The 288,358-nt window shown below is 40.1% G+C and overlaps 5 protein-coding genes across 34 annotated transcripts in view; 4 read left to right on the top strand and 1 right to left on the bottom strand.

Annotated features, from left to right (window-relative positions):
• Positions 1-384, bottom strand: part of LOC106872753 (ATP-binding cassette sub-family E member 1) — a 2,394-nt gene extending 2,010 nt beyond the window's left edge. The window contains exon 1 of the mRNA XM_014919846.3: positions 1-384. This exon is cut by the window's left edge and continues 2,010 nt beyond it. Coding sequence (XP_014775332.1) covers positions 1-151 — 151 coding nt within the window. The 5' untranslated portion in view covers positions 152-384.
• A 9,720-nt stretch (positions 385-10,104) lies between these two features.
• On the top strand, positions 10,105-41,138 carry LOC106872751 (uncharacterized). Of its 2 annotated transcripts, none has more exons than XM_089338952.1 (7): positions 10,105-10,335; positions 10,440-10,607; positions 14,529-14,622; positions 18,000-18,159; positions 21,384-21,539; positions 24,984-25,151; positions 41,018-41,138. In XM_089338952.1, exons 2-6 carry the CDS (start codon positions 10,480-10,482, stop codon positions 25,145-25,147), a joined length of 702 nt encoding a protein of 233 aa, XP_089195078.1. In that variant the 5' UTR covers positions 10,105-10,335; positions 10,440-10,479; the 3' UTR covers positions 25,148-25,151; positions 41,018-41,138. The 2 variants fall into 2 exon arrangements, with proteins under 2 accessions (XP_089195078.1, XP_089195137.1); XM_089339011.1 differs by having other exon boundaries at positions 10,105-10,311.
• On the top strand, positions 39,008-150,659 carry LOC106867104 (protein mono-ADP-ribosyltransferase PARP14). Of its 3 annotated transcripts, XM_089337588.1 has the most exons (20): positions 39,008-39,319; positions 41,018-41,215; positions 42,983-43,219; positions 44,165-44,398; positions 52,889-54,424; positions 55,840-56,088; positions 69,332-69,511; positions 76,081-76,217; positions 76,483-76,710; positions 77,290-77,517; positions 81,074-81,128; positions 114,475-114,611; positions 114,889-115,116; positions 115,899-116,126; positions 121,420-121,483; positions 128,853-129,034; positions 144,082-144,451; positions 144,871-145,004; positions 145,705-145,882; positions 150,203-150,659. In XM_089337588.1, the coding sequence occupies exons 1-20, from the start codon at positions 39,070-39,072 to the stop codon at positions 150,469-150,471; spliced, it is 5,322 nt and encodes a 1,773-aa protein (XP_089193714.1). In that variant the 5' UTR covers positions 39,008-39,069; the 3' UTR covers positions 150,472-150,659. The 3 variants fall into 3 exon arrangements, with proteins under 3 accessions (XP_089193714.1, XP_089193762.1, XP_089193809.1); XM_089337636.1 differs by lacking the exon at positions 39,008-39,319 and having other exon boundaries at positions 41,035-41,215; positions 42,983-43,151; positions 44,334-44,398; XM_089337683.1 differs by lacking the exons at positions 39,008-39,319; positions 42,983-43,219 and having other exon boundaries at positions 41,035-41,215.
• A 15,050-nt stretch (positions 150,660-165,709) lies between these two features.
• On the top strand, positions 165,710-228,299 carry LOC128249665 (protein mono-ADP-ribosyltransferase PARP15-like). Of its 26 annotated transcripts, XM_089338029.1 has the most exons (18): positions 165,792-165,935; positions 176,878-176,912; positions 182,023-182,159; positions 182,604-182,672; positions 185,437-185,684; positions 192,906-192,940; positions 198,054-198,190; positions 200,592-200,819; positions 202,735-202,962; positions 206,722-206,773; positions 211,880-212,019; positions 212,281-212,508; positions 213,318-213,545; positions 214,950-215,004; positions 216,655-216,720; positions 222,358-222,491; positions 222,878-223,055; positions 226,757-228,299. In XM_089338029.1, exons 6-18 carry the CDS (start codon positions 192,928-192,930, stop codon positions 227,023-227,025), a joined length of 1,956 nt encoding a protein of 651 aa, XP_089194155.1. In that variant the 5' UTR covers positions 165,792-165,935; positions 176,878-176,912; positions 182,023-182,159; positions 182,604-182,672; positions 185,437-185,684; positions 192,906-192,927; the 3' UTR covers positions 227,026-228,299. The 26 variants fall into 26 exon arrangements, with proteins under 26 accessions (XP_089194263.1, XP_089194778.1, XP_089194155.1 ...); XM_089338137.1 differs by lacking the exon at positions 185,437-185,684 and having other exon boundaries at positions 165,710-165,935; XM_089337872.1 differs by lacking the exons at positions 182,604-182,672; positions 185,437-185,684 and adding an exon at positions 166,584-166,652.
• A 35,679-nt stretch (positions 228,300-263,978) lies between these two features.
• LOC106882412 (protein zer-1 homolog) overlaps positions 263,979-288,358 on the top strand; it is a 106,116-nt gene continuing 81,736 nt past the window's right edge. Inside the window, exon 1 of one of the 2 annotated variants that reach the window (XM_089339112.1) lies at positions 263,979-264,186. The gene's annotated coding sequence lies outside the window, so the exon portion shown is untranslated. Of the gene's footprint in view, positions 264,187-281,912; positions 282,417-288,358 lie in introns of those variants that run through there. The other variant, XM_089339160.1, reaches the window with a different exon arrangement.

The following is a 288,358-nucleotide window of genomic DNA, read 5'->3' on the forward strand; positions in this document are numbered from 1 at the left end:
GACACACTTCTATGCACAGTTTCTCCATTCGGACCACAGGACAGCTCTTCTTGCATTCTTGCCGGCATTTCTTGGGTTTGCATTTGTCGTTGCTCACGATGGCAATCCTCGTCAGTTTGTCCTCTTTGTTACAACTTCCACGTTTCGACATTCTTCCCCTTCTCTTCTTCTCTTCTTCACACGTATTGTAGGAATAATAATAAGATAGAAGGTGAGTTTAAAGAAGATGAATGTAGCCTGGTCTACAATATGGCTACAGTGATACCATGTGGTAAGGAAAGAGAGAGATAGAGAGAGAGTCAGTGAGGGAGGAGTGCCACACGGAGATAAAGAGTAAAGAAGAAAGAGAGGGTAGGAAGCGTAGCACAGAGGGAGTAGTGAGAGATAGCGAGTAAGAGTAAATGTAAGATAGAGAGTGAGTAGGAGTAGGTGCAAAGTATGAAAGAGAGTGGGAGAGAGAGAGATGTAAGCTATTACAACCTCCTTTGCTAGGAAAACAATAACCAGTTTACCTCCCTTTATCTACAGTGAGAGAAAGCTGAACCGGGAAGCCCCTGGTCGGTCATCCTGCTAAAAATGGCAGCGAAATCTCACTCAAATTACATTTAGCTTCTTAAAAAAAAAAGGAAAGACACATTTTTTACACTTCAGAAGTGCAAGGAAAAGTAAAAATAGAAACGACGAAATGTATTGATTTTGTGCATATATTTTGCTCCAAGAATTTTTTTTTTTTTTTTGTTTTGGTTTAATAGCCTCCCATAACAGGAAAATAACACAGATATCCCACCTATGACACTCGTCAATATGTCGTGTAATTAATATACACACACATAAAGCAACAATTAATTCATTATGTATTTACTCTAATTTATTTTCAATAAACCAGACCACGCTAGGCGGCGAGGTGGCAGAAACGTTAGCACGTCGGGCGGAATGCTTAGAAGTATTTCTTCAGTCTCAACATTCTGAGTTCAAATTCCGCTGAGGTTGACTTTGCCTTTTATTCTTTTGGAGGTTGATAAATTAAGTACCAGTTGCATACTGAGGTCGATCTAATTGACTGGCCCCTTCCTTGAAAATTTCGGACCTAAAGTAGAAAGGAATATTACTTGGCGATCTAAAGTAGCAAGCTGGCAGGATCGTTAGCACACAGGGCAAAAATGCTTAGCAGCATTCTATCAATCTTTATAATCTCAGTACAAATTTTGCTAGGGTTAATTAGCCTTTCATTCTTTTGGGGATCAATTAAATAGGTAATCAACTTAGCCCCTTCCCTGAAATTGCTGGCCTTGTGCCGAAATTTGAAACATCATCATTTAACGTCCGTTTTCCATGCTGGCATGGGTTAGACGGTTTGACTGGGGACTGGCAAGCCAGGAGGCCACACCAGACTCTAATCTGATCTGACAATGTTTCTACAGCTGGATGCCCTTCCTAACGCCAACCATTCTGAGAGTGGGTGCTTTTTACGTGCCACCGGCACGGGAGTCAGTCAGGCGGCACTGGCAATAACTACGTTTGGATGGTGCTTATTATGTGCCACCGGTACTGGAGCCAGTCAAGGTAGAGGCTGGCATCGATCATGTTCAGATGATACTTTTTACGTGTCGCCAGCATGGGGAGCCAGTCAGGCAGCTCTGGCAGCGATCATCGCATGAATGGTGCTTATTGCATGCCAAAAGTACTGGCATCGACCACAACTACAATTTCCATTTGATTTTGATTTTGATTTAACTCAATAGGTTTCCTCAAGCACAGCATGTCACCTGATGATCCAAAGGTACTTTTTTTAATGCGCTGGTTATGTGACACTGGTGTGGGTTACAGCTGTCCACTCACTTTATTTGCCGGGTCTTCAAAGTCACAGCAGATCTCCAGAGGTCTTGGTCTTTCATCATTGCCTCTGTTAGGCCCAACGTTCGAACGTCATACTTGACCACCTCATCCCATGTCTTCCTGGGTCTCCCTCTTCCACAAGTTCTTTCCACTACTAAGGAATGACACTTCTTCACACAGCTATCTTCATCCATTCTCGTCACATGACCACACCAGCGCAGTCGTCTCTCTTGCACACCACATCTGATGCTTCTTATGTCCAACATTTCTCTCAGGACGCATCTTCACTCTGCCATGTGGGCACACCTGAACCATTATTAATTTGCATCCTGTGCCAGCTTCTTCGCCGTTCCTTTCCTACCTGCATATTTATGTGCAGGTGAGACATTGCCTACTACAAAGAGGAAAGACCATCAGCGATTGGCCACAGCACAAAGGAACATGGAAAGATCCATGTTAAGAATATTGTTGCATGAGCATATTCCAAAATGAGGTCATTTGTGAATGGACAACAGGTGAAACCTTGCAGTTGTGGTATCCAAGCAATGAGAAAAGAACAGTGGGAAGGCCCCAAGATGGGAAGAGAATTTAGTAAATTTGGGCCCAGATAGAAAAGAAGGACAAGAGAGAAAGAATTAGAACCACAGTTGTCAGGTCAATATAGGTTATGTCCATGTGTGTGTGTGGTTTTAGTTGGCCTTTTACGTTGCTAGTCAATAGTATTGCAGAGGCAGTAACTTAACCACCTCTGCTGTGCCTGGGTTGTTTCCAGAAGTCAGTGCATCAACCAAAGTATTCTAGCCATCTCTCCACTCATGGATACACCATGAAGCAAACAAAAGTCAATACATTCACACCAGACACCGAGCAGCATGGGATGACAGACTTCGATTAAGTATAACTGTGCATATCTGCCTTAGGCTCTCTCGCTCTAGATTTTCCATAGGGGTTTACTCCCTTAACCTTTTTCAAAATGCTCGATAAATTACAAAGCAGGTGTTTTTACTATTATAATGGTTTCATTCTTGAAACTTGCATTGGTCTGCTGCAACAAAAACCATGGGCCCAGAAATTAATGAGGATTCAGCAAGCATGACATTGAAAGAAGGAATCCATCCTCTCTCTCCTTTTTATTAAATCTTGTTCAGTATAGCAGTTCTGCAAGAATAAGTACCAGGCTTATAAAGAATAAGTCCTGGGGTCGATTTCTTCGACTAAAAAAAAATTCTTTAAGGCAGTGCTCCAACATGGCCACAGTCACATGACTGAAACAAGTAAAACAAAAAAAAAACTATTGCTAAAAAAACTATTGCTAGATTTCAGAAGGTAACATTTGCTTGTTTCTCCAGACGTTTGTTTGCAATGGCCTGGGCGACTCAGCCAGTCTTTATCTAATGTCAAAAAAGACAAGATTTCCTTTCCTCTGGTCCTAGAATTGATGATTTTTATCTCAAAGATGCTATTTACCTGTTGCCTGGCTTTTTTGGAATGCCTCATCCTCCCTTACCAACTTTATTCTCTAGTGCTAAGCTATTTGCCCTCTTTAAGCCTCCTTCTGGTCTATGGTTCACAGCAGTTGAGTGTGATTCAATGTCTGTCATTGATCTTCCAACAGCTTTATTTATTATTATTATTTTTCTCTTTTAATTAACACCAATTAATCAGTGGTCGGTACTAAATTGGGATCCTAATTATCTGTTCATGCCATATGCTGAGTCCTCAGAGTAGTTCTTAAATTTGATTTCAAAAACAAAATTTACTCACTCGTGATGTCTTTCTCAGCTCAATTAAAGAGACAATTCCAGAGCCCTACCCTTTTATTTAACATGTTTATCAAAAACCCTCATCTATTTTTTAATGAGCTGTTCATTCTCAGCCCCAGCAGTACAACAGGGTGACCCACTTAATCCCACACTATTTGCACTGGATGGGGTCTGATTTGAATGTTTGGTACCTTGGTTATGCTTGTTTAGAATGTTCCATTAGTTCAGTCCTTGTGACCCTAAAGTTGATGATTGAGGACATCAGAGATCTTAAAGTCAATAGTACCAAATTGGAAATTTAAATACTCAACCATTCATCTTAGTCACAATATGTTGCAGTGGAACTATTCCTTGAGTTCTTCCTCTCTATTTTGACACCTTTCGAATGCTCCCTCTTTTCAAACAATTGCTCAAGAATTGAGCTCTATCGAGGTATTTTATTTTTATTCTTAGGATTTGAGTGCTAACCCCTCATTCAAATTCTTGCCATCTCTACACATCATCATCATCATTGTTTCATATCCGCTTTCCATGCTGGCAAGGGTTGCACGGTTTGACTGAGGACTGGCAAGCCAGAAGGCTGTACGAGGCTCCAATCCGATCTGGCAAGGTTTCTACAGCTGGATGCCCTTCCCAATGCCAACCACTCCAAGAGTATAGTGTAGTGGGTGCTTTTTACACGCCACCAGCATAGAAACCAGTTAGGTGGCACTGGCAATAACCACGCTCAAATGGCATTTTTCATGTGCCACCAGCATGGGAGCCAGTCAGGTGGCACTGGCAACAACCTTTTTCTCAATATAGAAAGCCTGGTCAATGTTCAACTCAGTTCTTTTACCTGTGTGTAACAATACCAATATGACCCTTCAATCATTGGGCAATAAACTGTGCTGTTGAGTCAAGTAAAATAATTGTTGAGGCCGATGCCAGTCTCCTTGACTGGCACCCATGCTAGTAGCACATAAAAAGCACAATTTGAGCATGGCTGATGCCAGTACTGCCTGACTGGCCCTCGTGCCAGTGGCACCACCCTCTGCACTCTCGGAGTGGTTGACATTACGAAGGGCATTCAGCTGTAGAAACACTGCCAGATCAAATTGGAGCCTGGTACAGCCTTCTGGCTTGCCAGCCCTCAGTCAAACCGTCCAACCCATGCCAGCATGGAAGGCAGACCTTAACCCTTTAGTGTTCAGATTAATCTGTTAAATGTGATACTTTTTTTATTCAAATTGTTTTGAATTAATCGTACATTATCTTACAGCTTTGAAGTTTCGATGGTGTGATAGTTTATTCTTAGACTGTCAATGTAGGTTAGGTGTGAGAGGCTAGATATGGCCAGTTTGAATGTAAATCATGTAGGATACTTGGGCCGGATATGGCCGGCTTAAACACCAAAGGGTTAAACGATGAGGATGATGATGATGACGAATCTTGGTTTACCTAAATGCTCCTCTCTTACTTTTTCTGTTTCCTTTCTCCCATTCATGTTGACCCCTCTTTAGTTAGTGAGCAACTTTCTCTCCTTTCCAACATGAAATAACACCAACAAAAAGGAGAATGAATTTTTACAAAGGAGCAGAAGAGGGTAAATTGACCCAGTTTGGGAGAATACACAACTGAAACACATAAAAACATTTTTTGATAAAGTGCCGATCACTAAATGTGAATGGAACGAGTGAAAGAGGAAGATCCAAAGCTGGAGACAATAAACATAGAAGAATGAGTTGTCATTGTGGAACCTAGTTTAATGAAACTAGCCCCAGCCAGAGCAAATATCCCCTTAACTCTGAGATTGTCCAGGGATAAGGGGGAAAAGAATGATGAGCTAGAGTTAAATACCTTGAATGTGGTCTCAATGTTGACCCCCATTTACTACACGTAACAGAATTAGGATTGTAGGCTGTAGAATCATTAACAGGGACAAAATGAGTAACTTCTGATTTCTCATTATTTCTCCGTCCCTGTTTGAAATCCTTATATTGCAAGTATTGCTACATTATACTTAGGGGTAAAAATTGACCAGCATAGTTGAGGAAGTCTGGAATATAGTCAGATGGCAGGGGCCCTTTTATTAAGAACGTTTTCCTCATTGACATGATTGTAATTGAAGTTGCAAATAGACTATCATCATCATCATCATCATCATCATTTAACGTCCAGTGTCCATGCTGGCATGGGTTGGACAGTTTGACCAGGGCTGGCAAGCTGAGCAGCATGACCAGGCTCCAGTCTACTTCACCATGGTTTCTATGGCTGGATGCCCTTCCTAACATGCCAACCACTTTACAAAGTGTGCTGGGTGCTTTTACATGGCACTACCCGAGCACGTTTATGTGGCACTGCATGGGTACTTTTACGCGGCAGCATCACAAGTACTTTACACCAGAGGAACCGGTCTTAACGTTTCTGCTGTGATGTACGGGTCTTCTAGAGTACAGCAATTCATCAGGCATCTCAGGCTTTTGCCATCTCGCCTGAAACATTCAGTATCCTGAGCTCATTGTTCAGTACTTCATCCTGTGTCTTCCTGGATCTCCAGCTTCCACGTGTTCCATCTCCTTTGAGAGATCTTAATTTTTGATGTTTAACAATCAATAGTTTTTTCTCTGTTGGATTCCAAATCAATTTTTTCCTACACTAATATCTAAATTGATAATTTTCAAGTTTCAAACGTTGATGTCTAAAGTGGGGTAAAATGAGTAATGATTAATTTCAATCATTTTTTCTCTTTAACTGCATGGTGAGTAAATATATGGCAACGGGAGACACTTCAACAGAGTGTGAAGAAGCTACAGAGAATATTTTAGGTTGTTTGGTTTTGTTTTATTTAGTCGAGTTTCGTTAATTCCATATCACCATTTTCCCCTCACCCTCTTTCATTTGACCTCTTTTACTTCTTTCAGTCATTTGAGTGCGGCCATGCTGGAGCACTGCCTTTAGTCGAGCAAATCGCCCCCAGGACTTATTCTTTGTAAGCCTAGTACTTATTCTATCGATCTCTTTTACCGAACCACAAAATTACGGGGACGTAAACACATCAGCATCGGTTCTCAAGCGATGTTGGGGGGGGGGGACAAACACACACACACACATACACATATATATATATATATATCAACCCAGAGTAACGTGGTGGTGGAACAAGGAGGTAGACAGGGCTATTAGACAAAAGAAACAAGCTTGGAAGGACTGGAAGAACGGTGGTAGCAGGGAATTGTACCAATGTGCCAGAAGGGAGGCTAGGCGACAGGTTTATTTAGCCAGAGGGGAAGCAGATAAGGAAAGATTTGCCAATGTTCTGCGCCGTGAGGACCAAAGACTCGAGGTATTTCGGGTTGCAAGACAGTGTAGGAGAGAGAATAGTGATGTTGTAGGACAGAAATGTGTTCGCATGGATGATGGTACGCTTGCATTAAATGAGGATGCAAAGAAAGAGGTCTGGAGATGCCACTACGATAGATTGCTTAATAAAGAGAATGAATGGGAGAAAGAGAGCCTGCCTTATGTCGACCCAATAGAGGGACCAGCTATCCGAGTTGATAGTACCAGGGTAGATAAAGCAATTAAGAGTATGAAGACCGGGAAAGCCCCCGGCCCATCAGGAATCACTGCAGAGATGCTCAAAATATCTGGCAGTGTTGGCTATAGCCTAGTCACCCGTATTACGAACCAGGTGATACACGAAGGAGTCATACCCTATGACTGGTGTAGCAGCATCATAGTCAACTGCTACAAAGGTAAAGGGGACGCTTTAGATACAAATAATTACAGAGGCATCAAGCTGTTAGATCAGGTTATGAAAGTTACAGAGAGGGTCATAGCCCAACTAATTAGGGAGCAAATCAATTTAGATGAGATGCAGTTTGGGTTCGTGCCAGGTAAAAGCACTACTGATGCCTTATTTCTAGTGAGACAGTTGCAAGAGAAATACCTAGCCAAGGATAAACCTCTGTACCTGGCTTTCGTTGACATGGAGAAAGCCTTTGACAGGGTCCCCCGATCCCTTATCTGGTGGTCAATGAGGAAACTTGGGATAGAAGAATGGCTAGTGAGAGCTGTGCGAGCCATGTACAGAGATGCGGCCAGTAAGGTGAGGGTTGGAAATGAGTACAGCAATGAATTCCGGGTAGAGGTAGGGGTCCACCAAGGTTCCGTCCTCAGCCCCCTATTATTTACCATAGTCCTCCAGGCAATCACAGAGGAGTTCAAGACAGGTTGCCCCTGGGAGCTCCTCTATGCTGATGACCTTGCCCTAATTGCGGAGTCACTATCAGAACTAGAGGAGAAGTTTCAGGTGTGGAAGCAAGGTCTAGAATTGAAGGGCCTTAGAGTCAACCTAGCTAAAACCAAAATCCTAATAAGTAGGAAGGTAGATAAAACACAAACCCCTTCAGGTAGATGGCCCTGCTCAGTATGTAGAAAAGGAGTAGGTAGTAACTCTATAAGATGTACCCGGTGCAAGCTATGGACACATAAGAGGTGCAGCAACATCAAAGGCAGGTTAACTAGCAAGTTAGTTTTTGTTTGTGGCAGATGTTCAGGTGCAATAAAGACTGCAAACAAACAGGAAACAACTTCTATCTCATTCCAGGGTGAAAAACTAGAGGTAGTCGATAGCTTCCGCTATCTGGGCGACCAAGTTAGTAGTGGGGGTGGGTGCGCTGAAAGTGTAGCTGCTAGAATAAGAATAGCCTGGGCAAAGTTTAGAGAGCTCTTACCCCTGCTGGCGACAAAGGGACTCTCACTCAGAGTAAAAGGCAGACTGTATGACGCATGCGTACGAACAACCATGCTACATGGCAGTGAAACATGGGCTGTAACTGCTGAGGACATACGTAAGCTCGCAAGGAATGAAGCCAGTATGCTCCGTTGGATGTGTAATGTCAATGTGAATACCCGTCAGAGTGTAAGTATCTTGAGAGAAAAGCTGAACATTAGAAGCATCAGTTGTGGCGTGCAAGAGAGACGATTGCGCTGGTATGGACATGTGGTGAGAATGGAGGAGGATAGCTGCGTGAAAAAGTGCCACACCCTAACAGTTGAGGGAACCCGTGGAAGAGGTAGGCCCAGGAAGACCTGGGCTGAGGTGGTGAGGCAAGACCTTCGTACATTGGGCCTCACCGAGGCGATGACTACGGACCGAGACCTTTGGAAATGGGCTGTGCGTGAGAAGACCCGGCAAGCCAAGTAAGATCGTTGCCAGTGCCCCTGGACTGGTTCTTGTGCGGGTGGCACATGAGATGCACCATTTTGAGCGTGGCCGTTGCCAGTACCGCCTGACTGGCTCCTGTAGGATTTTCGAGCGAGATCGTTGCCAGTGCCCCTGGACTGGCTTGTGCGGGTGGCACATAAAAGACACCATTTCGAGCGTGGCCGTTTTCGTGCGGGTGATACGTAAAAGCACCCACTACACTCTCTGAGTGGTTGGCGTTAGGAAGGGCATCCAGCTGTAGAAACTCTGCCAAATCAGACTGGAGCCTGGTGTTGCCATCCGGTTTCACCAGTCCTCAGTCAAATCGTCCAACCCATGCTAGCATGGAAAGCGGACGTTAAACGATGATGATGATGATGATGATGATATATACGACGAGCTTCTTTCAGTTTCCGTCTACCAAATCCACTCACAAGATTTTAGTCAGCCCGAGGCTATAGTAGAAGACACTTGCCCAAGGTGCCACGCAGTGGGACTGAACCCGGAACCATGTGGTTCGTAAGCAAGCACAGCCACTTTTTTTTGGCATGTCTGATTCTGATGTCCATGGATGGATATTGATGTATATGAGTCCGTTTCCTGAAGAACCGAAGCGGTAAATTTATATTATCTTGTCTTACTCATTTTGTCCCCGCCAAATTTGTCTTTAAAATGCTCAAAGAGAACGGCAATAATTTTCCAAAATAGCAGCCAGATCATGTTAGAATGCGGCGGAGACAGACTATATGTAATCTGAACCTTTCCCCCCCCTTATTTATTATTTTTTTTTTACGGAATCCCACGTTTTAGGCTATAGAGATTCCGATTCTGAAAATAAATTTTCAAAATTTCGACCCCCCCCCCCCCCATTTCCACATTTAAAAATATTTTCCGGAAATTTTTTTTTTTTGAAATGCGTAAAAAAATACGGAGATTATGATTCAGAAAAAAAATTGTTTGAAAAATTTCAATTCCCCCCACCCCACCACCACCACCACCACCAAGCAGGCTATTTACATGCTAGAAATAACAGCCAAATCTCACAAAACTAGTGTTAGGGTTAGGTTTACCCTGTGGATCTATATAAAAACCGGTGGGGGGGGGGGGAATCGAAATTTTGAAATTGAGATTTTTGAAAAAATTTTTTCAGAATCGGAATCTCCATAGCCTAAAACGTGGAATTCCGTAAAAAAAAATAAATAAATAAGGGGGGGAAAGGTTCAGATTACATATAGTCCATCTGGACCAATATATATTTGTCAAAAATGCAATAAAGACACCTCATTTTGCCCCACCCCCTCCTACATTCATAGCTGAACAAAGACATTGAAATGACATAATCTGTCGGGTATATATTTCAACATGTGGTTTTTGAGAAGTTGGTAGGTATCGCACCTCGTTGATGTATCAGATGACACTCGGAAGAGCACCTTTTTCAGTGCCTTGTCACCACCAGTAAACTCATTTAGTGATCTGTAAAGGAGGAAGATTTTTATTTAGCAAAAAAAAGAAAGAAATAAAGTGACACATATTTGAATTGCTTTTGTAAATTTCCTTTTTCCCTGTTTATTATAATATTGATATTAATGTAAATAGGTAGAGTTTCTCAGTATATATTTTTGTTTTGTCCATGGTTTGTGTCTTTTTAGAGGTCGGTCGCTGCTCATTGTTGCTGTTTTGGCGGCTGAAATGGCTTCGTTAAATATTGATCTCCAACACCTACAACAGTGTTTCCTTAATTACTCAAACATTCTCAAAGCCAAAGCAGACACACTTAACAAAGAAAAAAAGAAGATTCTAATTGAATTGGATGACTGGTTTGTTACATTATCTTTTCCACGTTTTTATACTAAACTTTATACAAAACTTGGGCAACTTTTCTAATGACTACATAAAATATCTTCCTCCTTTTCACTGAATTATTGCAAATTGCAACTTATTTTGTACGTCCCGATATTACAGTAAAGCCTGTCAAAAAAGGGGCAAAAGCACGTGTCTATTCAATTAATGCTTGTATCGTTAACTGATTGATGAGTGAACTTGTCTTTTGCAGTTTGGTGACTTTATTCCTCTTGAAAAATTCATTTCTCACGAAATTTTAATGTTTTCGTAGCTGGAGATTACAATAATAGAGATAAAATCTTTCTTTTCTTTTTTTTTTGATAAGATTAACAAAGTTATATTTATTAAATTGTAGAAGATATTAGGCGTTGGTCTTAGCCAATCGGTTTGTTATTTAAGCTTACGCCGATTCTTCCGTGGTGTCGTTTTGCATTTACAATAAAATAAATATAGGAAAGACTTCCGCCCATATATACAAATTATAAAAATAATTTTAAAAATATACAGTCCAGTACTGTTTCTAATTCGCGGATTTTCACCTTTCGTTGGGGGTTTTGGACCCGCGATAATCGAGGGATTACTGTACACACACACACACACACACACACATTACAAGTGAGTGTAGTGAAGGATTATTAAAAAATTTCATTTTTCTGTTAATCATTTTGAAATATTTGTTTTACCGTATCTACAAAATAAAGATAAGAAATATTAAAAAAAAATTAACTGCATCTTTTCATAGATAACGATTAATTTAATGAAGCAATTATCTTTAATCAATCACCTTAATTACATTATTTTCCCTCCATTTTTTCCTCGGCCATTATTTAAAAAAAAAACACCTGCTAAGGTCATCGAATGAATATCTTGCCTGGTTCTTCTTCCTTTGAGTTTAATCAGGACTTTTCTCCTCCGATGTGGTCCATTAACCGAAACTCATTCCAGTATTTGGGCGGTGGTGGGGGTGATTTTCATAAACATTAACCGAAACTTTCAATGCTCGTCCGAAGAGGACCTCTATGTTGGATTCTTTATTTTGGTGGAACACCTTCAGCCTTGTGAAGGTCTAATGTGTGCCCTAATGATTTTTATTAATCATTTTATTTCGCAATAAATATTTGATCTCACCTTAAGCGCTTTTACTTTCGTAAACAAGCAATGTTTTCCGCTGAATTATGACAACTATTGTTTACAAGACGGCATTACAGAAAGTGAGAAGTGAAACAAAAATAGAACGGCGATCTTTTTATATCAAGGGCGAAACACAAAATTATTGACCAATCATAATGGATACAAACTGAATACATCCATAATATTTTGTAACCCTACCTTCGTCTCAGCTGCTCGTTAACTAATATAACTATATTATCTTGACTAAACCGATAATTAATAGACGAAAGTAAAGAATACGTACACCTGGTGTTTAGGTTTAGGGTTTTTGTTACGTCGAAAACGGGTGGTGTACGTACTCTTTACCTCCGCCAATTAATAAATCTTTTGTTGCTGTATTTTATACATAAAACATCCTATTTCTTGTCTCAAATATTGTTTTGTCCTCCCAACACCCCTCTTCTCTAAACCTTGTTAATTCGCCCATCTCTCCTCAACTATGCAAAATAGTTGTAAAAAGATGTGTGCTCTTAAGGAATACTACAGCTAATACTAAAAAAAAGACTTGTTAGTCCGCCTCATGATCTCGACGAACAAATGGAAAAGGCGACACACAGGGCTTGCATTTGCAGATAGCCATCGCAGCCCTGGTAGTAGTGAAAAGGGATGTAATCCAGAGACCAAGAATACCAGTGTTCCCAACTGCTGCCCTTCTTGGCGTGATGAGCAGCATGTGGCATCCCAGATGAGGGGACCTACCTGTCCAGCCTCCCTGGCCCGAGCTGGGAAGCGAACCCTGCAGCGTATAGACCATGCTTTATGATCTCATTGAGGGCAGCATGGTGTGGAGGGCAGCCAGCCAGCATTATAATGGCACGACAATGGATGGAGGCTGAGAGAATCCACAGCGACATTTGTGAGGCTAACAGATCTGGAGGCCAATGGTCAAGGAAACCCCAATCCGTAAACAGTCGAGAGTGATGGCACTGCATTGAGCCATAATACCATCTTGGGAGGTAGGAGGTCAAGCAGAAACCTGCTGGTCAAGACAGTGCTCTAGCCCATCGAAGATCTTGCTGCACTGGATGGCTTCCCATTTGTTTTAGAGGAACTGGACATCTATACAGGGAAGAGGCAGGAGTAGACCAAGCTGGCCCCATGTCACATAAGCCACCTTGCACTGTCATTACTCGACATGCTATGAATAGCAGCCAAGTTTCCCTCAAATCATACTCAACATCTAAACCAAAAGAAAAAGTTGTAGGCTTTCTTTAGGTTTTATGGTAAGTGTTGAGGGACTAAAACAGGATAGTGGAACATGTACAAATGTCTTGATACAGAGAAGATATATAGCTATCCCACATAATATAAGGGTGAGCAGTAGTTGCTAGAAAGAAGCAAAGTAAATGAATGGAAACAGAACTGGAAGTTTGAGTGAGCAGAGAGTGCAAGAGTTTATTGGTGAGAGAGGATGAATATCATGACTACATAGATAGAGTCATGATATTCAGCCTCCCTCATATATATATATGATGATGATGATTATATATATATATATATATGAGAGAGAGAGAGAGAGAGAGAGAGAAAAGGTTGAGTTCAATTAGAACATTTTTACTTTGTGGGGTCCAAAGTTAGATTTCTAATAAAGATTCTTCATATTAATATTGTAAGTATTTATTTAAGATATATTACAAGTATAAGGTGTGTTATGAGCATTTATAGAACACGGATCCTATATAAACTCAACAGACAATTAAAGATGGAGAAGAGAAGATGCTAAAAGTTTTATAAGATTTTGATCCATGCGTTTGATCGTTTCAAATGGTAACCCTAACATGTAAGAAAGCATGGTAGAGATTAAATTAATTAAAATTAATTTAATTTAACTACATATTATCGAACTAAATTCGACGACTGGCACCCATGCCAACATCGTCTCCTTCATTGGACATGAAACTCGGCTTGCGAAGACCTGTTGGGGCAAGCAAAAGTGAAATCATGATGGCACCTGTGCTCAGCGTCGCCTTTCTGGCACTTGTGCCCATGGCATGTGTAAGGACTTTCAAGCGAGATTGTTGCCAGTGCCCCTGGACTGGCTCTTGTGCGGGTGGCACATAAAATACACTATTTTGAGCGTGGCCGTTGCCAGTACCGCCTGACTGGCCTTCGTACCGGTGGCACATAAAAGCACCTACTACACTCTCGGAGTGGTTGGCATTAGGAAGGGCATCCAGCTGTAGAAACTCTGCCAGATCAGATTGGAGCCTGGTGTAGCCTTCGGGTTTCACCAGTCCTCAGTCAAATCGTCCAACCCATGCTAGCATGGAAAGCAGACGTTAAACGATGATGATGATGAGCATGATATATATATATACATCATCATCATCGTTTAACGTCCGCCTTCCATGCTAGCATGGGCTGGACGATTTGACTGAGGACTGGTGAAACCGGATGGCAACACCAGGCTCCAATCTAATTTGGCAGAGTTTCTACAGCTGGATGCCCTTCCTAACGCTAACCACTCAGAGAGTGTAGTGGGTGCTTTTACGTGTCACCCGCACGAAAACGGCCACGCTCGAAATGGTGTCTTTTATGTGCCACCCGCACAAGAGCCAGTCCGGGGGCACCGGCAACGATCTCGCTCGAAAACCCTACAAGGCCAGTCAGGCGGTATATATATATATTAGAAATAACTTCGACAAAGGTAGTAACTCTCTATTCCCTCCCACTCTCTCCCTCTTTTTCTTACTCTTTCCCATTTATAACCCTCTTTCTTATTCTAGGTACCAAAACAAGCTGCCTGCTGCCATTAATGAAAGACAGACCAAATGTATAAAACATGATGAACTGTGTAAATTGATGCAATGGAAATTAACCGTAAGAAATTACATGGATTTTAAAAAATTGTTTTTATGAGCCAATTAGAGAGCCTCTACACCCTAACTTCACTTGCTAGAAGTAACAGCCAAAACATTCCTCTTCGTATCACACTCTACTATATGAAGAAGACACACTGGTTAATGTAGTTCTACACACATTAAAATGGGATGGCCATATATAGAATGTCTTTGATCATAGGTTTGAGTGATCAAACTTGACTTTGGGTTAAACAAAATCTAACGTGTGTGTGTGTGTATTACTGTGTGATTAAGAAATTCACTTTTCAACCACATGGTTCCAGGTTCAGTCCTACTGCACAGTACCTTGGGACAAGTGTCTTCCACTCTAGCTTCAAACTGGTCAAAGCATTGAAAATTTGTCAATGAATTTGACTGACAGAAACTTCCATAGCATTACAACTGCTTCACAGCCTTCTTCATGTAGCATTAATTTCAGTATGGAAGAAATTATGCATACATGTTTCCATTAATATGTATGCACAGCATTATACAATACAATTGTATTCAGTTACATGGACACTGTACATTGCACTTCTTTGTAGTTGGTTACCATGTGCACTGATAGCCAAATCTGTAAGAAGAACTTTCTGTGATAGCTGCACGATTCTCTGTATCCACATTTTGTACTGCTCCTTTATATATATGTAATTGTATAGAATATAATTATAATTAACGACACAGAAGCAATTATACCTATATGCTGAAAATACACCTATGTATATTGTAAAGTGAAGATTTTCAGTGGCTGGACGGATTTGGCATCTATTTTCAGCATATAGGCATGGTTGCTTCTGTGTCGTTAATCATAATTATATTGTATACAATTATATATATATAGATATATATATGAATTTTACCTAAAAGGTTATTTTTGTATATGCTGGCCACTGATAAAATTAATTTTAATGATTTCATCCTTTAATTATGTTTTTATATATATATATGATAGAATACTTAAGATCAGATTAGTCCTTCACCATGGGCTAGCAACCATTATCTCGGCCTATGCCCCTCAGCCTGGGCTACCCGATGGACAGAAAGACCAATTTTATGACTCCCTCCTGCAGACCACCTCATCGACGAATGAAAGGGACCTTCTCTTTGTGGCTGGCGACTTCAATGGGCATGTTGGACAACGTCCAGGGGCTTCCATGGCATACATGGTGGCTATGGTTTTTCTGTTCCTGCTGTGAGGAGGGAACACAGCTGCTGGAGTTCTGTGATGCAAATGACCTTATGGTTGTAATACTAACTTCAGGAAACCTGCCAGTGACCTATTCGCCTACCGGTCGGGTGGACACACTAGTCAGAGTGACTACATCCTCGCCAGGAAACAGGAAAGATGGCTATTTATAAATGCCAAAACGTTCCCAGGTGAAGAATACACCCACAACATAGATTAGTAGTTAGCAATTTCAAGATCAGGGCTAAATGGATGCCCAGAAAATGACCAGCATGGAAAAGAAAGGGCTGGAAGCTTAAGGATCCTGTAAATGGACAGAGATTTAGAGACGTATTACTCGAAGCCTTTGACAAAATAGAGGAGGATATAGCATCACATGATGTGGAAGACAACCGGAGGTTTCTACAGGACAACCTGTTGAGGGCTACTGACCAGATCTGTGGATGGTGCAAAGTCCCCTCTCTACCTAAGGCAATGTGGTGGTGGAACAATATTGTCGACAGGGCAATTAGAGAAAAGAAACAGACTTGGAAGGACTGGAAGAACGGTGGTAGCAGGGAATTGTATCAGACTGCCAGAAGGGAAGCTAGGAGACAGGTTTATTTAGCCAAAGGGGAAGCAGATAAGAAAAAAATTGCCAATGTTCTGCATCGTGAGGACCAAAGACTTGAGGTGTTTTGTGTTGCAAGACAGAATTGTGATGTCATAGGACAGAAATGTGTTTGCATGGATGATGGCTCACTTACACTAAACAAAGCTGCAAAGAGAGAGACTTGGAGATGCCACTAAGAAGCATTGCTAAATGATGAGAACGAATGGGAGAAAGAGAGTCTGCCAAATGTTGACCCAACAGAGGGATCAGCTATCTAAATTGACAGTCCCTTGGTGGATGAAGCAATTAAGGGTGTGAAGACAGGAAAAGCCCCCGGCCCATCAAGAATCACTGCTGAGATGCTCAAAATATCTGGCAGTGTCGGCTATAGCCTAGTCACCCGTATTACGAACCAGGTGATACACGAAGGAGTCATACCCAATGACTGGTGTAGCAGCATCATATTCAACTGCTACAAAGGTAAAGGTGACGCTTTAGATACAAATAATTACAGAGGCATCAAGCTGTTAGATCAGGTTATGAAAGTTACGGAGAGGGTCATAGCCCAACTAATTAGGGAGCGAATCAATTTAGATGAGATGCAGTTTGGGTTTGTGCCAGGTAAAAGCACCAATGATGCTATATTTCTGGTAAGACAGCTGCAGGAGAAATACGTGCTTGGCTCTTGTTGACATGGAGAAAGCCTTCGACAGGGTCCCCCAACCCTTTATCTGGTGGTCAATGCGGAAACTAGGGATAGATGAGTGGTTAGTGAGAGCTGTACAAGCCATGTACAGGGATACTGTCAGTGAGGTGTAGGGTTGGCAACGAGTATAGTAAAGAATTTCAGGTAGGGGTCCACCAAGGTTTAGTCCTCAGCCCCCTCCTATTTATCATAGTCCTCGAGGCAATAACAGAGGAATTCAAGACAGGATGCCCCTGGGAACTTCTCTATGCTGATGACTGGGCAAAGTTCAGTGAGCTCTTACCTCTGCTGGTGACAAAGGGCCTCTCGCTCAGAGTAAAAGGCAGACTGTATGACGCATGTGTATGAACAGCCACGCTACATTGCTGTGAAACATGGGCCGTGACTGCTGAGGACATGCATAAGCTCGCAAGGGATGAAGCCAGTATGCTCTGCTGGATGTATAATGTCAGTGTGCATACTAGAGGGCCAGTCAGGTGGTACTGGCATCGACCATGTTCAAAATGGTGCTTTTCATGTTCCACCAGCACGGGGGCCAGTCAGGCGACATGCAAGAAGCCTTTTCGGTATATAAAAACAAAAGTTGAAAATATTTTCAAACAAAAAGGTGATTTGATGGAGATATTGCTATTGTTTCTAGTACATCCCACAACCACTTTTGATGTTTCTCAGAATTGCATTTAATATATAATTTAATATCTAATTTTCCATGGAAAATATTTATTTTGATGTAAAATGATGAAGCAGAAAGTATGTTTTTGCATGTTCACACTGTGCTTGTCTCCATTGTATGGCATTCTAGTGGTACCTAATGTCAGCTATTCTTTTTCTATAAATATTTATTTATTTAAAAAAAAAAAAACTATGGAACAGCGTGGGAAATTCCGTCCTCGCCTCACTGAACTGGTGAAGAGTAACGAAGCTGAGCAAGTGGAATGTGTGAGTAGCAGAGCTTTCAAACAACTACCAGATGTGATTACAGCCATGAAAACTTTGACAACATTGAAAGCAGTGGGACCTGCAACAGCCTCAGGTGGGTTCCTTAAATACTAATTTGTTTCACAAATAGATTTTAAAGCCACATGTTTCACTAAAATGTGAATGAATGAAATGGATGAGATTTAGATGTTTGGACATTTTTAGGTCAACATTGGGCAGAAAATTGTAGAAAGTTGGTGCGATAAGGGTTCCAGTGAGGGCGATTTAATGGTGAGGGAGTTTAGATCAAAAGAGTAAAGAACAATTTAAGAAATGATAGAAGATGAGGAAGAAAGAAGAAAGTCTTGTCCTTGTAAACTATTGGGTTGGGGCATAATTACTGCAGCTTTTCTTCAATAAATTTTATTCAACAAAAACAATAACAACATTTAACAAAAACATTTTTAAATGATTATTCCGGAGCATATTCAGCATCTGCTTCAATTACTGCTTCCCATTTGCTTGGCAGACGGTCAGAATAATCATTTAAAGTTTTTGTTAATTGTTATTGTTTTTGTTGAATAAAATTTATTGATGAAAAGCCGCAATAATTATGGACCAATGAAGTGTTATTCTCGTCTTTCGATCTTAAACCTTTGCTAAAAATTGTTCAGATTTAATGTATTTGTGGTGCCATTGAGCAATTGATGATATTTAGATAATCCTTGGTGTCAGGATTTGTTTCAATTTTGTTTCCATAAACAATGCCAAAGATGGAAAAGTGGTCAGTTGGAATATACAACAGGAATGTTCAACAGAAAAAGATATGATACGGTTGTGGGCCATGTTCTTTTAACCAGCATCAAAATTGGATCATTAGAAAACTGAAATAACTGATTACTGAGTTAATCAGTACCAAACTTTGTATTTGCAAGTCATCTCATAAGATGTCTGTGTGTCTGTGTAAACTACAACAGCACCATTCCATAAATACAAATGTTATTCTAATGAATGACAATCTTTTTCTTCTGTTTTGTATCTGTGAAGTGATTGAGTATCTGGTAATGCTGGTCTGCTACCCTAATCACTGCTATTAGACCTGAAGATATACCATTTGTAATGGTTTAAAACTGATTATATAACTGCAGATATTTGAAGAGAAAATAGGGAATTATAACAAGGAAAGAAATTGCCAAAAAAATATTGGAATCAAAGTGATTGGTTTAATTTTTATCAAATTGTTGTCTGTAGACACAAGCCACAACTGTGAAGGAAGTTAACTGGGGAACCACAAATGATGTTGCTAGAGTTGTATTATTCGGGTTGTTCCTCATGTCTCTGAAGATGACTGAGTTATTAGCTTCGCACTTTCTGGGTTCTGAGGTGACTTTTTGGGCCAATTTTGGCATGGAATCCCTGATTACAATAGAGGCACATAACAACCGAATCAGGACCCGGTGGGACTCTTGCTTTTCCTGCTGCCCTTCCCTCTTTAGCTTCTCTAGTCATATCACATTCACAGTACTGTACTCCAGAGTACACAACCCTTTGCCACATTGAGCAATCCTGAGCAAGATGCTCCCAAATAGACTGGTCTAAGCTGCACTTTTTTCAAGGTTGCGTTGAACGTGTCTTTGTATTTCTTTGTTGGTCCACAACATCACCGAAAGCCAACTGTTTGTTCACCAAAGAAGATTTACTTGGAGAGCTTAAAATCAATCTTGCACACAACATATCCATGCTACTGCAGCTGGAATTTGCTCAGGAAAGCATACATCATCATCATCATCATCGTTTATTGTTCGTTTTCCATGCTGGTATGGGTTAGATGGTTTGATTAGGGTCTGGCAAGCCAGGAGGCTGTACCAGGCTCCAATCTGATCTGGAATGGTTTCTACAGCTGGATGCCCTTCCTAACACCAACCACTCCGAGAGTGTCGTGGGTGCTTTTTATGTGCCACCGGCACAGCAGCCGGGCTGGCATCGACCACATTTGGATGGTGTTTTTTACGTGCCACCAGCACTGGGAGCCAGTCAGGTGGCACTGGCAACGACCAACGCATGACTGATCATCATCGAACATGTTTGACGGATTAGCTCTCCAGAGCACAGTTGAGAGTTTTATCATGCCACCTGATGTTAAGAACGTTTTGTAAGCATGTTAGGTGGAAGTGGTAAAGCTTTTTGGTATGTCTTTAATAAACTGAATCTCTCTGCAACTTGCAGAGGATGACCCCCATCAAATCTGTGCCTGATCTGGATGCCAGATGTCTCATGCGAGACTGCATCACGAAGCATTGTCCTAAACATTGAAGTGAAGAGTGTGGCTGCTTCACAGCATTGCTTACAGTGAAATGTGTCAAGAATTCTCCATTATTCACAACATAATCTTGCTATCACGAAATTGATGTATCATCTTTATGAACTTGTTTGGGAAACCAAATTTCTTCTTTATTGTATCCAGGGCTCAGGTGAACAACAAATTGTTGGATTATGTTTTAATTGTTACTCACAAAAAGATTGAATTTTCTATCTTTAACATAATATTGCTCATTGTTTGACTTCATTAATCTTGCTGAAAATAGCTGCTATTTCACATGAATGGCTACTAACAAGAATTGTTTCCAGTGGTAGATTATTTTTCGCACCCATTTCTCAATAGTTGCAGGTTTGCTTACTCACCACATGGTTTCAGGTTCAGTTCTGCTGTGTGGCACCTTGGGCAAGTGTCTCCTTCTGTAGCCTTAGGTCATAAGCCTTACAAATGGAATTGGTGGCCAGAGAGTAAAAGAAGCATGTGGGGGGGCGTTATGTGTGTGTGTATGCATGCATGTATATGTGTATATATACATGTGTGTATGTTTGCAAGTGTATGTGTGTGTCCACACATGTATATGTGTGTATGTGTGCTTGTCTTGACACCATGCAATGATTGTAAATGAGAATCACTGTCATACAAGCGGTGTCCTTTGTTCCCAATCTCCCATGGAAATACATGTGGTCATGAGGGAAATATTAGCTTGTTTGGAAAAAGGTGAGGGTAACTGACAGGAAGAGCACCCTTCCACAGAAAACCTGTCTCACTGTATTCTTTCCAACCCAAGCAATCATGGAAATGTAGATGTTAAATGATGATGATGATGATGATGACGACATCGATAGCAATGATGACAACATTAATGATGATGACAATTTGATTTTCACATAGAACCAATTATAAAGAACTCTTTTTCTTTTTGATAAATAATGGAAATTGTTAAGAATTTGCTGTTAAATTATTGCTGGTTTTTAAAAAAAAAAATTTTAAGCCTTTTTTTTTTTGTTTTGCTTGTTTTTAAGCAATTTTGGCAGCTGTTCTTCCTGAAAAGGTTCCATTTATGGCTGATGAGAGCATGATTTATGCTCTGCCAAACAGACCCAAGATGTATACAATTCCTTACTTTACGGATTACATGAACGCTGTTAGCAATATCAGGAAAATGTTTGCAAAATCTGGTAAATATATTCTTATTTATTCGTTTTTGGTTTCTAAGACAACTATTTACTTTAGGCAGTCAGTTTATCATCATTATTATTATTATAATTACTCTTTTACTTGTTTCAGTCATTTGACTGTGGCCATGCTGGAGCACCGCCTTTAGTTGAGCAAATCGACCCCAGGACTTATTCTTTGTAAGCCTAGTACTTATTCTATCGGCCTCTTTTGCTGAACCGCTAAGTTACGGGGACGCAAACACACCAGCATCGGTTGTCAAGCAATGTTGGGGGGACAAACACATACACACACACACACACATATATATATATATATATATATATATATATATATATATTTATACACACATATACACGACTGGCTTCTTTCAGTTTCCGTCTACCAAATCCACTCACAAGGCTTTGGTCATCCCGAAGCTATAGTAGAAGACACTTGCCCAAGGTGCCACGCAGTGGGAATGAACCCGGAACCATGTGGTTCGTAAGGAAGCTACTTACCACACAGCCACTTCTTCGCCTATATTGTTATTTATTCATAAATAAAATTATTAAATGATTTCTTTTTGGCCAAATTGTTTTGTACCAAATAATAATGTGGAATATTTTTGCAGTCAAAGACACCAATAATCTCAAAATAGCAATCTTATATTGGTGTGTAGGCTGTCTTATAATAATAATAATAATAATAATAATAATAATGATGATCATAATGTGAATACGGTCTCTCGTTAACATGTATGCAGTTCCTCATTAACATTCTTCTGTCTTAGCATCATCATCGCTTAACATCCGGTTTCCATGCTGGCATGGGTTGGATGGTTTAACTGGGGATTGATGAAACCAGATGGCTACGCCAGGCTCCAATCTGATCTGGCAGTGTTTCTACAGCTGGATGCCCTTCCTAACGCCAACCACTCTGAGAGTGTAGTGGGTGCTTTTTACGTGCCACTGGCACAGGAGCCAGACAGAGCAAGGGGGCTGGCATCGACCACGTTCAGATGATGATTTTTACGTGCTACCGGCACAGGGAGCTAGTCAGGTGGCAGTAATTGTGTACTTTTAATTAGGAAGGCTTCCTCGTTAGACTAATTGATTTTACAAAACAAACTTTCCCTTAAAGTTACTCTGTTTTATGTGGTGGTCAACGACACTGACCAAAGGTATTTCCCTTCAAAATAGATTTTGTGTCCCAGAGTGAAAAACTCAATTTTCATGTCTGACACCATGCAGACATCATCATCATCATCATCATCATTATTTTTATTATTATTATTATTATTATTATTATTATTATTATTATTATTATTATCCGTACTGGCACGTGACAAACAATATTTGAGCGTGGTCATTGCCAGTGCCGCTAGACTGGTTCCTGTGCAGGTAGCACGTAAAAATACCTTTGAGCGTGGTCGTTGCCAGAACCGCCTGACTAACCCTTGTGCCAGTGGCACATAAAAGCACCCACTACACTCTCAGAATGGTTGGCGTTAGGAAGGGCATCCAGCTGTAGAAACTCTGCCAGATCAGACTGGAGCCTGGTGCAGCCTTCTGGCTTCCCAGACCCCAGTCAAACCGTCCAACCCATGCCAGCTTGGGAAGCGGACGTTCAATTAAAATGATGATTATTATTATTATTATTATTATTATTATTTCATAAGGCAGCAAGCTGGTAGGATCGTTAGCATGATTGGGGAAAATGGTTAGCAGCAGTTTGTTGGTCTTTACATTCTGAGTTCAGATTCCGCCTTTGCCTTTCATTCTTTGGCAGTCGAGAAAATAAGGACCAGCTGGGCACTAGAGCTCAAACAATTGACTTACCCCCCCCAAAAAAAAATTTGCTGGCCTTGTGCCAAAATTTGAAACCATTATTATTATTTCATTTACGCACAACGGATTAAACTATTGGTAAAGGAAAATTCCTCACATTGGGTTACAGGAAGTAACCCTTAGATGCCAAGAATTTTCCTAAGCATCCTAGCTGTTCTTAATAAAAGTGTTTTCTGAAGATGCTGCCATCTTTCTCATACTTGTAAATGGAAAACAATAATTTCATAATCATCATCATCATTATCATCATTTAACAGTCGTTGTCCATGCTGGCATGGGTTGGACGATTTGACCAGGGCTGGCATACTGGAAGGCTGCACCAGGCTCCAGTTTAATTTGCCATGGTTTTCTATGGCTGAATGCCTTTCCTAATGCCAACCACTCTGAGAGTGTACTGGGTGCTTTTACATGCCACCAGCATGAATGCCATTTGTGTGACACCAGTATCTGTCACGACTGTGATTTTGCTCGGCTTGATGGGTCTTCTCAAGCACGACATAATGCCAAAGATCTTGGTCATTGCCTCCATGAGGCCCAGCACTCAAAAGGAACTCAGCCATTTTGCCTCCACGAGGCCCAACGCTTGACAGGAACTCAGCCACTTTGCCTCCATGAGGCCCAACATTCAAAAGATGTTCTTTACGTGCCACCAGCATGGGTGCACTTGACTCGACAGGTCCTCTCAAGCACAGCACATCACTAAAGGACTTGGTCACCAGTCATTACCTCTGTGAGCCCAATGTTCAAAGATTATGCTTCACTATTAACCATGTCTTTGATGTATGTATGCATGAGTGTGTGTTTGTGTGCATAAGTATATATGTATGTATGTGTGTGTGTACATTTCATCATCATCCTCATCATATAACGTTTGCTTTCCATGCTAGCATGGGTTGGACGATTTGGCTGAGGACTGGCAAGCCAGAAGGCTGCCCCAGGCTCCAATCTGATTTGACAGAGTTTCTACAGCTGGATGGCCTTCCTAACGCCAACCACTCCAAGAGTGTAATGGGTGCTTTTACATGCCAGTCACACAGTACTGGCAACGACCATGCTCAAAATGGTGTTTTTTATGTGCCACCTGCATGGGAGCCAGTTCAGCGGCACTCTGCATATTCATGTGTTTGCGTGTCCGTGTTTGTGTGTGTGTGTGTGTGTGCTTGCGTGTTTGTACCTCTGTCTCCTTGTGTGTGCATGTCTGAGTGTGTGTGTTTTGCAACTATGTACCCTGTTTGTATGTATGGATGTACATCTCCATATGTGTGGATGTGTCTCCATGTGTCCTTGTGTGAAGTAAAGTGTGTGTGTGTGTGTGTATATGGTCATGTGTTTCAGTTTTCATTTGCGTATGTGTGCTTTTCTGTTCATATAACCTATGTACCTATCCGTGTGTATGTTGATCTGTTTTCTTTCATATCTATATGCTTACATACATGTGCATATACATGTATATGCATACACCCACCCACCCACACATACATCTATCTCCATAACAGGCCACTAACTATTCTACTCTACCTGTGTAAACTGTGGGTATGGGGCTATGATATCTCCTATGTGTATTGTTTACTTTTTCACAATTATGTATTTTGATGTCGTTTGTGTCTTTTATTTCAGATTCTAAAACCATCCAAACCAAATGGTCTGCTCACCAAGTTGAATTGGCATTGTGGGCTTCTTCAGTGGCCTCATCTCTTCATTTTCAGGTTGATGTGTCTCTAAGCAATGAAAATACCAACAGAGAAGATGGTTCTCCTGAAAAGAAGAAAAAGAAATGTTAAATTTGTAAATAATTTTCTTTCATGTTGTTTTAAAGAGAGATATTTCTGCTGTTTTTGAGAGAATTAAAATATAATAATATATATATGCTACATCTTTGTGTGTGTGTGTATGTATGTGTGTACATGTGTATGTATATGTATGTATGTACATGTGTGTATGTGTATATCTGTGTGTGTGTGTGTATATATATTTTTTTTTTTTGTGAGTAACACTTTAGCATTAGAAGCTGTTGAATTTGTTGCAACTTATACAATTTATTTTCTAAACCATTTGGCACAAGCTAAAGTTGTTCTGTTATTTTTTTTTTTATTTGTCTCATATCGCTTCATGAAACAGTTTGAAGTTTTCCAAATTATCCAAGAGCATTTCTACTTCATTCCTGTAATATCTCTGCTTAGTTGTTCTGTTCGTTTTCTTTTCGAAAATCTTACATATAATGAAATGCTATGGGTTTCAAACTGATCACACTGGCAGAGGGAGACTAAAAGAACAAACACAGTAGGAGGAGGTGACAGTCAGAGATACAAAATGCAGATAAACTGTGGCTCAAAGTTTCCTTTCTTGGCACATTTGTCATACAAATGAAGCACATTTTCGAGCTTGGAAATGATTGGAAATTTCAATTAATCTCTCCACACTACTGTCACCTCTCTTGATAATTTTGCCACTCTCTCCTTTCTGCCTTTTAATTGATTTCCAAAGAAACTGGTATCGACCAACAACCTTCTCCTTGAGTGGCATTCGACTTCTGCTGGCCAGTGAGGCTTCTTCTACAGGCACATCACCTCTAGCTGAATGGGACTGGAACCGCACCAAATTTCTTCTCCGTTTCTCTTTGTTCTTCTCAACAACTTTGAAACCTTTCTTGAATGACATACTGCCACCAGTCATGCAGGATTCACACTGAAAGCGAAACAACAAGGCTGACAGGGAAAGAAGAACTTATTTGCTTTGTGAAGGAAGTCTTATAAATGCTAAGAATTTATTGAAAGCCAAGACCGCTATGCAACCTTGCCCATGTTCAAACAAGTTTCGCATAAGAATACAAACGTAGATTCATGGGTGAACTTTTTGAAAGATAGCTCAAAAGTGAGTTCACTTCCGTTACTTACGCAGAAAAGCTCATCTAAATATGATACAGGAAATTGTGTTTGAGGAAAAAAATTGAAAAGTTGTATCCCTAGTGTACATGCTACATGTGTATGGCTTCATGCGAGTGTGCATATGTCTGCATAGATGTGCATGCACATGCTCACACACATGCATAAGGCGGCGAGCTGGCAGAATCGGTAGCACGCCAGGCAAAATGCTTAGTGGTATTTCATCTGCTGCTACGTTCTGAGTTCAAATTCTGCCGAGGTCGACTTTACCTTTCATCCTTTCAGGGTCGATTAAATAAGTACCAGTTACGCACTGGGGTCGATATAATCGACTTAATCCGTTTGTCTGTCTTTGTTTGTCCCCTCTGTGTGTAGCCCCTTGTGGGTAGTAAAGAAATAACACATATGAACAAATATATGTGCACATACACACACACCCATGTATTCATTTATATGCATTGTTACTAATATGTACTTTCATCAACTAATTATTTAAATTGACTCTTGAATATATAACTTCCTAATCTCTCTCAACCTTTCTTCTCTTTTCCTCCTGTCTTCCCAAGTTGGCCACATATTTTTTCAGACAATCTCTTAACTAACCATTGCTTGTTTGCGGGGCACCTGCCCATTCCTGTCCCCACCAATACCGGATATCTCTCTTCTCTCACTGGAAACCCCCTCCCCCACTGCTCGTATCCTCTGTCGTACCTGCAATTTCCCCTCCCTCCTCCCCCCTCTCTCTCCTGGGACGTTGAATGATGATGATGATATATATACATATATCATTCATTATCGTTAACGTCCGCTTTCCATGCTGGCATGGATTGAATGGTTTGACTGACGACTGGCGAACCAGATGGCTGCACCAGGTTCCATTCTGATCTGGCAGAGTTTCTACAGCTGGAAGCCCTTCCTAACGCCAACCACTCCGAGAGTGTAGTGGGTGCCTTTACGTGCCACCAGCATGAGGGCCAGTCTGGCAGTACTGGCAACAGCCACACTCAAATGTTGTTTTTTAAATACCACCTGCACAGGAGCCAGTCCAGCGGAACTGGCAATGACCTCACTTGAATGTTGTTGTTCATGTTCCACCGGCACAAGTGCCAGTAAGGCGACAATGGTAACGGTCATGCTCGAATGGTGCTTTTTACATGCCACCAGCATGGAGCCTGTCAGCAGCCCTGGCAATGATCATGCTTGGATGGTGCTCTTAGCGTTCCACTAGCACGGATGCTAGTCATTCAGTGCTGTCAGCGAATTTGATTTCGATTTCACTTGCCTCAACAGGTCTTCGCAAGCAGAGTTTAGTGTCCAATGAAAGAAAGGTATACATAAGTGGACTGGTTAGACCACTGGCATAGGCCACGGGTTATGGTCTCACTTGGGTTGCCGGGTCTTCTCAAGCACAGCATATTTCCAAAGGTCTCGGTCACTAGTCATTGCCTTGGTGAGGCCTAATGTTCGAAGGTCGTGCATATGTGTGTATGTGTATACACACCAGACTACCTCTGACCCATTGGATCACCTGGAAAGTCTGGGTTTCCAAGAAACGGAGTTTTGTTTTTTTGAGTTTTTCTCTTTTCCTTGTTATTTTGCATGCTTTCAATGAATGTGACATCAAAATCATACGTAAACGGCTCCTTTCCCCAGAAAAGAAATATTTGGCTGCTGTTTCTTGTACGCCCTCCTACCACATAACAGGTATTTCGGGTCCTTTATTGCAATTAGCTGTTATGTGATAGCAGCCAAATTTTTGGCACTGAGAAATGTTGAATGCACTCGAGAAAATTTTTGTAATGGTATTCCCTTGGGGCGATTTTTCGCTGTGACTCTCAGAACTGTCATCCACATCAGCTGGTTTTGTTCATTAATTTCCATAAATTTTATTTATTTGTTTTTGTTTTAAAGTGAAAGAGAGGAGATGTATGAACGTGTACATAAAATGGACCTGTGTGAGTGTGAGAGAGAGAGCCACTTACACATACATGAGAACACACGTTCACTCACACATACACATGCCTATGTACATACAAAAAAGATGTATGCATATGTATTGATGTATGTACGTATACATGACAACACGCCCCTTCATTCACTTTATTTTCTCTCTCTCACACACACACACGTCCATTTCATATATACATACATACATCTTTCAGTTTCTCCTCTCTTTCATTTTAAAAGAAAAGTAAATTTTAAAAAAATTTATGGTTATTAACGACGTAAAAATAATTTTAAAAAACATTAAAATATTGTCTGTTTAAAGAAAGCTAAAATATAAATACTTATTGTACAAGCAACTTACATTTTTGAAATCACATTCAGTTAAAAAATATTACAAAATGATGACAATATTGTATACACCAAGAAGTTGACGTTTTTTTTCCTAAGTGAATACAAAGACTATGTGTGTGTATATGTCACAGATAGCGGGCATGTGTTTGTGTTGGCATGCCATGGCGTTCATGTATGTGTGTTGACGTCACGGAAGCCATGTTTTTTTTTTTTTTTTTTTCAAGAAATAACAAAGGCAAGATTTCCGCCCCAATACCCTTATAAATTTTTTTTTTTTTTTTCGACACAGACCCTCTTTTTCAGCTACGGAGAATATGAATCTGCAAAAAAAAATTGGCAAAAATCGGCATTTTTAAATTCCCACCCCCATTTCCTCATTTTTTAAACTTTTTTCAGAATTTTTTTTTTCAAAATATGCGGGAAAAATTTTTTTTAAGAATTTTTTTTTTTTTTCTAATTATGATTCGGACAAAAATTTCAAAACATTTCTATAGTTACGGTTACGGTTAGGGTTTTAGGGTTAGGGTTAGTGTTGGTGAAAAAAAATCAAAATTGAAGAATTCGGGGGGGTGGATTTAACAATGCCGATTTTTGGCAATTTTCTTTAAACCTCCGTATCCGAAAACGGGGGGCTTTTGGCAAAACAAATTTGGGAGAAAATGGTGGTGGGGCGGGCGGAAGTCTTTCCCAAACAAAAATTGTTTACTCTTTTTTATCAATAAATAGAAGTCCAAAGGTTACAAAAATGTGTACTGCGCTTCTGAAGGTAGGTATGATAATTAATATGCAAAAAAAAATTGAGATAGATTATACCATTTCTGATATTTCGGGTAAAACAAACATCTCTAGAGTTTTAGTATTATTAAGATATATATATAGATATATATATATACACGTGTGTGTATGTATGTGTGTAAAAATATATGTATGCTTTTACTACAATGAGAAGTTGTTGCTACTGAGAGACAAATACAGTGAGAGAGAGTGTGTGTCTGTGAAATATAGATAGAAGTCGCTATATTAATTAGCAAGCTTTGATTGAAAGCAGGAATAATTGATATTAGATACAGTTTACTTGTATCTAAAAAAAAGTCAAGCGACGTGAAGCGCAACTATTCGAATCAGAGAGACTTTCAGCTGCGAAGGGGTGTCCAATAAATACGGTATATTATTATTAATAATGTAGCCTGGAAAAGTATATATTGCCACGAAAATAGCCTTAAAAGATAAGGCGGAGGCTATTTACGATTCCACGAATATGCAGTGATTTCCGCGAACAATTATTAGTTCCGCGAATATGCGGGGGTACGCTGTAATTGTAAACTACTTCATCTGTAGCGTATTTGTAGAAACATTCTTAAAATATCCATTTCTCTGAATGTTATGAGAAAACAAATCTGGAGATAGGGTGCATATTTGAGTAGGTAAGACTGTGTGTGTACCCACAGAAGGTTTGTGGGTGGGGGAAACATGCCTCATCAGTGGCAACCACTGGGGAAAACCAAGTTTCACTGAGGCCATTGACAAAAATGAAAGTGAAATTTTCTCTGACCTACATTCACCGTGTATTTCCTCTTAAAGCTATTTTTTTCTCTCTTTATCAGCTACTTCTTTTATATATATATATATATATATATGCGAGTAAAAATAAATACAAAAAAGGTGGGTTTTTTGTATGATTGTGTATAGAGGAATATATTATTTTGTTTAAAAGAGTTCCAACACTGTCTGTTTTTTATGTTTTATTTATATTCCTGCAGAACTAATGTGGGGTATAGAATATGGAATATACAATATATAATATAATATACAATATAAAATAAAATAAAATAAATGGCACCATGAAAGAAAGTATTGAATGCAGATGAAATATTGAACAAAGGATCAAATATATAAATATATATATATAAAGGCGACTCGAGTTTCAGGGCTATTTCCCTTCGTCATGGCCTGTATGACAGACTTTGCCTGTTAAAGTCTGTCATACCGGCCATGACGAAGGGAAAAAGCCCTGAAACTCGAGTCGCCTTTATATATATATATTTATATATTTGATCCTTTATATTGAACACTCAATATTTCATCTACATTCAATACTTTCTTTCATGGTGCCATCCATTTTTATTTTATTTTATATTGTACATTATATTATATATTGTATATTCCATATTCTATATCCCACATTGGTTCTGCAGGAATATAAATAAAACATAAAAAACAGACAGTGTTGGAACTCTTTTAAACAAAATAATATATATATATATATATATATATATATATATATATATATATATACATATATATATATATATATATACATATTTTCTTTCAGTTTCGTCTGTTTTAAATAATAATAATAAACTTTTATCACAAAGTTGTAACAATCAAAAAAAGTAAATTGTATAAAAGAGGTCAGAGAGGAAGTGTTTTTCTCGGAAAAACACTGATGTCATACGAAATTATTGTTAAACCAATGAACAGCTTAAAAACCATCAAATAAATATTCAAGTTTCAGTTTTGTTCAGGGTTGTTACGAGGTAAGTTTTCGTTTTACATCTTCCTAATTGAATTTCTTTAATCCTGTCTCTCCATTGCTTTACAAATACTTTACAAAATCGCTTCCGATACTTTTCATTACATCATAACCGCATGACTTTCTTTTCTTATAACTTTCGGAATAGTTGATATTTTTTCCTCTTTTTTCATGAAATGTTCTACAAACACCTTTCAGATGACGTACATTACGATTAACAATTTAACTTTTAGAAAAATAGTTATTTTGCTTTCGAAATTTGGTCCAAACACCTTTCAGAGTATGTAGATTACGAGTCCTTTGTTACTTAATGTGAAAAGCTAAATTAGTCGTCTCTTTTACACATCTGACACAGGTTGCATGTCTACAAAACGAAACTGGAAATGTCCCCACAAAAATTGTCTTGTGTCTCTGGATGTATGCGTAGAAGTTCACAAGGTTCACGAGCTGGCAGAAACGGTAGCACGCCGGGTGAAATGCTTAGCGGTATTTCATCTGTCTCAACGTTCTGAGTTCAAATTCCACCGAGGTCGACTTTGCCTTTCATCCTTCCGGAAGTACCAGTTGTGTACTGGTTTCGATCTAATCGACTGGCTCCCTCCCCCAAAATTTCGGGCCTTGTGCCTAGAGTAGAAAAGCAGGCCGTCCTTCGTTTTAAGTAACACAAATATCACTTAAATAACAAAATTATCGGGCGATCTTACAGATCGCCAATTTTCCGAATCTTCACCATCTGAAACGAATTTGTAGGAATTTTCATTGAAAAATGTTCGTTTTTCTGGAAGTTATGAGGCAATAAAGTCGAGTAGGGGAATACGTGAAGAGGCATGCCTGAATCGACCCAACACTTTTTCTTTTTCGTAAAGCCTGGTACTTATTCTATCCGTCTATTCACCAAACCGCTAAGTTACGGAGACGTAAACACACCGACACCGGTTGTCAAATAGTGATGGAGATAAACACACACGTGTGCGTGTATATATATATATATATATATATATATATATATATATATATATATATATATATATATATAATAATAATATTAGGGATAAAAATCCAAATTTACAGGTAAAAACTCAAATTCAATTTATTAAAAATTAAATTAAGTTTCCCTAAAACTATATATATTATATATATATATATATATATATATATATAGGTAGCGACGGACTATATGTAATCTGGACCTTTCCCCCCTTATTATTTTAATTTTTTTTTTACGGAATCCTACGTTTTAGGCTATGGAGATTCCGATTCTGAAAAAAAAATTGTTTGAAAAATTTCAATCCCCCTCCCCACCAAGCAGGCTATTTACATGCTAGAAATAACAGCCAAATCTCACAAAACTAGTGTTATGGTTAGGTTTAGGGTTAGGGTCAGGGTTCGGGTTTGAGTTAGGGTTAGGTTTACCCTGTGGATCTATATAAAAACCGGGGGGGGGGTCGAAATTTTGAAATTGAGATATTTGAAAATTTTTTTTTTTCAGAATCGGAATCTCCATAGCCTAAAACGTGGGATTCCGTAAAAAAAAATTTTTTAAATAAGGGGGGAAAGGTTCAGATTACATATATATATATATATATATATATATATATATATATATATATATATATATACATACAGTAATCTCTCGACTATCGCGGATATTACGTTCCCAATCCCCCCGCGATAGGTGAAAATCCGCGAAGTAGAAACTGCACAGTATATTTTTTTAATATTTGTATATATTTATTTTATTAAAGATACAAAAAAACATCACGGAGGAATCGATGTAAGATTAAATAATAAACCGCTATATGGCGAGGAATTGCTATATATATATGTATATATATATATATATATATATATATATATATAAACAATATATGACTGTATGCATATATATGTACATGTATGTACATACCTTCATCTACATGTATATATAGATGCATATCTGGGTACAGGACGTTACAAAAAAAAAACGTGGACAAAATGATAAACAAGTTACAAAAAACAAGCAGGCCACATAGAGGACATATCCTTCTTCAGCTGCCACCATTAAAAGACTGGCGTTACGAAGAGTTAAATAAATTTGTATATATATTTATGTAATGTGTGTGTGTGTATATATATATATAATGTATATACTCTTTACTCTTTTACTTGTTTCATTTGACTGCGGCCTTTTAGTCGAGCAAATCGCCCCCAGGACTTATTCTTTGTAAGCCTAGTACTTATTCCATCGGTCTGTTTGCCGAACTGCTAAGTTACGGGGACGTAAACACACCAGCATCGGTTGTCAAGCGATATTGGTGGGAACAAACACAGACACAAACATATACACACACATATATAGACATATACATGTATATATATATATATATATATATATATATATATATATATATATATATATATATACGTATAAAAAGGGATGACCACCTTAAACGTATGTAATATAATTTTTCAGAATTTTCTTTATGCTAGGCCACTGGTTTTAGATTGGTGTTAATTAAATTAATATCCAATCTATCACCCTTATTTAAATTTTATATATGTATGTATATGATCAATACTGATATAGGGTAAAATTAATAATTAATAATTTTACCAAATAGTTCGGTTTGTTAAAAGAACCATTATCGGTAAACTTATACAAAAGTTTTATATTTATAAGCATAATTATAATTATATTTATGCTTATTATAAAATTTTTGTATATATATATATATATATATATATATATATATATATATATATATAATAATAATAATAATAATACAAATGATATGTGAGCATATGCATATATATATATATGTACATACCTACATCTACATGTATATATAGATGCATATCCGGATACAGGACGTCAAAAAAAAGAACGGGAACATAAACAGCACAAAAAACGGACTTTTTTTACGGACAACAGAATGAACACATAGGAAAACAGACAAGCCACTTAAGGAACTTTTCCTTCATCAGCTGCCTCTATTCCTAAACTAGGCGTTTCGATGTATGTATATATATATATGGCATAACTACAGAGTTGTACCCCTCCCCCGACTTCAGAAAAATGAATATTTTTTAATGAAATTTTCTATGCATATATTATTTATTATGTAGATTCCGAATATACAAAAATTTTCGGTGAAAGTGTTTTGGAATGGGGGTGGGGGACAATTTTCGGAAATTCCAACAGAGTCCACTTAAATTCCTCCTAACTTCCAGGAAAATTAATATGTTTTCGTGAAATTTTCTACAAATATACCTTGATGTATGTACATTTCGAGCATGTAGGAATTTTGAAGGAAACAACTGCAGGTTATTTTTGAGAAGTGTTCCCCACTCGGTGGTGTTTCGGAGCAAGTTGTCCATAATTGTTTCATTTTTCTCTATTATGTGCGTATGTGCATCCGTAGATTTCTAGACAGTGAAGAGAACCAGTCATAAGAAATCTTTCGTTCAAAATAACATGCACACGATTTTTTTTTCTCAATAGAAGTAAATTCCAAAGTAAACGTTTCTAGTAGAGAAGTAGAAGAGAACAGAAGCAGCGTATTACTTCATTAGGAATCTACGGATGCACATACGGAAAGTGGGGGGGGGGGGTAAATCGGAATACTTTATGCTATTTACTCTTTTTACTCTTTTACTTGTTTCAGTCTTTTGACTGCGGCCATGCTGGAGCACCGCCTTTAGTCGAGCAAATCGACCCCAGGACTTATTCTTTGGAAGCCTAGTACTTATTCTATCGGTCTGTTTGCCGAACCGCTAAGTTACGGGGACATAAACACACAAGCATCGGTTGTCAAGCGATGTTGGGGGGGGGGGACAAACACAGACATACAAACACATATACACATACATATATATATATATATATATATATATATATATACATATATACGACAGGCTTCTTTCAGTTTCCGTCTACCAAATCCACTCACAAGGCTTTGGTCGGCCCGAGGCTATAGTAGAAGACACTTGCCCAAGATGCCACGCAGTGGGAATGAACTCGGAACCATGTGGTTGGTAAGCAAGCTACTTACCACACAGCCACTCCTACGCCTATTGAAAACGTAAAGACTATTTTTTCAAGTATTTCAAATCGGTTTCGTTTTAATTGACGCCGCTTTAGTCTAAGGTTACTCTTTAATGTTTGCTAATAGCGGAAATGCATTTGACTGTTACGTAAGTTGTTTTGGCTGCGATTAATTTTCTGTCTCGGTTTTCTTGCTTTCATTTTGACATTTTTTGGTGGGGCGTGAAGGGTCGTGATTTGACACACGACCCTTTATCATTTTTCATTCTTTCTTTCTTCTCGTCTTCGTCGTCATCATCATCATCATCATCATCATTATTATTATTATTATTATTAGTAGTAGTAGTAGTAGTAGTAGTAGTAGTGAATTAAAATTCCGCCGAGGTTGACGTTGCGTTTCATCCTTTCTGTGTTGATGAAGTAAGTATCAGTTACGCACTAGGGTCGATGTAATCAACTATTCTCCTCCCCCAACTTTCAGGCCTTGTGCCTATAGTTGAAAGGATTATCTTATTTATTATTATTATTATTATTATTATTATTATTATTATTATTATCTTAATATATAAAAGGGAGTTTGTGTATGCGCGCGCATGTCTCGGCGATCTTTCGATATGAGAACTGTGTTTATGACTTCTTATAGCACGTGTATTTGTTTATATTTCTGAAGAAGATCGTAAAAATGTTTTTGGGCCTTTGAGGTTTGACGGGCAACATTTGTTTTCTTAACGAAACACTTTCAAACTTGGGACACTGGTAGAATGTGTCATATAAAACAACTTCTTCTCTTAACATTCTTAACAAAAAAATGTACATCGCAAGTTATTTTATGTTAAAGTTGTCGTATTTCTGTAATTTCAACCAATCACTGACATCTATTCAGCTGAATACAGTTACTGCTGTTCGGCGTCAAGTGTGTTATTCCCTGTTTAATTATATCATTATTCCCTAGTAAGGGTTAGGGTTCGGGTTTTAGGGTTAGGGTTAGGGTTAGGGTTAGAGTTGTTGACAAACAACGGGACTAATTTTATTCAAGGGAAAAGATCCCATGACACCGTTACGGCATTAATTGTTTTCACCTCAATAGACGTCAGTGATTGGTTGAAATTACCGAAATACGACAATTTTTTACATAAAATAACTTCGAATACAAAATTTTTTATCTGTTCAATACCACAAAATATACAAATATTCGAAGTTTGAAAGTGTTTCGGTACCAAAAACTCTACAAAAAAAATGTTGCCCGTCAAACCCCAAAGATCCGGTTTTTTCTTTTTTTTACATATGTGGGTTGAGGGGAAATGAGATCTTTTGAAGTCGGCGTAAAAGCGAAAGAGAATGAGAGAACGCGATTGGATGAGGGAAGTTCTTTGGAAGTTGGCGTGCCATGTGTGTGTGTGTGCGCGAGACAGAAATTGTGGTGTGTATGTGAAGTTCTTTTGTTAGTGTGTGTGTGAAGAGAGAGTAATGTTGCCGGTGTGTGTGTATGTGAGAGAGAGAGGTTCTCTGTTTATGAATGGCTTCAGTGACACACACGCACACATACACAAAACATGCGTACATACACTTATTGCCTACATGCTTTTTGTTCATGTGCGTGTGTATTTACTTTTTTTAGTGAGTGAACGTGTGAGTGATTGACAGAGCAAAAGAGAGATAGAGAGAGGTTATGTATGTATGTATGCATATATGTATGTATATATATATATATATGTATATATATATGTATATATCATCATCATCATTGTTTAATGTCCGCTTTCCATGCTAGCATGGGTTGACTGAGCACTGGTGAAACCAGATGGCTATACCAGGCTCCAATCTGATTTGGCAGAGTTTCTACAGCTGGATGCCCTTCCTAACGCCAACCACTCAGAGAGTGTAGTGGCTGCTTTTACGTGTCATCCGCACGAAGGCCAGTCAGGCGGTACTGGCAACGGCCATGCTCAAAATGGTGTATTTTATGTGCCACCCGAACAAGAGCCAAAACCTTTTACAGTCTGTTGTGTCGCTGAATTTTTACTGAGAACATATATTTTTTTCGTGGTTAGATGATTTGGCATCTATTTCTAGCATATAGGAGTCCACTTTTGCTGGTCATTCCTCTTATGTTTGTATGTAATATAATTTTAATCTTCGAATTTTTTTAATATGCTAGACTACTGGTTTTAATTGATTAATATCAATTTCTACCTTCATTAATAAATTTTATATAATAATGTTCTCTAACCGGTAAATTGGCTGCAAAAATTTATTAACTGCAGAATTATTTCCGGACTTAGCGCACCAGATTGAAGACATTTGAAATGATACACTGAATGTAATCTGTAGAACTCTACACGTGCTCCCTTTTGGGTGGACGTCTTGTGTCTAGTTCTGGAAATTGCATTGTGAATTGACGGACTACGCTGACGATCCTGCAGATATTTACTCATATAAATTTTAACAGGTGAAACCATGGTACGTAGGTTAATCGTTTTTTTTTTTTTATGTAGTATTTTTTCATTTGTCTTGCCCTTTTACAGTCTGTTGTGTCGCTGAATTTTTACTGAGAACATATATTTTTTTCATGGTTAGATGATTTGGCATCTATTTCTAGCATATAGGAGTCCACTTTTGCTGGTCATTCCTCTTATTTTTGTATGTATGTATATATATATATATATATGTATATATGTATGTATATATATATATGTATGTATATATATATATGTATGTATATATATATGTATATATATATATATATACGTATTTATTTCTTTATGGGTTTCAGCCAAGTGGCTGTGGTCATGCTGGAACACCACCGTGACTTTCCATCTTTATGCTATGCTCTCTTCACATTCCTTGCATGGCTCTTCTCCTCCACCTAAGTTTTGATGGCACATCTGGTGTATAAGAGAATTTGACATCGCTGCCCTAAACCGTGTCTCATTTCAAGCCATTGGTTCGTCTGGTATTGTGGAGAGGAAAGCGTTGAGTTTTGTCTTGAAGACCTCTATATCCATGTCTTGCAGGTCTCTCAAATGTTTTGGCAGGGCATTAAAGAGATGAGGCTGTTGCAGTACCTCGTTCTTATGTGAGATGCAGTGGACGGCACCCTTAGTACCATGCAGTGGCAACCTGTGCAGGCATTCTTGTAGTACTTGATGCCAAAGTTTGGCACCAGTCCTTCCAGTATTTTCCATATGTATGTTATTACATATCTCTCCCCCAGTCTGATTTGGCATGTTTTCTACAGCTGGATGCCCTTCCAAACACCAACCACTCCAAGAGTGTAATGGGTGCTTTTACATTCCACTAGCATGGGTGCCATTTGTGTGACACTGGTATCTGCCATGACTGTGATTTTGCTCAGTGTGATGGGTCCTCTGAAACATAACATAATGCCAAAGGTCTTGGTCATTGCCTCCCTCAGGCCCAACGCTCAAAAGGAACTCAGTCACTTTGCCTCTATAAAAAAACAAAAAAACAAAAGAGAAGGCATATGAGATTTATCAAGTTGTAAATTGTTGCAAGTGTATGCACAGGAAAATAAGTTCTCTAAATCTAATTTTAATGTGAATGTTTCATAAAGCGTGAGGCTGTGTGTGTGTGTGTGCATGCACTTTTGTGCTTTAAGCTGGTCTCTCAAGGCAGAAAGAGAGAACGTGTATTTATGTTAATATGGATTGGCAAACCATCCTGTGGCTGAGGCAACTTACTCCTTTCTCATCAAATTCAACTTTGAAGATTCTTCATGTAATGCATTGGTAAAACATCAAAGAATAGCTTGTTGAGAATTTGCTGAGCCTTCTTGATTGGCCAGTTGTAACCCAAAAGTTGCTCATTGGTCTGTTAAAACACAAAGTTAAAAAAAACAAAAACCAACAGATTTTGTTTCCTTGCTTTCCACATTTTAGCTGGAGTCATGGTGACAGGAGTACAAGAACCCCAACGAAGCAATTGACCAATCACCATTGCTGTATAATGTGGTTCAAGACCAAGGTGTTGTTTGCAGATAACACACTGGGAAAAGACTGTCCAATTGCTGCACATCTTTCTCTGAACCTACTGCACACATTTGCAGACTTCACTTGCAGATGGTACACACACTGCAGACTCACTTGCATTTTGTGCAAAATCATACAGAGCCCCTTGTTTGCACCTTCCCTGACAATAACTTCTGCCAGCTTAAAAAATGTACTGTTTTTTACCTGCTGTCAACCATTATCTACTGGTAAACATTTTCATTTTATAAACACCGGCATTTGTGCATTCATTTTCTATAACACGTTATTCAGCTGACTTTGTTAAAAATGGAAATATCTTTTGTACATTCTCACAAATGCATGTAAACCTTATTACCTTGCATGATATTGTCAATTAACCCTTTAGCGTTTAGACTGGCCTAATATGGCCCAAACATGTAACTTGTTTCATAATTGAACTGGCAAGATCCAGCCTTTGTAACACCTCCCCTACAATGTCATGCTAAAAGATAATCCCATTATCAAAATGTTTAAAACCCTTACAATACCAACCTGGCTGAAACCGGTTCTGGCTCTGTCGTACAAATGTCTTGTTTTCATAAGTTTTGAATTAAAATCTTCCACCAAACCTTAGTCACAATTTATGTTCCTAACACTAGCTTAATGATAACGAAGTTATTTTATTAAATTCTTTGTTATATTTAAAATTAATTGAAAGAAACAGAGAGCATCTCAAAATAATCCCATTATCGAAATGTTTAAGCTATGAGATAATGGCATCGATTCAAAGCAAGGTGAATAGATAAGCATTGGATTTGAGTGAGGAATCTGAATGGTAAAGGGTTAAGATGTATTCCTGTCTGAATCCTGCCCAGTTGTTCTGATCTCTCTCTTAACTGTAATTATATGAGAGAAAGAGAGAGAGAGAGAGAGAATGAATCTACTTTGACAACAAATGATACCTTAATGATGTTTTTCCTAATTATTTTCTTTTCATTTGCAGAACAAAACTACATGTTGAACTCATGGAGAAGAAAGATATTTATTTTCCAAAATGATATTTTTATAGAATTTTCTTTTTTGGACTTAAAGTTTCAAAAATAAAATTTGTGAAAATTTACTGAAAAAAGCAATAAAACCTTTACCCATCATCATCATTTTCGCATCCCTTTTTCCTTTGCTTGCAGAGATCAGTTGGAATCCATTGAGGCAGCATTTTCTATGGCTGGGTACCTTTCCTGTCACCAACCTTCATCTGTTTCCAAGCAATATCCTCTAATAATAAACATGGTTCTGTAGAAGATAGGAAACAAAGGACACTGCTTCTTTTGCCGTGTCTCATTTATGGCCATCAGGGAATGTCAAAAAAATTATAAACACAAACAAACGTGTTTTTCATGTGTTTGCTTTCTTCATTGCAGACATCATGATGTTGGTGATGGGTAAGCGTTCAGAATGGAGTTGTGCCTATAGAAGAAAGAATTGTTTGGAAAATGTGTATTTAGGTGAAGTTTGTCATACTAAATGGCATTATTTGATGGCATTTGTGTGGCTGTTTTATTGAAAAACATCTTTTTAAAGATTTTCAAGCTGGATTCGTTCAGAGGTGTCACTTTCAGATTTTGTGGACATATGTTAGAACTCCTGTTTCTGTGAATGAAATTAGCATTGTTCAATCAGGAATGCCATAACTTCTTTGCAGATATTTTCAAGACAAAACAATTTTAGCAAGTGTATTTGTCTCTTTTAAAAATAGTTGGGTGAACTTTTGAAAAACTTTGGCTGTTACTTCTAGCATATCTGGACTGTTTGAAGGCTACATGTATTTCAGGTTTACATCAGGCATGTAAAGTGGATGTTTATGATGCGGATAGCCATATATTGTTACATGGATGGTGAGTAGTAACTGATATTTTTTAGCATTAAATCTTGGTTTTATTTTGCAGAAATATCTACCTTGAATATGGGAGGAGATGATGAGGGCAGAACAATATTGGTGTCAGGAGTCCCAACTGATTTCCGTTTGGAAGCCATTCGGTCTTATTTTGAGAACAAGAGTAGATCAAATGGAGGACCTATTAAAGGAATCCCAGAACGGATCCAAGATTCTGGAAAAGTTATTATCACTTTTGAATCGGAAAAAGGTTAGAAGAAATATTCTTTATTTCATGAAATCATTTACAGACATCATCTTCATCATCGTCAGATGCCTGTTGTCCATGCTTGCATAAGTTGGACAGTTCGTATGTAGTTACTGTGAACCCAATAGATTAATATAAAGCAATGTTAACCACCACCACCACCACCACCACCACCACTGTCACCATCATCATCATCAATTTTCCACATAGGAATGTGTTGAAATAGTTTGACAGGATCTGGTGAGCTGCACTGACCTCTAGGGTCAGCTTTGGCATGGCTTCTATTGCTCAGTGCCCTTCCTAATACCAACCACTTTACAGAGTGGACTGGAGGCATTTTTTCCTGCCATCATTACTAGTGTGGTTGCCAAGTGATGTCCAAGACAGAAAAAGAAATGGAAAACAAACTCCCTCTACTAAATGGAGTGAGGAACCGAAAGGGTTATGTAGGGGTTATGCTAGGGGTTGAAAGGCTAAAGTACGATCAAGGAGGTACAATAGAGAAAATATAGAGCATTGTTCTGTTTCCAGTTGTCACACCATTCTGTGTCCACTCATGAAAACTCTTTAATCATCAACAATCTGGCTGTCATGGTTACACTTTTATAATGAAGAGGTCTCAACAATGAAACATGTCTGGAGTTGTCTCTCTATTGCTAAATTCATTCATTCACCATATGATGAAGGAATATCAAATTCATTCCTTCACCATATGCTGAAGGAATATCCAATTCATTCCTTCACTATATGATGAAGGAATATCGAATTCATTTCTTCACCAAATGCTGAAGGAATATCAAATTCATTCCTTCAACAAATGCTGAAGGAATATCAAATTCATTCCTTTACCAAATGCTGAAGGAATATGAAACTCATTCCTTCACAAAATATTGAAGGAATATGGAATTCATTCCTTCACCATATGCTGAAGGAATATGAAATTCATTCCTTCACCATATGCTGAAGGAATATCCAATTCATTCCTTCAACAAATGCTGAAGGAATATGGAATTCTGTCCTTCACCATATGGCATATCTTTTTTTTTTATTTATGCAAATTTAAATTTCAAGGTTATGTCCGTCTCCTTTCTTAACATGAGTCTCTCATGAAGATAATGAGTCTCTCTGTTCATTAAGTGACTAATTTTAATTGAAATTTTGCAGTGCACTTCATTAAATGTTTTGACATATTCTGATAGTTCCAAAATTAGTCAAATGTTCTACTGTTTATTTGGAAAATAGGTTTACATATTGGTCTGCTCACGATAAAGCTTTTTATTGGCAAGTTTCTTTGTGAATGAGTACTGTTTCCTCTCAGTATTGTATGTGTGTATACATGTACGTGTGTATGTGTTTATCTGATCACACACACACACACACACACAAATCCTGTGATGCCCACAGTTTCTCTCTTCCAAATATCAGTCACAAGGCCCTGGTCATCTTGAGGCTGTGGTAGAAGATACTTGCTCAAGGTGCTGTTGGACAGAGGGATTTAACTAGAACCAGGAATTGTACAGGGAACCTCATAATCCTCTCGGCTATAGAGTAAACAAAGGGGCCTCTAAGTGATGACTTGATCTGCTAGAAAAGGCAGTTAAATCTTCTTCATGTAACACCTAACATCTTAAACAAGGAAGGACACTTGGGAGTGTTAGTGGTCAGAATGTGTCTGACCTGGTTTTACACTTCAACACCAGTACAACCACGCCCTCCACTCATAAATAATGACATTATATTCTCAATTTCTTCTGCTATTTTGATTTTCAGACGCAGAAAATGTTGTCCAAAGGAAGGTCCATAATATAAGCAAATTTGACCTTCGTGTGAACTGGTATAAAAATCTAGTTTGGCAAGAAGATGCTATGATTGTGTCAAATGGCCACAAAGACATGTCTGAAAAGATGTTAATTGATTTTTTTGAAAAGAAAGGAAAATTAGATATTGTATATGTCTCCACTGGAAGAAAACCTGGAACTTTTCTTGTGTATTGCCAAAAGGAAATTGGTAAGTTTCTTCAAGTTTAATTTGTTCCGATAAAGATTTCTTGAATTTGGTACTGTTAATAGGATTGGTAATTCCCATCTCTACAGTTTTAATGATCTGAAGACCTTTACACAGTTGCTCAGGCTGACAGAAATAGCAGGAAAGTATCCCTCCCATTACACCCTGCATTCTCCAAAACGGGAGCTACCATTCTAGATAGTGGAATGGTCGAGGCTGGATTGTCTTTCATCATAAATCTGCTCAATCAAATTTTGTTTCTTATATTTTACACTTTATTTATCCCTAAATAGAAATACCTTTTACGTTTAAGGATCAGTAAACATTAACTAAAGGATTAGTTAATCATCATCACCATCATCTTGATCATCATCACCGTTTTAACGTCTGCTTTTCCATGCTTGCATGGGTTGGACAAAATTTGATGAGTTGGATTTTCTACAGCTGGATGCCCTTCTTGTTGCCAACCCTCACCTATTTCCAAGTAAGGCAATGTTTCCCAGTGACCAGACATGTTTTAAGGAAGACTGGAAATGAAGGACACTGCTTGTATGACAGGGACACTTGTTTACAACAAGCATGTGAGGCCAAGGCATGGAGACAGTAACATACAGACAGATGGCTTCTTTCAGTCTTCGTCTACCAAATCTACTCATAAGGCTTTGTTCAACCTAAGGCTATAGTGGAATACATTTGTTCAAAGTGCTACACAGTGGGATTGAACTGAAAACCATATGGCTGGGAAGCAACCTTCTTACCACACAGCCACACCTGTGCCTATATGGAGTTATTAAATTATTGGAACTGCATTTTAATGCTAAAATCTCCAAATTTGTAGAATTCTCAAAATCATTTAAATGTAAAATGTGCTAAAATGTCGGTAAATTGACTTCAATTTGATTCTTTTACCAAAATTTCATTTATTTCCATTCCCTGTATTCATTGCAGATTTTGAGTACGTTCAGAAGATGTGCCAAAAAAACCCCTTGAATGGAAATCCACTGAAAGTGGATACAATTGAGGAAATAAACAGTGTTCAAGTGAAAAACGTTTCTTCAAACGTCAGCTCTGAGAATCTTGGAAGCTATTTTGGAGACAGAAAAAAAAGTTCTGGTGGAGATATTTCTTCAATACAACAAGAAACCAATGGTACTTACATTGTAAGTTTTAAAGAGGCATTTGGTAAGTAATTTTATTTTCCCTCTCTTTATTTTAATCTACCTATCATCATCATCATCATCATCATCATCAGTAGTAGTAGTAGTAGTAGTAGTAGTAGTCGTTCTTTTTATTCTTCTCTTCCTCACCCCACCTTTTCCACAACAGCTGCTGCCATACTGGAAAGGCAGGAAAATCTGGAACTTCATAAGTTGTAAGACTGTTTTCAATCTGCCAAGGACCCATTCATTTTAATTGTTACAGTCTTGTTTTTCACATTGCCTGGAATGCACTGCCACTATTCTCTGTTTAGAGGCACCCGCTGTTTTGCAGAGTGGTGTTGGGGGGCACCAGTATTTTTTTAACTGCCTTGAACTGTTTGGAAACGCAAATAATTCACTGTTTTTTCCAAATATTTTGAAACATGGCAGAAAAAGAATTGATTATAATGTAAGCCGAATGGAGACACAAACTTTGTCCGAAAAGAAGCGGGGATACTGCTGTAGCGCTGACTACAATAATGGACGTAGTGACGTCACACCAGCCCAAAACGAACATAAAAGGTAATACATTTACCTGTCAGCAGCTTCAAAACGTTTGACATTTCAACAATTCAAGAAGACATTCGACAATTTCAGTGACAACAACAACAACAACAAAACTGATAACAAGTGTAAAGAAAGGGAAAAACAAAATAAAATTTTGAAAGAAATGCAAACACCACCACCTCCATTTCCACCGTCACTGCCTCCGCCAAAGTAGCTACAGCCATGGCAAGAGATGCCGAAAAAGGGGATTTCTTTTGTGAGTACATCAAGAAATCTGGAAGAGTTCTGCAAAGATAAAGAAAATTTAAAACTGGCCAGACAAATTGTAAAAAGAAATGGAAGAAGAGTAGACCTGAACCCCCCCCCCCCCCGCTTGAGGTGATTGAAAACATTTAGAGATGCATGGTTACTTACCATTGCATCGGAGTTAAATCGTGCCAGGTAGAAAATGCTATGGAAGCCGAAATTCAAGAATATTTTGGGCATATGTGGGAACGCAAGATCCACATCACTCGAGGAAAGAAGTTTGGCTTGATTGAAGTGCGATTTGGCACTGAAGAAGAAGAAGCCAGATTTCATTATGTGACCACCACACTGAGGAATGAAAAAGTCTTCTTAATCCCCAGTTGTTGCAGCCAATGCCTTGCTTTTAGCAAGACGAGAAATGTGCTGACAGAAATATCCATCACCAGGTTTGTAGCTTCTGTTTTGGCAGGTATAGAGGAAGAGGTGATTATTATGAAGGTAAAGAAAATACTGCAGCAAGACTGATCAGGCATAGGTGTGGAATTGATCATACACACTGACCGAACATATATTGAGAAGGTGTCAGACCTGATAGACCTCCCGGGTGGCACCCACCTGTCAGTGATAGTAGAAGGATGAAAGCTCTTGTATATATGGATCTGTGATTCACTTAAAGGCTTTCTGCCTTCAAAGAAAACAAACCACCCTCTGTTGCCAACATGACAAACACAAAATTAAGTGGAAGCGCTATGGACTCCAAAACTCAATCCCAAACTGGAAAATGCACAAGGAACTGGACTTGCCCCATCATAGAAATTGGTCCAGTGCTTCAAAAAGATATCCTATTCACATGGAACTTTTTTGTTCAATCTAACAGAAAGACAGATGCAAATAGACCAGATATTATACTGAAGGATTTCAGATGCCAATCATGCCACCACATCAATATGTCCCAATTGATGTGAATGTATCTATGAAGACCTACCAAAATTTCACCATGTACAAAGATCTTGGAATAGAAATTGACAAAATGTGAACATAAGACTAGAACAATACTCATGGTTGCAGGTGCCTTATAAATAATAGCAAACGGGGCTGGTCATTACCTGTCTCAAATCCCAAGGAATCCAAAAATGGAAGAAATTCAAACAAATAGTAGTGATGGAAACTGCTCATATTCTATGAAAAATAGTGTCTGTATAACTCCAAAACAGTCTTTGTCCACATATCAAAAGCACATGTTCTAAAAGAATCCTTCTTATGAACGCAAGGTAGACACTTAAAGCACCAATTCCTCTCACCTAATCCCATTCTTCCCCAAAGAACATGACAGTTATCAACCATCCTATTCCTCATGCCCACTTGAACTTGTAACCTGCTGTCTCTTGGGAGCGTTAGGTGAGACTTGGACTCAGTTCATACAAACGCAAAGCAACATCACCATAGTGACGATAATCCTTTCTACTCTAGGCACAAGGCCTGAAATGTTGGCGGAGGGGGCAAGTTAACCGTGTCACTCCCAGTGCCTGACTGATATTTCTTTTATTGGCCCCGAAAGAATGAAAGACAGAGTCAACCCTGGTGGAATTTGAACTCGTTGACGTCATTACTCTTGTCATAGTTGTAGTAGTAGTTGCCATTTGTGGTAGACAACTGCTAAGAAGAAGTCTGACAAATGGTAGACCATCCACTCCCAAAGACTTCTCCCTTGTGCAGCTTGTCATCACATCCCATATGTTTTCAGCAGTTATTGGCATTTGGCAGAACTTTTCATCCCTAGGCGAAGGGTGTGACTTACTATGAAGGGAGGCAGTGAAATCCACACCTGTCTCTGACTCACTGTATGCTCAGCATAGTTCAGCAAAATGCCACTGAAATTCCAAACATATCCACTTGGTTTCTTGCAGCATGTACCTGTCCTGTCTCATCAAAGACTGAATTGTGGCCTTGTGGCCACCACATTGCACCTCTGTTGCCTAGGCCCATCAGACTAATTTCATTCCCTTGTGTCTTAGTTCACGCACCCTTGCTATGAGAACACAACCTTCATGCTTGGTATTGAAGAATTGATCAAAAGCCAATCCTGCCACCAGCATGTCGGTCACTATGCCTCTTCTAAGCACCTAATTCTAGCTCTATAATTAGCTGCCTAATTAGGCCACCTTCTATTATAGATTCCTCTAATACTATTCTTTTACTAAACATTAACGCCTCCTCTCAAATAGCCCCATATCAGGGCTTATCCACCATCAGCTGTGGACGATTACACCCAACAACCTCTGATGGACTAACTTGCTAACTCTGTCTCTGAATGATTGAGATGCCAGGAAAGACGCATTCAGCTTCCAATGTCTGAATATATACATACAGACATGACGAAGTAAATAGTTATATCCAGTGGACAATATGCCAACACTACAACATCATAACTGACAACAGGTGGTATAGGCATGAGCCAAACAAGGTACAAGATAACGACCAGGCCACAATCGTCTGGAATACGCCTGTTCAAACCGACAAAGAAATAAAAAGCTAATCACCCAAACACAATACTCAACGATTGGAAAACAAAAAAAAAAAATCACCAACTTACTAATAGACATTGCAGTCCCTTCTGACCAAAATGTTGCTCAAAAGAAGTGGAGAAATTGTCAAAGTACAAAGACATTGAAATTGAAGTCTTCAAGATGTGGGGCATGAAGGTGTAAAGAACACTGGTAACAATTGGAGTAGGGGTCTAGATACAAAAAAAAAAAAACAACATATGAACAAAAACATGCCTGAATCCTCAATACTATACACTATCCAAAAAATAAGCCTGCTACAAACAGCAACACACTATCAACTCAGTAATACAATCCAAACAAAACACTCCACAAACACAAGACACATTCTACATAGCAAATATCCAATAAAATAAACAACCATCAGAAGACTGGATACACAACTCGCATTACACACACAATACAAAATACAAACACTAATACAACAAAAGACTGCAACCAGACCCCATAACAAAAAAAAAAACAAACTGATACAATATAATACTGGAAAGAGTTTGCACTCTCCCAACAACAACAAAAAAGAACACACAATGCTGCACACACCTCAGTAACACGTGGATGTAGCAGGTGATGCAGTAGAAATTTGCCTGAAACTACCAAATGTTTAATAATAATAATAATAATGATGATAATAATAATAATAATAATAATAATAATAATAATAATAATAATAACCAAAAGAAAAAGAATGAAAAATGGTCTAGGGAAGATAATAAAGAAGTTCTTCCAGCCTTCTACCATGCCATATATTTCCCTACAGATAAATCTAATACTGTACAAACCTACTTAAACTGGAGACAGAAACACCTTGAAGTAAGACCCTACATAGACAGTAACAAACTTGCCAACGTCAGAAGAAACATTATGAAAGAGAAATTACTAACTGAATTAGAGTTTGACCAAATTAAACAAGCAGTAAGGGATAAAAAGAATGAAACTGCAGCTAAAGAAGATACTACAGAGGAAATAATTATAAACCAGCCCAAGGCTGATGAAAATACAGTAATGATTGAAAGAGTTAAGGTAACTGATAGGCAAAGTGAAATACTCTCTGAACCAACCATAAACACTAAGGCAGGTAAAAATCAAATAGATGAAGAAAGTCATACAGAAATCGACGCAACAGAACTACATGATCTAAAAAATCAAATCATGATTGAATGACTGAAAATTAAAGAAACCAGTATGAATGAACGTGACACTCTCCCCAAAATTCGCAATTCTAACCAAAACCTGAAAATAATTGGTAAAATCCGCCTTGCACTTAAGGATATAATTTCAGCTAATGATGTCGATATTACAGATCTCAACCACCTGTACTATGCATCCGCAAAAATCTCAACGGTTCTATGTGGTGAAAAGATTAGAAAACGACAACACTCCCACAAAAAGCCTTCTTGGCATGAGCGCATTCAACACCAAATTAAGCTACTTAGATCTGACATAGAATGTTTGAAAAACCTTAAATTTGACAAGAGTATCAAACCTACAAAGACCCAAAAACTAAAGAAAAAATATAATGTGAAAACCATAGTTGACATTGATACCACCATAGAAACCATCAAGCAAAAGGTATGTGCTAAAGCTGCCCGTATAGCAAGGTATGAAAAGCGTGTTAGATTCTTCCGAGATAATAACATGTTCAAAAATAACCCAAAAAATTTCTACAGGAAGATAGGGAAAATACCAGTAACAATAAAGTCTGTCCCATCAAAAGAAGAAGTGCAAGAATTTTGGAATAAAATCTGGGCAGAAGATAAAACACACAATGAAAAGGCCCCTTGGATTGATAGAATATCTACAGACCCAGACTCCTTAGAGGAGCAAAAGTGGGAGGGGGTCAAGGTAGAAGATATAAGATCTGCTCTCAGGAGGTCAAGCAAATGGAACTCTCTAGGAAAGGATAAAATTCCTAACTACTGGTTGAATGCCTTCCCAGAGAGCCATGAACTGCTAACAAAACTTTACAACGATGTTTTGCAAAATCCTAGTTTGATACCCTCTTGGCTAGTTAATGGTTTAACATTCCTGCTTCCAAAAAATGAGGAAACAAACAAACCAAAACATTATCAACCCATAACCTGCTTAACAACAATGTATAAGACGCTAACATCTGTCCTAACCGAATACACCTATAGTTTTTTAATAGAAAGTAGCATATTCCCTAATGAGCAAAAGGGATGTAAACGTGGATCTTATGGTTGTAAAGATCAGCTACTCATCAATAAGATGATCTTAGAAGATTGTCACGAGCGCCAGAAAAACTTGTCAATAGCCTGCATAGACTATAAAAAGGCCTTTGATAGCCTACCACATAGCTGGATCATGGAGAACCACACTGACGTTGAACAATGACAATGAATCTCTAAATGCTGGAGATGTAAGAATTTCATGTGGCATTTTCCAGGGTGACTCACTATCACCACTCCTCTTCTGTCTAGCCCTAATACTCCTCTCAAAATTTCTCAATGATGCACAGTATGGTTATAAAATATTTGATAAAAATATAAATCATCTCATTTACATGGATGATTTAAAGCTCTTTGCAAAAAATGACCAACAACTCAAAGGCCTACTAGCGATTGTTAAACAATTCAGTGATGACATCAGGATGTAATTTGGCCTTGATAAATGTGCAAAAGCTACCTTTATCAAAGGAAAAATGACAAAAACATGTAATGTGAACCTTGACCAGCAAAATGTCATAAAAGAGTTAGAACCAGCGGAGAGCTACAAATACCTAGGGGTAATTGAAGGGGACAATATCAAGCATTCAGTGATGAGGGAAAGGATCAGAAGAGAATGTTATCGCATGGTGAGAGCAATACTGAAGACAGAGCTGAACGCGAGAAACAGGATCGAAGCGATCAATGCTCTAGCCATACCAGTCGTGACTTACAGTTTCAATATCGTTAACTGGTCAATTACTGAAATATGTAATGTTGACAGAAAAATACGAAAACTGTTGACAATGCATAGAATGCACCACCCTAAGGCAGATATAGAACGTCTTTATCTGCCAAGAAAAGAAGGAGGCCGAGGACTTCTACAGCTGGCATTATCAATGAAGGTAGCCACAATTGGCCTAGACACCTATCTGAAAAACTCTGAGGACTGGATGCTAAAACTTGTCTTAAAACATGAAAGCAAGAAAGCATCTTACTCAGTAACAAAACAGGCAAAGGAATATCTAAGTGAATTCCAATTGCAACAAATTCAAGAATTAGACGAACTAGAAACACCTGCAGAAAAAGCTAAGCGCTTGAAAACCCGTGCTAAAATTGCTGCCTTAGATATTATGACTGAAAAATGGCATGGAAAACCTCTCAATGGCAAATACCCAAAAAGAGCGAATAATGCAGATATTGACAAAGCCCTTACCCATCAATGGCTAATGGCCTCTGGCTTGAAATCAGAAACAGAGGGGTTTATCATAGCAGCCCAAGAGCAATGCCTACCTACAAAGAACTACCAGGCCAACATATTAAAGAACGGCAGCTCCCCATTATGTCGTATATGCCAACAACAAAATGAGACCATCGATCATGTTGTCTCCATGTGCAGTCTGCTTGCGCCTACAGAGTATCTCAACAGGCATGATAGAGCTGCACAATATATTCACTGGGTAATATGCAAAAACCTGGACTTGCCCCATGATAAAAACTGGTGGGAACACAAACCACCCCCAGTACTTGAAAATGATCACATTGCACTCCTCTGGAACTTCACCATTCAAACTGACAGAAAGATAGACGCAAATAGGCCAGACATCATACTGAAAGACTTCAGACAAAAATCATGCTTCCTCATTGATATGACTGTCCCAATCGATATAAACGTATCTGTCAAGACCTACTAAAAACTGAGCAAATATAAAGATCTTGAAATAGAAATTAGCAAAACGTGGAATCTGAAGACGAAAACAATACCTATTGTCATAGGTGCCCTGGGAATGACAGCGAAACGGGCTGATTACTACCTAACTCAGATACCAGGAAACACCAAAATGGCTGAAGTTCAAAAGATAGTGCTCATGGGAACTGCCCATATCCTACGTAAAATACTGTCTATGTGATCTCAAATTTTAAAGCAAACACATAATTTTCTTATGGTTTCTTAAACATTCACTAGAACAAAACTGTACAAATCCAAATATATGGTACCCTAGGCATAACACCTACAAGAACTTCTAACTTGTTATCTCTTGAGGTCTCTGGGTGAGACTTGGATCCAACTTGTACAAATGCAAAACAAAAGTCAAACATAAAATAATAATAATAATAATAATAATAATAATAATAATAATAATAATTAATAATAATAATAATAACAATAATAATAACAACAACAACAACAACAACAATAATAATAATAACAATAACAATAATAATAATAATAATAATAATAACCCTTACATTAGCATGTAAGAGTTAATATTGCTATAATGAATCTTACTGTGATAACAATGTGTTAATATTTCAATGATGTTTATGGTTAATAAAATAAGTACCAGTTGAGTACTGCGGTCGATGTCATTGACTTTGCCACTATCCTGAAATTGCTGGCCTTGTGCCAAAATTTGAAACCAGAATTCCAGTGATGTTTATGGTGAATAAAATAAGTACCAGTTGAGCACTGGGGTCGATGTAATTGATTTTGCCACTCTCCTGAAATTGCTGGCCTTGTGCCGAAATTTGAAACCAGAATTCCAGTGGTGTTTATGGTCAATAAAATAAGTACCAGTTGAGCACTGGGGTCGATGTAATTGACTTTGCCACTCTCTTGAAATTGCTGGCCTTGTGCCAAAATTTGAAACCAGAATTCCAGTGATGTTTATGGTCAATAAAATAAGTACCAGTTGATCATTGGTGTCGATGTAATTGACTTTGCCACTCTCCTGAAATTACTGGCCTTGTGCCAAAATTTGAAACCACAATTCCTCTGATGTTTCTTGTATTTATTATAATTAATAGAGATTGTGTTTACTTAGTATCTGTTAAATGTTGATTATATTTTTCTAATTGCTAATGTATTATAATAATTACATATAACTTTGTCTTCAAATACTTTTGTGTCTTGACCCACTGAACTCCCTAGCTAACCCCTAATCCCCCACCAACGAAATGATTTTATCTTTTTATTTTTTCATAATTTAGTTGTGATGGACGTTTGTACCAGAGATCATATACTGCAAAATGTGGAGTTGGATGTTCAGCCATTCTGGGAACCATCTGAAGAAAATACCATTTCAAGACAGCAAGTCTATGACTATTTGCTACCTTCCAGGTTCCATCTGACTTTCTTAAAGAAACATAAAATTATAGTTAATGACGAATTGAAGAAATGGGCTGAAGTTCTTTGGAGAGATTCCAAGTTTAATAAACTGAAATTAAATTATTCTGAAGGAAATTTGGAGAAAATTGAACAGTCTTTGAAAGATTTATTAAATTCCATTACTGTTGAAATTATTGATGTTCCAACTGATATTTTTGAAGACATTGTTAAAGCATTTAAGAGTCAAGCTGACCAGAGGAATTTTTATTTTGATAACCAAAATTGCCAAGCTAATATTTTGGGATTTAATAAAATAAATGTGATTAAAATGAAAAACAGACTTTTGGATCATTTTAGAAAGATATGTGAGTATGATTTAAATATTCATGAAAGACGTATTCTATCTGGTCTCAGATTTTTTGAGCAGGCACAAAGACAATCTAAAGATCTAAAAGTCAGAATTCATGGTAACAAAGTTATTTTTGAAGGCCAGTCTTCTCAAATAGCTAATTGTCAAAAGGATATGAATAAAATACTCCAGGCAGTTGTAAGATCTAAACTGTGTTTACCTTTAAATGCTGGAATGATCATAAATAAAAAACCAGTGAAAGAATATCTTGGTGAGAAACTGAGAAACAAGAAATGTATTGGTTCCTGGGAACCAGGTGATGGTGATTCAGTATTACTTTATGCAAGTGATAAAAGACATCTTTCAGATTTGGAAGAAATTATGAAACAAAGTTTTGTTGCCAATACATTGGATTTTGTAGACAAAATTAAGGGTACTCCAAATCATGGAAAGTGGTTGACATTTGTTGAAAGTCTAAAAAAAGAGTTTCCAGATTTCTGTTTTATTGGAGAAGATTCTATTGTTGCTGTTGATGCAATAATTAATGATATAAAAAGCAAAATTGATAACTTTGAGCAATCGTTAACTTATGAATCTTATATATCGATGAATCATGCACATTTCCTCTTTCTTAAAGAGTTCAATGAACAGGAAGTCAATGACTTTGGTGAGAAAATGAAAATTAAGAATGTGTGTCTCAAAGATGATAAGTTACACCTGAAAGGAACACAAAACCAAATTAGGAAAATGGAAACATTTATAGGAAATCTAAGAAAAGATATCAGCTCACAAGAAGTAAACTTTGAAATGTTTGGATTTCAAGAATTTCTAGAAAGTGAAGCAGGAAAGAATTTCTTATGTGAAATGCAGAATGAATCTGAGAGTATAATATCATTAAATTCAGATTTAGGAAGTGAAACAGAAGAAATACTTAATTTTAAGTATAAAAACTGTGAAATAGTGTTGAGGGAAGGTGACATCACGACTCTGGACACCGATGCTATTGTTAATGCTGCAAATGGCAGACTGGAACACATGGGAGGAATTGCAGCAGCCATTGTGCAGAAAGGTTAGTCATACCATTTTTTATAGTTTAATGTTTCTTTTTAGATCCATGTGTGGTTGAGAAGCTTACTTCCTGACCATGTGGTTTCAGGTTCAATCTTACTTATAGCATTTTGGACAAGTGTCTTCTGTTATAGGTCAATGGTTGGCCAAAGCCTTGGAAGTGGATTTCGTTGATAGAAACTGAAAGAAGCTCATCGTGTATATATACATATAAATATATATATGTATATATATGTGGAGGGGGAGTAGCAAGGTCCTGACAGGACACGATGGTTGTAAATGAACATCACCATCACACAAGTGATGTTGTGTCATTTCCAGTCTTCCACGAAAAACATGTCTGACCATGGGGAAATATTCCCTCATTTAGAAACATGTAGCAATTGGCTACAAGAAGGACATCCAACCATGGACATGAAATTATGGTGGTGGACACGCACTCACAAGGTATGTGTGCATTAGCTTCATATACATACACATGTACACACATACACGCATAAACATGCACACAGTATACATCCACTTAATAGCTTTATATACACCCACTTGCACACACAGTTACATCACATAGCCTTATACACACACATAAACCGAAAGTATAGACATACATACACACATGCATAGATACACTTACACATTCACAAATCCATAGAATATATATGCACACACGTGTGCTCATATACACGTGCCAGGTTCATAGTTGTCTCCCTTGCCACTCGTACCTCAAGTCACCTCTCCTAGATGTCTCCCTAGGTTACTAGAGCCACTCATACCTTTAGCAACCTCTTCCTCCTCTGGTCATTTCAGCTTGTAGTGACACTCTGACGCATGTTTCTCCTTTTCTCTCTCTTCTTCTATTCTTTCTGTCAAAGAGTAGGCTCAAAATGGTAAACACTTCTATTCTCTCTAAGCATAAAGTTGATACACTTCTGCTGAGGAGGACAGGTCTTCATCAGCACAGGTATCTCGGTCCTTTGTCATCTCATCCTCAAGGTTCACCATTCTGAGGTTCTCCTTCAGTACTTCGTCCTATGTTTTCCTGGGTCTCCCTCTTCCACAAGTCCCATCCACTTTGAATGAACGGCACTTCTTTGTGCAGCTGTCAGCATCCATCCACATCACATGACCAAACCAGCGTTCTCTTCTCTCGCAGACTGCATCCAATTCTTCTTCTGATGAACTTCTCTCTCAATACGCTAACACACTGTTGCATATATATATATACACACGTGCGTGTGTGTGTGTATACAAGTAATGTGTTATAGAATTAAAATACAATATATATATTGATATAATATAACAACATACATTTATAATAATATTTATCTATATTAATATATAATGTAGTATATTACATATGTTAACATATATTAACATGTATTGAACAGGATCATAAGAAGGCAAATATTTTTGCAGGTGGGATTGGAATTCAAACTGAATCCAATAAAATTATGAAACAAAGAAGGATTGAATTGAAAACTGGAGAAGTAGTGTCAACTAAAGCTGGTAAACTCAAATGCAAGACTATCATTCATGCTGTTGGACCTGTTTGGAATAATGGACGGAACCATGAAATATTTCACCTTTCAAGAGCTGTTAAAAATTGTTTGTTATTTCTTGAAGGAAAGTCTTATACATCAATTGCAATTCCTGCTATCAGTACAGGTAAGAATTTACCATTTTTTTTCTGTTCAAATTATTTGGCATAGAAATAGTAATTACAATATTTAGCCAATAGTAAGGCAACTATCCTGTCCCTCTATCATACTCTAACCTCTCCCCTGGCACCCATCCACTTCCCTTGGTTTCACCCCACCCCCCAACTAAAATTCTTTGTCTTGCAAGTAACTTGACAACCCCACTTTTTACGTGGCACCAGCACCTGTGATGGTGTCACATAAAAAGCACCCAGTGCATTCTCTAAAGTGGTTGGAATTCTCTAAAGGAAGGGCATCCAGCCATAAAAACTGTACCAAAAGAGAAAATTGGTGCCTGGGCAGCTCTCCGGCCTTGCCAGCATCGAAAACAGATGTGAAATGATGATGATGATGATATTATATATATATTATTGTAGAAGATGTGGCAGTATGGTTAAAAAGTTGATGTTCCACATGATTTGTGGTTCAGTTCCATGGCAAGGTATCTTGGGCAAGTCTTTTGTTATAGACCTGGGTTGGCCAAAGCCTTCTCAGTGGATTTGGTAGACAGGAATTGAAAAGAGGCCTGTTTGTGGCACAGCTGACCTTCTAGAAGTACAGTATTTGTTGCTGTGTGAGTGTGTGGCAGTCCTAGCACCCAAGCAGACGGTTCTTGTCTGCTAACAATATAAATATGAGTGCTTTTATGCACCAGGCATCCATATGAGACGTCCTCTCACAATAAATAACGCAGTATTTGGTGTTCTAACACAACATCCACATTTAGTTGGATATAATAATTGCCTTTTGGTCTTACTACTGCTTCTGTTGCTATTAATTACTTTTTCCATAAGCTTCCTGGCTCTTTGCAAAATCAGTGCCTTCACAGATACTGATATTCTAAACATGGTTGATAGATTTGGCTGTTATGTCACTACTAGATGTCTTCTACTGAAGAGTCCAGGCAGGATGAAATCATGCCATCTGGTAGTAATGGTGATTGTAGCAGATTGTTTTTATCTGTTAAAAATATAAATATGTGTGCTTTTATACACTCAAGGCCCTGTGAGAAGTCTTCTTGAGGTAAATAATGCAGTACTCTCTGTTCTAACATGACCTCTACATTAAGTTGGATATAAAGATTGGTTTTCATATTAATACTGCTTTTGTCAATAATAATTATTTTATATATATATTATATAACGATGATGATGATATATATATGTGTGTATCATGGCTGTCCACTCATGACTGAGGAAGACCATTGCTGACCTTCAAGAACATTGTGCGCTCTAGGACTAACTTATATTTTGCATTTGCAGCTCCATTGGTGGCTAATGAGCCCTGCTCTTAACAAGCATACACGACTGCAAACATTGCAAACCAAACTTTCCCCATTCACTACACCAGCAGTGCACTTTCCAGCAACATGCTTAAGTTCTTCATGCAGAATATGTACTCTCTCAAAAGTGTCGATCCCCTCCTTAACCTGCTTCCTCTTGTGATGACAGGCATTGCTCTCCCAGTCAGTCTCCTGCATATCACAGGCCTTTAATGAGGATGTGACACAGTCCTTAAATCGCAGCCTTGGTTTCTGCCAGGGTCTGCTTCCATTCACAAGTTCCCCATATAGCATCTGCTTAGGGATCCTGCTATCCTTCATTCTCATAAGGGGTCCAGTCCAATGTAATCGGTGTTTGTGTACCATCGCCTCAATACTCATATATCAGCTGTCCTCGGGAACTGTGTATGTGAGACATCTCTGATGAAAGCGCTCAAGGACCATTACATAACGTTTGTAAAGGGTTCATGTTTCACCATGAGTAGAGGAGTGATGTCAGTACACATGCATGTTACGCAGTAATTTGTTTGCTTTGTGATGCCATGCTGGCACCAGACACGAGACTGAGGAGACCAGAAGGAATCAGTTGCTCTCTGCAGCCTGAAAGATATTTCAGCATCCAGGGAACAAGAACAGCTGAGTGTGCTGCCCAGATAGACAAACTTGTCTCCCCACCTTCAGAATTGTTCCTTCAACCAAGATAGTTGGTTCCACATATGGATTTCCTGTTGCAGTCTGGAACGTTACAACAGTCTTGTTCAGGATAATTCTGAGTCCAAATGCCTTGCAAGAAGCAGAAATATGATTCATAAGTATTTGCATGTCATCCACTTTATGAAAGACTAAGTCACAGTCATCTGCATAAAAGAGGTCATGAATAAGAGACTAAAAGACTTTTGAATTGGCAGCAAATCAGCACAAATTAAAGAGGCAGCCAGAAAATCGATACCCGATATATATTCCCAGAGAGCGAACCTTAGCAAAAGCATGAGTAAAAGCAGCAGCAAAGTACAAAGAAAAGAGAGTTGGGGCAAGGATGTCACCCTGCTTGACACCATTCTCTACAAGAATGGGTCCTGCCAAGCCACCACCAATATTGACCCAAGCCTCCATCCCATCATGAAATGATTTAATTATAGATACAAAGTGATCCGGACATCCAAGTTTGCCAAGTTTTTTCCATAGTAATGCCCTATTTACAGTATCAAAGGCCTTTGTTAAATCAATGAATACCTGGACAAGATTCATATTCTGCTCATAGCACTTCTCCTGCATCTGTCTTGCTGTGAAAATCATATCCATTGTCCCTCTACCAGATCGGAAGCCACATTGAGATTCAGATAGGACATCATTTACGAGACACCCATTCAGACGAGTAAGAAGAATATTTGCCAGAACCTTGCCAGCAGCTGATAGTAGAGCAATGCCTCTGTAGTTACCACACATTGTTCTGGCTCCTTTTCCTTTATATAGAGGAAGAATAATTGCATCCTTCCAGTCCTTAGGGATTGCACCATCCCCCCAGACTGCACTAATAAGTTCATGAAGGGACTGTGTGATGTAATTACCACCAAATCGCAAGACCTCAGCACAAATTCCATCCTTTCCAGGTGCCCTACCAAGATTCAATTTACTTATTGATGTCATTACTTCATCTATTGAGGGCGAAGAGTCTAAGGAGCCAATGATAGGTCTTTGTTGCATAGTATCAATCACTGTTTCATCCACAACTGACTTGTTTAGGAGTTCAGAGAAGTGTTCAATCCAGCGACCTGTGATTTCTGTTGATTTAGTAAACAGGGTGGAAGACTCCTTGGAAAGCAAAGGAGCTGATGTGGAGCTCTTGGGTCCATAAGCTCGCTTCATAAGATGGTAAAGCTTCTTGCTGTCATTTGCATCAGCAGCAGCCTGAACATCACGAGCAAGATCCTCCCACCAAGTGTTCTGCATCTTCCTGAGAGATCGCTGCAGTAGTGATTTTGCACTGCTATAGGGGGCAGATGCTAGATTTCACTGCACAGCTGAAAGTCCTCTGTGTAGCAATACATTGTAGGCATGGCGCTTAATAACCAATCCTCACTGAACTTCAGCATCATTTTCATCAAACCAGTCTCTGTGTCTGGCATCAGCATCACCCAGTGTTTCAGCAGCACATTGAAGAACCTGGTCTTGAAAATCTTCCCATGATGCAGTATTTTCAATGCTGGACAAGCGAGTTTGAAGCTCTTCCTTCAATACAGCATCATGTATCCTGTGGACATTCGGATGACAAGTGGCCCTCTTCTCCCTTTCACTCTAATCATCATCCAGAACTTTGCTTGCACCAGACTGGTCTGTCCACCATTCCAATCCATGAAAGGACTTAACATTACAAATGTCATAGATGTCGTGCTTGCAGATGATGACATAATCCCGCCAGTGCCAGACTTTGGACCTTGGATGCATCCACGTTGTTGCGTGATCACCTTTGTGCATAAAATGAGTGCTTGTGATGTAAAGTCCATGGTCATCGCAAAGCTCCAGCAGCATGAGACCATTGCTATTCATTTTCCCTACTCCAAAACGTCCTAGAGAGTTCCATGTTTGCCAGTCTGTTCCAACCCAGGCATTGAAATCCCCCAGTAGAATGACTTTATCAGAATTGGGGATTTTCCTAAGTATGGCTCTCAGCTGGGTATAAAAAATGGTTTTATCTTCATTACAACTAGTCAAAGTATGTGCATAGGCACTTATTAGAGTAGCAAACTGCCCACCTTTCAGGTGCAATCGTAGAGTCATTAGATGTTCATTTATAGGAACAGGGAGCTCTACCAACTTCTTAAGGATATCAGATTGAACTGCAAAGCCAACAGCAGCCTCTCTGTGCTCCCCTTTCTGCCTCCCCTCCAAAAAAGGTGTATCCACTTCCAACTTCGTCAAGCTGACCATCACCTTCTATATGAATCTCTGAAAGTGCAGCTATATCAATGTTATGACAGTTCAGCTCGAGAGCAACAAGTGCAGTGTTTCTTTTGAGGCCTGCAATCACTCTCGTTATCCAACAGAGGGCGCACATTCCAACATGAAATGTTCAAGTTCCATCCAGATTTTGTAAATAAAAGGCTCTTTGTCTTTCGAGCACAGGGTGGACATCCATCAGTCAAGCTAAACTGACCAGATATAGAAAGACAGGCACATTTTTGGTTCACTTTTTCTAGAACCTCCCCAACCTCTGGGTGAACAGTGCCCTCTCCAAAAGGGGCTGCTCAGACACCCATGCAGCAACTGAATCCTACCGCTGTTTTGGGCTACAAGAAGATGACTTTATATCTAGCATGGGCCACCTATGTGCAGGTCGCTGACTACATGCTTCCAACCCGTCAGGTCTGCATGCTTCACCACCTTCCCATCACCGCAGGACTTCCAAATAAAAAATATACTAAAAGTAAGTTAATATATAAATATATACTAAAAATAAAGATATGTATATATACTAAAAATAAAATGAATATATATATATAGGGAAAAAACAAAGGGAGTAGAAAAGGCACATATCGAGCAGAGGTCAGCGATGCCTGTCTAAAGTTTTAGGTCCAATAAGGCTTGCACGACACCTCACAGACCCTCTCCACTTTATTGACATTATCCAGAGACAAGCTGGAGCAATATGTCTGGTGCCAATATGAGTCGCAGGCTCAGGGATGTGGGAGTGCCATGATCTCTAGCACAAACCAAAGATCCCCAAAATGTCCAATGCCATTCCCTGCATATCTGGTTTTATATCAGAGTGACCTTCTCCTAGAGACATGCTTCAACAGAAGCTGAGTGGGCCTCACTCCCTGTGGTCTTTCAGCATACCAGACACCATTCCGGAATTTCTGCATACCCATGCTTTTGCTAGATAGCCGTTGAGCCTGCACTAGGTTCAACTGACCTTTTTGTTTTTAATCCTGCTGGGTTTCTAGCAACCCTCCTCACCAGGATATCCTTGTGGGTGTGCCTGTTTGGTCACTGACAACCCCGACACATAGCCACAGTGGGGCTATGGGGTACTCAGCACCCCCAGTTAGAATCTCAGCCCCCTCCCCCCATCGCCGCCTTCTTTTTTCTCATAAACAATATCTGAAGTCGTTAAAGATGCAATAAATTGAATTTCTTTTGATTTAGTAGTTAGTGATATGAAAATGTGGGTAAATTAGAGCTGGTCAAAGTGTTTGTTGTAGTAGAATTGGCTGCTGACCCGGTCATCACCTGTAGGTTGAATTAAGGAGTGGATAACACTGGGTCAGTTGTTGTTGTTGTTGTTGTTGTGGTGGTGGTCGTGATGGCAACGGCGGTGGTGGTGGTGGTGGTGGTGGTGGTGATTGTCGTTGTTGCTGTTGAAAAGTATGTGAAGAATTGTTGCTATAGTTAGAGATTTATGGTAGTAAACGCATCACTACACACGTGTATATATGTGAACAGAGACGGACGTTAAAAAGTCATTTTATTTCTACAAGTCAGAGAGGATTATTGTTTGCGAAAAAGGAAAGAAAATTTTTGAAATTTCCCAAAATATACATTCGGAAAGGATTTTTCAGGTGAGAACTTTCACTGAATAAGTTTTCTTACTCTTTGGACAAAGTTTAGACTGAAATCATTTTGTGTTTAACTAAAAAAGCATAACTTTGAAGAAACTGAAAAAAAAAAAAATTGCTTGAACTGAAATCTCTTACGAGTTTAATTTAAAAATACATAAATTTTAAGAAATTGTTACTCTTACTACGATATTCTACCTTAGAATTAATTATTGCGAATATCAGTGCCCCAAAATAATGAATTACTACCGACAAAGAGAACTGAAGCAATCCTTGCTGAATTTCCCATCTGATTCACCTAAAAATGCTAACAGAAGAGAATTGCAAACAAAGTTTCACAGCTCAAGGGAGGTCCTGCAAAGTCTTTGACACCCTCATTGGATGATCTAGGACAGGTCGACTGCCAACCAGTGCAGCCAGTTCTAGCAAAGTTTGATCCAAAAATTTATAGAAATCAGAGACATGACTTCTCGTCGTCCATAGTTAGAGTATTCTCTTTCAAAGAAAACCTTGTTTTATTTTGCTTGTCAGTACTTTAATACTTCTGCTCAAGTTGATACTTGTTTTATTAAAAATGGATATTCTAATTGGCATCATGCAAAATAAAAAACACAAAGATTTAAATAAGCAAGCAAACTGCATCCCATATCCAAGCTATGGTAACATGGAAGGAACACCAACAGCGTTTATCCACAACATCCATGTCTTCAATCTTGCAAAATGATCAGTTGAGCAAAAACCGTTATTTTTGGAAATGTGCTGTGCGTGAGAAGACCCGGCAAGCCAAGTAAGATCGTTGCCAGTGCCCCTGGACTGGTTCTTGTGCGGGTGGCACATGAGATGCACCATTTTGAGTGTGGCCGTTGCCAGTACCGCCTGACTGGCTCCCGTAGGATTTTCGAGTGAGATCGTTGCCAGTGCTCCTGGACTGGCTTGTGCGGGTGGCACATAAAAGACACCATTTCGAGCGTGACCGTTTTCGTGCGGGTGACACGTAAAAGCACCCACTACACTCTCTGAGTGGTTGGCGTTAGGAAGGGCATCCAGCTGTAGAAACTCTGCCAAATTAGACTGGAGCCTGGTGTTGCCATCCGGTTTCACCAGTCCTCAGTCAAATCGTTCAACCCATGCTAGCATGGAAAGCGGACGTTAAACGATGATGATGATGATGATGTCAGTTCCATTGTTGAATTTGTTCATTTCCTTTGTGCAAACGAATTGCCTTTTCAAGGAAACAAAAATGAAGCTTTTCAGGATCTTTATTCGGAAGATGATACGCAGCCTTGTGGTCTTTTTATGAAATTATTCCAGTACACATTAGAGAAAGACTCAAAGCTAATGGAATGTTACGGCACGATTCCAAAAAATGCGACCTACACCTCAGCAGCAATGCAAAACGAAATCATCAAATTGTTGAGCAGACACACTGTCAGCCTCGTGGTCGATGAAATAAAATGTTTCGATGTTCCTTATTTTACGCTGAAATGTGACGGAACGTGTGATTTGAGTAATCCTGAAAATCTTGCAATTGTTATTAGGTACTTGAAAAATGGCAGGGTTCTGGAAAAGTTAGTTGTGATGCCAACTACTCAACATTATGATGCTGAAACATTGGCCGACTTGATAATTAAGGAATTAACCAACCTTTGCATTGACCCAAAGCATATGTTGTCACAGTGCTATGATGGTGCTTCTGTGATGTCTGGCAAAATAGGTGGCATGCAAAGAAAGATTCAGAATCGACTTGAGAAATATATTACCTTATGTTCATTGTCTTAATCATCAGTTGCATCTTGTTGTGGTTAACACAATAAAATGGATTCCGGAGTTAGCTACGTTCTTCGACACCGGTAATATTCTTCATAATTTTATTAAACGGCCAAAGATAGCTAGTCTCTGCAAAGGATTGAAGTTGCCACATTTTATGGAGCATAGGTGGTCGGGTCATTTCACTGCCATTGCTTCTGTAATAGAAAATCACTCCAGAATTGTTGGTTTGCTAACCGAATGCACAGATTCGTCAGATTCAAAAACGTGTATAGAGGCAACTGGAATTTTACCTCAAGTTCATTCCCCAAGGTTTGTTTTTCTAGCCCTTGTTCTTAGTAAAATTTTTGCATATAATTAGACCAGCAGACAAACAGCTTCAGAGTCACAAATGTGATATATACCATGGCCTTGAGCTCCTCAAGATTGCCAAGAGTGAAATAACCAAACTAAGAAACTCTTTAATATTTGATGAGATTCTAAAACAAATGAGTCAATTTAATATTATTGAGGAACGCATGCGTCTGAAAGATTGCAAGTCCCGACATTTTTCAGATTATGTTCTTGAAGCCCTGGTACCATCACAAGATGACTGGATAACCTTTCACCGCAAAATTTATTTCGCAATCTTCGACGAAAGATTGGGAGAGCTAGATAATAGAATTTCAGAGCAAAACGATAGTATATATTCTTCTTTGGCAAGTCTACTACCAACGTCCGAGACATTTTTGGATTTTGATGCTTTAAACCTTTGAACAATTAAGTTAATTGCGATAAATCGGCCTCACTTTCTGAACTTACTGTGGTTAAAGCAAACATTTCCAAACAAAATATGATGACACTGCTTGATATTTTTGGATCTTTATGTATTGTACAGGATGCCTTTCCAAATGTTTATCTTTTGTATGGTGCAGCATTGACATTTGGATCGAGCACTGCTACATGTGAATCATCGTTTTCGACGTTAACTCGAATTATGACACCCTTTCGACGAAATATGAAGCACCAGCGAAAATCAAACCTCGTGATACTTGCTTCCCTTAATGAATACAAATCAAGTATAGAGAAGGACGACATTCTTAATTTTTTTGCTTTGCGTTGCGTAGATTGCAGTTGTATGAAATGAACGTAACCTGATTTTATTTCGTGTTCTGTATTATTTTGAGAGACTTGTGTCGTACAGTTCTCGTACAACATAATAAAAATAATACATTAAGTCCGTTTAAGAAATAGTACTAAATGCTTGTCCGCTCATCGGTACTACTCGAACTCCCGAGTCGACACATTGCTCATGAGCAGTCGGGTCCGTCAACCGATTGGCCTTACTCCACCATATTTATCCTGGTGGACTAATCCATCCGTTCTACTTTGGGGGTGTTCTATTTCAACACAACAGACATAATCAAATTTTATAAACAGTACGGTTTTTAGAGTTCTGTTCAGCCAGCAGATGTAATATGAAAGACCCTTAAGAGAAAAGCCCCCTAAGACAAAAGCCCCTCAAACAAACCCCACATAATTAAAGTATGAAAGTGTTTCCGTTTTAGTTTATTTGAAATTATATAAAAATAATGTTTAAAGATTTGGCTATTATCTCTAGCATGTAGAAAGACCTTTTAGGCTTAACTATGTGCTTGTTGAAAATCATTAAAAAAATATATTGGAGTCAATACATTCGACTAAAAATTCTTCGAGGTGATGCCCCAGCATGGCCTCAGTTTAATGATTCCAACAGGTAAAATGAAAATTAAAACGAAATATATCAGAAGTTTTGACCAGGCTACGCATCAAGAAATGTGGGGGGAAAAAAAAAATGCAAAATATAAGCATGGGGCTTTTGTTTGTACCCTTGTTCAGTACCCCCAGCTATCAAAAGGAGAGAGTAACCTATCAGCTTAATACCAAATTGTTCCACTTATAACTGAACATAAAAGCAAACATTAACTATATATATAGATACAGATATATACACACACATATATATATACACGTAACATTAGGAAGGGCATCCAGCCTTAAAAACCAAACTAAAACCAACTGGGACTTGGTGAAACTCTCCAGCTTACCAGTTCTAATGTACGTATGTATCAGGTCATCCCATAAGTTCTGTCCGATTTTACCTTTTTTAAAATTGAATGAAATTTAATAGTATTTCAGAATGTCTAATGGAATTAAAAATTATTTTTATGCATTTGTGTACATTTAAACTAATTAAATATTATTTTACAGAATAATAGAATTAAAATTTCTTTGATTAAAATCCTTTCTAACATGGAAGTATCCAAAGAGCATTTAAGGCACATAATGCTTTATGAGTACAAAAAAAGGAAACTCTGCAGCCGAAGCAACTCGAAACATACACTCAGTTTATGGGAAAGAATGCTTGAATGAAAGAACTTGCAGAAGATGGTTTGCAAAATTCAGAAGTGGAGATTTCTGCCTTGAAGATGAAGACCGAACAGGACGTCCAGTTGAGTTTGATGATAAGTTCCTTGAGGCATTACTTGAAGAAAACCCTGCATTATCAGTTGAAGAATTGGCAATAAAGCTTAGTTCAAACCATACAACTGTTCACCGTCATCTTCAACAACTTGGAAAGGTTCCTAAACTTGGAAAATGGGTGCCTCATGAATTGTCCGAAAGCAACCGCAAATCCCGAGTTGACATCTGCTTTTCTCTCCATTCTTGCGAACTCATTTCACCCTTTTTGGATAGATTTGTGACTGGTGATGAAAAATGGATCTTCGATTGAAATGTTAAATGTCGTAAACATTGGCTTGGTAAAAGGGAAAAAGCTCAACCACAACCGAGAAGGGAACTTCATGGGAAAAAGGTTCTTCTCTCTATCTGGTGGGATTGCGATGAATTGTTACCACCTAATGCAATAATCAATGCTCAAGTCTACTGTCAGCAATTAGAGCGTTTGAACCAAGCTTTGAAGAAAAAAAGACCCGCTTTAGTGAATCGAAAAGGAGTGATGCATGACCCCACACTGCAAAGATTATATCACAGAAGATTGAAGAACTTGGTTGGGAAAAAATTCCTCATCCACCTTATTCTCCCGACCTTGCTCTTTCAGACTAGCATTTGTTTCGTAGTTTACAGAATCATTTGGGGGACGTAACTTTTGCAAGCCAGGAGGAGGTCGAAACTGACATTTCAGAGTTCCTTGCTTTGAAACCAAAAGAGTTTTGCATTGATGGGATTAAAAAGCTTGTAAGTAGATGGAAGGAAGTCATAGATAATCAGGGAAAGTACATTGATGATTAAATTTCAATTAAATATAACAGTTGATCACTTGTTTTCTTTATTCAAAATTCGGACAGAACTTATGGGATGACCTGGTACTTATGTATGTGGGTATGTATATATATGTATGTGTGTATGTATATATATATATATATATATATATATATATATATATATATATATATATATATATATACACATACACAGTGGGGGGAAATAAATATTCATACATGTCAAAATTCTTTATTTATTTAATTTCTAATTAACATAGATGGGATATACCAATACTATATTTGCATGCACATGCATAAACTAAGAATATGCAAAAGAAACTAATAAATTATAGTAACTAATGAATTTATATACAATTATAAATATTTAGGGGTGAAAAAAGTATTCATACAGAATAAATTTATGAGTTTCTATGCCACAAAATACTGTTAAAATAATTTTTTTTTTTTTTTAGTAGAACTTTCTCGTTTGTTCCAATAATCTTATCAGTGGTCACTTTTAAGTGTCAAAACGCTAGCTTCTTCATTCACCACTGAGACAATATAAAGTAATGTCGTAATAATGGCGAAAAGTAAAAAACTCACAAATTCAGTGAAAAACTTAATTATTGAACAGTGGAAAGCAGGTAAAAGTTACAGGAAAATATCAGAGACCCTTTGTATTCCATTTTCTACCATATCTTCATTTATTCAAAGATATAAAAAATCGAGGACTGTTGAAAACAGAATAAGATCCAGTGCACCACGCAAGATTTCCCCTAGATCTTTAATTTGATACATTCTAGGAAAATGTTCTTTGGACAGACAAGTCGAAAATTGAATTGTTTGGACGAAATTCGCATAGCCATATTATTCGCCAAAAAACACAATTCCTACTGTAAAGTTTGGAGGTGGCAACATCATTGTGTAGGGGTGTTTCTCGGCAAATGGCACTGGCAATTTACATGTGATAGATGGTAGAATGAATGCAGAGATGTACCAAAATATTTTGAACAATAATTTATGCGACTCTGTAGAAAAGCTCCAGCTTTGTGAAGGGTGGGTTTTCCAACCAGTTAACGACCCTAAGCACAATATAAAGTTATTAGAATGGCCAAGCCAGTCACCTGACTTGAACCCCATTGAGAATTTGTGGCATTATTTGAAAATTAAAATTCATTCAAGAGCCCCAATGTGCATTCTAGATTTGAAGAAAATTTGTCAAGAAGAATGGGAAAAAATTCCTTAAGAAACATGCGAGTCATTGATTAAGAACTACAAAAAGAGATTGGTTGAAGTGGAACTGAATAATGGTTATGCTATGAAGTATTAAATCAGAATTATCAAATATTTATATTCTGTACGAATACTTTTTTCACCCCTAAATATTTATATTTGTATATAAATCCATTAGTTACTATAATTTATTAGTTTTTTTTTCATATTCTTAGTTTATGCATGTTTATGCAAATATAGTATTGGTATATCCCATTTATGTTCATTAGAAATTAAATAAATAAAGAATTTTGACATGTATGAATATTTATTTCTCCCCACTGTATATTATATATGTGTCTATATATGTGTGTGTGTGACTGCATTAGTATCTGTTTGTCTTTTAATCACATATTTGTAAACAAGGATCACCATCATACAAGCAGTGTCATCCATTTCCAGTCTACAATGAAAACATGTCTGGCCATGGGGAAATATTAGCTTCCTTGGTGAGGATTGGTGATCGGCAGGTCATCTAAACATAGAAAATTTGCCTCAACCAATTCCACCTGAAGCATAGAAAAGGAGACATTAAAACGATTATTATTATTATTTCATGTTTGACTTTTGTTTTGCATTTGTACAAGTTGGATCCAAGTCTCACCCAGAGACCTCAAGAGACAACAAGTTAGAAGTTCATGTAGGTGTTATGCCTAGGGTACCATATATTTGGATTTGTACATAGTATTGTTCTAGAGAATGTTTAAGAAACCATAAGAAAATTATGTGTTTGTTTTTATTATTATTATTATTATTATTATTATTATTATTATTATTATTATTATTATTTAACTGAACAAACAGCAAAGAAAAGAAATGTCTTCAACAAGAGAGAGACAAAGTTAAATCTTATTAAATACTATTGTATATAAATAGGGGTAAAGACCCCCTTCGGTCATCAATGGCCATGGTATTGCACCTAGAAAGTTCCCCTCTGTCTATTAAAGAATCTTCTTCTAAATGATGGAATTGTATTGTTTCTTGGTATTGCAGCTGATAAATTACTGAAATTATATCACAGGTGAATTATATATATTTTGAACAAGAACATTTGTTGGATTAAATATGTTGTATACTTTATATTTATAACAGGTATTTTTGGTATACCCATAGAAGAAGGAACCAAATGTACAGTAGATACTATACAGTATTATCTTGATACTCACTCAAATTCTAAAATAAAACATATTTGTTTGATTGATGTACGGAAGGAAGTAATCAGAGCTTTTAAGCATCATCTAGAAAAGGTGTTTGGAATCAGTGAACGCAGAGGTAGGACTTGTTATTTGTTCAATATTTTAGTGAAAATTTAAATGGTTTCTTTCAGGTGTTAATTAAGATTTTTCCTCCTTCAGTCAACCTTTATCTGATTCCTATTATTGGTTTATGGGTAGAGCCATGGATTTGTGGTTAAAAAGCTTCATTTCTAACCATGTTGATTCCCAACGTAAGGCAACTCAAGCAAATCTCTTCTAATATGGCCCTGAGCTGACCAAAGCCTTGTCAACTGTTTTACGATACATTGTAAACATGACTATTGTTTATATTCTAATTAATATGAAGTTATAAATTGTCCAAAACAAAAAAAACGGCATTGGAGAGTTATCAAATTGTTGGGTCGGGTGATGAAAGTCACAGAGAGGGTCATAGCCCAACTAATTAAGGGGAGAGTTAGTTTAGACAAGATGCAGTTTGGGTTTGTACCAGAGAGAAGCACCACTGACGTTATATTTTTGGTAAGACAGTTGCGGGGAATAAAAATCTGTACCTAGCTAAAGATAAACCTCTGTACTTGGCCTTCATTGACATAAACAAAGCCTTTGATAAAGTCCCCCAATCCCTTATCTGGTGGTGAATGCAGAAACTAGGGATAAATGAGTGGTTTGTGAGAGCTGTTCAAGCCATTTACAGAGATGCTGTCACTAAGTTGAGGGTTCACAACAAGTATAGTGAAAAATTCCAGGTGGCAGTAGAGGTTCACCAAGGATCAGTCCTCTGCCCCCTCTTATTCATCATAGTCCTCCAGGCAGTAACAGAGGAATTCAAGACGGAATGCCCCTGGGAGCTCCTCCAAGCTGATGACCTGGCCCTCATAGCAGAATCACTACCAGAACTAGAGAAGTTTCAGGTGTGGAAGCAAGGTCCAGAATCAAAGGGCCTTTGAGTTTATCTAGAAAAAAACCAAAGTCTTAGTAAGTAGGAAGGTTGAGAAATCATAAATCCCTTCAGGATTGATCTGCAGAAAAGGTGTAGGTAGAAGTTCCATAAGATGTAACTGGTGCAAGCTATGGACACATAAGAGGTGCAGCAATATCAAAGAAAGGTTAACTGGGAAGATAGTTGTTGTGTGTGGCAGATGTATAGGGACAATAAACAGAAATAGAAATGTACAGAAAATAAACTCCATCAAATGCCTGTGAGGGATACCTAGAAGTAGTTGACTGCTTCTGCTATCTGGGTGAACAAATTAGCAGTGGAGGTGGATGCTCCAAGAGCATAGCTGCAAGAATAAGATTAGGTTGGGCAAAGTTCAGAGAGCTTTTACCTCTGTTGGTAATAAAGGGCCTCTCCCTCAAAGTGAAAGGTAGACTCTATGATACCTGTGTGCAAACAGCCATGCTATATGACAGTGAAACATGGGCTGTGACTGCAGAGGACATGAGAAGGTTTGAAAGAAATAAAGGTAGTCTGCTTCAGTGGATGTGAAATGTCAGTGTGCATGTGTGACAGAGTGTAAGCATCTTGAGAGCAAAATGGTGCACAAGAAGCATCAGATGTTGTGTGCAAGAGAGAAGAGTGCACTGTGTAAAAAAGTGCTGATCTCTGTCGAGGGGACGTGTGGAAGAGATAGACAAAAGATAGACATAGGATGAAGTGGTGAAGCATGATCTTCAAACATTGGGCCTGATGAAGGCAATGGCTAGCGACTGAGACCTTTGGGCAATATTCTGTGCTTAAGAAGACCCATCAAGCCAACCGAAATTGTAGTTGTGTCCGATACCAGTGTCACATAAAAAGTACCTTTCAAACGTCGGGCCACACAGAGGTGATACGTTTCTGAGACCTCTGGCAATTTACCAGACTTGAGAAGACTCATCAGGTTAATTGAAATCGTAGTTGTGGACGATGCTGGTGTCATGTAAACAGCACCCATTTCACTCTTGGAGTGGTTGGCATATGGAAAGGCATCCAGCTGTAGAAACTGTGCCAAATCTGACTGGAACCTGGTGCAGCTCTCCAGCTTATCAGTTTCAGTCAAACCGTCCAACCCATGCCAGCATGGAAAGTGGACGTTAAATAATGATGATGATTTGAAATTGTTGAGATGCTTGAACGGAGATGCGTAGATATGTGCTGCATCCAGGAAGTAAGATGGAGAGGAGGTTCTGCAAGGTTCCTCACAGGCAAAGAACACAGGTACAAGATTTTCTGGGCAGGGAACACTGACGGGGTCGGGGGCGTAGGAATACTTCTAGCGGAGAAATGGGTGGATAAGGTAATCGAGGTCGTTAGAGTAAGTGACAGAGTACTTAAGATCAGACTAGTGCTTCATCATAGATTAGCTACTGTCATCTCAGCCTATGCACCTCAACCTGGGCTACCAGATGGTCTGAAAGACCAATTCTATGACACCCTCTTGCAAACTACCTCGTCGACGAGTGACAGGGACCTTCTCTTTGTGGCTGGAGACTTCAACGGTCATGTCGGACGTCGTGCTGGGGGCTTCCATGGCATACATGGAGGCTATGGCTTCGGTTCCCGCAACGAGGAGGGAACCAGACTGCTGGAGTTCTGTGATGCAACCAATCTTATGGTCTGCAATACCAACTTCAGGAAACCTGCCAGTCACCTAGTCACCTACCGCTCCGGCAGACACTCTAGCCAAATCGACTACATCCTCGCCAGAAATAGGGAAAGAGGGCGGCTTATAAATGCCAAAACCTACCCTGGCGAAGAATGTACCCCACAACATAGATTAGTAGTTAGCGACTTTGGGATCAAGGCAAAATGGGTGCCCAGAATTAGACAGGCTTGGAGAAGAAGGGTGTGGAAGCTTAAAGACCCTGCAAACGGACAGAGACTTAGAGACAAGTTACTTGAAGCATTTAACGAAATAGAAGGGGATATAGCATCATACAACGTGGAAGACAATTGGAGATTTCTGCGGGACAACCTGTTGAAAGCCACCGACCAGATTTGTGGGTGGTGTAAGGTCCCCTCCCAACCCAGAGTAACGTGGTGGTGGAACAAGGAGGTAGACAGGGCTATTAGACAAAAGAAACAAGCTTGGAAGGACTGGAAGAACGGTGGTAGCAGGGAATTGTACCAATGTGCCAGAAGGGAGGCTAGGCGACAGGTTTATTTAGCCAGAGGGGAAGCAGATAAGGAAAGATTTGCCAATGTTCTGCGCCGTGAGGACCAAAGACTCGAGGTATTTCGGGTTGCAAGACAGTGTAGGAGAGAGAATAGTGATGTTGTAGGAGAGAAATGTGTTCGCATGGATGATGGTACGCTTGCATTAAATGAGGATGCAAAGAAAGAGGTCTGGAGATGCCACTACGATAGATTGCTTAATAAAGAGAATGAATGGGAGAAAGAGAGCCTGCCTTATGTCGACCCAATAGAGGGACCAGCTATCCGAGTTGATAGTACCAGGGTAGATAAAGCAATTAAGAGTATGAAGACCGGGAAAGCCCCCGGCCCATCAGGAATCACTGCAGAGATGCTCAAAATATCTGGCAGTGTTGGCTATAGCCTAGTCACCCGTATTACGAACCAGGTGATACACGAAGGAGTCATACCCTATGACTGGTGTAGCAGCATCATAGTCAACTGCTACAAAGGTAAAGGGGACGCTTTAGATACAAATAATTACAGAGGCATCAAGCTGTTAGATCAGGTTATGAAAGTTACAGAGAGGGTCATAGCCCAACTAATTAGGGAGCGAATCAATTTAGATGAGATGCAGTTTGGGTTCGTGCCAGGTAAAAGCACTACTGATGCCTTATTTCTAGTGAGACAGTTGCAAGAGAAATACCTAGCCAAGGATAAACCTCTGTACCTGGCTTTCGTTGACATGGAGAAAGCCTTTGACAGGGTCCCCCGATCCCTTATCTGGTGGTCAATGAGGAAACTTGGGATAGAAGAATGGCTAGTGAGAGCTGTGCGAGCCATGTACAGAGATGCGGCCAGTAAGGTGAGGGTTGGAAATGAGTACAGCAATGAATTCCGGGTAGAGGTAGGGGTCCACCAAGGTTCCGTCCTCAGCCCCCTATTATTTACCATAGTCCTCCAGGCAATCACAGAGGAGTTCAAGACAGGTTGCCCCTGGGAGCTCCTCTATGCTGATGACCTTGCCCTAATTGCGGAGTCACTATCAGAACTAGAGGAGAAGTTTCAGGTGTGGAAGCAAGGTCTAGAATTGAAGGGCCTTAGAGTCAACCTAGCTAAAACCAAAATCCTAATAAGTAGGAAGGTAGATAAAACACAAACCCCTTCAGGTAGATGGCCCTGCTCAGTATGTAGAAAAGGAGTAGGTAGTAACTCTATAAGATGTACCCGGTGCAAGCTATGGACACATAAGAGGTGCAGCAACATCAAAGGCAGGTTAACTAGCAAGTTAGTTTTTGTTTGTGGCAGATGTTCAGGTGCAATAAAGACTGCAAACAAACAGGAAACAACTTCTATCTCATTCCAGGGTGAAAAACTAGAGGTAGTCGATAGCTTCCGCTATCTGGGCGACCAAGTTAGTAGTGGGGGTGGGTGCGCTGAAAGTGTAGCTGCTAGAATAAGAATAGCCTGGGCAAAGTTTAGAGAGCTCTTACCCCTGCTGGCGACAAAGGGACTCTCACTCAGAGTAAAAGGCAGACTGTATGACGCATGCGTACGAACAACCATGCTACATGGCAGTGAAACATGGGCTGTAACTGCTGAGGACATACGTAAGCTCGCAAGGAATGAAGCCAGTATGCTCCGTTGGATGTGTAATGTCAATGTGAATACCCGTCAGAGTGTAAGTATCTTGAGAGAAAAGCTGAACATTAGAAGCATCAGTTGTGGCGTGCAAGAGAGACGATTGCGCTGGTATGGACATGTGGTGAGAATGGAGGAGGATAGCTGCGTGAAAAAGTGCCACACCCTAACAGTTGAGGGAACCCGTGGAAGAGGTAGGCCCAGGAAGACCTGGGCTGAGGTGGTGAGGCAAGACCTTCGTACATTGGGCCTCACCGAGGCGATGACTACGGACCGAGACCTTTGGAAATGGGCTGTGCGTGAGAAGACCCGGCAAGCCAAGTAAGATCGTTGCCAGTGCCCCTGGACTGGTTCTTGTGCGGGTGGCACATGAGATGCACCATTTTGAGCGTGGCCGTTGCCAGTACCGCCTGACTGGCTCCTGTAGGATTTTCGAGCGAGATCGTTGCCAGTGCCCCTGGACTGGCTTGTGCGGGTGGCACATAAAAGACACCATTTCGAGCGTGGCCGTTTTCGTGCGGGTGACACGTAAAAGCACCCACTACACTCTCTGAGTGGTTGGCGTTAGGAAGGGCATCCAGCTGTAGAAACTCTGCCAAATCAGACTGGAGCCTGGTGTTGCCATCCGGTTTCACCAGTCCTCAGTCAAATCGTCCAACCCATGCTAGCATGGAAAGCGGACGTTAAACGATGATGATGATGATTCTTTAAAGAGAAATTTGTAGAAATAAGTGTTTTATTTTCTTATGTCCAATAATGTTGAACCAAGGGTAACAGTGTTGCCTGACCCTAAAGTATTCATCCAGACCAAAGTTGTATTTACGAGAGGTCATTTATCTCTGGAAGCCTTCTTCAACTGAATAACCAAGTTTCTTTCCTTGAACAGGTTACCCTGTTAGAAATTACTTATCACATGACCATCAGCCTGAGTCATGTGATGTGGTAAGCATGTAAATTGTGTGAAGCAGACAACACTGCCATATGAGTGATATATATACTTGAAAAAACAAATTATAAGAAAGGTTTTAAACTGCACCATTTATATATCTTTGATTAAAATTTTAAAGACTACATGTTTATTATGGACTTCTGGTCACACGTGTGCAATGATATACAGCAACTGGCCTGAGCATTACCTGCACCATACCTATACCTGTGTGTCCCAAGGAATGTCTTTCCTTAAATTTTAAAGAAAAGCATATCATTTCTTAATGAGATTTTCTATAAATATGCTTCAGATAATATAAATTCCAATTCTATTGGAATTTGTTCTGTAAAAAATGTTTCAAAACAAACATCTGACATGTATCAGTATTTATGTCTGCTATCTCACCAATTTTTATTTTCATATTAAATTCCATTTTTATCGTAATATACACACTCCTAAAGGTATTTGTGGAAATTTTCAATCAAAAATAACCATCTTCCCAAAAGTTATGAGGAAACAAATTTGACTTGTGTGAATTTTCTGAAACTCCTCTCTCCACTCCCTCAAAAACATTTTTTTCACAGCAAATTCCCAACTTATTGGAATCTACACCATCTGAAGCACGTTTTAATAAATGTTTTAAGCAAAAAAGTTTTATAGGAGGGTGAAGATCACATTTCACTAACGAGTTTCACTGTTTTCAGATTTTGAAAGTTTCAAGTATGTTCTTCAATGTATTTTTAGTCCATGTGGTGCAAGAAATAAATGGAAATACTGTTATATAGCCTTGTCGCCATATAAAAGATGGGGAAGATGTGACTACAAGTTAGCATGTATTCTTTTGCTAAATCATATTTTCAGAAAGGAATATCATTACTATTTATGTGGAATAAAATGGTTCTTTTAAGAGCGAGAAGAATGTTTAATTGTTTATTTTCAGAAACCACATCATCAAACACATCCCTTCTTGGTCCACAACAGGAATCATCCTCTATGACACCCAGAACTAATGAGACATCCAGAGAAAATGCTGGCATCAAAATAAACCTAATGATTGATTCAATTACTAATGCATCTGTGAGTAAATAGATTCATGTAGCTTATCTATATTTGCTTGTTATTTCATTTCCAAATAAGGAATCGTTAAAGTTAATTAAATCATTTTCTCAGTCAAACTCAAACATTCTATTTCCTTCACATCTGATATCTTGAGTATATCCTTTGTTAACTTTAACAACCTCCAACTTACTACAACCATTCTGTAGAGCCTTTCTTAACAACAATATCCTATCTTCTCTCCATGGAATGTTCCTTGGTTGTTTACCATAAATTACTTTTGTAGGTTGATGTCATCATTAACACCACCAATAAAAACCTCCAGCTTAACAATGGTTCTATCTCCAAATTTATTCTCAAAGCTGCTGGCTCAGAGATGCAAGTTGAATGTAACCAGAAATATCCTCAAGGTATTTCTACATCTGAAATAGCCATCACTGAAGGCTATAAACTCAACTGTAAGAAAGTATTTCATCTGACATTACCTTCCTGGGATGAAGATTCCTCTGATTTAGTAAGTATCAATCATATGATATTGATTTATTGAAACGGTTAATAATTGAAGAGAATCTTATGCATGTTGTGTGAGAATCCTAAAGCAAATGATAGCATCCTGTTTAATATTTGTTATTCCAAGTTTTCATTGGTAGGAAGCAGAAGATATCGATGAACAGAAAATCTTTTATATATAAATAGAATGAAAAAAGCCTCAAGGCCTAACAACAGTTCTATGACTGGTAAAGAAGACTATATTAAAACATATTTCTGTGTTTTACTGTCTGTATTAGTGTGTTTTCTCTCTCATGGCACTAGCACTAGAGAGGTTGCCATGTCCTCCCCAACACTAAAGACTCCTCTTGGGTCTGTATTGTCTCTCTTCATTCACCAACCATTTTACACGGAGGATTGAGTCTGTTTTATTGTAGCAGCATCATGAGTGAGGTTGCCTTGTCCCTTGCAGGACTAAAGAGTGATAAGAATGACAGTTGTGAGAGGAGAATATATTTATTACAACTTAATGTTTTCTTCCTGTAACAAAAAAATAATTCAATAAAATGTTCATTATCAATTCCTATATGATTATTTTTTTTAGATTCTGGCAAACTTGACTCGAATAATAACCAATTGTCTAAAAATTGCTGAGAGAATGAGAGCAAAAAGGCTCGCATTTCCTATATTAGGAGCTGGAAAATTGAGGTACCCCATTGAAAAACTACCTGGAATTATGTATGAAGCAGTGAAAAACTACTCAAATGTAAATTCAAGCCAGATCAAAGTTGTAAACTTTGTTGTTTATCCTCAAGACACAGAAATAGTAAAGGTTGGTTGATGTATTTGTTGTTTGTTGTTTTATGTAGCAGAGGGAGGGGAGAGAAGGTGCAGAAAGGAGGTGGGGGAGGAACGGTATTCAGGATGGGGAGGCGGTAGTATGTGCCTATTCTGCTCTCAGGTGATAGAGGAAATGGTGGGTGTTTGGGGATGCGTATGGAGTGGGGGAGAAGGTTGGCATGGCAGAGCCCCTCATGGACAGACGTTACCATTATTAGGATATCAATTCTGTTGTGGTGGGCATGTCTTCTTGAGTACAGCAATGTACCATATATCTCATCGCTTTGTTTTCTCCTTCATAGGGCTCACTGCTTTGAGATTGGCCTTTAATTCTTCGTCCCATGTCTTCCTGGGGTCTCCCTCTTCTACAGATTCCAACAACATCAAATTCCAACTTGATATTTTTCAAATTAACCCAAAACATATTCTGCAATTAATGAAGGAAATGACTAATAGCTAAAAAGTTTTTTTTTTTAGAAATAATTAATAGCCAGAAGGTTTTTTTTAGAAATAATTAATAGCCAGAAGGTTTTTTTTTTTAGAAATAATTAATTGCCAGAAGGTTTTTTTTTTTTAGAAATAATTAATAGCCAGAAGGTTTTTTTTTTTTAGAAATAATAATAGCCAGAAGGTTTTTTTTTTAGAAATAATTAATTGCCAGAAGGTTTTTTTTTTAGAAATAATTAATTGCCAGAAGGTTTTTTTTTTTTAGAAATAATTAATAGCCAGAAGGTTTTTTTTTTTAGAAATAATTAATAGCCAGAAGGTTTTTTTTTTTTAGAAATAGTTAATAGCCAGAAGGTTTTTTTTTTTTTAGAAATAATTAATTGCCAGAAGGTTTTTTTTTTTTTTAGAAATAATTAATAGCCAGAAGGTTTTTTTTTTTAGAAATAATTAATAGCCAGAATGTTTTTTTAGAAATAATTAATAGCCAGAAGGTTTTTTTTAGAAATAATTAATAGCCAGAAGGTTTTTTTTAGAAATAATTAATAGCCAGAAGGTTTTTTTTGGAAATAATTAATAGCCAGAAGGTTTTTTTTTTTAGAAATAATTAATAGCCAGAAGGTTTTTTTTTTAGAAATAATTAATTGCCAGAAGGTTTTTTTTTTAGAAATAATTAATAGCCAGATTTTTTTTAGAAATAATTAATAGCCAGAAGGTTTTTTTTTTAGAAATAATTAATTGCCAGAAGGTTTTTTTTTTAGAAATAATTAATAGCCAGAAGGTTTTTTTTAGAAATAATTAATAGCCAGAAGGTTTTTTTTTTTTAGAAATAATTAATAGCCAGAAGGTTTTTTTTTTTTTTAGAAATAATTAATAGCCAGAAGGTTTTTTTTTTTTTAGAAATAATTAATTGCCAGAAGGTTTTTTTTTTTTAGAAATAATTAATAGCCAGAAGGTTTTTTTTAGAAATAATTAATAGCCAGAAGGTTTTTTTTAGAAATAATTAATAGCCAGAAGGTTTTTTTTGGAAATAATTAATAGCCAGAAGGTTTTTTTTTTTAGAAATAATTAATAGCCAGAAGGTTTTTTTTTTAGAAATAATTAATTGCCAGAAGGTTTTTTTTTTAGAAATAATTAATAGCCAGATTTTTTTTAGAAATAATTAATAGCCAGAAGGTTTTTTTTTTAGAAATAATTAATTGCCAGAAGGTTTTTTTTTTAGAAATAATTAATAGCCAGAAGGTTTTTTTTAGAAATAATTAATAGCCAGAAGGTTTTTTTTTTTTAGAAATAATTAATAGCCAGAAGGTTTTTTTTTTTTTTAGAAATAATTAATAGCCAGAAGGTTTTTTTTTTTTTAGAAATAATTAATTGCCAGAAGGTTTTTTTTTTTTAGAAATAATTAATAGCCAGAAGGTTTTTTTTTTTAGAAATAATTAATAGCCAGAAGGTTTTTTTTTTTTTTTTTAGAAATAGTTAATAGCCAGAAGGTTTTTTTTTTAGAAATAATTAATTGCCAGAAGGTTTTTTTTTTTTTAGAAATAATTAATAGCCAGAAGGTTTTTTTTTTTAGAAATAATTAATTGCCAGAAGGATTTTTTTTTTAGAAATAATTAATAGCCAGAAGGTTTTTTTTTTTAGAAATAATTAATTGCCAGAAGGTTTTTTTTTTAGAAATAATTAATAGCCAGATTTTTTTTAGAAATAATTAATAGCCAGAAGGTTTTTTTTTTAGAAATAATTAATTGCCAGAAGGTTTTTTTTTTAGAAATAATTAATAGCCAGAAGGTTTTTTTTAGAAATAATTAATAGCCAGAAGGTTTTTTTTTTTTTAGAAATAATTAATTGCCAGAAGGTTTTTTTTTTTAGAAATAATTAATTGCCAGAAGGTTTTTTTTTTTTTAGAAATAATTAATAGCCAGAAGGTTTTTTTTTTTTTAGAAATAATTAATTGCCAGAAGGTTTTTTTTTTTTAGAAATAATTAATAGCCAGAAGGTTTTTTTTTTTTAGAAATAATTAATAGCCAGAAGGTTTTTTTTTTTAGAAATAATTAATAGCCAGAAGGTTTTTTTTTTAGAAATAATTAATAGCCAGAAGGTTTTTTACAAATAATTAATTGCCAGAAAGCTTATTAAAGATAATTAATTGCCAGAAAGTTTATTAAAGATAATTAATTGTTAGAAGGCTTATTAAAAATAGCACCAAGTTTTGTCAGTGAACAGTTTTAAAGTGAAGAAAATATTTTGACACAAATGAAATGTTGAAGTGAAACTGATAGTTTTTGTGTGTTCTTGAATGGTCTACAAGCATCTTCCTTGCTGCAATTGTTTTGTTTCATCTCATGGTCTCAGATCAAGTCACTTGCTATGCAAGTACATTTCTGTAATAGTTAGAAAGTTTATTAAAAATAATTAATAACCAGAAGGCTTGTTAATGAATAGCCTGAAGGTCTATTAAAAATAGTAACGATAGAAGCAGTATTAATACCAAAATATAATCTTGACGCCTTTCCACTGTACCAAAAAGATGGAGGAAATTTCTGCCCACTGTAAAACTGTTTGTGAACGTTTTTCCTCTTTGAATCTTTTCTCTTTTCTTTGTTATGAAAGACCAAGGTGTGAATTGTCACGTTTCCTCTCAATCTTCCTTACAATGTAAAAATAATTACCTTCTACTCCTGTTTGTTCCTGAAATAGTTTTGGACAAACAGGATGTAACAAGAAAACCCCTAAATTCAACATTCTTGATAGACATTTTGACTGCAAACACAAGGTCCAACAGTTCTAATCATGATGGTAACTGGAGAGAAAAGACAGTGGAACTTCAGCTACATGAAGACACCATTACCACATGTTTACCTTCATTAACACCACTTCAGTGGCCATGTAAAGTGTGGGAGGTTTTTCTGCCTTATTCACTGTATTACCATTATTGACACAGGTCTCATGTCTCCCAAAAGACAGAAAGGCCATGGATGCAATATCTAAGTGACAAAGTAAATTTCCTCGTTTCCTTATTACTAATTAGAAATAAATCATTAGACATTCCAAATATTTTGTTTTTGTTAAATTCAATCTCTTCTCATTGTTTTTTGTTTTAACAGAAATTTGATGAATATCTCCTAAAGAGACAGAAAAATAAAGGATTTCTTTCAAAAGGTAAACAATTTGTTTTTTCATATTGAATATTATGGTTTGCCTTGTCATGTCTTTCTCTGTTAAACATTACTGATTATTATTATTATTATTAACATGGCAAGCTGGTATATCGTCTGCTGCTACATTCTGAGTTCAAATTCAGCTGAGGTCGACTTTGCCTTTCATTTTTTCAGGGTCGATAAATTAAGTACTAGGTGAACACTGGGGTTGAGGTAATCAACTCACCCCTCCCACAAAATTGCTGCAAAATTTGAAACTACTACTACTATTATTATTATTACTATTATTATTGTTCAGTAGTTTTATTTTTATAACGTGCTTTCACTTCACTACCGAGCGCAGCTCTGTGCGCCTTGGGTATGTGCTGTGGTTTGCTGTGGTGCTCTTATGTTTACTGTATTGAAAGTGTTTTGCATAGAATATGTGCAGTACCCAGTAGTGCAATTTTCTGTATGTTATATATATTTGTAAGTCCTGGTGTTTTTGTTATGTATTTGTCTGAATATTTTTTTATTATACCTAAGGCATCTACTTTGATAGGAATTGTTTCTGTTTTTAGACTCCACATTCGAGTTATCTCTATTTCCAGGTCTTTGTATTTTGAAAGTTTTTCCATTTCTTTTAGGGAAACGTTGTCATCTGCTGGTATTGATACATCAATTAGAAAGCATTTTTTTTCTTCATGATCTTTGACAACTATATCTGGTCTATTTGCCTTAATTTCTCTATCTGTGTGTATTGGCATATCCCAGAGTATGGTTGCTTTCTCGTTTTCTGTGACCTTTTCTGGCGTGTGTTTATACCATCTTTTTTCTGTTGTTATTCCATAGTGTTGGCATAGCTTCCAGTGTATATAGGTCCCAGCTCAGTCGTGTCTGTGAATGTCTTCCTTCTTAGCCAGGACTGGGCAGCCAGAGATAATATGAGTTATTGTTTCTTGTCCATCTCCACATATTCTACAGTTACTTGTTATATTTCTTTTCATTATGTGTTTTTGGTAATTTCTGGTGGGGAGGCTCTGGTCTTGTGCAGCAATTAAAAATCCTTCAGTCTCTGCTTTGAGTCCTGAGCTTCTCAGCCATTGCTGGGATTTTTCTCTGTCTATTTCTTTCGCATTTAGTTTAGCCCAGTATTTACCATGTAGGGGCTTTTCTTGCCATCATTTTATCATGGTCCGTTGCTGTTTAGTTTGGATTTCATTTGTTTTATGGCTTTTGTTGTTTCTTCTTCTTCTTCTTCTTCGTATTTGTTAGGTAGATTGATTTCTTGTTTGTATTTGTCAGCTTCCTTAAATACTGAAAACAGTTTTTTGTTTTGCTCGTGTTTTGTGGCTATTTGTATTAGCTTCCCTTGCTTCTGGAGTAGGTATTTTTGCAGTCCTATGGTGGTTATTTTATAATAGTTTTCTAGCTGTATAAGACCCCTGCCACCTTCTGTGTGTTGTATATATAGCCTTTCTATGTCAGATTTTGGGTGGTGCATCCTATATCCTGTCATTATTTTTCTTGTTTTCCTGTCTATTTTACATAGTTCGTTTAGTGTCCAGTTAAGGATGTTGTAGCTGTAGCTTATAACTGGGACAGCTAAAGTGTTGATACCCATTATCTTGTTTTTAGCATTGACCTCTGTTTTTAGTATTGATCTAACTCGTCTATAGTACTCTTTCTTTATTTTTTCTTTCATTTGTGTATGTTATATCCTATCTAGTTCATTGACTCCTAAATACTTATATGGTTGGCTTTCGTCTAGTTCTCTTATTTCATTGGCTTTATCTAGTGTTATATTGCTACTTTTAACTAATTTTCCTCTTTTCAGGGTTGCTTTGGCACATTTTTCTAATCCGAATTTCATATCTATTTCCTTGGTAAAGCCGTGTACTGTCTGTAGTAGTGTTTCTAGCTCTTTGTCGTTTTTTGCATATAATTTTAGGTCATCCATATATAGAAGGTGGCTGACTGTTTTTCCGTAGCATTTGTAACCGCATCCAGTTCTATTTAGCAATTGTGTTAAAGGTGTGAGTGCCAGGCAGAACAGGAGTGGAGAGAGCGTGTCTCCCTGGAATATTCCTCTTCTAATGGGGATGGATTTTGTTTTCACAAGTCCCTCTTTTGTTTGGAGCTGTAGCACTGTCTGCCATTTGTTCATTGAGTGCTCTATGTATTTTATGATAATTGGTGCCTCCTTGTTTATGGCTAGTGTTTCCAGAATCCACGTGTGGGGAACACTGTCGAAAGCCTTTTGGTAGTCCAACCAGGCCATACTGAGGCCTTTCTTCTTTCTGCGGCTGTCTTCGGTTATGGCTTTATTGATCAATAATTGATCTTTACAGCCGTATGAGCCCTTGCAGCATCCCTTCTGCTCTTCTGGAAACATGTTGTTATTTTCCAGGTGTTTACTCAATCTCTGCGATATTATTGCAGTAAAGGCTTTGTAGATCGTAGGGAGACAGGTTATAGGTCTATAGTTTTGTGGTTTCTCCGTTTCCGTGGATTTGGGGATTAAGATGGTTTTCCCTTTTGTGAGCCATTCAGGCATTGTCTCTGGATCTGCTAGTATGTTGTTAAAGTTTTCTGCCAGCTTTTTATGCATTCCTGGCAGGTGTTTTAACCAGAAATTGGGGATCTTGTCATGTCCAGGTGCCTTCCAGTTGCTTAGTCTTTGCAGTGTCTGGGTTACCTCTTCAGTTGTTATAGGGGCCCGGAGTTGCTCAGGTGCTAAGTTCGTTGTTTTAATGGTCCTTTTCTGGGGTTGTTGCTTCACCGACCATATTTGTTTCCAGAATTTCTCTAGTTCTTCTGCTGTTGGTGCTGAAGTAATGTCTATTTTATTTTTACCCAGTTCTTGGTAGAGTTTTTTGGGGTTGGATTTGAACTGTTTATTTTGTTCAAAGAAACGTTGGCGTTTCTCATACCGGCGGATCCTCTGTGCTTTGGCAAGGATGTCTTGCTTTAGTTTTTCTTTTGCCTCAGGTAAGTCTTTTTCTGTAATGCTGTATTTGTACAGTATTTTTGTTTTCTTCTTGTTACTTAGTAGTGTTGATTGTTTACTAATTTCGTTGAGAATCGATAAATCTTTTCTCTTTTTTTAAATTTTGTTCTGGATGTTATTTATCCACAAGGTCTGTTTGGGTGGTAGAACTCCTGTTCGGATGGGTTTGAGTGAGTATCCTGCTTCTTTTGTGGCTGCAGTGGCTGCCGCATATATTATGTCATTTAACTCAGTGATATTGCCTGTTGTTTCTGTGGTTGTTAGTTCCGTGACGGCCAGGTTTATGCTATTTATTATTGATGTTGTTTTATTGTCTATTTTGATTTTTGGGAGATATTATTATTATTATTATTATTATTATTATTATTATCATTATCATTATCATCATCATCATCATCATCATCATCATCATCATCATCATCATTATCATTATTATTATTATAATTATTATTATTATTATTATTATTATTATTATTATTATTAAGGTGGTGAGCTGGCAGAATCGTCAGCATGCTGGATGAAATGCTTAGTGGTATTTCACCAATTGCTACATTCTGAGTTCAAATTCTGCCAGGGTCAACTTTGTCCTTCATCCTTTCAGGATCAATAAATTAAGTACCAGTTACGCACTGGGGTCAATGAAATCCTCTAATCCCCTCCCCACAAAATTTCAGGCTTTGTACCTTTAGTAGAAAGGGTAATTATTCTTATATTTTATAAAGACTGACATAACTCTTCATAAAGGACAAGGCGATGCATTGTATTCTTGAGCAAAACCCTTCATTTCACGTTGCTCCAGTCCACTCAGCTGACAAAACTGAATGATCCTGTGACAGACCAGTGGCCCATCCAGGTGGAGAACTTAAACACCATGGAAACTGGCCCTTTTTACCTGTTTCCTTTCCTAGTGATTTTTGGGCCACCTTGCTACACTCATTCACAATATATAAAGTTGCTTCATTTTCCACACATCATACAAACGGGCAATTCACTACTCGTATCTATTTGGGACTTGGTGTAATTAGTTCTCAGAGCTTGTTCCTGGAAGCTGCATATCAATCCTTCAATACATCCTTTCGCATCCCTTTCTCTTAGCCATCTCCAAGTGTTCCTCTTGTCTTTTCAATCCTTCCAGGCATCCTTTCGGATCCCTTTCTCTTAGCCATCTCCAAGTGTTCCTCTTGTCTTTTCAATCCTTCCATGCATCCTTTCGGATCCCTTTCTCTTAGCCATCTCCAAGTGTTCCTCTTGTCTTTTCAATCCTTCCATGCATCCTTTCGCATCCCTTTCTCTTAGCCATCTCCAAGTGTTGCTCTTATCTTTTCAATCCTTCCGTGCATCCTTTCGCATCCCTTTCTCTTAGCCATCTCCAAGTGTTCATCTTGTCTTTTCAATCCTTCCGTGCATCCTTTCGCATCCCTTTCTCTTAGCCATCTCCAAGTGTTCCTCTTGTCTTTTCAATCCGTCCAGGCATCCTTTCGGATCCCTTTCTCTTAGCCATCTCCAAGTGTTCATCTTGTCTTTTCAATCCTTCCAGGTATCCTTTCGGATCCCTTTCTCTTAGCCATCTCCAAGTGTTCCTCTTGTCTTTTCAATCCTTCCAGGCATCCTTTCGCATCCCTTTCTCTTAGCCATCTCCAAGTGTTCCTCTTGTCTTTTCAATCATTCCAGGCATCCTTTCACATCCCTTTCTCTTAGCCATCTCCAAGTGTTCATCTTGTCTTTTCAATCCTTCCAGGCATCCTTTCGAATCCCTTTCTCTTAGCCATCTCCAAGTGTTCCTGTTGTCTTTTGAATCCTTCCGTGCATCATTTCGCATCCCTTTCTCTTAGCCATCTCCAAGTGTTCCTCTTGTCTTTTCAATCCTTCTAGGCATCCTTTCGAATCCCTTTCTCTTTGCCATCTCCAAGTGTTCCTCTTGTCTTTTCAATCCTTCCATGCATCCTTTCGCATCCCTTTCTCTTAGCCATCTCCAAGTGTTCCTGTTGTCTTTTCAATCCTTCCATGCATCCTTTCGCATCCCTTTCTCTTAGCCATCTCCAAGTGTTCCTCTTGTCTTTTCAATCCTTCCATGCATCCTTTCGGATCCCTTTCTCTTAACCATCTCCAAGTGTTCATCTTGTCTTTTCAATCCTTCCATGCATCCTTTCGGATCCCTTTCTCTTAGCCATCTCCAAGTGTTCATCGTGTCTTTTCAATCCTTCCAGGCATCCTTTCGGATCCCTTTCTCTTAGCCATCTCCAAGCGTTCCTCTTGTCTTTTCAATCCTTCCATGCATCCTTTCGCATCCCTTTCTCTTAGCCATCTCCAAGTGTTCCTCTTGTCTTTTCAATCCTTCCAGGCATCCTTTCGCATCCCTTTCTCTTAGCCATCTCCAAGTGTTCCTCTTGTCTTTTCAATCCTTCCAGGCATCCTTTCACATCCCTTTCTCTTAGCCATCTCCAACTGTTGCTCTTGTCTTTTCAATTCTTCCAGGCATCCTTTCGGATCCCTTTCTCCTAGCCATCTCCAAGTGTTCCTCTTGTCTTTTCAATCCTTCCGTGCATCCTTTCGCATCCCTTTCTCTTAGCCATCTCCAAGTGTTCCTCTTGTCTTTTCAATCATTCCAGGTATCCTTTCGCATCCCTTTCTCTTAGCCATCTCCAAGTGTTCCTCTTGTCTTTTCAATCCTTCCGTGCATCCTTTCGGATCCCTTTCTCTTAGCCATCTCCAAGTGTTCATCTTGTCTTTTCAATCCTTCCAGGCATCCTTTCGGATCCCTTTCTCTTGGCCATCTCCAAGTGTTCCTCTTGTCTTTTCAATCCTTCCATGCATCCTTTCGCATCCCTTTCTCTTAGCCATCTCCAAGTGTTCCTCTTGTCTTTTCAATCCTTCCATGCATCCTTTCGGATCCCTTTCTCTTAGCCATCTCCAAGTGTTCCTCTTGTCTTTTCAATCCTTCCATGCATCCTTTCGCATCCCTTTCTCTTAGCCATCTCCAAGTGTTGCTCTTGTCTTTTCAATCCTTCCGTGCATCCTTTCGCATCCCTTTCTCTTAGCCATCTCCAAGTGTTCATCTTGTCTTTTCAATCCTTCCAGGCATCCTTTCGAATCCCTTTCTCTTAGCCATCTCCAAGTGTTCCTCTTGTCTTTTCAATCCTTCCATGCATCCTTTCGCATCCCTTTCTCTTAGCCATCTCCAAGTGTTCATCGTGTCTTTTCATTCCTTCCAGGCATCCTTTCGGATCCCTTTCTCTTAGCCATCTCCAAGCGTTCCTCTTGTCTTTTCAATCCTTCCATGCATCCTTTCGCATCCCTTTCTCTTAGCCATCTCCAAGTGTTCCTCTTGTCTTTTCAATCCTTCCAGGCATCCTTTCGGATCCCTTTCTCTTAGCCATCTCCAAGTGTTCCTCTTGTCTTTTCAATTCTTCCAGGCATCCTTTCGGATCCCTTTCTCTTAGCCATCTCCAAGTGTTCCTCTTGTCTTTTCAATCCTTCCGTGCATCCTTTCGCATCCCTTTCTCTTAGCCATCTACAAGTGTTCCTCTTGTCTTTTCAATCATTCCAGGAATCCTTTCGCATCCCTTTCTCTTAGCCATCTCCAAGTGTTCCTCTTGTCTTTTCAATCTTTCCGTGCATCCTTTCGCATCCCTTTCTCTTAGCCATCTCCAAGTGTTCATGTTGTCTTTTCAATCCTTCCGTGCATCCTTTTGGATCCCTTTCTCTTCGCCATCTCCATGTGTTCATGTTGTCTTTTCAATCCTTCCAGGCATCCTTTCGCATCCCTTTCTCTTAGCCATCTCCAAGTGTTCCTCTTGTCTTTTCAATCCTTCCGTGCATCCTTTCGCATCCCTTTCTCTTGGCCATCTCCAAGTGTTCCTCTTGTCTTTTCAATCCTTCCAGGCATCCTTTAGGATCCCTTTCTCTTAGCCATCTCCAAGTGTTCCTCTTGTCTTTTCAATCCTTCCATGCATCCTTTCGGATCCCTTTCTCTTAGCCATCTCCAAGTGTTCCTCTTGTCTTTTCAATCCTTCCATGCATCCTTTCGGATCCCTTTCTCTTAACCATCTCCAAGTGTTCATCTTGTCTTTTCAATCCTTCCGTGCATCCTTTCGAATCCCTTTCTCTTAGCCATCTCCAAGTGTTCATCGTGTCTTTTCAATCCTTCCAGGCATCCTTTCGGATCCCTTTCTCTTAGCCATCTCCAAGCGTTCCTCTTGTCTTTTCAAACCTTCCATGCATCCTTTCGCATCCCTTTCTCTTAGCCATCTCCAAGTGTTCCTCTTGTCTTTTCAATCCTTCCAGGCATCCTTTCGGATCCCTTTCTCTTAGCCATCTCCAAGTGTTCCTCTTGTCTTTTCAATCCTTCCAGGCATCCTTTCACATCCCTTTCTCTTAGCCATCTCCAACCGTTGCTCTTGTCTTTTCAATTCTTCCATGCATCCTTTCGGATCCCTTTCTCCTAGCCATCTCCAAGTGTTCCTCTTGTCTTTTCAATCCTTCCGTGCATCCTTTCGCATCCCTTTCTCTTAGCCATCTCCAAGTGTTCCTCTTGTCTTTTCAATCATTCCAGGTATCCTTTCGCATCCCTTTCTCTTAGCCATCTCCAAGTGTTCCTCTTGTCTTTTCAATCCTTCCGTGCATCCTTTCGGATCCCTTTCTCTTAGCCATCTCCAAGTGTTCATCTTGTCTTTTCAATCCTTCCAGGCATCCTTTCGGATCCCTTTCTCTTGGCCATCTCCAAGTGTTCCTCTTGTCTTTTCAATCCTTCCATGCATCCTTTCGCATCCCTTTCTCTTAGCCATCTCCAAGTGTTCCTCTTGTCTTTTCAATCCTTCCATGCATCCTTTCGGATCCCTTTCTCTTAGCCATCTCCAAGTATTCTTCTTGTCTTTTCAATCCTTCCATGCATCCTTTCGCATCACTTTCTCTTAGCCATCTCCAAGTGTTGCTCTTGTCTTTTCAATCCTTCCGTGCATCCTTTCGCATCCCTTTCTCTTAGCCATCTCCAAGTGTTCCTCTTGTCTTTTCAATCCTTCCATGCATCCTTTCGGATCCCTTTCTCTTAGCCATCTCCAAGTGTTCCTCTTGTCTTTTCAATCCTTCCAGGCATCCTTTCGGATCCCTTTCTCTTAGCCATCTCCAAGCGTTCCTCTTGTCTTTTCAAACCTTCCATGCATCCTTTCGCATCCCTTTCTCTTAGCCATCTCCAAGTGTTCCTCTTGTCTTTTCAATCCTTCCAGGCATCCTTTCGGATCCCTTTCTCTTAGCCATCTCCAAGTGTTCCTCTTGTCTTTTCAATCCTTCCAGGCATCCTTTCACATCCCTTTCTCTTAGCCATCTCCAACTGTTGCTCTTGTCTTTTCAATTCTTCCAGGCATCCTTTCGGATCCCTTTCTCCTAGCCATCTCCAAGTGTTCCTCTTGTCTTTTCAATCCTTCCGTGCATCCTTTCGCATCCCTTTCTCTTAGCCATCTCCAAGTGTTCCTCTTGTCTTTTCAATCATTCCAGGTATCCTTTCGCATCCCTTTCTCTTAGCCATCTCCAAGTGTTCCTCTTGTCTTTTCAATCCTTCCGTGCATCCTTTCGGATCCCTTTCTCTTAGCCATCTCCAAGTGTTCATCTTGTCTTTTCAATCCTTCCAGGCATCCTTTCGGATCCCTTTCTCTTGGCCATCTCCAAGTGTTCCTCTTGTCTTTTCAATCCTTCCATGCATCCTTTCGCATCCCTTTCTCTTAGCCATCTCCAAGTGTTCCTCTTGTCTTTTCAATCCTTCCATGCATCCTTTCGGATCCCTTTCTCTTAGCCATCTCCAAGTGTTCCTCTTGTCTTTTCAATCCTTCCATGCATCCTTTCGCATCCCTTTCTCTTAGCCATCTCCAAGTGTTGCTCTTGTCTTTTCAATCCTTCCAGGCATCCTTTCGGATCCCTTTCTCTTAGCCATCTACAAGTGTTCCTCTTGTCTTTTCAATCATTCCAGGAATCCTTTCGCATCCCTTTCTCTTAGCCATCTCCAAGTGTTCCTCTTGTCTTTTCAATCTTTCCGTGCATCCTTTCGCATCCCTTTCTCTTAGCCATCTCCAAGTGTTCATGTTGTCTTTTCAATCCTCCGTGCATCCTTTTGGATCCCTTTCTCTTCGCCATCTCCAAGTGTTCATGTTGTCTTTTCAATCCTTCCAGGCATTCTTTCGCATCCCTTTCTCTTAGCCATCTCCAAGTGTTCCTCTTGTCTTTTCAATCCTTCCGTGCATCCTTTCGCATCCCTTTCTCTTGGCCATCTCCAAGTGTTCCTCTTGTCTTTTCAATCCTTCCAGGCATCCTTTAGGATCCCTTTCTCTTAGCCATCTCCAAGTGTTCCTCTTGTCTTTTCAATCCTTCCATGCATCCTTTCGGATCCCTTTCTCTTAGCCATCTCCAAGTGTTCCTCTTGTCTTTTCAATCCTTCCATGCATCCTTTCGGATCCCTTTCTCTTAACCATCTCCAAGTGTTCATCTTGTCTTTTCAATCCTTCCGTGCATCCTTTCGAATCCCTTTCTCTTAGCCATCTCCAAGTGTTCATCGTGTCTTTTCAATCCTTCCAGGCATCCTTTCGGATCCCTTTCTCTTAGCCATCTCCAAGCGTTCCTCTTGTCTTTTCAAACCTTCCATGCATCCTTTCGCATCCCTTTCTCTTAGCCATCTCCAAGTGTTCCTCTTGTCTTTTCAATCCTTCCAGGCATCCTTTCGGATCCCTTTCTCTTAGCCATCTCCAAGTGTTCCTCTTGTCTTTTCAATCCTTCCAGGCATCCTTTCACATCCCTTTCTCTTAGCCATCTCCAAGTGTTCATCTTGTCTTTTCAATCCTTCCAGGCATCCTTTCGGATCCCTTTCTCTTGGCCATCTCCAAGTGTTCCTCTTGTCTTTTCAATCCTTCCATGCATCCTTTCGCATCCCTTTCTCTTAGCCATCTCCAAGTGTTCCTCTTGTCTTTTCAATCCTTCCATGCATCCTTTCGGATCCCTTTCTCTTAGCCATCTCCAAGTGTTCCTGTTGTCTTTTGAATCCTTCCGTGCATCCTTTCGCATCCCTTTCTCTTAGCCATCTCCAAGTGTTCATCGTGTCTTTTCAATCCTTCCAGGCATCCTTTCGGATCCCTTTCTCTTAGCCATCTCCAAGCGTTCCTCTTGTCTTTTCAATCCTTCCATGCATCCTTTCGCATCCCTTTCTCTTAGCCATCTCCAAGTGTTCCTCTTGTCTTTTCAATCCTTCCAGGCATCCTTTCACATCCCTTTCTCTTAGCCATCTCCAACTGTTGCTCTTGTCTTTTCAATTCTTCCAGGCATCCTTTCGGATCCCTTTCTCCTAGCCATCTCCAAGTGTTCCTCTTGTCTTTTCAATCCTTCCGTGCATCCTTTCGCATCCCTTTCTCTTAGCCATCTCCAAGTGTTCCTCTTGTCTTTTCAATCATTCCAGGTATCCTTTCGCATCCCTTTCTCTTAGCCATCTCCAAGTGTTCCTCTTGTCTTTTCAATCCTTCCGTGCATCCTTTCGGATCCCTTTCTCTTAGCCATCTCCAAGTGTTCATCTTGTCTTTTCAATCCTTCCAGGCATCCTTTCGGATCCCTTTCTCTTGGCCATCTCCAAGTGTTCCTCTTGTCTTTTCAATCCTTCCATGCATCCTTTCGCATCCCTTTCTCTTAGCCATCTCCAAGTGTTCCTCTTGTCTTTTCAATCCTTCCATGCATCCTTTCGGATCCCTTTCTCTTAGCCATCTCCAAGTGTTCCTCTTGTCTTTTCAATCCTTCCATGCATCCTTTCGCATCCCTTTCTCTTAGCCATCTCCAAGTGTTGCTCTTGTCTTTTCAATCCTTCCGTGCATCCTTTCGCATCCCTTTCTCTTAGCCATCTCCAAGTGTTCATCTTGTCTTTTCAATCCTTCCAGGCATCCTTTCGAATCCCTTTCTCTTAGCCATCTCCAAGTGTTCCTGTTGTCTTTTGAATCCTTCCGTGCATCCTTTCGCATCCCTTTCTCTTAGCCATCTCCAAGTGTTCATCGTGTCTTTTCAATCCTTCCAGGCATCCTTTCGGATCCCTTTCTCTTAGCCATCTCCAAGCGTTCCTCTTGTCTTTTCAATCCTTCCATGCATCCTTTCGCATCCCTTTCTCTTAGCCATCTCCAAGTGTTCCTCTTGTCTTTTCAATCCTTCCAGGCATCCTTTCGGATCCCTTTCTCTTAGCCATCTCCAAGTGTTCCTCTTGTCTTTTCAATTCTTCCAGGCATCCTTTCGCATCCCTTTCTCTTAGCCATCTCCAAGTGTTCCTCTTGTCTTTTCAATCCTTCCGTGCATCCTTTCGCATCCCTTTCTCTTAGCCATCTACAAGTGTTCCTCTTGTCTTTTCAATCATTCCAGGAATCCTTTCGCATCCCTTTCTCTTAGCCATCTCCAAGTGTTCCTCTTGTCTTTTCAATCTTTCCGTGCATCCTTTCGCATCCCTTTCTCTTAGCCATCTCCAAGTGTTCATGTTGTCTTTTCAATCCTCCGTGCATCCTTTTGGATCCCTTTCTCTTCGCCATCTCCAAGTGTTCATGTTGTCTTTTCAATCCTTCCAGGCATCCTTTCGCATCCCTTTCTCTTAGCCATCTCCAAGTGTTCCTCTTGTCTTTTCAATCCTTCCGTGCATCCTTTCGCATCCCTTTCTCTTGGCCATCTCCAAGTGTTGCTCTTGTCTTTTCAATCCTTCCAGGCATCCTTTAGGATCCCTTTCTCTTAGCCATCTCCAAGTGTTCCTCTTGTCTTTTCAATCCTTCCATGCATCCTTTCGGATCCCTTTCTCTTAGCCATCTCCAAGTGTTCCTCTTGTCTTTTCAATCCTTCCATGCATCCTTTCGGATCCCTTTCTCTTAACCATCTCCAAGTGTTCATCTTGTCTTTTCAATCCTTCCGTGCATCCTTTCGAATCCCTTTCTCTTAGCCATCTCCAAGTGTTCATCGTGTCTTTTCAATCCTTCCAGGCATCCTTTCGGATCCCTTTCTCTTAGCCATCTCCAAGCGTTCCTCTTGTCTTTTCAAACCTTCCGGGCATCCTTTCGGATCCCTTTCTCTTAGCCATCTCCAAGTGTTCCTCTTGTCTTTTCAATCCTTCCAGGCATCCTTTCACATCCCTTTCTCTTAGCCATCTCCAAGTGTTCATCTTGTCTTTTCAATCCTTCCAGGCATCCTTTCGGATCCCTTTCTCTTGGCCATCTCCAAGTGTTCCTCTTGTCTTTTCAATCCTTCCATGCATCCTTTCGCATCCCTTTCTCTTAGCCATCTCCAAGTGTTCCTCTTGTCTTTTCAATCCTTCCATGCATCCTTTCGGATCCCTTTCTCTTAGCCATCTCCAAGTGTTCCTGTTGTCTTTTGAATCCTTCCGTGCATCCTTTCGCATCCCTTTCTCTTAGCCATCTCCAAGTGTTCATCGTGTCTTTTCAATCCTTCCAGGCATCCTTTCGGATCCCTTTCTCTTAGCCATCTCTAAGCGTTCCTCTTGTCTTTTCAATCCTTCCATGCATCCTTTCGCATCCCTTTCTCTTAGCCATCTCCAAGTGTTCCTCTTGTCTTTTCAATCCTTCCAGGCATCCTTTCGGATCCCTTTCTCTTAGCCATCTCCAAGTGTTCCTCTTGTCTTTTCAATTCTTCCAGGCATCCTTTCGGATCCCTTTCTCTTAGCCATCTCCAAGTGTTCCTCTTGTCTTTTCAATCCTTCCGTGCATCCTTACGCATCCCTTTCTCTTAGCCATCTACAAGTGTTCCTCTTGTCTTTTCAATCATTCCAGGAATCCTTTCGCATCCCTTTCTCTTAGCCATCTCCAAGTGTTCCTCTTGTCTTTTCAATCTTTCCGTGCATCCTTTCGCATCCCTTTCTCTTAGCCATCTCCAAGTGTTCATGTTGTCTTTTCAATCCTTCCGTGCATCCTTTTGGATCCCTTTCTCTTCGCCATCTCCAAGTGTTCATGTTGTCTTTTCAATCCTTCCAGGCATCCTTTCGCATCCCTTTCTCTTAGCCATCTCCAAGTGTTCCTCTTGTCTTTTCAATCCTTCCGTGCATCCTTTCGCATCCCTTTCTCTTAGCCATCTCCAAGTGTTCCTCTTGTCTTTTCAATCCTTCCAGGCATCCTTTAGGATCCCTTTCTCTTGGCCATCTCCAAGTGTTCCTCTTGTCTTTTCAATCCTTCCATGCATCCTTTCGCATCCCTTTCTCTTAGCCATCTCCAAGTGTTCCTCTTGTCTTTTCAATCCTTCCATGCATCCTTTCGGATCCCTTTCTCTTAGCCATCTCCAAGTGTTCCTCTTGGCTTTTCAATCCTTCCATGCATCCTTTCGCATCCCTTTCTCTTAGCCATCTCCAAGTGTTGCTCTTGTCTTTTCAATCCTTCCGTGCATCCTTTCGCATCCCTTTCTCTTAGCCATCTCCAAGTGTTCATCTTGTCTTTTCAATCCTTCCAGGCATCCTTTCGAATCCCTTTCTCTTAGCCATCTCCAAGTGTTCCTGTTGTCTTTTGAATCCTTCCGTGCATCCTTTCGTATCCCTTTCTCTTAGCCATCTCCAAGTGTTCATCGTGTCTTTTCAATCCTTCCAGGCATCCTTTCGGATCCCTTTCTCTTAGCCATCTCCAAGCGTTCCTCTTGTCTTTTCAATCCTTCCATGCATCCTTTCGCATCCCTTTCTCTTAGCCATCTCCAAGTGTTCCTCTTGTCTTTTCAATCCTTCCAGGCATCCTTTCGGATCCCTTTCTCTTAGCCATCTCCAAGTGTTCCTCTTGTCTTTTCATTTCTTCCAGGCATCCTTTCGGATCCCTTTCTCTTAGCCATCTCCAAGTGTTCCTCTTGTCTTTTCAATCCTTCCGTGCATCCTTTCGCATCCCTTTCTCTTAGCCATCTCCAAGTGTTCCTCTTGTCTTTTCAATCTTTCCGTGCATCCTTTCGCATCCCTTTCTCTTAGCCATCTCCAAGTGTTCATGTTGTCTTTTCAATCCTTCCGTGCATCCTTTTGGATCCCTTTCTCTTCGCCATCTCCAAGTGTTCATGTTGTCTTTTCAATCCTTCCAGGCATCCTTTCGCATCCCTTTTTCTTAGCCATCTCCAAGTGTTCCTCTTGTCTTTTCAATCCTTCCGTGCATCCTTTCGCATCCCTTTCTCTTAGCCATCTCCAAGTGTTCCTCTTGTCTTTTCAATCCTTCCAGGCATCCTTTCGCATCCCTTTCTCTTAGCCATCTCCAAGTGTTCCTCTTGTCTTTTCAATCCTTCCATGCATCCTTTCGCATCCCTTTCTCTTAGCCATCTCCAAGTGTTGCTCTTGTCTTTTCAATCCTTCCGTGCATCCTTTCGCATCCCTTTCTCTTAGCCATCTCCAAGTGTTCATCTTGTCTTTTCAATCCTTCCAGGCATCCTTTCGAATCCCTTTCTCTTAGCCATCTCCAAGTGTTCCTGTTGTCTTTTGAATCCTTCCGTGCATCCTTTCGTATCCCTTTCTCTTAGCCATCTCCAAGTGTTCATCGTGTCTTTTCAATCCTTCCAGGCATCCTTTCGGATCCCTTTCTCTTAGCCATCTCCAAGTGTTCCTCTTGTCTTTTCAATCCTTCCAGGCATCCTTTCGCATCCCTTTCTCTTAGCCATCTCCAAGTGTTCCTCTTGTCTTTTCAATCCTTCCAGGCATCCTTTCGGATCCCTTTCTCTTAGCCATCTCCAAGTGTTCCTCTTGTCTTTTCATTTCTTCCAGGCATCCTTTCGGATCCCTTTCTCTTAGCCATCTCCAAGTGTTCCTCTTGTCTTTTCAATCCTTCCGTGCATCCTTTCGCATCCCTTTCTCTTAGCCATCTCCAAGTGTTCCTCTTGTCTTTTCAATCTTTCCGTGCATCCTTTCGCATCCCTTTCTCTTAGCCATCTCCAAGTGTTCATGTTGTCTTTTCAATCCTTCCGTGCATCCTTTTGGATCCCTTTCTCTTCGCCATCTCCAAGTGTTCATGTTGTCTTTTCAATCCTTCCAGGCATCCTTTCGCATCCCTTTCTCTTAGCCATCTCCAAGTGTTCCTCTTGTCTTTTCAATCCTTCCAGGCATCCTTTCGCATCCCTTTCTCTTAGCCATCTCCAAGTGTTCCTCTTGTCTTTTCAATCCTTCCGTGCATCCTTTCGCATCCCTTTCTCTTAGCCATCTCCAAGTGTTCCTCTTGTCTTTTCAATCTTTCCGTGCATCCTTTCGCATCCCTTTCTCTTAGCCATCTCCAAGTGTTCATCTTGTCTTTTCAATCCTTCCAGGCATCCTTTCAGATCCCTTTCTGTTAGCCATCTCCAAGTGTTCATCTTGTCTTTTCAATCCTTCCAGGCATCCTTTCGGATCCCTTTCTCTTAGCCATCTCCAAGTGTTCCTCTTGTCTTTTCAATCCTTCCGTGCATCCTTTCGCATCCCTTTCTCTTAGCCATCTCCAAGTGTTACTCTTGTCTTTTCAATTCTTCCAGGCATCCTTTCGCATCCCTTTCTCTTAGCCATCTCCAAGTGTTCCTCTTGTCTTTTCAATCCTTCCATGCATCCTTTCGCATCCCTTTCTCTTAGCCATCTCCAAGTGTTCCTCTTGTCTTTTCAATCCCTCCAGGCATCCTTTCGCATCCCTTTCTCTTAGCCATCTCCAAGTGTTCCTCTTGTCTTTTCAATCCTTCCCAGCATCCTTTCGCATCCCTTTCTCTTAGCCATCTCCAAGTGTTGCTCTTGTCTTTTCAATCTTTCCAGGCATCCTTTCGGATCCCTTTCTCTTAGCCATCTCCAAGTGTTCCTCTTGTCTTTTCAATCCTTCCGTGCATCCTTTCGCATCCCTTTCTCTTAGCCATCTCCAAGTGTTCCTCTTGTCTTTTCAATCCTTCCGTGCATCCTTTCGGATCCCTTTCTCTTAGCCATCTCCAAGTATTCATCTTGTCTTTTCAATCCTTCCAGGCATCCTTTCGGATCCCTTTCTCTTAGCCATCTCCAAGTGTTCCTCTTGTCTTTTCAGTCCTTCCGGGCATCCTTTCGCATCCCTTTCTCTTAGCCATCTCCAAGTGTTCCTCTTGTCTTTTCAATGTTTCCGTGCATCCTTTCGGATCCCTTTCTCTTAGCCATGTCCAAGTGTTCCTCTTGTCTTTTCAATCCTTCCAGGCATCCTTTCGCATCCCTTTCTCTTAGCCATCTCCAAGTGTTCCTCTTGTCTTTTCAGTCCTTCCAGGCATCCTTTCGCATCCCTTTCTCTTAGCCATCTCCAAGTGTTCCTCTTGTCTTTTCAATGTTTCCGTGCATCCTTTCGGATCCCTTTCTCTTAGCCATCTCCAATTGTTCCTCTTGTCTTTTCAATCCTTCCAGGCATCCTTTCGGATCCCTTTCTCTTAGCCATCTCCAAGTGTTCCTCTTGTCTTTTCAATCCTTCCATGCATCCTTTCGGATCCCTTTCTCTTAGCCATCTCCAAGTGTTCCTCTTGTCTTTTCAATCCTTCCAGGCATCCTTTCCCATCCCTTTCTCTTAGATATCTCCAAGTGTTCATCTTGTTTTTTCAATTCTTCCCTGCATCCTTTCGCATCCCTTTCTCTTAGCCATCTCCAAGTGTTCATCTTGTCTTTTCAATCCTTCCAGGCATCCTTTCGAATCCCTTTCTCTTAGCCATCTCCAAGTGTTCCTGTTGTCTTTTGAATCCTTCCGTGCATCCTTTCGTATCCCTTTCTCTTAGCCATCTCCAAGTGTTCATCGTGTCTTTTCAATCCTTCCAGGCATCCTTTCGGATCCCTTTCTCTTAGCCATCTCCAAGCGTTCCTCTTGTCTTTTCAATCCTTCCATGCATCCTTTCGCATCCCTTTCTCTTAGCCATCTCCAAGTGTTCCTCTTGTCTTTTCAATCCTTCCAGGCATCCTTTCGCATCCCTTTCTCTTAGCCATCTCCAAGTGTTCCTCTTGTCTTTTCAATCCTTCCAGGCATCCTTTCGGATCCCTTTCTCTTAGCCATCTCCAAGTGTTCCTCTTGTCTTTTCATTTCTTCCAGGCATCCTTTCGGATCCCTTTCTCTTAGCCATCTCCAAGTGTTCCTCTTGTCTTTTCAATCCTTCCGTGCATCCTTTCGCATCCCTTTCTCTTAGCCATCTACAAGTGTTCCTCTTGTCTTTTCAATCATTCCAGGAATCCTTTCGCATCCCTTTCTCTTAGCCATCTCCAAGTGTTCCTCTTGTCTTTTCAATCTTTCCGTGCATCCTTTCGCATCCCTTTCTCTTAGCCATCTCCAAGTGTTCATGTTGTCTTTTCAATCCTTCCGTGCATCCTTTTGGATCCCTTTCTCTTCGCCATCTCCAAGTGTTCATGTTGTCTTTTCAATCCTTCCAGGCATCCTTTCGCATCCCTTTTTCTTAGCCATCTCCAAGTGTTCCTCTTGTCTTTTCAATCCTTCCGTGCATCCTTTCGCATCCCTTTCTCTTAGCCATCTCCAAGTGTTCCTCTTGTCTTTTCAATCCTTCCAGGCATCCTTTCGCATCCCTTTCTCTTAGCCATCTCCAAGTGTTCCTCTTGTCTTTTCAATCCTTCCAGGCATCCTTTCGCATCCCTTTCTCTTAGCCATCTCCAAGTGTTGCTCTTGTCTTTTCAATCTTTCCAGGCATCCTTTCGGATCCCTTTCTCTTAGCCATCTCCAAGTGTTCCTCTTGTCTTTTCAATCCTTCCGTGCATCCTTTCGCATCCCTTTCTCTTAGCCATCTCCAAGTGTTCCTCTTGTCTTTTCAATCCTTCCGTGCATCCTTTCGGATCCCTTTCTCTTAGCCATCTCCAAGTATTCATCTTGTCTTTTCAATCCTTCCGGGCATCCTTTCGGATCCCTTTCTCTTAGCCATCTCCAAGTGTTCCTCTTGTCTTTTCAGTCCTTCCGGGCATCCTTTCGCATCCCTTTCTCTTAGCCATCTCCAAGTGTTCCTCTTGTCTTTTCAATGTTTCCGTGCATCCTTTCGCATCCCTTTCTCTTAGCCATGTCCAAGTGTTCCTCTTGTCTTTTCAATCCTTCCAGGCATCCTTTCGCATCCCTTTCTCTTAGCCATCTCCAAGTGTTCCTCTTGTCTTTTCAGTCCTTCCAGGCATCCTTTCGCATCCCTTTCTCTTAGCCATCTCCAAGTGTTCCTCTTGTCTTTTCAATGTTTCCGTGCATCCTTTCGGATCCCTTTCTCTTAGCCATCTCCAATTGTTCCTCTTGTCTTTTCAATCCTTCCAGGCATCCTTTCGGATCCCTTTCTCTTAGCCATCTCCAAGTGTTCCTCTTGTCTTTTCAATCCTTCCATGCATCCTTTCGGATCCCTTTCTCTTAGCCATCTCCAAGTGTTCCTCTTGTCTTTTCAATCCTTCCAGGCATCCTTTCCCATCCCTTTCTCTTAGATATCTCCAAGTGTTCATCTTGTTTTTTCAATTCTTCCCTGCATCCTTTCGCATCCCTTTCTCTTAGCCATCTCCAAGTGTTCATCTTGTCTTTTCAATCCTTCCAGGCATCCTTTCGAATCCCTTTCTCTTAGCCATCTCCAAGTGTTCCTGTTGTCTTTTGAATCCTTCCGTGCATCCTTTCGTATCCCTTTCTCTTAGCCATCTCCAAGTGTTCATCGTGTCTTTTCAATCCTTCCAGGCATCCTTTCGGATCCCTTTCTCTTAGCCATCTCCAAGCGTTCCTCTTGTCTTTTCAATCCTTCCATGCATCCTTTCGCATCCCTTTCTCTTAGCCATCTCCAAGTGTTCCTCTTGTCTTTTCAATCCTTCCAGGCATCCTTTCGCATCCCTTTCTCTTAGCCATCTCCAAGTGTTCCTCTTGTCTTTTCAATCCTTCCAGGCATCCTTTCGGATCCCTTTCTCTTAGCCATCTCCAAGTGTTCCTCTTGTCTTTTCATTTCTTCCAGGCATCCTTTCGGATCCCTTTCTCTTAGCCATCTCCAAGTGTTCCTCTTGTCTTTTCAATCCTTCCGTGCATCCTTTCGCATCCCTTTCTCTTAGCCATCTACAAGTGTTCCTCTTGTCTTTTCAATCATTCCAGGAATCCTTTCGCATCCCTTTCTCTTAGCCATCTCCAAGTGTTCATGTTGTCTTTTCAATCCTTCCGTGCATCCTTTTGGATCCCTTTCTCTTCGCCATCTCCAAGTGTTCATGTTGTCTTTTCAATCCTTCCAGGCATCCTTTCGCATCCCTTTTTCTTAGCCATCTCCAAGTGTTCCTCTTGTCTTTTCAATCCTTCCGTGCATCCTTTCGCATCCCTTTCTCTTAGCCATCTCCAAGTGTTCCTCTTGTCTTTTCAATCCTTCCAGGCATCCTTTCGCATCCCTTTCTCTTAGCCATCTCCAAGTGTTCCTCTTGTCTTTTCAATCCTTCCAGGCATCCTTTCGCATCCCTTTCTCTTAGCCATCTCCAAGTGTTCCTCTTGTCTTTTCAATCCTTCCGTGCATCCTTTCGCATCCCTTTCTCTTAGCCATCTCCAAGTGTTCCTCTTGTCTTTTCAATCTTTCCGTGCATCCTTTCGCATCCCTTTCTCTTAGCCATCTCCAAGTGTTCATCTTGTCTTTTCAATCCTTCCAGGCATCCTTTCAGATCCCTTTCTGTTAGCCATCTCCAAGTGTTCATCTTGTCTTTTCAATCCTTCCAGGCATCCTTTCGGATCCCTTTCTCTTAGCCATCTCCAAGTGTTCCTCTTGTCTTTTCAATCCTTCCGTGCATCCTTTCGCATCCCTTTCTCTTAGCCATCTCCAAGTGTTACTCTTGTCTTTTCAATTCTTCCAGGCATCCTTTCGCATCCCTTTCTCTTAGCCATCTCCAAGTGTTCCTCTTGTCTTTTCAATCCTTCCATGCATCCTTTCGCATCCCTTTCTCTTAGCCATCTCCAAGTGTTCCTCTTGTCTTTTCAATCCCTCCAGGCATCCTTTCGCATCCCTTTCTCTTAGCCATCTCCAAGTGTTCCTCTTGTCTTTTCAATCCTTCCCAGCATCCTTTCGCATCCCTTTCTCTTAGCCATCTCCAAGTGTTGCTCTTGTCTTTTCAATCTTTCCAGGCATCCTTTCGGATCCCTTTCTCTTAGCCATCTCCAAGTGTTCCTCTTGTCTTTTCAATCCTTCCGTGCATCCTTTCGCATCCCTTTCTCTTAGCCATCTCCAAGTGTTCCTCTTGTCTTTTCAATCCTTCCGTGCATCCTTTCGGATCCCTTTCTCTTAGCCATCTCCAAGTATTCATCTTGTCTTTTCAATCCTTCCAGGCATCCTTTCGGATCCCTTTCTCTTAGCCATCTCCAAGTGTTCCTCTTGTCTTTTCAGTCCTTCCGGGCATCCTTTCGCATCCCTTTCTCTTAGCCATCTCCAAGTGTTCCTCTTGTCTTTTCAATGTTTCCGTGCATCCTTTCGGATCCCTTTCTCTTAGCCATGTCCAAGTGTTCCTCTTGTCTTTTCAATCCTTCCAGGCATCCTTTCGCATCCCTTTCTCTTAGCCATCTCCAAGTGTTCCTCTTGTCTTTTCAGTCCTTCCAGGCATCCTTTCGCATCCCTTTCTCTTAGCCATCTCCAAGTGTTCCTCTTGTCTTTTCAATGTTTCCGTGCATCCTTTCGGATCCCTTTCTCTTAGCCATCTCCAATTGTTCCTCTTGTCTTTTCAATCCTTCCAGGCATCCTTTCGGATCCCTTTCTCTTAGCCATCTCCAAGTGTTCCTCTTGTCTTTTCAATCCTTCCATGCATCCTTTCGGATCCCTTTCTCTTAGCCATGTCCAAGTGTTCCTCTTGTCTTTTCAATCCTTCCAGGCATCCTTTCGCATCCCTTTCTCTTAGCCATCTCCAAGTGTTCCTCTTGTCTTTTCAGTCCTTCCAGGCATCCTTTCGCATCCCTTTCTCTTAGCCATCTCCAATTGTTCCTGTTGTCTTTTCAATCCTTCCAGGCATCCTTTCCCATCCCTTTCTCTTAGATATCTCCAAGTGTTCATCTTGTCTTTTCAATCCTTCAAGGCATCCTTTCGCATCCCTTTCTCTTAGCCATCTCCAACTGTTCCCCTTGTCTTTTCAATCCTTCTGTGCATCCTTTCGGATCCCTTTCTCTTAGCCATCTCCAACTGTTCCTCTTGTCTTTTCAATCCTTCCGTGCATCCTTTCGGATCCCTTTCTCTTAGCCATCTCCAACTGTTCCTCTTGTCTTTTCAATCCTTCCATGCATCCTTTCTTATGCCTTTCTCTTAGACATCTCCAAGTGTTCATCTTGTCTTTTCCATCCTTCCATGCATCCTTTCGCATCCCATTCTCTTAGCCATCTCCAAGTGTTTCTCTTGTCTTTTCAATCCTTCCATGCATCCTTTTGGATCCCTTTCTCTTAACCATCTCCAAGTGTTCATCTTGTCTTTTCAATCCTTCCGTGCATCCTTTCGGATCCCTTTCTCTTAGCCATCTCCAAGCGTTCCTCTTGTCTTTTCAATCCTTCCATGCATCCTTTCGCATCCCTTTCTCTTAGCCATCTCCAAGTGTTCCTCTTGTCTTTTCAATCCTTCCAGGCATCCTTTCGGATCCCTTTCTCTTAGCCATCTCCAAGTGTTCCTCTTGTCTTTTCAATCCTTCCAGGCATCCTTTCACATCCCTTTCTCTTAGCCATCTCCAACTGTTGCTCTTGTCTTTTCAATTCTTCCAGGCATCCTTTCGGATCCCTTTCTCTTAGCCATCTCCAAGTGTTCCTCTTGTCTTTTCAATCCTTCCGTGCATCCTTTCGCATCCCTTTCTCTTAGCCATCTCCAAGTGTTCCTCTTCTCTTTTCAATCATTCCAGGTATCCTTTCGCATCCCTTTCTCTTAACCATCTCCAAGTGTTCCTCTTGTCTTTTCAATCCTTCCAGGCATCCTTTCGGATCACTTTCTCTTGGCCATCTCCAAGTGTTCCTCTTGTCTTTTCAATCCTTCCATGCATCCTTTCGCATCCCTTTCTCTTAGCCATCTCCAAGTGTTCCTCTTGTCTTTTCAATCATTCCAGGAATCCTTTCGCATCCCTTTCTCTTAGCCATCTCCAAGTGTTCATGTTGTCTTTTCAATCCTTCCGTGCATCCTTTTGGATCCCTTTCTCTTCGCCATCTCCAAGTGTTCATGTTGTCTTTTCAATCCTTCCAGGCATCCTTTCGCATCCCTTTTTCTTAGCCATCTCCAAGTGTTCCTCTTGTCTTTTCAATCCTTCCGTGCATCCTTTCGCATCCCTTTCTCTTAGCCATCTCCAAGTGTTCCTCTTGTCTTTTCAATCCTTCCAGGCATCCTTTCGCATCCCTTTCTCTTAGCCATCTCCAAGTGTTCCTCTTGTCTTTTCAATCCTTCCAGGCATCCTTTCGCATCCCTTTCTCTTAGCCATCTCCAAGTGTTCCTCTTGTCTTTTCAATCCTTTCGTGCATCCTTTCGCATCCCTTTCTCTTAGCCATCTCCAAGTGTTCCTCTTGTCTTTTCAATCTTTCCGTGCATCCTTTCGCATCCCTTTCTCTTAGCCATCTCCAAGTGTTCATCTTGTCTTTTCAATCCTTCCAGGCATCCTTTCAGATCCCTTTCTGTTAGCCATCTCCAAGTGTTCATCTTGTCTTTTCAATCCTTCCAGGCATCCTTTCGGATCCCTTTCTCTTAGCCATCTCCAAGTGTTCCTCTCGTCTTTTCAATCCTTCCGTGCATCCTTTCGCATCCCTTTCTCTTAGCCATCTCCAAGTGTTACTCTTGTCTTTTCAATTCTTCCAGGCATCCTTTCGCATCCCTTTCTCTTAGCCATCTCCAAGTGTTCCTCTTGTCTTTTCAATCCTTCCATGCATCCTTTCGCATCCCTTTCTCTTAGCCATCTCCAAGTGTTCCTCTTGTCTTTTCAATCCCTCCAGGCATCCTTTCGCATCCCTTTCTCTTAGCCATCTCCAAGTGTTCCTCTTGTCTTTTCAATCCTTCCCAGCATCCTTTCGCATCCCTTTCTCTTAGCCATCTCCAACTGTTCCTCTTGTCTTTTCAATCCTTCCATGCATCCTTTCTTATGCCTTTCTCTTAGACATCTCCAAGTGTTCATCTTGTCTTTTCCATCCTTCCATGCATCCTTTCGCATCCCATTCTCTTAGCCATCTCCAAGTGTTTCTCTTGTCTTTTCAATCCTTCCATGCATCCTTTTGGATCCCTTTCTCTTAACCATCTCCAAGTGTTCATCTTGTCTTTTCAATCCTTCCGTGCATCCTTTCGGATCCCTTTCTCTTAGCCATCTCCAAGCGTTCCTCTTGTCTTTTCAATCCTTCCATGCATCCTTTCGCATCCCTTTCTCTTAGCCATCTCCAAGTGTTCCTCTTGTCTTTTCAATCCTTCCAGGCATCCTTTCGGATCCCTTTCTCTTAGCCATCTCCAAGTGTTCCTCTTGTCTTTTCAATCCTTCCAGGCATCCTTTCACATCCCTTTCTCTTAGCCATCTCCAACTGTTGCTCTTGTCTTTTCAATTCTTCCAGGCATCCTTTCGGATCCCTTTCTCTTAGCCATCTCCAAGTGTTCCTCTTGTCTTTTCAATCCTTCCGTGCATCCTTTCGCATCCCTTTCTCTTAGCCATCTCCAAGTGTTCCTCTTCTCTTTTCAATCATTCCAGGTATCCTTTCGCATCCCTTTCTCTTAACCATCTCCAAGTGTTCCTCTTGTCTTTTCAATCCTTCCAGGCATCCTTTCGGATCACTTTCTCTTGGCCATCTCCAAGTGTTCCTCTTGTCTTTTCAATCCTTCCATGCATCCTTTCGCATCCCTTTCTCTTAGCCATCTCCAAGTGTTCCTCTTGTCTTTTCAATCATTCCAGGAATCCTTTCGCATCCCTTTCTCTTAGCCATCTCCAAGTGTTCATGTTGTCTTTTCAATCCTTCCGTGCATCCTTTTGGATCCCTTTCTCTTCGCCATCTCCAAGTGTTCATGTTGTCTTTTCAATCCTTCCAGGCATCCTTTCGCATCCCTTTTTCTTAGCCATCTCCAAGTGTTCCTCTTGTCTTTTCAATCCTTCCGTGCATCCTTTCGCATCCCTTTCTCTTAGCCATCTCCAAGTGTTCCTCTTGTCTTTTCAATCCTTCCAGGCATCCTTTCGCATCCCTTTCTCTTAGCCATCTCCAAGTGTTCCTCTTGTCTTTTCAATCCTTCCAGGCATCCTTTCGCATCCCTTTCTCTTAGCCATCTCCAAGTGTTCCTCTTGTCTTTTCAATCCTTCCGTGCATCCTTTCGCATCCCTTTCTCTTAGCCATCTCCAAGTGTTCCTCTTGTCTTTTCAATCTTTCCGTGCATCCTTTCGCATCCCTTTCTCTTAGCCATCTCCAAGTGTTCATCTTGTCTTTTCAATCCTTCCAGGCATCCTTTCAGATCCCTTTCTGTTAGCCATCTCCAAGTGTTCATCTTGTCTTTTCAATCCTTCCAGGCATCCTTTCGGATCCCTTTCTCTTAGCCATCTCCAAGTGTTCCTCTTGTCTTTTCAATCCTTCCGTGCATCCTTTCGCATCCCTTTCTCTTAGCCATCTCCAAGTGTTACTCTTGTCTTTTCAATTCTTCCAGGCATCCTTTCGCATCCCTTTCTCTTAGCCATCTCCAAGTGTTCCTCTTGTCTTTTCAATCCTTCCATGCATCCTTTCGCATCCCTTTCTCTTAGCCATCTCCAAGTGTTCCTCTTGTCTTTTCAATCCCTCCAGGCATCCTTTCGCATCCCTTTCTCTTAGCCATCTCCAAGTGTTCCTCTTGTCTTTTCAATCCTTCCCAGCATCCTTTCGCATCCCTTTCTCTTAGCCATCTCCAAGTGTTGCTCTTGTCTTTTCAATCTTTCCAGGCATCCTTTCGGATCCCTTTCTCTTAGCCATCTCCAAGTGTTCCTCTTGTCTTTTCAATCCTTCCGTGCATCCTTTCGCATCCCTTTCTCTTAGCCATCTCCAAGTGTTCCTCTTGTCTTTTCAATCCTTCCGTGCATCCTTTCGGATCCCTTTCTCTTAGCCATCTCCAAGTATTCATCTTGTCTTTTCAATCCTTCCAGGCATCCTTTCGGATCCCTTTCTCTTAGCCATCTCCAAGTGTTCCTCTTGTCTTTTCAGTCCTTCCGGGCATCCTTTCGCATCCCTTTCTCTTAGCCATCTCCAAGTGTTCCTCTTGTCTTTTCAATGTTTCCGTGCATCCTTTCGGATCCCTTTCTCTTAGCCATGTCCAAGTGTTCCTCTTGTCTTTTCAATCCTTCCAGGCATCCTTTCGCATCCCTTTCTCTTAGCCATCTCCAAGTGTTCCTCTTGTCTTTTCAGTCCTTCCAGGCATCCTTTCGCATCCCTTTCTCTTAGCCATCTCCAAGTGTTCCTCTTGTCTTTTCAATGTTTCCGTGCATCCTTTCGGATCCCTTTCTCTTAGCCATCTCCAATTGTTCCTCTTGTCTTTTCAATCCTTCCAGGCATCCTTTCGGATCCCTTTCTCTTAGCCATCTCCAAGTGTTCCTCTTGTCTTTTCAATCCTTCCATGCATCCTTTCGGATCCCTTTCTCTTAGCCATGTCCAAGTGTTCCTCTTGTCTTTTCAATCCTTCCAGGCATCCTTTCGCATCCCTTTCTCTTAGCCATCTCCAAGTGTTCCTCTTGTCTTTTCAGTCCTTCCAGGCATCCTTTCGCATCCCTTTCTCTTAGCCATCTCCAATTGTTCCTGTTGTCTTTTCAATCCTTCCAGGCATCCTTTCCCATCCCTTTCTCTTAGATATCTCCAAGTGTTCATCTTGTCTTTTCAATCCTTCAAGGCATCCTTTCGCATCCCTTTCTCTTAGCCATCTCCAACTGTTCCCCTTGTCTTTTCAATCCTTCTGTGCATCCTTTCGGATCCCTTTCTCTTAGCCATCTCCAACTGTTCCTCTTGTCTTTTCAATCCTTCCGTGCATCCTTTCGGATCCCTTTCTCTTAGCCATCTCCAACTGTTCCTCTTGTCTTTTCAATCCTTCCATGCATCCTTTCTTATGCCTTTCTCTTAGACATCTCCAAGTGTTCATCTTGTCTTTTCCATCCTTCCATGCATCCTTTCGCATCCCATTCTCTTAGCCATCTCCAAGTGTTTCTCTTGTCTTTTCAATCCTTCCATGCATCCTTTTGGATCCCTTTCTCTTAACCATCTCCAAGTGTTCATCTTGTCTTTTCAATCCTTCCGTGCATCCTTTCGGATCCCTTTCTCTTAGCCATCTCCAAGCGTTCCTCTTGTCTTTTCAATCCTTCCATGCATCCTTTCGCATCCCTTTCTCTTAGCCATCTCCAAGTGTTCCTCTTGTCTTTTCAATCCTTCCAGGCATCCTTTCGGATCCCTTTCTCTTAGCCATCTCCAAGTGTTCCTCTTGTCTTTTCAATCCTTCCAGGCATCCTTTCACATCCCTTTCTCTTAGCCATCTCCAACTGTTGCTCTTGTCTTTTCAATTCTTCCAGGCATCCTTTCGGATCCCTTTCTCTTAGCCATCTCCAAGTGTTCCTCTTGTCTTTTCAATCCTTCCGTGCATCCTTTCGCATCCCTTTCTCTTAGCCATCTCCAAGTGTTCCTCTTCTCTTTTCAATCATTCCAGGTATCCTTTCGCATCCCTTTCTCTTAACCATCTCCAAGTGTTCCTCTTGTCTTTTCAATCCTTCCAGGCATCCTTTCGGATCACTTTCTCTTGGCCATCTCCAAGTGTTCCTCTTGTCTTTTCAATCCTTCCATGCATCCTTTCGCATCCCTTTCTCTTAGCCATCTCCAAGTGTTCCTCTTGTCTTTTCAATCCTTCCATGCATCCTTTCGGATCCCTTTCTCTTAGCCATCTCCAAGTGTTCCTCTTGTCTTTTCAATCCTTCCATGCATCCTTTCGCATCCCTTTCTCTTAGCCATCTCCAAGTGTTGCTCTTGTCTTTTCAATCCTTCCGTGCATCCTTTCGCATCCCTTTCTCTTAGCCATCTCCAAGTGTTCATCTTGTCTTTTCAATCCTTCCAGGCATCCTTTCGCATCCCTTTCTCTTAGCCATCTCCAAGTGTTCCTCTTGTCTTTTCAATCCTTCCGTGCATCCTTTCGCATCCCTTTCTCTTAGCCATCTCCAAGTGTTCCTCTTGTCTTTTCAATCCTTCCAGGCATCCTTTCGCATCCCTTTCTCTTAGCCATCTCCAAGTGTTCCTCTTGTCTTTTCAATCCTTCCAGGCATCCTTTCGCATCCCTTTCTCTTAGCCATCTCCAAGTATTCCTCTTGTCTTTTCAATGTTTCCGTGCATCCTTTCGGATCCCTTTCTCTTAGCCATCTCCAATTGTTCCTCTTGTCTTTTCAATCCTTCCGTGCATCCTTTCGCATCCCTTTCTCTTAGCCATCTCCAAGTGTTCCTCTTGTCTTTTCAATCCTTCCGTGCATCCTTTCGGATCCCTTTCTGTTAGCCATCTCCAAGTGTTCATCTTGTCTTTTCAATCCTTCCAGGCATCCTTTCGGATCCCTTTCTCTTAGCCATCTCCAAGTGTTCCTCTTGTCTTTTCAATCCTTCCGTGCATCCTTTCGCATCCCTTTCTCTTAGCCATCTCCAAGTGTTCCTCTTGTCTTTTCAATCCTTCCGTGCATCCTTTCGCATCCCTTTCTCTTAGCCATCTCCAAGTGTTCCTCTTGTCTTTTCAATCCTTCCAGGCATCCTTTCGCATCCCTTTCTCTTTGCCATCTCCAAGTGTTCCTCTTGTCTTTTCAATCCTTCCATGCATCCTTTCGCATCCCTTTCTCTTAGCCATCTCCAAATGTTCCTCTTGTCTTTTCAATCCTTCCATGCATCCTTTCGGATCCCTTTCTGTTAGCCATCTCCTAGTGTTCATCTTGTCTTTTCAATCCTTCCAGGCATCCTTTCGCATCCCTTTCTCTTTGCCATCTCCAAGTGTTCCTCTTGTCTTTTCAATCCTTCCGTGCATCCTTTCGCATCCCTTTCTCTTAGCCATCTCCAAGTGTTCCTCTTGTCTTTTCAATCCTTCCATGCATCCTTTCGGATCCCTTTCTCTTAGCCATCTCCAAGTGTTCCTCTTGTCTTTTCAATCCTTCCAGGCATCCTTTCGCATCCCTTTCTCTTTGCCATCTCCAAGTGTTCCTCTTGTCTTTTCAATCCTTCCATGCATCCTTTCGCATCCCTTTCTCTTAGCCATCTCCAAGTGTTCCTCTTGTCTTTTCAATCCTTCCGTGCATCCTTTCGGATCCCTTTCTGTTAGCCATCTCCAAGTGTTCATCTTGTCTTTTCAATCCTTCCAGGCATCCTTTCGCATCCCTTTCTCTTTGCCATCTCCAAGTGTTCCTCTTGTCTTTTCAATCCTTCCAGGCATCCTTTCGCATCCCTTTCTCTTAGCCATCTCCAAGTGTTCCTCTTGTCTTTTCAATCCTTCCAGGCATCCTTTCGCATCCCTTTCTCTTTGCCATCTCCAAGTGTACCTCTTGTCTTTTCTATCCTTCCATGCATCCTTTCGCATCCCTTTCTCTTAGCCATCTCCAAGTGTTCCTCTTGTCTTTTCAATCCTTCCATGCATCCTTTCGGATCCCTTTCTCTTAGCCATCTCCAAGTGTTCCTCTTGTCTTTTCAATGTTTCCGTGCATCCTTTCGGATCCCTTTCTCTTAGCCATCTCCAATTGTTCCTCTTGTCTTTTCAATCCTTCCAGGCATCCTTTCGGATCCCTCTCTCTTAGCTATCTCCAAGTGTTCCTCTTGTCTTTTCAATCCTTCCATGCATCCTTTCGGATCCCTTTCTCTTAGCCATCTCCAAGTGTTCCTCTTGTCTTTTCAATCCTTCCAGGCATCCTTTCCCATCCCTTTCTCTTAGATATCTCCAAGTGTTCATCTTGTTTTTTCAATTCTTCCCTGCATCCTTTCTGATCACTTTCTCTTAGCCATGTCCAAGTGTTCCTCTTGTCTTTTCAATCCTTCCAGGCATCCTTTCGCATCCCTTTCTCTTAGCCATCTCCAAGTGTTCCTCTTGTCTTTTCAGTCCTTCCAGGCATCCTTTCGGATCCCTTTCTCTTAGCCATCTCCAAGTGTTCCTCTTGTCTTTTCAATCCTTCCAGGCATCCTTTCCCATCCCTTTCTCTTAGATATCTCCAAGTGTTCAACTTGTCTTTTCAATCCTTCAAGGCATCCTTTCGCATCCCTTTCTCTTAGCCATCTCCAAGTGTTCCTCTTGTCTTTTCAATCCTTCAAGGCATCCTTTCGCATCCCTTTCTCTTAGCCATCTCCAAGTGTTCATCTTGTCTTTTCAATCCTTCCGTGCATCCTTTCGGATCCCTTTCTCTTAGCCATCTCCAACTGTTCCTCTTGTCTTTTCAATCCTTCCGTGCATCCTTTCGGATCCCTTTCTCTTAGCCATCTCCAACTGTTCCCCTTGTCTTTTCAATCCTTCTGTGCATCCTTTCGGATCCCTTTCTCTTAGCCATCTCCAACTGTTCCTCTTGTCTTTTCAATCCTTCCGTGCATCCTTTCGGATCCCTTTCTCTTAGCCATCTCCAACTGTTCCTCTTGTCTTTTCAATCCTTCCATGCATCCTTTCTTATGCCTTTCTCTTAGACATCTCCAAGTGTTCATCTTGTCTTTTCCATCCTTCCATGCATCCTTTCGCATCCCATTCTCTTAGCCATCTCCAAGTGTTTCTCTTGTCTTTTCAATCCTTCCAGGCATCCTTTCGCATCCCTTTCTCTTAGATATCTCCAAGTGTTCATCTTGTCTTTTCAATCCTTCCGTGCATCCTTTTGGATCCCTTTCTCTTAGCCATCTCCAAGTGTTGCTCTTGTCTTTTCAATCCTTCCAGGCATCCTTTCGCATCCCTTTCTCTTAGATATCTCCAAGTGTTCATCTTGTCTTTTCAATCCTTCCGTGCATCCTTTTGGATCCCTTTCTCTTGGCCATCTCCAAGTGTTCATCTTTTCCTTTGATTTCTTTCACCTATTGCTCATTCATTGTTGTCATTTTTCTGTTGTTTACTCTTTCTTCTTCATCTTGTTTCTTAAATGGTTTTAGCTGCATCCTATTCTCCATAGGTATCCTCTTGTTATTTCCAACAGCAGCAAGCAAGTGATATTATCATCCCAGACATCTCATTGCCAACACAGATCTTGCATCCTCTTCCTAGGTACATACAACTTGTCAGTATCGCTTTTGGTGTGTAGTTCCTTGTTACTTGCCATTACACTTCTGCTTTTCCTCTCCATTTCCTCAATCTCATTTTTTGTTCACCTTACAACTCCTGTGCCATATTTAATTAAGGAAACAGCCCACGTGTTCATTGTCCCGATCTTGTGTTTTGTTTTTTGTCCATTGAGCCTACTTCCCATAATTAATTTGGTTCTTCTGAGATATTCTCACATAATTTCAGATGTCATCAGACACCTGTACCAACACAAGACTTTCTAAAATCCAGGAATGGGGGGAGCCTGTCATACACTTTCTTCCAATCGATTCCACACCATTCCCAGATTAGTAAGTCTTTTCTTGCTGTCGTTCAGCGCCATTCTGTCTCACAAGTTGATCGTTTCTCCCTCAGCTTTTCCTCCTGCATCCCTTTCTGTTCCACTGGCAGTTTTTCATTCGTTTCCAGGAGGTTATACACGCAATTAGGTATTATTCAGCTTCCACTTCAGAGGTAGGCAGGTGATAGGCTGGTAATTATCCACTGCATTACCTTTACTGGGATCCTTTTGGCAAAGAACCATTTTACCTGTGCTCAGCCTCTTCCACCCTGTTGTTGATCCTTTTATCCGTTTGTGCAGCTATTCTTTGGTTTAGTGCTGGGAAATTTCCCAGCCAATACCGCTGGACCCTATTCCGGCTTGGATGTTTCCAGTTTAGGGTTTTTGTTGTTTGCTCAGTTGATATCTGAGCCCTGCTTCTCCATCCACAATTCATGCATCCCCTTTCTATACCCTCTTATGGGGCTTCCCTTCATCACAAACAGGTCAACTCAAAAAATAACATTCCGTCACAGCTGTATTCAATGCCTGAGTCCATTTTGTTCTAGCAGCTGTATAATGAAGACTGGGCCTGTGCTGCTCAGCCATGGGCCACCTGCTAGGTGAAAGTCTCTCACCTGTAGTTCTGTCCTCGTTTACGCTGTTGTTTGTATTCTTTTATTCATTACTCGTGAAGAGGAAAGTGTTGATAAGGTGTCACAACCAACAGTATTTTTATCAAGGCACCATCTCTAGTGGGATCTTTTAAAAAAAGACTCTCAAAGGGACCCCTCTGCACTCAAGAGTTTAAATGAGCTATCCTGCACTGGACACCAGGCTGGTATGCAGATAGGAGAAGTGTTAAACATGAAGCCTGGCAAACTAAGAGGTGGGGAGGGGGAGATTAGTGAAGGGACAGAAAGGAATGACCAATGTACGGTTTCATGGATGGAGATGATAATGAAAGAGAGGCAACTGGTATTATTGAAATGGTGGGGGTGGGTGAGAAGTATGTGCAGATTCTGCTCTCAAATGGTTACAGCTGTAAAGTAGGACCATAGTTAGAAGAGTAATGGAGGGATGGGTGTTAGGAAGATGAGATGTGGTGAAGGGGATGATTCACAGGGGCAGATGTGGATGTAGGGCCCAGCATGGACAGGAATAAGCACAATGCATTCAGGACCTCAATTTTGCAGACAGATATGTGTCTTTATATGTCATTTTGTTCAACTTGGACCAGGATGGAATATGGACATTAAACCATGATGGGATAGTGACGATAAGGGAATATATGTAAGTGTGTATATGTATATATATGTATATATCATCATCATCATCGTTTAACGTCCGCTTTCCATGCTAGCATGGGTTGGACGATTTGACTGAGGACTGGTGAAACCGGATGGCAACACCAGGCTCCAATCTAATTTGGCAGAGTTTCTACAGCTGGATCCCCTTCCTAACGCCAACCACTCAGAGAGTGTAGTGGGTGCTTTTATGTGTCACCTGCACGAAAACGGCCACGCTCGAAATGGTGTCTTTTATGTGCCACCCGCACAAGCCAGTCCAGGGGCACTGGCAACGATCTCGCTCGAAAATCCTACGGGAGCCAGTCAGGCGGTACTGGCAACGACCACGCTCAAAATGGTGCATCTCATGTGCCACCCGCACAAGAGCCAGTCCAGGGGCACTGGCAACGATCTTACTTGGCTTGCCGGGTCTTCTCACGCACAGCACATTTCCAAAGGTCTCGGTCAGTAGTCATCGCCTCGGTGAGGCCCAATGTACGAAGGTCTTGCCTCACCACCTCAGCCCAGGTCTTCCTGGGCCTACCTCTTCCACGGGTTCCCTTAACTGTTAGGGTGTGGCACTTTTTCACGCAGCTATCCTCATCCATTCTCACCACATGTCCATACCAGCGCAATCGTCTCTCTTGCACACCACAACTGATGCTTCTAATGTTCAGCTTTTCTCTCAAGATACTTACACTCTGACGGGTATTCACATTGACATTACACATCCAACGGAGCATACTGGCTTCATTCCTTGCTAGCTTACGTATGTCTTCAGCAGTTACAGCCCATGTTTCACTGCCATGTAGCATGGCTGTTCGTACGCATGCGTCATACAGTCTGCCTTTTACTCTGAGTGAGAGTCCCTTTGTCGCCAGCAGGGGTAAGAGCTCTCTAAACTTTGCCCAGGCTATTCTTATTCTAGCAGCTACACTTTCAGCGCACCCACCCCCACTACTAACTTGGTCGCCCAGATAGCGGAAGCTATCGACTACCTCTAGTTTTTCACCCTGGAATGAGATAGAAGTTGTTTCCTGTTTGTTTACAGTGTTTATTGCACCTGAACATCTGCCACAAACAAAAACTAACTTCCTAGTTAACCTGCCTTTGATGTTGCTGCACCTCTTATGTGTCTATAGCTTGCACCGGGTACATCTTATAGAGTTACTACCTACTCCTTTTCTACATACTGAGCAGGGCCATCTACCTGAAGGAGTTTGTGTTTTATCTACCTTCCTACTTATTAGGATTTTGGTTTTAGCTAGGTTGACTCTAAGGCCCTTCAATTCTAGACCTTGCTTCCACACCTGAAACTTCTCCTCTAGTTCTGATAGTGACTCCGCAATTAGGGCAAGGTCATCAGCATAGAGGAGCTCCCAGGGGCAACCTGTCTTGAACTCCTCTGTGATTGCCTGGAGGACTATGATAAATAAGAGGGGGCTGAGGACGGAACCTTGGTGGACCCCTACCTCTACCCGGAATTCATTGCTGTACTCATTTCCAACCCTCACCTTACTGGCAGCATCTCTGTACATGGCTCGCACAGCTCTCACTAACCATTCTTCTATCCCAAGTTTCCTCATTGACCACCAGATAAGGGATCGGGGGACCCCGTCAAAAGCTTTCTCCATGTCAACGAAAGCCATAACCTGATATATATATATATATATATATATATACTCAGATATTTGTTTATTTTCAGAAACCTCATCACCAAACCCATTCCTTCCTGGTTCACAGCAGCAACCAACCTCTATGACACCCAGAACTAATGTGGCATCTGGAGAACCTCCTGGCATCAAAATAAAACTAATGATTGATTCAATTTCTAATGCATCTGTGAGTAAATAGATTCATGTAACTTATATTTCCATGTTATTTCTTTTCCAAATAAGCAATCATTAGAGTTAATTAAATCATTTTCTCAGTCAAACTCAAACATTCTATTTCCTTCACATCTGATATCTTGAGTATTTCTTTTGTTAACTTTAACAACCTCCGACTTACTACAACCATTCTGTAGAGCCTTTCTTAACAACAATATCAACTGCAACAATGTATCCATCTTCTCTCCATGGAATGTTCCTTACTTGTTTACCATAAATTACTTTTGTAGGTTGATGTCATCGTTAACAGCACCAATGAACATCTCCTGCTTGACAGTGGTTCTATCTCCAGATTTCTTCTCAATGCTGCTGGTTCAGAGATGCAAGTTGAATGTAACCAGAAATATCCTCAAGGGATTTCTTCATCTGAAATAGCCATCACTAAAGGATATAACCTCAACTGTAAGAATGTATTTCATCTGGTATTACCTTCCTGGGATGAAAATTCTTCTCATTTAGTGAGTATCAATCATATGACATTGATTTATTGAAAGAGTTGTTGTACAACCCTTGGTTATCATTGATCCAGTATCCCTGTGGCACAAATGGAATTGTCCATAAAACTATGCACAATCCACAGATCTGTTTTTCCAGTCATACAACACCTCCGTCTGCTTCCAGACAGTAGCATGTACTTTGATGTCCAGTGATGTACAGTATGGGCCATGGTTTGACAGTCTGGACTTGTGGTATTCTGTACAGTTTCCAGAGCAAGGATTCTGGTTGTTTGAAATTGATGTAGACTCTATTCTAGATATTCCCTGAACATTTCAACTAAGCTATAGTCTCTTCTGTGCAGTGTAGAGTCTTTTGTGTCTGTGATGCCCTGCCTTGTGGGTTGTTTTGTTGATTCTTACAGTATGTTCTCACCCAGATTTCCCTCTTGTAAATAATAATTAATCTCTCCTCTTCCCTATTATTGTTTTTGTTAATTACAAAATTCCACTTGAATTACACCAAATCTTAGAACATTACTCTTTTCATTCATGGCATCCATGTCTTCACTCGGCCAGAGTTCCTCCTATCACATGATCTGTGTTAATCCAATGACCACATGATCTGTTAATCCAATAATCTCTAGAAGTTGTTTAATGCTATTCGAATCTGTAAAACATTTCTGTTTGAAACAACAAATTCTGTGTGGAATGTGTTAATCAAAGAATATATTAATTACAACTTAATGATTCCTTCCTGTAATAAAATGTTCATTATCAATTACCAAAACAATTATTTTTTTTAGATTCTGGCAAACTTGACTCAAATAATAACCATTTGTCTGGAAACTGCTGAGAGATTGGGAGCAGAAAGCCTTGCATTTCCTATATTAGGGGCCGGGGTATTGAAGTACCCCATTGAAAATCTACCCAGAACTATGTATGAAGCAGTGAGAAACTACTCAGATCAAAATTCAAGCCAGATCAAAGATGTTTACTTTGTGGTTTATCCTAAAGACACAGAAATTCTGAAGGTTGGTTGATGTATTTGTTGTTTGTTGTTTTATGTTGATATTCTTGGAATTTACCAAAAAATTATATTCTGCCATAAACAAAGGAAATAGAAATGATCCTCATTTACAGCCCTCGTTCCATATTGGAATGGGTGCAACAGTTTGACTGGCTCCAAAGAGCCAGAAGACTAACTTAAACCCCAGTGTCTGCTTTGGCATGGTTTCTATGGCTGGATGCCATTCCTAATGTCAACCACTTCACAGCATGTTCTGGGTACCTTTCTTTCATGCTACCTTTAATACTAAGGTTGGCATGCTGTTCGTTATGTCTTGTTGTGCTTTATCCTTTCATTTTACCATTTCCCATCACCAAGTTCTTGCTTCTGAAATATTCCATTGCAACATTTGAAGCTAACAATGTTTTGCTTGTTGTTGTTGTTGTTCCTCTTGTATCCAAAACCAACTCTACAAGAATCGGTAACACTGAAGGTCTTCTTTGCAGTCTGGCTGCTGATTTTATTGTTCTTGTTTAACCCCGAATCCATTCTGACTCAGCAGATTTGAAGTCAATGATGTCTGTCTTCCTTTCATTCTCTTCCTCCTCCTCGTCCAAGCTGCCACAATCAAGACATGTTTCACAATGCCACACCATTAATCTCTGTCCCCCTCCCCCTTTCCCTCCATTTCTTGTTCTGTCTTTTCCAATAACATCAATGTAACTGAGTGGAACTTAACCCCCTGCCTGAGTGTGGAAATCTCCAAAATATAATATCTGACATGGTCAAGAGTTCAACAAAGTAACAGGGGTCAGCAAACCCTATTCTGTGTTGAGCATCAATAGCAGAGATGGGTGGAATATCATCATCATCATCAATGTTTAATGTCTGCTTTCCATGCTGGCATGGGTTGGACGGTTCCACTGAGGACTGGCAAGCCAGAAGGGTGCACCAGGCTCCAACCTGATCTGGCAAGGTTTCTGCAGCTGGATGCCTTTCCTAATGACAACCACTTTGAGTGTGTAGTGGGTGCTTTTCATGTGTCACCAGCACGGGGGCCAGTCAGGTGGCACTGGCATCATCCATGCTTGAATGGTGCTTTTTACTCCTCAAGCGCAATTTATTGCCCAATGATTGAAAGGTACTCTCAGATGGACTGGTTATGCTACACTGGCATAGGCCGTGTCTTCTCAAGTACAGCATATCTCCAAAGGTCTCAGTTGTTTGTCATCGCCTCTGTGAGGCCCAACATTTCATGGTCATGCTTCACCACCTCATCCCAGGTCTTCCTAGGTTTACCTCTTGCACAGGTTCCTTCAACTGTTAAGGTGTGACACTTTTTCACACAGCTGTCCTCATCCATATCCAACACATGACCATACCAGCGCAGTCATCTCTCTTGCATACCACATCTGATGCTTCTTAAGTCCAACTTTTCTCTCAGGGCGCTTACACTCTGTCGGGTATGCACACTGACATTACACATCCAGCAGAGCATACTAACTTCATTCATTGCCAGCTTACGCATGTCCTCAGTAGTCACAGCCCATGTTTCACTGCCAAGTAGCATGCCTGTTCGTACACTAGATTCATACAGTCTACCTTTCACTCTGAGTGAAAGGCCCTTTTTTACCAGCAGCAGTTAGAGCTCTCTGCACTTTGCCCAGGCTATTCTTATTCTAGCAGCTACACTCTCAGTGCATCTACCCCCAATGCTGACTTGGTCACCTAGGTAACAGAAAAGCTGTCAACTACTTGTAGTTTTTTTCCCCTGGCATGTGATGGAATCTGTTTTCTGCGCATTTTCAGTGTTTATTGTTCCTGACTATTTGCCACACACAAAAACTATCTTTCCAGTTAACCTTTTTTGATATTGCTGCACCTCTTACATGTCCATAGCTTGCACCGGGTACACCTTATGGAATTTCTACCTGAGCAGGGCCATCTACCTGAAGGGATTTGTGATTTATCTGCCTTCTTACTTACTAAGACCTTGATTTTTGCTAGATTGACTCTAAGGCCCTTCGATTCTAGACCTTGCTTCCACACCTAAAACTTTTCCTCTAGTTCTGATAGTAACTCAGCTATTATAGCAAGGTCATCAGCATAGAGGAGCTCCCAGGGGCATCCTGTCTTGAATTCCTCTGTTATTGCCTAGAAGACTATGATGAATAAGAATGAACCAAGGGCTGATCCTTGGGGGACCCCTACCTCCACCCGGAATTCTTCACTCTACTCATTACCAACCCTCACCTTACTGGCAGCATCTCTGTACATGGCTCACACAGCTCTCACTAACCATTCTTCTATCCCGAGTTTCCTCATTGACCACCAGATAAGGGATCGGGGGACCCTGTCAAAGGCTCTCTCCATGTCAACAAAAGCCAAGTACAGAACTTTATCTTTGGCCAGGTATTTCTCCTGCAGCTGTCTTACTAGAAATATAGTATCAGTGGTGCTTTTCCCAGGCACGAACCCAAACTGCATCTCATCTAAACTGACTCGTTCCCTAATTAGTTGGGCTATGACCCTCTCTGTAATTATTTGTATCTAAAGCGTCACCTTTACCTTTGTAGCAGTTGACTATGGTGCTGTTACACAAGTCATTGGGTATGACTCCTTCATGTATCACCTAGTTAACAATACAGGTGACTAGGCTATAGCCAACACTGCCAGATATTTTGAGCATCTCTGCAGTGATTCCTGAAGGGCTGGGGGCTTTCCCTGTCTTCATACTCTTAATAGCTTTTTCTACCAAGGTACTGTCAATTTAGATAGCTGGTCCCTTCGTTGGGTCGACATTCGGCAGACTCTCTTTCTCCCATTCATTCTCTTCATCTGGCAACCTTTCATAGTGGCGTCTCCAAGTCTCTCTCTCTTTGCAGCATCATTAAATACAAGTGAGCCATCATCCATGCGGACACATTTCTTTTCCATAAATAATGTGATTTTTTTCCATTGCATGAACTGAAAGTCAGAGGGGGATGGGATAAACTACCTGCATCAACTTGCTATAAAAGCAGGTAGTAATTTTACCTTTTAATTATTCTTAATTCAAGTTTTGAAGAGTGCAGTTCAATTTTAACAGTTATTTTTTCAAAGCTACAATGGAAGTGACAAAGGATCATATTTGGCATATTTTGCGTTAAGAGTTCAATAAAGGAAACAACACAATGGAATGTGTGAGGAATATTAATGCAGTAAATGGGGATCGGACAATAAGTGTAAGCCAGTGTCAACTGTGGTTCCAGAAATTCTGAGTCGGAAACTACAGCCTAGAAGACGACCCTCATTCTGGAAGACCTGTAGAGCTCATAACTGTTGAGGAACTAACAGAGAAGCTTGGATTTGGTCATTCGACACCTGCATGCCATCAGACAAGTCAACAAACAGCAAATTGTGTCAATGATTTCCTCACAAACTTTCTGAGTCTAATTATGCCCAGAGAGTGAATGTGTGCCCTTCTTTGCTGTCACGTCTCATGAATAAACCTTTTTTGGACCGAACAGTGACTGGTGACAAGAAATGGGTTCTCTATAAAAATGTCAAGTACCGAAGACAGTGGTAGGGAAAGGAGAAAGACTGATGATACCCCAGGAGAAAGAAGGTCTTCACCCATATAAGGTGTTGGTATCAGTTTGGTGAGATATGAAAGGTTCAGTTCACTTTGAACTTTTAACCCTTTAGTGTTCACATTATTCTGCCATAATTAATGCTTTTTTATCCACATTGTTTTGAACTAATCATGCATTATCTTGTAGCTATGAGATTTTGATGAGGTAGCTGTTAATCTTTAAAATGTTATTGTAAGGTTGGTGTGAAAGACTAGATCTGGTCAGTTTGAACATAGAATAGGCAGAATACTTTTGGCCGGATATGGCCGGTTTAAATGCTAAACAATAACAAAGGAGATCTACTGTGAGCAGCTAGAGCAGTTTAAGTCAGCGCTAGAAGAAAAACGGCCATCTTTGGTTTCAAGACGAAAGGTGTTCTTCCATCAGGATAATGCTTGGCCACATACAGCAAGAATGATATTCCAGAGGCTGGAGCAGTTTGAATGGGAAACGATGTCCCAGCCACCATATATTCGTCACACATTGCCCCATCTGATTATCATTCATTCTGTTCTGCAGTCTTCAAAAATGATTTGGATGTAAAAAATTATGAATTCTGCAGATGAGGTCAGAACAGTAATCAGAAAACAGGATTTGTGCATAGAAGCTGTGATATAATGGAAGCAAACTTTAGAAGACATTGTTTTAAACAAAATGAGAGATAACATATATATATATATATATATATATATATATATATATATATATATACGTAGAGAGAGACAGACAGGTAAATAATACGGAGAGAGATTCATGGTAACAAATAGAAAGAAATTTGTAGTTGGGTTCTCGTTAAAAATTATAATTTTATATTATCATTTATGGATCACCCTTCATTGGGATTCAGATTTTGAATACCAAATTCGTTTTCTCTTGAGGATACATCGTTTCAGAGCCTTTTGGGGCTAACCACACATACAGAACCACATACACTCATATCTATATAACAGATGTACAAGATCTGTTGTGTACAGACTAATGTAAATGTCTTGTCTATATATACAATATCTGTATATATATTTTTATAGTAATGTAAACGTCATGTCTCTATAAACTGTATTGTCTACACATAGAGAGATGTAAGCAAGCTGTATATAAACTGAGCGTTATATAAACACTTTGTGTATACAATATGTGTTGGGGACAGACAAAGATTGTTTGGCTGGACCAGTTCCTTTTCTTCTTTCCCCTTTTATCTATACCCAACAGTTTTGGGTACACATCTGCAGATATACTCTGTAGGACAGTATATATAGCATTGAAGTAAAGCACTGTTGACATACCAGTAATTCACTGAAATTTACTCAAAGCTAGTCTGTTTCAACAGAAATATTCTTCTTTTGTTTTAATCAGTTTTGAAAATAATGAAAAATTAAGTTAAATAGGTTTGTCATTATTAAGCTGGTGTTTGGACACAACATGGAATCTTGATACCAATTTCAATTCCATGAATTATTTTTTACAGTCGCTTAAACAAGCAAATTTCATTTCTTTTAATTCTGTAAGTAAAAATTCCTCACCAAACTCCAGAATATTCAAAAGCCCGTTCCTCATAGGAAGTTATTCTATAATACAATAAATGGAAATATTAATTTAAAACAATATTTGTGATAGAAGCAATTAATTAAAACATTGCATTGTAATTAACAAAGATTAATTAATTTTTGATTGAGTGATAATGAATTATTTGCTTACCTTTAACAGAAATTTCAAGAATATTTCCAACAAATGTCAGCAGATGGCTCAGATGTATTAGATTTATTTTCAGGTAAATTCTTTCGTTTTTTTCTTATATTAAATATTATTTAGGAAGAAACTAGTGACATTTTTTATCATCATCATCATCATCATCTATTATTTTTATTGTTATTATTATTATTATTATTATTATTATTATTATTGAATGAGAGAGCAGCATATGCCATCAAAGTGACACAGGGGTACAAATATACGAAGACCAGTATACTCAGCTGATAAGGGTTCACCAGGCTCATGCATCCCAACCATTTGTGTGCTACATGGTGATCTCATATCAAAATAAACAGTGCATGGTCTATCAGATGGGGCCTAGTTAGAATTTTCGTCAGTCTGAGTAGCCCATCCCACTGAAAAGGTCCCTGAATAAGGGTTATTTAAGGATGTTGAATGAAACACCCATGTCTCCAGGGGTGAATTATTCAAACCCCAAAGAATTCCTCTCAACACATGGCTATGATGCACCCCCACTATTTCTGCTCGTGATCAGAGATGCACATATCATCAGCCACCAAGGGACATGCTCAGCTGGTTAAGGTCAAACAACTGACAAGCAAATCTGTGGTTTTGATAGGGATATTTGCTGTGACCCATCTTTTATACCAAGACAAAACAATGTACATGATCACATTATCATTATTATTAATATCATTGTAATTATTATTAAGGCAGGGAGCTGGCAGAACCATTAGCACTCTGCACGAAATGCTTAGCTGTATTTCATCTGCCGCTACATTCTGAGTTCAAATTCCGTCAAGGTCGACATTGCCTTTCCTCCTTTCAGAGTCAATAAATTAAGTACCAGTGAAATACTGGGATTGATGTAATTCACTATCCCCACTCCCCCAAATTTCACGCCCCGTGCCTATAGTAGAAAACATTATTATTATTGTTAAGGTTGCAAGCTGCACGAAATGCTTAACGGTATTTTGCCTGTCGTTAAGTTCTGAGTTCAAATTCTGCCAAGGTTGACTTTGCCTTTCGTCTTTACGGGGTCAAGAAATTAAGTACCAACTGCATACTGGGGTCGATTTAATCGACTGGCCCCCTCCCCCAAAATTTCAGGCCTTGTGCTTATAGTAGAAAGGAATGTTATTAAGGTGGTGAGCTGGCAGAATCGTTAGCAAGCTGGACAAAATGCTAAGAAGTCTTTCATCTGTCTATACGTTCTGAGTTCAAATACTACCATGGTCAACTCTGCCTTTCATCCTTTTGGGGGTCAATAAATTAAGTACCAGTGAAGCACTGGGATTGATGTAATCAACTGATCCCCCGCCCCCACGGAATTTCAGACCATGTGCCTTTAGTAGAAATTATTATTATTATTATTATTATTATTATTATTATTATTATTATCATTATTATTAAGGTGGTGAGCTGGCAGAATCGTTAGCACACTGGGCATAATTCTCAGGGCAATTCTGAGTTCAAATGTTGCCAGGGACACCTTTACTTAGTTTCAGGGCTGATAAAATAAGTATCAGTTGAAAACTGATAGGGTGTCAATGTAACTCACTAACCCCCTCCTCCGAAATTGCCAGCCTTGTACCAAAAATTTGAAATCATTGTTATTTTGTTGGCACATAAAAAGCACCCACTACACTCTCGGAGTGGTTGGCATAGAAACTTTGCCAGATCAGATTGGAACCTGGTGCAGCCTCCTGACTTGCCAGACCCCAGTCAATCCGACTAACCCATGCCAGCATGGAAAGTAGTCGTTAAGCAACAATAATGATGATGATGATGTGAACAAATATCTTTTTCTCACCTTTCTCACTGTTTATTTATTTCTGTGTCATGGCTTATTTACAAGACAAGGAGAAATTCCATTTAATTATATTTTGGCTCCATTCAAAGGATACATAATTCTACAATGATTTCTACAAGAAATCCAAAGGCAGTGGAGTTAAAGCAGCAGAAGGGGGGAGGGGGGCCACATATCCCAGAACAAATGGGGTGCTCAGCTCCCCCCCCCTCCAACAGTAATGACTGTAATGGTGGTGCCACAGAGAATGGCCAGTGACACTCACTGCAGTAGCCACTCCAACTCACAGGGCTCATCTCTTTGTCAGGGCTGCCATTATCCCTATTTTGCAGAGGATATTGGTAGCATGGGGTCCTAGAACATCTTAGCAGTGACCAGCACAAATTGATAGCTGTTGGCCAGGCCTGTGTATTCATTGATTTTTTTTCCTCTTCTGCATTTTGTGTGGCAACCCCAAGGTTTTCAGCAGAGGCTGTGAGGTTAGAACCAGGGACAAAATACTATGTTTTTAATAAACATTTTGAATTTGACTTGTTTTTCACTCAACAATAACAACAAATCAAAAGAACACCTCTAAAATTACAAAAAAAAAAAAAAAAAAATGGCAAATAAAGGAAAAAGAGATATTTGTAGTTAAAAAAAAACGATTTTTGAGAAGAAATGTGTTCTAATAACTATATTTTGTGTGAGGATATAGGAAGGGTTTCAATTAAAATGCCAATGCTGAGAATAACAAGAACAACAACAACATGTAACTTCTAAATATGGACAAGTTTCGGTCTGAGAATGGGCAGAATTGTGTTACAAGTGATTTTGTTTCCTTATGAGAAGAACTTGTTCAGGAGTGGTGGGCAAGGTAGAAGTGAGTGTACCTCTGCCTTACAAAAAGGAAAGGGCTTTCTGTATGCCCTTAAAACAATGGCTAAAAGAGGCATTATCCAGTGTATGAAGCAACATCTTATTCACTGACCAGAAGAAAGCTTATGCTGCCATCTGCCTGACCTTCAAGATCAATGGTGAGACACGAGAGCAGGCAGAAAGAGGGCAAGAAACATTCACTCATGGGCCCTTAATGCACTGCATTGTCAAGTGGGACACAAAAGTGACAGCAATGACATTGGTCCCTCGTCTGTTGTCACCTTTATAGAGTAAGTGGACAGCACAAAGGTAACCTTACTCAGGAAGGGTCAGTATAGATTTATAAATCCTAACGGCCCATGAAAACCCCAAGTCCACTCTAGGGCTGTGACCCATAATGAGTTCAGAACCCAAAGCAGTAACTCTACTGCTGCAGGGCATAGCTCCATGCCACATTTAACCCTAAAGACTACAATAATTAACTGTGACATCTTAAAACTAATTACCCAAATGATGTGGGGGTACCTCATGTCACATGCAACCTTAGAAATACTTGTGGGTGCCTTTGGATGCACCAAGTTTCCAGAAGAGAAGTGACAGGGAGACACAGTACAGACAAGAGAAACTTATAAGGAGAATCCCACCACCACCACCCTCTCACCCCAGATTCATTCAAATGACGTTCACAGTTCTTTGTGAAACGAAAGAAGAACTGATAGAACCATCATGTGCACCAAAAGAAGACAAAATTAAGCATCCGCAAGTTGAATGAAGAGGAGATGGACTCTGCTCTGATTTTGTGCAACACCCACACAAGAGAACACTAGCAAAAGAATCACATGAGCAATCCATGAACCATTAATGTGCAATTTTGTAGAGGATGTGGAATATTTCATCCTTGGGATAATAGTAAAGTTGTCCAGTTGCACCTTTGAATATAGCAGTTTGAATGAGTGGCAGAAAGTCAATATTGTTGGGATATTCTGGTTCGACTTTCTTCTTTGACTTAGCTCACTTGATTTGCCCCTCTACATGGGTTGGTTTCCTTAAATGCTTTCCAGGTCTTTCAATTAAATTATATTTTGCTTTAATCAATGTGTTTCATATATGTTTATATTTATTCCTTGTTTATGTCGAATTGTTATTGTGTTTGTGGCATAACGGGAAAGGGCCTCTGAGTCAACTTAGCAAAGACCAAAGAAGGCAAACAGACAGGTCTGCAGTCTCTTCAGGAAAATGGTCCTGCTCAATATGTAGAAAAGGTGTATGTAGAAATTCCATACAGCGTAACTGGAGGTAGTAGACTGCTTCTGCTATTTAGGCAGATTAATTAGCAGTGGAGGTGGATGTACTGAAAGTATAGTTGCTAGAACAAGAACCAACATGAGAATGTTCAGAGAGCTTCTACTTCTGTTGGTGACAAAAGTCCTCTCCTTCTCAGAACCAAAGGTAGATTGTATAATGCTTGTGTGTGAACAGTAATTCTACATGGAAGTGAAACAATGGCCCTGAATCAGAGGACATATGGAGGCCAATATACTCCATTTTATGTGCAATGTGAGTGTGCATGTGTGAGCAAAGTATATGTTGAGAGAGGTTGGCAAAAGAGGCATCAGATACGATATGCAAGAGAGAAGGCTGCAGTTGTATGGACGAGGGCAGCTGTATAAACAAGTGCTGGTTGCTAAAGAAGGATGGAACCGGTGTAAGAAGTACAACCAGAAAGATGTGGAACATAATATTGTAAACCAACCTCGAAATGTTGGGCCTCACAGAAAAGGTGTCAAAGACCAGGATGATTGGTGATTCATCATCTTCAAAAAATCCATCTTTCATGGCAAAATGAAGTCCTAAAAGTATTATGTTTAGGGTTATATGCACACAAGGCCCAGACCCTGCTCCCAACCTGTCCCTGACAAGTCATTCCTCCTTCTCATCTGTTTGTCACTCTTCTGACTATGGCACTATTCACCTACTGTACTCCTATGTGAGCAGAATCTGCACATATTTTTGTGCTACCAGTTATCCCTCCTCTTGCAACCACTTCATTTGACATCCATCCATCATTCTCAATAGCATCACTTCTCTCATTGTTTTCCACTGATGACCCCTTTTCTGTGCCACCAATTATTTCTCCCTCTCTCCTCGGCTACAATGTCTTATCTCATCCTTAATACTTTCTTTTATCTGCTAATCATCCTCATAATCCTCTCATATCTACCATCAATGTCCCCTACTTTTGTTTGCAACTCACAACATCCACCCTTCGTCCCTCAAACTACCATCTCTGACACCGCATATCACTCCCCCTCTCTCTTCTATACACTCCCACCCCAAATAGCTGATTTTCAGATCCCTCTGCACGTTCATTATACTGTTGCTCTCCACCCTTTCCGTACTGCTAATTATCACTAGCAAAAACCAAAGTCTTAATAAGTAGGAAGACAGACAAACCACAATTCCCTTCAGGTAGATGACCCTACTCAATCTGTAGAAAAGGCATAGGTAGAAACTCCATAAGATGTACCTGGTGTAAGCAATGGGCACATAAGAGGGGAAGCATTATCAAAGGAAGGCTAACAGGGAAGATAGTTTTTGTGTGTGGCAAAGGCTCAAGGGCAATAAACGCTGAAAATGTGCAAGAAACAACTTCTGTCACATTCCAAAGGGAAAAAAACTAGAAGTAGTTGATAGCTTCCATTACCTAAGTGACTAAGTCAGTAGTTGGGGGTGGATGCTCTGAGAGTGTAGCTGCGAGAATAAGAATAGCCTGGGCAAAGTTCAGAGAGCTCCTACCTCTGCTGGAGGCAAAGGGCCTCTTGCTCAGAGTGAAAGGTAGATTGTATGATGCATGTGGGCGAACAGCCATGCTACATGGCAGTGAAACATGGACTGTGACTGCTGGGGACATGTGTAAGCTTGCATGAAATGAAGCCAGGATGCTCCACTGGATGTGTAATGTCAGTGTACACACATGACAGTGTAAGTACCCTGAGAAAAAAGTTGGGCACAAGAAGCATCAGATGTGGTGTGCAAGGGAGACGACTGCGCTGGTATGGTCATGTGATGCATCTGGATGAGGACAGCTGTGTGAAAAAGTGACACACTCTATCAGTAAAGGAAACCTGTGGAAGACCTGGGATGAAGTGGTGAATCATAACCTTCAAATGTTGAGCCTCTCGGAGGCGATGATGATTGACCGAGACCTTTGGAGATATGCTGTGCTTGAGAAGACCTGGCATGCCGAGTGAGACCATAACTGTGGCCTATGCCAGTGTAGCATAACCGGCCCATTTAAGAGTAACCATCAATCATTGGGCAATAAACTGTACTTGAGAAGACCTGTTGAGTCAAGTGAAATCATTGTCGTGGCTGATGCCAGTACTGCCTGACTGGCTCTTATGCCAGCGGCATGTAAAAAGCACCATTCAAGCATGGTCATTGCCAATGCATGTAAAAAGCACCCACTACACTCACATGACCATACCAACGCAGTCATCTCTGTTGCACACCACATCTGATGCTTCTTATGCCCAACTATTCTCTCAGGGCGCTTACACTCTGTCGTGTATGCACACTGACGTTACACAACCTGTGGATCATACTAGCTTAATTTCTGGCAAGCCTACGCATATCCTCAGCAGTCATGGCCCATGTTTTGCTACCATGTAGCATGGCTGTTCTCACACATGCATCAAATAGTCTAGACTTCACTCTGAGTGCGAGGCCTTTTGTTACCAGCAGAGGTAGGAGCTCTCTGAACTTTGCCCAGGCTATTCTTATTCTAGCAGTTACACTTTCAGGACATCCACCCCCTGCTACTGACTTGGTCACCTAGGTAACAGAAGCCGTCAGCTACTTCTAGTTTTTCCCCCTTGCATGTGATGGAATCTGTTTTCTGTACATCTTCAGTGTTTATTGCCCCTGTGCACTTTCCACACACAAAAACTATCTTTCCAGTTAACCTTCCTTATGTGTCCTTAGCTTACACCAGGTACATCTTATGGAGTTTCTACCTACACCTTTTCTACAGATCGAGCAGGGCAACTACCTGAAGGGATTTCTGATATTCATTAATTTGCCATTTCTATCTACAAAACCAAGTAGAACATTTGCATTGATAAGCTGTGTGAAACAGAGTTTATTGTAATGAGATGCCTCTTGAAGTCACCTCAGACACATCTATACCAAAAGATACACCTGAACCAGTTGTACAGCATCCCACCTGTGAGGGATCAATGCTAAATGGGTCAAAATGATTATAGTGATGAATAAAGATTCTTGTATCTTCTGGGCGTGGCCGATGCCAGTGCCACCTGTGCCAGTGGCATGTAAAAAGCACTAATCGAGTGTAGCCAATGCCAGTGCCACCTGTCTGGCACGTAAAAAGCATACGCTACATTCTCAGTGGGTGGCATTAGGAAGGGCATCCAGCTGTAGAAACCATTCCAGATCAGACCGGAGTCTGGTGCAGCCCCTCAGTTTACCAACCCTGGTCAAACTATTTAATCCATGCCAGCATGGACATTGGACTAGATGGTAATATATAGCAATAATTAAAGAGCAGTTCACATCACTCCCCACAGGGATAAGGTGATAGTCTTTTTCAGATTAACTTCATTATTTCAGGAAATGATAGCTCTTCACTAAACAGAAAAGACTAGAATTAATATTTAATCTTAAAGCTGCAACATAAGAAATCTTCTGCTGGTTGTTTGGTTATTTTTCATTGACAAAATGAATATTTCTTTTATTTCAGATGATAAAGATGAAGAAATAGAAGATAATGTCTCTGATGGTCAACAAGATGTTGGTGTCACATTGAAATTCTTTACTAAATACAAAAATCTTGACAATGCTATAGAAACTGTTAAAGAAGTGTACCATTCTCTATTAACAACTGAGAAAATATCATTTGATATGGATTTAACAGAATCTCGAGTAAGTTCTCCACAATAATACAGGGATTATATTTACTTATTTAATTATTATTGTTATCATTTTCTGATTAAATTGCATTTTATTTTCATTTTCCGACCAAGTCTCAGCCAGAGTCCTAAAGCACATATATATTTGTTGTGGTGAGAGTACGACACCCCTGACAAGAGTAGATGGCACCACTTCATATAAATAGAAGCTGTCTGACGTAGTCAGGAGTTCATAGTTTGGTCTTTGAAGTCCAAGTACAGTTTAAAGTTTGAGTTGGTTTATTGGAAATATTGATTGTTGGTTTGTTGTGTCTTTTTTACTGCTGCTGTTTCTATTTTGTATTGTTATAACACTGTTGCAGTGTAGTCTTTATCTATCTTCAACAATATCAACCATACGGCGATATTAGAGGCATAAGGATAGAATATCTAGCAACGAGGATTTTTTCAAAGCTCACAGAGGTTATTTGACATTTTGTGTGTGATACAAATTGTTAAATTATGGAGAACCTATTAGCTGCAGTAATACGGCTTCCAGAGAAGCAACAGGAACAACTACTACAGGAGTTACAGAAGCAAATATTACAACAACAATTAATTAAGTTACAGTCAAGGAAGTCTGAAAATTCGGTAAGTTCGTTTACACCAGACATCATGGCAAACTCAGTTTCTGAATTCACTTATAATCTGGAGGAGGGTGTTATGTTTTCTGCATACCATAGAAGGTACAAGGAAATGTTTAACAAAGAATGCATGTAATGGTCAAAGATGTTCTGTGACAAAAGTTCATTATTTAACACTCGAATGGAATGTTGGAACTTACCAAAAAATGATGACTTTATTAATATGCCAGAGAAGTCAACTGTCGTTGTGCAAATGTTAAGCTTCAGGAACTCACTCAGGATATGTTTAAATCCCTTATCTTCATAGAAAGCCTTATGGCAAATGAAGATAGAGGAATTCAGGCAAGGATATTCTCAAAAATGGAACAAGCGAACCAAGACTTAAGTCTACAGACCATTACAGAAGAATGTCAAATAATGGTAAACCTGAAGCACTGCATGAAAAAAATTCAAGAAAAAGATTCTGCAAAAATACAGATGTGTCAACCCGGAAAGTACAAGCAAAAAAGAGTGCCAGGCCTCTATCCATGTAACGGATGTGGAGGCCTACACTTTAGAAAAGAGTGTCCGTTTAAAAACCAATAATGCTACAGGTGTCAGAAACTTGGTTACAAGAGCTCTCACTGTAGGACAAGGTTACGAGGGTCAAATGCAAAATGTTCTAAGGTGCTTTCAGCAGAAAGTAAATGCAACACAAAAACAAGAAAATTCATACACGCAAAAATAAACATTAAACTACAGCTGGATACGGGTAGGGATATTTCAATCATTAATGCGGATACATGGAGAAAGAATTGGGAAACTGAGGTTGAGTAAATGAACGATAAACTACATTTCATGGGTGAAATGTGTACAGACATCACATTTGAAAGAGAAAGATGCAAAGCAAAAATATTCATTGTGGAGAATACAATCAATCAGTTTGGTAAAGATTGGTTGGAGTTATTTGACTTATGGCACCTCCCCATAAGTCTCTACTGCAAAAACGTAACTGGTTGTCCTGTTAAAAATAAATTGTCTGAGGAATTGAAGAGAAACTTGAAAAAGATGTTTCCCCAAGTACTATCAGTGGACATAGGTCAATATAAAAAGACCAAATCCCTTTTTCAAATGAGTTAAAATGCTGTGCCTATATTTAAATCTAACAGAAAAGTACCATCTGCAGCAATTAAAATCCTAAATGAAGAGGTAGACAGACTGGAAAAGAGTGGAATCCTCTAAAAGGTGGATTACTCTAAGTGGGCGGCACTCATGTTGTACATTAAAAAGAACAATAATAATATTAGGCTGTGTGCCGATTTCTCTACAGGATTAAAAGACTGCTTGAAGACATACCACCATCTACTCCATTCTCCGGAGGACATTTTTGCAAAATTAAATGGTGGAAAAAATTTCTCCAAATTGGATCTGTCTGACTCTTATTTACAGATTAAAATGACAAATGCTCAAAGCGTCTGACAATAAATGCACATAGAGGACTGTACAGATATACCTGGTTACCTTTTGGATTAAAGGTTACACTGGCAATGTTTCAGCAAATCATGGATGCTATGTTATACGATTGTGAATTTACAATCCCTTATTTAGACAAAATATTGATTAAAAGTAATTCACGTGAACAGCATGTCGAGTGTATAAAAGCTGTGTCCAAGAAAATTAAAGAGTACAGGTTCAATTTGAGTGAAGAAAAATGCAAATTCTTTTTGCCTCAAATTAAGTACTTAGGGCAAATGATTGATAAAAATGGTAGATGGCCTGATCGATCAAGGGCAGAGGCAATAAAGGAGGTCACGTCTTTGCATGCTGTTGTGGCAATGACAAAGCAGAAGGTTTAAGTGCCAGAACCTCAGAGTTACATACTGTGCCACCTAGTGGCAAGCTATTTAGACAGCTATCATCAGGGGAGGTAACTGTGCCTACAAGTATTATGACTAACGTTATCCAAGAACTGCCAGTAACTGCACAGGATATAAGAATGAAATGAGTAGACAATGAATATATTACAGAAATGGAAGGAGCTTTAAAAAAGAAGCAGAATAAAAATAGAAAGTCAAGTAGTTTCTCAATACACGACGATATTCTGATGCAATTGCAAAGAGCTGTAGTACCAACTACATTGCAAAAACGTGTATTGCAGCAATTCCACAGCTGACGCCTGGGAATGTCGAGGACAAAAGTTCTGATGAAGAGCTACGTCTGTTGGCCAACTATGGGCCGAGATGTCAAATAGTTGGCAAGAACTCATCGAGATTGCACACTCATGGCCAAAGCCCTGCCAGTGAAATGTCAATCATGGCCAGAGACTGAGAACCCACGGTCTGGGTTACATATCAACTTTGCCAGACTGGAGAACAGTGCTTACTATCAAATCGTGGTAGACAACTGTACAAAGTGGCCAGAGGTATGCAGGGGCAATAAACCAACTGCTAAGACAACTATAAAGTTCCCATATGAATTGGTTGCATGGTACAATGTTCCAGACACGTTAGTTTCTGATAATGGAAAGCAATTTTGGGGTATGAATTCAAGAACTTCTTTAAAATGTATGTGATAAAGCATATTTTCACACCATCCTACCGCCTGAGGTCGAATGGACAGGTAGCAAGGTTTGTGGGCTCATTCAAAAGTGTGTTAAGAAAAGCTAGGAACAAATTAAGTAATGACGAAGCACTAACAAGGTTCTTAAGGGTATACAGAGTAACCCCCAATCAAATTTCAAATTCAGGAAACTCACCCACAGAATTGATGTTTACAAGAAGAATAAAATCGAATTTTGATAAGTTATTTCCCAGAGAAAATAAGATGTAAAGGAAATATGAAAAATGCAACAAAATATTTCGAAGCTGGAGATAAAAGGCATTTTAAAACCTACAGAAATGGTAAATAAGTCTGGAAGGATGGCCTTGTAATCAAATAAATAGGAAGTATGATGTATCTAATTAAAGCACCATGCTGGGAATATAAGAGACACGTAAATCAGCTAAAGAAGAGAGAAATTCCCATGGAAGTATCTTTTGATGTATTCAATGTCCCAGCTCCAAAAGTAATGAAGTCCCATAGAACCAGCATGAGAAAATGGAAGCAGACCGAACACCTTGAGATAAGGCCCAAGCAAAAAAATACTAAAAAAATAATAATAAATAAAATTTCTTTATTTCTTTGGAACCTGAAATCTCAAAAGAGGAGATGTTGTGGCAAAAATACAAGACCCAGTGACAAGAATAGACAGGACCACTACGTATAAATAGTAATGGTCTGACATGGTTGGGTGTTCGTAGTTTGGTCTTCAAAGTCCAAATACAGTTTAGAGTTTGAGTTAGTGTGTTGGAAGTACTGATTGTTGGTTCCTTACGTATTTGTTACCGTTTCTATATTGTATTGTTATAACACTGTTACAGTGTATTCTTTATCTATCATCGACAATATCAATTGTACAACGATATTGGAGGCATAAGGATATAAGAATATTTGATGGAGAGAAACCTCCTGAAAATGTGGGCAGTTGATGTCAACACAATTGAGTCTCATAGATTGTTGGTTTCCCAGCATGGACGGAAAAAAAACACATTGAATAAAAGGGCAAAAGATCACTCGATCTTGTTTGTCAGTACAAATATTATTATTATTATTATTATTGAGTGAGAGTGCAGCACATGCCATCAAAATGAGGCTAGGGTATAAATATATGAAGATAAATATACTTATCATGATTACCCGTCTGCTAAGGGTACACCAGGCACATGCATCACAACCATATGTGCACAACATGGTGATCTTATATCAAGATAAACAACACATGACCTTGTAGGTAGAGCTCAGTTAGAGTTTTCTTCAGGTTGAGTAGCCCATCCTGCTCAAAAGATCCCTGAATAAGGTTTGTTTAAGGATGTTGAACAAAATACCCATGTTTCCAGGGATGAATTATTCAAACTCTAAAGAATCCTGCTCAACATATGGCTATGATGCTCCTCTCCCACTACTTCTGCTCATGGTCAGAGATGCACATATCGTCAGCCACCAAGGGACATGCTCAGCTGGTTAAGGTAAAAGAAACTGACAAGCAATTCTGTGGTATTAAGCAGAATATTTGCTGTAGCCCATCTTTTATACCAAAACAATGTACATGATAACACTTCCAAAAGCCATAAGGGCCACTGCCAGAAACTGCATCAGGGCATTTATTATTATTTATTATTATTATTATTTATTATTATTATTATTTATTATTATTATTATTATTATTGTTGTTGTTGTTGTTATTATTATTGTTATTATTATTGATATTATTATTATTATTTATTATTATTATTATTATGATTATTATTATTATTTGTACAAGTTGGATCCAAGTCTCACCCAGAGACCTCAAGAGACAACAAGTTAGAAGTTCATGTAGGTGTTATGCCTAGGGTACCATATATTTGGATTTGTACAGTTTTGTTCTAGTGAATGTTTAAGAAACCATAAGAAAATTATGTTTGCTTTAAAATTTGAGATCACATAGACAGTATTTTACGTAGGATATGGGCAGTTCCCATGAGCACTATCTTTTGAACTTCAGCCATTTTGGTGTTTCCTGGTATCTGAGTTAGGTAGTAATCAGCCCGTTTCGCTGTCATTCCCAGGGCACCTATGACAATAGGTATTGTTTTCGTCTTCAGATTCCACGTTTTGCTAATTTCTATTTCAAGATCTTTATATTTGCTCAGTTTTTAGTAGGTCTTGACAGATACGTTTATATCGATTGGGACAGTCATATCAATGAGGAAGCATGATTTTTGTCTGAAGTCTTTCAGTATGATGTCTGGCCTATTTGCGTCTATCTTTCTGTCAGTTTGAATGGTGAAGTTCCAGAGGAGTGCAATGTGATCATTTTCAAGTACTGGGGGTGGTTTGTGTTCCCACCAGTTTTTATCATGGGGCAAGTCCAGGTTTTTGCATATTACCCAGTGAATATATTGTGCAGCTCTATCATGCCTGTTGAGATACTCTGTAGGCGCAAGCAGACTGCACATGGAGACAACATGATCGATGGTCTCATTTTGTTGTTGGCATATACGACATAATGGGGAGCTGCCGTTCTTTAATATGTTGGCCTGGTAGTTCTTTGTAGGTAGGCATTGATCTTGGGCTGCTATGATAAACCCCTCTGTTTCTGATTTCAAGCCAGAGGCCATTAGCCATTGATGGGTAAGGGCTTTGTCAATATCTGCATTATTCGCTCTCTTTGGGTATTTGCCATTGAGAGGTTTTCCATGCCATTTTTCAGTCATAATATCTAAGGCAGCAATTTTAGCACGGGTTTTCAAGCGCTTAGCTTTTTCTGCAGGTGTTTCTAGTTCGTCTAATTCTTGAATTTGTTGCAATTGGAATTCACTTAGATATTCCTTTGCCTGTTTTGTTACTGAGTAAGATGCTTTCTTGCTTTCATGTTTTAAGACAAGTTTTAGCATCCAGTCCTCAGAGTTTTTCAGATAGGTGTCTAGGCCAATTGTGGCTACCTTCATTGATAATGCCAGCTGTAGAAGTCCTCGGCCTCCCTCTTTTCTTGGCAGATAAAGACTTCTATATCTGCCTTAGGGTGGTGCATTCTATGCATTGTCAACAGTTTTCGTATTTTTCTGTCAACATTACATATTTCAGTAATTGACCAGTTAACAATATTGAAACTGTAAGTCACGACTGGTATGGCTAGAGCATTGATCGCTTCGATCCTGTTTCTCGCGTTCAGCTCTGTCTTCAGTATTGCTCTCACCCTGCGATAACATTTTCTTCTAATCCTTTCCCTCATCACTGAATGCTTGATATTGTCCCCTTCAATTACCCCTAGGTATTTGTAGCTCTCCGCTGGTTCTAACTCTTTTATGACATTTTGCTGGTCACGGTTCACATTAGATGTTTTTGTCATTTTTCCTTTGATAAAGGTAGCTTTTGCACATTTATCAAAGCCAAATTGCATCCTGATGTCATCACTGAATTGTTTAACAATCGCTAGTAGGCCTTTGAGTTGTTGGTAATTTTTTGCAAAGAGCTTTAAATCATCCATGTAAATGAGATGATTTATATTTTTATCAAATATTTTATAACCATACTGTGCATCATTGAGCAATTTTGAGAGCGGTATTAGGGCTAGACAGAAGAGGAGTGGTGATAGTGAGTCACCCTGGAAAATGCCACATGAAATTCTTACATCTCCAGCATTTAGAGATTCATTGTCATTGTTCAACGTCAGTGTGGTTCTCCATGATCTCATACTTACAGATAAAAAGTTATGCAGAGTAGGAGCTATTTTATACATTTCCAGACATTTCCTAATCCAGCTATGTGGTAGGCTATCAAAGGCCTTTTTATAGTCTATCCAGGCTATTGACAAGTTTTTCTGGCGCTTGTGACAATCTTCTAAGATCATCTTATTGATGAGTAGCTGATCTTTACAACCATAAGATCCACGTTTACATCCCTTTTGCTCATTAGGGAATATGCTACTTTCTATTAAAAAACTATAGGTGTACTCGGTTAGGACAGATGTTAGCGTCTTATACATTGTTGTTAAGCAGGTTATGGGTCGATAATTTTTTGGTTCGTTTGTTTCCTCATTTTTTGGAAGCAGGAATGTTAAACCATTAACTAGCCAAGAGGGCATCAAACTAGGATTTTGCAAAACATCGTTGTAAAGTTTTGTTAGCAGTTCATGGCTCTCTGGGAAGGCATTGAACCAGAAGTTAGGAATTTTATCCTTTCCTGGAGACTTCCATTTGCTTGACCTCCTGAGAGCAGATCTTATATCTTCTACCTTGACCCCCTTCCACTTTTGCTCCTCTAAGGAGTCTAGGTCTGTAGATATTCTATCAATCCAAGGGGACTTTTCATTGTGTGTTTTATCTTCTGCCCAGATTTTATTCCAAAATTCTTGCACTTCTTCTTTTGATGGGACAGATTTTATTGTTACTGGTGTTTTCCCTATCTTCCTGTAGAAATTTTTTGGGTTATTTTTGAACATGTTATTATCTCGGAAGAATCTAACACGCTTTTCATACCTTGCTATATGGGCAGCTTTAGCACATACCTTTTGCTTGATGGTTTCTATGGTGGTATCAATGTCAACTATGGTTTTCACATTATATTTTTTCTTTAGTTTTTGGGTCTTTGTAGGTTTGATACTCTTGTCAAATTTAAGGTTTTTCAAACATTCTATGTCAGATCTAAGTAGCTTAATTTGGTGTTGAATGCGCTCATGCCAAGAAGGCTTTTTGTGGGAGTGTTGTCGTTTTCTAATCTTTTCACCACATAGAACCGTTGAGATTTTTGCGGATGCATAGTACAGGTGGTTGAGATCTGTAATATCGACATCATTAGCTGAAATTATATCCTTAAGTGCAAGGCGGATTTTACCAATTATTTTCAGGTTTTGGTTAGAATTGCGAATTTTGGGGAGAGTGTCGCGTTCATTCATACTGGTTTCTTTAATTTTCAGTCATTCAATCATGATTTGATTTTTTAGATCATGTAGTTCTGTTGCGTCGATTTCTGTATGACTTTCTTCATCTATTTGATTTTTACCTGCCTTAGTGTTTATGGTTGGTTCAGAGAGTATTTCACTTTGCCTATCAGTTACCTTAACTCTTTCAATCATTACTGTATTTTCATCAGCCTTGGGCTGGTTTATAATTATTTCCTCTGTAGTATCTTCTTTAGCTGCAGTTTCATTCTTTTTATCCCTTACTGCTTGTTTAATTTGGTCAATCTCTAATTCAGTTAGTAATTTCTCTTTCATAATGTTTCTTCTGACGTTGGCAAGTTTGTTACTGTCTATGTAGGGTCTTACTTCAAGGTGTTTCTGTCTCCAGTTTAAGTAGGTTTGTACAGTATTAGATTTATCTGTAGGGAAATATATGGCATGGTAGAAGGCTGTAAGAACTTCTTTATTATCTTCCCTAGACCATTTTTCATTCTTTTTCTTTTGGCTATTTGATGACGAGCATGGATGGCCATCTGTTGGAATATTCTGGTTGTGGGGTACTTCCAGCTCCTGTGTGTCGGGAAGATTTGAACCAGTAGCAGATTTCTCGTCTCGGATCTGGTTCATTATCCGAGTAAGTGGTCCTTTATAATCCGGTCGATGACCATTCCAGTTTGTATTTTGTTTTATTTACAGTGAGGCATAACAAGCTTCGACGTTGACGCTAGGGGACGGATCTGTCTGTTTAGGGTAAATTTTTTGAGACAACACCGTCTCCGAGCTCTCGTGACGTAGCTTATTAAGGCTAGCAGATATATATCGAGTAAGTGGCCCTTTGTGATTCAGTCGACGACCAATCTGGTTTGTGATCTGCTTTGTTATCATTGAGGCATGATGAGCTTTGGCGTTGACATTAGGGGACGGATTTGTCTGTTTAGGGTCAGTTTTTTGAGACAACACCGTCACCGAGTTCTCAGCATGTAAACATTGCTCGTAGCGTAGTTTTTTAAGGCTAGCAAATCGGTATTCATCTGTATTTTTTTTGTTGATAGATTTATCTCCGGGCATAGTGTATTTTTTTTTTTGTGTGTGTGTGTGTGTGGCGTTTTAAACTTATGAATGGTTCACTGTCTGTGTTTGTTCACAAAATGAACATAAATAAAGAAGGGAAAAAAAGGGTTTTGGTTTTGCTTCCTGTGTGATATGTGTTTTTGTATGCGTGAGTGTGTCCTGTGATTTTCACGTAGTTGTGTAAACATTAAGATGCATGTGTAGTTCTGTGGGTATCAAAACGTATATATCATTGTGTACACGTTCGAGTGTGTGCGTAGTTATTCAATATATGTACATACTATTTTGTTCCATTTCTTTTTTATATAGTTTGTAAACTTTCCGGTGTTGGTTTTGCGTGTGTGATCGCACGTGTTTCACTGAGACATCGTGCATAGGAGGACCTGTGCTTTGTATGGCAGTAAAATTTCATTTTTTAAGAATAAAAATTATTTTAAAAAAATTATCTTCGTTAAAAGACCGCTTCCTTCAAATCTTCTACCAGTTCTTTTGCCTAATTCCATCGATGTTATTGGATTAGATTTGTTTTTGTATAGGGAGCCCGGTGTAGCACATCCATGTTGTTATTCAGCCCGGTGCTCTGTCTTATTATTATTATTATTATTATTATTATTATTATTATTATTATTATTATTATTTGTTTTTCTTTCAATTTTGTTTCCATTTCTTGCTGAGCGTCTTCCTGACACCTAGGGTAAAAAAACTCAAGTTGTACATTGATAGGCAATTAAAATAAACACATCAGATTGTTCATTTACAAAATCAAAGGAAGTTATGTAGAAAACAAAATTTACATGGATGGTTATCATTCTCACATCAACAATTTTCTACTCAACATGTAACGTATCAGTTAAAACAACCTTTTGTATTTCTTGCTGGGGTCATTCTCGTATAATTTTCAGTTCCTTTTTTGATCATTCCAAATGTTCTTACAATCACTGGCATCGTAACCACATTGATGTGTAGCAAACTCATTAGTGGCGGAGAGAGAACGTAAGTTCGTTTGCTCGAACATGAGAAATTATTGATTTCTCATTGGTTGAAAATTACTGCCATATACGAATTATGAACTTCGTTGAAGAAATCTTTCACGGGGTTACGGTTCTATGATTCGTGTATGAGTAGTTATAAAAATCCTGATTTTCGGCAAACTCTCCAGTGATCGTTGGGTTGACACTCAAATCCACGACACTCACCCTTTTGAGTATCGGCTAATATATATGCCATGTTCAATACTCAAATCCGATAATATTGAATTGTTGTGAACTCTTATAGCTAGAATGAAAAATTAGTTAATATAAAATTTAAGTCGTAATTCTCTACAACGAAATGACTTGTTTGTAAATGTTCTATAAATACCAAAAAAATGTATATAATGAATTAATATAGAAATTTAATTCCTTTTACTTCTCGTTTCTTTCAACTTGTTGAATTTATTTCTGTATATTAATGAAACTGTATTTTTTTATGTCAAAAAAATATAATCTATATCTTCAACATACATGTACGTGCTTAGTGATAAATACTTATAATTAAGTTATAAGTAACGAGATTATCATTATAGCTTTTAATTAAGAAACAATAATATTTGTTATAACTTACGATTGAAAACATTGTAAATAAAGATATAGTATTCTCACACTTCAACGACCTGTTATGTTATCAACCACATAAAAGATATAACACATTTTCCAATTTCAATGAGGAAATCTTTATATTATTGTGCCAGTGGAGCGCTAACAGCACCATCCAAGCAGGATCACTGCCAGAGCAGCGGTCTGGTTTCCATGCCGGTGGCACGTAAAAAAGACCATTTGAGCGTGATCGTTACCAGCATCACCTTACTGGCACTTGTGCCAGTGGCATGTGAATGAAACATTCGAGCGAGGTTGTTACCAGCACCACTGGACTGACTCCTGTGCAGGTGGCACATAGAAACACCATTTGAGCGTGGCCGTTGCCAGTACTGCCACACTGGCCCTCATGCCAGTGGCACATAAAAGTACCCACTATACTCTCAGAGTGGTTGGCATTAGGAAGGGCATCCAGCTGTAGAAACTCTGTCAGACCAGATTGGAGCCTGGTACAGCCATCTGGTTTGCCAGTCCTCAGTTGAATCGTCCAACCCATGCTAGCATGGAAAGTGGACGTTAAACGATGATGATTATTCATATACATACAACAGATTAGACTGTTGAAAAGAAAAATTCCTAGCATTGGGCTACAACAAGTAACCTTAGATGCCAAGAACCCCACTAAGTACCCTAGCTGTCCCTAATAACACTGTTTTCTGCAGTGGTACTAAACTGGGTTTTATGCCTATTTCCTCTGTCCATCTGTTCAAATCTTTAGGGATAGTTTTTAATGCCCCTGTGACTACTAGGATACATTTTATCCCCACTTTCCATACTCTCTGTAATTCAATGGCTAGGTCCTGGTACTTTGCTATTTTTCCTATACCTCTCATATTGATTTTTCCATCATTTGTGACTGTAAAGTCAATTATCTGACACTTTCCATTCTCTTTATCTACCACAACTAAACCAAGCCTTCTAGCTTCCATTACTTTGTCAGTCTGAATGTTAAGGTCCCCAAAACATCTTATATTTCTTCCTTTCTAGTACTTTACTAGGTTCATGTTCATACCATTTATCAGTATGGTCACGTCCTAGCTTTCTATATAACTCCCAGTGGATTACTCTCCCTAGATTGTCATGTCTTTTCTTGTATTTTTCTGTGCCAGCATGCAACATTCACTTTACTATATGAATAACACTTAGACCTCTTTTGATTTGCATAACCTCCATTGAGAATTTAAATAGTTCTGTCTATCTTTGCTTTTATCCAATTAGTCCTTAATACTTGATCTTGTGCTGCTTATAACAAAATTTCTGTCTCACTTTTCAGCCTTCATTTCTTCAACCATAATTATGTCTCACTATTATTATTTCTTGCAATTATCCTTGGGAGTCTACCATGCAAAGCCTTCTCTTGCCTGTCGAATAATCTTTCTTCTTTTTTCTGGTTTTTGACTTCATTTGACTTTTTGGTTTCCCTATGTTCTGCTGTGATTCTAGCAGCCCTTAATAAACTCGCTTCACTATGACCTACATAAGAGACTATATCTACCCTAGCTAACTCCACACAGTCTTCTGCTCATATTAGCTATCTGCCACCTTCCTTTCTAAGTAAGTATAATCTTTGCCAATGTTCTGCGCCATGAGGACCAAAGAGTTGAGGTATTCCGTGTTGCAAGACAGTGTGTGAGAGCGAATCGTGATGTCATAGGAGAGAAATGTATTTGCATGGATGGTGGTACGCTTGCACTAAACATGGCTGCAAAGAGAGAGACTTGGAGACGCCACTACGAAAGATTGCTCAATAAAGAGAATGAATGGGAGAAAGAGAGTCTGCCGAATGTAGACCCAACAGAGGGACCAGCTATCCGAGTTGATAGTACCATGGTAGATAAAGCAATTAAGAGTATGAAGATAGGGAAAGCCCTTGGCCCATCAGGAATCACCGCAGAGATGGTGTCAGCTATAGCCTAGTCACCCGCATTGTTAACCAGGTGATACACGAAGGAGTCATACCCAATGACTGGTGTAGCAGCATCATAGTCAACTGCTACAAAAGTAAAGGTGACGCTTTAGATACAAATAATTACAGAGGCATCAAGCTGTTAGATCAGGTTATGAAAGTTACAGAGAGGGTCATAGCCCAACTAATTAGGGAGCGAATCAATTTAGATGAGATGCAGTTTGGGTTCGTGCCAGGTAAAAGCACTACTGATGCCTTATTTCTAGTGAGACAGCTGCAGGAGAAATACCTAGCTAAGGATAAACCTCTGTACCTGGCTTTCGTTGACATGGAGAAAGCCTTTGACAGGGTCCCCCGATCCCTCATCTGGTGGTCAATGAGGAAACTCGGGATAGAAGAAATGGTTAGTGAGAGCTGTGTGAGCCATGTACAGAGACGCTGTTAGTAAGGTGAGGGTTGGCAATGAGTACAGTGAAGAACTCCGGATAGAGGTAGGGGTCCACCAAGGTTCTGTCCTCAGCCCCCTCCTATTTATCATAGTCCTCTACTAGGCTATAACAGGAATTCAAGGCAGGATGCCCCTGGGAGCTCCTCTATTCTGAGGACCTTGCACTAATTGCTGAGTCACTATCAGAACTAGAAGAGAAGTTTCAGGTCTGGAAGCAAGAACTAGAATCAAAGGGCCTTAGAATCAACCTAGCTAAAACCAAAGTCCTAATAAGTAGGAAGTTAGAAAAATCACAAACACCTTCAGGTAGATGGCCCTGCTCGATCTGTAGAAAAGGCGTAGGTAGAAACTCTATAAGATGCACCCAGTGCAAGCTATGGACACATAAGAGGTGCAGCAATATCAAAGGAAGGTTAACTAGGAAGTTAGTTTTTGTATGTAGCAGATGTTCAGCAGCTATAAACACTGTAAATGTGCAACAAACAACTTCTGCCACATTCCAGGGAGAAAAACTAAAAGTGGTTGATAGCTTCCAATATCTAGGTGACCAAGTTAGTAGTGGGGGTGGGTGCGCTGAAAGTGTAGCTGCTAGAATAAGAATAGCCTGGGTAAAGTTCAGAGAGCTCTTACCTCTGCTGGTGACAAAGGGCCTCTCGCTCAGAGTAAAAGGCAGACTGTATGATGCATGTGTACGAACAGCCATGCTTCATGGCAGTGAAACATGGGCCGTGACTGCCGAAGACATGCGTAGGCTTGCAAGGAATGAAGCCAGTATGCTCTGATGGATGTGTAATGTCAGTGTGCATACTAGACAGAGTGTAAGTATCTTGAGAGAAAAGTTGAACCTTAGAAGCATCAGTTGTGGTGTGCAAGCGAGACGATTGCGTTGGTATGGTCATGTGGCGAGAATGGACAAGGATAACTGTGTGAAAAAGTGCCACACCCTAGCAGTGGAGGGAACCTGCGGAAGAGGTAGGCCCAGGAAGACCTGGGATGAGGTGGTGAGGCACGACCTTCGAACATTGGGCCTCACCGAGGCGATGACTTCTGACCGAGATCTTTAGAAATATGCTGTGCGTGAGAAGACCCGGCAAGCCAAGTGAGACCTAAATCCATGGCCTCTGCCAGGGGTGTAGCCATCCCACTTATGTGAACCTTTCCTTTATTGGACACTAAACTCCGCTTGTGAAGACCTGTTGAGGCAAGTGAAATCGAAATCAAACTAAATTCGACGACTGGCACCCATGCCAACGTCGTCTCCTTCATTGGACACGAAACTCAGCTTGTGAAGACTTATTGGGGCAAGCGAAAGCGAAATCGGGATGGCACCTGTGCGCAGTGTCGCCTTTCTGGCACTTGTGCCCGCAGCATGTGTAAGGACTTTCGAGCGAGATCATTGCCAGTGCCCCTGGACTGGCTCTTCTGCGGATGGCACATAAAATACACCATTTTGAACGTGGCCGTTGCCAGTATCGCCTGACTGGCCTTCGTGCCGGTGACACGTAAAAGCACCTAATACACTCTCGGAGTGGTTGGCGTTAGGAAGGGCATCCAGCTATAGAAACTCTGCCAAATCAGATTGGAGCCTGGTGTAGCCATCTGGTTCGCCAGTCCTCAGTCAAATTGTCCAACCCATGCCAGCATGGGAAGCGGACGTTAAACGATGATGATGATGATGATGATGATTTATAGTAATTCTTAGTAACAGATGTTAGTGGTAGTTGCGGTGCTCTCTCTCTCTCTCTCTCTTTCTCTCTCTCTCTCTATCTTTCTCTCTCTCTCTCTCTTTCTCTCTCTCTCTCTCTCTCCCCCTCTCTCTCTCCCCTCTCTCTCTCTCTCTCTCTCTCTCTCTCTCTCTCTCTCTCTCTCTCTCTCTCTCTCTCTCTTATGAAACATTTTGTTGATTTTATTTTTTTCAGGAGCTGAGTTTAAAGACTATTAGTAGAACATATAAAATCCAGATTTCTATCAGTGACACAATTACAATTTATGGCAGACACTGTCATGTAAAAGATGCTAAACTCTCTGTTCAATCATTATTAATGGAATTCAAAGAAACTGACGAGGAAACTCTGATTAAGGAAATGGTACAATGGTCTTACTTTGATGAAAATAATCCATCATACCTACAAATGTTTAGTGACAAAGAAAATGCCAAGCTTGAGAAAGCATACTCACAGAAAAAAAAATTCCTTAGTTGGAACAAAATAAAATATGATTTTCAGAAAATGAGTTTTCAACGTGGAGGGAGGAAATTTCAAATGAAGAGAAAACAAAACCTAAAGGATGGTATGTGCATACTTTTACTATAAAAATATTCTCGTTTATCATTTTGTTGTTCTTTTTTATCTATTATAATAAAAGTGAAATTCTGTCTGTCCGTCTGGGACCTCTGTACTTCAGTCTACAATTGCTCAACATATAAATATTATTCCTTTTTGGAATCAGAATGATCTCAGGATTGAAAATCTGCCCTTTATTTGGTTCTTGAACATCCAGCATTGAGATCAGATTTAAAAGCATTTGTGTTATTATTTCTAGCAGGTAAAGCTGGGCTAATTCTCACCACTTTGGTTGGCAGTATTTCTTGTCTAAACCTCAAAATTAATTGAAATATTCCTGTTTTTTTTTTTTGACTTTCAACAGAAAAAGGTTTCATAATTTTATTTTTGTTGTTCTGAAATATTTGATTTCTATTTGAACTCTAGAATTGATCCCTGATACATGGTCACCAATGGGAGACGAGGAATTAATGAAAATTGTTCCAGTCACAAATGGACCAGAATATGATGACATCCAGGCCACTTTCCGTCGGAATTTGCCTTCATCTCGTATAATCAGTGTTTGTATTTTTACTTTTATTTATAAACAATGTTTGATGGTTTATTCTTTAAACTAAAATATTAAGGGACATTTTGTTTGTATCAAAGTTTTAAATCTCATTGCGTCTCGTTTGTGGCAGCATACCTGCTTCTGTCCTCGTTCTTTATCTTTGTTTCTCTCTCTCTCTTTCAACATCTGACACAAGATCACCTCTTCTAATGCCCCCTCCCCTCTCAAAATATCTTTTTCTTGCAAGGTACTTGGTGACCCTGTCAGTGCAGGTGCCACTTAAAAAGCATCCAGTCCACACTGTAAAGTGGTTGGCATTTGGAAGGGCATCCAGCTGTAAGAACCCTGCCAAAACTGACACAGAAGTCTGGTGCAGGCCTCTGGCTGGCCGAACCCTGTCAAACCATCCCACCCATGCCAGCATGTAAGGTGGACGTTAAACAACGATGGTTCTATGTGTTTTGAGATATTTACAAGAAATCTTTGCTCAACAAAAATACCTCTGCTTTAACTTCTTGCATTGAATTGTAAATGCAACACCATTTTGCAGCTAAACTATTGTGCCTTACCAAAATTTACAGTTGAATCAAAATTGGTATCAAATTTAAAAAAAAAAACAGATAGGGTAGGGGCTTTTCACCACAAACGTTATTTCCTTGTCAAAGAAGTGAATTGATTGTTTTTTCATAAATGTATTTCTTTTTCTACAGATTGAGAGAATTCAAAATAAAACGTTATACCAGGGATACCAAGCATTGAAGAAAAAGTTTGAGGTAGAAAATCCAAACATTACAAATGAAGTTCACGGCCTTTGGCATGGTACTGCTGCAGGATCTGTTGATGGAATAAATAAATCAGGATTCAACCGTAGCTATTGTGGTAAAAATGGTGAGTATATTATCATCATCATCATCATCCACCCACCCTCAATATTGGCCTGAGTTGGACAGACTGTCACTGTCCACATTGGTCCTTTCTCACACAGAGAGGACAGAGGACGTAATGTTGCTTACACATTCCATGTTTGGCATCATTTCTACTGCCAGGTACCCTTCCTAACATCTTCTACTCTAGAGTAAACCAGGTGTATTTTATTATTGTGGAATCAACACTTTCATTTGTTTTCCTTGCTGGATTGGGAGGAAGGGTCTGTCCCCATCCATTAATGTTCCTCTTGAACCTTTGTAAATGAAAATATTGCAAGAAAGATAAGAGAATGGGTGGGATTCCAGAGGGATAATGTTATGGGGAAGAAGGACTAGATATAGTGGAGGGTCTGCGGGACTGGACAGAAGTATCAACAAGGGAACACCAGGCCTAGCAATCACCATTCTGAGTTTGTCAATTATAGATATGCAGAGATAATCGATACAGTGTTATTAAGTCTCATTGAAATATTCAATCTCTGCTACTGGTTAAAGGACATTTAATAAGTGTACAGACATTTGTTAAACCAGCAGTGGTACCACCACAGAGTTGACTCCATTTAGATATCTCAAACAATCCTCTTTTACTAACTCTTTTATCCTCTTTTGGAATTAGATTTTGATGTGTATGGTGAATATGGATATGGGGTGAGTAGAAGAGTGGTGTTCCACAAAATGCCATCCAAACAAGTTCAATGGTAAATATTGGCAAGGGACAGGCTTTTAATATATCTCTTCTGAGAAAGTGTTTGGAAGTATTAACCCTTTCGTTATTATATTTCTGACCAAAATACACTCTTCATGAGTTTCAATTAAATTCTAAAATAATCATGAATTTAGACTAGTTTCATTAAACAACTGTAACTTTTTACTTATCAACATATTAATGTGACATTTGGAACATAATTAAAGAAAGGGGTCTTAATCAATTCTATTGCATAACTTTTGTCTCAAAGTGATTCTAATTACAGGTAAATCTAGGTAAACTGAGCAAAAGGTAAAAATATTAAAATTTTGTTTAAACATCACCATAGAAAATGAATCATCAGCTAATATTCAATTGGGTATGCAACAAAATTTTGATATAGGAAAAATTGTGCACATCACTAGATTATCAGTTGAATTTAATGCACAGCAGAACAGGTGTACCATAAAGGTGAAATAAACTGAAATGCTGGAATCCACTGCAAGTTTGACCAAACTAAAAGAATTGGTCAAAAATTAATATACGGCCCTGGTTATGGTATGGAAGTGATAAATTCCAGACCACATCGTACCCTAGGCCATGCTGACTAACATTATCTTCCCTGTATAAAAACTAAATCCACAGCAGTACCCAGTATTTGCTTCACAAATTTTCCAAACTTTGATCCCCCATTTCGTGGGCTTTCCTGGTATATACTGTTTGTTTACACTCTGCTTAACAGTTTGTTTCCACAGTGATAGCTTCAAACAAGCATACTGAAAAAAATAAAAGTCTAACGGTTTCGCTTCCTAAGAAAGACTATGGATAGGTCCCCATCACCTCAGAAAAATTGCTAATAAAAACATTTTTAAAGTTTTCACTTAATTCCGATGTAAATTTGTCTTTGCTGTCGCTATCGCCGCTTCCAGTTTCTTCAGAATTGCTGCTTTCGCTTTCGGATACAGAAATATTCCATTCATTCTTGTACACCACATGCTTTTGTACTTCATTCATTCTTTTTCTCGATATCTCCATATTTTCCTTTGGAAAACCTTTAAATTCGGAATCACTGCTTGATAGCATGAAACTCCTATCCATTTTCAAAGTTGAAAAAAAAATCCATGCCAAAAAAAGGTGGAAAAAAATCTCCCTAATTCACTGAGTTCAGATATTACATCAAGCAATGTTGGATTTCTATACCTCCACTATTTACAAAGTGAAATCACGTATTTTCATGAATGTACTAACGAGATTTGTGCTTAATTCACATTTAAATAACAATGGGTCCTCTCAGCTGGCTATGGCCGGGTTGGTCTTATGAGCCAAAAAATTTTTGGGCCAGCTATGGCTGGGTTAGCATCGAAAGGGTTAAATGCTTGCAGAGTTTCAATGACATACATCTGTCAACTGACATGAGACTCATTCTGGAAGTTTCTGTTGACATTGCTGGGTACATAACTGGAAGAAATAACCCCGTTTGGACATCTGTAATCTCTATTGTTATTGTTTGTTGTGTTTGTATGTGTATATATATATATATATATATATATATATATATATATATATATATATATATATATATATATATATATATATATATATATTACGGAGATGTACTTGCATAGCAAGTGACCTGATCTGAGATCGTGTGCTGGAACGAAAACAATTGCAGCGTGGAAGGTGTTTATAAGCTATTTAAAATAACACACAAAATCCGTTAGATTCACTTCAACCTTTAAATTTAATTTGTCAAAATATTTTCGTTGCTTTGAGACCGCGACCTGTTCACTGACAAAATTCTGAGATGCAGCACAGAATTTTGTCAGTGAACAGGTCGCAGTCTCAAAGCGATGAAAATATTTTGACAAATTAAATTTAAATGTTGAAGTGAATCTAACGGATTTTGTGTGTTATTTTAAATGGCTTATAAACACCTTCCACGCTGCAATTGTTTATATATATATATATATATATCAGGTCATTAAGAGTGAAATGTCCACTTTTGAACTGAACATCTATTTTACTTTATCTCAACAAAAAGCTATGCAGTTAATCAAAGTATGCACCTAAATTATCAACACAATTTTGCCATTTTACCGGTAGCTTATTTATGCTGGCACCAAAGAAATCTTGTAAACCTTCTCTTTGTATCCTGCCCTATTTAATGCTGAATTATAGAATTGAGCTTCATTATCAAAAATGTTATCATTAGCAGATAATCTAGAGAGTCTTAATGAAATATTTTTAACTAAATTATCGATAATTTTTCTAGGATGGTTACTCCACTTATATATTTTAGGTTAGTTGAAGGTTTATGATATGGTCTATATGTCTCATTTTTAATATCTAATGTCACATCCAAGAAATTTGCTACAGAAATATCGTCTTCATAAATGATATTCATCCCCATTCTACGAAAAAATCTAGCCAATCTACCTTTAATTCTCTGTAATTGTTGGCTGGAGCTATTCCTAATATATAGAAGGCAATCATCCCTATATAGACCCCCCTAATCATAGGAAATTAATCATTCAATTCATAAAGAATAAAAGAACCCACCATATCAGCTATTTGTGCTGAGTCAGAACTACCCATGGGGACATCGAAAGCATCCGGTGTATCCTTACGTATCCATACCTTATCATTAAAACTAATGAAGGACTTCCTAGCAGCTAATATCACTTTAATTTCTTCTCTAGTAAGCCCTGCCTTATTATGAAAAAAACCATAGTGCCTTATTCAATATGATCAGGTTAATGGATGCATAAAAAATTAGCTATATCAAATTGAACGAATTTAGTATTTTTTTTGTCCTCAATAGAATTAAACCATCCGATGACTTGGTCTGTACTCGACCATAAATTTAACTTCAACTTATCAACTATTGTAGTTATGTACTTCTTTATAATATTTTTACTTAGTATCCCTATGTCCGATTTTGTCGGGCAGATGAGTCTTAAAGATGTTTGTCTCCAGACTTAGAGATTATGGTTTTGGTGTTTACTTCTTACCTTTTACCCTGAGGATGTGTCAGGTAATTTACTTATTTAACTTGAATTGACAGTTAAATATAACCTTATACAGAAATGTTGACATTGGAAATAAACTTCAATAATAATGGATATTAGCGTCAAAACTCTCATTTAAATTTTTGATATATATATATATAGGCGCAGGAGTGGCTGTGTGGTAAGTAGCTTGCTTACCAACCACATGGTTCCGGGTTCAGTCCCACTGCATGGCATCTTGGGCAAGTGTCTTCTACTATAGCCTCGGGCCGACCAGAGCCTTGTGAGTGGATTTGGTAGACGGAAACTGAAAGAAGCCCGTCGTATATATGTATATATATATATGTGTATGTGTGTGTGTCTGTGTTTGTCCCCCCAACATCGCTTGACAACCGATACTGGTGTGTTTACGTCCCCGTAACTTAGCGGTTCGGCAAAAGAGACCGATAGAATAAGTACTAGGCTAACAAAGAATATGTCCTGGGGTCGATTTGCTCGACTAAAGGCGGTGCTCCAGCATGGCCGCAGTCAAATGACTGAAACAAGTAAAAGAGTAATATATATATATATATATTTTTTCTGTTCTTAGCCACAGCATATGGTGAAGGTGTTTATTTTGCCGAAGACATCCGTTATTCTGCAAGTGATACCTATTCTACTCCTGACAATCACAGAATAAAGAAAATATACAAATGCAGTGTTCTTGTGGGAAAAGTGATGCGAGGACAACATGGATTAAAAGTTTTACAGGATTCTTACAATTCTGCTGTTGATAATATTCAAAGACCCAGTATTTATGTTATTTTTCATGACTCTCAAGCATATCCTAATTACTTGATTACATTCTCTAATTATTGAATATAATTGGAATTCATAAAATACATATGATGTAAACAGAAATAAATTTAACAAAGGAAAGACAAAGAAAAAACAAAACAAAAGAAAGACACAGAAAATACAGGAAATTCTCTAATTCTAGGTGCAATCCTATGGTCTTTTCTAAGAATAAAACTATTCAAAACAATATTTTTCTATCATTCACACAATATTGTTGTCATTTTTTATCTTTTTTACTTGAGAAAGAATTATTGCTAAATATTAAAATACATGAAGATGCATGGCTCAGTGGTTAAAGCATCGGGTTCACAATCATGAGCTAATGAGTTCAATTCCCAGAGCAGGCTGTGTGTTATTACATCACTGGTGCCAAGCTGTATTGGCCTTTGCCTTTCCCTTGGATAACATTGGTGGTGTGGAGAGAGGGGAGGCTGGTATGGATGGGTGACTGCTGGTCTTCCATAAACAAACCTTGCGTGGACTTGTGCCTTGGAGGAGAACTTTCTAGGTGCAATCCCATGGTCATTCATGACTGAAAGGGGTCTTTACCCTTTTGATATAAAATGCAGGCTGAAGGGGGCAAGCCAGCAGAACCATTAGCATGTTGGGCAAAATGCTTAGCAGCAATCCCTCTGGCTTTACGTTCTGAGTTCAAATTCCATCGAGGTTGACTTTGCTTTTCATCCTTTCGGGGCCTATAAAATAAGTACCAGTTGAACACTGGGGTCAATATAACCAACTCACCCGCTCCCATGAAATTGCTGGCCTTGTTCTCTCTCTCTAATTAAAATTTAATTTTATATCATTTTTCATAATTTGCATTCTAATCATCTGCAGACACACATTTGAATATGTTTCTGTTTCATCCATTCACTAATGGCCAGGCTGTGAAGCAGAGTTATTTATTTATGGTTGTATAAAGGAACGGAAATGATACAGAGGTGTGCTCAGAGAAACACCTTACCTGAAATACCTGTTAACGACTCTATTTGGTACATCTTACCTGAAATACCTGTTAATGACTGTATTTGGTACATCTTACCACAGATACCTGTTAATGACTATATGGTACATCTTACCTGAAATACCTGTTAACGACTCTATATGGTACATCTTACCCCAAATACCTGTTAATGACTCTATTTGGTACATCTTACCTGAAATACCTGTTAATGACTCTATTTGGTACATCTTACCGCAAATACCTGTTAATGACTCTATATGGTACATCTTACCTGAAATACCTGTTAATGACTCTATATGGTACATCTTACCTGAAATACCTGTTAATGACTCTATTTGGTACATCTTACCTGAAATACCTGTTAATGACTCTATTTGGTACATCTTACCGCAAATACCTGTTAATGACTCTATATGGTACATCTTACCTGAAATACCTGTTAACGACTCTATATGGTACATCTTACCTCAAATACCTGTTAATGACTCTATTTGGTACATCTTACCTGTTAATGACTCTATATGGTACATCTTACCTCGAATACCTGTTAACGACTATATGGTACATCTTACCTCAAATACCTGTTAATGACTCTATTTGGTACATCTTACCTCAAATAACAGTTAACAACTCTATTTCATCATTTCTCAAGATGAAGCGATCATCATATATATATATATATATATATATATATATATATATACATGTATATACATGTATATTTATATTATTCGCCATGATAGATCGCTAACCACTAAACCTTTTTCTATTCTCTCTACCTGTTTATTTCTGTGTTCCTTTCTGTTGAAGAGCGTAGGCTCGAAACGTAAAAGACTTTCTCATTTCCCGAGCATTAAACTAATACATCTGTTTGTTGCTTACACACTGTTTTCCGTCTTTTCTTTTGTTTCTTTTTTTGTAAATTCCAACTATATATATATATATATATATATATATATATATATATATATATATATATATACACACACACACACACACACACACACGCACATCTTTTTTCTATTCTTAGCCACTAAATTTGGTAAAGGTGTTATTTTGACTCATATACCTGTTAATGACTCTATTTGGTACATCTTACCTCAAATACCTCTTAACAACTCTATATGGTACATCTTACCTCAAATACCTCTTAACGATCCTATATGGTACATCATATGTCAAATAACTCATAACGACTGGATATGGTACATCTTACCTGAAATACCTCTTAACGACTCTATATGGTACATGTTACCTCAAATACCTGTTAGCGATTCACATATTTTATTTCCTATCAAAACCAGTTTCAATATAAGAAAACAGTTTGATTGCTTAAAAGGTGACAAACCTGTAGGTAAAGAATATGGATAATTGATTTGAGTCAAGAAGGCCACTGGTATTTGTTGACACTGCAATCATGGGAAGACACATTCAACAACAAAGTTTTGAACTGTGAACAGATACAAATAAAAGTAAATAAATATTGTAAAATATTTCATCTCCTATAAACATGTCTGCCACTGTATAGACATAAGTGATGATGTTAAACGTTAAATTCAGACATGTTTGGGAATTGTTTTATGAAAGAAAAATATTTCAATAGCAACAACAATGACACATTGCTTCTTCAAGACCATTATAATGCCGTAAGATAAGATAAATTATCAAATTGGGTGTTAAATATATATATTTCTTAGACAGGTGTAAGATAGTGTCAATGAGACAGTGTGTGGGTGAGTGTATCTGAGAGAGCATCAGTCATTGTGTCTGGGACAGTTCAAGGCAAAGTAAATGAGACAGTGTGAGGTAGTGTCACTGAGACAGTGTGTGGGCGAGTGTATCTGAGAGAGTATCAGTCATTGTGTCTGGGACAGTCCAAGGCAATGTAAATGAGACAGTGTGAGGTAGTGTCAATGAGACAGTGTGTGGGTGAGTGTATCTGAGAGAGCATCAGTCATTGTGTCTGGGACAGTTCAAGGCAAAGTAAATGAGACAGTGTGAGGTAGTGTCAATGAGACAGTGTGAGGGTGAGTGTATCTGAGAGAGCATCAGTCATTGTGTCTGGGACAGTTCAAGGCAAAGTAAATGAGACAGTGTGAGGGTAGTGTCAATGAGACAGTGTGTGGGTGAGTGTATCTGAGAGAGCATCAGTCATTGTGTCTGGGACAGTTCAAGGCAAAGTAAATGAGACAGTGTGAGGTAGTGTCAATGAGACAGTGTGTGGGTGAGTGTATCTGAGAGAGCATCAGTCATTGTGTCTGGGACAGTTCAAAGCAATGTAAATGAGACAGTGTGAGGTAGTGTCAATGAGACAGTGTGTGGGTGAGTGTATCTGAGAGAGCATCAGTCATTGTGTCTGGGACAGTTCAAGGCAAAGTAAATGAGACAGTGTGAGGTAGTGTCACTGAGACAGTGTGTGGGTGAGTGTATCTGAGAGAGCATCAGTCATTGTGTTTGGGACAGTTCAAGGCAATGTAAATGAGACAGTGTGAGGTAGTGTCAATGAGACAGTGTGTGGGTGAGTGTATCTGAGAGAGTATCAGTCATTGTGTCTGGGACAGTTCAAGGCAATGTAAATGAGACAGTGTGAGGTAGTGTCAATGAGACAGTGTGTGGGTGAGTGTATCTGAGAGAGCATCAGTCATTGTGTCTGGGACAGTTCAAGGCAAAGTAAATGAGACAGTGTGAGGTAGTGTCAATGAGACAGTGTGTGGGTGAGTGTATCTGAGAGAGCATCAGTCATTGTGTCTGGGACAGTTCAAGGCAAAGTAAATGAGACAGTGTGAGGTAGTGTCAATGAGACAGTGTGTGGGTGAGTGTATCTGAGAGAGTATCAGTCATTGTGTCTGGGACAGTTCAAGGCAATGTAAATGAGACAGTGTGAGGTAGTGTCAATGAGACAGTGTGTGGGTGAGTGTATCTGAGAGAGCATCAGTCATTGTGTCTGGGACAGTTCAAGGCAAAGTAAATGAGACAGTGTGAGGTAGTGTCAATGAGACAGTGTGTGGGTGAGTGTATCTGAGAGAGCATCAGTCATTGTGTCTGGGACAGTTCAAGGCAAAGTAAATGAGACAGTGTGAGGTAGTGTCAATGAGACAGTGTGTGGGTGAGTGTATCTGAGAGAGCATCAGTCATTGTGTCTGGGACAGTTCAAAGCAATGTAAATGAGACAGTGTGAGGTAGTGTCAATGAGACAGTGTGTGGGTGAGTGTATCTGAGAGAGCATCAGTCATTGTGTCTGGGACAGTTCAAGGCAAAGTAAATGAGACAGTGTGAGGTAGTGTCAATGAGACAGTGTGTGGGTGAGTGTATCTGAGAGAGCATCAGTCATTGTGTCTGGGACAGTTCAAGGCAATGTAAATGAGACAGTGTGAGGTAGTGTCAATGAGACAGTGTGTGGGTGAGTGTATCTGAGAGAGCATCAGTCATTGTGTCTGGGACAGTTCAAGGCAAAGTAAATGAGACAGTGTGTGGGTGAGTGTATCTGAGAGAGCATCAGTCATTGTGTCTGGGACAGTTCAAGGCAAAGTAAATGAGACAGTGTGAGGTAGTGTCAATGAGACAGTGTGTGGGTGAGTGTATCTGAGAGAGCATCAGTCATTGTGTCTGGGACAGTTCAAGGCAAAGTAAATGAGACAGTGTGAGGTAGTGTCAATGAGACAGTGTGTGGGTGAGTGTATCTGAGAGAGCATCAGTCATTGTGTCTGGGACAGTTCAAGGCAAAGTAAATGAGACAATGTGAGGTAGTGTCAATGAGACAGTGTGTGGGTGAGTGTATCTGAGAGAGCATCAGTCATTGTGTCTGGGACAGTTCAAGGCAAAGTAAATGAGACAGTGTGAGGTAGTGTCAATGAGACAGTGTGTGGGTGAGTGTATCTGAGAGAGCATCAGTCATTGTGTCTGGGACAGTTCAAAGCAATGTAAATGAGACAGTGTGAGGTAGTGTCAATGAGACAGTGTGTGGGTGAGTGTATCTGAGAGAGCATCAGTCATTGTGTCTGGGACAGTTCAAGGCAAAGTAAATGAGACAGTGTGAGGTAGTGTCAATGAGACAGTGTGTGGGTGAGTGTATCTGAGAGAGCATCAGTCATTGTGTCTGGGACAGTTCAAGGCAAAGTAAATGAGACAGTGTGAGGTAGTGTCAATGAGACAGTGTGTGGGTGAGTGTATCTGAGAGAGCATCAGTCATTGTGTCTGGGACAGTTCAAGGCAAAGTAAATGAGACAATGTGAGGTAGTGTCAATGAGACAGTGTGTGGGTGAGTGTATCTGAGAGAGCATCAGTCATTGTGTCTGGGACAGTTCAAGGCAAAGTAAATGAGACAGTGTGTGGGTGAGTGTATCTGAGAGAGCATCAGTCATTGTGTCTGGGACAGTTCAAGGCAAAGTAAATGAGACAGTGTGAGGTAGTGTCAATGAGACAGTGTGTGGGTGAGTGTATCTGAGAGAGCATCAGTCATTGTGTCTGGGACAGTTCAAGGCAAAGTAAATGAGACAATGTGAGGTAGTGTCAATGAGACAGTGTGTGGGTGAGTGTATCTGAGAGAGCATCAGTCATTGTGTCTGGGACAGTTCAAGGCAAAGTAAATGAGACAGTGTGAGGTAGTGTCAATGAGACAGTGTGTGGCAGAGTCAGAGAGTGTATCTGAGTGAGTGACAAACATTGCATCTGGGACAGTTCAAGGCAATGGAAATGAGACAGTGTGAGGTAGTGTATGGCAACATAGGTAATATATACAGGACTAGATTTAAACCATGGTAGGCCCGGGACACTTAAAGTTCAGTGGGCCCCTTGTACACAAGAATTAAAATCTTAGAAAATTACCAAATTTAAATCTCAAAACCCATCTCTTTCAAATAATTGAATTTTATGAGTTAGCAGAGAAAGTTTAAATAAATGACTAAAAATGTCGCTTTATAGATAACAGTTTTTCCAAATTCAAGTTTCATCTTTCACACATACACTCGTGGTAGGGAAGAGTGGGGTAAGATTTTATCTCTTTTAATGTGCATTACATATGTTTCAGAATGTAGAAGAAGATAAAATGACAGAAAATTATGAAAAAGAAAAAAAATCATTTTTGTGGTTATGGTTGTTGTTCCAAAGACATGATGAATGTGTGTGTGAGAGAGAGAGAGTGGGGTAGAGATATCAACATTTAAAAGACATGGATTTAAAAAATTCTTTTTTTAAAATGGCTTCCCTTCATAGTTTTGTAATGTGTGAGAAAAAAAGAAAAGAAAGAAAGAAATGGGCATACTCTGAGAAAAACAGGAAAATTCAAACAGCTATTTGCAAAAGTCTGCTTTGCCAGTTTCCAGTAAGAGTAGGTGGGGCACAACGAGTAATATTTACTGCAGTTTTCACTTTGGGAAAAGAATATGTTTTTTACAAATGTTCACTACCTTACCAAAACTATATCAGCAGAGTAAAGACCTTTTCTAAATGCAGTAAAACCTATAATATATTCAGAACACTATTTCAGAAAGTTATCAACTGTTCTCTTTGAGCACATAAAGGACAAATATAGGCGGGGCAAAATGGGTAAGACGAGACAAGGTAAATATGTCTTTCCATTTCTCTAGAATTAAATTTACAAAAACATTCATACACATAAACATCCGTCCTTAGACATAAGAAAGATCAGAAATGCAACAAAATCTTAAATATCTTGGTCACACGAAAGAGGATTATGGAAAAGTAGAGCATAATATGAAATTAATGCAACAGAATGACTCTCCCCAGACACAACACAATCAAACGGAACTAAATCTAAAAACTCAACAAAATATCCCTTATAGCTTCTTCACCCAAAAATTATCCAGATATTTTATTAGTTACCTCAATTACAAATGGGTCAAATTGGAGGGAAAATTTCTTGAAAATAGTACCTGTCACCTATATTTCAAACATTCAACTTCAACAACAGCCACATAAAGTATACTGACTTAATTTTACTCCCAAAGATGATACAACGTTACAAAATAAGAGAAAATAACAAGACTCAATTACCAATTTTGCCCCACTTCTGTATAGTGATTCCAAGAAAGATGAAAAATATGAAAAAATAAGAAGAAAAAAAAAATGGTTCCAAAGCTGAAAAATAATGGTTTTAGCTGTTGAGAGATGTAATTTTATAATTAGAACTAAATTCAAAAGTTTTCTTTATTTACTTGTTTCATAAAATTAGACCAGTTTAGAAGTCGAAATGTGCATGTGTCCCTTGAACTGTTGTTGGCCAAAGTCAAGCTCAGCATTGAAAGAAGAAATTTGGCCGAGAGACAACATTTTTCTATCAATCTCCTTATACATTTAAAGTTGACTTTGCCTTTCATCCTTTCGGGATTGATTAAATAAGTACCAGTTATGCACTGGGGTCAATGTAATCGACTTAATCCCTTTTTGTCTGTCCTTGTTTGTCCCCTCTATGTTTAGCCCCTTGTGGGTAATAAAGAAATATATTTAAAAAAATCAGTCAATATAAAGATTTTCACCCATGAGCCAAAAAAAAAATCAGCCCGCCTGCTGGGTTTTATCAAGTATGTAGAAAACAGATATGAAAAAAAAAATTATGCTAACGACCCTGGGATGGTGGGGATAGGACTTTCAGAAAATTTTCACAGGATCAGATTTTTCCGTCATAATTTTCGGTAAAATAGATATATATCGATTTTCTTTTTATGGAATTCCATGTTTTTGGTTATGGAGGATCCGATTCTGAAAAAAAATTTTCAAAAATCGCATTTTCAAAATTTCAATTCCATCTCCGTCCTTCATTTTTTTCAATTTCTCCAGAAATTTTATTTTTTTTGCAAAATACGTAGAAAAATACAAAAGATTACGATTCTGAAAAAAAATTTGTTTGTAAAATTTCAGTTTTTCGACCAAAAAAAAAAAAGAATATATACCCCCAGGCCTTCAAGCTGACTATCCACTTGTTAGAAATAACAGCTAAATCTCACAAAACTGTGATAACATAATAGTAATCCATCTCCTCACCTTTCTGCAAAGATTTCTTTCAGAGTAATTTCCCAGAGTAATTCGACAAAGTAATTCATGAGAAATTAAAGTAGGATTTTTCTGTTTTTCTTTTAAATTTTTGTGATTTTTTTTTCAATCAATCTACGTAGGAAAATACAGTGATTAAGAATATAGAAAAAAATAAACACGAATCCTGCTGTCTAAAAGGGAAAATGAATGGTTGTTTTGTCTATTTCACATGAATTACTTTGTCATATTATTCTAGGAAATTACTTTGAAAGACATCTTTGCAGAAAGGTGAGTAGATTGATTACATTAGGTTATCGCAGTTTTGTGAAATTTAGCTGTTATTTCTAGCATGTGGATAGCCAGCTTGAAGGCCTGGGGATATATATATTTTTTGTTTTTTTTTTATTGAAAAATTGAAATTTTACAAACAATTTTTTTTTCAGAATTGTAATCTTTCTATTTTTCTATGTATTTCGCAAACAAAAAATTTTTGGAAAAAGTGAAAAATGAAGGGGGTGGGGGGAGAATTGAAATTTTGAAATTTTTTTTTTTCAGAATCGGATCCTCCATAATCAAAAACATGGGATTCCCTAAAAAAAATCAATATGTATCCATTTTACCGAAAATTATGACGGAAAAATCAGATCTTGTGAAAATTTTCTGAAAGTCCTATCCCCACCATCCCAGGGTTGTTAGCCCCAATTTTTTTTTCATATTCGTTTTCTACATACTTGTTAACACCCAGCAGGCAGGTTTATTTATTTATTTGTTTATTTATTTTTTTGTTCATGGGTGAAGATCTTTATATTGACCAAAAAATCTCTTTATACATTCATACGTAAACATATACAAACACATATACACTCACAGATACCATACATACATTGTCAGGAGTGTTCTGTTGTTACCCTTTTCTCTGTTGTCCCAAAAGCAACTACAATTAATAATTCCCTTGGGAATTGTAAGTGCTTTGGGACTGTTATTAATTGAATTATTTGGTGTCTCTAAAGTGGCTATTAAAGAGAATCCATTACATTTTTAAGAAGCCAAAATACCTTTGTATATTGAAAGACAGTCTCTTCATGCCTGATTGCTGGCAGTCAGCATGTCCTTCCTAGCAGGTGCTCCCAACCAATATCTAGGTGCCCAGGGAAATTATCCCCTTTGCACCCCCCACCATGAATCCAGCCCTGGATGTATATGACAGAATGCCAGACACAGCATCTTGGATGTTTTCAAACAATTTAAATGGGACAGCAACACATATTGTATCATAAGTTCTGTCCGATTTTACCTTTTTTAAAATTGAATGAAATTTAATAGTATTTCAGAATGTCTAATGGAATAAAAAATTATTTTTATGCATTTGTGTACATTTAAACTAATTAAATATTATTTTATAGAATAATAGAATTAAAATTTCTTTGATTAAAATCCTTTCTAACATGGAAGTATCCAAAGAGCATTTAAGGCACATAATGCTTTATGAGTACAAAAAAGGAAACTCTGCAGCCGAAGTGACTCAAAACATACACTCAGTTTATGGGAAAGAATGCTTGAATGAAAGAACTTGCAGAAGATGGCTTGCAAAATTCAGAAGTGGAGATTTCAGCCTTGAAGATGAAGATCGAACAGGACGTCCAGTTGAGTTTGATGATAAGTTCCTTGAAGCATTACTTGAAGAAAATCCTGCATTATCAGTTGAAGAATTGGCAATAAAGCTTAGTTCAAACCATACAACTGTTCATTGTCATCTTCAACAACTTGGAGAGGTTCCTAAACTTGGAAAATGGGTGCCTCATGAATTGTCTGAAAGCAACCGCAAATCCCGAGTTGACATCTGCTCTTCTCTCCATTCTCGCGAATTCATTTCACCTTTTTGGATAGACTTGTGACTGGTGACAAAAAATGGATCTTCTATCGAAATGTTAAATGTCGTAAACATTGGCTTGGTAAAAGGGAAAAAGCTCAACCACAACCGAGAAGGGAACTTCATGGGAAAAAGGTTCTTCTCTCTATCTGGTGGGATTGCGATGAATTGTTACCACCTAATGCAACAATCAATGCTCAAGTTTACTGTCAGCAATTAGAGTGTTTGAGCCAAGCTTTGAAGGAAAAAAGACCCACTTTAGTGAATCGAAAAGGAGTGATGTTTCATCAGGACAATGCGCGACCCCACACTGCAAAGATCACATCTCAGAAGATCGAAGAACTTGGTGAGGAAAAAATTCCTCATCCACCTTATTCTCCCGGCCTTGCTTCTTCAGACTACCATTTGTTTCGTAATTTACAGAATCATTTGGGGGACGTAACTTTCGCAAGCCAGGAGGAGGTCGAAACTGACATTTCAGAGTTCTTTGCTTTGAAACCAAAAGAGTTTTGCATTGATGGGATTAAAAAGCTTGTAAATAGATGGAAGGAAGTCATAGATAATCAGGGAAAGTACATTGATGATTAAATTTCAATTAAATATAACAGTTGATCACTTGTTTTCTTTATTAAAAATTCGGACAGAACTTATGGGATGACCTGATATATGAGAAAGTGAGAGGTAGTATCAATGAGACAGTGTGTGGCAGAGTGGGAGAATATCTATGGGAATGTGTCAGACATTGCATCTGGGACAGTTTAAGGCTTGGAAGTTGGTGACTGCATTAGTGTTGCTGCCACAAAGAAAATCAGCTTGGACACTCTGTAAAGTGGTGTTTGCTTGGAAGTTACATCCAGGTGTGTAAACCATACCAAAGCAGACACTGCCGCTCAGTGTACATATGCACACACACATACATAGATTCCTAGAAATATTAGGTTCTTTGAAGAAAGAGCAAAAGAAATTGATGTGAATTCTACTAGTTCAATCTATTAGGGACACAGTGAAGATTTCTAAAACATTTTGACGATTCTCCATCTGAAATTCTTTAAATGAATAGATGGACACACTTTGGTGTCTGCCTCAACAGCTCCGTCAACACACTAACTCAACCATTTTTATTGACTATACAGGTGACTAGGTCATAGCCTGATTGACTATACAGGTGACTAGGTCATAGCCTACATCACAAGATATTTTAAGCATCTCTGCGGTGATTCGTGCAGGTACGATTCTTCTAATAGTTGTTTTCATAGCTTTGTACCCAACCTGGAAACGGATGAAGAATCAATGTAGCCACACGTAATTACAGCAGTGTGGAAAATCAGCCTAATTATCCATTATCTGTTGAAGAGCTCCAGCACCTGTGAAACAAGATGTTCACATAAGACTGACTCTGTGTTGCAAGAAGCCTTAGCAGGGAACTATATCAGACTGCCAGAAGGGAAGCTAGGAGACAGGTTTACTTAGCCAGAGGGAAGCAGATAAGAAAAAAATTTGCCAATGTCCTGCGCCATGAAGACCAAAGACTTGAAGTGTTTCATGTTGCAAGACAGTGTGTGAAAGAGAATCATAATGTCATAGGAGAGAAATGTGTCTGCATGGATGATGGCTCACTTGTGTTCATTGAGGCTGCAAAGAGAGAGACTTGGAGACGCCACTATGAAAAGTTTCTGAATGAAGAGAACGAATGGGAGAAAGAGAGTCTGCCAAATGTCGACCCAACAGAGGGACTAGCTATCCCAATCGACAGTCCCTTGGTGGATGAAGCAATTAAGGGTATGAAAACAGGAAAAGCCCCTGGCTCATCAGGAATCACTGCTGAGATGCTTAAAATGTCTGGTGGTGTCAGTTACAGTCTAGTTACCCATATAGTCAATCAGATGATACACGAAGGAGTCATACCCAATGACTGGTGTAGCAGCACCATAGTCAACTGCTACAAAGGTAAAGGTGATGCATTAGATAGAAATAATTACAGTTGTTGGATCAGGTAATGAAAGTCAATGGAGAGGATCATAGCCCAACTAATTAGGGTGGGAGTCAGTTTAGACGAGATGCGGTTTGGGTTTGTGCCAGGGAAAAGCACCACTGATGCTATATTTCTAGTAAGACAGCTGTAGGAGAAATACCTAGCCAAAGATAAACCTCTAACCTGACTTTTGTTGACATGGAGAAAGCCTTTACAGGGTTCCCCAATCTCTTATCTGGTGGTCAATGCGGAAACTAGTGATAGATAAGTGGTTAGTGAGAGCTGTGCGAGCCATGTACAGGGATGCTGTCAGTAAGATGAGGGTCGGCAATGAGTATAGTGAAGAATTCTGGGTAGAAGTAGGGGTTCACCAAGGATCAATCTTCAGCTCCCTCTCATAGTCCTCCAGACAATAACAGAGGAATTCAAGACAGGAAGCCCCTGGGAGCTTCTCTATGCTGATGACCTTGCTCTAATAGCTGAGTCACTATCAGAACCAGAGGAGAAGTTTCAGGTGTGGAAGCAAGGTCTAGATTTGAAGGATCTTTGAGTCAATCTAGCAAAAACCAAAGTCTTAGTAAGTAAGAAGGCAGACAAACCACAAATCCCTTCAGGTAGATGGCCCTGCTCAATCAGATTGGAGCCTGGTGCAGCCTCCTGGCTTGCCAGTCCCCAGTCAAACCGTCCAACCCATGTCAGCATGGAAAACAGACATTAAACGATGATGATGATGATGATGCTGATATGCATATTAACTGACACCAAGTGTTTGTCGTAACCATGTTACATATGTATTATATATGTGTTTGTACCATATGACTTCGTGCTTGAGGTATTCAGCTCACAATTGTAAGGTATTGAGTTCGAATCCTGGTGGCGCGTTGTCCTTGAGCAAGACACCTTATTTCATTTTGGCAATCAATCGAAATAAGTGTCAGACTTGTCAAGATTCGTTCGTTAGTTTCCGTATGCTTGACAGCACGTGTTGTCAGTAGTAAACACATTGAGTACTATCCCTAATATGGCTTTTTCGACGCACAGACATACATCTACATACTTCTTTTCTGTATGTATGTGGAATGTAGGTAACAGAAACAATGTGGCATTCTAAACTTGAGAAAAGCCTTGCATATTTTTATAATGTCATTATTCAGTTCATTCCATGATTTCTTGCCAATAAAGTGAGAACCAGTTTCTAACCGAGATCCAAAGTTCCTTCATTGGAATTTCAACATCAACAACAGAGTATTTTTGTTTGTATGCATGCCTTTTTGTGCGTGTATGTGTATGCGGCTAGGGTTCGTTCTTATGTACTTCATTTGTATATGTAAAATCTGTAAATTGCCAAGAAGAAAACGAGATCGACGCCGAAAAATCCGTATTAGTGATAATATTCCAAGTGCCTACAGTTGACAAAAACGTGCTGTCACGTACATGGAAGCTAACGAACGAATCTAGATAAGACTGAGACTTATTCCAGTTGATTGCCCTTATTTCAAGTTGGTCCATTTCAGTCAACTGGCAAAAAATGAGGAGAACCTGAGAACTACATTAAGGCTACAAGTGTTAACTTCACGAACAGGCTGTTCCGTTGATTGGATCAGCTGGAACCTCTGTCGGTTACAACCGGCAGAGTGCTAGTTTGTGTGAGTGTGTGTGTATATATATATGTGTATGTGTGTGCGCACGCGCGTGTATCCACAAATTGAAGGTTTGAAGCGGGGAAGGGGGCGGGGCTACACGCCAAACAGTGGCCACCACTGGGGAAAACCAGATTAGTTTCAGCGAGGCGATTGACAAAAATGAAAGTGAAATTTTCCCTAACCTACATTCACCGTGTATTTCCTATTAAAACTTTCTTTCTCTCTTTATCAGTCATTTCCTTTTGTACATACATACATACATGTATATATATATATATATATATATATATATATATATATATATATATAATATATATATATATATATATTATATATATAAATTATAGTGGGGGTAGGCCGGTTTATGAGGTTACTCTGGGTTTCTTGCTCATATCTTCAGACCCCAAACACTTGTAGTGAAACTACCTCCCGCCATTAGATACAAAACTGCTATCGCCATTCTTCTCATTTAAATATAAACAAACGCGAACGTAGGGGAAAACACCAGCCTTGTCATCACGTGACTGATTATTATTTGAAGCGGCAAATTCTTCGAACCTTTCCCGCCAGAACGCAAACTGACCAATCACGGCCCCTAATAAGGTCAAGTGATAGAGTAAAATTCTGAAGCCATTTGGAGCCCTCTTAACGCTATATATAGATCAACTCATACCCCACAATTTGTCTCGGTCCAGTTTCTCTTTGAGAACTGTTCCGTGTACCACACGACAGCAGCAGCAGTTCCAGCGACCACTTCAACAGCTTCGTCCAGCCAACGATGACCACCGCCGTCGCCACATCAGCAACACGTTTCTACGACTACTACCAAGCAGCCTCAATCACCACCAGCGTCAACACGACTTACTATGTACACCAAACCAAACCTCCGCGGCACATCTCTCTCTTCGATTCTGTTAGGTGACTCAGCTTCACCACGGTAAATAAACAGACAAGAGTTCTCAGCCAGCGACGAACATCTGTATAACAAGAATCACGGCCCGGCATCGATGCCACAACATCACAACTAGTGATCAGCTCTGCCACACTCAGCCCCCTCACTTTCACATACAGAACTTTTCCTATAGTGTACTAAAGAACTGGTATAATTGCTCACGTGTTATTGACTCTTTCTATCTGCTGTAATAATACACATACGCATACATGTATCACTCACATACACACTTTTCTTTGTATGACGGCCTGTCTTTGATTATGTTCTTATATGTCGCATTCACACTCTCACACAGACATACATCTTTAACGCTACAATAAATATGTCTGTTATTCATCTAATACGGTTGTGGTGTTTCATTATTGGTCATCTATGTTATCGTCGTATAACATATCATGTATATCATCATCTGATATATAATTTTGTGTTCGACCGTGCGACGCGTTTAAATAAAAGGAGTCCTCTGTTTCTTCCATTCGTCACCATTTCCCCTTTTTGAGTTCGCACGGTCGTTCCTTACACACTGCTGCTGGCCTGAAACCTCGGTAACCCCATAAACCGGCCTACCCAACTATAATTATAACTGCTCTATATCTTTAGAGTTTGCTTCTCCTCCGGATTTATGTATTTCTACAAACGATATATATATATATATATATATATATATATATATATATATATATATAGGAGATGTACTTGCATAGCAAGTGACCTGATCTGAGATCGTGTGCTGGAACGAAAACAATTGCAGCGTGGAATGTGTTTATAAGCCATTTAAAATAACACACAAAATTCGTTAGATTCACTTCAACATTTAAATTTTATATATATATATATATATATATATATATATATATATATATACACACACATATATATGTTTTTCTTTCCATTTCGTCTGTTGTAAATAATAATAATGATAAACTTTTATCACGAAGTTTTCGTACAAGTAAATTGTATAAAAGAGGTCAGAGGGGGAAGTGTTTTTCTCGGAAAAACACTGATGTCATACAAGATTATTGTTAAACCAATCAACAGCTTAAAAACCATCAAATAAAGATTAAAATCTCAGCTTTGTTCAGGGTTGTTACGAGGTAAGCTTTTCGTTTTTTCATCTTCCTTTTCTATCTTTAATGCCGTCTCTCCATTGCTTTGCAAAGTCGCTTTCAACCCTTTGCTCTTGTATCATGCTCCTCACCACAACTCGAGTTCACATCGAACCCGGATTTGCTATGTTTTGATTCTTCTGGAGCAGTCATTTGATAGACAACGCTCTCGTCTTAAATATCGACATAAAACTTACGTATGATGCCACGAGGACTTTATTTCATTTTTGGCCCCAAGATTATCAGTTTTTTTTCCAGCTGGTTCTTCGCCAATTTCGGCTAAGAATTTTTTTTCCTATTATTTACCTTTGTTTTCCGGTCTCCCGTGGATGGTGACATTTGCTTTGAAGTCGGTGAGGGAGATGAGCGCGCACACATCCACACCGACTGACTTTCATAATATCAATTATATATATATATTTGTGTGTGTGTAGGTAGGAGCCCGATAATATCGTTTGTAAATTCTTGATTGTTTTAACCTGATTTTTTTTTTACTGCGCAAACTGGTTAGTTAGGTGGTGTGCCCTCGCTTTACCTTCGCCCATTTTGTGACATACGACAGAAATAATTATAAAACAATACAATAAATATGTTTAAGACGTCTACAAGTTTTCTTATTTTTATTTTCGTTATCAGTTTACAGATAAAATCAATTACAGAACTCAGTGGTTCTTTGGCCGCTTCTATCATTAATAACTGATAAAAGTAAGTTACCTCCCCTTGTATCGTCTTAATATTGACAAGTGTCCGTTTTCCGTTTTATTTTTTAGTATAAAATATTTTAAAATAGATGAATCTTCCTAATTTTTTGCACACTTCATTCATTTTGGATATATTTCCCATTTTCATATATATTTAAAAAAAAATTAGGCGTCATTTTCTTCGAGAGGTGAGTTTCGAAAAGAGCGTCAGCTGTTTTGGCTGCGATGAATTTTCTGTTTCGGTTTTGTTTTCTTGCTTTCATTTTGACAGCATGAAGGGTCGTGACTTGCACATTTATTAGTTTTTTATTCACATATATCCTTCTTCCTCTTCCTCCTTTTCTTCTTCTCCATTTTTTTCCTTCCTTTTTTTCTTCTTCTCCCTTTTCTTCTTCTTCTTCTATTGACTGAGCCCATTGTGAAGATAGTCTTGTCACCTTCCTTTGGCCTGCAAGGGCCAACTGTTTTCTTTTTTGCTTGATAGCCTTAGCGAAAGAGGTTGTGTGGTGAGCCAGGTTGAAAGGGCTGAAGACAGACACTTTCTTCTTTGACTAAGCCCTCCTCAGCTTTTTGAAGCTTCACTTGATAAGGAAAGTGATGGTGGAGAAGGAAGTTCTGCCCCACCCCCTAACAATGTGAATGTTGCAAGAATGGTCCAAGTGAATGGGTCTACTCTAAGCATACTCCTGTAGACAAAGTGGAGAGAGCCCTTACTCTGGTGGTCAGGACTCTTGTGGATTTGTAGTGTTTCCACGAGTAGTCCTAGGAGATCCCCACCCCCTTTTCGAGAATCTTGTTATAATCAATTGCTTTTCATTATTTATACTGCTTTCATGTAACCCTACATTTTATTTGTCCTGTGTTGCCCACAATGTTTTTCTTAGTGTAAACTCTTTGTGGTCAATAAAAAATTATTATTGAGTGAGAGAGCAGTGCATGTCATCAAAGTGACACTGGGGTAAAATATACGAAGCCGAGTATACCCATCATGACTACCCATCTGATAAGGGTACACCAGGCACATGCATCACAACCATATGTGCACGACATGGTGATCTCATATCAAGATAAACAGCACATGACCTTGTAGGTGGAGCTCAGTTAGAGTTTTCTTCAGGTTGAGTAACCATCCTGCTCAAAAGATCACTGAATAAGGTTTGTTTAAGGATGTTGAACGAAACACCCATGTCTCCAGGGGTGAGTTATCCAAACCTCAAAGAATTCCTCTTAAGACATGGCTATGATGCTTCCCAACTACTTCTGCTCGTGATCACAGATGCACATATCAGCCACTAAGGGACGTGTTCAATTGATTAAGGTAAAACAAATCTGTGGTATTGAGCAGAATATTTGCTGTAGCCCATCTTTTTATACCAAGACAAAACAATGTACATGTTAACACTTCCAATCAGTTAAGATCAGAAGCCATGAAAGCCACTGCCTGGTACTTATTATTAAGGTGGTGAGCTGGCAGAATCATTAGCATGCTGGATGAAATGCATAATGGTATTTCACCCATCACGACATTCTTAGTTCAAATTCCGGTGAGGTCAACTTTGCTTTTCAGCCTTTTCTGGGGTCGATAAATTAAGTACCAGCGAAACACTGGAGTCAGTGTAATCGACTACTTCCCGTCCCTACAAATTTGAGACATTCTGCCTTTAATAGAAATGATTATTATTGTTGTTGTTGTTATGGGTAGTGGGTAGCGATTTTCTTCACTACTTCAGGGAGTGACGACCCTGCCTGACACGAGTCCTGGGCTCAGCTGGCTCCGGCTGACAGTACCTGGTATGGGCCCCTACCCAGGGTTACAGAAAGGAGACAACCTTCAAAGAAATCCGGAGTGGAGCCCCGTAGGCGGTTTAGTGTTCGACTCGACACTCTTCCGGCAGCTCCTGCGACCAAGCTGGTGCCAAACGTAATGCTCTGCACTCCTTCGGACAATGTCAGCAAGATCGAGAGAGGAATCCTGACGATTGGGCTAACCCAGGATTTTCTTACATCCAGCCCAGGCCTGCGCAAAACTGGAGAGGACAGGAAATGTAAAAACCAGACTGGATCAGTTTATGCACAACTCCATTGTCTCCTGAGATAAAAGGATGCCAGCAGTTATTGTTATTATTATCACTGAGGTCAATGTAATTGACTCTTCCCCCTCCCCAAAATGGCTGCCCTTACAGCAAAATTTGAAACCATTATTATTATTATTATTATTATTATTATTATTAATATTGTTCAGTAGTTTTATTTTTATAACGTGCTTTCACTTCACTACCGAGTGCAGCTCTGTGTGCCTTGGGTATGTGCTGTGGTTTGCTGTGGTGCTCTTATGGTTACTGTATTGAAAGTGTTTTGCGTAGGATGTGTGCAGTACCCAGTAGTGCAATTTTCTGTATGTTATATATATTTGTAAGTCCTGGTGTTTTTGTTATGTATTTGTCTGAATATTTTTTTATTATACCTAAGACACCTACTATGATAGGAATTGTTTCTGATTCTAGATTCCACATTCAAGTTACCTCTATCTCCAGGGCTCTGTATTTTGAAAGTTTCTCTGTTTCTTTTAGAGATGAGATGTTACAGTATAACTGAAAACTTTAAGAGGGGGAGTGGCAGGGGCAGTTATGAAATATCTTTATGTAATACAACACAGACATTTAAATTGATTGGGTTTTTCTAAGGATTTCTCTGAGACGTGGTTCTCCTGGGATATTATCTAGATGTTTCTGACATCCCTTTTTTTTTTTATCATACCTAGGGCACCTACAATAACAGGAACAGTTTTGGTTTTAAGATGGCACTACCAGTTCAAGATAAACTCTTCAGGTCAGACGGGTTTGTCTGAGGTGCATGCAGAGAGGCAAAACCATTCTGCATGCTCTCGTTTAGTGTCCAGGCATTGCTGACTTATGGAGTTATGTTGAACAGCTGCTGTCACGTGTGGGATGGATCCGTCTGTTGTCTGAGTCTGTAGTGATGATTGCACTGCCATCCCATTTCAATCAGGCAAGTAAGGCAATTTTCCTTTGCCTGGTGGCTATGGCAAAAGTGGTTGTTTAATGGGCAAGGTTGAAAGGCCTGAGGACAGATACATTCCTCTTTGGTAGAACTCTCATTGACTTCCTCAAGTTTCACTTGAAAAGGAAATTGAGGGTGGAGAGGGAAGTGCTGTCCTCGAGTGTGTTTATTGAAAGGTGGCTGAAAGTTCCAAAAATGGCAAGAGTGGATGGTGTAGACCTGTGAGGTGGAGAGGGCACTTGCTCCCAGGGTTTCATGGAAATCTCGGACAGTGGGGTTCCTCGATTATCCCTAGAGGCCTTCCTGTATCATCCTTCCTGCCACTTTTTTTCTAAACCCTTGTATGCTATGCATTTGTCCCTTCTTTTCCAGTGTAGACCATGTATACTTAATAATCTTTCTTTCTTTCCTTTTTTATCATTTCATTCTATGTAAACCCCAGCACTTTATGTCTGTCTTTGTATTACTCCCCTCATCCTTCACACTTGTGGCAAATAAATGAAAGAATTATTATTATTATTAAGACCAAAGTTGTTAGTAAGAAGGAAGATAAAACTCTCTTTGTTTCAGGTAAATGGCCCTGCTCCATATGTAAGGCCAAAGGAGTTGGAAGAAATTCCATGTGCTGCATCCAGTGTAAACTATGGGCAGTGGAATCACAGGTAGATTAAGAGATAAAGTTGTCTTTGTATGTGGCAGATGTGCAGGAACAATAAGCAATAAGAGCACACAGGAACTAGATTCTCTCAAATGCCCAGGAGGTTCTCCTGAGGTTGTAGATAGTTTCTGTTACCTAGGTGACCGAATTAGCAATGGTGGAGGATGCTCTGAAAATATTGCTTCTAGAATAAGAATTGGGTGGAGGAAGTTCAGAGAGCCATTACCTCTGTTGCCAACAAAAGGCCTCTCTCTCTCTCAGAGTGAAAGGTAGACTCTATGATGCTTGTGTTTGAACGGCTATATGTCATGGCAGTGAGATGGACTCTGTATGCATAAGAAATGTGTTGACTGGAAAGAAATTATACTCCGTTGGATGGGCAACATCAGTGTGCATATGCAACAAAGTGCAAATGTATTGAGAGAAAAGTTGGGCCTAAGAGTCAAATGTAGCTTGCAAGAGAGAAGACTGCATTGGTTTGGACATGTGATGTGTATGAATGAGGACAGCTGCATAAAGAAGTGCCAATCACTGAAAGTGGACGGTGTCCATGGAAGAGGGAGACCCTAGTTCTTCTGTCTAGCTTTGCTATTTCACTTTTTGTCACAAAAGCTGCTAAGTAAAGATACTGGCCAAGTATTTACAACTTTCACTAGATTCAGACCATTTAGCTTTGACTTCATTGGGTTCCTCACCCTTCTCAGTTTTTGTTTTCATTTCTGTTGTTAGTTCCCTGTCAGATCCTAATACTCCGAGATAGCTATAACTCTCTCTTTCTTTTAATGATTTTTTTATGTCTGGCCATTTAGTAATTGGATGCCTTCTGGTCCTGGTCCCTTCCAATTTAGCATTCTTCCTAACACTTTACTCATTAATGCACTAGATAATCTTAGATCTGGCTACTTCTTCCTTTGTTTTCTTTAACTACCCTGCATCTCCTTTTGATTGTCTGGCTTATACCAAATATTAGTCCAGAACATTCTAGCTTCTTCTGCATTAGGGTCCTCATCTTCAGTACTTTCTTCTCCTCTATTTATTTGGTTGTAAGATCTCTTCTGGTCTGTCTCGAGTCATTTATTCTGTTGATACTGATCTGTTGTTTTCTGATATCTGGAGAGCTTGCCTGCTATTTCTGTTACACACTGTTTCAACTCTTCTATTACTGTCCCAAATCCTTTCTCTCTGACTAAGTATCTTTTCTCAAGAGATTTGAATCTTGTGTTTCCTATCTTGTTCAGTTTCCAGGGTTTCTATTCTACTCAGATCTTGTCTTAAAGTCTTCTCCTTATTTTGTAATTTCCTTTTTCACACTTGCCTTTTTCTAATCTTTTCTAGTGAGATATCTAATCTTCTAGTAACTACTTCCCCTCCTGCAGAGATCAATAAGTTAGTGCCTTCTGTATTTTTAGTATCCATCCTGCTGATAACAGAATCTACTTTCCTAGTCGTATCTAGCAACATCCTTCTATCGGTACCTTTTAATCCTGGCAATCTTTTTCTTACTTCTTCTCTCATTACTTCCTGTAACTCATCTAAAATCTTCTGATCTTCCTCACTTAAATCACTTAAGTCACTGGTGCCAGTTGTCCCTTTCTTATTGTTATTTTTTCCTTTAGCTTCTTCTTTGGTTTGAGATGTATCTCTTATCTTTTATGCTCTTGTTTGTCTTTCCTACTGCCTGGTCTTTCTTTTCCAGTTCTCTTGTGATCTCTTCCACCTCCAATTCCACTTTCTTTTCCTATTATCATTAGCTTGATCAACTAACTTCTGCTCAGTCACTTTAAACATGCCCTTCTCTATCCAAAGTATTAACATCCATTTTCTATAGCCCCTTCTTTTAGGTGCACTTTCTAAGTAGCACTACATCACTACCCTGTTTTCTTTGCTGATGCTGTCTTAGGATAAGAGCTGTGGTTAATCTGCATCTTTACTAAACCACTACCAAGCAAGAGGCCTTCCCCTGAAGGTCCAACCTCATTTTTACTGTTACAACCAGAGTTTCTACACAAACTCCTGTCTCTTATAAACTGGGGTAATGCATTGCTCATCAACATCATCATCATCATTACTAGTACCATTTGACATCTGATAGTTTCAAGTAAGTTTTTATCGCATCACTTGTAACATTTTTTGTGCTGCAGAGGTGTGTGCAGCATTGTGTTGTTGTTTTTTTTTGTCAATGAGGGGGGGGGGGTATTGCCTCAGTATGTTTTGTTATGGGGTTTGGACTAAGTCTTTTCTTGTATTAGTGTTTGTATTGTGTGTTGTGTGTGTAGTGTAGTTGTGTTCTTCTGATGGTTACTGGGCCTCTTTTGTACATGTTGGGCTTTGTTCATTTTATTGCACATTTCTTGTATGAGTTCATTCCTGTGTGCTTTCGGGGAGTGTTGCATTCGGGAATATGACTTATATCGTTTCAATGGAGTCATCGTCATCTGTCCATCATTCTCTTCTGGTTTTGTTAATCATTTGGGCCGTGACTTCTGCACTGTCTGCAAAGAAGTGTGTGATCTTGCATTTTCATAATGAAAGAGAATGCCCTTACTATTATTAGCAAGTGCTGGATGTTTCTGAGGGATCACCACCTTTAATTTGTCCATCTTGTCACAGTACACACCCAAACTGATGGTCCTGTCCATGGGAAGAAACTTCCTTCCAATCCCACCAAATTGTAAGTATAACCTTCTTCGAGTGAACCCCTGCTTTGGAGGTTGGTTCTGGCAATTCTTCACACTTCTCCCATGATTGTTTGTGCTTCACATTGTTATAGATCACAGGTGTCAAACTGCAGGACCGTGGGCCACATCTGGCCCGACACATAATTCTATCCAATCTGCGAGAGAATTTTAGGCATTTTGTAATGGCTCCGGCAATATGAAATGCAAACCACAATTTCCCCAATTTAGCAGCCTTGTTCAACGAAAGGCTGCCTGAGAGCCTTCTTGCATCTATCAGAACAAGTTAAATGACAGTTGTGTAGTGCATGAATGTTTGTTATCACAGTAACCTAGCAACAGGATGTTGCTAGTTTTGGATTGGTGCATAAGAGATGAAAGTAGTGTTGTGCCCAGATATTGCATCACTCCTCCCCGCTTATGCCATATCAAGCGCCTGTCTGTAGATGCACGGTCTTAATTTTAAATCAAAGCCAAGAGAAAAGTTGATTCTGAAAACAGGGCCTTCCAAAGCACTGGGAGGCTCAATATATATTTACCAATATTGGCTGTAAACCTGTGTGTCTGATATGTGGAGATAATGTGGCTGTGATCAAGGAATATAATCTAAGACAGCACTACAAGACTAATCATTGAGACAAATTGCAAACTTTGAATGCAGAACAGAAGCTATAGAAGGTAGAAGGAAAGTAATTTTGAGCTGTTTTACAACCCATTTGCCATCGACATGGAAACTGCACCTGTTCATTTTCAGATGGAGCCCATAGAGCTGTAGTGTAATGGGGTGCAAAAGGCATAGTATGACAGTGAGGGTCCTGCACAGTTCACTCGTTTCATTCCTAAAGAGACGCCCCAGCTTCGTCTACATGCGGCTCAAATCTTTAGCATGTTTGGTAGCAGACATCTGTGTGAACAGCTGTTCTCTGTGATGAAGATTAACAAAACATCACACAGGAGTTGTCTCCCTGATGAACAGCTTCTGTCCATCCTGAGAATCTCCACAGCATAGAACCTTATTCCATAATATAAACAAACTTGTTGCCAAAAAATGATGTCAAACATCCAGCCCTAACAAACTGGAATAAGAGCAAAAATTGGTATCCTTTCATTTAATATTATTTTAACTTTTGTCTGTTTTAACTCAATGTTTAAAAAAGGTTTAGTTTCCCACTGTTTTATGAATGTTTATCCAGTTTGGCCCACAACCTTAAATGTGGTTTTAGAGTTTTGATCCCCTATGTGATTGACTTTGACACCCCTATTATAGACCATCCATTTTTTTTTGGGGTCTCCTGTCATAATTTCTAATTTCTCATTTGATAAGAGGGATAGAATGGAATGGAAATCCTTTTTTTCCCCTTCTGGAGCATAGGGCCAGTTTCCCGGTTTCCATGGCATATGTGTTCCTGCCTAGCTGGACGGGACGCCAGTCCATCGCAGCTTTTTATTCAAGAAACAGGAAGAAAGAGTGAGAGAAAGTTGGGGCGAAAGAGTACAACAGGGGTCACCACCACCCTCTGCTAGAGCCTCGTGGAGCATTTAGGTGTTTTCTCTCAATAAACACACACAACGCTCAGTCTGGCAATCGAAACACCGATCCTCCGACCGTGAGTCCGCTGCCCTAACCACTGAGCCATTGCGCCTCCACGATAAGGGGGATATAACATGATATTTTGATTAATGTTTTAATTACTGATTTGAACATCATATGGTTGTATCCTTAACAACATTCTTTGCAGTCTTGGAGGTGCTTGTACAGTGTTTTTGCTCTCTCTATTTTCCAATTCCTTGTGGTCTGATTCGGTTTGGAACTTTTTCTCATTCACATATGGATGAAATTTTTCCCAACCAAACTATTTCCTTCCATCTGTCAACTGGAATTCAGTTGGTGAAATTTTTATATTGTACAACAGAAAAATAATCTATTTTCATAAGTTTTAAGATAGTTGTGTTACAAAATATCATCACCATCATCATCCTTTAACATCCATTGTCCATGCTGGCATGGGTTGGACGGTTTGACCAGGGCTGGTAAGTTTGAAGGCCTTCACCAGCCCCCAGTCTGATTTGGCATGTTTTCTACAGCTGGATGCCCTTCCTAACACCAACCACTCCGAGAGTGTAATGGGTGCTTTTACATGCCACTAGCATGGGTGCCATTTGTGTGACACTGGTATCTGCCATGACTGTGATTTTGCTCAGTGTGATGGGTCTTCTGAAGCATGACATAATGCCAAAGGTCTTGGTCATTGCCTCCCTCAGACCCAACGCTCAAAAGGAACTCAGCCACCCTGCCTCCATGAGGCCCAACGCTCAAAAGGAACTCAGTCACTTTGCCTCTATAAAAAAACAAAAAAACAAAAATGAAGGCATATGAGATTTATCAAGTTGTAAATTGTTGCAAGTGTATGCACAGGAAAATAAGTTCTCTAAATCTAATTTTAATGTGAATGTTTCATAAAGCGTGAGGCTGTGTGTGTGTGTGTGCATGCACTTTTGTGCTTTAAGCTGGTCTCTCAAGGCAGAAAGAGAGAACGTGTATTTATGTTAATATGGATTGGCAAACCATCCTGTGGCTGAGGCAACTTACTCCTTTCTCATCAAATTCAACTTTGAAGATTCTTCATGTAATGCATTGGTAAAACATCAAAGAATAGCTTGTTGAGAATTTGCTGAGCCTTCTTGATTGGCCAGTTGTAACCCAAAAGTTGCTCATTGGTCTGTTAAAACACAAAGTTAAAAAAAACAAAAACCAACAGATTTTGTTTCCTTGCTTTCCACATTTTAGCTGGAGTCATGGTGACAGGAGTACAAGAACCCCAACGAAGCAATTGACCAATCACCATTGCTGTATAATGTGGTTCAAGACCAAGGTGTTGTTTGCAGATAACACACTGGGAAAAGACTGTCCAATTGCTGCACATCTTTCTCTGAACCTACTGCACACATTTGCAGACTTCACTTGCAGATGGTACACACACTGCAGACTCACTTGCATTTTGTGCAAAATCATACAGAGCCCCTTGTTTGCACCTTCCCTGACAATAACTTCTGCCAGCTTAAAAAATGTACTGTTTTTTACCTGCTGTCAACCATTATCTACTGGTAAACATTTTCATTTTATAAACACCGGCATTTGTGCATTCATTTTCTATAACACGTTATTCAGCTGACTTTGTTAAAAATGGAAATATCTTTTGTACATTCTCACAAATGCATGTAAACCTTATTACCTTGCATGATATTGTCAATTAACCCTTTAGTGTTTAGACTGGCCTAATATGGCCCAAACATGTAACTTGTTTTATAGTTGAACTGGCAAGATCCAGCCTTTGTAACACCTCCCCTACAATGTCATGCTAAAAAATAATCCCATTATCAAAATGTTTAAAACCCTTACAATACCAACCTGGCTGAAACTGGTTCTGGCTCTGTGGTACAAATGTCTTGTTTTCATAAGTTTTGAATTAAAATCTTCCACCAAACCTTAGTCACAATTTATGTTCCTAACACTAGCTTAATGATAACGAAGTTATTTTATTAAATTCTTTGTTATATTTAAAATTAATTGAAAGAAACAGAGAGCATCTCAAAATAATCCCATTATCGAAATGTTTAAGCTATGAGATAATGGCATCGATTCAAAGCAAGGTGAATAGATAAGCATTGGATTTGAGTGAGGAATCTGACTGGTAAAGGGTTAAGATGTATTCCTGTCTGAATCCTGCCCAGTTGTTCTGATCTCTCTCTTAGCTGTAATTATATGAGAGAAAGAGAGAGAGAGAGAGAGAGAGAGAATGAATCTACTTTGACAACAAATGATGTATTTAATACCTTAATGATGTTTTTCCTAATTATTTTCTTTTCATTTGCAGAGCAAAACTACATGTTGAACTCATGGAGAAGAGAGGTATTTAATTTTTTATTTTTAATCATATTTTTGTAAAATTTTTTCTTTTAGACATCAATTTTCAAAAATAATACTTGTGAAAATTTACAGAAATAAAACAATAAAACTTTTACCCATCATTATCATCATCATCATCATATGTCTGTTTTCCATGTTGGTTTGGGTTGGATTGTTTGAAATGGAGACAAAAAATTTCCAGTTTCTTGTTTTATTTTGTGTGTGTGTGTGTGTGTGTGTCAGGTCACTCTTGAGTGCTGCTGGTAACATGTAATCCAGTACAACCTGTTGCATGGTCAAGCCGTCGGCGACTAAACTGGCAACCCTATCAGACTTGCTTGATGAGGAAGGCAAAAGTCTTCTTGGGCCAATAGGTGGAGGTAGTGCAGTGCAAGCTACACCCACTGAAAATTATTCATCCACACAGGTACTTCCTGTACTCCAATTCTCAGTAAAATCATTTAATTGGTTGGATAGCAGAAACCTAAAAATGTACTTGTAACTTACTCTAATATGTCTCAGACAGATTCAGTAAATGGCAAAAAAGGCTTGGGAACATCAGGGGAACAGGTCTGGCTTGGCAGGTGTCCTAGTGTATTACAAGCTGGACCCAGTCATCATCTTGCCACTGTGGTCAAACAATCTCCAAGAAAAAGTAGAAATATGCATCCTTTGAATTTTGTTTGTTAGAATGTGCGCACACTCCTTGATGATAATTTCACAAAGAGGCCAGAAAGGCGTACTGCACTTGTTGCATGTGAGCTTAAGAAATATTCCCTTGATATAGTTGCACTCTCTGAAACTCGTCTCTCTGGTGAGGGTCAAGTAAATGAACCTACTTCTGGATATATTATCTTTTGGCGAGGCAGACCTGAGAGTCAGCGTAGAGAATCTGGTGTTGGGTTTGCTCTCAAGAATACATTAGTGTCCTCCATTGCAGAGCTTCCAAGTGGTATATCTGAATGGATAATGTCATGCTGTATTAAACTGACAAAAGGTAGGTTTCTTACCATTGTCAGTATTTATTCACCAACAATGTCTCATTCTGATGAAACTGTAGGACAGTTTTATGATGATCTAGCACAATTATTGAGGAAAGTACCAATTTCTGATAAGCTGGTCATATTGGGAGATTTCAATGCAAGAGTTGGAAATGACCATGTTTCATGGTCTGTTTTAGGCCAACAGGGAATTTGAAAATGCAATAGAAATGGAGAAGCTCTTTTGACATTTTGTGCTAAGAATAATCTAGTTGTCACCAACACTCTGTTTAAGTGAGAGGCATCCACGAATACAGTGATGAGTTTAGCGAACATGTAGGGGTTCACCAGGGCTCAGTTCTCAGCCCACTTTTATCCATTATAGTCCTCCAGGCCATAACAGAGGAACTCAAGATTGGATGCCCGAGGGAACTGCTATATGCTGATACCTCACTCTTATTGCAGAATCTTTAGTAGAATTGGAGAAGAAATTCCAGGTATGGAAACAAAACCTGGAATCAAAAGGCCTTAAAGTTAACCTAGCCAAAACAAAAGTGGTTGTTAGTAAGAAAGAAAATAAAACTTTCCTTCTGTCAGGTAAATGACTCTGCTCAATATGTAGGAAAGGAGTTGGAAGTAATTCTATTTGTTGCACCTAGTGTAGATTATGGACACATAAGAGGTTCCAGGGGTTCACAGGTAGATTAACAGATAAAGTCGTCTTTATATGTGGCAGATGTGCAGGAACTATAAGCACTCAGAGCACACGGGGCTTAGATTGTTTCAAATATCCAGGAGGTTCTCTTGAGGTTGTAGGCAGTTTCTGTTTCCCAAGTGACCAAATTAGCCATGGTGGAGGATGCTCTGGAAGTATTATTTCTAGAATAAGAATTGGGTGGAGGAAGTTCAGAGAGCCATTACCTCTGTTGGCAACAAAAGGATTCTTTCTCCCAGAGTGAAAGGTAGACTATATGATGCCTGTGTGTGAACAGCTATATGCCATGGTAGTGAGACATGGGCACTGAATGCATAAGACATGCGTAGACTGGAGAGAAATGAAGGCAGTATGCACCATTGGATGTGCAACAACAGTGCACATGTAGGACAAAGTGCAAATGTATTGAGAGAAAAGTTGGGCATAAAAGGAGTCAAATGTAGCTTGCAAAAGAGAAGACTACATTGGTTTGGACATGTGATGTGTAGGAATGAAGACAGCTGCATAAAGAAGTGCTGATCACTGAAAGTGGATGGTGTCCACGGAAGAGGGAGACCCAGGAAGACATGGGATGAAGTGGTAAGGACTGATCTCAGGAAGTTGGACCTCATGGAGGAAATGACAATTTACTAAGATGCCTGGCGATATGAAGTTCTTGAGAAGACCCAGCCATAAACACTGTGTGTCCCACCCATACATAACAAGAAAACTTCTCACACACCCTAACCCCAACAAACCATCTCTTCCTCACATCTCCTCCTTCATACACAATGCCTACCTCCCACTCCCCAATCCTCTCCTCACAGCCCTGTTTCTCTGTATCATTGTTATTCGGGAGCTCCCCCTCTCACACCCACACTCTATACACCCAGGTTTTCAACACTTACTTCCCCTCCCCACTCTCTAATTATGCTTCTTCGGTATTCACGAGGGCTGTTTTGGTTGAATCACAGAAATTAGCAAGGGGAGTGGTATTTGAGAAAACTAGATCACCAAATCCATTTTCTAAATACAACTACACTCCCCCTCCCGCCTCACTCTAGCCTTCATAAATTTTCCCTCTTATCCCCCCTCACTACTGCCATATATTAAACCGACAATATCTCTTCCTTTTAATTCCATATTACCATTTACCTGCTTCTCTCTTAGCATTTAAACATTCTTTTCTGGTATTTCTCCTGCCCCCCCCCTCCTACTCATAACCTTACAACTACATACACCTCTCCTACTCCATACTGTAAACATGCTCCCAGCACAAAATATTCATCAATCGAAAACCTGTGGTAGCCACCACGATTCTTCTCCATTCACTCTTGCTTTCTTCATGCATAAATACTTTTGTCTCCCCCTTGACTAAAAACATTTCCCCACCCTCTTCGCCACACATTACCTTTCTAATACCACTCCCCTTGCTAATTTCTGTGATTCGACCAAAGCAGCCCTAGTGAATAATCTTTTCTACTCTAGGCACAAGGACCAAGATTTTTGTGGGAGGTGGGAGCCAATTGATTAGATTAATCTCAGTATGCAACTGGTACTTAATTTATCGACCCCGGAAGCATAAAAGGCAAAGTTGACCTCACTTGAGTTTGAACTCAGAATATAAAGACAGAAGAAATACTGCTAAGCATTTCGCCCGGCGTGCTAACAATTCTGCCCACTCACCACCTTAGCAGCCCTATTGAATACTACCGGACAAGTGATCTTATTCAAATTCCTCATTCCTCTCACTCCCTTATGTTTTTTTGCTTTTTTCTTTCTTTGAATTCCTTATTTCTCTCTACATTTATGTTCTGTGCTCTCCTTCTCTGCTCTCCTTCTCTGCTCTCTTCACATTCTGATCAAACCCTCCATGTATTAACATGTACCTCCTTATTACAATGCAAAACTTTCATTTAATCCAGATATCCTTGGCCTGACGAGTAGCCTGTGGTATACACCTCGCTTGGACATTTATCACTTCGAGATTCTGCTTGTATTGAAACACATGTAGCCTGGATCTTATTCTACTCCATTCTATAAGTTTTGTGTGTGTGTGTGTGTGTGTGAAAGGCAAATTGTGTGTGAACAGCTATGTTACATGGCAGTGAAACATGGACTGTAACAGTTGAAGACATGCATAGTGTTGAATGAAATGAAGCTAGTATGCTTCACTGGATGTGCAATATCCATGTGCATGTTCGACAGAGTGTAAGCATTTGAGAGGAAAGTTAGGCATAAGAGGCATCAGATATGGTGTACAAGAGAGATGACTGTGCTGGTATGGTCATGTGATGCATATAGATGAGGACAAATGTGTAAACAAGTGCCGGTTTCTAACTATGGATGGAACCTGTGGTAGAGGTAGACCCAGGAAGACATGGGACAAGGTTGTGAAGCATGAGCTTCAAACTTTGAGCCTCACAGAGGCAATGAGTAGTGATTGAGACCTTTGGCAATGTCCTGCGCTTGAAAGGACATATGAAGCCAAGTGAAATCATGGTTGTAGTTGATGCTGGTGTCACATAACTGGCACACGTGCCAACCTTTCAAGTGTTGGGCCTCACAGAAGTAATGACAGAGAGCTTTGGCATTATGTCATGCTTAAAAAGAAGAGCCATCAAGCCAAGTAAAATTGCATTCGTGGCAGATACTGGTGTCCTGCAAATGGCACCCATGCTGGTAGCACGTAAAAGCACTCATTACACTCTTGGAGGGGTTGGCATTAGGGAAGGCATCCAGCTATAGAAAACCATGCCAAATCAGACTGGAGTCTAGTGCAGCTTTCCAGCCCTGGTCAAACTGTCCAACCCATGCCAGCTTGGACAACAGACGCTAAATGATGATGATGATGATGATGATGATATATATATCATCACTATCATCATCATTGTCGTTTAACAACTTTTTTTCCTGCTGGCATGGGTTGGATGGTCTGACCAGGGCTAGTGAGAAAGAAGACTGCACCAAACATCTGTGTCTGTTTTGACATGGTTTTTATGTCTGGATGCTCTTCCTAACTCTGACCACCCCCACAGATTGGATTGACTGCTTTTTATGTGACACCAGCACAAGCAAAGTCAGTTTTGGCAAGGTTTTTACAGCTGGATGCCCTTCCAAATGGCAACCACTTTACAGTGTGAACTGGATGCTTTTTAAGTGGCACCGGCACTGACAGGGTCATCAAGTACCTTGCAAAACAAGAATCCCTTGAGAAGGGTGGGGAATTGGAGGAGGGGTTCTTGTGTCAAATGATGAAATGTTAGAGAGACAGGAACATGTACCTTGCTGTAGAGGAGGCACAAGATTACCTGACCTGAGAGATAGGGGAAGAGAGAGAGAGAGAGAGAGGTAACAAGAAATAGAACAGAAACAGGTGTACTGCTGTAAAGGAGAGGTGTTTATATATATATATATATTGCTATTTGTTTATTTTCAGCAACCTCATCACCAAACCCATTCCTTCCTGGTTCACAGCAGCAACCAACCTCTATGACACCCAGAACAATTGTGGCATCTGGAGAACATCCTTGCATTAAAATAAGCTTAACAATTGATTCAATTTCTAATGCATCTGTGAGTAAATAGATTCATGTAACTTATTTATATTTACTTGTTATTTCTTATCAGTTTTTTTTCCAGCTGGTTCTTCGCCAATTTCGGCTAAGAATTTTTTTTCCTATTATTTACCTTTGTTTTCCGGTCTCCCGTGGATGGTGACATTTGCTTTGAAGTCGGTGAGGGAGATGAGCGCGCACACATCCACACCGACTGACTTTCATAATATCAATTATATATATATATTTGTGTGTGTGTAGGTAGGAGCCCGATAATATCGTTTGTAAATTCTTGATTGTTTTAACCTGATTTTTTTTTTACTGCGCAAACTGGTTAGTTAGGTGGTGTGCCCTCGCTTTACCTTCGCCCATTTTGTGACATACGACAGAAATAATTATAAAACAATACAATAAATATGTTTAAGACGTCTACAAGTTTTCTTATTTTTATTTTCGTTATCAGTTTACAGATAAAATCAATTACAGAACTCAGTGGTTCTTTGGCCGCTTCTATCATTAATAACTGATAAAAGTAAGTTACCTCCCCTTGTATCGTCTTAATATTGACAAGTGTCCGTTTTCCGTTTTATTTTTTAGTATAAAATATTTTAAAATAGATGAATCTTCCTAATTTTTTGCACACTTCATTCATTTTGGATATATTTCCCATTTTCATATATATTTAAAAAAAAATTAGGCGTCATTTTCTTCGAGAGGTGAGTTTCGAAAAGAGCGTCAGCTGTTTTGGCTGCGATGAATTTTCTGTTTCGGTTTTGTTTTCTTGCTTTCATTTTGACAGCATGAAGGGTCGTGACTTGCACATTTATTAGTTTTTTATTCACATATATCCTTCTTCCTCTTCCTCCTTTTCTTCTTCTCCATTTTTTTTCCTTCCTTTTTTTCTTCTTCTCCCTTTTCTTCTTCTTCTTCTATTGACTGAGCCCATTGTGAAGATAGTCTTGTCACCTTCCTTTGGCCTGCAAGGGCCAACTGTTTTCTTTTTTGCTTGATAGCCTTAGCGAAAGAGGTTGTGTGGTGAGCCAGGTTGAAAGGGCTGAAGACAGACACTTTCTTCTTTGACTAAGCCCTCCTCAGCTTTTTGAAGCTTCACTTGATAAGGAAAGTGATGGTGGAGAAGGAAGTTCTGCCCCACCCCCTAACAATGTGAATGTTGCAAGAATGGTCCAAGTGAATGGGTCTACTCTAAGCATACTCCTGTAGACAAAGTGGAGAGAGCCCTTACTCTGGTGGTCAGGACTCTTGTGGATTTGTAGGGTTTCCACGAGTAGTCCTAGGAGATCCCCACCCCCTTTTCGAGAATCTTGTTATAATCAATTGCTTTTCATTATTTATACTGCTTTCATGTAACCCTACATTTTATTTGTCCTGTGTTGCCCACAATGTTTTTCTTAGTGTAAACTCTTTGTGGTCAATAAAAAATTATTATTGAGTGAGAGAGCAGTGCATGTCATCAAAGTGACACTGGGGTAAAATATACGAAGCCGAGTATACCCATCATGACTACCCATCTGATAAGGGTACACCAGGCACATGCATCACAACCATATGTGCACGACATGGTGATCTCATATCAAGATAAACAGCACATGACCTTGTAGGTGGAGCTCAGTTAGAGTTTTCTTCAGGTTGAGTAACCATCCTGCTCAAAAGATCACTGAATAAGGTTTGTTTAAGGATGTTGAACGAAACACCCATGTCTCCAGGGGTGAGTTATCCAAACCTCAAAGAATTCCTCTTAAGACATGGCTATGATGCTTCCCAACTACTTCTGCTCGTGATCACAGATGCACATATCAGCCACTAAGGGACGTGTTCAATTGATTAAGGTAAAACAACTGACAAGCAAATCTGTGGTATTGAGCAGAATATTTGCTGTAGCCCATCTTTTTATACCAAGACAAAACAATGTACATGTTAACACTTCCAATCAGTTAAGATCAGAAGCCATGAAAGCCACTGCCTGGTACTTATTATTAAGGTGGTGAGCTGGCAGAATCATTAGCATGCTGGATGAAATGCATAATGGTATTTCACCCATCACGACATTCTTAGTTCAAATTCCGGTGAGGTCAACTTTGCTTTTCAGCCTTTTCTGGGGTCGATAAATTAAGTACCAGCGAAACACTGGAGTCAGTGTAATCGACTACTTCCCGTCCCTACAAATTTGAGACATTCTGCCTTTAATAGAAATGATTATTATTGTTGTTGTTGTTATGGGTAGTGGGTAGCGATTTTCTTCACTACTTCAGGGAGTGACGACCCTGCCTGACACGAGTCCTGGGCTCAGCTGGCTCCGGCTGACAGTACCTGGTATGGGCCCCTACCCAGGGTTACAGAAAGGAGACAACCTTCAAAGAAATCCGGAGTGGAGCCCCGTAGGCGGTTTAGTGTTCGACTCGACACTCTTCCGGCAGCTCCTGCGACCAAGCTGGTGCCAAACGTAATGCTCTGCACTCCTTCGGACAATGTCAGCAAGATCGAGAGAGGAATCCTGACGATTGGGCTAACCCAGGATTTTCTTACATCCAGCCCAGGCCTGCGCAAAACTGGAGAGGACAGGAAATGTAAAAACCAGACTGGATCAGTTTATGCACAACTCCATTGTCTCCTGAGATAAAAGGATGCCAGCAGTTATTGTTATTATTATCACTGAGGTCAATGTAATTGACTCTTCCCCCTCCCCAAAATGGCTGCCCTTACAGCAAAATTTGAAACCATTATTATTATTATTATTATTATTATTATTATTATTGTTCAGTAGTTTTATTTTTATAACGTGCTTTCACTTCACTACCGAGTGCAGCTCTGTGTGCCTTGGGTATGTGCTGTGGTTTGCTGTGGTGCTCTTATGGTTACTGTATTGAAAGTGTTTTGCGTAGGATGTGTGCAGTACCCAGTAGTGCAATTTTCTGTATGTTATATATATTTGTAAGTCCTGATGTTTTTGTTATGTATTTGTCTGAATATTTTTTTATTATACCTAAGACACCTACTATGATAGGAATTGTTTCTGATTCTAGATTCCACATTCAAGTTACCTCTATCTCCAGGGCTCTGTATTTTGAAAGTTTCTGTTTCTTTTAGAGATGAGATGTTACAGTATAACTGAAAACTTTAAGAGGGGGAGTGGCAGGGGCAGTTATGAAATATCTTTATGTAATACAACACAGACATTTAAATTGATTGGGTTTTTCTAAGGATTTCTCTGAGACGTGGTTCTCCTGGGATATTATCTAGATGTTTCTGACATCCCTTTTTTTTTTTATCATACCTAGGGCACCTACAATAACAGGAACAGTTTTGGTTTTAAGATGGCACTACCAGTTCAAGATAAACTCTTCAGGTCAGACAGGCTTGTCTGAGGTGCATGCAGAGAGGCAAAACCATTCTGCATGCTCTCGTTTAGTGTCCAGGCATTGCTGACTTATGGAGTTATGTTGAACAGCTGCTGTCACGTGTGGGATGGATCCGTCTGTTGTCTGAGTCTGTAGTGATGATTGCACTGCCATCCCATTTCAATCAGGCAAGTAAGGCAATTTTCCTTTGCCTGGTGGCTATGGCAAAAGTGGTTGTTTAATGGGCAAGGTTGAAAGGCCTGAGGACAGATACATTCCTCTTTGGTAGAACTCTCATTGACTTCCTCAAGTTTCACTTGAAAAGGAAATTGAGGGTGGAGAGGGAAGTGCTGTCCTCGAGTGTGTTTATTGAAAGGTGGCTGAAAGTTCCAAAAATGGCAAGAGTGGATGGTGTAGACCTGTGAGGTGGAGAGGGCACTTGCTCCCAGGGTTTCATGGAAATCTCGGACAGTGGGGTTCCTCGATTATCCCTAGAGGCCTTCCTGTATCATCCTTCCTGCCACTTTTTTTCTAAACCCTTGTATGCTATGCATTTGTCCCTTCTTTTCCAGTGTAGACCATGTATACTTAATAATCTTTCTTTCTTTCCTTTTTTACCATTTCATTCTATGTAAACCCCAGCACTTTATGTCTGTCTTTGTATTACTCCCCTCATCCTTCACACTTGTGGCAAATAAATGAAAGAATTATTATTATTATTAAGACCAAAGTTGTTAGTAAGAAGGAAGATAAAACTCTCTTTGTTTCAGGTAAATGGCCCTGCTCCATATGTAAGGCCAAAGGAGTTGGAAGAAATTCCATGTGCTGCATCCAGTGTAAACTATGGGCAGTGGAATCACAGGTAGATTAAGAGATAAAGTTGTCTTTGTATGTGGCAGATGTGCAGGAACAATAAGCAATAAGAGCACACAGGAACTAGATTCTCTCAAATGCCCAGGAGGTTCTCCTGAGGTTGTAGATAGTTTCTGTTACCTAGGTGACCGAATTAGTAATGGTGGAGGATGCTCTGAAAATATTGCTTCTAGAATAAGAATTGGGTGGAGGAAGTTCAGAGAGCCATTACCTCTGTTGCCAACAAAAGGCCTCTCTCTCTCTCAGAGTGAAAGGTAGACTCTATGATGCTTGTGTTTGAACGGCTATATGTCATGGCAGTGAGATGGACTCTGTATGCATAAGAAATGTGTTGACTGGAAAGAAATTATACTCCGTTGGATGGGCAACATCAGTGTGCATATGCAACAAAGTGCAAATGTATTGAGAGAAAAGTTGGGCCTAAGAGTCAAATGTAGCTTGCAAGAGAGAAGACTGCATTGGTTTGGACATGTGATGTGTATGAATGAGGACAGCTGCATAAAGAAGTGCCAATCACTGAAAGTGGACGGTGTCCATGGAAGAGGGAGACCCTAGTTCTTCTGTCTAGCTTTGCTATTTCACTTTTTGTCACAAAAGCTGCTAAGTAAAGATACTGGCCAAGTATTTACAACTTTCACTAGATTCAGACCATTTAGCTTTGACTTCATTGGGTTCCTCACCCTTCTCAGTTTTTGTTTTCATTTCTGTTGTTAGTTCCCTGTCAGATCCTAATACTCCGAGATAGCTATAACTCTCTCTTTCTTTTAATGATTTTTTTATGTCTGGCCATTTAGTAATTGGATGCCTTCTGGTCCTGGTCCCTTCCAATTTAGCATTCTTCCTAACACTTTACTCATTAATGCACTAGATAATCTTAGATCTGGCTACTTCTTCCTTTGTTTTCTTTAACTACCCTGCATCTCCTTTTGATTGTCTGGCTTATACCAAATATTAGTCCAGAACATTCTAGCTTCTTCTGCATTAGGGTCCTCATCTTCAGTACTTTCTTCTCCTCTATTTATTTGGTTGTAAGATCTCTTCTGGTCTGTCTCGAGTCATTTATTCTGTTGATACTGATCTGTTGTTTTCTGATATCTGGAGAGCTTGCCTGCTATTTCTGTTACACACTGTTTCAACTCTTCTATTACTGTCCCAAATCCTTTCTCTCTGACTAAGTATCTTTTCTCAAGAGATTTGAATCTTGTGTTTCCTATCTTGTTCAGTTTCCAGGGTTTCTATTCTACTCAGATCTTGTCTTAAAGTCTTCTCCTTATTTTGTAATTTCCTTTTTCACACTTGCCTTTTTCTAATCTTTTCTAGTGAGATATCTAATCTTCTAGTAACTACTTCCCCTCCTGCAGAGATCAATAAGTTAGTGCCTTCTGTATTTTTAGTATCCATCCTGCTGATAACAGAATCTACTTTCCTAGTCGTATCTAGCAACATCCTTCTATCGGTACCTTTTAATCCTGGCAATCTTTTTCTTACTTCTTCTCTCATTACTTCCTGTAACTCATCTAAAATCTTCTGATCTTCCTCACTTAAATCACTTAAGTCACTGGTGCCAGTTGTCCCTTTCTTATTGTTATTTTTTCCTTTAGCTTCTTCTTTGGTTTGAGATGTATCTCTTATCTTTTATGCTCTTGTTTGTCTTTCCTACTGCCTGGTCTTTCTTTTCCAGTTCTCTTGTGATCTCTTCCACCTCCAATTCCACTTTCTTTTCCTATTATCATTAGCTTGATCAACTAACTTCTGCTCAGTCACTTTAAACATGCCCTTCTCTATCCAAAGTATTAACATCCATTTTCTATAGCCCCTTCTTTTAGGTGCACTTTCTAAGTAGCACTACATCACTACCCTGTTTTCTTTGCTGATGCTGTCTTAGGATAAGAGCTGTGGTTAATCTGCATCTTTACTAAACCACTACCAAGCAAGAGGCCTTCCCCTGAAGGTCCAACCTCATTTTTGCTGTTACAACCAGAGTTTCTACACAAACTCCTGTCTCTTATAAACTGGGGTAATGCATTGCTCATCAACATCATCATCATCATTACTAGTACCATTTGACATCTGATAGTTTCAAGTAAGTTTTTATCGCATCACTTGTAACATTTTTTGTGCTGCAGAGGTGTGTGCAGCATTGTGTTGTTGTTTTTTTTTGTCAATGAGGGGGGGGGGGGTATTGCCTCAGTATGTTTTGTTATGGGGTTTGGACTAAGTCTTTTCTTGTATTAGTGTTTGTATTGTGTGTTGTGTGTGTAGTGTAGTTGTGTTCTTCTGATGGTTACTGGGCCTCTTTTGTACATGTTGGGCTTTGTTCATTTTATTGCACATTTCTTGTATGAGTTCATTCCTGTGTGCTTTCGGGGAGTGTTGCATTCGGGAATATGACTTATATCGTTTCAATGGAGTCATCGTCATCTGTCCATCATTCTCTTCTGGTTTTGTTAATCATTTGGGCCGTGACTTCTGCACTGTCTGCAAAGAAGTGTGTGATCTTGCATTTTCATAATGAAAGAGAATGCCCTTACTATTATTAGCAAGTGCTGGATGTTTCTGAGGGATCACCACCTTTAATTTGTCCATCTTGTCACAGTACACACCCAAACTGATGGTCCTGTCCATGGGAAGAAACTTCCTTCCAATCCCACCAAATTGTAAGTATAACCTTCTTCGAGTGAACCCCTGCTTTGGAGGTTGGTTCTGGCAATTCTTCACACTTCTCCCATGATTGTTTGTGCTTCACATTGTTATAGATCACAGGTGTCAAACTGCAGGACCGTGGGCCACATCTGGCCCGACACATAATTCTATCCAATCTGCGAGAGAATTTTAGGCATTTTGTAATGGCTCCGGCAATATGAAATGCAAACCACAATTTCCCCAATTTAGCAGCCTTGTTCAACGAAAGGCTGCCTGAGAGCCTTCTTGCATCTATCAGAACAAGTTAAATGACAGTTGTGTAGTGCATGAATGTTTGTTATCACAGTAACCTAGCAACAGGATGTTGCTAGTTTTGGATTGGTGCATAAGAGATGAAAGTAGTGTTGTGCCCAGATATTGCATCACTCCTCCCCGCTTATGCCATATCAAGCGCCTGTCTGTAGATGCACGGTCTTAATTTTAAATCAAAGCCAAGAGAAAAGTTGATTCTGAAAACAGGGCCTTCCAAAGCACTGGGAGGCTCAATATATATTTACCAATATTGGCTGTAAACCTGTGTGTCTGATATGTGGAGATAATGTGGCTGTGATCAAGGAATATAATCTAAGACAGCACTACAAGACTAATCATTGAGACAAATTGCAAACTTTGAATGCAGAACAGAAGCTATAGAAGGTAGAAGGAAAGTAATTTTGAGCTGTTTTACAACCCATTTGCCATCGACATGGAAACTGCACCTGTTCATTTTCAGATGGAGCCCATAGAGCTGTAGTGTAATGGGGTGCAAAAGGCATAGTATGACAGTGAGGGGCCTGCACAGTTCACTCGTTTCATTCCTAAAGAGACGCCCCAGCTTCGTCTACATGCGGCTCAAATCTTTAGCATGTTTGGTAGCAGACATCTGTGTGAACAGCTGTTCTCTGTGATGAAGATTAACAAAACATCACACAGGAGTTGTCTCCCTGATGAACAGCTTCTGTCCATCCTGAGAATCTCCGCAGCATAGAACCTTATTCCATAATATAAACAAACTTGTTGCCAAAAAATGATGTCAAACATCCAGCCCTAACAAACTGGAATAAGAGCAAAAATTGGTATCCTTTCATTTAATATTATTTTAACTTTTGTCTGTTTTAACTCAATGTTTAAAAAAGGTTTAGTTTCCCACTGTTTTATGAATGTTTATCCAGTTTGGCCCACAACCTTAAATGTGGTTTTAGAGTTTTGATCCCCTACGTGATTGACTTTGACACCCCTATTATAGACCATCCATTTTTTTTTGGGGTCTCCTGTCATAATTTCTAATTTCTCATTTGATAAGAGGGATAGAATGGAATGGAAATCCTTTTTTGCCCCTTCTGGAGCATAGGGCCAGTTTCCCGGTTTCCATGGCATATGTGTTCCTGCCTAGCTGGACGGGACGCCAGTCCATCGCAGCTTTTTATTCAAGAAACAGGAAGAAAGAGTGAGAGAAAGTTGGGGCGAAAGAGTACAACAGGGGTCACCACCACCCTCTGCTAGAGCCTCGTGGAGCTTTTAGGTGTTTTCTCTCAATAAACACACACAACGCTCAGTCTGGCAATCGAAACACCGATCCTCCGACCGTGAGTCCGCTGCCCTAACCACTGAGCCATTGCGCCTCCACGATAAGGGGGATATAACATGATATTTTGATTAATGTTTTAATTACTGATTTGAACATCATATGGTTGTATCCTTAACAACATTCTTTGCAGTCTTGGAGGTGCTTGTACAGTGTTTTTGCTTTCTCTATTTTCCAATTCCTTGTGGTCTGATTCGGTTTGGAACTTTTTCTCATTCACATATGGATGAAATTTTTCCCAACCAAACTATTTCCTTCCATCTGCCAACTGGAATTCAGTTGGTGAAATTTTTATATTGTACAACAGAAAAATAATCTATTTTCATAAGTTTTAAGATAGTTGTGTTACAAAATATCATCACCATCATCATCCTTTAACATCCATTGTCCATGCTGGCATGGGTTGGACGGTTTGACCAGGGCTGGTAAGTTTGAAGGCCTTCACCAGCCCCCAGTCTGATTTGGCATGTTTTCTACAGCTGGATGCCCTTCCTAACACCAACCACTCCGAGAGTGTAATGGGTGCTTTTACATGCCACTAGCATGGGTGCCATTTGTGTGACACTGGTATCTGCCATGACTGTGATTTTGCTCAGTGTGATGGGTCTTCTGAAGCATGACATAATGCCAAAGGTCTTGGTCATTGCCTCCCTCAGACCCAACGCTCAAAAGGAACTCAGCCACCCTGCCTCCATGAGGCCCAACGCTCAAAAGGAACTCAGTCACTTTGCCTCTATAAAAAAACAAAAAAACAAAAATGAAGGCATATGAGATTTATCAAGTTGTAAATTGTTGCAAGTGTATGCACAGGAAAATAAGTTCTCTAAATCTAATTTTAATGTGAATGTTTCATAAAGCGTGAGGCTGTGTGTGTGTGTGTGCATGCACTTTTGTGCTTTAAGCTGGTCTCTCAAGGCAGAAAGAGAGAACGTGTATTTATGTTAATATGGATTGGCAAACCATCCTGTGGCTGAGGCAACTTACTCCTTTCTCATCAAATTCAACTTTGAAGATTCTTCATGTAATGCATTGGTAAAACATCAAAGAATAGCTTGTTGAGAATTTGCTGAGCCTTCTTGATTGGCCAGTTGTAACCCAAAAGTTGCTCATTGGTCTGTTAAAACACAAAGTTAAAAAAAACAAAAACCAACAGATTTTGTTTCCTTGCTTTCCACATTTTAGCTGGAGTCATGGTGACAGGAGTACAAGAACCCCAACGAAGCAATTGACCAATCACCATTGCTGTATAATGTGGTTCAAGACCAAGGTGTTGTTTGCAGATAACACACTGGGAAAAGACTGTCCAATTGCTGCACATCTTTCTCTGAACCTACTGCACACATTTGCAGACTTCACTTGCAGATGGTACACACACTGCAGACTCACTTGCATTTTGTGCAAAATCATACAGAGCCCCTTGTTTGCACCTTCCATGACAATAACTTCTGCCAGCCTAAAAAATGTACTGTTTTTTACCTGCTGTCAACCATTATCTACTGGTGAACATTTTGATTTTATAAACACCGGCATTTGTGCATTCATTTTCTATAACACGTTATTCAGCTGACTTTGTTAAAAATGGAAATATCTTTTGTACATTCTCACAAATGCATGTAAACCTTATTACCTTGCATGATATTGTCAATTAACCCTTTAGTGTTTAGACTGGCCTAATATGGCCCAAACATGTAACTTGTTTTATAGTTGAACTGGCAAGATCCAGCCTTTGTAACACCTCCCCTACAATGTCATGCTAAAAAATAATCCCATTATCAAAATGTTTAAAACCCTTACAATACCAACCTGGCTGAAACTGGTTCTGGCTCTGTGGTACAAATGTCTTGTTTTCATAAGTTTTGAATTAAAATCTTCCACCAAACCTTAGTCACAATTTATGTTCCTAACACTAGCTTAATGATAACGAAGTTATTTTATTAAATTCTTTGTTATATTTAAAATTAATTGAAAGAAACAGAGAGCATCTCAAAATAATCCCATTATCGAAATGTTTAAGCTATGAGATAATGGCATCGATTCAAAGCAAGGTGAATAGATAAGCATTGGATTTGAGTGAGGAATCTGACTGGTAAAGGGTTAAGATGTATTCCTGTCTGAATCCTGCCCAGTTGTTCTGATCTCTCTCTTAGCTGTAATTATATGAGAGAAAGAGAGAGAGAGAGAGAGAGAGAGAATGAATCTACTTTGACAACAAATGATGTATTTAATACCTTAATGATGTTTTTCCTAATTATTTTCTTTTCATTTGCAGAGCAAAACTACATGTTGAACTCATGGAGAAGAGAGGTATTTAATTTTTTATTTTTAATCATATTTTTGTAAAATTTTTTCTTTTAGACATCAATTTTCAAAAATAATACTTGTGAAAATTTACAGAAATAAAACAATAAAACTTTTACCCATCATTATCATCATCATCATCATATGTCTGTTTTCCATGTTGGTTTGGGTTGGATTGTTTGAAATGGAGACAAAAAATTTCCAGTTTCTTGTTTTATTTTGTGTGTGTGTGTGTGTGTGTGTGTGTCAGGTCACTCTTGAGTGCTGCTGGTAACATGTAATCCAGTACAACCTGTTGCATGGTCAAGCCGTCGGCGACTAAACTGGCAACCCTATCAGACTTGCTTGATGAGGAAGGCAAAAGTCTTCTTGGGCCAATAGGTGGAGGTAGTGCAGTGCAAGCTACACCCACTGAAAATTATTCATCCACACAGGTACTTCCTGTACTCCAATTCTCAGTAAAATCATTTAATTGGTTGGATAGCAGAAACCTAAAAATGTACTTGTAACTTACTCTAATATGTCTCAGACAGATTCAGTAAATGGCAAAAAAGGCTTGGGAACATCAGGGGAACAGGTCTGGCTTGGCAGGTGTCCTAGTGTATTACAAGCTGGACCCAGTCATCATCTTGCCACTGTGGTCAAACAATCTCCAAGAAAAAGTAGAAATATGCATCCTTTGAATTTTGTTTGTTAGAATGTGCGCACACTCCTTGATGATAATTTCACAAAGAGGCCAGAAAGGCGTACTGCACTTGTTGCATGTGAGCTTAAGAAATATTCCCTTGATATAGTTGCACTCTCTGAAACTCGTCTCTCTGGTGAGGGTCAAGTAAATGAACCTACTTCTGGATATATTATCTTTTGGCGAGGCAGACCTGAGAGTCAGCGTAGAGAATCTGGTGTTGGGTTTGCTCTCAAGAATACATTAGTGTCCTCCATTGCAGAGCTTCCAAGTGGTATATCTGAATGGATAATGTCATGCTGTATTAAACTGACAAAAGGTAGGTTTCTTACCATTGTCAGTATTTATTCACCAACAATGTCTCATTCTGATGAAACTGTAGGACAGTTTTATGATGATCTAGCACAATTATTGAGGAAAGTACCAATTTCTGATAAGCTGGTCATATTGGGAGATTTCAATGCAAGAGTTGGAAATGACCATGTTTCATGGTCTGTTTTAGGCCAACAGGGAATTTGAAAATGCAATAGAAATGGAGAAGCTCTTTTGACATTTTGTGCTAAGAATAATCTAGTTGTCACCAACACTCTGTTTAAGTGAGAGGCATCCACGAATACAGTGATGAGTTTAGCGAACATGTAGGGGTTCACCAGGGCTCAGTTCTCAGCCCACTTTTATCCATTATAGTCCTCCAGGCCATAACAGAGGAACTCAAGATTGGATGCCCGAGGGAACTGCTATATGCTGATACCTCACTCTTATTGCAGAATCTTTAGTAGAATTGGAGAAGAAATTCCAGGTATGGAAACAAAACCTGGAATCAAAAGGCCTTAAAGTTAACCTAGCCAAAACAAAAGTGGTTGTTAGTAAGAAAGAAAATAAAACTTTCCTTCTGTCAGGTAAATGACTCTGCTCAATATGTAGGAAAGGAGTTGGAAGTAATTCTATTTGTTGCACCTAGTGTAGATTATGGACACATAAGAGGTTCCAGGGGTTCACAGGTAGATTAACAGATAAAGTCGTCTTTATATGTGGCAGATGTGCAGGAACTATAAGCACTCAGAGCACACGGGGCTTAGATTGTTTCAAATATCCAGGAGGTTCTCTTGAGGTTGTAGGCAGTTTCTGTTTCCCAAGTGACCAAATTAGCCATGGTGGAGGATGCTCTGGAAGTATTATTTCTAGAATAAGAATTGGGTGGAGGAAGTTCAGAGAGCCATTACCTCTGTTGGCAACAAAAGGATTCTTTCTCCCAGAGTGAAAGGTAGACTATATGATGCCTGTGTGTGAACAGCTATATGCCATGGTAGTGAGACATGGGCACTGAATGCATAAGACATGCGTAGACTGGAGAGAAATGAAGGCAGTATGCACCATTGGATGTGCAACAACAGTGCACATGTAGGACAAAGTGCAAATGTATTGAGAGAAAAGTTGGGCATAAAAGGAGTCAAATGTAGCTTGCAAAAGAGAAGACTACATTGGTTTGGACATGTGATGTGTAGGAATGAAGACAGCTGCATAAAGAAGTGCTGATCACTGAAAGTGGATGGTGTCCACGGAAGAGGGAGACCCAGGAAGACATGGGATGAAGTGGTAAGGACTGATCTCAGGAAGTTGGACCTCATGGAGGAAATGACAATTTACTAAGATGCCTGGCGATATGAAGTTCTTGAGAAGACCCAGCCATAAACACTGTGTGTCCCACCCATACATAACAAGAAAACTTCTCACACACCCTAACCCCAACAAACCATCTCTTCCTCACATCTCCTCCTTCATACACAATGCCTACCTCCCACTCCCCAATCCTGTCCTCACAGCCCTGTTTCTCTGTATCATTGTTATTCGGGAGCTCCCCCTCTCACACCCACACTCTATACACCCAGGTTTTCAACACTTACTTCCCCTCCCCACTCTCTAATTATGCTTCTTTGGTATTCACGAGGGCTGTTTTGGTTGAATCACAGAAATTAGCAAGGGGAGTGGTATTTGAGAAAACTAGATCACCAAATCCATTTTCTAAATACAACTACACTCCCCCTCCCGCCTCACTCTAGCCTTCATAAATTTTCCCTCTTATCCCCCCTCACTACTGCCATATATTAAACCGACAATATCTCTTCCTTTTAATTCCATATTACCATTTACCTGCTTCTCTCTTAGCATTTAAACATTCTTTTCTGGTATTTCTCCTGCCCCCCCCTCCTACTCATAACCTTACAACTACATACACCTCTCCTACTCCATACTGTAAACATGCTCCCAGCACAAAATATTCATCAATCGAAAACCTGTGGTAGCCACCACGATTCTTCTCCATTCACTCTTGCTTTCTTCATGCATAAATACTTTTGTCTCCCCCTTGACTAAAAACATTTCCCCACCCTCTTCGCCACACATTACCTTTCTAATACCACTCCCCTTGCTAATTTCTGTGATTCGACCAAAGCAGCCCTAGTGAATAATCTTTTCTACTCTAGGCACAAGGACCAAGATTTTTGTGGGAGGTGGGAGCCAATTGATTAGATTAATCTCAGTATGCAACTGGTACTTAATTTATCGACCCCGGAAGCATAAAAGGCAAAGTTGACCTCACTTGAGTTTGAACTCAGAATATAAAGACAGACGAAATACTGCTAAGCATTTCGCCCGGCGTGCTAACAATTCTGCCCACTCACCACCTTAGCAGCCCTATTGAATACTACCGGACAAGTGATCTTATTCAAATTCCTCATTCCTCTCACTCCCTTATGTTTTTTTGCTTTTTTCTTTCTTTGAATTCCTTATTTCTCTCTACATTTATGTTCTGTGCTCTCCTTCTCTGCTCTCCTTCTCTGCTCTCTTCACATTCTGATCAAACCCTCCATGTATTAACATGTACCTCCTTATTACAATGCAAAACTTTCATTTAATCCAGATATCCTTGGCCTGACGAGTAGCCTGTGGTATACACCTCGCTTGGACATTTATCACTTCGAGATTCTGCTTGTATTGAAACACATGTAGCCTGGATCTTATTCTACTCCATTCTATAAGTTTTGTGTGTGTGTGTGTGTGTGTGAAAGGCAAATTGTGTGTGAACAGCTATGTTACATGGCAGTGAAACATGGACTGTAACAGTTGAAGACATGCATAGTGTTGAATGAAATGAAGCTAGTATGCTTCACTGGATGTGCAATATCCATGTGCATGTTCGACAGAGTGTAAGCATTTGAGAGGAAAGTTAGGCATAAGAGGCATCAGATATGGTGTACAAGAGAGATGACTGTGCTGGTATGGTCATGTGATGCATATAGATGAGGACAAATGTGTAAACAAGTGCCGGTTTCTAACTATGGATGGAACCTGTGGTAGAGGTAGACCCAGGAAGACATGGGACAAGGTTGTGAAGCATGAGCTTCAAACTTTGAGCCTCACAGAGGCAATGAGTAGTGATTGAGACCTTTGGCAATGTCCTGCGCTTGAAAGGACATATGAAGCCAAGTGAAATCATGGTTGTAGTTGATGCTGGTGTCACATAACTGGCACACGTGCCAACCTTTCAAGTGTTGGGCCTCACAGAAGTAATGACAGAGAGCTTTGGCATTATGTCATGCTTAAAAAGAAGAGCCATCAAGCCAAGTAAAATTGCATTCGTGGCAGATACTGGTGTCCTGCAAATGGCACCCATGCTGGTAGCACGTAAAAGCACTCATTACACTCTTGGAGGGGTTGGCATTAGGGAAGGCATCCAGCTATAGAAAACCATGCCAAATCAGACTGGAGTCTAGTGCAGCTTTCCAGCCCTGGTCAAACTGTCCAACCCATGCCAGCTTGGACAACAGACGCTAAATGATGATGATGATGATGATGATGATATATATATCATCACTATCATCATCATTGTCGTTTAACAACTTTTTTTCCTGCTGGCATGGGTTGGATGGTCTGACCAGGGCTAGTGAGAAAGAAGACTGCACCAAACATCTGTGTCTGTTTTGACATGGTTTTTATGTCTGGATGCTCTTCCTAACTCTGACCACCCCCACAGATTGGATTGACTGCTTTTTATGTGACACCAGCACAAGCAAAGTCAGTTTTGGCAAGGTTTTTACAGCTGGATGCCCTTCCAAATGGCAACCACTTTACAGTGTGAACTGGATGCTTTTTAAGTGGCACCGGCACTGACAGGGTCATCAAGTACCTTGCAAAACAAGAATCCCTTGAGAAGGGTGGGGAATTGGAGGAGGGGTTCTTGTGTCAAATGATGAAATGTTAGAGAGACAGGAACATGTACCTTGCTGTAGAGGAGGCACAAGATTACCTGACCTGAGAGATAGGGGAAGAGAGAGAGAGAGAGAGAGGTAACAAGAAATAGAACAGAAACAGGTGTACTGCTGTAAAGGAGAGGTGTTTATATATATATATATATTGCTATTTGTTTATTTTCAGCAACCTCATCACCAAACCCATTCCTTCCTGGTTCACAGCAGCAACCAACCTCTATGACACCCAGAACAATTGTGGCATCTGGAGAACATCCTTGCATTAAAATAAGCTTAACAATTGATTCAATTTCTAATGCATCTGTGAGTAAATAGATTTGTGTAACATATAGATTTGTGTAACATAAAGAGAATAAAGAGAATGAATGGGAGAAAGAGAGCCTGCCTTATGTCGACCCAATAGAGGGACCAGCTATCCGAGTTGATAGTACCAGGGTAGATAAAGCAATTAAGAGTATGAAGACCGGGAAAGCCCCCGGCCCATCAGGAATCACTGCAGAGATGCTCAAAATATCTGGCAGTGTTGGCTATAGCCTAGTCACCCGTATTACGAACCAGGTGATACACGAAGGAGTCATACCCTATGACTGGTGTAGCAGCATCATAGTCAACTGCTACAAAGGTAAAGGGGACGCTTTAGATACAAATAATTACAGAGGCATCAAGCTGTTAGATCAGGTTATGAAAGTTACAGAGAGGGTCATAGCCCAACTAATTAGGGAGCGAATCAATTTAGATGAGATGCAGTTTGGGTTCGTGCCAGGTAAAAGCACTACTGATGCCTTATTTCTAGTGAGACAGTTGCAAGAGAAATACCTAGCCAAGGATAAACCTCTGTACCTGGCTTTCGTTGACATGGAGAAAGCCTTTGACAGGGTCCCCCGATCCCTTATCTGGTGGTCAATGAGGAAACTTGGGATAGAAGAATGGCTAGTGAGAGCTGTGCGAGCCATGTACAGAGATGCGGCCAGTAAGGTGAGGGTTGGAAATGAGTACAGCAATGAATTCCGGGTAGAGGTAGGGGTCCACCAAGGTTCCGTCCTCAGCCCCCTATTATTTACCATAGTCCTCCAGGCAATCACAGAGGAGTTCAAGACAGGTTGCCCCTGGGAGCTCCTCTATGCTGATGACCTTGCCCTAATTGCGGAGTCACTATCAGAACTAGAGGAGAAGTTTCAGGTGTGGAAGCAAGGTCTAGAATTGAAGGGCCTTAGAGTCAACCTAGCTAAAACCAAAATCCTAATAAGTAGGAAGGTAGATAAAACACAAACCCCTTCAGGTAGATGGCCCTGCTCAGTATGTAGAAAAGGAGTAGGTAGTAACTCTATAAGATGTACCCGGTGCAAGCTATGGACACATAAGAGGTGCAGCAACATCAAAGGCAGGTTAACTAGCAAGTTAGTTTTTGTTTGTGGCAGATGTTCAGGTGCAATAAAGACTGCAAACAAACAGGAAACAACTTCTATCTCATTCCAGGGTGAAAAACTAGAGGTAGTCGATAGCTTCCGCTATCTGGGCGACCAAGTTAGTAGTGGGGGTGGGTGCGCTGAAAGTGTAGCTGCTAGAATAAGAATAGCCTGGGCAAAGTTTAGAGAGCTCTTACCCCTGCTGGCGACAAAGGGACTCTCACTCAGAGTAAAAGGCAGACTGTATGACGCATGCGTACGAACAACCATGCTACATGGCAGTGAAACATGGGCTGTAACTGCTGAGGACATACGTAAGCTCGCAAGGAATGAAGCCAGTATGCTCCGTTGGATGTGTAATGTCAATGTGAATACCCGTCAGAGTGTAAGTATCTTGAGAGAAAAGCTGAACATTAGAAGCATCAGTTGTGGCGTGCAAGAGAGACGATTGCGCTGGTATGGACATGTGGTGAGAATGGAGGAGGATAGCTGCGTGAAAAAGTGCCACACCCTAACAGTTGAGGGAACCCGTGGAAGAGGTAGGCCCAGGAAGACCTGGGCTGAGGTGGTGAGGCAAGACCTTCGTACATTGGGCCTCACCGAGGCGATGACTACGAACCGAGACCTTTGGAAATGGGCTGTGCGTGAGAAGACCCGGCAAGCCAAGTAAGATCGTTGCCAGTGCCCCTGGACTGGTTCTTGTGCGGGTGGCACATGAGATGCACCATTTTGAGCGTGGCCGTTGCCAGTACCGCCTGACTGGCTCCTGTAGGATTTTCGAGCGAGATCGTTGCCAGTGCCCCTGGACTGGCTTGTGCGGGTGGCACATAAAAGACACCATTTCGAGCGTGGCCGTTTTCGTGCGGGTGACACGTAAAAGCACCCACTACACTCTCTGAGTGGTTGGCGTTAGGAAGGGCATCCAGCTGTAGAAACTCTGCCAAATCAGACTGGAGCCTGGTGTTGCCATCCGGTTTCACCAGTCCTCAGTCAAATCGTCCAACCCATGCTAGCATGGAAAGCGGACGTTAAACGATGATGATGATGATGATGATGATATTTATATTTATTTGTTATTTCATTTCCAAATAAGGAATCGGTAGAGTTAATTAAATCATTTTCTCAATCAAACTCAGAGATTCTATTTCCTTTACATCTGATATCTTGAGTATATCCTTTGTTAACTTTAACAACCTCAGATTTACTACAACCATTCTGTAGAGCCTTTCTTAACAACAATATCCTATCTTCTCTCCATGGAATGTTCCTTGGTTGTTTACCATAAATTACTTTTTTAGGTTGATGTCATCGTTAACAGCACCAATAAACAGCTCCAGCTTCAGAGAGGTGCTATTTCCACATTTATTCTCAAAGATGCTGGTCCCCAGATACAAAATGAATGTAGCCAGAAATATCCTCGAGGTATTTCTTCATCTGAAATAGCCATCACTAAAGGATATAACCTCAAATGTAAGAATGTATTTCATCTGGCATTACGCTTTTGGAATGAAGATTCCCCTGATTCAGTAAGTAACAATCATATGATATTGATTTATTGAAAGAGTTGTTGTACAACCCTAGGTCATCACTGATCCAGTATCACTGTGGCACAAATGGAATTGTCCATAAAACTATGCACAATCCACAGATCTGTTTTTCCAGTCATACAACACCTCTGTCTGCTTCCAGACAGTAGCATGTACTTTGATGTCCAGTGATGTACAGTATGGGCCATGGTTTGACAGTCTGGACTTGTGGTATTCTGTACAGTTTCCAGAGCAAGGATTCTGGTTGTTTGAAATTGATGTAGACTCTATTCTAGATATTCCCTGAACATTTCAACTAAACTATAGTCTCTTCTGTGCAGTGTAGAGTCTTTTGTGTCTGTGATGCCCTGCCTTGTGGGTTGTTTTGTTGATTCTTACAGTATGTTCTCATCCAGATTTCCCTCTTGTAAATAATAATTAATCTCTCCTCTTCCCTATTATTGTTTTTGTTAATTACAAAATTCCACTTGAATTACACCAAATCTTAGAACATTACTCTTTTCATTCATGGCATCCATGTCTTCACTCGGCCAGACTTCCTCCTATCACATGATCTGAGTTATCCTTCTGTCACATGATCTGTGTTAATCCAATGACCACATGATCTGTTAATCCAATAATCTCTAGAAGTTGTTTAATGCTATTCTAACCAAAATCATCATCATCATCATCATTTAACCATGCTGCTCTCCATGCTGGCACGAGTTGGGCATTCTAACTGTGACTGATAAGCTGAACAGGTGCACCAGGTTCCAATTGTCTGATTTGGCATGGTTTCTGCAGCTGGATGTTCTTCCTAACGCTAACCATTCCAGGAGTGTAATGGGTGCTGCTTTTACGTGCCACCAGCATGGGTGCCATTCACATAAGACCGACAACAGCCACAACTATGATTCATGGATGGGTACCGTTTATATGGCACTGGCAACAACTATGAATATGATGCACAGGTGCCATTTATATGGCAACGACAGTGATCATGACTACAATGCATAGGTGCCATTTGCATGGCATCACCATTGGTCACAATTGGTACAATTACATGGTACCATCGATGACCACAAGTACGGTGCATGGGTGTCATTTACATGACACTGGTATGGCCACAACTTGATGGGTTTTCTCAAGCACAGCATATCGCCAAAAGTCTCCGTCACTAGTGATTGCCTGTGTGAGGCCCAACATTCAAAGATCATGCTTCACCACCTCATCCCATGTCTTCCTGGGTCCACCTCTTCCACAGGTTCCCTCCACTGTTAGTGATCAGCATTTCTTAACACAGCTATTCACATCCATACACATCACATGACCATACCAATGCAGTTGTGTCTCTTGTACACCACATCTGATGCCCCTTATGGCCATTTTTTTCTCTCAACTCTCAAGACACTTACACTCTGTCGTACATGCACAATGACATTGCACATCCAGTGAAGCACACTAGCTTCATGGTCTTTTGTTACCAGCAGAAGTAGGAGCTCTCTGAACTTGGCCCAGCCTAGTCTTCTTATTCTAGCAGCTACACTCTCGGGGCATCCACCTCTGCTACTAACTTGGTCACCTAGATAATGGAAGCTATCAACCACTTCTAGCTTTCCCCACTGGCAGTTGATGCAATCTCTTTTCTGTACATTTTTACTGTTTATTGCACCTTCCACACATAAAAACTATCATCCTGGTTAACCTTCCTTTGATATTGCTGTACCTCTTATGTGTACCCAGCTTACACCGGGTACATCTTATGGAGTTTCTACCTACACCTTTTCTAAAGATCAAGCAGGGCCATCTAACTAAAGGGGGATTATATTTATTACAACTTAATGGTTTCTTTCTGTAATAAGAAAATCATTTAATAAAATGTTCATTGTCAATTACAAAACAATTATTTTTTTAGATTCTGGCAAACTTGACTCAAATAATAACCAATTGTCTAGAAACTGCTGAGAGAATGGGAGCAAAAAGCCTTGCATTTCCTATATTAGGGACTGGAAAAATGAGGTACCCCATTGAAAAACTACCTGGAATTATGTATGAAGCAGTGAAAAACTACTCAAATGTAAATCCAAGCCAGATCAAAGATGTTTACTTTGTTGTTTTTCCTACAGAGACAAAAATAATAAAGGTTAGTTGATGTATTTGTTTGTTGTTTTATGTTGAAATTTTTAGAATTTGCAAAAAATATATTTTGAAATAAACAAAGGAAATAGAAAGCAAAATAAAACATGGAATCATCATCATCATCACCATCATCATCATTTAACATCTGGTTTCCTTGCTGGCATGGGTTGGACATTTTGACAGCACTATAGGAAAAAATTTGCTAATGTTCTGTGCTGTGAGGACCAAAGACTTGAAGTGTTTCATGTTGCAAGACAGTGTGTGAAAGAGAATCATAATGTCATAGGAGAGAAATGTGTCTGCATGGATGATGGCTCACTTGTGTTCATTGAGGCTGCAAAGAGAGAGACTTGGAGACGCCACTATGAAAAGTTTCTGAATGAAGAGAACGAATGGGAGAAAGAGAGTCTGCCAAATGTCGACCCAACAGAGGGACTAGCTATCCCAATTGACAGTACCATGGTAGATAAAGCAATTAAGGGTATGAAGATAGGGAAAGCCCTTGGCCCATCAGGAATCACCGCAGAGATGGTGTCAGCTATAGTCTAGTCACCCGTATAGTCAATCAGGTGATACACGAAGGAGTCATACCCAATGACTGGTGTAGCAGCACCATAGTCAACTGCTACAAAGGTAAAGGTGATGCATTAGATAGAAATAATTACAGTTGTTGGATCAGGTAATGAAAGTCATGGAGAGGGTCATAGCCCAACTAATTAGGGTGGGAGTCAGTTTAGACGAGATGCAGTTTGGGTTTGTGCCAGGGAAAAGCACCACTGATGCTATATTTCTGGTAAGACAGCTGTAGGGGAAATACCTAGCCAAAGATAAACCTCTGTACCTGGCTTTCGTTGACATGGAGAAAGCCTTTGACAGGGTCCCCCGATCCCTCATCTGGTGGTCAATGAGGAAACTAGGGATAGAAGAATGGTTAGTGAGAGCTGTGCGAGCCATGTATTGGGATGCTGTTAGTAAGATGAGGGTTGGCAATGAGTACAGTGAAGAACTCCGGATAGAGGTAGGGGTTCACCAAGGATCAATCTTCAGCTCCCTCTCATAGTCCTTCAGACAATAACAGAGGAATTCAAGACAGGAAGCCCCTGGGAGCTTCTCTATGCTGATGACCTTGCTCTAATAGCTGAGTCACTATCAGAACCAGAGGAGAAGTTTCAGGTGTGGAAGCAAGGTCTAGATTCGAAGGACCTTAGAGTCAATCTGGCCTATGCCAGTGCAGCATAAATAGCCCATTTAAGAGTACCCTTCAATCATTGGGCAATAAAACTATGCTTGCGAAGACCTGTTGAGGCAAGCGAAATTGTTGTCGTGGCCGATGACAGTACTGTTTGATTGGCACCCATGCCGGTGGCACGTTAAAAGCACCATTCGAGCATGATTATTGCCAGTGCCACCTGACTGGCTCCCATGCTGGTGGTATGTAAAAAGCACCATTCGAGTTTAGTCGATGCCAGTGCCAGCTTACTGGTCCCATACCAATGGCACATAAAAAAGCACCATCCGAGCATGGTTGTTGCCAGTGCCGCCTGACTGGCTCATGTGCTAGTGGCATATAAAAAGCACCATCCAAATGTGGTCGATGCCAGTGCCACCTGACTGGTCCTCATGCCAGTGGCACTTAAAAGCACCCACTACACTCTCAGAGTTGTTTGTGTTAAGAAGGGCATTCGGCTGTAGAAACTTTGCCAGATCGGATTGGAACCTAGTGCAACCTTCTGGCTTGCCAGCTGTCAGCCAAACCGTCCAACCCATGCCAGCATGGAAAGCGGACGTTAAACGACAATGATGATGATGATGATGATAAAACAGTGGACCATGTTCACCAAAGAACTCATATGTGCCTCATCCTTGCTATACAGCTTCAAATCATCCATAAAGTGGAAGTGGTTGATCGTTTGAGATTTTCCCTTTCGTTGAAGGCCCAGGTTCATTTTCCTGAGTGCCAAGGTCAAAGGGATCACACAAAGAACAAAATACAACAGAGATAAGCTATTGCTTTGGAAAATCCCTCTTCTGGTGCCCAGAGTGCCCAAGTTTTTTTTCCATAGGATGTCGACTCAGTTTTCCAACTCACCATACATCTCTTCAGAAAACATGTTAGATTTCTCGCAATTCCAAACAAATCTAAGCACTTGGTGATCCACATTATTGTTATTATTATTATTATTATTATTATTATTATTTATTAATATTATCATTATTTCAGAGACAGATTTAGAAAAGATACAATAAATGTAGCAAAAAAAAAACTGTAGTGGTATCTTCATCATCATCATCATCATCAAAACATCCACTTTTCTGTGCCTGCATGGGTTGGATGGAATTTGTTGAGGTGGATTTTTTATGGCTTGATGCCTTTCCTGTCACCAACCCTCACCTCTTTCCAAGGGAGGTAACTATTTCCCCATTTTACAAAATATCACAAAATATTAGAAACAAAGGACACCGCTTGCATAACAGGGAAGCTCGCCTACAACTATCACACAATGTCATGGCAAGGAAACACACACACACACACACATGTATGACAGGCTTCTTTCAGTTTCTGCTTACCAAACCCATTCACTGGGCTTTGTTTGGCCTAAGGCTGTAGTCGAAGAAACTTGTCCAAGGTGCCATACATTGAGACTGGACCTAAATCAAAGCAATTAAAAATAATATCAACAGAAGCAGTATTAATACAAAGAGGCAATCTTAACATCCAACTAAATGTGGATGTTGTGTTAGAGCACCAAATACTGTATTATTTACCTTGAAAGGACCTCTAATATGGACACATGGTGCATAAAAGCACTCACATTTATATTGTTGGCAGATGACAATCATCCATCTACTGGCACCAGAACTGCCAGATCATGTATTTTCGCTCAGTGACAGATATCCAATAGCGACACCATAGCCGAATCTCACTGTCAACGATATATACATTTTCATGTCTTTTCAGTCATTGATGTTGCAAATAGCCAGAAGGCTTATTAAAGCTAATTAATAGTCAGAAGGTTTATTAGAAATAATTGATAGCCAGAAGGTTTATTAAAGATAATGAATAGCCTAAAGGTCTATTAAAAATCATAACGATAGAAGCAGTATTAATACCAAAATTTAATCTTCACGTCTTTCCACTGTACCAAAAAGATGGAGGAAATTTCTGCCCACTGTAAAACTGTTTGTGAACGTTTTTTCTCTTTGAATCTTTTCTCTTTTCTTTGTTATGAAAGACCAAGGTGTGAATTGTCACGTTTCCTCTCATTCTTCCTTACAATGTAAAAATAATTACCTTCTACTCCTGTTTGTTCCTGAAATAGTTTTGGTCAAACAGGATGTAACAAGAAAACCCCCAAATTCAACATTCTTGATAGACATTTTGACTGCGAACACAAGGTCCAACAGTTCTAACCATGATGGTAACTGGAGAGAAAAGACAGTGGAACTTCAGCTACATGAAGACACCATTACCACATGTTTAACTTCACTAATACCACATCAGTGGCCATGTAAAGTGTGGGAGGTTTTTCTGCTGTATCCACTGTATTACCATTATTGACACAGGTCTCATGTCTCCCAAAAGACAGGAAGGCCATGGATGCAATATCTAAGTAAATTTCCTCGTTTCCTTATTACTAATTAGAAATAAATCATTAGACATTCCAAATATTTTGTTTGTCTGTTGTTAAATTAAATCTATTCTTTTTGCAAAAATGGGAAAATAAAACATAAAAATGATTCTCATTGTTATTTGTTTTCACAGATATTTGCTGAATATCTAAATAGACAGGAAAATGAAGGATTTCATTCAAAAGGTAAACAATTTGTTAATATTGAATATCATGGTGCTTTGTTGTGTCTTCTCTACTGAACATCCAGATTATTATTATTATTATTATTATTATTATTATTATTATTATTATTATTATTATTATTGTTCAGTAGTTTTATTTTTATAACATGCTTTCACTTCACTACCGAGCGCAGCTCTGTGCGCCTTGGGTATGTGCTGTGGTTTGCTGTGATGCTCTTATGGTTACTGTATTGAAAGTGTTTTGCATAGGATGTGTGCAGTGCCCAGTAGTGCAATTTTCTGTATGTTATATATATTTGTAAGTCCTGGTGTTTTTGTTATGTATTTGTCTGAATATTTTTTTATTATACCTAAGACACCTACTATGATAGGAATTGTTTCTGTTTTTAGATTCCACATTCGAGTTACCTCTATTTCCAGGTCTTTGTATTTTGAAAGTTTTTCCATTTCTTTTAGGGAAACGTTGTCATCAATTAGAAAGCATTTTTTTTCTTTCATGATCTCTGACAACTATATCTGGTCTATTTGCCTTAATTTCTCTATCTGTGTATTGGCATATCCCGGAGTATGGTTGCTTTCTCGTTTTCTGTTACCTTTTCTGGAATGTGTTTATACCATCTTTTTTCTGTTGTTATTCCATAGTGTTGACATAGCTTCCAGTGTATATAGGTCCCAGCTCTATCGTGTCTGTGAATATATTCCTTCTTAGCCAGGACTGGGCAGCCAGAGACAATATGATTTATTGTTTCATTGTTTATTATTATTATCATTATTATTATTATTATTATTATTATTATTATTATTATTATTAAACATTTGGTAGTTTCAGGCAAATTTCTACTGCATCACCTGCTACATCCACGTGTTACTGAGGTGTGTGCAGCATTGTGTGTTCTTTTTTGTTGTTGTTGGGAGAGTGCAAACTCTTTCCAGTATTATATTGTATCAGTTTTTTTTTTTTTTTGTTATGGGGTCTGGTTGCAGTCTTTTGTTGTATTAGTGTTTGGCTTTCATTGACATGGAGAAAGTATTTGACAGTGTCCCCCGATCCCTTATCTGGTGGTCAGTATGGAAACTAGGGATAGACGAGTGGTTAGTGAGAACTGTACAATCTATATACAGGGATGCTACCAGTAAGGTGAGAGTTGGCAATGAGTATAGCAAAAAATTCAGAGTACAAGTAGGGGTTCACCAAGGATTGGTGCTCAGCCCCCTCTTGTTCATCATAATCCTTAGAGCTATACAAACCATGTACAGGGATGCTGTCAGTAAGTTGACGGTTGGCAATGAGTATAGTGAAGAATTCCGGGTAGGAGTAGGGGTCCACAAAGAATCAGTTCTCAGCTCCCTCTTCAGAGGAATTCAGGACAGGTTGACCCTAGGAGCTCCTCTATTTTGATGACCTTGCTCTGATAGCTGAATCACTACCAGAACTAGAGGAAAAGTTTCAGGTGTGGAAGCAAGGTCTAAAAATCGAAGGGCCTTAGAGTCAATCTAGCTAAAACCGAAGTCTTAGTAAGTAAGAAGGCAGATAACCCACAAATCCCTTCAGATAGATGGCCCTGCTCAATTTGTAGGAAATGTGTAGGTAGAAACTTCATAAGATGTATCTGGTGTAAGCTATTGACACATAAAAGGTGCAGCAATATCGAAGGAAGGCTAACTGGGAAGATAGTGTTTGTGTGTGGCAGATGCACTGGGGCAATAAACACTGTAAATTTTCAGAGAACAGCTTCCATCACATGTCCAGGGGAAAAATTGCAAGTAGTTGATAGCTTCTGTTACCTAGGTGACCAATTCAGCAGTGGTGGTGGATGCTCTGAGAGTGTAGCTGCTAGAATAAGAATAGTCAGGGCAAAGTTCAGAGAGCTCCTAAATCTGCTGATGACAAAGGGCCTCTGACTCTAAGTGAAAGGCAGACTGTATGATGCTTGTGTGCGAACAGCCATACTACACGACAATGAAAAATGGGCTGTGACTGCTCAGGATATGCATAAGCTTGCAAGGAATGAAGCCAGTATGCTCCGCTGGATGTGTAATGTCAGTGTGCATACTAGACAGAGTGTAAGTACCTTGAGAGAAATGTTGGACATAAGAAGTATCAGATGTGGTGTACAAGAGAGGCAACTGTGCTGGTATGGTCATGTGTTGCATAAGGATGAGGACAGCTGTGTGAAAAAGTGTCACACCCTAACTGTGGAGAGAACCTGTGGAAGAAGTAGACCCAGGAAGACCTGGGTTGAGGTGGTGAAGCATGACCTTTGAACGAATTTGGTTCAACTTCAATTTCACTTGTTGGGGCAAGTGAAATCGAAATTGAACCAAATTCGATGACTGGCTCCTGTGCCAGTGGAGTGCTAACAGCACCATCTGAGCGTGATCATTGCCAGAGCAGCTGTCTGGCTTCTGTGCCTGTGGTACATGAAAAAACATTTGAGCGAGGTCATTACCAATGCCGCTGAACTTGCTCCTGTGCAGGTGGCACGTAATAGCATCCACTACACTCTTGGAGTGGTTGGCGTTAGGAAGGGCATCCAGCTGTAGAAATTCTGCCAAATCAGATTGGAGCCTGGTGTAGCCATCTGGTTCACCAGTCCTCAGTCAAACCGTCCAACCCATGCTAGCATGGAAAGCGGACATTAAACGATGATGATGATGATATATATATATATTTATATATATATACATACACATATATATATAGGTGTGGCTGTGTAGTAAGATGTTTGCCTCCCAACCACATGATTCATGATCACAGATGCACATATCGTCAGCCACTAAGGGACATGCTCATCTGGTTACGGTCAAACAACTGACAAGCAAAGCTGTGGTATTGATAGGGATATTATTACTATTGTTATTATTGTTGTTGTCATCATCATCATTATCATTGCTATAACTCCTTTCATTCATTCACCATTTTATTCTTGTCTTGGTTTATTAGATATCAAGCTTCATCCCACAACCTTAAGTATCTGGCACCACTATTACAGTCGTTGCTCTGCCAAGCAAACATTCTTTCTTGTAGAACCAGGAAATTCATCTTGATATCCAGCATCTTTCACCAACCATTCTAACTTCTTGCCACCCTCCCTCAGGTTCCAATTATAATTGGGGAAAAAAAATTTCATGGCAATTCCAAATATTTTAGGCTATGTTATTCCTTTATTCTCTCACATTCTTTGTCTACCATTCCTGTTCCAAACAGACAGGCATCATCAATTAAGCGACACACTTGTTCCTCCTTATTGAGTGCAATAATAATGGAATCATTATTAAACCTGGGGGTTTCCAGAATGTTTCATATCCCACAGTACCTTCAGATGGTCATCTTCAAGGATGTGTTCCGTTTTATGGTCATACTATTTTCCCACATGTTCAAATCCAGAATTCTTTTACAGATTTGCCAATGTGTGGTTGTAACAGTCTTGTCATGTCTCCAGATATTAGAAACCCCCTGAGTAAGCATTTTACATCCAGAAGCTACGTCTGCAGCCATCACTTTCACCACACATTCTACATTTAGTTGAGATATCTTCCTGATGTATCTTGTTCTGGTTGTTGATCTTGCACAAATAGGATGAAAAAAAAGAACAAACCCTGTCTCTTTCTTCAAAATTCCCTTCTTTATTCTCTGAAATGACTTCTCATCTCAATATCCTTCATATTTTTAATAAACATTTCTTGTTCCAAAATCTTCACCTCTTTTTCCAGTCACACCTTTTCCACTCTTACTGCCTTCAAAAGCACCTCAACACTCTCAACAACATACTCCCTTATAAATCTCTTTCTCCACTTCCATACAATCTTCTCCCTCCATTCTTTCTCTTGAAATACAAATCTGTGGATGCAGTGCATTGTAGAATGTCAGCAGTTTCTTTGTTTTCCCATCTCCGTTCTGAAGGTCTTCCATTTCCCATTTAATAATTCCATCACAGTTTGTGATGATGGTTACTTCTCTTGTGTTTATGACAGTAATGATATATATATATATATATATATATATATATATATATATATATGCCACTGAGTTTGAATTTCAATATCCTCTTTATCCTTTGGAAATATTCTCTCCTGAATAAAAAAAGAAAAAAATCCCGAAAAATTTGATAAAATGCAAGAAATAAAGACATACGGAGCAAACAAGAAGGTATTTCACTGAAAGTTCTTTCTGAAATAAGACTAAACTTTGTTTCTTGTACAGAAGATTGCTTGCTTCCAGTTTTGCACTCCCAAGCAATGGTAAATATCAGTTTGGAGTGGGGTAAGTGAGAGTTAGATGAGGTTTGGGTAGGAGGGAGTGACGAGTAGCAGCGTAGGAGTAGCAGTGGAGAGCAGCAGAAGCATAAATTCATAAATAGATAAGAGAGTACAGAGATGATGCACAGGATGTGACAGTGGAGGAGTTGGGTCGATAATGATGATCAACTGGGACAGAGATGGGAGTTAGAGATACATGAGGGGGGCTATAGTAAGTGGGGCCACAAAATTGGAGGTTGTATTAACAATGGATGTGAGAGGGTGTTGAGAATGATTGCAGATAGGAGAAGTGTTAAACATGAAGCCTGGCAGAGTAAGAGGGAGGGGGGGGGAGATTAGTGAAGGGACAGAAAGGGATGATTGATGGAAGGTTGTATGGATAGAGATGATGATGAAAGAGAGGCAACTGGTATTATTGAAATGGTGGGGGTGGGTGAGAAGTATGTGCAGATTCTGCTCTCAAATGGTTACAGCTGTAAAGTAGGACCATAGTTAGAAGAGTAATGGCGGGATGGGTGTTAGGAAGATGAGATGTGGTGAAGGGGATGATTCACAGGGGCAGATGTGGATGTAGGGCCCAGCATGGACAGGAATAAGCACAATGCATTCAGGACCTCACTTTTGCTATGACAGATATGTGTCTTTATGTGTCATTTTGTTCAACTTGCGCCAGGAGGTGTGTTGCCAGGCAGAAGACTGCACCAGACTTCTCTGCATGCCAAAACAGACACAGAAGTCTGGTGCCATCTTCTGCCTGGCCAGTTCCTGTCAAACCATCCAACCTATGCCAGCATGGAAGGTAGATGTTAACGATGATGATGACACATTGATATTTGTTTATTTTCAGAAACTAAATTATCAAGTCCATTCTTTCCTGGTCCACCACAGAAAACATCCCCAATGACATCCACGATTAATGTGATATCTACAAAAAATGTTGGTGGAGTTAGAATAAACCTAACGATTAGTTCAATTTCTAATGCATCTGTGAGTAAATAGATTCATGTAACTTATTTATATTTACTTGTTATTTCATTTCCAAATAAGGAATCATTAGAGTTAATTAAATCATTTTCTCAGTCTAACTCAAACATTTTATTTCCTTCACATCTGATATCTTGAGTATATCCTTTGTTAACTTTAACAACCTCAGATTTACTACAACCATTCTGTAGAGCCTTTCTTAACAACAATATCCTATCTTCTCTCCAAGGAACGAATGTTGTTTACCATAAATTACTTTTTTAGGTTGATGTCATCGTTAACAGCACCAATAAACAGCTCCAGCTTCAGAGAGGTGCTATTTCCACATTTATTCTCAAAGATGCTGGTCCCCAGATACAAAATGAATGTAGCCAGAAATATCCTCGAGGTATTTCTTCATCTGAAATAGCCATCACTAAAGGATATAACCTCAAATGTAAGAATGTATTTCATCTGGCATTACGCTTTTGGAATGAAGATTCCCCTGATTCAGTAAGTAACAATCATATCATATTGATTTATTGAAAGAGTTGTTGTACAACCCTAGGTCATCACTGATCCAGTATCACTGTGGCACAAATGGAATTGTCCATAAAACTATGCACAATCCACAGATCTGTTTTTCCAGTCATACAACACCTCCGTCTGCTTCCAGACAGTAGCATGTACTTTGATGTCCAGTGATGTACAGTATGGGCCATGGTTTGACAGTCTGGACTTGTGGTATTCTGTACAGTTTCCAGAGCAAGGATTCTGGTTGTTTGAAATTGATGTAGACTCTATTCTAGATATTCCCTGAACATTTCAACTAAACTATAGTCTCTTCTGTGCAGTGTAGAGTCTTTTGTGTCTGTGATGCCTTGCCTTGTGGGTTGTTTTGTTGATTCTTACAGTATGTTCTCATCCAGATTTCCCTCTTGTAAATAATAATTAATCTCTCCTCTTCCCTATTATTGTTTTTGTTAATTACAAAATTCCACTTGAATTACACCAAATCTTAGAACATTACTCTTTTCATTCATGGCATCCAAGTCTTCACTCGGCCAGACTTCCTGCTATCACATGATCTGTGTTAATCCAATGACCACATGATCTGTGTTAATCCAATGACCACATGATCTGTTAATCCAATAATCACTAGAAGTTGTTTAATGCTATTCGAATCTGTAAAACATTTCTGTTTGAAACAACAAATTCTGTGTGGAATGTGTTAATCAAAGAATATATTAATTACAACTTAATGATTCCTTCCTGTAATAAAATGTTCATTATCAATTACCAAAACAATTATTTTTTTTTAGATTCTGGCAAACTTGACTCAAATAATAACCACTTGTCTGGAAACTGCTGAGAGAATGGGAGCAAAAAGTCTTGCATTTCCTATATTAGGAGGTGGAAAATTGAGGTACCCTATTGAAGAGCTACCTGGAACTATGTTTGAAGCAGTGAAAAACTACTCAGATCAGAATTCAAGCCAAATCAAAGTTGTAAACTTTGTGGTTTATCCTCAAGACACGTACATAGTAAAGGTTGGTTGTTGTATTTGTTGTTTGTTGTTTTGTGTTGATATTCTTGGAATTCACCAAAATGATATTCTGCAAAATAGAAATGACCCTCATAATCATTCAGTGTCCTTATTCCATACCATCAGAAACACGTGTTGTTGACTGAGTTGAAAAAAGGTGCCAAAATTGAATTATGAGTATTGAAAGTTTTTCACTTAGATTATAATTGAACATGTAGTAACACCTGCGCATGCGTAGTCTTACGCATGCGTAGAATTAATAAAGCAAGCGTTTCCCGCTCAATTCATTCTCTTTCTCGCTGGCCAGCGATTGAGCATGGACGTGTGTTTAAAGCTGTCTCTACATCTTTCGGTCTTATACTCGACAGCTCGTTATTCTCACCTCTAAAGATGTATAACTAAAGATATGTATGTTTATCACCTAAATAAATGTTGTTTGAGTTGTTTAGTCTGGAGTTCAGCGTTCCGTCTATTTCTTCAAATTTTTTAGTAGAAAGTCAGGAATACAATCTAAAGATGTATAACCCACTTTCTACTAAAAACATATACAAGAAATTGCTGTCACCATTCACGTAGATGATTTGGCCAATATCATCATAGATAGTCAATAAAACATATACCAGATAAGAAGCACACACTCAAGGATAGAGCAGTAATTATCATAACAAAAATTTTAATTTTGGACATAGAGTTACCAAACGTTTCGTATCCACAAAGCTAAAACCTTGTGGACAGCTCATATGACTCTGCACAAAGTCAAAAAATTAAAATTTCCGACGTGAGGAAACGCTCAGAAATCGAGATTTAAGTCTTAACATATAAAAACGGTAATGAAGATGGGTTGTCTCCCCTGTATCAGAAGCTAAAACAACGCTTCCAACCCGAAACGGCTTAAACGGGGTAATCCAATTTTCCAGTTGCGCTTGAAGTGGACACATTTAGGAAAAACTTCTTTATGACTATTTATCGTGCTAGCTTTAGTATAGTCCTTAAAAACCTTGGCTCCCTCCATGATGCCGATTTTGCAATGGCCATTCCCATTAATATATGGGCCTGGGTGATCTATTATTAAGTTAAATAGGTTTGTCATTATTAAGCTGGTGTTTGGACACAACATGGAATCTTGCTACCAATTTCAATTCCATGAATAATTTTTTACAGTCACTTAAACAAGTAAATTTCATTTCCTTTTATTCTGTAAGTAAAAATTCCTCACCAAACTACAGAATATTCAAAAGCCCGTTCCTCATAGGAAGTTATTCTATAATACAATAAATGGAAATATTAATTTAAAACAATATTTGTGATAGAAGCAATGAATTAAAACATTGCATTGTAATTAACAGAAATTAATTAAGAAATTAATTTTTGATTGAGTGATAATGAATTATTTGCTTACCTTTAACAGAAATTTAAAGAATATTTCCAAGAAATTTCAACAGATGGTTCAGCTTCATCATCAGGTAAATTCTTTCTGTTTACTTATATAAAATATTAAGCCAGTGTCACGTAACTACTACCTGTGCTGGTGTCAATCAAATAGCACCTGTGCCAGCGGCACATAGAAAGCACCCATTACATTCTTGGAGCTGTTGGTGCTGGGAAGGGCCTTGAACTCTAGAAAGCATGTCGAATCAGACTGGAACCTGGTGCAACCCCCACCAGCTCACCAGTCCTCAGTCAAATCGTCCAACCCATGCCAGCATGGAAACCGGACATTAAACGATGATGCTGATGATGATGATGGGAAAGCCAGTACAGATGTGTATAAAGAAGTGTATGCCCAGTAAGTAATTAGATCCAATTGTAGAAATATATATATATGTATATATATGTGTGTGTGTATATATATATATATATATATATATATATATATGTGTGTGTGTGTGTTTATATATATATATATATACATACATATCATCATCGTTTAACGTCTGCTTTCCATGCTGGCATGAGTTGGACAGTTTGACTAGGGACTGGCACAGGGGCCAGTCAGCTGCTCTGGCAACAATCACGCTCGGATGGTGCTCTTAGTGCTCCACTAGCATGGACGCCAGTCATCGAATTGATTTTGATTTCATTTGCCTTAACAGGTCTTCACAAGCAGAGTTTAGTGTCCAATGAAAGAATGGTACACCTACATGAGCTAGTTACACCACTGGCATAGGCCACAGGTTATGGTTTCACTTGGCTTTCCGGGTCTTCTCAAACACAGCATATTTCCAAAGGTCTCGGTCACTAGTCATTGCCTCGGTGAGGCCTAATGTCTGAAGGTTGTGCTTCGCCACCTCATTCCAGGTCTTCCTAGGTCTACCTCTTCCACGGTTTCCCTCAACCGCTAGGGTGCAATACTTTTTCACACAGCTATCCTCCTCCATTCTCACCACATGACCATACCAGCGCAGTTGTCTCCCTTGCACACCACATCTGATGCTTCTATATATATATATATATATATCTTCGAAATGCTTAGTTTTAGAATGGTGGCAGCTGATGAAGGAAATGTTTTCTATATGGCCTGTGTGTTTTCTGTGCTCTGTTTCTCATTTTGTCCACGTTCTTTTGTGACGTCCTGTGGTTGGCGTTAGGAAGGGCATCCAGCTGTAGAAACTCTGCCAAATCAGATTGAAGCCTGGTGTAGCCTTCTGGTTCACCAGTCCTCAGTCAAATCGTCCAACCCATACCAGCATGGAAAGCAGACGTTAAACGATGATGATGATTTCTGTTTGTTGTAATAAATTATAGTACATATATTTTTAGTTTTCCCTGTTCTTATGTTTAGTTATCTTGTACTAGACATAAGCCAAAGCCTGTGCGATATTTGCTTCATTTATAGACTGAAATACAAAAGTGACCATAGATCAGAAGTTTATATGCATCCATGATGAAATTGGCCAGAAGGATACAGTTCTATCATCTACATGAAAGTTAACAGCCATGGGGTTGATGAAATAAGGACCAACTGGGCACTGGGGTGGAGGTGGGGCTCGATACAATCACGTAGCCACCCCCACCCCACCCCCCAAATCTCAGGCCTTGTGCCTACAGTAGAAAGAATTATCAATATTATTATCATTATTATTATGTTCTACTTTTCCTTTCTTTCATACAAGCTGCAACCAAGTCTCAACCAAGGAAGTCACAGAAGAAAAAATCTAGGCATCAAAAGGTGAACACAGGTGAGGTACCATGCATTTTGGAAAACTGATTTCTCTATATAAAGTGATGGAAACATCTTTTTCTTAAATTTATAAAACTGAATGAATTTACAGAGAAAAAAATTTACATATTATTATTATTATTATTATTTCTTCTTCTTCTTTTTCTTCTTCTTCTTCTTCTTCTTTGTTGAAACAAATATTTTCTCTCACTCTTTGTGACCATATTTTTTTTCCATACTTGCCCATCTCTTAAGAACACATGTATTAGATAATCATTGACTTATCTAACGCTAATTTCTAAAATCACCTGTAATGCATCTACATCATCATCATCATTGTTTAACATCTGCTTTTCATGCTAGCATGGGTTGGACGGATTTGAATGAGGACTGGCAAACCAGAAGGTTGCACCAGGTTCCAATCTGATCTGGCAGAGTTTCTACAGCTGGATGTCCTTCCTAATGCCAACCACTGCGAGAGTGTAGTGGATGCTTTTACATGCCACCTGCACAGGAGCCAGTCCAGCGGCACTGGCAACGACCTCGCTTGAATGTTTTCTCACGTGCCACCAGCACAAGTGCGAGTGAGGCGATGTTGGTAACGGTCATGCTCAAATGGTGCTATTTACGTGCTGCTGGCATGGAAGCCAGGCAGCTGCTCTGGCAATGATCACGCTTGGGTGGTGCTCTTAGCGCTCCACTGGCACAGGTGCCAGTCATCGAATTTGGTTCAATCACAATTTTGCTTTCACTTGCCCCAACAGGTCTTCGCAAGCTGAGTTTAGTGTCCAATGAAGGAGAGGTTGGCATGGGTGCCAGTCGTCGAATTTGGATTGATTTCATTTGCCTCAACAGGTCTTCGCAAACAGAGTTTAGTGTCCAATGAAGGAAAGGTACGCATAAGTGGGCTGGCTACACCCCTGGCAGAGGCCTCGGATTATAGTCTCACTTGGCTTGCCAGGTCTTCTCACGCACTGCATATTTCCAAAGGTCTCGGTCACTAGTCATTACCTTGGTGAAGTCTAATGTTCGAAGGTCATGCTTCACCACCTCATCCCAGGTCTTCCTTATTGACGCAACTGAAATCGAAATTGAACCAAATTCGCCAACTGGCACCCATGCCAACCTTCCTTCATTGGACACTAAACCCAGCTTGCAAAGACCTGTTGGGGCAAGTGAGATCGAAACTGAAACAAATTCGATGACTGGCACCTTTGCCAGTGGAGCGCTAAGAGCACCATCTGAGCGGGATCACTGCCAGAGCAGTGGTCTCGCTTCCGTGCCAGTGGCACATAAAAAGCACCATTTGAGTGTGATTGTTTCCAGCTTCACCTAACTGGCACTCGTGCCAGTGGCATGTGAACAAAACATTGGACTGACTCCTGTGCAGGTGGCATGTAAAAAACACCATTTGAGCATGGCTGTTGCCAGTAACGCCGGACTGGCCCTCATGCTGGTGGCACATAAAAAGCACCCACTACACTCTTGGAGAGGTTGGCGTTAGGAAGACCATCCAGCTGTAGAAACTCTGCCAAATCAGATTGGAGTCTGGTGTAGCCATCTGGTTTGCTAGTCCCCAGTCAAATCGTCCAACCCATGCTAGCATGGAAAGCGGACGTTAGATGATGATGATGATATACACACACATACATATATATATATAGTGATAGTGTAACACAATCTGTAAAGATCAGGAAGTTAGGAAGCATCAAGCGTGTTTGTAACTTGTATAGGTGACAAAAAGGAGGTTAATACATGATCAACAAAATAAAGGGAAATTTGAATGAGACAACCATTGCTGAACTATGGCAGTCATCTAACCAAAGATTCCATCTCTCTGCAGACACAAATATAAGAAAAAGGAATGTAGTCAGGATTTTGGATAATTATCTGTTTTGTGCTTTTGAGAGATTCATCACAAATTATTTATTCACAGACAATTCCTGACTATTATGTGTATGAGGGTAAGTTTAAAAACTCTGCAATTGAATTGGGAAGAGAATTTTGATAGCTTCCGTTACCTAGGTGACCAAGTTAGTAGCCGGGGAGGGTGCGCTGAAAGTGTAGTTGCTAGAATAAGAGTAGCCTGGGCAAAGTTTAGAGAGCTCCTACTTCTGCTGGTGACAAAGGGTCTCTCTCTCAGAGTAAAAGGCAGACTGTATGACGCATGTGTATGAACAGCCATGCTACATGGCAGTGAAATGGGCCGTGACTGCTGAGGACATGCGTAAGCTTGCAGGAAATGAAGCCAGTATGCTCCACTGGATGTATAATGTTAGTGTGCATACTAGACAGAGTGTAAGTACCTTGAGAGAAAAGTTGGACCTAAGAAGCATCAGATGTGGTGTGCAAGAGAGATGACTGCACTGGTATGGTCATGTGGCGAGAATGGATGAGGATAGCTGTGTGAAAAAGTGTCACACCCTAGCGGTTGAGGAAAGTGAAATCGGAATCAAATTTGATGACAGCACCGCATGACAGGTATCCATGCTAGTGGAGTGCTAAGAGCATCATCCGAGCATGATCGTGGCCAAGTCCACTGTGTGACCCCCGTGCCGGTGGCACGTAAAAAGCACCATTTGAGCATGATCGTTACTAGCGTCACCTTACTGGCACTTGTGCCGGTGATACATGGAAAACAGCATTTGAGCATGGCCGTTGCCAGTACCGCCTGACTGGCCCTCATGCTGGTGGCATGTAAAAGCACCCACTACACTCTTGGAGTGGTTGGCATTAGGAAGGGCATCCAGCTGTAGAAACTCTACCAGATCAGATTGGAGCCTAGTGCAGTTATCTGGCTCACCAGTCCTCAGTCAAACCGTCCAACCCATGCCAGCATGGAAAGCGGACGTTAAATGATGATGATGATGTTGATGAAGTGTGCATAATTATATGTGTGTATGTAAGTATGTGTGTAAGTATATGTGTGTGTGTGTGTGTGTGTTAAATTTTTGGAGGCTCAGTTAGAGAAATATAAAAGGTAAAAAAAAGAATTGGAAGAAAGAAAGCTTTCTGTTTTCTTACCAGATTGTCCATAATTCTGACTACTTCCTTTTTCTTGATTTATAAAACTGGTGCACCACTTCAAACAATCTATGCAAATATGCAAGAGAGAGGAATGTGGCTGGTATGGTCATGTGATGCGTATGGAAGAGGAGAGCTGTGTAAAGAAGTGCCAATCTTTAACTGTGCAGGGAACCTGTGGAAGATGTAGACCCAAGAAGCCATGGGACGAAGCGGTGAGGCAGGATCTTCAAATGTCAGGCTTCATGGAGCCAAAGACAAGTGACTGAGACCTTTGGTGATATGCTGTGCTTGAGAAAACTTGTCAAATCAGGTGAAATCGTAATTGTGGCCGTAACTAGTAGCCTGATCTTCAAATGTTGGGGGCCTCTCAGAGGCAAGGGACGAAGTGGTGAAGCATAACCTTTGATGTTGGGCCTCATGGAGATGATGACAAGAGACTGAGACCTTTGGTGATATGCTGTGCTTGAGAAAACTTATCAAACCAAGTGAAACTGTAGTTGTGACCATTGCCAGTGCTATGTGAATGTCACCCATGAAATCTTAGTGGTGGCCATTGCTGGTGTCATGTAAATGGCACCCATGCCAGTGAGACGTAAAAAGTACTCATTACACTCTCGGAGTGGTTGGTGTTAGGAAGGGTGTCCAATTGTAGAAACCATGTGAAATCAGACTGGAATTTGGTGCAGTTCTCTAACTTACTAGTTCCAGTCAAACTGTCTAACCCATGCCAGCATGTAAAGCTAGCATTAAATGATGATGGTGGTGGTGGTGATATATATGTATGCATGCATGTATGTGTGTATGTATGTATAAATAGGCAATAGGTTTCTCTAGCCAGGGGCAGAAGCAGAAAGGAAGAAGTGTGCCAATGTCTTAGAGCATGAAGATCAGAGACTTGAGGTTTATCCAGATTGCCAAACAATGTGTCAGAGAGAATCAAGATGTGGTGAAAAAGAGATTTGTACGTTTGGATAATGGTATGCTTGCAGTCAATGACTCTGAAAGGGAAGAGGTGTGGAAGTCCTACTATGAAAGGCTCTTAAATGTGGGGAATGAATTGAATAAAGGGAATCTCCCCTCATAAGGATATGAAGACAGGGAGAGCCGCCTGGTCCATCAGGAGTCACCACTGAGATGCTTAAAATATCTGGCAGATTCTGTAACAGAACTAGAAAAGAAATTCCAGTTGTGGAAGAAAAACCTGGAACCTAAGGGTGATCTTAAGGTTAACTTAGCAAAGGGCCTTAAGGTTAACTTAAGTAAACAAAGAGGATCCTTCTCCCATCAGGTAAATGGTCCTTCTCAGTATATAGGAAAGGTGTAGGCAGGGATTCTATACAATGTAGATAGTGCAAGCTATGGACACACAAGAGGTGCAGTGGAATAACAAGAAAATTATCTGAGAAGGTAATGTTTGTCTGTGGAAGATGCACAGGAACCATAAAAACTACAGATATTCAGGAAATTGATTTTCTCAAATGTTCTGGAGGCTCTTTAGAGGTAGTGGATAATTTCTGCTACCTAAGGGAACCTAATTAGCTGTGGGGGAGGATGCACAGAAAGTGTAATTGCTAGAATAAGAATAGGGTGGAGAAAATTCAGAAAGCTTTTACCTGTGTTGGTAACCAAAGGACTCTCTCTCTCTCTCTCTCTCTCTCTCTCTCTCTCTCTCTCTCTCTCTCTCTCTCTCTCTCTCTCTCTCTCTCTGAGTGAAAGGAAGACTGTATGATGCATGTATAATAATGGCAATGCTACATAGGAGTAAGACATGGACCCTGAATGCAGAAGGTGCACAAAGTTTAGAGAGGAATGAAGCTAGTATGCTCTGCTTGATGTGCTAGTGCATTGAGAGAAAAGCTGGGCATAAGAGGAATTAGATGCAACATGCAAGAGAGAAGAATGTACTGGTTTGGTCGTGTGATGCACATGGGTGAGGACAGTTGCATAAAGAGGTATCGATCACTTGAAGTGGATGGAACTCGTGAAAGAGGGAGACCCAGAAAGATATGGGACAAAATATTGAAGTTCAGTCTCAAGACACTGAGCCTTATGGAGGAGATAAGAAAGGGCTGAGATATCTGGCACCTCCAGAAGACCCATCCACCACAGCAGAGTTGACACTGGCGCTGGTGCCATTTAAAGAGCACCATCTACACTCTGTAAAGTGGTTGGCATTAAGAAGGGCTTCCCGCTGTGGAAATCATGCCAGAGCAGACAACGGAAGCTGGTGTGGCCTTATCAGCTCCTGTCAAACTCTCCAAGACATGGCAAACAAACTATCAATGATGATGATGATGATATACATATCTTCATCAGCAGCATATTCTGTTACCGTTTGTTTTCCATACTGGCTCGGATGCTTGGATGCAATCTGGCACCTCCAACAAATGTATTGTGCTTTAAAGTCAGCTTTGGTAGGTGTTTTCAGGACCCCACCACCACCACCACCACTACTTCAGTACTCCCACTACTACCGCTCTGTTTAATATTTCCATATTCCTTGTCTAAACCTCAAAATTAATTAAAATATTCCTGTGTTTTTTGTTTTTTCTAAAAACTTTCAACAGAAAAAGGTTTCATAATTTTATTTTTGTTGTTCTGAAATATTTGATTTCTGTTTCAAATCTAGAATTGATCCCTGATACATGGTCACCAATGGGAGACGAGGAATTAATGAAAATTGTTCCAGTCACAAATGGACCAGAATATGATGACATCCAGGCCACTTTCCGTCGGAATTCTCCTTCATCTCGTATAATCAGTGTTTGTATTTTTACTTCTATTTATAAACAATATTTGATGGTTTATTGTTTTAAAAATGTTAAGAGACGTTTTCTTTGCATAAAAGATTTAAATCTCATGGTATGAACCTATTTTGTGATGGTTCTATGTGTTTTTGGATATTCACAAGAAATCTTGGCTCAACAAAAATTCCTCTGCTTTAACTTCTTGCATTGAATTGTAAATGCAACACCATTTTGCAGCTAAACTATTGTGCCTTACCAAAATTTACAGTTGAATCAAAATTGGTATCAAATAAAAAAAAACAAAAGAAACAGATAGGGTTGGGGCTTTTTACCACAAACGTTATTTCTTTGTCAAAGAAGTGAATTAATTGTCTTTTCATAAATGTATTTCCTTTTCTACAGATTGAGAGAATTCAAAATAAAACATTATACCTGGGATACCAAGCATTGAAGAAAAAGTTTGAGGTAGAAAATCCAAATATTAGAAATGAAGTTGATGGCCTTTGGCATGGTACTGCTGAAGGATCTGTTAATGGAATAAATAAATCAGGATTCAACCGTAGCTATTGTGGTAAAAATGGTGAGTATATTATCATCATCATCATCATCATCCACCCACCTTCCATATTGGCCTGAGTTGGACAGACTGTCACTGTCCACATTGGTCCTTTCTCACACAGAGAGGACAGAGGACGTGATGTTGCTTACACATTCCATGTTTGGCATCGTTTCTACTGCCAGGTACCCTTCCTAACATCTTCTACTCTAGAGTAAACCAGGTGTATTTTATTATTGTGGAACCAACACTTTCGTTTGTTTTCTTTGCTGGATTGGGAGGAAGGGTGTGTCCCCATCCCCTTCTAAACTGGAGATTGGTTAGCATTAATGCTTCTCTTTAATCTTTGTAAATCAACAATTGCAAGAAAGTCATTAGAAGGGGTGTTGTTGATTGCTAGACATACATGTCAGGTTGCTCTTGTGCACTATTGGCACCATGTAATCCAGTACAACCTGTTGCATGGTCGGGTCGTTGGCGACTAAACTGGCAAAACCCCACTGAGCATTGCTTAGTGGGGAGGGTGATTGTTGCACACCCTGCAGGACCAAAAATAAGACCTGTTAAAGGGCGAAGGAACTACTCTCGTAGTCAATGGCCATTCAACACAGTGCGTTAAGGTAGGATGGTACTCTTTAGCTTTGGTTAGCAACCTTCCTAGAGATGGTGTCTCAATAAAAATACTTTAAGAGTAGATGGTTTATCTATCGCCCAGTTTTGCACTCCTACCTAGCTTACTGGTTTGAATAGAGGCTGATTTATGAGCCTTGTTTTCTGGCTGGGGCTTTGAATGCCTGTCTTAGCCTCTGATGAGGTCTGTTATCTGGTTCATTTGGTCTTCATGTTTCTCTGTTCTTGTTGTTGATCTAGATGAAGGTACCGGATTGTGTAGTTTTCTGGTTGCTACTTCCACCCGGTGGTTAGGAGCTCGAACTCTCTGGTAGCGCATGGAGAGGCTGCTCTTTCAACAGTTGTATAATATCGGTGTATCCTGTAGTCGCACATGGATGAGTGTTCCTGTAGCTGCATCTGTGGTATGACGTCAGTGTCTGGGGAGGCTGACCGGAAGGGGGAAAAGGGCAGAGGGAGCCTCGATCGGGATTCGTGCCCTTTTCGAATGGGGTTGTGGTCAGGACAAGACGTGTTAAGCGACGGTCTAGGTTTGGGAGAGGCAGCTGCTATTCCTGGTGTACTTTGGGTCGGGGCAAGCTTCAAGGATTGGATACCGCAAGACAGACTCGCAGTCGAGGAAAGGTGCGGCGGAGATGTTGGTGAAACGCCGCCTAGGAGTTCTGGGAGAGCTGATCGCCGAGTTCGGACTGAAGCTGAACATGGTTTTCATGCCTTCGGAAAGAAACAGGGCGGATGCACTGACCAGGGTGAAAAGGGCGTGGCTGGAGGAACCGGAGGAAGCAAGGAAAGGGATAGCGGCAGCGTGTCGGCTGGGTGACTCCGAACTGAAGGAGCTACATGCTATGCACCACTTGGGGGTGGATAGGACCCTGTATCTGGCGAAAATGGTTGATGCTGACGTCACTAGGAGAAACGTTACCACAGCACCCATTGGGCTTTCTGAGGTCATACTTAATTTGTCTGCAGGAATATTATAAGGAAGCTGATTACTTCCTTACTGAAGGTGGAAATCATCCCTGGCTGGTCCTTTTTTTTTTTTTTTCTTAATCAATTCGACATGGTGGTCTCCAGTAAACAAAATTGCAAACCAGACTCAGATAAATCACTTGCTCTTTTTACTATTGCATTCTTCAATATACATGGTCTCCGTTCTAATTTTACAGAAGTTGAGTCTTTTCTTCCTTAGAACTCTCCAGACATCTTTAGAAGTTATAAAGTCATCCTTTATATATATAATATACTCAAATACCCAAAATTTCAAGGAGTTCCTGCCTTAAAAACAGGAACAACACCAAAGTTATTTTGTATTCTTTGCTACATTGGTTTCTATTAACCCATTTATTCTATCCGAAGAATTATTATTCATTAAGATAGAAGAAATACATATAATTAAATATATATATATATATATATATATATATATATATATATATATATATATATATATACTGTTCAGTATTTATGCATTGAATAAAAAAAATCTATCTTTCTACTTGTTCTCCAATACATTTCAACTCCCTAAAAACAAACTTGTTTGTTTACATAGGACGTAATCTACATGACATCTAGTGTTTCTGTATGACTTTATAATTTCTAAATTTGCAGAGGAATTTTCCAGTTGGGCAGTTTAGCTTAAAGAGTAGAGCACTCCAACCGAATATTAGAGGAGTGTGAGTTCAATTCTCATGGCTGGCTGCCAGCAAATTTTTTCTGCTCTTAAAAGAATTTTATCCTTTATATATATATATATACTGTTCAGTATTTATGCATTGAATAAAAAAAATCTTTCTACTTGTTCTACAATACATTTTAACGCTTCAAAAACAAACTTGTTTGTTTACATAGGACGATATATATACATATGGATCTCAGAGAATGTTAGTTAGGGTTAACCAGGGTTTTGCATCCATAAAGTGCTTCACTTTACACATCTCGTCAGACCCTAATAGCCAGTATCCTATAACCTCTCTTCAAAATGGAAAGAGAAAAGGCCTCATGGCTTGTTTTCAAATGCACAGACTAAGAAAAAAGGTCAAGCACAAGGGATTGTCCCCATTAGATCACTACCTAAAATTCTTGTCAGCTTGAAGGTCCCAGGATTTCAGTAAGAATTGCCTAAAGTGAAAAACAAGATCTGAAGACATGCATCTTGCACACAGCAACCAATTCCTCTTATGCCTAACTTCTCTTTCAGAACAGTGGCACTCTGTTGAACCTGTACACTTACATTGCACATCCAGTGGAACGTACGAGCTTCATTCCTTTCTAACCTTCACATGTCCTCTGAATTCAGGGCCCACATCTCTCACTACCATGTAGAATTGCTGTCCACATACAAGCATCAGGCAATCTTCCTTTCACTCAGAGAGAGAAACCTTTCATGAACAACAGAAGTAACAGCTCTCTGAATTTTCTCCACCCTATACTTATTCTAGCCATCACACTCTTCTTGCATCCTCCCCCACTTTTAGTTTGGTCCCCTAGGTAGCAGAAGTTATCTACTACCTCTAATGAGCCTCCAGAACATTTGAGAAAATCAATTTCTCAAATCCCTAAAGTTTTTAAGGACCCTGTGCATTTTGCACATACGAAAACTATCTTCTCTGCTAACCTTCCTATTAATACACTGCACCTCTTGTTTGTCCATAGCTTACACTGGGTGCACAGTATGGAGTTCCTGCCTACACTTTTCCTACCAATTGAATAGGGCCACCTACCTGAGTTGGGGATGTCCTGTCAGTTTTCTTGCTTGCTAGGACCTTAGCAATTGCTAAGTTAGATTCCAGGTTTTGCTTCCACACCTGGAATTTCTCTTCTAGTTCTGATATGGAATCTGCTATGAGGGCAAGAGAAGCAGCATATAGTAGTCCCCAAGGGTTGCTGGTCTTAAATTGCTCTGTTATGGCCTGGAGGACAATGATGAAAAGGAGGGGACTAAGGACTGATCCTTGATGAACCCCTGTGTGTGTGTGTTACAGAGTTTTAGGACTTCCAATTCTGTTTATTTTATATTTTTATTTCTAATATCAATTATATAAATATATATATATATATATATATATATATATATATCTTTTTTTTTCTATTCCTAGCCACAGTATATGGTGAAGGTGTTTATTTTGCCGAAGACATCCGTTATTCTGCAAGTGATACCTATTCTACTCCTGACCATTACAGAATAAAGAGAATATACAAATGCAGTGTTCTTGTGGGAAAAGTGATGCAAGGACAACATGGATTAAAAGTTTTACAGGATTCTTACAATTCTGCTGTTGATAATATTCAAAAACCCAGTATTTATGTTATTTTTCATGACTCTCAAGCATATCCTAATTACTTGATTACATTCTCTAATTATTGAATATAATTGGAATTCATAAAATACATATGATGTAAACAGAAATAAATTTAACAAAGGAAAGACAAAGAAAAAAACAAAACAAAAGAAAGACACAGAAAATACAAAACAAAAGAAAGACAAAGAAAAAACAAAACAAAACAAAGAAACAGAAAATACAGGAAATTCTCTAATTCTAGGTGCAATCCTATGGTCTTTTCTAAGAATAAAACTATTCAAAACAATATTTTTCTATCATTCACACAATATTGTTGTCATTTTTTACTTGAGAAAGAATTATTGCTAAATATTAAAATACATGAAGATGCATGGCTCAGTGGTTAAAGCATCGGGTTCACAATCATGAGGTAATGAGTTCAATTCCCAGAGCAGGCTGTGTGTTATTACATCACTGGTGCCAAGCTGTATTGGCCTTTGCCTTTCCCTTGGATAACATTGGTGGTGCGGAGAGAGGGGAGGCTGGTATGGATGGGTGACTGCTGGTCTTCCATAAACAAACCTTGCGTGGACTTGTGCCTGGGAGGAGAACTTTCTAGGTACAATCCCATGGTCATTCATGACTGAAAGGGGTCTTTACCCTTTTAATATAAAACGCAGGCTGAAGGGGGCAAGCCAGCAGAACCATTAGCATGTTGGGCAAAATGCTTAGCAGCAATCCCTCTGGCTTTACGTTCTGAGTTCAAATTCCATCGAGGTTGACTTTGCCTTTCATCCTTTCGGGGCCTATAAAATAAGTACCAGCTGAACACTGGGGGTCAATATAATCAACTCACCCGCTCCCATGAAATTGCTGGCCTTGTTCTCTCTCTCTAATTAAAATTTAATCTTATATTATTTTTCATAATTTGCATTCTAATCATCTGCAGACACACATTTGAATATGTTTCTGTTTCATCCATTCACTAATGGCCAGGCTGTGAAGCAGAGTTATTTATTTATGGTTGTATAAAGGAACGGAAATGATACAGAGGTGTGCTCAGAGAAACACCTTGCTTCGAATACCTGTTAACGACTCTATTTGGTACATCTTACCTCAAATAACAGTTAACGACTCTATTTCATCATTTCTCAAGACGAAACGATCATCATATATATATATATATATATGTATGTATATTTATATTATTCACCATGATTGATCGCTGGTCACTAAACCTTTTTTATTTTCTCTCTCCCTGTTTATTTCTGTGTTCCTTTCTGCTGAAGAGCGTAGGCTCGAAATGTAAAAGGCTTTCTCATTTCCCGAGCATTAAACTAATACATCTGTTTGTTGCTTACACACTGTTTTTTGTCTTTTCTTTTGTTTCTTTTTTTGTAAATTCCAACTATATATATATATATATATATATATATATATATATATATATATATATATATACACACACACACGCACATCTTTTTTCTATTCTTAGCCACTAAATTTGGTAAAGGTGTTATTTTGACTCATATACCTGTTAATGACTCTATATGGTACATCTTACCTCAAATACCTCTTAACGATCCTATATGGTACATCATATGTCAAATAACTCATAACGACTGGATATGGTACATCTTACCTGAAATACCTCTTAACGACTCTATATGGTACATGTTACCTCAAATACCTGTTAGCGATTCACATATTTTATTTCCTATCAAAACCAGTTTCAATATAAGAAAACAGTTTGATTGCTTAAAAGGTGACAAACCTGTAGGTAAAGAATATGGATAATTGATTTGAGTCAAGAAGGCCACTGGTATTTGTTGGCACTGCAATCATGGGAAGACACATTCAACAACAAAGTTTTGAACTGTGAACAGATACAAATAAAAGTAAATAAATATTGTAAAATAATTCATCTCCTATAAACATGTCTGCCACTGTATAGACATAAGTGATGATGTTAAACGTTAAATTCAGACATGTTTGGGAATTGTTTTATGAAAGAAAAATATTTCAATAGCAACAACAATGACACATTGCTTCTTCAAGACCATTATAATGCCGTAAGATAAGATAAATTATCAAATTGGGTGTTAAATATATATATCTCTTAGACAGGTGTAAGATAGTGTCAATGAGACAGTGTGTGGGTGAGTGTATCTGAGAGAGCATCAGTCATTGTGTCTGGGACAGTTCAAGGCAAAGTAAATGAGACAGTGTGAGGTAGTGTCAATGAGACAGTGTGTGGGTGAGTGTATCTGAGAGAGCATCAGTCATTGTGTTTGGGACAGTTCAAGGCAAAGTAAATGAGACAGTGTGAGGTAGTGTCAATGAGACAGTGTGTGGGTGAGTGTATCTGAGAGAGCATCAGTCATAGTGTCTGGGACAGTTCAAGGCAAAGTAAATGAGACAGTGTGAGGTAGTGTCAATGAGACAGTGTGTGGGTGAGTGTATCTGAGAGAGTATCAGTCATTGTGTCTGGGACAGTTCAAGGCAAAGTAAATGAGACAGTGTGAGGTAGTGTCAATGAGACAGTGTGTGGTTGAGTGTATCTGAGAGAGCATCAGTCATTGTGTCTGGGACAGTTCAAGCCAATGTAAATGAGACAGTGTGAGGTAGTGTCAATGAGACAGTGTGTGGGTGAGTGTATCTGAGAGAGCATCAGTCATTGTGTCTGGGACAGTTCAAGGCAAAGTAAATGAGACAGTGTGTGGGTGAGTGTATCTGAGAGAGCATCAGTCATTGTGTCTGGGACCGTTCAAGGCAATGTAAATGAGACAGTGTGAGGTAGTGTCAATGAGACAGTGTGTGGGTGAGTGTATCTGAGAGAGCATCAGTCATTGTGTCTGGGACAGTTCAAGGCAAAGTAAATGAGACAGTGTGAGGTAGTGTCAATGAGACAGTGTGTGGGTGAGTGTATCTGAGAAAGAATCAGTCATTGTGTCTGGGACAGTTCAAGGCAAAGTAAATGAGACAGTGTGAGGTAGTGTCAATGAGACAGTGTGTGGGTGAGTGTATCTGAGAGAGTATCAGTCATTGTGTCTGGGACAGTTCAAGCCAATGTAAATGAGACAGTGTGAGGTAGTGTCAATGAGACAGTGTGTGGGTGAGTGTATCTGAGAGAGCATCAGTCATTGTATCTGGGACAGTTCAAGGCAAAGTAAATGAGACAATGTGAGATAGTGTCAATGAGACAGTGTGTGGGTGAGTGTATCTGAGAGAGCATCAGTCATTGTGTCTGGGACAGTTCAAGGCAAAGTAAATGAGACAGTGTGAGGTAGTGTCAATGAGACAGTGTGTGGTTGAGTGTATCTGAGAGAGCATCAGTCATTGTGTCTGGGACAGTTCAAGGCAAAGTAAATGAGACAGTGTGAGGTAGTGTCAATGAGACAGTGTGTGGTTGAGTGTATCTGAGAGAGCATCAGTCATTGTGTCTGGGACAGTTCAAGGCAAAGTAAATGAGACAGTGTGAGGTAGTGTCAATGAGACAGTGTGTGGGTGAGTGTATCTGAGAGAGCATCAGTCATTGTGTCTGGGACAGTTCAAGGCAAAGTAAATGAGACAGTGTGTGGGTGAGTGTATCTGAGAGAGCATCAGTCATTGTGTCTGGGACCGTTCAAGGCAATGTAAATGAGACAGTGTGAGGTAGTGTCAATGAGACAGTGTGTGGGTGAGTGTATCTGAGAGAGCATCAGTCATTGTGTCTGGGACAGTTCAAGGCAAAGTAAATGAGACAGTGTGAGGTAGTGTCAATGAGACAGTGTGTGGGTGAGTGTATCTGAGAGAGAATCAGTCATTCTGTCTGGGACAGTTCAAGGCAAAGTAAATGAGACAGTGTGAGGTAGTGTCAATGAGACAGTGTGTGGGTGAGTGTATCTGAGAGAGTATCAGTCATTGTGTCTGGGACAGTTCAAGGCAAAGTAAATGAGACAGTGTGAGGTAGTGTCAATGAGACAGTGTGTGGTTGAGTGTATCTGAGAGAGCATCAGTCAATGTGTCTGGGACAGTTCAAGCCAATGTAAATGAGACAGTGTGAGGTAGTGTCAATGAGACAGTGTGTGGGTGAGTGTATCTGAGAGAGCATCAGTCATTGTATCTGGGACAGTTCAAGGCAAAGTAAATGAGACAATGTGAGATAGTGTCAATGAGACAGTGTGTGGGTGAGTGTATCTGAGAGAGCATCAGTCATTGTGTCTGGGACAGTTCAAGGCAAAGTAAATGAGACAGTGTGAGGTAGTGTCAATGAGACAGTGTGTGGTTGAGTGTATCTGAGAGAGCATCAGTCATTGTGTCTGGGACAGTTCAAGGCAAAGTAAATGAGACAGTGTGAGGTAGTGTCAATGAGACAGCGTGTGGGTGAGTGTATCTGAGAGAGCATCAGTCATTGTGTCTGGGCCAGTTCAAGGCAAAGTAAATGAGACAGTGTGAGGTAGTGTCAATGAGACAGTGTGTGGGTGAGTGTATCTGAGAGAGCATCAGTCATTGTGTCTGGGACAGTTCAAGGCAAAGTAAATGAGACAGTGTGTGGGTGAGTGTATCTGAGAGAGCATCAGTCATTGTGTCTGGGACCGTTCAAGGCAATGTAAATGAGACAGTGTGAGGTAGTGTCAATGAGACAGTGTGTGGGTGAGTGTATCTGAGAGAGCATCAGTCATTGTGTCTGGGACAGTTCAAGGCAAAGTAAATGAGACAGTGTGAGGTAGTGTCAATGAGACAGTGTGTGGGTGAGTGTATCTGAGAGAGAATCAGTCATTGTGTCTGGGACAGTTCAAGGCAAAGTAAATGAGACAGTGTGAGGTAGTGTCAATGAGACAGTGTGTGGGTGAGTGTATCTGAGAGAGAATCAGTCATTGTGTCTGGGACAGTTCAAGGCAAAGTAAATGAGACAGTGTGAGGTAGTGTCAATGAGACAGTGTGTGGGTGAGTGTATCTGAGAGAGCATCAGTCATTGTGTCTGGGACAGTTCAAGGCAAACTAAATGAGACAGTGTGAGGTAGTGTCAATGAGACAGTGTGTGGTTGAGTGTATCTGAGAGAGCATCAGTCATTGTGTCTGGGACAGTTCAAGGCAATGTAAATGAGACAGTGTGTGGTTGAGTGTATCTGAGAGAGCATCAGTCATTGTATCTGGGACAGTTCAAGGCAAAGTAAATGAGACAGTGTGAGATAGTGTCAATGAGACAGTGTGTGGGTGAGTGTATCTGAGAGAGCATCAGTGATTGTGTCTGGGACAGTTCAAGGCAAAGTAAATGAGACAGTGTGAGGTAGTGTCAATGAGACAGTGTGTGGTTGAGTGTATCTGAGAGAGCATCAGTCATTGTGTCTGGGACAGTTCAAGGCAAAGTAAATGAGACAGTGTGAGGTAGTGTCAATGAGACAGTGTGTGGGTGAGTGTATCTGAGAGAGCATCAGTCATTGTGTCTGGGACAGTTCAAGGCAAAGTAAATGAGACAGTGTGTGGGTGAGTGTATCTGAGAGAGCATCAGTCATTGTGTCTGGGACCATTCAAGGCAATGTAAATGAGACAGTGTGAGGTAGTGTCAATGAGACAGTGTGTGGGTGAGTGTATCTGAGAGAGCATCAGTCATTGTGTCTGGGACAGTTCAAGGCAAAGTAAATGAGACAGTGTGAGGTAGTGTCAATGAGACAGTGTGTGGGTGAGTGTATCTGAGAGAGAATGAGTCATTGTGTCTGGGACAGTTCAAGGCAAAGTAAATGAGACAGTGTGAGGTAGTGTCAATGAGACAGTGTGTGGGTGAGTGTATCTGAGAGAGCATCAGTCATTGTGTCTGGGACAGTTCAAGGCAAAGTAAATGAGACAGTGTGAGGTAGTGTCAATGAGACAGTGTGTGGGTGAGTGTATCTGAGAGAGCATCAGTCATTGTGTCTGGGACAGTTCAAGGCAAAGTAAATGAGACAGTGTGAGGTAGTGTCAATGAGACAGTGTGTGGGTGAGTGTATCTGAGAGAGCATCAGTCATTGTGTCTGAGACAGTTCAAGGCAATGTCAATGAGACAGTGTGAGGTAGTGTCAATGAGACAGTGTGTGGGTGAGTGTATCTGAGAGAGCATCAGTCATTGTGTCTGGGACAGTTCAAGGCAAAGTAAATGAGACAGTGTGAGGTAGTGTCAATGAGACAGTGTGTGGGTGAGTGTATCTGAGAGAGCATCAGTCATTGTGTCTGGGACAGTTCAAGGCAATGTAAATGATACAGTGTGAGGTAGTGTCAATGAGACAGTGTGTGGGTGAGTGTATCTGAGAGAGAATCAGTCATTGTGTCTGGGACAGTTCAAGGCAAAGTAAATGAGACAGTGTGAGGTAGTTTCAATGAGACAGTGTGTGGTTGAGTGTATCTGAGAGAGCATCAGTCATTGTGTCTGGGACAGTTCAAGGCAAAGTAAATGAGACAGTGTGTGGGTGAGTGTATCTGAGAGAGCATCAGTCATTGTGTCTGGGACAGTTCAAGGCAAAGTAAATGAGACAGTGTGAGGTAGCGTCAATGAGACAGTGTGTGGTTGAGTGTATCTGAGAGAGCATCAGTCATTGTGTCTGGGACAGTTCAAGGCAAAGTAAATGAGCCAGTGTGAGGTAGTGTCAATGAGACAGTGTGTGGGTGAGTGTATCTGAGAGAGCATCAGTCATTGTGTCTGGGACAGTTCAAGGTAATGTAAATGAGACAGTGTGAGGTAGTGTCAATGAGACAGTGTGTGGGTGAGTGTATCTGAGAGAGCATCAGTCATTGTGTCTGGGACAGTTCAAGGCAATGTAAATGAGACAGTGTGAGGTAGTGTCAATGAGACAGTGTGTGGGTGAGTGTATCTGAGAGAGCATCAGTCATTGTGTCTGGGACAGTTCAAGGCAATGTCAATGAGACAGTGTGAGGTAGTGTCAATGAGACAGTGTGTGGGTGAGTGTATCTGAGAGAGCATCAGTCATTGTGTCTGGGACAGTTCAAGGCAATGTAAATGAGACAGTGTGCGGTAGTGTCAATGAGACAGTGTGTGGGTGAGTGTATCTGAGAGAGCATCAGTCATTGTGTCTGGGACAGTTCAAGGCAATGTAAATGAGACAGTGTGAGGTAGTGTCAATGAGACAGTGTGTGGGTGAGTGTATCTGAGAGAGCATCAGTCATTGTGTCTGGGACAGTTCAAGGCAAGGTAAATGAGGCAGTGTGAGGTAGTGTCAATGAGACAGTGTGTGGGTGAGTGTATCTGAGAGAGCAGCAGTCATTGTGTCTGGGACAGTTCAAGGCAAAGTAAATGAGACAGTGTGAGGTAGTGTCATTGAGACAGTGTGTGGGTGAGTGTATCTGAGAGAGCATCAGTCATTGTGTCTGGGACAGTTCAAGGCAATGTAAATGAGACAGTGTGAGGTAGTGTCAATGAGACAGTGTGTGGGTGAGTGTATCTGAGAGAGCATCAGTCATTGTGTCTGGGACAGTTCAAGGCAAAGTAAATGAGACAGTGTGAGGTAGTGTCAATGAGACAGTGTGTGGGTGAGTGTATCTGAGAGAGCATCAGTCATTGTGTCTGGGACAGTTCAAGGCAAAGTAAATGAGACAGTGTGTGGGTGAGTGTATCTGAGAGAGCATCAGTCATTGTGTCTGGGACCGTTCAAGGCAATGTAAATGAGACAGTGTGAGGTAGTGTCAATGAGACAGTGTGTGGGTGAGTGTATCTGAGAGAGCATCAGTCATTGTGTCTGGGACAGTTCAAGGCAAAGTAAATGAGACAGTGTGAGGTAGTGTCAATGAGACAGTGTGTGGGTGAGTGTATCTGAGAGAGAATCAGTCATTGTGTCTGGGACAGTTCAAGGCAAAGTAAATGAGACAGTGTGAGGTAGTGTCAATGAGACAGTGTGTGGGTGAGTGTATCTGAGAGAGAATCAGTCATTGTGTCTGGGACAGTTCAAGGCAAAGTAAATGAGACAGTGTGAGGTAGTGTCAATGAGACAGTGTGTGGGTGAGTGTATCTGAGAGAGCATCAGTCATTGTGTCTGGGACAGTTCAAGGCAAACTAAATGAGACAGTGTGAGGTAGTGTCAATGAGACAGTGTGTGGTTGAGTGTATCTGAGAGAGCATCAGTCATTGTGTCTGGGACAGTTCAAGGCAATGTAAATGAGACAGTGTGTGGTTGAGTGTATCTGAGAGAGCATCAGTCATTGTATCTGGGACAGTTCAAGGCAAAGTAAATGAGACAGTGTGAGATAGTGTCAATGAGACAGTGTGTGGGTGAGTGTATCTGAGAGAGCATCAGTCATTGTGTCTGGGACAGTTCAAGGCAAAGTAAATGAGACAGTGTGAGGTAGTGTCAATGAGACAGTGTGTGGTTGAGTGTATCTGAGAGAGCATCAGTCATTGTGTCTGGGACAGTTCAAGGCAAAGTAAATGAGACAGTGTGAGGTAGTGTCAATGAGACAGTGTGTGGGTGAGTGTATCTGAGAGAGCATCAGTCATTGTGTCTGGGACAGTTCAAGGCAAAGTAAATGAGACAGTGTGTGGGTGAGTGTATCTGAGAGAGCATCAGTCATTGTGTCTGGGACCATTCAAGGCAATGTAAATGAGACAGTGTGAGGTAGTGTCAATGAGACAGTGTGTGGGTGAGTGTATCTGAGAGAGCATCAGTCATTGTGTCTGGGACAGTTCAAGGCAAAGTAAATGAGACAGTGTGAGGTAGTGTCAATGAGACAGTGTGTGGGTGAGTGTATCTGAGAGAGAATGAGTCATTGTGTCTGGGACAGTTCAAGGCAAAGTAAATGAGACAGTGTGAGGTAGTGTCAATGAGACAGTGTGTGGGTGAGTGTATCTGAGAGAGCATCAGTCATTGTGTCTGGGACAGTTCAAGGCAAAGTAAATGAGACAGTGTGAGGTAGTGTCAATGAGACAGTGTGTGGGTGAGTGTATCTGAGAGAGCATCAGTCATTGTGTCTGGGACAGTTCAAGGCAAAGTAAATGAGACAGTGTGAGGTAGTGTCAATGAGACAGTGTGTGGGTGAGTGTATCTGAGAGAGCATCAGTCATTGTGTCTGAGACAGTTCAAGGCAATGTCAATGAGACAGTGTGAGGTAGTGTCAATGAGACAGTGTGTGGGTGAGTGTATCTGAGAGAGCATCAGTCATTGTGTCTGGGACAGTTCAAGGCAAAGTAAATGAGACAGTGTGAGGTAGTGTCAATGAGACAGTGTGTGGGTGAGTGTATCTGAGAGAGCATCAGTCATTGTGTCTGGGACAGTTCAAGGCAATGTAAATGATACAGTGTGAGGTAGTGTCAATGAGACAGTGTGTGGGTGAGTGTATCTGAGAGAGAATCAGTCATTGTGTCTGGGACAGTTCAAGGCAAAGTAAATGAGACAGTGTGAGGTAGTTTCAATGAGACAGTGTGTGGTTGAGTGTATCTGAGAGAGCATCAGTCATTGTGTCTGGGACAGTTCAAGGCAAAGTAAATGAGACAGTGTGTGGGTGAGTGTATCTGAGAGAGCATCAGTCATTGTGTCTGGGACAGTTCAAGGCAAAGTAAATGAGACAGTGTGAGGTAGCGTCAATGAGACAGTGTGTGGTTGAGTGTATCTGAGAGAGCATCAGTCATTGTGTCTGGGACAGTTCAAGGCAAAGTAAATGAGCCAGTGTGAGGTAGTGTCAATGAGACAGTGTGTGGGTGAGTGTATCTGAGAGAGCATCAGTCATTGTGTCTGGGACAGTTCAAGGTAATGTAAATGAGACAGTGTGAGGTAGTGTCAATGAGACAGTGTGTGGGTGAGTGTATCTGAGAGAGCATCAGTCATTGTGTCTGGGACAGTTCAAGGCAATGTAAATGAGACAGTGTGAGGTAGTGTCAATGAGACAGTGTGTGGGTGAGTGTATCTGAGAGAGCATCAGTCATTGTGTCTGGGACAGTTCAAGGCAATGTCAATGAGACAGTGTGAGGTAGTGTCAATGAGACAGTGTGTGGGTGAGTGTATCTGAGAGAGCATCAGTCATTGTGTCTGGGACAGTTCAAGGCAATGTAAATGAGACAGTGTGCGGTAGTGTCAATGAGACAGTGTGTGGGTGAGTGTATCTGAGAGAGCATCAGTCATTGTGTCTGGGACAGTTCAAGGCAATGTAAATGAGACAGTGTGAGGTAGTGTCAATGAGACAGTGTGTGGGTGAGTGTATCTGAGAGAGCATCAGTCATTGTGTCTGGGACAGTTCAAGGCAAGGTAAATGAGGCAGTGTGAGGTAGTGTCAATGAGACAGTGTGTGGGTGAGTGTATCTGAGAGAGCAGCAGTCATTGTGTCTGGGACAGTTCAAGGCAAAGTAAATGAGACAGTGTGAGGTAGTGTCATTGAGACAGTGTGTGGGTGAGTGTATCTGAGAGAGCATCAGTCATTGTGTCTGGGACAGTTCAAGGCAATGTAAATGAGACAGTGTGAGGTAGTGTCAATGAGACAGTGTGTGGGTGAGTGTATCTGAGAGAGCATCAGTCATTGTGTCTGGGACAGTTCAAGGCAAAGTAAATGAGACAGTGTGAGGTAGTGTCAATGAGACAGTGTGTGGGTGAGTGTATCTGAGAGAGCATCAGTCATTGTGTCTGGGACAGTTCAAGGCAAAGTAAATGAGACAGTGTGAGGTAGTGTCAATGAGACAGTGTGTGGGTGAGTGTATCTGAGAGAGCATCAGTCATTGTGTCTGGGACAGTTCAAGGCAAAGTAAATGAGACAGTGTGAGGTAGTGTCAATGACACAGTGTGTGGTTGAGTGTATCTGAGAGAGCATCAGTCATTGTGTGTGGGACAGTTCAAGGCAAAGTAAATGAGACAGTGTGAGGTAGTGTCAATGAGACAGTGTGTGGTTGAGTGTATCTGAGAGAGCATCAGTCATTGTGTCTGGGACAGTTCAAGGCAATGTAAATGAGACAGTGTGAGGTAATGTCAATGAGACAGTGTGTGGGTGAGTGTATCTGAGAGAGCATCAGTCATTGTGTCTGGGACAGTTCAAGGCAAAGTAAATGAGACAGTGTGTGAGTGAGTGTATCTGAGAGAGCATCAGTCATTGTGTCTGGGACAGTTCAAGGCAAAGTAAATGAGACAGTGTGTGGGTGAGTGTATCTGAGAGAGCATCAGTCATTGTGTCTGGGACCGTTCAAGGCAATGTAAATGAGACAGTGTGAGGTAGTGTCAATGAGACAGTGTGTGGGTGAGTGTATCTGAGAGAGCATCAGTCATTGTGTCTGGGACAGTTCAAGGCAAAGTAAATGAGACAGTGTGAGGTAGTGTCAATGAGACAGTGTGTGGGTGAGTGTATCTGAGAGAGAATCAGTCATTCTGTCTGGGACAGTTCAAGGCAAAGTAAATGAGACAGTGTGAGGTAGTGTCAATGAGACAGTGTGTGGGTGAGTGTATCTGAGAGAGTATCAGTCATTGTGTCTGGGACAGTTCAAGGCAAAGTAAATGAGACAGTGTGAGGTAGTGTCAATGAGACAGTGTGTGGTTGAGTGTATCTGAGAGAGCATCAGTCATTGTGTCTGGGACAGTTCAAGCCAATGTAAATGAGACAGTGTGAGGTAGTGTCAATGAGACAGTGTGTGGGTGAGTGTATCTGAGAGAGCATCAGTCATTGTATCTGGGACAGTTCAAGGCAAAGTAAATGAGACAATGTGAGATAGTGTCAATGAGACAGTGTGTGGGTGAGTGTATCTGAGAGAGCATCAGTCATTGTGTCTGGGACAGTTCAAGGCAAAGTAAATGAGACAGTGTGAGGTAGTGTCAATGAGACAGTGTGTGGTTGAGTGTATCTGAGAGAGCATCAGTCATTGTGTCTGGGACAGTTCAAGGCAAAGTAAATGAGACAGTGTGAGGTAGTGTCAATGAGACAGCGTGTGGGTGAGTGTATCTGAGAGAGCATCAGTCATTGTGTCTGGGCCAGTTCAAGGCAAAGTAAATGAGACAGTGTGAGGTAGTGTCAATGAGACAGTGTGTGGGTGAGTGTATCTGAGAGAGCATCAGTCATTGTGTCTGGGACAGTTCAAGGCAAAGTAAATGAGACAGTGTGTGGGTGAGTGTATCTGAGAGAGAATCAGTCATTGTGTCTGGGACAGTTCAAGGCAAAGTAAATGAGACAGTGTGAGGTAGTGTCAATGAGACAGTGTGTGGGTGAGTGTATCTGAGAGAGAATCAGTCATTGTGTCTGGGACAGTTCAAGGCAAAGTAAATGAGACAGTGTGAGGTAGTGTCAATGAGACAGTGTGTGGGTGAGTGTATCTGAGAGAGCATCAGTCATTGTGTCTGGGACAGTTCAAGGCAAACTAAATGAGACAGTGTGAGGTAGTGTCAATGAGACAGTGTGTGGTTGAGTGTATCTGAGAGAGCATCAGTCATTGTGTCTGGGACAGTTCAAGGCAATGTAAATGAGACAGTGTGTGGTTGAGTGTATCTGAGAGAGCATCAGTCATTGTATCTGGGACAGTTCAAGGCAAAGTAAATGAGACAGTGTGAGATAGTGTCAATGAGACAGTGTGTGGGTGAGTGTATCTGAGAGAGCATCAGTCATTGTGTCTGGGACAGTTCAAGGCAGAGTAAATGAGACAGTGTGAGGTAGTGTCAATGAGACAGTGTGTGGTTGAGTGTATCTGAGAGAGCATCAGTCATTGTGTCTGGGACAGTTCAAGGCAAAGTAAATGAGACAGTGTGAGGTAGTGTCAATGAGACAGTGTGTGGGTGAGTGTATCTGAGAGAGCATCAGTCATTGTGTCTGGGACAGTTCAAGGCAAAGTAAATGAGACAGTGTGTGGGTGAGTGTATCTGAGAGAGCATCAGTCATTGTGTCTGGGACCATCCAAGGCAATGTAAATGAGACAGTGTGAGGTAGTGTCAATGAGACAGTGTGTGGGTGAGTGTATCTGAGAGAGCATCAGTCATTGTGTCTGGGACAGTTCAAGGCAAAGTAAATGAGACAGTGTGAGGTAGTGTCAATGAGACAGTGTGTGGGTGAGTGTATCTGAGAGAGAATGAGTCATTGTGTCTGGGACAGTTCAAGGCAAAGTAAATGAGACAGTGTGAGGTAGTGTCAATGAGACAGTGTGTGGGTGAGTGTATCTGAGAGAGCATCAGTCATTGTGTCTGGGACAGTTCAAGGCAAAGTAAATGAGACAGTGTGAGGTAGTGTCAATGAGACAGTGTGTGGGTGAGTGTATCTGAGAGAGCATCAGTCATTGTGTCTGGGACAGTTCAAGGCAAAGTAAATGAGACAGTGTGAGGTAGTGTCAATGAGACAGTGTGTGGGTGAGTGTATCTGAGAGAGCATCAGTCATTGTGTCTGAGACAGTTCAAGGCAATGTCAATGAGACAGTGTGAGGTAGTGTCAATGAGACAGTGTGTGGGTGAGTGTATCTGAGAGAGCATCAGTCATTGTGTCTGGGACAGTTCAAGGCAAAGTAAATGAGACAGTGTGAGGTAGTGTCAATGAGACAGTGTGTGGGTGAGTGTATCTGAGAGAGCATCAGTCATTGTGTCTGGGACAGTTCAAGGCAATGTAAATGATACAGTGTGAGGTAGTGTCAATGAGACAGTGTGTGGGTGAGTGTATCTGAGAGAGAATCAGTCATTGTGTCTGGGACAGTTCAAGGCAAAGTAAATGAGACAGTGTGAGGTAGTTTCAATGAGACAGTGTGTGGTTGAGTGTATCTGAGAGAGCATCAGTCATTGTGTCTGGGACAGTTCAAGGCAAAGTAAATGAGACAGTGTGTGGGTGAGTGTATCTGAGAGAGCATCAGTCATTGTGTCTGGGACAGTTCAAGGCAAAGTAAATGAGACAGTGTGAGGTAGCGTCAATGAGACAGTGTGTGGTTGAGTGTATCTGAGAGAGCATCAGTCATTGTGTCTGGGACAGTTCAAGGCAAAGTAAATGAGACAGTGTGAGGTAGCGTCAATGAGACAGTGTGTGGTTGAGTGTATCTGAGAGAGCATCAGTCATTGTGTCTGGGACAGTTCAAGGCAATGTAAATGAGACAGTGTGTGGTTGAGTGTATCTGAGAGAGCATCAGTCATTGTATCTGGGACAGTTCAAGGCAAAGTAAATGAGACAGTGTGAGATAGTGTCAATGAGACAGTGTGTGGGTGAGTGTATCTGAGAGAGCATCAGTCATTGTGTCTGGGACAGTTCAAGGCAAAGTAAATGAGACAGTGTGAGGTAGTGTCAATGAGACAGTGTGTGGTTGAGTGTATCTGAGAGAGCATCAGTCATTGTGTCTGGGACAGTTCAAGGCAAAGTAAATGAGACAGTGTGAGGTAGTGTCAATGAGACAGTGTGTGGGTGAGTGTATCTGAGAGAGCATCAGTCATTGTGTCTGGGACAGTTCAAGGCAAAGTAAATGAGACAGTGTGTGGGTGAGTGTATCTGAGAGAGCATCAGTCATTGTGTCTGGGACCATTCAAGGCAATGTAAATGAGACAGTGTGAGGTAGTGTCAATGAGACAGTGTGTGGGTGAGTGTATCTGAGAGAGCATCAGTCATTGTGTCTGGGACAGTTCAAGGCAAAGTAAATGAGACAGTGTGAGGTAGTGTCAATGAGACAGTGTGTGGGTGAGTGTATCTGAGAGAGAATGAGTCATTGTGTCTGGGACAGTTCAAGGCAAAGTAAATGAGACAGTGTGAGGTAGTGTCAATGAGACAGTGTGTGGGTGAGTGTATCTGAGAGAGCATCAGTCATTGTGTCTGGGACAGTTCAAGGCAAAGTAAATGAGACAGTGTGAGGTAGTGTCAATGAGACAGTGTGTGGGTGAGTGTATCTGAGAGAGCATCAGTCATTGTGTCTGGGACAGTTCAAGGCAAAGTAAATGAGACAGTGTGAGGTAGTGTCAATGAGACAGTGTGTGGGTGAGTGTATCTGAGAGAGCATCAGTCATTGTGTCTGAGACAGTTCAAGGCAATGTCAATGAGACAGTGTGAGGTAGTGTCAATGAGACAGTGTGTGGGTGAGTGTATCTGAGAGAGCATCAGTCATTGTGTCTGGGACAGTTCAAGGCAAAGTAAATGAGACAGTGTGAGGTAGTGTCAATGAGACAGTGTGTGGGTGAGTGTATCTGAGAGAGCATCAGTCATTGTGTCTGGGACAGTTCAAGGCAATGTAAATGATACAGTGTGAGGTAGTGTCAATGAGACAGTGTGTGGGTGAGTGTATCTGAGAGAGAATCAGTCATTGTGTCTGGGACAGTTCAAGGCAAAGTAAATGAGACAGTGTGAGGTAGTTTCAATGAGACAGTGTGTGGTTGAGTGTATCTGAGAGAGCATCAGTCATTGTGTCTGGGACAGTTCAAGGCAAAGTAAATGAGACAGTGTGTGGGTGAGTGTATCTGAGAGAGCATCAGTCATTGTGTCTGGGACAGTTCAAGGCAAAGTAAATGAGACAGTGTGAGGTAGCGTCAATGAGACAGTGTGTGGTTGAGTGTATCTGAGAGAGCATCAGTCATTGTGTCTGGGACAGTTCAAGGCAAAGTAAATGAGCCAGTGTGAGGTAGTGTCAATGAGACAGTGTGTGGGTGAGTGTATCTGAGAGAGCATCAGTCATTGTGTCTGGGACAGTTCAAGGTAATGTAAATGAGACAGTGTGAGGTAGTGTCAATGAGACAGTGTGTGGGTGAGTGTATCTGAGAGAGCATCAGTCATTGTGTCTGGGACAGTTCAAGGCAATGTAAATGAGACAGTGTGAGGTAGTGTCAATGAGACAGTGTGTGGGTGAGTGTATCTGAGAGAGCATCAGTCATTGTGTCTGGGACAGTTCAAGGCAATGTCAATGAGACAGTGTGAGGTAGTGTCAATGAGACAGTGTGTGGGTGAGTGTATCTGAGAGAGCATCAGTCATTGTGTCTGGGACAGTTCAAGGCAATGTAAATGAGACAGTGTGCGGTAGTGTCAATGAGACAGTGTGTGGGTGAGTGTATCTGAGAGAGCATCAGTCATTGTGTCTGGGACAGTTCAAGGCAATGTAAATGAGACAGTGTGAGGTAGTGTCAATGAGACAGTGTGTGGGTGAGTGTATCTGAGAGAGCATCAGTCATTGTGTCTGGGACAGTTCAAGGCAAGGTAAATGAGGCAGTGTGAGGTAGTGTCAATGAGACAGTGTGTGGGTGAGTGTATCTGAGAGAGCAGCAGTCATTGTGTCTGGGACAGTTCAAGGCAAAGTAAATGAGACAGTGTGAGGTAGTGTCATTGAGACAGTGTGTGGGTGAGTGTATCTGAGAGAGCATCAGTCATTGTGTCTGGGACAGTTCAAGGCAATGTAAATGAGACAGTGTGAGGTAGTGTCAATGAGACAGTGTGTGGGTGAGTGTATCTGAGAGAGCATCAGTCATTGTGTCTGGGACAGTTCAAGGCAAAGTAAATGAGACAGTGTGAGGTAGTGTCAATGAGACAGTGTGTGGGTGAGTGTATCTGAGAGAGCATCAGTCATTGTGTCTGGGACAGTTCAAGGCAAAGTAAATGAGACAGTGTGAGGTAGTGTCAATGAGACAGTGTGTGGGTGAGTGTATCTGAGAGAGCATCAGTCATTGTGTCTGGGACAGTTCAAGGCAAAGTAAATGAGACAGTGTGAGGTAGTGTCAATGACACAGTGTGTGGTTGAGTGTATCTGAGAGAGCATCAGTCATTGTGTGTGGGACAGTTCAAGGCAAAGTAAATGAGACAGTGTGAGGTAGTGTCAATGAGACAGTGTGTGGTTGAGTGTATCTGAGAGAGCATCAGTCATTGTGTCTGGGACAGTTCAAGGCAATGTAAATGAGACAGTGTGAGGTAATGTCAATGAGACAGTGTGTGGGTGAGTGTATCTGAGAGAGCATCAGTCATTGTGTCTGGGACAGTTCAAGGCAAAGTAAATGAGACAGTGTGTGAGTGAGTGTATCTGAGAGAGCATCAGTCATTGTGTCTGGGACAGTTCAAGGCAAAGTAAATGAGACAGTGTGTGGGTGAGTGTATCTGAGAGAGCATCAGTCATTGTGTCTGGGACCGTTCAAGGCAATGTAAATGAGACAGTGTGAGGTAGTGTCAATGAGACAGTGTGTGGGTGAGTGTATCTGAGAGAGCATCAGTCATTGTGTCTGGGACAGTTCAAGGCAAAGTAAATGAGACAGTGTGAGGTAGTGTCAATGAGACAGTGTGTGGGTGAGTGTATCTGAGAGAGAATCAGTCATTCTGTCTGGGACAGTTCAAGGCAAAGTAAATGAGACAGTGTGAGGTAGTGTCAATGAGACAGTGTGTGGGTGAGTGTATCTGAGAGAGTATCAGTCATTGTGTCTGGGACAGTTCAAGGCAAAGTAAATGAGACAGTGTGAGGTAGTGTCAATGAGACAGTGTGTGGTTGAGTGTATCTGAGAGAGCATCAGTCATTGTGTCTGGGACAGTTCAAGCCAATGTAAATGAGACAGTGTGAGGTAGTGTCAATGAGACAGTGTGTGGGTGAGTGTATCTGAGAGAGCATCAGTCATTGTATCTGGGACAGTTCAAGGCAAAGTAAATGAGACAATGTGAGATAGTGTCAATGAGACAGTGTGTGGGTGAGTGTATCTGAGAGAGCATCAGTCATTGTGTCTGGGACAGTTCAAGGCAAAGTAAATGAGACAGTGTGAGGTAGTGTCAATGAGACAGTGTGTGGTTGAGTGTATCTGAGAGAGCATCAGTCATTGTGTCTGGGACAGTTCAAGGCAAAGTAAATGAGACAGTGTGAGGTAGTGTCAATGAGACAGCGTGTGGGTGAGTGTATCTGAGAGAGCATCAGTCATTGTGTCTGGGCCAGTTCAAGGCAAAGTAAATGAGACAGTGTGAGGTAGTGTCAATGAGACAGTGTGTGGGTGAGTGTATCTGAGAGAGCATCAGTCATTGTGTCTGGGACAGTTCAAGGCAAAGTAAATGAGACAGTGTGTGGGTGAGTGTATCTGAGAGAGCATCAGTCATTGTGTCTGGGACCGTTCAAGGCAATGTAAATGAGACAGTGTGAGGTAGTGTCAATGAGACAGTGTGTGGGTGAGTGTATCTGAGAGAGCATCAGTCATTGTGTCTGGGACAGTTCAAGGCAAAGTAAATGAGACAGTGTGAGGTAGTGTCAATGAGACAGTGTGTGGGTGAGTGTATCTGAGAGAGAATCAGTCATTGTGTCTGGGACAGTTCAAGGCAAAGTAAATGAGACAGTGTGAGGTAGTGTCAATGAGACAGTGTGTGGGTGAGTGTATCTGAGAGAGAATCAGTCATTGTGTCTGGGACAGTTCAAGGCAAAGTAAATGAGACAGTGTGAGGTAGTGTCAATGAGACAGTGTGTGGGTGAGTGTATCTGAGAGAGCATCAGTCATTGTGTCTGGGACAGTTCAAGGCAAACTAAATTAGACAGTGTGAGGTAGTGTCAATGAGACAGTGTGTGGTTGAGTGTATCTGAGAGAGCATCAGTCATTGTGTCTGGGACAGTTCAAGGCAATGTAAATGAGACAGTGTGTGGTTGAGTGTATCTGAGAGAGCATCAGTCATTGTATCTGGGACAGTTCAAGGCAAAGTAAATGAGACAGTGTGAGATAGTGTCAATGAGACAGTGTGTGGGTGAGTGTATCTGAGAGAGCATCAGTCATTGTGTCTGGGACAGTTCAAGGCAGAGTAAATGAGACAGTGTGAGGTAGTGTCAATGAGACAGTGTGTGGTTGAGTGTATCTGAGAGAGCATCAGTCATTGTGTCTGGGACAGTTCAAGGCAAAGTAAATGAGACAGTGTGAGGTAGTGTCAATGAGACAGTGTGTGGGTGAGTGTATCTGAGAGAGCATCAGTCATTGTGTCTGGGACAGTTCAAGGCAAAGTAAATGAGACAGTGTGTGGGTGAGTGTATCTGAGAGAGCATCAGTCATTGTGTCTGGGACCATCCAAGGCAATGTAAATGAGACAGTGTGAGGTAGTGTCAATGAGACAGTGTGTGGGTGAGTGTATCTGAGAGAGCATCAGTCATTGTGTCTGGGACAGTTCAAGGCAAAGTAAATGAGACAGTGTGAGGTAGTGTCAATGAGACAGTGTGTGGGTGAGTGTATCTGAGAGAGAATGAGTCATTGTGTCTGGGACAGTTCAAGGCAAAGTAAATGAGACAGTGTGAGGTAGTGTCAATGAGACAGTGTGTGGGTGAGTGTATCTGAGAGAGCATCAGTCATTGTGTCTGGGACAGTTCAAGGCAAAGTAAATGAGACAGTGTGAGGTAGTGTCAATGAGACAGTGTGTGGGTGAGTGTATCTGAGAGAGCATCAGTCATTGTGTCTGGGACAGTTCAAGGCAAAGTAAATGAGACAGTGTGAGGTAGTGTCAATGAGACAGTGTGTGGGTGAGTGTATCTGAGAGAGCATCAGTCATTGTGTCTGAGACAGTTCAAGGCAATGTCAATGAGACAGTGTGAGGTAGTGTCAATGAGACAGTGTGTGGGTGAGTGTATCTGAGAGAGCATCAGTCATTGTGTCTGGGACAGTTCAAGGCAAAGTAAATGAGACAGTGTGAGGTAGTGTCAATGAGACAGTGTGTGGGTGAGTGTATCTGAGAGAGCATCAGTCATTGTGTCTGGGACAGTTCAAGGCAATGTAAATGATACAGTGTGAGGTAGTGTCAATGAGACAGTGTGTGGGTGAGTGTATCTGAGAGAGAATCAGTCATTGTGTCTGGGACAGTTCAAGGCAAAGTAAATGAGACAGTGTGAGGTAGTTTCAATGAGACAGTGTGTGGTTGAGTGTATCTGAGAGAGCATCAGTCATTGTGTCTGGGACAGTTCAAGGCAAAGTAAATGAGACAGTGTGTGGGTGAGTGTATCTGAGAGAGCATCAGTCATTGTGTCTGGGACAGTTCAAGGCAAAGTAAATGAGACAGTGTGAGGTAGCGTCAATGAGACAGTGTGTGGTTGAGTGTATCTGAGAGAGCATCAGTCATTGTGTCTGGGACAGTTCAAGGCAAAGTAAATGAGCCAGTGTGAGGTAGTGTCAATGAGACAGTGTGTGGGTGAGTGTATCTGAGAGAGCATCAGTCATTGTGTCTGGGACAGTTCAAGGTAATGTAAATGAGACAGTGTGAGGTAGTGTCAATGAGACAGTGTGTGGGTGAGTGTATCTGAGAGAGCATCAGTCATTGTGTCTGGGACAGTTCAAGGCAATGTAAATGAGACAGTGTGAGGTAGTGTCAATGAGACAGTGTGTGGGTGAGTGTGTCTGAGAGAGCATCAGTCATTGTGTCTGGGACAGTTCAAGGCAATGTCAATGAGACAGTGTGAGGTAGTGTCAATGAGACAGTGTGTGGGTGAGTGTATCTGAGAGAGCATCAGTCATTGTGTCTGGGACAGTTCAAGGCAATGTAAATGAGACAGTGTGCGGTAGTGTCAATGAGACTGTGTGTGGGTGAGTGTATCTGAGAGAGCATCAGTCATTGTGTCTGGGACAGTTCAAGGCAATGTAAATGAGACAGTGTGAGGTAGTGTCAATGAGACAGTGTGTGGGTGAGTGTATCTGAGAGAGCATCAGTCATTGTGTCTGGGACAGTTCAAGGCAAGGTAAATGAGGCAGTGTGAGGTAGTGTCAATGAGACAGTGTGTGGGTGAGTGTATCTGAGAGAGCATCAGTCATTGTGTCTGGGACAGTTCAAGGCAAAGTAAATGAGACAGTGTGAGGTAGTGTCATTGAGACAGTGTGTGGGTGAGTGTATCTGAGAGAGCATCAGTCATTGTGTCTGGGACAGTTCAAGGCAATGTAAATGAGACAGTGTGAGGTAGTGTCAATGAGACAGTGTGTGGGTGAGTGTATCTGAGAGAGCATCAGTCATTGTGTCTGGGACAGTTCAAGGCAAAGTAAATGAGACAGTGTGAGGTAGTGTCAATGAGACAGTGTGTGGGTGAGTGTATCTGAGAGAGCATCAGTCATTGTGTCTGGGACAGTTCAAGGCAAAGTAAATGAGACAGTGTGTGGGTGAGTGTATCTGAGAGAGCATCAGTCATTGTGTCTGGGACCATCCAAGGCAATGTAAATGAGACAGTGTGAGGTAGTGTCAATGAGACAGTGTGTGGGTGAGTGTATCTGAGAGAGCATCAGTCATTGTGTCTGGGACAGTTCAAGGCAAAGTAAATGAGACAGTGTGAGGTAGTGTCAATGAGACAGTGTGTGGGTGAGTGTATCTGAGAGAGAATGAGTCATTGTGTCTGGGACAGTTCAAGGCAAAGTAAATGAGACAGTGTGAGGTAGTGTCAATGAGACAGTGTGTGGGTGAGTGTATCTGAGAGAGCATCAGTCATTGTGTCTGGGACAGTTCAAGGCAAAGTAAATGAGACAGTGTGAGGTAGTGTCAATGAGACAGTGTGTGGGTGAGTGTATCTGAGAGAGCATCAGTCATTGTGTCTGGGACAGTTCAAGGCAAAGTAAATGAGACAGTGTGAGGTAGTGTCAATGAGACAGTGTGTGGGTGAGTGTATCTGAGAGAGCATCAGTCATTGTGTCTGAGACAGTTCAAGGCAATGTCAATGAGACAGTGTGAGGTAGTGTCAATGAGACAGTGTGTGGGTGAGTGTATCTGAGAGAGCATCAGTCATTGTGTCTGGGACAGTTCAAGGCAAAGTAAATGAGACAGTGTGAGGTAGTGTCAATGAGACAGTGTGTGGGTGAGTGTATCTGAGAGAGCATCAGTCATTGTGTCTGGGACAGTTCAAGGCAATGTAAATGATACAGTGTGAGGTAGTGTCAATGAGACAGTGTGTGGGTGAGTGTATCTGAGAGAGAATCAGTCATTGTGTCTGGGACAGTTCAAGGCAAAGTAAATGAGACAGTGTGAGGTAGTTTCAATGAGACAGTGTGTGGTTGAGTGTATCTGAGAGAGCATCAGTCATTGTGTCTGGGACAGTTCAAGGCAAAGTAAATGAGACAGTGTGTGGGTGAGTGTATCTGAGAGAGCATCAGTCATTGTGTCTGGGACAGTTCAAGGCAAAGTAAATGAGACAGTGTGAGGTAGCGTCAATGAGACAGTGTGTGGTTGAGTGTATCTGAGAGAGCATCAGTCATTGTGTCTGGGACAGTTCAAGGCAAAGTAAATGAGCCAGTGTGAGGTAGTGTCAATGAGACAGTGTGTGGGTGAGTGTATCTGAGAGAGCATCAGTCATTGTGTCTGGGACAGTTCAAGGTAATGTAAATGAGACAGTGTGAGGTAGTGTCAATGAGACAGTGTGTGGGTGAGTGTATCTGAGAGAGCATCAGTCATTGTGTCTGGGACAGTTCAAGGCAATGTAAATGAGACAGTGTGAGGTAGTGTCAATGAGACAGTGTGTGGGTGAGTGTGTCTGAGAGAGCATCAGTCATTGTGTCTGGGACAGTTCAAGGCAATGTCAATGAGACAGTGTGAGGTAGTGTCAATGAGACAGTGTGTGGGTGAGTGTATCTGAGAGAGCATCAGTCATTGTGTCTGGGACAGTTCAAGGCAATGTAAATGAGACAGTGTGCGGTAGTGTCAATGAGACTGTGTGTGGGTGAGTGTATCTGAGAGAGCATCAGTCATTGTGTCTGGGACAGTTCAAGGCAATGTAAATGAGACAGTGTGAGGTAGTGTCAATGAGACAGTGTGTGGGTGAGTGTATCTGAGAGAGCATCAGTCATTGTGTCTGGGACAGTTCAAGGCAAGGTAAATGAGGCAGTGTGAGGTAGTGTCAATGAGACAGTGTGTGGGTGAGTGTATCTGAGAGAGCATCAGTCATTGTGTCTGGGACAGTTCAAGGCAAAGTAAATGAGACAGTGTGAGGTAGTGTCATTGAGACAGTGTGTGGGTGAGTGTATCTGAGAGAGCATCAGTCATTGTGTCTGGGACAGTTCAAGGCAATGTAAATGAGACAGTGTGAGGTAGTGTCAATGAGACAGTGTGTGGGTGAGTGTATCTGAGAGAGCATCAGTCATTGTGTCTGGGACAGTTCAAGGCAAAGTAAATGAGACAGTGTGAGGTAGTGTCAATGAGACAGTGTGTGGGTGAGTGTATCTGAGAGAGCATCAGTCATTGTGTCTGGGACAGTTCAAGGCAAAGTAAATGAGACAGTGTGAGGTAGTGTCAATGAGACAGTGTGTGGGTGAGTGTATCTGAGAGAGCATCAGTCATTGTGTCTGGGACAGTTCAAGGCAAAGTAAATGAGACAGTGTGAGGTAGTGTCAATGACACAGTGTGTGGTTGAGTGTATCTGAGAGAGCATCAGTCATTGTGTCTGGGACAGTTCAAGGCAATGTAAATGAGACAGTGTGAGGTAGTGTCAATGAGACAGTGTGTGGGTGAGTGTATCTGAGAGAGCATCAGTTATTATGTCTGGGACAGTTCAAGGCAAAGTAAATGAGACAGTGTGAGGTAGTGTCAATGAGACAGTGTGTGGGTGAGTGTATCTGAGAGAGCATCAGTCATTGTGTCTGGGACAGTTCAAGGCAAAGTAAATGAGACAGTGTGAGATAGTTTCAATGAGACAGTGTGTGGGTGAGTGTATCTGAGAGAGCATCAGTCATTGTGTCTGGGACAGTTCAAGGCAATGTAAATGAGACAGTGTGAGGTAGTGTCAATGAGACAGTGTGTGGGTGAGTGTATCTGAGAGAGCATCAGTCATTGTGTCTGGGACAGTTCAAGGCAATGTAAATGAGACAGTGTGAGGTAGTGTCAATGAGACAGTGTGTGGGTGAGTGTATCTGAGAGAGCATCAGTCATTGTGTCTGGGATAGTTCAAGGCAATGTAAATGAGACAGTGTGCGGTAGTGTCAATGAGACAGTGTGTGGGTGAGTGTATCTGAGAGAGCATCAGTCATTGTGTCTGGGACAGTTCAAGGCAATGTAAATGAGACAGTGTGAGGTAGTGTCAATGAGACAGTGTGTGGGTGAGTGTATCTGAGAGAGCATCAGTCATTGTGTCTGGGACAGTTCAAGGCAATGTAAATGAGACAGTGTGCGGTAGTGTCAATGAGACAGTGTGTGGGTGAGTGTATCTGAGAGAGCATCAGTCATTGTGTCTGGGACAGTTCAAGGCAAAGTAAATGAGACAGTGTGAGGTAGTGTCAATGAGACAGTGTGTGGGTGAGTGTATCTGAGAGAGCATCAGTCATTGTGTCTGGGACAGTTCAAGGCAAGGTAAATGAGGCAGTGTGAGGTAGTGTCAATGAGACAGTGTGTGGGTGAGTGTATCTGAGAGAGCATCAGTCATTGTGTCTGGGACAGTTCAAGGCAATGTAAATGAGACAGTGTGAGGTAGTGTCAATGAGACAGTGTGTGGGTGAGTGTATCTGAGAGAGCATCAGTCATTGTGTCTGGGACAGTTCAAGGCAAAGTAAATGAGACAGTGTGAGGTAGTGTCAATGAGACAGTGTGTGGGTGAGTGTATCTGAGATAGCATCAGTCATTGTGTCCGGGACAGTTCAAGGCAAAGTAAATGAGACAGTGTGAGGTAGTGTCAATGAGACAGTGTGTGGGTGAGTGTATCTGCGAGAGTGTTAGACATTGCATCTGGAACAGTTCAAGGCAAAGTAAATGAGACAATTTGAGGTAGTGTATATGAGACAGTGTGTGACAGTCAGAGAGTGTATCTGCGAGAGTGACAGACATTGCATCTGGGCCAGTTCAAGGCAACGTAAATGAGACAGTGTGAGGTAGTGTCAATGAGACACTGTCAGACAGTGGATGAGGGTGGGCTGAAAAGTTCACTGTATTACTATGAAGGATTGATGCTAGACCTGTGAAGTCTTACATGCATCTATTCCAACCGTTCTTATTAATAACTCTATTGTTTCTTCCCAAGTAAACTGAGATCTTTCTATTCAAAGAAAACTTCAAATGTATCTAGTAGTGAATTGTCTTGAAAATGAATAAAATTTGGCATCATGGTGTTATCAAGTACCTGCAGAAAAGGGGTTAGCCCCCAAGGAAATTCATGCTGACATGGTTGCTACGTTAGGGGATGAGGTTTCAGCTTTACCAACAGAGCAAAAGGGAGCAGCTGAATTTAGGAGCGGAAGAGAGCGTCTTGAAGATGACCCAGAGTCTGGTCGTCCTGCGAACTGCCACCATCAAGGAAAACATTGATCGTGTTCACCACATGACGATGGATGACAGGTGATTGGCTTTAAATCAAAGAATCAATGCTATTAGCAAATCCCATGAGAGTGTTGAGAATATTCTGCACAATGAACTTGGTATGATGAAGGGTTTTGCTTCGTGAGCACCACATCTGACACCTGATCAAAAATGTGCCAAGTTGATCACATCACAGGAAAATTTGACTTTGTTTGAGGCAGATCCAGTGGGTTTCCTTGAACATTTCTTAACCCAGGATGAGTGATGGGTTCATCACTCTGAGCTAGAGACAAAGAGAAAAAAATCCTTAATCTAGAAACACCCCCTTCTTACCTGCTCCAAAACAGGGCCAAGGTTGTTTCATCTGAAGGGAAGGTGATAGGTTCAAGTTTTGGGAGATGCTTTCTGCATTGTGTTTATTGTCTGTCTTCAGAAGGGCCACATCGTCAATGGAGAGTAGGATACCAACTTGCTGAGGCTGTTACAAAAGGCTATCAAGATGAAATGCCCAGGAAAACTGATGAAAGGGAGTCTTCTTTTGTCATGACAATGCTCCATCACACTAGTCCTCGGTTTCGATGGATGCTGTGCGTGACTGTGGCTTTGAACTGGTTGATCACCCTACCTTGTACTCCTCATTTGGCCCCATCGGACTATCATCTGTTCCCCAACATGAAAAAGAAAAAACCACTTGGCTGAAGACCAGCATCACAGTGATGATGATGATGTCATATCTGCTGTTGCTCCTAATTACTTTTAAAGCCTTCTTTGAACAGTCAGGTGTCAGTTTATCTGGAAGGAAACAATGCAGTTATTAATAAAGAAGAGCTGCAATTTATGCATGCAAGATTTTCACAGCTCTAGCATCACTCCTTCATAGTCAGCCTATGAACTTTTCAGGCCAGCCTCATGTATGACACACTGTCAGGCAGTGTATATGAAACAGCGTCAGGCAGTGTAAATATGAGACAATGTATGTGAGACAGTGTCAAGCAGTGTATATGAGACAGTGTCACACTATATGAGATAAGGTATATGGCACACAGTCAGCCAGTGTATGTGAAACAGTGTCAGGCAGTGTAAATATGAGACAATGTCAGGCAGTGTATATGAGACAGTGTCAGGCTATATCTGAGATAAGGTATATGGCACACAGTCAGGCAGTGTATGCGAGACAGTGTCAGGCAGTGTAAATATGAGACAGTGTCAAATAATGCAGAGGAGACAGCGTGAGATACCATTGAGCAAACAGTGTATGGGAGACAGTGTATAAAAGACAATGTCAGCAGTGTATCTGGGACAAGAACAGGCTGTATTTATAACCATATAAGGTAGTGCATGTAAGACACTGTCACACAGTGTATATGATGCAGTGTATACAAGACATCGACTGACAGTGTATATGTGATGCTGCCAGGCAGCATATATGAAAGAGTGACCGTATATGAGACAGTGACAGACTGTAAATAAGGCAGTGGTAGAGTGTATGAGACATGGTCAGGGAGTGTATACAAGATAGTGCCAGGTAGAATGGTGATGATGGTGATGATGATGATGATGTGTGTTTATATATTTGTAAGAGGATAGTAAAAGTGCATATGTTGCTAGATAAACAGCGCAAAAGCAGAAGCAACCATACAAGATAGACAAGAATTATGGTGATGGTGCCAACACAGTTATTTCAATAGCTATGTTGGCACCATCACCATTTCAATCTTCTTTTTATCTTCAAGAGTATTTAAGAAATTTCTTACTTGCAATAATATTATCAAAAATGGCCCTTTTTTGTGATTAATTTCCAAATCACAGAGACCTAGACGTTTAAGAAACCTAAAATAATAACACTTTAACCACATATACTTCAAATGACATTTTAGAACAAAGTGTGTGTGTGTGTGTGTGTTAAAACTATATCAAGTTTAACATTTACAAGGTTTATCTCTTAGAAAAATCATAAGTTGCCAATTTCTGAAGTGATTCCGAAGAATGTCTTACATTTTGGAGAAGGAACTTGAAACTATGCTGCTTCCCTGACATGTAAAACCAATTTGGAGAATTATACAAATCATCATCATCATCGTTTAACGTCCGCTTTCCATGCTAGCATGGGTTGGACGATTTGACTGAGGACTGGTGAAACCGGATGGCAACACCAGGCTCCAGTCTGATTTGGCAGAGTTTCTACAGCTGGATGCCCTTCCTAACGCCAACCACTCAGAGAGTGTAGTGGGTGCTTTTACGTGTCACCCGCACGAAAACGGCCACGCTCGAAATGGTGTCTTTTATGTGCCACCCGCACAAGCCAGTCCAGGGGCACTGGCAACGATCTCGCTCGAAAATCCTACAGGAGCCAGTCAGGCGGTACTGGCAACGGCCAATCTCCTCTCTCTTCTCCCAAAGAGGAGACTTTCATTAAAAGAACTGGTCATTCTAAAGCCATCAACAAAACTGACAAACACAAAATGGAGATATTTATCTCCACTCAAATGTGGATGTTTTGTTAGGCTTTTGGTGCAAAATGCATGCTTGTTTATATCGCTATCAGGGAGATAGATCCCTGCCATCTCCAGCACTGAGACCACCAGATAACATGATTTCAACCTTCCTTGGGTTTTTCAATGATGGACACTTGACCGCTAAAAATGGCAGCAATGAATTTTACCTCCCAGTATTAATACTACACCTGTCACTAATACATACATTTTCACAAGCCCACTGGCCCACTTTCTTCCACCAACAGACAAAAACATGAAATCAGTGTTACCTGACTTCATCTACAGCATCCTAACAAGGAAGGACACTTGCCTCTCTCACATTATTCCATTGTCTTTTATACTCAGTCAATAGGTCGCCACGAGAAGTTTCAGTGAGCACATAGTTAAATGCATACATTACAAGAAGTACTTCTTACTCATTTGGTGTTGTCACTGGAGCAGGGTGTCAAACTAATTTGGCTTTGCAGACTGGATTAAAGCACAAACCAGACCTCACGGGATGGATACACACACAGTTATTCACACACACAGTTATTCACACACACACACACAAAGCTTTTCACAAAGCTAAAGTAAATGTTTGAAGGGTTCAATATACATTATAACCATTTTATTAAAGGAAAGAGATAATATGTGGTATTAGCAAAGTTTGTGTGCAGAGACGCATACAAAATCTTATCTGTCTGGTATATATATGGTCGGTAAGTTATATAAGTGCCTTGGAGTGAGAATGGTGATTAAAATTGTTCAAATGAAAGCGTACAGTTCATTAAAAGACCATGTTTGATAGAAAGATGGAAGAAGTTTACTTCTCAACCACATGGTTCTGGGTTCAGTCCCACTGTGTGGCACCTTAGGCAAGTGTCTTCTATGGTAGCTTTAAGCCAACCAAAGCCTTGGAAACTGAAAGAAGCCTGTCATATGTGCATGTATTTTTACACTTGTGTTTGTCCTATTCACTGCTCGACAACCAGTGTTAGTCTGTTTACATCCTCATAACTAAGTGGTTCAGCAAAAAGTGAGAGACAGAATAAGAACCTGGATTTAAAAAAAAAGTCCTGGTCTCAATTCATTAGACTAAAATTCTTCAAGGTGGTGCCCCAGCATGGCCACAGTCTAATGGCTGAAACAAGTAAAAGGTTTGGATATGGAAGAAGGTTTCATTAAAAGAGAAACATCACAACCCAAGTGAGAGCTTTGACTCTAAACCAGAGGTTCTCAGCTGCGGCCCTCAGGTCCACATGCAGTCCTCAAGCATCCTTTCAGAGGCCGTCAATAGTCTTCCTTCTCCAAATGTATATTTTTCTGTAAAGCAACCAACACATTCTGTAAAGTGGTTGGTGTTAGGAAGGGCATCCAGCCATAGAAACCATGCCAAAACAGACAAATGGAGCCTGGACAGCTTCTGACAAATCATTTGACCCATGCCAGCATTGAAATATGGACGTGAAATGATGATGATGATGATGATGATGATGATTGTTATTATTATTATTTGTGTTTTACTTTGCTTTGTTTTTTGTTCCATTAAAGAAATCCAGGTTTTGGATCTGACCCTGGTATTAAAACGTTTGCACTGCTTTAAACACATCCTAGTGATATATATATTATTTTTTACAAAATTTTTAAATAAAAAAGTACTCTTTTATTTGTTTCAGTCATTTGACTGCGGCCATGCTGGAGCACCGCCTTTAGTCGAGAAAATCGACCCCAGGACTTATTCTTTGTGAGCCTAGTACCTATTCTATCAGTCTCTTTTTGCTGAACCGCTAAGTTACGGGGATGTAAACACACCAGCATCGGTTGTCAAGCGATAGTGGAGGGACAAACACAGACACACAAACGTATACATACACATACATATATACGACAGGCTTCTTTCAGTTTCCGTCTACCAAACCCACTCACAAGGCTTTGGTCGGCCTGAGGCTATAGTAGAAGACACTTGCCCAAGGTGCCACACAGTGGGACTGAACCTGGAACCATGTGGTTGGTAAACAAGCTACTTACCACACAACCACTCCTATGCCTATACTGATAATCTTTTTCTTCTACAAAATGATGCTGATGGTTTGACTAAACATTACAGCAGGCCTGATATGGCCCACAGGGATTCTTACAGAACACAGTCTGACATGTCACAGCCACAAATATTCTCCTCTTCAGCCATGCAGCCCTGAGTACATCTAGACCCTGCAGAGTGGTGAATACTCTGACCTAACGTGGTACAAGACAACATCACAAAGTGTTGGTCACACCATAAAATCCACCCAGGTCATTCTAGGGAGTGAGTGAATGTCAGACAAGGGTTTGAGAGAACCCTTTCATCTTGCTGCCATGGTCTTAAAATGCATCCAGTCTACTCTGTGGTTGGTGTTAGGAAGGGCATCCAGCAGTAGAAACCAAGCCAAAAGTAAATGTCTAAGCAAGATGTGGTCCTCTTACTTGCCCAAGAGAACTGCAAATAAGAACTGGCTTGAATCATGAAAACTCTTCCGACCCATGCTGCCATGGAAAGTTTACGTGAAATAAAGATGATTTGATATTTTACACAGATATACAGGTATGGTAGTGTGGTATGTACAGGTATGGCTATTTTACACAGATGTACAGGTATGGCAGTGTGGTGAAAAAGTTCACTTCCCAACCCTGCGTGTGCAAATTTGGTGATTTTCTTTCTCTGTCTTCCCTTCTTTGGACTTTTCCTATATTTCTGACGAAGATCTCTGATCGAAATATTAAACCCTCTTTCTTTTCTTTCCTTTCCTGAGTGTCCAATAACACTGTACTTTTTCCACGTCCTCACGTTGTTTTTTTTGCGTTTTTTCTTGTTTGTTGTTGTTTAAATTGACTATATACATGTGTGTATGTATATGTATATATATATATATATATATATATATATATATATATATATATATATATATATATATATATATATATATATATATGTATATATGAATATATATGGATATATATATGCATATGTTTTTGTATGTGGCTGATGTTCAGGAGCAATAAACACTGAAAATGTGCAGAAAACTTCTGTCACATTCCAGGGAGAAAAACTGGACGTAGTTGATAGCTTCCGCTAGCTAGGTGACCAAGTTAGTAGTGGGGGAGGGTGCACTGTAAGTGTAGCTGCTAGAATAAGAATAGCCTGGGCAAAGTTTAGAGAGCTCTTACCTCTGCTGGCGACAAAGGGACCCTCACTCAGAGTAAAAAGCAGACTGTATGACGCATGTGTATGAACAGCCAGGCTACATGGCAGTGAAACATGGGCCGTTACTGCCAAGGACGTGTGTAATCTCGCAGGGAATGAAGCCAGTATGCTCAGATGGATGTGTAATTTCAGTGTGCATACTCAACAGAGTGTAAGTACCTTGAGAGAAATGTTGAACCTAAGAAGCATCAGTTGTGGTGTGCAAGAGAGACGATTGTGCTGGTATGGACATGTGGCGAGAATGGACGAGGATAGCTGTGTGAAAAAGTGCCACACCCTAGTGGTTGAGGGAACCTGTGGAAGAAGTAGACCCAGGAAGACCTGGATTAAAGTGGTGAAGCACGACCTTTGAACATTAGGCCTCACCGAGGCAATGACTTGTGACCAAGACCTTTGGAAATATGCTGTGTATGAGAAGACCCGGCAAGCTAAGTGAGACCATAATCCAAGGCCTCTGCCAGGGGTGTAGCCAGTCCACTTATGCGTACCTTTTCTTCATCGGACACTAAACTCGGCTTGCGAAGACCTGTTGGGGCAAGTGAAAGCAAAATCATGATGGCACGAGCACTGACCGAGTGTGATCATTGCCAGAGCAGCTGTTTGGCTTCCATGCCAGTGGCACGTGAATAACACCATTTGAGCATGATCATTACCAGCGTCGCTTTACTGGCACTTGTGCTGGTGGTAGATGAAAAAACATCCAAGCGAGGTCGTTGCCAATGCCGCTGGACAGGCTCCTGTGCAGGTGGCACGTAAAATACACCATTTTGAGTGTGGCCGTTGCCAGTACCTCCTGACTGGCCTTCGTGCCAGTGGTACATAAAAGCACCCACTACACTCTCGGAGTGGTTGGTGTTAGGAAGGGCATCCAGCTGTAGAAACTCTGCCAAATCAGATTGGAGCCTGGTGCAGCCATCTGGTTCGCCAGACCCCAGTCAAATCGTCCAACCCATGCCAGCATGGAAGGCGGACGTTAAACGATGATGATGATGATGATGATGATATATATATATATATAAATGGCTGAGGGGCATTGGCCGAGATAATGGTTGCTAATCCATGTCGCAGCACTGAGCTGAGCTGAAGTATTCTATTAAAGACTCTGACTCCCTTGATTACCTTAACAACCCGTTTCTCTGCAAGAAGCATACCCACGCCCCCGGCCCCATCAAAGTTCCCTATCCAGAAAATCTAATATTCATGTTCTTTACCTGTGAGGAACCTAGCAGAACTTTCTCTCCACCTTACTTCCTGAATACAGCACAAATCTACACGTCTCCATTATTTATATATCTGTAAATAATATCTGACAATTATTCAGTAGCCATGATAAAACTCTGTGTTTCAGATGTTGGGGCGGAAACCCACGCCAGCATCTCTTCAGTTATCTGGCCATTGATGGCAAGATAGCTAAAGAGATGGTGGCGTGGGTTTCCGCCTTGGCATCCAAAACTTAGAGTTTTATCATGGCTACTGAATAATCGTCACATGATTTACAGATAAATTCCTCTATTCATATAATATTGAGGTCTTTCTTTCTTTTGTTGTCTTACCTTTTCTCTCAATATATATATATATATATATATATATGGTAGAATTTACGAAAAAAAACAACAGACGAGGACAGGTGGTGTAATATATATATATATATATATATATATATATATATACATATCATCATCATCGTTTAACGTCTGCTTTCCATGTTGGCATGGGTTGGACGATTTGACTGAGGACTGGTGAAACCAGATGGCTACACCAGGCTCCAATCTGATTTGGCAGAGTTTCTACAGCTGGATGCCCTTCCTAACGCCAACCTCTCCAAGAGTGTAGTGGGTGCTTTTACGTGCCACCGGCACGAGGGCCAGTCTGGTGGTACTGGCAATAATCATGCTCGGACGGTGCTCTTAGCGCTCCACTGGCACAGGTGCCAGTCATCGAATTTGGTTCAATCACGATTTTGCTTTCACTTGCCCCAAGCTGAGTTTCGTGTCCAATGAAGGAGACGACATTAGCATGGGTGCCAGTCATCGAATTTGGTTCAATTTCGATTTCACTTGCCTCAGCAGGTCTTCGCAAGTAGAGTTTAGTGTCCAATGAAGGAAAGGTATGCATAAGTGGGCTGGCTACACTCCTGGCAGAGGCCTCAGATTATGGTCTCACTTGGCTTGCCGGGTCTTCTCATGCACTGCCTATTTCCAAAGGTCTCGGTCACTAGTCATTGCCTCGGTGAGGCCTAATGTTCGAAGGTCATGCTTCTCTACCACATCCCAGGTTTTCCTGGGTCTACCTCTTCCACAGGTTCCCTCAACTGCTAGGGTGTGGCACTTTTTCACACAGCTTTTTCACACATATATATGTATTTATTCACTTTTATTTCAAGATTTCTTGCCAATAGAGAAAGAACTGGTTCCTAACCTTCTAACCTTCATTGGAATTTCATCATCAACAACAGGGTATTTTTGTGTGCATGATGTATCTATGTATCTATGTATCTATGTGTGCAGATTTGCATGTTCTGTTTTTGTTTTATGCAGAGCTGGGTGTTTGTCCATTAATTTGTTAATCATTAATTAACAAAGTTAATATTTTCGTCAACAATTTACCTTTCAAGTTTGAAAATCATTATCGGACTAATAAAATTCTGTTACATTTAACTTTCATAAAATTTCATAAAAACTAGTAAATGTTTAAAAGTTTCTATTGTTTTCAGATTGTCTTAGCATATTTAATATTATACCTGTCATTCTTTCAGCATTTTTTAGGCCCTTTGAAATTTAAAATTATAAAATAAGCATTTTTTAACTCTAAAGCAAAAAAACCCCCCCAAAAAACCCATATAGTTTTTGTGTTTTAAAGCTCTCAAAAAGGCCCAAAAAGCTGATTTTATAGTTTTGGCACTTTTAACCCTTTAGTCTTTAAATAGGCCAAAACCCATTGTGTCTAATTTCCCTACAAAATCTTTTATGAAAATAAACAAATCACGGTAGCAAATTCTCGTAGCTTTGAGATAATGTGGGGGGTTTTCTTTTAGAAAGCAGAGAACTGGGAGAAAAGCAAAATTAACTGATGTGAATATCAACAGAGAATATATTGACTCCATAAAGTGGAAAAAATAAATGGAAGGAAAATAGTTGGTAAATATTTTGGTGTGAATGGAAATAGCTGTTATGTGGTATTAGGGCATGCTAGAAATAGCAGCCAAATCTTTTCTGGAAAAAGGAGCCGTTTATGCATGATTTCAATGTCACATTTGTTGAAAGCATACAAGATTATCTGGAAAAGAAAAAAGGCCTGCAAAATAAAACTCCCTTGGTGGGAAACTTCGAAGTTTCTACCACTCCTCCCACCTTTCTTTTCCAGAAGCAGGTTTGGAGGTCAGATACATTGAATGCACCTGAAAAAAACTGTGGAAAAAAATTATTTCACATGAAAGTACGAAATATTTACCAACAGAATAAAATTTTATACTGATTATACCTGTATTTCAAGTAATTGAAATTAATGTATCTCATTTTGAAAAGTGGCAAAATTTTTGTCAGTTGCCATCTGAGATAATTTTAGTAAGAAATCGAACAGGTAAGATGTATTAAGAATTTCAATTTTAGTGTTTACCTATAATCTTATTGCTTTTGTACCTTTTAATTAAATTGACCTGCCCACAAAAGTCAAATTTACTCAGTAAGATCAGTTAAAATTATATAACTATAAACCAGTGGTATATAAAGCACCCACTGACAAAATTTCAAATTTGTAAGTAAAAAAATTTACAAAGTTACAAGCAAATATTGTGGACACCCCTATTGAACCTGAATAATTCAAAATAATGTGAACAAATAAGCATTACATTTGATGGATTAATATGAACACTAAAGATGTTTTTAGGTGTTTTTTTTTCTTAAAAACACACACATAACACAGCTTCGCTTGATTGGGACTACACATGTGTTACTTTGATATCATCATTCCATAAAATTTGTTTATTGAGAGAAAAATATTGAAAAGTATCAATAGATGTGTGAGTGAGAAAGAAACGAGGAGTGAGGTTTTGGGATGTACTAGAAACAACAGCCAGATCCCCTTTAAATCACACATTTTCCTCTGAAATTATTAACAGTTTTTTTAAAACCAAAAATGTTTCACTTATAGGTTTTAAGTACGTAGTGAAAAGAAAATGGTAAAAATCGTTTCAGACTGCGGTGGTGAGGGGCTGGTGGGAGTAAAAAAAAGTGAATTTTCAAAATGTTTTTTTCTGTGAAAAACATTGGAAAAAATCCCCGTCAAAACACAGAGATTCCAACTTACATGGACTGTCTGATCAGAAACTCCATTTTCTCAAAACTCCCCCACCTTGCCCCTTTCCAAAAATTTTGCCTACAAATTTCTTTGTAATCATAATCTACACCGTTTGAAAGGTATTTGTATAAAATTTCATTAAAAAATACCTATTTTCCAGAAAGTCAAGAGGAAAAATGTCAGGTCTTGTGAATTTTCCAAAACTCCTCTCCACAACGTCTCTGAAAATTTTTTCCACCAAATCTTTACATACACTCAATCTAAAGGATATAAGCGATTATTTGGTGAAAGTTTCATTAAAAAGTATCCATTTTTCTGGAAGTTATGAGGCAACAAAGTCAGTGGGGGGTATTAAACTGTAGTTATGCCTTTTTTCTATAAAAGCTAATGTTAACGGATTAACATCAACTTTCGTTACATTTTCAAAGAATTAATGGATTAATGATTAACGGAGTTAACTTTTTGATTAACGGATTAATGATTAATGATGGTAACTTTTCGATTAACAGTGTCCACCTCTGGTTTTATGTATGTATTCTCATGCATATAGTTGCATATTTAGACATGCTCATATATTTAAATGATAAACTTGTGGAAAGTTTTATAGATTTTTACAGTTCCAGTGATGGAATGGATTTGCAGTCTTCAAATTAGCTTTCTCCTTTCTGGTTTTGAGAAGCCTAATTTCTCAAGATTGGTATTTAGGCAGTGTGTTACATATCCCAGGGCCCCAATAATTACAGGTATAAACCTGAACTTGTAATCTGGATAAAGTAACTGCAATTTTCTTAATAGTTCAGCACGTGTGTGTGTGTGTGTGAAGTTGCATGGTCTCATTTGGCTGCTGGGCCGACAATTCCTCAACTTGATGCTTTCCCTCAAGTAAGGGGAACTTTATTTCAAGTTTCTCCTGTCTATTGAGATGAAAGGTGTTCCAACTGGATACTTGTGTAATTCTCTCGCTTTCCAGCTGTCACTGGTGTTCTACTTGGTGAATATTAGGAGGATAGGGAAGTTGTCTTCGTTTGCCGTTGACTAACAGGAAGAATGTGTGCTAAAAAAATACTAAACACATAGACGGTAGGGGGTGATATATGAAATATTTGGCTATTATTTCTAGCAAATGTAACGCCTGCTTGTGTGGCTGGCTTTGGTTCGTAGTTGTCTCCCTTGCTGTATTCTTTTCTACTCTGGGTACACGGCCCTAAATTTTTGGTGTGAGGAGGGGCAGTCGATTAGATCGACCCCAGTGCGTAACTGGTACTTAATTTATCGACCCTGAAAGGATGAAAGGCGAAGTCGACCTCGGCGGAATTTGAAATTCAGATGGTAAAGTCAGACGAAATACCGCTAAGCATTTCGCCCGGTGTGCTAACGTTTCTTATTTCTTTACTGCCCACAAGGGGCTACACACACAGAGGGGACAAACAAGGACAGACAAAGGGATTAAGTCGATTATATCGACCCCAGTGCGTAACTAGTACTTATTTAATCGACCCCGAAAGGATGAAAGGCAAAGTCGACCTCGGCGGAATTTGAACTCAGAACGTAACGGCAGACGAAATACCGTTAAGCATTTCGCCCGGCGTGCTAATGTTTCTGCCACCTCGCCGCCTTTCTCCCTTGCTGTATTGTATGAGTGGTATTGCAGGAAGAATGTGTGTAGAAAACAAATGGTGTCCGCCAAATCAGAAAGATCCGGGTGATTTATGAAATATTTAACTGTTATTTCTAGCAAGTGTAACGCCTGCACGTGTAGCTGACTTTGGTTCATTGTTGTCTCCCTTGCTGTATTGTATGAGTGGTGTTACAGGAAGAATGTATGCTAAACAAAAAATACTAAACACACAGATGGTCATGTGTGATTTATGAAATATTTGGCTGTTATTTCTAGCAAGTGTAACGGCTGCATGTGTGGCCGTGTTCGGTCCGTAGTTGTCTCCCTTGCTGTATTGTACGAGTGGTGTTGCAGTGAGCATGCGCACTGGTGGACTCATTGTCAGCGATGCAAGTTGTGAGGCTTCACCAATAACTGGCGATGGAGACGTAAATAAGCTCAACCTCTTTATCCTCTTTCTACTTCACAAACAGACACTGAGCAAACCTTCCAGCAACTGGTGTTGTCTGTCTACTTGTGTGTATATATATATACATACACAACCATAAATATTGTCGGAGTATTATTCCAGGTTAGTGATTTCATTAAATACACACACACACACACACACACACACACACAACAAACTGTTTGCTTTGATTGGCGGCGGCGCTGAGTGGAGTGTTGTGGCGCATGGCTTTGGTGTTGTTTGTGTGTCAGTTGGCAGTGTAGCCTGAAACACCAACAGATCAAACACAAGATCATCCTAATCGGCGCTTCTATGCAATATTAATAAGCCAATATCTCTCTCTCTCTCTCTCTCTCTCTCTCTCTCTCTATATATATATATATATATATATATATATGTGTGTATGTCTATGTGTGTGTGTGTGTGTGTGTGAGTCCAGTAACAGTCATTCTTGTACTGTGCAGAAAGAAACATTGGTGCTGGCTCATTGCAAAGTCGGCAGTCGCGTCATACTAATCATATTTTTTTGTCAATTATTTTCCTTTTCACTGTTTTATACTTTGAAGACGATAAAATATTCGTTGAAAAAGAAAAAAAATATCAAAGAAAGAAAGAAAGGAGCAAGGAAAAAAGAAAGAGAAACGAGGAAAATTCTTTGTTCGAATTACGTTTAGTTGTGGAATTAATAGTTTGGATTTAAAATCTATCCAGTTTCAGCGCTTGACATTTATTCTAGTCTTTCGTTAATGTAATGAAGCAGTTTTTTTTTTATATACATATATGTGTTTGTGTACACGCACACATACACACACGATGCTGACATCTCTTTAAGAGATATTTATATCCTTGAAATAATTATATATACACACACACACATATATAATGTATGTAGTTATAGTTATGTTTGTTTTTATATGGTTCGTACATACTATATATATATATATATATATATATATATATATATATATATATATATATATATATATATGTATATATATATATATATCATCGGTTTACGTTCGCTTTCCATGCTTGCGTGGGTTGGACGGGTTGCTACAATCAGTCCTGCTTATCTAAACGGATCAGAGGATCGCATTTCACTCGCGCGTTTCATTGTTGGATTGGTTTCTACGACTCGATGCCCTTCCTAACACCAACCATTTTGCAGAATGTCCTTGGGTGCTTATTTTCGTAGCACCAGCCAGAGAGGGGACACATCGGTGACTTTTACAGCGCGAGAGGCATGAATGATTGTGATTTATGATAGACGAGTGATTGAGGTGCTCGACATTCGTGCTACGTATTTATGACCAAAATAAGCTTTGATGTAGATCAGGAAGATTGAGTAATAAGGTTGGTGGTAGGAAGAATGAGAATTAGACGTGCATTGTGTTAGTGAATAGCATACACGAGTGTTGGTTGGAGTTTCAAATAGGTCCAGTGACATATTTTGCTACGTTGGAAGAAATGAATGGCAAACAGAGATCCACTGCTGTCCCTACTAATGAAATTGAGAAGAGGAAGGAGTGATTGAGAGAATGGGGGTATGGATGTGAGAGGCATGAGAGATAAAAGCATTGACGACTATGGTATAAATGATAAAACAGTTATAGTATAAGAAGGATGAAAAGTAGAGATGATAGGGGTGTTATAAATGAGTTGGATGGTTTGACAGGAGTGGCAAGCCAGAGGGTTGCACCAGCTCTAAGTGTTTGCTCTGGCATGGTTTCTATTGCTGGATTCCCTTCCAAATGCCAGCCACTTTACAGAGTATACTGGGTGCATTTCATGCAGCATCGGTTCTTTTGACAAAGTACCAGCACTGGTGCTTTTTATGTGGTACTAGCACTGACAGGGTCACTGAGTAACTTGCAAGACAAAAGCTCCTCTTAAAAACTGGGAGTAGTATTGAGGCATGGGTGGCATTGTGCCAGTTGATGAGAGGTTAAAGGTAGAGAGGGACAGAGGTAGGAGCCCTGTTGTAGAGTAAATGGAACAAAAGCAACTGGCGCTCAGTCGGTTATGACAACGAGTGTTCCTGTTCATCTGCACAGCTTGTTCATGAAATTAATGCGCAAGTGGCTGAGTGCTCCGCAGAAATATATGTAATCTTAATGTAGTTCTTTGGGAGATTCAGTGTGGCTCGGAATGTGACTAGGATGGCCCCTTTGAAATACATTTTTGCCAGCTGAGTGGACTGGAACAACAGGTAACATGAGAACAGGCATAACAGCATTATAACTAAACCCCCTTTATATCCTAAACAATCCAGATCAAGCTTATGAACAAATACTCTGCACGTATCTAACTTCCATAACCACATGGGTTAGATGAGTGCTGATGAAGGGCAACACCCCCCCCCCCCCCTCCTTCTCCCAAAGGGTAATGGCATATGCACTCATTACCCATCTCGATACAAAACGTAGCAAAAATCAATGCTGGCTACAATTTCTGTAGAAATAACCATGACAAAGTAATGTAAAGAGCACTGCTAACACAGTAGAACATGGTGTTGAGTCATAAAAGCCTTTAATATACTTTACAGTATAATATTATGGTTGTAAAACGAAATACCACCATGTGCCTACAAATCATTAGCATGGTAAACTATCCACTAATTAGCCTCCGAGCACCTGCCTATCATTATAACATTAACAAACTTTATAAATGCCAGCAGAACCCCTTCCATTAAGTACAGAATTAAACTCCAATAACACCATCTCTCTCATCAGCATCACTAATTACAACAAACTGCAATAAGTAACTGTCAAAGAATAAACAAGAGACTCTGTGAAGGATCTCTAGCTAGAACTGAACCAGAAGCAGATTAAAACTAAAGTAAAGAAATATCTGTAGCTGTAAAGTAAGAGTGGTGCAGCCATCCAAGGGCAGGAAATGGGTTAGGCTTAAATGTTGACAATAGAGTGAGGTTGTACTGGCATTACACAAAAAAGGGAGACTCTGCATTGTTGCTTGACATGCTAGAATAAGTACCAACACTTCTTTCAAATAGCATCCTACTGTCTTGAAGGAAGGACACATTGGATAATGTAACCCTGCCGGATGGCGGCCTGGTATTTCCCCTTTCAGTGGGCATGTTGGACAGCGGACCAGTATTTCCCATGGTGTACATGGGGGCCATGGAATCTCGAAAAGAAGAGGGAACAAGGCTACTGTGATGCAAATAATCTATTGATCTGCAACACCAACTTCAAGAAGCCAGCCAGCTACCTGATAACCTACCAATCAGGTGGTTATGCAAACCAGATCGGTTACATTCTCACCAGGCAGCGGAATGTATGGTTGCTCTTAAATACAAAGACCCTCCCTGAACATTGTGCCCAGAGTGGGAATTTATCATTTTTGGAAGTTTTCCCCAGATGTTTAAAATGCATATTTTCTGGTTATCTAAACTCAAGAGATTACAAAGCAAAAAACCTGAGTTTAAAATAACGTCTGGTTCAATTTTTCTAGCTCTTTAAAGTCAGCCAATTTAATGAAATTTACGTTTTTTTTTTTTGTTTTTTTTTTTAGTATTGTAAGATCAAACATATTTTCTTTCACAAAAAAGATTTTTAACCTCTGTTCGAACTTATTTAGAAGCATTTTTTTGTCTTTCAGTCAAGCCGCAGCCTAGAGTGCATAGGCCAACATAAATTTGAGAAAATAGGGGATGCATGAAAAATATCCAAATTTTTGGTAAAACCCCCTCAAATTTGATAATTTTTATAAAAAGGACAAATTTTGACATATTAAGGGCTAATATATTTGACATCCTTAACATTTATACGTAAACTATGGAAAAAAATCAGTTCAAAGGAGTTAAGAGGCCATACAGAAAGTATAATTCCAATTTGGGTACCAAACATCAAAACCAACCAAAATTGGGTAAAATTGGTAATTATTGACCCCCAACATGATTAAACAAGTATAAAAACAGGAAACATGAAATGGACTCAAAACCTAATAACTTTCTTGAAATAATTGATCTTAAATGCACTTTTTTTAGTATTTAACCTATTTTATGGGGTCAAAATCTGATTAGGAAGATCAGATTCTAGCTTGGAGGATTTTGCTTTGCTTACACTGAAATTGAAGAAGGGCCAAAACACGAGATAACAAAATGAAAATATTCTCAACAAATCCCTGGATTGAAACTTTACCATAGTCTACCCCCCTATGATTCACAAAGAAAATCAGAATCATCTACACTAAATTGCGAAAACTGATCCCTTATTATTCACCACAAATATTGAAACAACAATGGCAAACCAGTCAGTAATATAGGGATTTGATTCTTGATTGTTCTTTTGTCAAAGCAGACACCTTCTTATGTTTTGAAGAAGAAGCTGTGTGACCAACTTCACCACAAGCAGAAAAACTTGAGCTGGGATGTTTCGAAGCAATTGCTGGATGCAACATCATGGACATTCTTCTGAAGATGTTATGGATGTTATCTTTGATTGAAAGCTGGCGAGATCTTGCAGATAATCATTTTTAATCTTGATACACCAAAAAGGCGATTTTGGTTGATATGCCCTGATTTCGTTATTTGAACCCAAATCCCCATAAACAAAAAAAAAAAAAATCTTGGTTCCAGCTGATAGCCCTTAAAATTGTGGTTTAAACAAGCCCTCAACCACTCTCAAGTGATTATTTTAACCCGAGATATGATTTTTTTCCCCCAAATTAGCCAATCTGGGCACAATGTACCCTCAGCATAGACTAGTTATTAGTGACTTCAGACTCCAAGCCAGAAGGATGCCAAGAAGCAGACCAATCTGGAAAAGAAGGTTTCAGAAACTTAAATACACTTGATATAGTTAGAAATTTGGGGACAGCCTAATTGAGAAATTTGGTGAGAGGAAGGTGGAGTCACAAAATTGTGACATAGAAGGCAACTGAGAATTCCTGCAGGACAGCTTGCTGAGTGCCACAGACCAGATCTGTGGGTGGTGCAAAGTCCCAACCAGAGCTAGGATAATGTGGTGGTGGAACAATACTGTAGACAGGGCTATTAGAGCAAAGAAACAGGCCTGGAAGAGTGGGGGGGGGGTTAGCAGGGAGCTGTATCAGATCGCCAGAAGGGAAGCTAGGAGACAGGTGTATATAGCCAGGGGAGAAGCAGAAAAGAGGAAGTTTGCTTATGTTTAGTGATGCAAGGACCAAAGAACAGTGTGCGAGAGAAAATTGTGATGTGATAGGAGAGAAATATGTTTGTATGGTTGATGGTTCACTTGCATTTAATGATTCTGCAAAGAAAGAGGCTGGGAAATGCCATTATGAAAGGCTGCTGAATGTGGAGAATGAATGGGAGAAAGAGAGTCTGCCAAAGTCAGCCCAATTGAGGGACCAGCTACCTGAATCGGCAGTACCTTGGTAGATAAAGCAATTAAGGATATGAAGACAGAGAAAGCCTCCGGCCCGTCAGGAATCATTGCTGAGATGCTTAGAATATCTAGTAGTGTAGTTTATGGACCAGTCACTCATATTATAAATCAGGTGATTCACAAAGGAGTTGTACCCACTGACTGGTGTAGCAGCACCATAGTCAACTGCTACAAAGGTGAAGGTGATACCTTGGATAAAAATAACTATAGGGGTATCAAATTGTTGGATCAGGTGATGAAAGTTACAGAGAGGGTCATAGCCCAACTAATTAGGGAGAGAGTTAGCCTAGATGAGATGCAGTTCGGTTTTGTGCCAGGAAGAAGCACCACTGATGCTATATTCCTGGTAAAGTAACTGCAGGAGAAATACATAGCCAAAGGTAAACCTCTTTACTTGGCTTTTGTTGATTTGGAGAAAGTCTTTGACAGGGTCCCCTGATCCCTTATCTGATCATCATCATCATCATCGTTTAACATCCGCTTTCCATGCTAGCATGGGTTGGACGATTTGACTGAGGACTGGTGAAACTGGATGGCAACACCAGGCTCCAATCTAATTTGGCAGAGTTTCTACAGCTGGATGCCCTTCCTAACGCCAACCACTCAGAGAGTGTAGTGGGTGCTTTTACGTGTCACCCGCACGAAAACGGCCACGCTCGAAATGGTGTCTTTTATGTGCCACCCGCACAAGAGCCAGTCCAGGGGCACTGGCAATGATCTCGCTCGAAAACCCTACAAGGCCAGTCAGGCGGTACTGGCAACGGTCACGCTCAGGATGGTACATCTTATGTGCCACCCGCACAAGAGCCAGTCCAGGGGCACTGGCAACGATCTCACTTGGCTTGCCGGGTCTTCTCACGCACAGCACATTTCCAAAGGTCTCGGTCAGTAGTCATCGCCTCGGTGAGGCCCAATGTTCGGAGGTCTTGCCTCACCACCTCAGCCCAGGTCTTCCTGGGCCTACCTCTTCCACGGGTTCCCTCAACTGTTAGGGAGTGGCACTTTTTCACGCAGCTATCCTCATTCATTCTCACCACATGTCCAAACCAGCGCAATCGTCTCTCTTGCACACCACTACTGACGCTTCTTATGTTCAGCTTTTCTCTCAAGATACTTACACTCTGACAGGTATGCACATTTACATTACACATCCAGCGGAGGATACTGGCTTCATTCCTTGCGAGCTTACGCATGTCCTCAGCAGTCACAGCCCATGTTTCACTGCCATGTAGCATGGCTGTTCGTACACCTGCGTCATACAGTCTGCCTTTTACTCTGAGTGAGAGTCCCTTTGTCGCCAGCAGAGGTAAGAGCTCTCTAAACTTTGCCCAGGCTATTCTTCTAGCAGTTACACTTTCAGCGCACCCACCCCCACTACTAACTTGGTCACCCAGATAGCGGAAGCTATCAACTACCTCTAGTTTTTCACCCTGGAATGAGATAGAAGTTGTTTCCTGTTTGTTTACAGTGTTTATTGCACCTGAACATCTGCCACATACAAAACTAACTTTGTAGTTAATCTGCCTTTGATATTGCTGCACCTCTTATGTGTCCATAGCTTGCACCGGGTACATCTTATAGAGTTACTACCTACTCCTTTACTGCATACTGAGCAGGGCCATCTACCTGAAGGGGTTTGTGTTTTATCTACCTTCCTACTTATTAGGATTTTGCTAGGTTGACTCTAAGGCCCTTCGATTCTAGTCCTTGCTTCCACACCTTAAACTTCTCCTCTAGTTCTGATAGTGACTGCGCAATTAGTGCAAGGTCATCAGCATAGAGGAGCTCCCAGGGGCAACCTGTCTTGAATTCCTCTGTGATCGCCTGGAGGACTATGATAAATAGGAGGGGGCTGAGGACGGAACCTTGGTGGACCCCTACCTCTACCCGGAATTCATTACTGTACTCATTTCCAACCTTCACGTTACTGACAGCATCTCTGTACATGGCTCGCACAACTCTCACTAACCATTCTTCTATCCCAAGTTTCCTCATTGACCACCAGATAAGGGATCGGGGGACCCTGTCAAAGGCTTTCTGTACCATGTCAACGAAGGCCAGGTACAGAGGTTTATCCTTGGCTAGATATTTCTCCTGCAGCTGTCTCACTAGAAATATGGCATCAGTGGTGCTTTTACCTGGCACAAACCCAAACTGCATCTCATCTAAATTGATTTGCTCCCTAATTAGTTGGGCTATGACCCTCTCCGTAACTTTCATAACCTGATCTAACAGCTTGATGCCTCTGTAATTATTAGTGTCTAAAGCGTCACCTTTACCTTTGTAGGAGTTTACTATGGTGCTGCTACACCAGTCATTGGGTATGACTCCTTCGTGTATCACCTGGTTCGTAATACGGGTGACTAGGTTGTAGCCAACACTGCCAGATATTTTGAGCATCTCTGCAGTGATTCCTGATGGGCCGGGGGCTTTCCCTGTCTTCATACTCTTAATTGCTTTATCTACCCTGGTACTGTCAACTCGGATAGCTGGTCCCTCTGTTGGGTCGACATACGGCAGGCTCTCTTTCTCCCATTCATTCTCTTTATTAAGCAATCTATCGTAGTGGCATCTCCAGACCTCTTTCTTTGCAGCCTCATTTAGTGCAAGCGTACCATCATCCATGCGAACACATTTCTCTCCTACAACATCACTATTCTCTCTCCTACACTGTCTTGCAACACGAAATACCTCGAGTCATTGGTCCTCACGGCACAGAACATTGGCAAATCTTTTCTTATCTGCTTCCCCTCTGGCTAAATAAACCTGTCGCCTAGCTTCCCTTCTGGCAGATTGGTACAATTCCCTGCTACCACCGTTCTTCCAGTCCTTCCAAGCCTGTTTCTTTTGTCTAATAGCCCCTTCTACATCCTTGTTCCACCACTACGTTACTCTGGGTCGAGAGGGGACTTTACACCAGCCACAGATCTGGTCTGTGGCTCTCAACAGGTTGTCCCGCAGAAATCTCCAATTGTCTTCCACGTTGTATGATGCTATATCCCCTTCTATTTCGTCAAATGCTTCATGTAACTTGTCTCTAAATCTCCTTCCATTTGCAGGGTCTTTAAGTTTCCATACCCTTCTCCCCCAGGCCGGTCTACTTCTGGGCACCCATATTGCCTTGATCTCGAAGTCGCTAACTACTAATCTGTGTTGGGGTGTACATTCTTCGCCAGGGAGGGTTTTGGCATTTATAAGCCTCTCTCTTTCTCTAGTTCTGGCGAGGATGTAGTCGATTTGGCTAGAGTGTCTGCCGGATTGGTAGGTGACTAGGTGACAGGCAGGTTTCCTGAAGTTGGTATTGCAAACCATAAGATCGGTTGCATCACAGAACTCCAGCAGTCTGGTTCCCTCCTCGTTGCGGGAACCGAAGCCATAGCCTCCATGTATGCCATGGAAGCCTCCAGCATGACGTCCGACATGACCATTGAAGTCACCAGCCACAAAGAGAAGGTCTCTGTCTCTTGTCGACGAGGTAGTTTGCAAGAGGGTGTCATAGAATTGGTCTTTCAGCCCATCCGGGAGCCCCCGGTTGAGGGGCATAGGCTGAGATGACAGTAGCTAGCCTATGATGAAGCACTAGTCTAATCTTAAGTACTCTGTCACATACTCTAACTACCTCGATTACCTTATAAACCCATTTCTCTGCTAGAAGTATTCCTATGCCCCCGACTCTGTCAGTGTTCCCTGCCCAGAAAAACTTGTACCTGTGTTCTTTGCCTGTGAGGAACCTCGCAGAACCTCCTCTCCATCTTACTTCTTGGATGCAGCACAGATCTACGCGTCGCCGTTCAAGCATCTCAACAATCTCACCAGACCTACCTTTCAGCGTGCCGACGTTGAGAGTGCCAATCCTGACAGTGTGGGAGGAGTGGGCCCGTGTGACCCTGGGATGGGGGTAAGCAGTGTCGTGAACCTGAAAAAAAATCTTGCATTTGGCAGAGTTCATACACAAAAACAATACCTACAACCTTCATATACTACCCAATCTTTATGCGCTATAAGGTCGATAAGAGGGGGGGGGGTATAAGGTCACAGGCAGTGTTCGCGGAAGATGATCTAAAAAGACTTCCGGTACTGGTGGAGGGGGTGGGAGGGTGGGCGTACCGCGGGCTAATGGAGCTTCGTCGTGGGTTCTATTAGCATAGAGATTCCAGTACGAAATGGTGATGTAGTTGGAAAGCGAGCTGGTTATATGTTTGGGATTCGCGCGCGAGTCGAAGAGGGAATGGTGGAAGAAGTGGTGATTCAGAGAGAGAGAGAGATAGAATACAATAGGGAGGGAGAGGGAGAATCGGCAGCAGTACATGATGCTGGTCAATTCGTTAGGTTTTTAGGAAAAAGTTGAAAGAAACACAGCAGTGTTTAAAACGTGAGATTAAATGTTTAGATCGGTAACAGAAATGAGAGTTAAAAATCGTAATTTTTAAGGGGAGTTAGAGACAAATTTCAGTCAGGTTTGGGCTAAGGAGCAAAAACTTCAGCAAGTAGATGCGAAGACAATAGATCTCGTGAGATAGAGAAAAAATACATAAATAATCATGAATTCAAGACATAAATGTATAGTTAGAGAGAACGAAGTGGGGTGGTGGATGGGGAGCGCATCAGAAGGGATAATATATGAAAAATAGGAATGACTTAGCTATTGTTCATGTCTTGGTGAGCTTCGTCGTGGGTTCTGATGGTCAATGCAAAAACTAAGGATAGACAAGTGGCTGGTGAGAACTGTACAAGCCATGTACAGAGATGTTACCAGTAAGGGGAGAACTGGAAATGAGTACAGAGAAGAATTCAGAGTACAAGTAGGGGTTCATCAAGGATTGCTCCTAAGCCCCTCTTTGTGCATCATAGTCCCCCCAGACAATAACAGAGGAATTTAAGACAGGCTGCTTTTGGGAGCTCCTCTATACTGATGATCTTGCTCTTATAGCTAGAGAAGAAGTTCCATGTATGGAAACAAGGTCTAGAATCAAAGGACCTTAGAGTTAACCAAGCAAAAACCAAAGTCTTAGTAAGTAGGAAGGCAGACACATCACAAATCTCTTCAGGTAGATGGCCCTACTCAATCTGTAGAAAAGGTGTAGGTAGTAATTCTGTAAAATGCACTTGGTGTAAGCTTTGGAAACATAAAAGGTGCAGCAATATCAGAGGAAGTTAACTGGGAAGATAGGTTTTGTGTGTGGAATGTGCACAAGTACAATAAGCAGTGAAAATGAACAGAAAATAGATTTCATCACATGCCAGTGGGGAAAACTAGAAGTAGTCAATAGCTTCCGTTACCTAGATGATCAAGTTAGTAGCCGAGGTGGATGCTCCGAGAGCATAGCTATCAGAATAAGATTAGGCTGGGAAAAGTTTTGAGAGCTCCTACCTCTGCTGGCAACAAAGGGCCTCTCAGAGTGAAAGGCAGATTGTATGAAGCCTGTGTGTGAACTGCTATGCTGCATAAAAATGAAACATGGGCTGTGACATCTGAGGACATGCGTAGGATTGAAAGAAATGAAGTCAGTCTGCTTCGCTGGACGTGCAATGTCAGTGTGCATGTATGACAGAGTGAGAGTATCTCGAGAGAAACGTTAGGCACAAGAGACATCAGATGTGGTGTACAAGACAGACGAATATGCTGGTATGGCCATGTGATGCATATGAACAGGGACAGCTGTGTAAAGAAGTGCCGATGTCTAACTGTGGAGGGAACCTGTGATAAAGGTAGACCCAGGAAGATGTGGGATGAGATGGTGAAGCATGACTTGTAACTGAGGCATTTGGTAATATGCAGGTATTGAGAAAACCCATCAAGCCAAGTGAAATCGCAGTCATGGCTGATGCTGGTGTCAGGTAACTGGCACCTGTGCATGTGGTACGTAAAAAGCACCTTTCAAACGTTGATCCTCATGGGGACAAAGTGTCTGAGCCCCTTCTGAATGTTGGGCCTCACAGAGGCAATGACTGACACCTATGGCATTACGTTGTGCTTGAGAAGAAGACCCATCAAGCCAGGTAAAACCACTGTTGTGGCAGATACTGGTGTCATGTAAATGGCACCTGTGTTGATGGCTTGTAAAAGCATCCATTACACTTTGGGAGTAAGTGTTAGGAAGGGCATCCAGCCATAGAAACCCTGCCGAAACAGACTGGAGCCTTATGCAGCATGCCAGCCCAGGTCATACTGTCCAACCCATGCCAGCATGGACAACGGACACTAAATGATGATGACTGCTTTCCTCATACGTCAATGAAGGCTGTTCTAGAATCAAAGAGTAACACATTGGCTGAACTGATAAGATACAAGATAAGAGGCTGATGGGTCAGCAGCTGGTATTGTTGCCAGCATTGCATTGTATTCATAACCAAGGCAATTCACAAAGACCAACATATGTGTAGGAAGGAGATGCATTAGTAAATATCAGGTCATCCCATAAGTTCCGTCCGAATTTTGAATAAAAGAAAACAAGTGATCAACTGTTATATTTAATTGAAATTTAATCATCAATGTACTTTCCCTGATTATCTATGACTTCTTTCCATCTATTTACAAGCTTTTTAATCCCATCAATGCAAAACTCTTTTGGTTTCAAAGCAAAGAACTCTGAAATGTCAGTTTTGACCTCCTGGCTTACGAAAGTTACGTCCCCCAAATGATTCTGTAAACTACGAAACAAATGGTAGTCTGAAGAAGCAAGGCCGGGAGAATAGGGTGGATGAGGAATTTTTTCCCAACCAAGTTCTTCGATCATCTGTGATGTGATCTTTGCAGTGTGGGGTCGCGCATTGTCCTGATGAAACATCACTCCTTTTCGATTCATAATGGCATAGATTTTATTGCTTTACTTGTTTCTGTCATGTGACTATGGCCATGGTGGAGCACCGTTGTTGGTGGAAGAAATCAACCACAGGATTTATTCTTTGTAAGTCTAGTAGTCATTGTGTCAGTGTCTTTTACCAAACCGCTAAGTTACAGGAATGTAAACACAGCAACATCAGTTGTCAAGCAATGGTGGGGGTACAAACACAAGATACAGGCACACACATACACAAATATACACATATATACGACGGCCTTCTTTCAGTTCCCGAGTAAGAAATCCACTCAAAACTTTGTTCAGCCTGAGGCTATAGTAAGCACATATATATATATATATATATATATATATATATATATATATATATATACTAGCAGTTAAGCCCGGTTTCACCCGGTCAGAGAACGACACGAAGAGAGAAATGAAGACATAAAAAAGAGGAAGAAGTGGATACGAAGTGGTGTTTGGGCGACGGATCTTGGTAGAAAAAAAAGAATGTCATGGTGAATTAGTAAGGAGAGCAAAGCAAGATTGGACTTATGTGGGCTGGCAGGACGATGAAAAAATTGCAGAGTTGAAATTGGAGCAGTTGAAGTTGCCATTGTTATCATTGGAGTGCCTCTTGGTAGACAACATTCTTCGTCCTTCCCTCGGGTGCACAAATAGAAAGACCATGGGGACAGCCAACGTACAGTTGTGCGTGTGAGAATACTTGCTCTGTCAGATTCAAACCAACCGCTTGCACTGATTGTCCCTGCGCCTTGTTGATTGTCATGGGAAAGCAGAGTTTGATGGGAAACTGCATCTGTTTAAACTTGTAGGTCGTATCGGAGTGGGTAAGGGACATGGGAGTTATAAGTATGTCTTAACACGCGGCCGGTTCATTCAAGATTGTTGCCTACAGAATTCGGAAGCACAATTTTTTGATAATCATTCACGTATATTGCACATTATTGGAGCATCTAAATTCCTTAGCAGCATAATTGGCGTGCCAACTTTCAGATGCAGTTCGTGAGCTGGTAGTTCTGCGTGTCCCCCCTTTTGTCAGATTTGTCATGGGCTGGCCGGTCTATCTCAGATACATGGGAAGCTGGATTAAATTTTTCATCAACACAGGGGAGCCGAAATAAATTTTTTCAATGTCCAAGGGAAGCCAAATCGCGAAAAAGGTTGAGAAATGCTGATCTATAACGATGGTTTTATTTAGGCACATCGTAAAAGTAATTATAATGAATTGCTTAATATAAAGAAAAGTATGTTTTTCCAAGCAAATACAGTTAGAAAAAATATTTACCATTTCAAGTCATCACTAAAAGCAAAGCTCATCAATTTTTGAATGAAATAATAATTTTATTCTTTTATTCTAAGTTGTAAATTTTACCCGAGAAATAAAGCAAATAATCACCAAATGCATTGTTAAAAATCTGCAACTCGATAGCAAATATCTCCAAATTGATTAGAAATGCATAAATTTAATAATAACAATGTTTTTGAGATTCCGGTTCGAATGACATAAGTGTTTTTGTTTCATTTTTGACACGTAATAATTAAATAGTGGAAGAGATATGATGTTGCTGTGGGCTGGAAGTATGGAAGAAGTTAAAATTTTTTTTGACTAAAACACAACCGGAACCCTAAGTAAGGCATGTGTAAAATTTGAATGAAATTGGTTGTGTAGTTCTGGAGTTTTAGGGATTCACGCAGACATACATTCTCAATTTTATATATATATAGACATATGCTTTTGGTGTGAATGGCTTTATTATACAGTGCCGTATTTTATAATACTGTAAATAATAATAATGGTATTTTTATATAAGCTTAAAGCTTATGCCATTCACCGTACAACGAGTAAGGAAAATAGTCTAATAACGGAGCATATAAACTCTCGAAAGAAAAAAAGAAGGCTTTCCCATCTGCGTGGGACGCGAATCCACATCCCTTTGTTAACATGACTGTGTGTGTTACCTTTACACACGGATAGGAAAGCCTTTTTTCTGTCGAGGGCTTCTATGCCCCTTTATTAGACTATTTTCCTTAGTCATTGCACGGTGAACGCCATAAACTTTAATGCTATATAAAAATACCATTATTATTATATTTACAGGATTGTAAGATACGGCGTCGTATAATAAACCATTTGCACCGAAAGCATATATATATATACATATATATCTACATCTATAATCTATCTATAACTATAGTATAGCTCGTTTTGTGAGTGTGTGTGTGTGTTGCATCTATAGAAATCCACACCTTACAATATAACAACCTGGGAGTCGCACCAAGGAATTCCTCATGGTCGAAAATGCCCGGAATCGGCCATTTGTTTTTTTTTTTTGGTTGCTTCCTAACACGTGAATTTCTGCATTAAAAATAATTTTAAACCATAAATTCTAACAAATCGCCATTATTTGCAAACATGAGTTCAGTCCCCTTCTACCTACGCTGTAAACAGATAGAGAGAGAGAAACATAGCAGATTTTTTCAATATCGTCTTTTTACTGGATTATTTTGTAAACAATGTTACGAAACTTCATGTTTTCCAATTATATATGTATATATATATATATATATATATATATATATATATATATGTATATATATTATATGCTCCGTTATTAGACTATTTTCATTACTCATTGCACGGTGAACGGCGTAAGCAGCTTATGTAAAAATACCATTATTATTATTATTTACAGGATTGTAAAATACAGCACCGTATAATAAAGCCATTCACACCGAAAGTATATATATATATATATATATATATATATATGCTTACTTTAGCCTCAGGCTGACCAAAATCATGTGAGTGGATTTCGTACTCGGAAACTGAAAGAACACTGTCGTATATATGTGTATATTTGTGTATGTGTGTGCCTGTGTCTTGTGTTTGTACCTTCACCATTCCTTGACAACTGATGTTGCTGTGTTTACATTCCTGTAACTTAGCGGTTTCGTAAAAGACACTGACAGAATGAGTACTAGGCTTATAAAGAATAAATCCTGTGGTTGATTTCTTCGACCAACGATGGTGTTCCACCATGGCCGCAGTCACATGACTGAAACACGTAAAGCAATAAAATCTATGCCATTTTAATCTCGAGCAAGGCCGGGTATCTCTGCTAGTATATATATAATTATTTGTGGATAAAGGGAGCAGTAAAAAGAGGAAATTGAAAAAATCTGTTATCTCTGTTGCTCTCTCTCTTTGCACCGTCGCTAGAAGGGGACTGAACTCATGTTTGCAAATAATGGCGACTTGAAAATTGTTAGAATTTATGGTTTAAAATTATTTTTAATGCAAAATTCACGTGTTAGGAAGCAACCAAAAAAAAAACAAAACAAGTGGCCGATTCCAGGCATTTTCGACCATGAGGAATCCATTGGTGCGACTCCCAGATTGCTATCTTGTAAGGTGTGGATTTCTATAGATGCAACACACACACACACACACACACACTCACAAACTGAGCTCTACTATAGGTATGGATGGTGGTTCTCTACTCCTTATGCAGAGCCTGACCACCTCTTGTACTTCCACCTTAGATCCTGATCCGTGGTGTCTGATGTAGCTTTTTAAACCAGACAATGGATTCAAAAGACACCCACATCGGTTGTGTATCTGATGTGGACGAATACGGGTTGCAGTTGGGTTCTGATCTTTGTGGATCTTGAAATGTCTTTTGAGGTCTCTGTTAGATTTGCAGATGTTATGGCATGCACAGCACTGAAAGGTGTGCACAAATATCCAGGCACAGTAGTTAGTGGAGGTTTGTTTTTCATGGGTCCTCAAATGAGATTTGAGTCCAGCGAAAGAAAGGTGTGGTCTGTCACAAACTGTGCACACATCATCATCACTGTTTAATGTCTATTTCCATGCTGGCATGGGTTGGACTGTTTGACAGGATCTGGCAAACCAGACGACTTCACCAAGCTCTGTTGTCTGCTTTGGCATGGTTTCTATAGCTGGATGATCTTCCTAGCACCAACCATTTTACAGAGTGTATGGAATGCTTTTTATGTGACACCAGCACTGACAGGGTAACTAAAGTAACTGGGAGTGGGGGTGGCTTTGTGCCAGTTGATGAGGTGCATGTTTATGTGCTCATATGTCCATATGTGTACTATAAGGCTGTTGTAAAGTACATTTCTCCCACTGGTGTGATGTGTGACTGCCATTGTACTGTAGTTGCTGTTTTACTCTAGTAGCCACAATACTTACTAGTCATCGGATACCGTTGTATCTCTTTGTACTGGAATAGTAATGCACTAACTTCTTCTGTCTTGCTATTGCTGAAAGCTCCACAAGACACCGACTAGAACTGTCGACTCCCAATTCTCAACCCTCTCTTGACAACCGGCTACTGGTCTATTTACCAGGAGAGATATACAGTTTCACTATACAATAATGGTGCATACATGTATGTATACATATGGTGGACTGATGAAGATTCAGCAACTTCTTACTGAACATGTTGCACAGGTGATATGTTTATAGTGATCTAATGTTTGTGCTGTATCTGTACATCACCTGTACAGGTGCATCTGGGTGCCACATATCAGATGTCAAAGTGATTGCAGAGCAACATGAAATGAAGAGTTTTGCTCAGGAATACAGTATACCATCCAGCCTGGGATTTGAAACCATGATCTTTTGATTGTGAGTGCAATATGCCAGCCACTCAGTTGTGTGCTTTGAGACACACAATTTTAACTTGTGTTTTGCCAAAGCTGGACATGCAGGCAGGTTCCCTCCTGCATAGTGTGACACCATTCTGTATGATCAGTGTGTCACCAATCTCTACGATCCTTTGTCATCTTTTTCACAAGTTGCAACAACTTGAGAGATCTTCTTCACCAATTTGTCCCAAGAGTTCTTTCGTTTGCCTTTTCCAAATGTTCCATTCACTGAAAGTGCACACTCACCTTCTTTATACTGCTGTCCCCCCCCCCTTCATATGCTTCACTTGTCCATACCAAGTGATTGTGGAATTTCATGGATGAATTAAATAATTGTGGGTTTTTTTCTCTAAATTATATATTTATATATTATATATTGAAATTTAATTTAATTTTGATAAATTAAATTGAATTTTTCCCTGTAAATTTGGGATTTTTTCCCCTAATATTATTATAGTATATATGTATGTATGTATGTATGTATGTATATATATATATATATATATATATATATATATATATATATATATATAGGATAAAATCTTTATAAGAAGTTATCAAGTAGTTAGCGTGGAAAAAACCTCATAAGGGAAAAATCCAATATTTATTCCCTATAAATATATTTATTTATATAAGAGTATTACTATACATAAATGCCCTTATCTAAATAAATATATACATGTATCATCATCATCATCGTTTAACGTCCGCTTTCCATGCTAGCATCGGTTGGACGATTAGCATGGAAAGCCGACGTTAAACGATGATGATGATACATGTATATATTTATTTAGATAAGGGCATTTATGTATAGTAATACCCTTATATAAATAAATATATTTATAGGGAATAAATGTTGGATTTTTCCCTTATGAGGTTTTTTCCACGCTAACTACTTGATAAATTATTATAAAGATTTAATCTTATACTTGAATTATATATATATATATATATATATATATATATATATATATATATATATAATGACTAGTAGATCAGACATGAGTTGCGCCTGTCTAGTGTTCTTTTAGTTCAAATACTACCATTGCATTTCGTTCCTGTTTGTTTAACTACAGAAAGACTTCATTGCAATTCCGGAGACACATTTGTTTTCACCATTTATTGTATCTTCACACACACACACATAGTCGTAGCCCGGCTGATATCCCTATTTATGCCCAAGTCGTTTCTATTTTGGTCGTCTTCCATGCACGCAAACACACACACGCACGCAATATTGATACGGAATAGAGAACCAAAGTGTAACTATATACATATACATAGGATATTTATCCTTACAGACATGAAACAAAGTGTATGCAACTATATAAACACAGAAAGAAAATGCGAGAGGGACAAGTTTTATTGCTGGAACGAAAGTGTATGTAACAGTGTGTGTGTGTGTGTGTTAGAACAGCGTAATATAAACACACACACACACACAATAGTTCTGATTGCAGATTGACATCCAAATGTATGTAGCTGTGTATTTTAATTTTCTTGTAGTATTTTCCATTTCTCACCAATCTTCGCCGTAGATCATTTCGCTTTACCAAACCGGTCCAAACATCCGACACACACACACACACACGATATTCGTCTTTTTATATCATCTCGGCTCGAGAACCTTCCCAGCCTACACATACACACAAATACATATTTATATAAAGCTCCACGTACTCGTTTTTTTCTTCTTTTTGTCACACACGTTCAAATACTGCTCTCTCCCCACTCTCTCTGTATGTGTATGTGTGCGTGCGTGTGTGTGTGTATATATATGTAGAGAGAGAGAGAGAGATACCGATAATTGTTGGTAATTTCTCCTTCCCCACCACCTCGACTCCTTCGGTGCGCACTGATGTCTTCTAATTAATATATTCCTTCTATCTTAAAATATTTCCCATGTAATGCTTTACTTCATTATATTTACTCAATCTTTTCCACCTGTATTTACGTAATTGATTCCCGTCTCATCTACCTGCCAATAGTTGGTGTTTTATTTTAAATCTTCTCATCTAAGTTACATAATAATGCGTCTTATGCACGAAACGTTCTTGACATTATTATTGTCTGACAATCACTAATGCTGTTGTTTAATTGCTTTCGTTAATAACAATGATCCATACCGGAATGATTATGGAATTAAGTGATCGTTAATCTTATTTCCGTGTTTACTTACTCGTATCAGTTGTTGTTTGATTAAACTGTTTCTAGCCTCGAGTCAGTGTTTTCCTAAATAGAAACTGATGTAATTCGACCGCAAGCATCAAAATAAATGTTTTATCAGCTGTGTTTTCATTTAGTTCCAACTGATAACAACAAAAACAACAACAACAACAATAATAATAATAATAATAATAATAATAATAATAGAAGGTATTCAACCCATTCTAAAATGATATTTTCCATTGTAAAGGTTAGAACTAATTTCGTTATAAATGATTATCTTTTGATTGTTTTTCCGATTATATATACACACATATACACATGCATGCATATGTATGTATTGCACTGCTGTACTCAAGAAGACCTGTGCCCCCCAGCAGAATTGATAACGCTGCTGGTGTCACGTGCAGAGACAATGGAGGCAGGTGAGAGCCCCTGGCCTTACCAGCTCGGGTTAAACTATCCAAAGCATGTGGGCATTCAGTGATGCTGAGGATCATCATCATCGTCGTTTAACGTCCGCTTTCCATGCTAGCATGGGTTGGACGATTTGACTGAGGACTGGTGAAACCAGATGGCTACACCAGGCTCCAATCTAATTTGGCAGTCTTTCTACAGCTGGATTAGCTGGATGCCCTTCCTAACGCCAACCACTCAGAGAGTGTAGTGGGTGCTTTTATGTGTCACCCACACAAGAGCCAGCCCAGGGGCACTGGCAATGATCCCGCCCGAAAGATTCAATGTGTCGCCCACACAAGAGCCAGCCCAGGGGCACTGGCAATGATCCCGCCCGAAAGATTCCATGTGTCACCCGCACAAGAGCCGGCCCAGGGGCAACGGCAACGATCTCGCTTGAAAGATTTCATGTGTCGCCCGCACATGAGCCAGTCCAGGGGCACCGGCAACGATCCCGCTCAAAACATTTCATGTGTCACCCGCACAAGAGTCAGTCCAGGGGCACTGGCAACGATCTCGCTCGATAAACCTCATGTGTCACCCGCACAAGAGCCGGCCCAGGGGCGTCACCCGCACATGAGCCAGTCCAGGGGCACTGGCAACGAACCCGCTCAAAACATTTCATGTGTCACCCGCACAAGAGCCAGTCCAGAGTCACTGGCAACGATCTCACTCGAAAGATTTCATGTGTCGCCCGCACATGAGCCAGTCCATGGGCACCGGCAACGATCTCGCTCGATAAACCTCATGTGTCACCCGCACAAGAGCCGGCCCAGGGGCGTCACCCGCACATGAGCCAGTCCAGGGGCACTGGCAACGAACCCGCTCAAAACATTTCATGTGTCACCCGCACAAGAGTCAGTCCAGGGGCACTGGCAACGACCTCGCTCGAAAGATATCATGTGCCGCCCGCACATGAGCCAGCCCAGGGGCACCAGCAACGATCCCGCGTGTATGTATATGTATACAGGTGCCTACATGCATATACTTACGTGTGTTTTGTTTTGAATATGTTTTCTATCAGCAACAAAAGCTCCCTTTCTCAGTGCAAGGCTGGTATCCTGGATTGGAATAATCTAGTGACCTGGGCCAGTGCTGCTCAAACTATCTGATGTGCCATACCAGCAGTTTTTTTTCTTTTCTTTTCTTTTTTTTTTTTTGCCAAAAGCTTGTCATATATATATATTTTATGTGTATCTGTGCTTGTCTCCCTCACCATTGCTTGACAACCAATGTTGATCTGTTTGCATCCCTGTAACTTAGCGGTTCAGCAAAAGAGACCGATAGAATAAGTACTAGGCTTACAAAGAATAAGTCCTGGGGTCAATTTGTTTGACTAAAGGCAGTGCTCCAGCATGGCCGCAGGCAAATGACTGAAACAAGTAAAAGAATAAATGAATAAAAGAAAAACATTTGGTGCATTGAAGAAGATAATTTTACCCAGAAAATCTTTTGTGGACCATTGAAGGGTCCCATGGACCCCAGTTGAGAACTAAACAAGTCAGCCACCAGGAGGACTTGTGGCTGTTTGCTCTCTTTTTTAGTGAGACAACTGCAGAAGAGCTGGCCATTAATATGCAGCATGATGTGGAGAAGGCTTTTCATGAAGTCCCGCAACGTATCACATGTGAAAGGTCTTCTCCAGACCTGCTAGTCACTATGGAAACTTGATCGAGATCAGGAGACCCTTCCACTTCACAGAAGCATTGATAATTTATCCCCCACACACTCTCCTCATGTAAAATTTTTAAATGAAATTAAAAACTATACTCTTTTACTTGTTTCAGTCATTTGACTGTGGCCATGCTGGAGCACTGCATTTAGTGGAGCAAATCGACCCCAGGACTTATTCTTTGTGAGCCTAGTACTTATTCTATCAGTTCTCAAGCGATGTCTGGGGGGGGGGGACAAACACAGACACACAAACATATACACACACATACCTATATATATATATATATATATATATATACACGCATACAACAGGCTTCTTTCAGTTTCCGTCTACCAAATCCACCCACAAGGCTTTGGTCAGCCTGAGGCTATAGTAGAAGACACTTGCCCAAGGTGCCACGCAGTGGTTGGTAAGCAAGCTACTTACCACACAACCACTCCTGCGCCTGTAGTGAATAAAAATTTCCTTGATTTAAAAATGATTCTTCCAGCATACTTTTTTATGCTGTTATTATTTTTCAAAAAGAAATGTTAGAAGAAACTTAATGAAAATACTTAATGAAATTGATACCAATAAATATTCAGTCAATTATATTGATATAATTGGAATGTTTTATATAAAATATGTTTGGTGAATACTAGTTACCATTGCATTGGTGTCTGGCTGGGAATTCACGAGTTTTAGCCAAACTCTTTAGTATTCATATTACTCTGTCAAATGTAATGCTTGTTTGTTTGCTTTGTCTTGTAGCTTTGAGATTGTTTCATTTTGGAATGACATTGTAGGGTAGGTGTGTGAGACCAGATCTGGCCCATTTGAACACAAGACAGGTTGACTATTTCAGTCAAATTTGGCTGATTTAAAGGCTAAATAAACTCCTTCAGAGTTAGTTCACTAATAAGTCAGCACCGTCAATGCTCAAAATTGTTTTAAATGTATATATATATATATATATGTGTGTGTATTCCTTATGTTTGACGGATTATGTTGTATATCTTGTTTATGTTCATTGAGGGGGGGGGGGGGTGATATGTTGAGTCGTTAACCCTGTGTTTTTATTCTATAACTAATATTTTTACTCTTGTATCAATTATTCTGAGCACTTCTTGCAGCCCTGTATAAAATCTATTGGTTTCCTAATAAGAAACCATTAATATTATATATATACCTATATATATATATATATATATATATATATATATATATATATATATATACCATATTTATATATATATTTATTTATATATATATTTGTAACATGTTAGAAACAGGGCAAATTTTTAGCCATTTCTCTGCAGTCTAAAAAAAATGATGAACAACCTTAATTGGTTTTCGAACCTTATTGGGTTCTCGTCAGAGGCGTCTACATCATTCTGACAGTCTCCAGAGAAACAAGTAGCCACACTGTTTATATACTCAACAAATGCAGCAGTTATATATACACACACACTTTACCATGTGATATTGCACCATGCAATCAGCCCTTCAATGGAAGTTAGAATCCCTTTGTTGCCAATTTCTTTCAACTATTTCTTATTGTAACTACCACACTTTCAGAGTCGCCTACTCCACCAGTAGATAGCCACCCCACTCACCCTGGTCAGTATGTGGTAACAGTATTTAACATGATTTGTTAATATTTAGTAGCATATCCTCTGATCTGCCTTACAGCCTCTAGTTGTTTTTTGTAGTTTTCAACGAGCTTCTTGCATGAAGATTTTGGCAATTTCACCCATTCTTTTTCACAGACTTTCTTCAGTTCCTTGATAATTTTTCGATCTCTTGTGTGTACTCTCAACTTTTTCCATAAATTTTCTATTGCATTGAGATCCAGTGACTGGCTAGGCCATTCCAGAACATCAGTTCCATTTTCACTGAACCAATGTTGTTTTAGCCCTGTGCTTTGCATCGTTGACCTGCTGGAATACAAAATCTCGGTCAAGCCCCAAAGCTGTTGCACTTTTTAATAGATGGGTTGATAAGATTTGCTTGTATTTTGCTGCATTCATTCTTCCTTCGATGACTTCCATTTCTCCAACTCCATTATAAGAAAAACAACCCCAAATCATTACACTTCCACCCCCACCATATTTGACATTGTTGGGATGGTGTTTACTGGGATGTATTCAGTTCCTTTTCCCCTCCATACTCGGATGCACATGTTTCTCCTGAAAAGCTCAATTTTTGTTTCATCTGACCAAATAACTTTTTTTCCAGAATTCATCTGATTCATGTTCATACTTTTTTAACTAATTTCAAATGGTCTTGCACATGTTTATGGTTTTACTAGTGGAGTCTTTCTTGGTTATCTAGAATACAGCTCTCTACGATTCAGTGATCTCTTAATTGTATCTTTACTTACTTCAATTCTGGCATTTTTCTGATCGTTCTGAATTTCTCTTTGAGTCAAAAATGGTTGTTTCTTCACATTCCTGGCTATACATTGTTCAGTAGCCTCATTTAATTTACGCAGATGACCACTCCTTTGAATATTTTCAGTACTATCATATTTTTTCCTCTTTCTAACAACAGCACCAACTGTACACACAAGCAAATTTAAATCTTGAGCAATTTTTTGAGACCCCTTACCATCTTAGTGCAGCTTTATGATCTTCTGTCGCATATCATTTGACAATTCTTTTGTTTTAACCATTTTTATAAGTTTAGATCGTGGGACATTCTGTAGTGTATCAGACCTGTTATCACTATGTGTCGATTAAGCAACGTGCTTGGTTAATACATATATTGAAGACAACCTGGGATTGGTTGAAGTACAAACCATATCAAAATAACTGAAAATAGTTTTAAAATACCCTTTTTTACCGTATTATTTGTATAGGTGTTAAATACTTTTGCACACATTGGAAATAAAAGTACATAAAAACAATGTTTCTCAATTTTCCCCTATGTTTAGTTAGACAATATTCATTAAAATATTTGAAGTAAATATCATTTAAATTTTCATCACTAGAGAAGATTGGAAGGGGTCCTTTCTGCAACATAGACACATATTTATCTGAGTTTATGTTTCCCTCACACTCCACCAGCTCTGATCAACAATTGCTCCAAATTGCTCCCCAGACCATCACAGTATAGCTGCCGTGTTTCATTGTTGGCTG

Source organism: Octopus bimaculoides, chromosome 1 (genome assembly GCF_046866305.1).
Source record: "Octopus bimaculoides isolate indiv1 chromosome 1, ASM4686630v1, whole genome shotgun sequence".
Taxonomy (NCBI): domain Eukaryota; kingdom Metazoa; phylum Mollusca; class Cephalopoda; order Octopoda; family Octopodidae; genus Octopus; species Octopus bimaculoides.

Coding starts and splice junctions, on each gene's coding strand:
- LOC106872751 (XM_089338952.1), top strand. CDS start 10,480: ATGGCTTCGTTAAATATTGATCTCCAACACCTACAACAGTGTTTCCTT. Junction 10,608..14,528: donor CTAATTGAATTGGATGACTG/GTTTGTTACATT, acceptor TTCTTATTCTAG/GTACCAAAACAAGCTGCCTG. Junction 14,623..17,999: donor TGATGCAATGGAAATTAACC/GTAAGAAATTAC, acceptor ACTATGGAACAG/CGTGGGAAATTCCGTCCTCG.
- LOC106867104 (XM_089337588.1), top strand. CDS start 39,070: ATGTGGTTCAAGACCAAGGTGTTGTTTGCAGATAACACACTGGGAAAA. Junction 77,518..81,073: donor AAGACACAGAAATAGTAAAG/GTTGGTTGATGT, acceptor TTGTTTTAACAG/AAATTTGATGAATATCTCCT. Junction 145,005..145,704: donor CTTCATCTCGTATAATCAGT/GTTTGTATTTTT, acceptor CTTTTTCTACAG/ATTGAGAGAATTCAAAATAA.
- LOC128249665 (XM_089337872.1), top strand. Junction 206,774..211,879: donor TGAAGGATTTCATTCAAAAG/GTAAACAATTTG, acceptor GTTTATTTTCAG/AAACTAAATTATCAAGTCCA. Junction 212,020..212,280: donor GTTCAATTTCTAATGCATCT/GTGAGTAAATAG, acceptor TTACTTTTTTAG/GTTGATGTCATCGTTAACAG.